The 288358-nt window shown below is 44.3% G+C and overlaps 1 protein-coding gene across 1 annotated transcript; it reads left to right on the plus strand.

Moving 5' to 3' along the window:
* The first annotated feature begins 53267 nt into the window (after positions 1 to 53267).
* LOC126285122 (uncharacterized PE-PGRS family protein PE_PGRS54-like) lies at positions 53268 to 166720 on the plus strand. Its single transcript, XM_049984444.1, has 4 exons — positions 53268 to 53366; positions 110140 to 110272; positions 127498 to 132848; positions 166703 to 166720. The coding sequence occupies exons 1-4, from the start codon at positions 53268 to 53270 to the stop codon at positions 166718 to 166720; spliced, it is 5601 nt and encodes a 1866-aa protein (XP_049840401.1).
* The last annotated feature ends 121638 nt before the right edge of the window (positions 166721 to 288358 follow it).

The following is a 288358-nucleotide window of genomic DNA, read 5'->3' on the forward strand; positions in this document are numbered from 1 at the left end:
AAACGACTAATTTCCAAAACGTACCCGGTACCCCGAACGAAAACGAATTCACTTGTGTTCACTTAGGACTGCGAAGCTATTAGTTTCTGCTTTTCTTTCGTACTATTGAAAATTTCATCCCGCTGTTAACCCCGACAGCTGCAGTTGTTGCGGGATTTTTATCAGTGTGTCAGAGTCTAACATCTGAGTTACGAAACCCCCTGAGATTTTCTGCAGCTTCGCTACTGCAGCGCTGCCACGCGGCTGGCCTGCATAACTGTAACATATTGCCAAACACTTGTGTACGTCTATATTGAGGTGGGAGCCACATTCAAAACGCTGTCGTATTTAGTATCTCATTTTGGCGGTATAAATCGCAGCCCCGATCAAAGTTATAGGCCGGAAATAAAGAGATCGATTTCCCAAGAATGCTTAAAGGTGAGTCAATAATGTTACGAATAACAGATGCTTTTTTATTATTATTCGTTACACTTTCGAGTACGCGAAAAGGTGTTTAAGATTTCCATTCGATCGTAGTGTGTTCAGAAGTTCGGCTCCTAACGAGAATCACAAAATGTTAACCATTTCATGATGTTGCTACTCTATAAAAATATCCGGGCGTTTCCCAATTTCATGTAAGCAATCGATAACTTTTTGAATAGTGCCTGTCTAGTTAGATTTACAGTTTCATATAAAAGTGAATGCCTACATACTGGTATATTTTTGCGGCTTACCTGCTCAATTAAGAAAACGAGTAGTTGCAAGTAATTACTATGGTCATGTATAGATAGCCAAGATACAGTTATAATTACCATGTCAGTTCATGAAAGCAAGGAAATTTTCTGGATTGCATTATGCTATGTTGTATGGGTATAAACTGAGAGATAATTACAATATTTTATGGTCATTGTGAAAATGTTTTGTGGTCCAATGAGCATGTGGATTTTTCTTTTCTTTCTTTTTTTTTTTTTTAATAGAGAAGTCGTCTCTTTTCACTCTCCAGGAGCAAGAAGCGGGTTATCACTTTGAGAAGGGCGACCTTATGAAGAGTACAGAGCATCTATACAAGCATATTACGATTTGTGCCCTCCATTCTGAGGCATCCCAGTTCATGAATTTAGTCAAGAAGAAAGTACTGGGAATGCAATGCAACATTGTTTGGTATTCCACATTCACCCCCTCCTATTTCACTCCAACACAAAATTGCCGAACATATGCACTGAGCCAGTACAAAGTAAGGAAAAAGGATCTTACTCTTTGGATGTCAATGATCGAGCTGAATTGAGGGCATCAGTGAATGCCCTGAAAATAGACTCCAATACGTAGCCTGCACCATTTGATTCAGGTGTGCCATTCAGTTCATGAGAGGAAGAAATGATTAAATTAAATGGAACAATTGATCACCTGAAGAAGCAACCGAGACGCTGCATAAAGCTACTGAGACTTTTCGTTTGCGTAAAAGTTGTAGACAGTTTAAAAGATACCTGTACCACACAAAAACAATAAGAAGGAAGTTGAATGGTAGAACGTGGTTAAAGACAGGTAGTTGAAAGTAACTGCTGTGCTCGCGTACAGACACTCAAGAAATTGTTAAACTTAGCATGTCATAAGAAGTTCATGATAGCAAGGAAGCATTCTGGATTGCATTAGGCTACATTATGTGGGTACAAACTAAGAGACAATTATATTTTATGGATGGTTTGTGGTCCAACATGCATGATGTTTTTTCTTTTTTTTTAAAAAAAAGAAAAAGCTGTGTCAGTAACTTTCAAAAATACCTTATATCTTGTTCTGCGCCAATTTAGAGTACCTGTTACGGGGAAGCGTTCGCTTCGATTTGATGATAAAATAAAGGTATTTGCCCTGAATATGTTAAATTGCAGTTCACTTGTTTATAGGTATTTATCGGAATATTTTCACCTTCCATCAATTAGGGCTTTACAGAAATATGTGTAAAGAATAAAACTAAAATGTGTTCTTGAGGAACCTTTCCATTTGTTAAAAGAGAAGCACTTTTCTGAAAGTGAAATACTAGTAAATTTGTTTATGGACGAAATGACAATGTCGGATTTGTCACATGATGTTTCATCAGATATTGTCCATGCTATGTGCTAAACGTAATGGAACTTGTGCTAGTTGTAGTTAAAATATGTACGTAAATAACTATAGAGACTCTCAGATACTTAAGTTTTACACCTGAGAAAGAGATAGGATACATTTCGATACCCAGGAAACAGAACGGATAAACACGATGGGAACACACATGGCATAAAAGCAAGGAAAATCCAAAAATGGCGTTTGTAGAGAGAAGAAACATATAATCTCTAAAAATGTAAAAATCTTGCCTGGTTTTGACTGTATTAAAATTAACGCGCAGTCCGCTGAAAACGCTGGTGAAACGAATTATAATCGGCGCAAACCTTCAGAAATTACAGGCCAATCACACGGATATATATACACAATAAGTTCCCTTGTAACTTAAAAACGATTTTCGAAATTACGACTGTGAACTGTATGTATTACACTGAACTGACACCTTTTATGTTACAAACTGACATTAACAGGATATGGGACATTACGTTGATTTCATGCTCCTGTTCAAATTGGAGAAACCATCGCCACGTTCAGTAGGTAGAATATATATATGGGTTACAGTATTAGAAATGGCTATTTTAACGTTCACACATAAGCTGCTGACCACAAGTCTACATCAATTTAATTATGTCATGCTTAATTTGCACAAGTTGTTATGAAGACTATGAACTGTTCATTCAAATCGCGGACGGTGAAGAACCAATGAGTAAATAGCAGCTGTTGAAGAAATTTCGCCTGCGAGACTGCTTCTAAACAGATTTTTTTTTTTTTCATCTTGAGTGAGACGGAAATCTTTGATCTGTGTATTGGTTCAAATTATTACTGACTGTTACACATTGAATTCACACGTGCCTCAGTGTATTTCTGCTTCTTTTATACTGTTCATGTTCTCTGTGATCGAATATGTATGCAAGTAAGCTGCTTCTACCTCGTGACATATAAAAATGGCGATTGAGGCTGGATCCGCTGTCACAGCCGTATTCAATAAGGCAACTCCACCTACTAAATATCGCGGAATTCTCTGTTAACGTGATAGATGCATGGCAAATGGATGGCGATTGCCATAATTTGGCAGTTCTTGAAAACCAAATGTACTTAGTTCTGTCCACATTAGAATTTTCATTTGGGTCCGCTTTTAAATTCACGCCCATAAGTTGCCGGTTTCATTTGCATATTTCTCATTCAACTTCTATTAGAACACACGGGCGATAGTTTAACCCTTAACTCACGAGGTTTCTTGACTGTAACGAATATTACGAGGTGTGGTCTCTCAGACCTACGCAAATCATTTGAAAATTTGTTTTATGTTATGTAACAACATTTATGGTTACAACTACATAAGTCTTGTTTACATACTCCTTGTTGATTTTATTGCAACAAATAAAGCCTGCAGTATTTTATTTTTGTGTCATACTTCACAAGAGTCGAAATGAAGGAATTCTGCCCCCTTGGGAACAAAATAAATCCGAATGGCGGACGAAGGAAGAGAATACAAGTAGTAGACTAACAAACAGAGAGCTTCCCACCACAGCAGAAATCTACCGCTTTCAAATATAGGACTTGCTCTGAGGAAGCATTGTATGGAAATGGTCATGGGCAGTACTGCAACGCCTGAGAAGTTGTGTTACAGAGAGCATTGAAATCAAACGGACTGATAACGTAAGAACAAGGAGGTTCTCCGCAGACTCGGCGAGGAAAGATACACTGATTAGAAGAGCTGCCAGTATGATTGCGTAGGTGTCTCGACATCAGAGAATAGCTTCCAAGATTGTGGTGAGCGTACTGTAACAGCTTCAGTACACACATCATCAGATTATTTGTCTTGACGCTCTAACGAAGTAGGCGAGTGTCAGCAATATGTCTCGTGGTCTTATCGTGGCGTGTTTATCTTCTGCCGTTAGGTCAGACGATAGAAATGCCACTTGCACACTTAGAGTAGCAGATTAACGGTGACCAACTTTAAACAGAACTTGATTACTTTTCACACACATTTCTTAAAATGATAACGAGCATAAAAATGACTTAACTTGGTTCTGGATGCTATTTACAATTGACAATCTGAAGTTCCTTTGGTACTGGTACGTCAATCTTATTCTCACATATATCTCATACTTGACAAAAGTGTCTATACGTTTATCTTCATGGCTATGTACAGGAATATGGTGATGTTATTGGGTGCAGACTGAAACTTGACTATAAACTGATACAGACAAATGTAGAACTCGTACAGACTGGTACAGACAACTGCAAACTGACTAATCGGAGGTTTGTACACTCGTTATAATACCTCGGGCGTTCATGTATCACTGCGAGAGTGTGATCCGCGAGGAGAAAATGTTCTACATTAGCAGCAATCTCATTGGCTGCGTTACATATTAATACGCGGATCAGCGGAAGCAGAATTTGGTCCGCCTCTATGGCAGCGCCATCTCGTAGTACGGAAATGGACGAGCGCTGCGCCTTATTGAGACGCGCTCTAGTGGGAAAGTTGTGTACGCGCTGACTACGCGGAACTATGTACACAACAAACATAGTAGGGAAAGTACTATAAGGCAAAAACTGAAGGGAAATCCAGAGATTTGTATATGTACAGTAAATAACTGAGAATACTGAGTGTAAGTGCTACTCTGTGATGAAGAGGTTGACACACGAGAGGAAATCGTGGTGGACTGTATGAAAACAACCAGATGATGCGTCACAAACTGTAGTTGTCATACCTTGCGTCAGGTCCAGGCATGGTACCTCACCCTTCCTCTCTGTTCAAAAATGGTTCAAATGGATCTGAGCACTATGGGACTAATGCAGACTGGTACAGACGGGTGAAGACAACTGCAGACTGACTAATCGGAGGTCATCAGTCCCCTAGAACTTAGAGCTACTTAAACCTAACTAACTGAAGGACATCACACACATTCATTCCCGAGGCAGGATTCGAACCTGCTACCATAGTGGTCATGCGGTTCCAGACTGTAACGCATAGAACCGCCCCTCTCTGTCTTGTGCGTTCCATGTTCCTATCGTTTTTCTCCCTTTCACTGTCATTTAGCTGATATCTTCCTTCCCGTGTCTTTCACTTCATTATAGCTTTCATTTCTTGCTCTACTAAGAACTACCTTCTTATGATGTTACCTAAACCGGCTTACTTCCTTTGAGTTAGGGTGTTTAATAGCTATCTCTTCCCCCAACTCTTCTCAGCATCTACTTCTCCTCATCCTATCGTCCCTTCTCTCACCCACCATTTTCCTAAATACCCACATTTCCAGTGCCTCCAGGCTTTTATCTGCGCCTTCTCATAATGTCCAGATCTCTGCCTCATATAAATATAGATTTTACATATACAGCATTTTGACAATCTGTTCTCAAACTTTTATTTAGTTGTCTGCGTATTAGCTTATTCCTTTTGTCGAACTCTATTTTGGCTATCACTGTTCTCGATCTTATTGCTGTATCACATTTTATGCCACCCATTATAACATTTTCCAAGTATTTGAATTTTGGAACCTTCTCTATCACCAATCTGGCCGTCTCTCCTTTTTATAACAGCGTCCGCAGCTACGTTGCTGCCTCTGGATCACAGGGTCTCGCTCTCGACCCCCGGCTGGGTTGAAGATTTTTGTCTTCCCGGGGACTGGGTGTTTGAGTTGTCCTCAGCATCTCATCATCATCAACATCATTCGGAGAGTGGCTAGATTGGACTTCGTAAAACATTGCAGTGTGAAATGACTGGGACTTTTTACGTGCACTGATGAACGTGCAGTTGAGCGCCCCGCAAACCAAACATCATCATTATTTTTCTAACGGTATCACTATTTTCGCCTTTTATTATTTATTTACATTTAATTTCTTTCCTGTTTACAGTTTATATCTATAATCGTTTCATTAAGCACTTTCCTGGATCCTGTAAACACCGCAATGTCGCCGAAACATAGCATTCATTCCAGTCTTTCACCTACTGAACACATTCCTCTTCCTCCACCTATACACCCTCATATGGCCTCTTCCAAGTAGATGTTAAAAAGCGTAGATGAAGGCAACATCCTCTCTTGTCTCCTGTTGCTAGCCCTATTCCCTCTAACAGCTCTCCACCAACTCTGATTATAGCTTTTTACTTCATCTATGCCTGCTTAATCTGTTTTCTTCCTCTTAGGTCGATGCCATGTTTTCATAAGCTGAGGATATCAAGGAATTTTCCCAAGTCCAATAAAATAGCATAAATTGTTATACTCTATCTGTATAGGTCTGTCCTAAGGCTGACAGTAAGTCAGAGCATCTCTCATCCATAACTCTTCTTCTGAAACTACTCCTCTTCTCCCATGCTCCCACAATGATGTCCAGCTTGCTGTAGATCTTTCTGTTCATCAGTTTTGACCGTGCATGATATAATACGTAAAATCCTATATCCACCACATTTTCGTGTGTTGTGATACCAAAATCGATTTCAAGAACTCATCAGGTCACATTTCAGTGGTTTTGTATATTTCTGCTGCCTGCTCATTAATTCCTGTGCCCATTCCATTTTTTATTTCCATAATACATGCCCCCAATTTACTCTTTAGAAAATAGTAGCCGATGCCTTCTTCGTTCATAAAACATGTTTTATGCCACGAATATCGGCGTTAACTACCATGCATCCCATTTTATTTTGTGCAAATATGTCGTGTATGGTTAAATTGCTACAAGATCTGGTCTGTCAGTTGATATACGAGGTATCTTGCTAGGGATACGTAGTGTTATTATATTGTGGGAACAGAATAAAAACAGAGAGTTAACTATTTATAAAATGGGCCTGCGAAACATTGATCAAATAGCACAAGGTACGTGGACCTCATACTTCTTTATTTATCAACAGTTATTCGTTCACCGCAGGCGAATTGGCCATGCCGAATTAGAATTTAATTATTAAAGACTAAAGCGCTGCAATTTCGCTGAATCTGATTCTACCATTGAAATACAATGGAAAACCTAACTCAGTACGACCGTGCAGTGGCGAAGTGATGAGCTTTATTTTAATACTTTTTAGCAAGCCACATGTAACGCTAACGCAATCTATCAGAGCACAGTTAGTCGAAAAATCTACTTTGACAATCAATAGACTATTCACGAATTTGACAGTTTATTAAAAATAATTAAGCTGGACAAAACATCATCAATAAACTTATCCTCAAATATAACGGATGAAGTCCAGCACCTGTGTAAGAGATGAGAGGATAATGTCTGTTTGGGTTACAATCAGCGTAAATGAGACTCCTTTTAACTATTTGTGTTCAAGATCTACGCAAGGATAGGGTATAAGTCATGCACACACGATGGAGATCTATTTAGACGCTGGAAAGTAACATCAGAAAACTGTGACTGGTGATTACGCGGATTTCTAGAAGGATTTACCTATTACGGAGAATGAAGTTGACAAACGGTTGGAGGGTGCATGATCTCTCTAGTTACAATGGCTGATAAATGCTTAAAAGAGACTAGGGGGTTCCACATGAATGGGTGCATGCCTCTACAGCATGTTGAACAAATGGTACCAAGTTTCAACGCCGGCCGAAGTGGCCGGGCGGTTCTAGGCGCTTCAGTGTGGAACCGCGCGACCGCTAAGGTCGCAGGTTCAAATCCTGCCTCGGGCATGGATGTGTGTGATGTCCTTAGGTTAGTTAGGTTTAAGTAGTTCTAAGTTCTAGGGAACTGATGACCTGAGATGTTAAGTCCCATAGTGCTCAGAGACATTTGAACCATTCAAGGTTCAACCGAGGAGTCAAATGCACATGCAAAGATATCCATTAGGCATGATCAGTCACTCATTATACCTAAACGTGCTGATATCATCTCGATTTACCGCGCCCTGACTCATGAGCCAATCCTCGAGTCAGCTGTCCCGTGTTCACCTCTTGCCTGATGTCAGCAATTTTTGGAAGAGGCGGTAGTGGCCACGTGAGGCGCTGACGCAATCAGGTTTCTAGGAGCAGCGCGGCGGCAAATGCATTTCTTTCTTAAAAGAACAAACTTCAAGAATATTCTCGAAGGCTCTGCTGGGAAATCTGGAAAGCCAATGACATGCACTGATTTTAAAACAGGCGCTAAGTTTCGACTATGTGGCTGAGATTCGTCCCGCCTGCCAGATTTAAAAAAAGCTAACGAATTTTCCCTTGGTTCCAGGAAAATAAAGGAAGTAACTGTCTCTAACAGGCAGCTAACTCGCATGTTCACATTTCATGCAGGCTTAGCGACATGGAAAGTTGAGCGGCTGCTAATCACATATGAATACACAGAAAAATGAAGGGAAAAAGTCACAGGTCCCACAAAACTCCTCCAGGAATCAGTAACTAAAGTGAGAGAAGGAAAAAATGGAACAGATATAATATAGATAGCGACATTTTACTACTAAAAACAGTATTACGAAAGAGGAATAAAGCAGTAAAGTACGACTTCCGACCTTAGAGCTCAGATTTATTATCACTTTCCCGCTGATAACCTCGAGGTTTCTTGGATTTCAAATGTACAGTTAGTGTTTGTGTACCGATACTTATTCTGTGTCCACCGAAATGTCTGTAGTACAAGATCTCTTGAAGACTTGGAAAAGTGTCTGAATCAATGATATGATGGTTCTTTGTAAGTACGGCTGCTCACACACTCTTGGTAGCAGTTGGAACTGGATTGGCTGGAATTCTGCTACCTTGTGGCTCCTCTATCCGTTGTTGGAGTAGAAACCAGACCACAGCAACCCGCGTCGCACACGCGACGTGGACCTCAACAGCTGACCGGAAGGGCAGCGGTTTTGCAATCAATGTCGTCGCCGCACATTCTTAGTGCAACGAACCGTTAAACATCCTCTGGCTGCACAATTTCACTGTCATTTGTAGCGATCGAGCCCCAATCGTATTACATCGTGGTTGTCTGTCAGGTCGAATTATTCCATTCGCCGAAGCAGAACGTGCCTCGGGTCTTAGAATACGTTCTGTCACGACAGGAATTGCGCATCAGCGAAAATAATAGGCCGCCCGCGGTGGTCTCGCGGTTCTAGGCGCGCAGTCCGTAACCGCGCGACTGCTACGGTCGCAGGTTCGAATCCTGCCTCGGGCATGGATGTGTGTGATGTCCTTAGGTTAGTTAGGTTTAAGTAGTTCTAAGTTCTAGGGGACTGATGACCACAGCTGTTAAGTCCCATAGTGCTCAGAGCCATTTGAACAATTTTTTTTGAAAATAATAGTAAAATCGCACACGTATTTCTATCATTTCACTTTTTTATATTTAGTGTCTTCTTTCTTGCCCACTGCGCTTAATATTAGTAATGAAACAAAACTCTTCTTTCATGGCTACTTGTCTGCGTTTTGTGTGTTGGCTTCTGTATCGGGTTCTTCGGTCGACATTTGTTTCACGATCTTTGTTACGTTTAGCCAGCAAAAGCATCTCGGGTTGCCAGAGTCTCAGCCTCCACTGCCGGTGATGCATTTGATCCGAGCTCACGGCCATCGATTTACGCACCCGTTGTGCCAACGTCTGAGGACTTTTCCGGGGGAATTGCCGCTGTGGTTCTCCCCTTCTTACCGCCAACGGTCTTAAGCTGCAGCACGAGAATGCAGGCGCCTTTTGGCTTGAGAATTCTCGTTTTGTTGTTGAAACTATTGTCATGCTTATAGATTTCTGTTGTTTTCTGCACAGAAAGAACCTACGGGTGGGCGAGTTTTGTTATGTGGTCTGCTTTACACAGCTCGTGATTCGCCAAGGCCGATTTGTCCACCTGCCCCAGCCTGCTGTGTCGTTTGTTTTCGATTATCTTGATGTTAATGGATCGTCCAGTCATTCTCACATAACTTTTCCACATGTACAGCGTATGAGGTGTATCTTCGACACCGCAAGTGTGTTCCGTATGTCGTTTGCTAATCTGGTACACGGTTTCGTCTTCTTGGTCGCTTTGTAAATAGTCTTTACGTCGTGTTTGCACAATATACGTCCGATTATCTGTCTCACCCTGCGGATGTGTGGCAGAAACGCTGTTCCAGATATTTCTTCATCTGACGTATCATTTTCCCAGTGGTGGACTTCCTGACACTTGTAGTGTCCTTCTCAGAATGTTGTCTCGTTGAATTCCTATAGCACCTTAACCGTCTCCAAGTCAACATAAAATTTAGTGCGGGCATAGTAAATCATCAGCAGCTACCTCTTGTACATGTGCTGGTTACTTTTAATGGTGAGAACCGGGGGAAAACAGGGAAATATTGACCATAATTGTACAAACCGATACATCATCATCCAAGCCAGAACAGAGGAATGATCAATACGCTCATAAACGGAGAAGACGAAATTGGGAGCCGCAGAACCTCGGACGCGAGACGCAACATCTGGAAAGCGTTCTGAGAAGCAAATGGTATACAACCAGCTGCATAAGAAGTGGCACGGAATCATCGCCGACAACCTGTGCATCGTACATCCGCCTCTCCCCTTCCTCAACCGTAAACACAATAATGGTCGTAGCCATTGAGGATTACTACAGTGTGGGGCATATAAAAGTGTCCCGGACGAATGGATAGGATTTTGGACTCATTTGTGCCAGTATAAACGGAGGAGGAAAAAGACCTACAATTACTTCAAACAGGGTGGACAAACTTTCCATACAGCCGACCGAACCTTGGAGCACACATACACAATCTACAGGCTTGTCAGAGTAGTTAGCATAGCTCAGCCTGGTCGTGGCCGTAGCTGGTTGGCTACCCAGGCCACCCAATCTGTGAGTGTGTGATTACTTTCAGTGGATTGGTGCATCGAAACGACCCTGCTTGTTTTCAAAAACTGCAGCACAACATTTCGGATGAGACTGCAGCAATTACAGCGGTATAGGTTCTATGCCCCCATCAGCAACTTGCTGACCAGGGCACAAAAGATCCAAAAGATGAATGATATCACTTTCAACATCTGCTGTAATCAGGTTAGTACTGTATTTCTCTCCCTCTATATGTTCCTTTATGCCCTGGAACTCTCTTCTCTGGGCCACTTTTATTTGCCCCACTCTGTAGTAGCCTATTTGTATATTGTTACATTAAAAAAGTAAGTGTCCTAGCTACATGCTACTTTATTACAGTTGATAGACGGTTAAGGCTCTACCACCATTAACAGATATAAAAATTACAAAAGATAAAAAACACATATCAATAGTTCTATACAACAAGAAAATGGACAATAAATATGCGATTAAAGTGGACAAGTAAATAAAAATTGCGACAACTAGGCGCGTAGTCAGTACATAAAATAACAAGAAACGAGGGTGCGTATTTAGACATTAAGTAAAGTTTACAATAATCTATAGTGTCATCGCCAGACACCCCACTTGCTAGGTGGTAACCTTTAAATCGGCCGCGGTCCGGTAGTATACGTCGGACCCGCGTGTCGCCACTATCAGTGATTGCAGACCGAGCGCCGCCACAATGGCAGGTCTAGAGAGACTTCCTAGCACTCGCCCCAGTTGTACAGCCGACTCTGCTAGCGATGGTTCACTGACAAATTACGCTCTCATTTTCCGAGACGATAGTTAGCATAGCCTTCAGCTACGTTATTTGCTACGACCTAGCAAGGCGCCAGTTATGATATTGTGAATCATGTACCATAAAGAGCGACGTTTACCATTAATGGATTAAAGTTAAGTATTACAACACCTACGTCCGTTTTTCTTAATTCTAATTCCCTTGTCATGTTCCAGACCTCACGCCAGCCTGCGTGAGCTAAAATGCGTGCATTTCGGCCTCCTGAAGTAACAGTGTTGGCTCTCCTGCCAACCACAACATAATCTACGCTAGTGGCGCCAGTAAAGTACCAGTTGTCGACAGTTGAAAGCATATCTATAGAGAGTGACTCTCTTAAAATTTGCACTAACAAACTAAAAGTAGGGTAAATCGGAATGTTAGCGGTGTTTGTTGTAAGATTCTAGTGCGAGTAGTTTACGAGGTATCGTATTTTGAAACGTTCCTACTCCGACACTTGTACCGTACCTGTGGTAGCATACAGTAAAGAACAAAACGAGCGCATGCACTAGTTATGTGGATTCTGACTAGTAAGGAGACAATTGACCGTAAGAAGTTGTGTTTAAAATAAGATCTGGCAGTGGCATTACACGCTCCCGTTGTGTTTGACTGTAGCACCGATGTCCGAGCAAGTTGAAGAAATAAATCGTTGCATGATATTAGGTGTAGTTCGTATGACGTTGCAAACACCGTCTTTCAGATTCCCCCGGAGAAAAACATCTACAGGTGTCAAACCCGGGGAACGAGCCGTCCCCTGTGTCCCTGTGTCCAATCCAACATTTGGAAATAATTCGTGAAGACATGCTGCAGTGCTTCGTGCATTATGAGCTGGACAGCCATCATGTTGGTATCCCAAGTTCCTCCCAGTCTGCAGAGGTATGTCTTTTAGCATCCGTGGAAGATGGTCTGTTAGGAGGCTGTGATACTTGGTGCGCCTTCAGTGTTCTGTCTGTACAAAATCGGTGCCCACACCACACGTTTAGACTGCATGGAGGTTGACGTTCCACTCGATGAAGCCAACGGGGACTGTCAACAGACCAATAGTGAATGTTTCGGCGGTTTACCTGGCTTGTTTGGTCAATATGGCTTCATCACTATGCAAGATTCTAGCACATCTTAATTATCCTGCCGTAATGCCCATGTAGAGAAGTTAATACTACTCTCTTAATCATTTTCATGCAGCGCTTGATGAAGTGATATGACAGGGATGGAACCTATATCGACGGAAAATGCGTGGGGCACTTGACTGACTCATGCCACTTCCTCGTGCGACAGTGCTGGAACTAACGTACGTATCAATGCAAGAGCAGCAAGAAAATTGATCTCCCGCTCTTCTGTATTCACTTGTTTCCTTCTGTTACGCTGTCTAGGTGTTATACTACCACCTTCACGTAAGTGGTTGAAGAGGTTGAGAAATAATTTCCTGTTGGGATATATTGCCGCACACACCACACGAGAACGAAATGCACTCTTCCATACACTATGAGCATGTCAGCTTTTCCTGCATTGGTATATTGCACTGTACACTTACAATCTACTACTCGGTCACGCACTAAATGATTAGCAAGCCGCAGTGCACTCAAGGAAAACACTAGCACACTGAAAGTAAATGTAACAACATCGTACCTAGCAAGTACGTAGGCTCAATGACACAAACGACTGTCGGTGTGGAAAGTTTTCAAAATACGATATCCTGTAAACGACTCGCACTAGAATCCCCCAACAAACACCATTGACATTCTAATTTATCCTACTCTTAGTTCGTTAATATCGATAGGCGTCGTTCTATTTAAAAACGCATCTGTTTGCACAAAAAATACACTTTCTTATTGATATTACAATGGGCTGATTCGCTAACAAAAAAATGGTTCAAATGGCTCTAAGCACTATGGGACTTAACATCTGTGGTCATCAGTCCCCCAGAACTTAGAACTACTTAAACCTAACTAACCTAAGAACATCACACACATCCATGCCAGAGGCACGATTCGAACCTGCGACCGTAGCGGTCCCGCGGTTCCAGACTGAAGAGCCTAGAACCGCACGGCCACTCCGGCCGGCGATTCGCTAACAATATGAGCCCCTTACTATCAATGTATTCTACGAAAACGGCAGGTCAATATCACTTTCCATTCCAGCAATATTTGCGTCGCAAGTTTTAGATGATCCAGCCTGTACATACTATGTGTATGCTAGTGGATCTAGAAATGAACAAGTATTATACTTCGTAAAATATGGTAAAATCTACATGGTATAAAATATAAAAAAATAAATATACCATTAAAATGGTATAAAATACAATTAATGTGTGTAATAGATACAGATCGGCTCATTTCACGAGTTATAAAAGAACGTAATATACATTGACGAAAAAAAATCCCAGCACCAAGAAGGATTTGTGCGATATAAACGAAAGTTGATACGTATATTTATTCATCTGAAAGATGATATCTACCAAAAATTCGCGCCAGTCGTGTAAGAGTGGCGCTAGTGGCACCCCTATGGGAATGCAGATCAGTTTTGCTTTAAATACACGCTGTTATAGTCGTGAACGTGAGTTACCTTTGTGATTGGATGTCGTGAGTTAATGTTAGACGAAATGGTTTTAAGGTGACAAAGGCACCATTGTAATCAGCTCACCTACGTTTAACGAGGTCTTGTAATAGGGCTACGAGGAGCTCTATGTTCCTTCCGCGGTCTTGCAGAAAGACTTGGCAGGAAGATGGTCACTGTACATCACTGACGGCAGCGGTGTTTACAAGAATGATTTGTCGTAAGGAGACCGGTGTCAGGACGGCCACGTGCCACCACCGAGAACGTAGTGTTCGGTGTATGGTTCTACCGCATTGTACTGCATCTGCAGCACAAATCTGAACAGCAGTTGACACCACAGTGACACAACCAACTGCTACAAATCAGCTGCTTCAAGGACAGCTCTTAGCCAAACGCCATGTAGCGAGCGTTCCACTGACATCAAACCACAGCTGTCAAGCGAGAGCTGTTGTATTTTCTGATGAAAGCTGGTTCTGCCTAAATGTCAGTGCTGTCCGTAATTTTGCTAGATGCTGACCATCTGAGATCCTGAAACCTACCTGTCTGCGTGCTGGATACACCTGGAGTTATGATCTGGGGTACGATTTCGTATGGCAGCAGGAGCGCTCTCGTGGTTCCAGAATGAGATAAGGTTGGAAGGTAGGAGAAAGGGCACTAGCGGAATTAAAGCTGTGAGGACGAACGTGAATCATGCTTAGGTAGCTCAGTTGGTAGAGCACTTGCCTGCGAAACGCAAAGTCCCGAGTTTGAGTCTCGGGCCGACACTCTTTTAATCTGCCAGGAAGTTTCGCTCTCGTGGTTATCCTTAGCACCGTCACTGCAATTTTGTAAATCCGTCCGGTGATTCTACTTGTTGTACTGCGATTCAGGAAGAGCCTTCCTGGGGGTGCTGTCCAATAGGATAACGCTCGCCCACATACCGCTGTTGTAGCCCACTCAATCACCAAATCTGTCTCATATCAATCACATATGGTATATCGACCGACGACAGTTGCAGCGCTACCAACAGACAGCCTTTACTGTCCCTGTACTGAACGACTAAGTACAAGGGGCATGCAACTCCATGTCACAAACTGACATCCTGCATCTGCACAATACAGTTTATGCACTTTGGCATGCTTGCAATTCGGTGGCTGCTTCGGTTATTAATGTACCAGCATTTGACGTTTGCTGTGGCTTATTTCACGTTTACTTTAACCTGTGATCTTGCAACGTTAATCACTTAAAGATATTATCTAGACAAATGTACTCTTGAAATTTCATTTATCTACTCTAAGAGTTTTAGTGCTACTATTCTTTTGCGTCTGTGTGTTGTATTGTGTAAAATAAAAGTTAAAAACGTAAAAATAATTGAAACACTATAAAATGTGCTTATACGCAATATGTACACACTTAGATCACAATGCACTCATGCGTCTACTAATCTACAACGATATTTTATTAGGCTGCTTTTGTGTTTTTATGGCTACTGAGATGTACCATCTGTATAATTTTAGTAGCTTATATCGTTTTCACCATGTATAATCAACAAGAAATGACATTGAGTAAATTCTTTAAAATGTAGGAATAAAGAATAAACTTTTAAAAGTCTCTTGTGCAACTCTGATGTGAATTATAGTAAATCGTATCGTGTTAATGTATTTTTTATTGCTTAGTGATTTGTATTTCGTACTGTTGACTGACATACAATTTTTAAAAAAATTACTATGAAAGCTAAATATTTTCGGTCATTGGGTGCACTGTAACCCAGGGGCATAGGATGAAATCCAGATATATTAGAAAAGAGTGTTCTGCGAAAGATAAAGAGTACATTTTTCTGTCTCAGGCAGCCAATTTAACTACAATCGAGGTCCATTTGTTTTCTGTCTGTTCCACACTATACACTGTCTGAAATAGTGCTTAAATTTCTGCAATCATTTTCCCTCTACAAATTGGAAATAATACCTGCTGTATGCAGAAATAGACACTCATATATTCATTTGAATCTACTCATCATTGCGCAGTTACTCTTAAACTTTTACGTATCATTCCCATCACAACTTGCATTGGTACATGAACATACATCAAACTGAAATCTGACGCTGATTGATGCTATCATTATGTTCAATATAGAGGATGTACTCTGTAACGGCCATTATTACAAATCACATCAGCGCAGGACTCCAAGTCGCGACTTGATCGGAAGTAGTCACAGACGCTGCCCCGAAACCATGGACGCCATCTAGTCTAACGGCTGAAGGTGCGTTTACGCCTGTGCAACCTCCCATGTGCACTAGGCACATGCGGCAGTTGCACGTAGAGGCAAGGGAGCGCATGCAGCGGTTCGAAGTTAGTGTCTACGCATACCTGTGATGTGTGCGCACCGGCCGCCGTGTGTAGGCGAAGCAGTCCCCCAGCTTCCGTCGAGGGGACACGTGAAACAGTCTTGCGCAAGTGCGCGGTGCTATTCGTTTATTGGTTTGTTTGACTGTCGCTGATAGTTGAAAGATTCAGAATTGTTGTTGTGTACATAGTTCCGCGTAGTCAGCGCGTACACAACTTTCCCACTAGAGCGCGCCCCGCTAAGCACAACAGCGCAGGCGCAGCGCTCGTCCGTCTCCGCACTACGAGATGGCGCTGCCTTAGAGACGGACCAAATTCTGCTTCCGCCGATCCGCGTATTAACATGTAACGCAGCCAATGAGATTGCTGCTAACATAGAACCTTTTTTCCTCGAGGATCACACTCGCGCAGTGATACATGAACGCTCGAGGTATTATAACGAGTGTACAGACCTCCGATTAGTCATTCTGCATTAGTCCGTACCAGTCTACATTAGTCTGTACCAGTCTGTAGTCAAGATTCAGTTTGCGCCTTATTAGATAACCATACTCCTGTACATAGCCATGAAGATTAATGTGTAGACACTTTTGTCAAGTAACAGAGATTTGTGAGAATAAGATTAACGTACCAAGACCCAAGGAACTTCAGATTGTCAATTGTAAATAGCAATCAGAATCAAGTTAAGTAAGGTTTGTGATTTTTATTATTGTAATAAATATGTGTGAAAATTAATCAAGTTCTGTTTAAAGTTGGTCCCCGTCAATCTGCTACTCTAAGTGTGCAAGTGGCATTTCTATCGTCTGACCTAACGGCAGAAGATAAACACGCCACGATAAGATCACGAGACATATTGCTGACACTCGCCTACTTCGCTAGAATGACAAGTCAAATAACCTGAATGTGTGTGTACCGAAGGTCTTACAGTACGCACACCACAATTTGGCACGCCTTTCCCTTAGCACCAGGGTTGTATCTCCTAATGAGAAACAAATAGAATTTGTGGAGGATTATGGTTGTTTTCCTTGTTTGTGACTCATCAGTTTTACCAGTTATAAAGACAGTATTAAAAGGAATGGTTGTCCACGGTTCCTGACAAACACGTATAGCATACAAACAACGAAGGTGGTATTTTCAGACAGGCAGTGTGGTCTCAGTCAGTAGCATTAGAGGCTGCTAAATGGATAATCAATGGATTGGTAGTTCCAACACTGAGATAGTACCTTTCTCATTTTCATTTTTTTCGTTCGATTGTAACACTTTCAGAATTAAAATATGAAATACATAAAATACATGCTAATCAACACATATGTAATCTTTACTTTTATGAAAATGCATATCTTGTTTCTAATTACATATTGCATGCAAAGTTCCACAATTAATTGTAATGACACTTCCGTAATTATCGATACTTTATAAACGACTGTTCGTAAGTTTACATGTTTTTTTAGTTTAAACAAGTTTTATTAATAATCTTCTATATAATATCGATTACTAAGAATATAAATTAGTAACTAAAACTGGAATTTTGCGTGTAATATGTAATTACAAACAAGATGTGCATTTCCATAAAAATAACTAAATATGTGTGAATTAACTTATATTCGATAAATATATACAATGATGTAATTATTACAAATGAATGGAATTTTTTTTTAATCTGTTAGTATTTCGGGCGCGATATGTACGAAAGTTTCGTGTATTAACGCCGTCCCAAAATACTCTTCCCTTTGTGTACTACTATTTACGAAAAATTCGTTTCGCTATCATTAACAGTTTATAAAGTATGAGGTATATTATGAATAATTCACCATCGCCTAACCAAATCGGTGTGTGTGCAGGCAGAAGTGAGAGTAATACATATTGGAGACAAAGATTACCATCCAAGTATGAAGAAAAATTCAGTATGTTAGTTGGGTTTGATACCAAGCAACATATGACGTCACATTCATCAAACGCAAACGCTACGCAACAAAAGGATAAAAAATTTTCATCCAATATTTTCCGTAATATCGTTTGAGAAAGATTGCAGACGGGGTGAGGCGGGGTCGCCTTCGTTTCTCCAGAGTAGCGCGTCGGCGCGTGCAAAGAAACCTTGTGTGAATGGGATCACATGTACCCACAAGCTGAGGAAGACGCAGGCGCCTGCACGCTTGCTTTTACTTGCGTATGGAGCAAACGTAGCAGCACGGTGACGAGCAGCAAGGTGCACTGATGTAAAAGCGCCTGATCATAAACGAACTAATCGCCACTGGCACATAGCCTAGTGGCACTTATCCACATTGGGAGGGTTGGGGGGAGGTGGAGTGAGGGGGCACAGAGGTTGTTGCTGTATCTCATACGACCAGTAACATAACCACCGCCGGATCTAAAGAATCAAACTTCCATGTATGAAAAATCCGTTTCGCGGATCTGTCTTTATGAGGCCATATTCCCTGAAGTATGAGTCGTACGATGATATAATTCTGCAGGTAGATTCTGTTGTGAATGTGGATACTGTTAGTAAAACGTTTTACGAATAGAGGCGGCAGTAAAGAGGTAATATTTTAAAAAGTCATGCCTGATGCTGAAGTTTTATTGTATCAGTATCGAAAATCTAGTAAGCGTTGAACTCTTTCCATTCGTTATTTTCTTTATTGGGATCGGAACAGTATGTAATCAACAGGAAAAGAGTTTCGAGAATTCTGAAATTACGCAGGAAGTTTTTTGAAGTCACTGGATACATTAGTCTGGGTAAATTGCGCGCCGTGAGTCACGATACCTCGACATATACACACAGGTTTTAACTTTAATACTATACTTATCGAGTTAAACATTTAGCGTAATACCACATAGTAAATACACATATCAAAAAATGTTTTGCATCACCTCGGTTCCGAGAGCTCCGGAACCTGTACAGAAAATTGAAATGGAGGGCAACATAAATATCATTTCGCCCTTGTTATTGCTCATGAAAACCACACATTGCGTGTTGTACCACAACACAGGGAGATCTTCAGAGGTGGTGGTCCAAATTTCTGTACACACTGGTACCCATTAGCGCGTCCTCTTGCATTGATGTATGCCTGTATTTGTCGTGGCATACTATCCACAAGTTCATCAAGGTACTATTGGTTCAGATTGTCCCACTCCTCAACCGTGATTCGGCGTAGATCCCTCAGACTGGTTGATGGGCCACGTCGTCCACAAACAGCCCTTTTCAACCTGTCCCAGGCATGTTCGATAGGGTTCATATCATGTTGGCCACTCTACGCGAGCGATCTAGTTATCTTGAAGGAAGTCATTCACTAGATGTGCATGATGGGGGCGCAGATTGTCGTCCATGAAGACGAATGCATCGCCAACATGCGGCCAATATGGTTGCACAATCGGTCGGAGGATGGCATTCATGTACCGTACAGCCGTTATGGCACCTTCCATGACCACCAGCGGCGTACGTCGGTCCCACATAATTACGCCCCAAAGTAGTAGGGAGCCTCCACCTTGCTACACTCGCTGGTCAGTATGTCTAAGGCGTTCAACCTGACCGGGTTGCCTCCAAACACTCCGACGGTTGTCTGGTTGAAGGCATATGCGACACTCATCGGTGAAGAAAACGTAATGCCATTCCTGAGCGGTGCATTCGGCATGTTGTTGGGCTCACCTGTGTCGCTTTGCATGGTGTCGTGATTGCAAAGATGGACCTCATCATGGACGCTGAAAGTGAAGTTGCACATCACGCAGCCTATTGCGCAAAGTTTAGTCGTAACACGACGTCCTCTGGCAGCACGAAAAGCATTATTCAACATAGTGGTGTTGCTGTCAGGGTTCCTCCGAGCCATAATCCGTAGGTAGTGGTCATCCACTGCAGTAGCAGCCCTTGGGCGGCCTGAGCGAGGCATGTCTTCGACAGTTGCTGTCTCACCGTATCTCCTCCATTTGGTTCACTCCTAGACGGCTGGACACTTGCATTGTTGAGAGCCCTTCCTACCACAAAGTGACAATGCGGATGCGATCGAACCGAATCTAGGCATGGTTGAAATACAGAATACACGAGCCATGTACCTCCTTTTCGTTGGAATGACTGGAACGGATCGGTTGTCGGACCCACTCCGTCTAATAGGCGCTGCTCATGCATGGTTGTTTACATCTTTTAGCGGGTTTTGTGACATCTCTGAACAGTCAAAAGGCCTATGTCTGTGATAAAATATCCACAGTCAACATCTATCTTCAGGAGTTCTAGGAACGAGGGTGATGCCAGACTTCTATGATGATATTTTAAATTTTTAGATTCGATCAGTAATTATATGAAATAGCGAAACTAAAATTTTTGTTTCCTCTGGAAGTCATTAGACAGGCATGCTGCAACTATAACTGCCCGACTGTTTCGGCCATTTAATAATACAGATTGGTTCTTAAACGTTTTATTTTCATCAGATCTGGTCTTCTAAATATCTTACCCCCTTCAAGTTTCATGATCATTTTTGAAAGGCCTTAGATTATTTAGTAGCCTAACCCGATGTAGATGTTATGCGCATGTAATATATTCTGCACACAGGGTGATCTGAAAAAAATCTGATTAGATTCTAAGGGTTTTGCTGTGTAGGATGTGCTGAGAAGTAATGAGCAAGAAAAAAAAATCCGATACGTTGCTTCGTTTCCGAGTAAGTTGACATTGAAGTTAGCCAATCAGGCCGTTGCGAGGGCAAATTTAAGCGGCCTGCCCGAGACTGTGCCGGGAAATCTGTTCCTCGTTTGGTTACGTAAAATCGAACAGGAGAGTGATACGGAAATTGAACACGGGTCAGCAGGCTAAATGAGAACGACTCACACTAACTGTACCTGGTAGGCCGCTTACATATGCGAGCAATGACCTGATTGGCTAACTTCAATGCTAATTAATTCGGAAGCGGCGCAACGTATCATTTTTTCCCTTAACAGTTATTTCTTATCATAACCTGCCATTCAACACCCTTCGCAAATTTTCAGGCCGTTTTTGACGACCCTGAATACATCTGTTAGTGGAATGGTCTACCTTGTATAAGATGTGAACAAATCAACGATGTTACCGGAATTCCTTCATTAAGAGGCGGCACGGGTAAATTGGAAAGGAACCCATCTGAGAATTTTTCTCCCTTTTTCGTCAATGTAAACGAATTGTTGTGTAACAGACGACAAGTGGTCTGTTGCACGCGCCATCTATCGGCCCTGGCCTAGCACAAATTCTAATTAAATGATAAAATTGAGTTGCGGGTTAGGATTTGATAGTTACGTGCATAAATACTGCGGAAGTATTTGGTTGTTATATGTGCAAATAATTCAAACACCGAGCCAGCAACCGGCGCGGGCTTTCGTTGGCGCGGCAAGTAGCGGGCCGCCATTGAGCAAACACAGTGAGGCTGATGACGTCGCTCCATGGAGGTCCAGAGTCGCGGCGGCGGGATACTCCGAAGCGGTTGTTGGACTTCGGAGGAGAAAAACGAAGAGTTATTACGAGAAACAGTCAGACAGCGTCAGTTGCTGGTGAATGATTGCCATAGGCGACATTTCCTTTATCAGCTGAGTCGTCCCCTCTTTCACTCGACGAATTTAGTCAACATTAAGACAGAGCCGAACTACGCAAATAATAAAACTCGTCAGTCGGGCGGGGACAGCGCAGAATAAACAGCCGAGAACTGAGACAGATCCGAGAAGTGTGAACCGGGAACAGTAATTGGAAGCTTACGCAGAGAAATGATTCAAATCGAGAATTTTGCGGTTCTCGGTTCTCTTACTGCCCGACATTAAGCCAGACGTTCGTAGCAAGCTGTAGGACTCAGCGTCAGAACTCGCCGGTTTCTTTGCGTGCTGCGCTGCAGACGCTGTATCGCAGGCAAAAACTGAGTGATGGTGCAAGCAGCGCCACTGCCTCTTCTGGCCGTGCTGCGTCATCGCCGCCCCCACCATCCGCCCCCGCAGGCGGCGCGAATGAAAGATAAATTAGGTGTCAGCGCGGGCGCGTACCCGGCGGTGGCTGCTGGACCGGCGTCGACGCCGCCCACGAATATCGTGGCCGACAGGGGAGGCGGCTAAGCCGGACAGCACCACCCCGCTCCCCGGAACCCTGTCTGTCCACAAGCAGCGCGTCAAAAATAGCTGCGTCCGCCAGAACAGCGGGAGCCGACATGGACCCGGAAAAACTTGGAAGGAAACGTAGCGTATCCCTGCGCACTGGCTTCAACAACACGTACATGTATTTGTCTGCCGAGGTTTGAAGTGGTATCATTAACGACACTCTTACTCAAGACGTGCTAGAAGTGTCTGGACGCTAAGAGTTTCGCGCCAACGGCCGGGGAATACTAGGTAAACTGCGCGGCCTTTCGAGACCGAGAGAGACGGTGGTTGGTTGCCAAGGGTGATGACTGGATTGCTGTCCAGAAGCGTGGGAAAAACAACAATTTTGAAGAATTATTTCGGTCGCGATAGAAACTAAATGTTCAGAAGAAATAGTTTTGTGAAGCTAATTGTGGAGAAATGGAAATGAGCGTATGGCATAGTTGCACCAGCGGCAGACCCCTATTCGCTGAAATTCGGCCGCCAAGTGCAAGTCTTATTTCATTCGACGCCACATGGTGTGCCGGTGATGAGGGTGAAATGATGATGAGGACAACTCAACATCCAGTCCCCGAGCAGAGTAAATCTCCAACCTGGCCGAGAATCGAACCCGGGTCCACTTGCATGGGAGGCAAGAACGTTATCACCCAGCTAAGCAGGCGTACAGTTGTGAAGAATCGTGTGTAACTGGCGGTCTGAAGATCGCAGAGTGATCCGTGTATGACAACTACTACTGGGACAAGGCAAACTAATTTCGCTATAGACAATGACGTTTAAATGTTATATATCGGAAGACGTCTTTAACAATATCAGGTGAGATAACCAAATAGTTCAAATAATCTTAATGTGAACTAAAACTGATACAAGTGTCTTATCAGTATAGATGATCGCTGGGATAGACTGTTGAGGACCTGTAAACTTGTATCAAAGTTTAGTTCTACTGCTGCTGCTCATCATAGGTTTAAAAACACTAAGTGTCTAAGATTCATTTAGCCCTCGCCCCCCTCCCCAGGAACAATCAGTGTACCCTAACTATCAGCATGCACAGTTGAAACGTCCCCTTAGAAAACTTACACGCGACTGTGCTTAAACTGACACACAATATTTTTAGCGCAACGCAATCTGACTTTCAAAAATCCCTACGAAAGAATGGTCCTGCCTAACATTAACCTATACGTTTCACAAATAACTTACCTTACAAAAATCTTCGTTACTCAAGCTACTGCAATACAGCGAGCGCCACTACTGCCAGCTAACTAAAAGATTCAAACTACGGAAGGCACTTAACTACTGATAGGCATAGTTAGCAAATGGAAGATTTTGATAGAGAACAAACAATGTATTTACCTTAATAGTCATAATATATACAGCAGTTCATGACATCCAGTCTTACAAATTTCAAAACTCCGCCATCTCTCTCACCACGTCCACCACTGCTGGCGGCTCACCTCCAACTGTGCAACGCTACGCGCTGTTAGCATCCAGCTGCCGCTGCCAACACTACAATGGCGAGTATTACAACAATGCCAACCAGCCACAGACTGCACCCGGCACAGCCAGTGATTTTCATACAGAGCGCTACGGGGCGGCGGCGTTACCAATAAAAAAACCTAAACAGCCTACTTACACAGTAATTTCATGTGCAAGTGTGAGATAGTTTTCTAAATGTTTGCGGAGTTTGTACCTGAGGCGAGATATGGGTACCAGACCGGTATTGACCTAGTGGGATGCGGGAAACAACCTAAAAACATCTAGGCTGTCCAGCACCCCGGCAATACTCTTTGATCTGCTGTGCGGATTCGAATAGGGCCGATGTGCCTCCCTGTCCCGGAAGCACGTGTCTTAACCCGCTAGGCTATCTGGGAGAGTGTTACGCATAGTTCGAAGTACGTAAAGAACGCAGTACTCAGGATGGATTGAGTAAAAACTCTGTCGGAACAGGCCTTGGAAGGCCCAACAGTACCGACCTGCCGCCGTGTCATCCTCAGCCCAAAGGTGCCACTGGATGCGGATATGGAGAGGCATGTTGTCAGCACACCACTCTTCCGGCCGTATGTCAGTTTACGAGACCGGAACCGCTACTTCTCAATCAAGTAGCTCTTCATTTTGCCTCACAAGGGTTGAGTGCACCCCACCTGCCGACAGCGCTGGGCAAACCGGATGGTCACCTACCCAAGTGCTAGCCCAGCTCGACGGCGCTTAAATTCGGTGATCTGACGGGAACCGGTGTTACCACTGCAGCAAGGGCGTTGGTTGGATTAAATAAAAAATTCAATTTAATAACCTCCTGCGTATCTGATGTAATGAACCACTTTCACCCATGCAGTTGGCTGAACACTGTTAGTCAAAGTATAGATGACAGGGCGGCGTAGGGAACATAGCGCTTTCTCTATCATATGGACGTACTTGGCTAGGAAACGAAGCCTCAATGGTGACAGATTTTTAGCGCAAACTGAAAACGTATCAAGAAACTGAGTTTTCTCCTTGTTTCACAATTTTGCCTGCTTACAAATATAACTTAAAAATATTATGTATGAGGCAACTCAGGCACCAGACATGAGCCCACGACCCCGACAACGACGTACGTGAGCCTGTATATCTGACGTATATTTGTAGATTACGTAACGACTGAAGGGGTACTATTTCGAAATAGGAAGGAATGAACTTTACAACAAAGCTTTACTTCAGGAAGATATTAGTTTATAGGTCTCACACTGGGGCGTCAGCCAACAGTTAATTTGGTTGGGGTAAAAATGGGAGTGGCAGGTCAAGGCTGCGAATAGGTTCATGTGGACTTAGGATTCAGTAGTTATGCAGTGGTGAACAGACTTGTACAGGAGATAATAAGTTGCATCACTGCAGCAAATCGGTCTTCAGACTCATTACTGCAGCCACCCAGCAGCAAAAACACCTCAACTTATGTACCAACGGTGCATTACCTTCAGAGTCAGTACGTGGCACTGCAGGTGTAATTAACCGTTCCGCTGTCAGTGAGGATACAGGAATGTGTCGACACAGACAATACACTACCGTCAATTGAGCCTCTAGCCATCCGTTAAGAACAACAATACCGCGGTGAGCCAAGAAAGTGCAGCACCTTGTGTGGAACCGGGGTCATAAGCGTCGAGTTCTCTCCAACGATGAAAGTGGATTTGTCTAATTTCTGATGTTCGTCGAAGAAGAGTATGGAGGCGTTTTTCCTTCCATCATTCCTTTCATACTGATCACTACGATTTCTGTGATCAAGGATCAGATTCGGTTAGGTCATATTAGTATGGTATATTCGCAACTCGCTCAACTCACAATTACGTTATCCACTCAGTTATCCTTAGGGTCTGGTTAGAACCTTTACCTATAAGAATCCCTGGTAAACTTATGATTATTCATGAATTATCCTGCACATAAGCAAAAGAGAATAGTGACATGAAAATAAGTCAAAAGACACATTTCTATAAACGCTGTAAGATGAAGTGCTTTAAGTTTATGAGAGATAGTGGTATTAAAACACTAGTGTTAATTATATCCTAAAAGTATTTCTGTAAAGATATGTGTAAGTGGAATAGAAGGAGCTCCCCTGCACTGTTACACTACTTTTAGTACTCTCTGGCAGGTTGTGTTCACATGTATCTGATTTCATTCAACCTTAACGTCATGAAGTCACTGTAGTCGTCAATGTGTGTCGTAGTATCATTTTCTGTACTTTGCAGAACTTTTTAGAAAAAAGAAATATTGTTCTAAACGAAGAACGTTAATAACAACCTGCATCAAAAACCATTGCCCCTATAAGTCGATTTTCGTCGAAAAATCATTCACTAACGATAATAATACGGCTGAATTAACGCGTAATACCGGTTTAGTTAAACTGAAGCGCTGTATTAATTCCTGAGTGTAGCATTTTCAAAAAATCTTTGATCAATCTGTAGTCCCAAAACTGAACACTATCAACTTATTGTATTTAGTTGTTTATAGAAACTATTGGAATAGCTTACCGAAGTCTAATGAGAGTCACATGTTGTATGTCCTGAGTCTCGTTAAATTTAGTGCTAAACCATATGACTTTAATGATAAGCCGATATTTTCAAGATATTACATAAACACACAGGTTCTATTTTTATTCCTGTAGCTGTTCATCCAAAAAGAGCTCTTATAACTTCTAACAATACAAATACCCATAGGTATATCAGAAGCACCAACGGCCCATAAACGGAATCCTGTAGTACACTGAATTTAATTGCTTCATCACCTAAACGCCTATTGCCATGTCCTCTACCGATACACTCCGAGTGCTTGGAAGCTGGTGAGGTAAAAAATGTGGAACTGCTGTGTCTTCTATTCCACAATATTATAACTTTTACGAGAGAATGTCATGTTATACGTTGTAAAAACCTTAGCTAGGTTACAACGTTATCATCAGCATAATCATCATATCACTTGCTCTTTCAATTGTCATAACTACACATTGCAACAAATTAAACGTCCCGTAGTTGATTAGTTTTACTATTTTTACTTTAACTAATCTGCATAGCCTATTATCAAGTACTTTAAGCTGTCTTGCACAATCTAAGATGCTTCTCTCAGGGTCACGAAGTAATGACATTGTTCAGTAGACATTGGTATGGTAGATATTTTTGTAACCGGAAAAAGGAGGTCTTCCTAATCCAAACGCTATGCTGTTACCGTTGTGTTTCGTACTTTATCAGAAACCTCTATCCCTATACATCATGCGATACAAGAGAACTGCGGGCCATAATTTTCCCTTAGAACAGCTCTGCAGACGCCACAGATCAATGTGCACTCGCAGGGAATTAGCTTGGTCGTGTCCCAGTTCCCCGCACCATAAACACGTTAGCTTTCTGCATTCCACATAGCAATAGTCATTCCATTACCACACACCGTATCCTGACTAAAGCATGCCTGCGACAGTGTCGATAGTGTACAGATACACAGTGTAACATCGTGTAATGTGTAATTCTTCAAAACTTCCTGGGCACAAATTTTCATAGATGTCTTAATTCTAGTACGAGGTCTGTTTACAAAGTAACGGGAATTTTGCAATTTAACGTGTTGTATTATTCCGATTAGCGATATTATTTAAAACCTGCACCGTGTTAGCCATAGAATAGTGTGCAGAACTTACGGTCAAAATTAACCTTTTGCACGATGTGTCACTGCGAAGTGACTTATCTCAATGAAACTTTGATCACACACTGCGGCGCCGAAGAAACTGTTATAGGCATACGTATTCAAATACAGAGACACGTAAACAGGCAGAATACGGTGCCGCGGTCGGAACGCCTATATGGCTGCTACAATGACAGGTTATCAAGATTTATGTTTAAACGTCGTGCTATAGTCGTCGCACGAGCGATAGGACACAATATCTCCGACGTGGCAGTAATGGGGATTTTCGCTTAAGACCATTTCACGAGCATAACGCGAGTATCAAGATTCCGTTAAAGCATCAAATCTCCGACCGCTGCGACCGGGAAAAGATCCTGCTAGAACGGGACCAATGACGATTGAAGAGAATCGCTCAATGTGACTGAAGCGCAACCCTCCCGCCGCAAATTGCAGTAGATTTCAAAGCTAGTCCATCAACAAGTGTCAGCCTACGAGCCATTCAACGAAATATCATCGATATGGGCTTTCGGAGTCGAATGTCCACTCATGTACCCTTGATAACTGTTCGACACAAAGCCTTACGCCTCGGCTCGTCTCGTCAGCACCGGCATTTGTTGCTTTCATATTGTATCGAGCTGATGGACGTGTTCGGGTATGTAGACAACCTCATGAAACCATGGAACGTGCGGCGTGGGGTAGCCGCGCGGTCTCAGGCGCCTTGTCACGGTTCACGCAGGTTCACGGAGGTTCGAGTACTACCACACGAACGTGAGTGTGTTCTGTCCTTAGCTTAAGTTAGTTTAAGTTACCGATGACGCCAGCAGCTTACCACAAATTTCAAATTTCTATGGACCGTGCATATCAGCAGGGGACTGTTAAAGCTGGCGGAGGCTCTGTAATGGTGGGGGCGCGTGCAGTTGGAGTAATATGAGACCTCCTGATACGGCCTGACAGCTGACATGTACGTAGGCGTTCTGTCTGATCACCTGCATCCATTCATGTTCATTGCGCATTCCGACATACTTAGGCAATTCAAGCAGGACAATGCTACACCCCACATGTCTCTAATTGCTACAGATTGGCTCCAGGAACACTGTCCTCAGCTGAAACCCTTCTACTGGCCACCAGACTCCCCAGACATGAACATTATTGGGCATATCTGAGATGCCTTGCAACGTGCCTCCACCTTCTTGTACTCTTACGGATTTGTGAACAGCCCTGCAGGATTCATGATGTCAATTCCCTCCAGCATTACTTCCGACACTAGTCAAGTCCATGCCACGTTGTGTTGCGGCATTTCTGCGTGCTGGTGGGGGCCCTACACGATATTAGGCAGGAGTACCAGTTCATTTGGCTCTTCAGTGTACATAAAACCTACCACAGTATTTTAAATTAAAGGAACACTCAATGAGACGAACAGAAATTAATGTTTTATTCACAGAGAATAACTACACCGAATTCTCCGCGACGTATATGGGCAACTAAACATAAAAAACGCAGAATGTGGTTGACACTATGATGTGTGATAACCACGGACGGCACTGCATGCTCCCACGCTATCTACAGGGTTGATAATGAGGTCTTATGGTAGAGCGTTCCACTTCTGCGCCAGAACGGTCGGAAACTGCTGTCTGCTCGTTGGTGCATATAGGAGTGTTACAAAACTTCTCGCCAGCATTCGAGTCCATTCGCCCAATATTCTTCCGTTCCATAAGCTTCTACATCTGCAAAGTTCAATGTGGTAGCGCAATGTCATCCATAAAAATAAAGTGAGGGCCGGGTGTAGGCCTGAAAAGATGCGCATGGGAAAGGGGTACAGTGCCAAAATAACGTTGACCGACGAGTGTATAGTGCTCAAAGCTCTGGAAGGTCAGTATACCCTTGCAACTTTATCACTCCCCACACCATAACACCGCGACCACCAGAACTATTACGTTCAACAATGTTGCTAGGTTCATTACTTGTCGCCTTATCAAGGTGCATAATGCACACAGGAGCATAGTTGAGCGGTGTAGGTTTCGTGGGCGAGGTCTTATGGTACGTGGAAGGATAGTGTTTCATTTGGGTTTTAATGTTCAAATCTTTCAACGTAGTGCACTCACACGTCAACATAATTTTCACGCTGTACCCCTTCCCAAAGTGAGTCTTTTCAGAGATACATTCGGCACTGATTTCATTTTTATGGATGGCAATGTGCGGCCCCATCGATCTGCGCAGGTGTAAGAACTCTTGGAATAAGAGGACATTAGGCCAATGGACTGGCGTGTCCCTTCCCCAAACCCAATCGATCATGTGTGTGATACAGTGGGGCGACGTACTGCACCACGTCCATAAGTACCAAGAACGAGCCAACAATTGTTAACTGTACTGGTGGAGGAATATTGAACCTTACCGCCAGCACGAGAACACGTTGCTGAGCAAGCATTGCCATGCGTGCTGGTCATACACCTTGTTACACCATACCTAACGTTCAGGAAACCAAGATAAACCTCGGAGACATAGCATTATTAATGTCTTTGAATAAAAGCGTTATTTCTGTTCGCCTTATTGTGCATTAGTTTCAGTTACCTCCTGAACCACTGTTGTAGTTCTCTCTATTTAAGGTCCAAGTTTCATCGAGTCTTGTGATTTAGCGGTGACATATTATGCAGAATTTACTTTACTTTTTAAGTTTCACAACCTAATGTACTAGATATAGAGCTTGTCATTAGACGTCAAAAAGGTTACTTCTGTAATTTTTGTCTTCTGGTGTCAGTGTTGCTGCCGTGACATCAGTAATTACGTAGCAAAGACATCAAACCACTTTCAGCCACAAATCGTGATTTTTATTTCAATATATGATGCTTTCCGAGACCTCGAAGTTATTCTTAGTTACTTGGTCATTCTGCAACATGTTATTAAACTTAGGTTACTACTGGTACTGATAGGAGTTGAAATGCAGGAAAATAGTCCCTGAGCGCTGTTTCATCTTTCATAAGGTAATTTAATTTAATTCAGGGGCAAATCAAGTATCATGTCTTTTAAATTTTATTAACAGATGTGAGAGAGATGCTTCCCGCATATTAACATCTTCATTGTGATACTATTCATTTTGATTTAGTATTGGAATCTTACTGCATTACTGTACGTTTACTCCTGGTATACAGGTCTGGCATGGGCTAAGGCCACTGACATTTCAGCAGAGCAAGACCCACTCTGACCCCGTTCATTGACGCGACCGGAGGCATCATAGGAACTGGCTTAGACGACCAGAGGAAAATGCTGGAGTGTCTGATGTGCCCACCCAATTCCTGCCTCGCTTTTGTTGACTGATCCCAGGAATGACACAGCACGACGTCTGAGAGTTTCACACATGGGGGTAATCTGCAGTCCACCCTTGGGCGCAAGGCGAAAAGGAGCCGGACGAAGCACTTGGCAGACACAGCTAAGCTGATGAAGTGAGGGTAAGTCCGCAGCTCGTGGTCGTGCGGTAGCGTTCTCGCTTCCCACGGCCGGGTTCCTGGGTTCGATTCCCGGCGGGGTCAGGGATTTTCTCTGCGTCGTGATGACTGGGTGTTGTGTGATGTCCTTAGGTTAGTTAGGTTTAAGTAGTTCTGAGTTATATCGGACTGATGACCACAGCTGTTAAGTCCCATAGGCCAGAAATTTTATAATGTTGCCTGGAGGAAGATCAAACCCACGGCTTTCTGTTCATTCGTCAGCATTGTAATATTGTAGAGGAGTGGGAGGTTGTAACACCTATCTCTATATTATTTTGTATCTGTATCGATATTTCTCTCTCAATTTGTAGTATTGCATGTATAGAATGTTCTATCTGTCAGGGAAATTCTTTGACTACGCATACATGTTTATATACGTTTCAGTTACTTTTGAAGGATGTTCTTTAAAATGTGTTTATAGATTTAAATAACTGCTGGAATGATTGTTATATAATGTACTGTAAGTGGCTTCGTCCATAGTTAAGCAACGTAGTGTTGAATGTAAAATATGTGGGGAAACCCATCAGCTACGGAAGTAGCCGGCCGGAGTGGAAGAAGTGTGGTTGGCGCGCAAGTGGCAACTCGTCGATAGATAGGGAAGGAGTCTGGGCTGAGCAGTTCTGTGGTTAACATCTCGCTGGCAGTAGAGGATCATAGTGACTCATATTCTTGGAGTTTTGAGGCCATAGGAGCCTAAGAGTAGTATTTATGGGCTTCGGATGGTGCATGTGGTGAGACTACTATCATGGTATGATTTTTGGCCTTCTGAAAATAAAATTCCGAAGCCAAGACGATCTGTAACAGGGCGAAGACAACAATACTGCCGTTACTGCATTGCCACCATGTTAACAGCCACTGCAGATTACGCCACCAGTACCGCCGGCTTCCCATTACATTGCCTGTATTTGGTTGGTTCAAATGGCTCTGAGCACTATGGGACTTATGTTATCATCAGTCCCCTAGAACTTAGAACTAGCTAAACCTAATTAACCTAAGGACATCACATACATCCATGCCCGAGTCAGGATTCGAACCTGCGACCGTAGCGGTCGCGATATTTGGTACTCTGTAAATGTACCAGGTATTTGTGAAATTTGGTTGATTTTAATAAATAATCGTGGTACTTCCAAATGCTCTATCTTATACCCGTGATTATCCCAAACCACAAATCTTGACAGAAACCATATCCTAGTGAATTTAATTACGTGTGTCCCAATTTATTGTGTCAGGTTACCTTCCATTCAGAAGGTCGTGGCACTCAGTGACTGTTATATTGACTTGTAAATAAAAGATTTCAGCTATCAGCTGTCCTTTTTAAATTTTATTGGCAGACCTAGATTTCAGCTAGAAACTAGCCATTCTCAATGCACTATCATTTTTGATCAATACATGTAAAGCCTGTTGGTCGGGCTTCATCCACAGTTCATTGAATACTAGTTGTGATTGCTTTCCAGCTGTGCTTGCTTACTAATGTGTGGAGTTATACCATTTAAAGTTCAGTTTTATAGTTTGAGAAATGCTCCACTTCCAGTTCATTTTCAAATCAATCTGCAATCATTTCCTTAAACAATTTGCCCTATTTCAAAAGGTGCCTGAAAGTAGTAAAGTTGACCTGAAATGGAAAAAGATTATTAATCGTTGCACTGACGTACTTTGAGTACCATTACAACGTTTTATCAGTGCTCATTTCATGACAAAGTGTTTGAACTAGAATTTAATGTTGTGTTGGCATTTGCACAACCAACTACACTCCTGGAAATGGAAATAAGAACACCGGGAATTCATTGTCCCAGGAAGGGGAAACTTTATTGACACATTCCTGGGGTCAGATACATCACATGATCACACTGACAGAACCACAGCCACATAGACACAGGCAACAGAGCGTGCACAATGTCGGCACTAGTACAGTGTATATCCACCTTTCGCAGCATTGCAGGCTGCTATTCTCCCATGGAGACGATCGTAGAGATGCTGGATGTAGTCCTGTGGAACGGCTTGCCAAGCCATTTCCACCTGGCGCCTCAGTTGGACCAGCGTTCGTGCTGGACGTGCAGACCGCGTGAGACGATGCTTCATCCAGTCCCAAACATTCTCAATGGAGGACAGATCCGGAGATCTTGCTGACCAGGGTAGTTGACTTACACCTTCTAGAGCACGTTGGGTGGCACGACATACATGCGGACGTGCATTGTCCTGTTGGAACAGCAAGTTCCCTTGCCGGTCTAGGAATGGTAGAACGATGGATTCGATGACGGTTTGGATGTACCGTGCACTATTCAGTGTCCTCTCGACGATCACCAGAGGTGTAGGGCCAGTGTAGGAAATCGCTCCCCACACCATGATGCCAGGTGTTGGCCCTGTGTGCCTCGGTCGTATATGAAGTCCTGACTGTGGCCCTCACCTGCACGGCGCCAAACACGCATACGACCATCATTGGCACCAAGGCAGAAGCGAGTCTCATCGCTGAAGACGACACGTCTCCATTCGTCCCTCCATTCACGCCTGTCGCGACACCACTGGAGGCGGGCTGCACGATGTTGGGGCGTGAGCGGAAGACGGCCTAACGGTGTGCGGGACCGTAGCCCAGCTTCATGGAGACGGTTGCGAATGGTCCTCGCCGATACCCCAGGAGCAACAGTGTCCCTAATTTGCTGGAAAGTGGCGGTGCGGTCCCCTACGGCACAGCGTAGGACCCTACGGTCTTGGCGTGCATCCGTGCGTCGCTGCGGTCCGGTCCCAGGTCGACGGGCACGTGCACCTTCCGCCGACCACTGGCGACAACATCGATGTACTGTGGAGACATCACGCCCCACGTGTTGAGCAATTCGGCGGTACGTCCACCCGGCCTCCCGCATGCCCACTATATGCCCTCGCTCAAAGTCCGTCAACTGCACATACGGTTCACGTCCACGCTGTCGCGGCATGCTACCAGTGTTAAAGACAGCGATGGAGCTCCGTATGCCACGGCAAACTGGCTGACACTGGCGGCGGCGGTGCTCAAATGCTGCGCAGCTAGCGCCATTCGACGGCCAACACCGCGGTTCCTGGTGTGTCAGCTGTGCCGTGCGTGTGATCATTGCTTGTACAGCCCTCTCGCAGTGTCCGGAGCAAGTATGGTGGGTCTGACACACCGGTGTCAATGTGTTCTTTTTTCCATTTCCAGGAGTGTATATTTTGAGTAAGTTAAAAAACTGTTTATCAACGCACATGTGTTATTCAAAGAGTTGTTGTGCTTTATTTAATTAATAGTTATTAATGAGAAGACATACCACTTCTCATAGATATTTGTGTAGTTTTATTAATGAGCCAGGTTCTTCAAACTATGAAAGTTCAAGAATCCTCATGAACTAGGCTAGTTAGATCATGAATCATAGCAGAGGCTCCTTCAGAGTCAGTGTAATTGGATTTGCATTCTATTTAATTGCTTCGGATGGAGCTTAAGAAAGAAATATTTACTGTATTATTTATTTTAATTGTAAGTAGGCTGATTAGGTTTTTTTATTGGTAACGCCGTCGCCACGTAGCGCTCTGTATGAAAATCACTGGCTGTGCCGTGTGCAGTCTGTGGCTGGTTTGCATTGTTGTCTGCCATTGTAGTGTTGAGCAGTGGCAGCTGGATGCTAATAGCGCGTAGCGTTGCGCAGTTGGAGGTGAGCCGCCAGCAGTGGTGGACGTGGGGAGAGAGATGGCGGAGTTTTGAAATTTGTAAGACTGGATGTCATGAACTGATATATATATATTATGACTATAAAGGTAAATACATTGTTTGTTCTCTATTAAAATCTTTCATTTGCTAACTGTGCCTATCAGTAGTTAGTGCCTTCCGTAGTTTGAATCTTTTATTTAGCTAGCAGCAGTGGTGCTCGCTGTGTTGCAGTAGCTTGAGTAACGAAGATTTTTGTGAGGTAAGTGATTTGTGAAACGTATAGGTTAATGTTAGTCAGGGCCATTCTTTCGTAGGGATTTTTGGAAGTCAGATTGCGTTGCGCTAAAAATATTGTGTGTCAGCTTAAGCATAGTCGTGTATAAATTTTACAAAGGGGACGTTTCATAATGCATGTTGGTTAATGCACAGGCATAAATACCCTGTACTAAGCCAAAATGTTGAAGAGTATTATCATTAACAGATCCCCTGATTTAAATTAGAATTATTTCCTGCTCTTCCCTGACGTATTGCTACTAGTTTCATGAGTGTTGGTGATTTGTTCTATAAACTGCTGTATCTAGTTCATTCGAGGCAGATGTTGTTGAGTATGATATGTTACTGGTTGCTATCTCATCCGCCATTTATTTGTCTGGTTTCCAAATTAGTAATATATTTATCGGCAATGTTACGGTACTGTGTTGTAGAGTGAACAAATTTAAAGAAAGAGTTTAGTGTGTGTGTCAAGGAAGTTTAGGTTGGCCTTAGCACTGCCTTCTGCTTTGTTGTATTGCTTGTCACAAGAATGTCTGATTAGGCTGGCGACCGATATTAATATGTAATGTTACAAATTGCTTTTGTAGCGGGAGAACATCTGCTCTCGACCCACCTGTTTACTGTTGGTTATGCTCTGTTGAAGTGTTTCCCAAACGAATCCCAGTTCGATTGTTCCGTTTCCATTACGTTACCTCACCGTCGCAATTTTTTTGTTAAATTCCTAGCAGTGGTTTAACGTTAGCATCGATTGCCTTTTAAGGTAAGTGGTGTTACCGTTACAAGGTTAACAGAAATTTTTTAAATATTATGTATACTTTTTTTAGGAGAGAGGGTAACTAGCCTTCAACGTGAGCTGGAGAGTGGTGAGATGGCCTTCTGGCTCAGATTGTGACGCTGACATGCATTATTCTGGGTCACGATTGTGGACGCCAGCTGTGGGGTCCCAACCTTCGGTTTTTAGTTTTCGGGCTTTAATTTCGATTTTCGTCGGGGGCGACAGCTTTTGGGAGCAGCTCAACTTCGTGACTGCTTCCCTGACGTTCACCATCGCGTAGTGGCCACCTCAAAGCTGCCTTGAGTACTGGCTTATCTGCACCCTAATCAGTGGTAACATTACACTGTCCCGTACACATCTCTTGAAGTGCTTGCTTCATACATTACGTGCGTTTACCTTTTGATTGCAAGGAATGTTATAAACTCTTAATTCGTTAATCAATGACTTTGTCTCAGTGCAGTTGTCCAATTCATTTCCACATGAGTTACATTACAGCAGAGCTTGCGGCAACCATCAGTCTTATAGAGGGATCCCGTATTCATTGTGTTTGATGTTTTTCGTGTACTGGGCACCAGTCCACCACCCTATCATTACACCACAAGAGTTTATTTGTTCAATCTTGTTATCGATGGCATTATTTCTTATGTGTCTGCCACATAATCTCTGAGAGAGGAGTGTGACAATCAACTTGCCTGTCATGTTATTTATTTCTCTGTCTCTTTGTACACTACTGGCCATTAAAATTGCTACACCACGAAGGTGACGTGCTACAGACGCGAAATTTAACTCACAGGAACAAGATGCTGTGATATGCAATTGATTAGCTTTTCAGAGTATTCACACAAGGTTGGCGCCGGTGGGGAAACCTACAACGTGCTGACATGAGGAATGATTTCCAACAGATTTCTCATACAAAAACAGCAGTGGATCGGCGTTGCCTGGTGCAACGTTGTTGTCATGCCTCATGTAAGGAGGAGAAATGATTACCATCACTTTTCCGACTTTGATAAAGGTCGGATTGTAGCCTATCACGATTGCGGTTTATCGTATCGAGATGACTGTTAGCAGAATATGGAATCGGTGGGTTCAGGAGGGTAATACGAAACGCCGTGCTGGATCCCAACGCCCTCGTATCACTAGCAATCGAGATGACAGGCATCTTATTCGCATGGCTGTAACGGATCGTGCAGCCACGTGTCGATCCATGAGTCAACAGATGGGGACGTTTGCAAGACAACAACCATGTGCACGAACAATTCGACGAAGTTTGCAGCAGCATGGACTGTCAGCTCGGAGACCATGGCTGCGCCCTTGACGCTGCATCATAGACAGGAGCGCCTGCGATGGTGTACTGAACGACGAACCTGGGTGCACGAATGGCAAAACGCCATTTTTTCGGCTGAATCCAGGTTCTGTTTACAGCATTATGATGATCGCATCCGTGTTTGATAACATCGCGGTGAAGGCACATTGCAAGCGTGTATTCGTCATCGCTATTCTGGCGTATCACCCGGCGTGATGGTATGGGGTGCCATTGGTTACACGTTTCGGTCACCTCTTGTTCGCATTTACGGCACTTTGAACAGTGGACGTTACATTTCAGATGTGTTACGACCCGTGGCTCTACCCTTCATTCGATCCCTGCGAAACCCTACATTTCAGCAGGATAATGCACGACCGCATGTTGCAGGTCCTGTACGGGCCTTTCTGGGTACAGAAAATGTTCTGCTGCTGCCCTGGTCAGCACATTCCCCAGATCTCTCACCAATTGAAAACGTCTGGTCAATGGTGGCCGCGGAACTAGCTCTTCACAATACGCCAGTCACTACTCTTGATGGACTGTGGTATCGTGTTGAAGCTGCATGGGAAGCTGTACCTGTACACGCCATCCAAGCTCTGTTTGACTCAATGCTCAGGCCGTTATTACGGCCAGAGGTGGTTGTTCGGGGTACTGATTTCTCAGCATCTATGCACTCAAATTGCGTGAAAATGTCATCACATGTCAGTTCCAGTATAATATATTTGTCCAATGAATGCTCGTTTATCATCTGCATTTCCTCTTGCTGTAACAATTTTAATGGCCAGTAGTGTAATAAATTCTGATTCATAACTTCTTCTTTAATTTAACATTAGCTTAAGATGCTGGTTCACTTTTGTTTAAGAATGACGTGCATTGAGGGACACCACCACTAATTTGTTAGGGCCATTCAGTAAATTATGTTAGTTTCCAGTGCCTACATTTATTATAGTCACATTTGAGTCAGTGGGAGGGAAAAATCATTCAAACTGATCCCTGTTTTTGCAGATTAACGACCAAGACCGTATTTCACTTAGGACCCCTTCCATAAATAGCGTACTCTGCCGTAAGTGTTTAAATCCTTAGACAGAATACGCAGTAATGTTAAAGCGTGGCACATTGTGACTACAATTTTTACAAAACAAAGAAAAATTACATATTGTTTCCGGCAATGGCTACAAACTTTTAGCCGTGGTTTGAGTAGACATATTTGCATACATAAGAACACTATCTGTTTCAAGGCTCGTTTGTAAACAGAACTTCTTTGAGTTTTCTTTACAAATGTGCTCACAAAAGCCACCTTGTAATGTACTTATGTATTTATAACGGGACCAGTAGTAACCAAAATAAATAAAAAAAGTGTGTATACTAATCAGGCACCTGCAGATAAGCCCCCACTGTTAGAAATGCGTCGAGTAGAGAAAAAAATGATTCAAATGGGTCTGAGTACTATGAGACTTAACATTTGAGGTCATCAGTCCCCTAGAACTTCGTACTTAAACCTAACCAACCTAAGGACATCACACACATCCATGCCAGAGGCAGGATTCGAACCTGCGACCACAGTGGTCACGCGTTTCCCGACTAAAGCGCCTAGAACCGCTCGGCCACCGCTTTCTGACTGAAAGCGGTTTGTGTCTGTTGTTGTGATAGTTACGTATGTTTTGATAGTATTATTGATTATATATTTTGTATAGAAATGGATCAGAGAATATATATTACAGTTTGTTACAGGAACGGAATAAATGGCACCAAATTTTTCGAACTGTAAAATGTTGCTTTCGGCGAGTCTCCTAAGAATGAAACAAAACTTTACGGGTGATACAAACGTTTCCACGAAGCCGTGAAGGCGCAGAGGATGACAATCGTCTTGGATGTCCCGAAAACATCATCAGTCAAGGAAACAACGAAAAATGTGAAAAAAATGAATATGGAAGATCGCCTAACCCCACCCAGGGAAGTCTCTGATGTGGTTGGTATATTAACTGTCTATTACTGTGGATTTTCTTCAAATATTTTGTGTATGAAACGTGTGACAGCAATATTCAGCTGCCCCTACCTCTGGGATTTATGGAGACGGCAGTCCTTTTACACATCATATGCAAGATTTTTCTATTCTCTCGCTCGCTAAGTGAGTGCTATTCGCCATCGATAAAAATAAACAGAATCTTTATGCAGTAAATTGAACATAAATAAGTTAAATTTAGTAATGGGGTACGTTTCCACTAGAGGCCACAGTTTTCGAGTTAATCAACAAAAATGTTTTTGAATGTCTCATGAATGCTAACGCCGTAAGATGGAAAATTGCTACTGCTTAGCCATCTGCAGATTGCCAGTGGGGTGGCGTACCGATACCTGGTACTCCACTTTATGGTGGGACTTTGTCCTGAAACCGAGCGGGGTGGCGCAGTGGTTAGCACACTAGACACTTTCGGGGAGAAGGCAGTTAAAATACGCATCTGGCCATCCAGTTTTCTGTGACTTTCTAAATCGCTCCAGACAAATTTCACGTTGGGTCCTATGAAGGGGCACAGTCGATTTCCTTACACATCCTTGAAACATTCCGAGCTTCTGCTAATGTCCTCGACTTCGAAGGGGCGTTAAAAAAACTAATCTTTCTTCCTTCCTTCTTTCCTGAAGAGTCTATATTCCACGAGCCAATTTTGGCTGGAGTCCTCCAACTTGACAGGTGGCGTTTAGCCGACGGTGCTAGATGACGGCCGATTGGACCCCGTTAACGGAGGCTGACATGTCTGAAGTCTACGCAACAGCCTCAGCTCGCTAGCATCGGAAAAGTAGCCATCACTGTCAACCGTCCATCTGCCCATCCCTAACAGCTCTGTCATCAGCAGCGATCGAATTGTCTCTCTCTCCAAGCTTCTTTCTCCCTCCAAATGACGCCCCAATGGTTAATTTTCCTTTTGACTGTCTGTTTATTTAATGCTATATTTAACCTGCTCTTGGTTCAGAAATTAGTTTACATTCCATATTTACAATTTTATATTACTCTCTACATTCCTCCTCTTTGATACCGTTATATTTAAAGTTACAAGTCCACCTTCAAAAGATGGTATCTGAAGCTCTCTCGCTACCTTTAATGACCAGTTTCTTGCCTGCTACCAGGGCCTTTCGCCCTAGTTCATTACACCACAGCAACTGAGACGCCTGTTTTTCGTTTCTTGACACACTATTCCACACCACAACTAATATATTCAGAAAACGTCTCAGCTCCAAAGATTTGCCGGTACACTGCTGTTTTACATACTGTGACACTCTGTCACTTACTGTTATTCTTATGACCGAGAGGAGCTGGAGTTCGGCTAAAATATGTTTCAGATTGTTGATTAATTCCTACACTCTGAATAGTGGTTACACTTGTATTAGCTCGATTCACAGTTATAAATTATTTTTTTGAAGGACATTATCTTTACGCCAGTGACTGTTATAGATTTTTATTACACTATTGTGATTTCGGCCTTAGGCCATTATCAAGTGCTGATATTATGGCATTAAGCCATGTCAACGTAATGTAAGCTGACACGTTTGCATGTCTTTTTTTTTCTTTACTTAATTTCGATTCCCCCCGAAGGGGGCGGGCTGGCAGCAGCTTAGTGTGCCGCCCTTCAGCCTACATACTTTGTTTTAAAAAGGTGAAGATAATATATAATAAAAATAAACAGGCGATAAAATCAGAGACTTAAAGGGTAACATGGCGAAAATATCGGTGGACTTAAAATATAGAACAAAGGGATGGTGATGCTACTAAAATACATATGAGGCAGAGAGGTAAAATAATAGTCAGACAATTAAAAAACATGGCGACAGTTTCTGTTCGCAAAAGACATAAAATTCACACCCAGCGACAGCATGGTTTCTGTTCACAACATGGAAACGGACGAAACAACATTGAACATTCACTGCAACACTGCACTAAAATGTGACATAACAAGAGCAGGTGGGGGGAGACTGGACAGATGATGGGAAAATAAAAAAGGGGGCGGGAAGGTGAGAGAAGAGAAGGGGGAGGGGGGAAAGGAGCCAGTGGAGGATGAGAACCCATAAGAGGGGTGGGGGGTGCTGGGCAGGCGTGAGAGGGGGTGGGGAATGCAGAGGATTGGAATACAAAACGACTCAGGGGGGAAGGGAGGCAGGGAGAGGTTAGGCAGAGAGAAACACAGGATGGAAGGGAGGAAGAGTGAGCCCAGGAAAAGGACAGAGGAAAGGAGGGGGGTGAGGATTAGAGTTGATAGGAGGGATGTTTGAGTTATACTCATCATCTCATCATCAATATGGAAGTACCGAGAGCGGCAATGGAAAGATCTGGAACTTGTACAGGCGCTGATGACCACGACATTGAGCGCCCCACACACCAACATGCTCCTCCTCCTCCTCCTCATCATCATCAGAAAAGTTCATTGTCGGCAGTCCGCTTTGTATTAATGCGAAATAGAGGACATAAAGTCAGAAATGATTTGGAAAGGTAATCATTAAACAAACGTGGTTTCTGTTGTGGCTATACTTTTTCATGCAATTTCAGTCACCATCTTTCTCCTCCAAATGTAATTTGTTTTTAGTACCATCTTCAAAGGGAGAAATAATCACTGTCATAAAATTCTAATATTTGGCTGTGCTTAGTTAAGAGTCCGATTAGGAACTGAGTCCAAACCTCCACCCAACACAGAAGTTCATGACAAGTCTTTCCAAGTCTGAATGTGGGCACACTTTGTTCCATGTGACTGAAACCATATTACGTGTCATTACCTGGTTAGTTAACAAGGACAATAGTTCCTGGATTGTAGTCCAGGGTCTCAGCTCTGTACAAAGGTTTACGTCATGTAATTTAAAACTTTGTTTTGAATTTAAATTTAAAACTTAAAACTGAGGAAACTGCAAAAAGGTAGGAATTTAAGGACATGGGACCTGGATAAACTGACTGAACCAGAGGCTGTACAGAATTTCAGGGAGAGCATAAGGTAACAATTGACAGGAATGGGGGAAAGAAATAGAGTAGAAGAAGAATGGATAGCTCTGAGGGATGAAGTAGCGAAGACAGTAGAGGATCAAGTAGGTAAAAAGACGAGGGCTAGTAGAAATCCTTGGGTAACAGAAGAGATATTGAATTTAACTGATGAAAGGAGAAAATATAAAAATGCTGTAAATGAAGCAGGCAAAAAGGAATGCAAACGTCTCAAAAATGATGTCGACAAGAAGTGCAAAATGGCGAAGCAGGGATGGCTAGAGGACAAATGTAAGGGTGTATAGGCTTATCTCACTAGGGGTAATATAGATACTGCCTACAGGAAAATTAAAGAGACCTTTGGAGAAAAGAGATGCACTTGTATGAATATCAAGAGCTCAGATGGAAACCCGGTTCTAAGCAAAGAAGGGAAAGCAGAAAGGTGGACGGAGTATATAGAGGGTCTATACAAGGGCAACGTACTTGAGGACAATATTCTGGATATGGAAGAGGATGTAGATGAAGATTAAATGGGAGGTACAATACTGCGGGAAGAGTACGACAGAGCACTGAAAGACTTGAGTCGAAACAAGGCCCCGGGAGTAGACAACATTCCAATAGAACTACTGGCCGGCTTGGGAGAGGCAGTAGTGACGAAACTCTACCATCTGGTGAGCAAGATGTATGAGACAGGCGAATTACCCTCAGACTTCAAGAAGAATATAATAAATCCGATCCCAAAGAAAGCAGGTGTTGACAGATGTGAAAAATACCGACTATCAGTTTAATAAGTCACAGCTGCAAAATACTAAAGCAAATTCATTACAGACGAATGGAAAAACTGGTAGAAGGCGACCTTGTGGAAGAATAGTTTGGATTTCGTAGAAATACTGGAACACGTGAGGCAATACTGACCTTACGACTCATCTTAGAAGAAAGTTTAAGAAAAGGCAAACCTACGTTTCTAGCATTTCTAAAATTAGAGAAGGCTTTTGACAGTGTTGACTGGAATACTCTCTTTCAAATTCTAACGGCGGCAGGGGTAAAATACAGGGAGCGCAAGATGATTTACATTTTCTACAGAAACCAGATTGCAGTTATAAGAGTCGAGGGGTACGACAGGGAAAGCAGTGGTTGGGCGGGAATGAAACAGGGTTGTAGCCTATCCCTGATGTTATACAATCTGTGTATTTAGCAAGCAGTAAAGGAAACAAAAGAAAAATTCGGAGTAGGTATTAAAATCCATGGAGAAGAAATAAGAACTTTGAGGTTCGCCAATGAAATTGTAATTCTGGCAGAGACAGCAAAGGACTTAGAAGAGCACTTGAACGGAATGGACAGGGTCTTGAAAGGAGGATATAAGATGAACATAAACAAAAATAAAACAAAGATAATGGAATGTGGTCGAAATAAGTCGGGTGATGCTGAGGGAATTAGATTAGGAAATGAGACACATAATGTAGTAAAGGAGTTTTGCTTTTTGGGGAGCAAAGTACCTGATGATGGTGGAAGTAGAGAGGATATAAAATGTAGACTGGCAATGGAAAGGAAAGCGTTTCAGAAAAAGAGAAATTTGTTAACATCGAGTATAGATTTAAGTGTCAGGAAGTCGTTTTTGAAAGTATTTGTATGGAGTGTAGCCATTATGGAAGTGAAACATGGACGATAAATAGTTTGGACAAGAACAGAATAGAAGCTTTCGAAATGCGGTCCTGCAGAAGAATTCTGAAGATTAGACGGGTAGATTACATAACTAATGAGGAGGTATTGAATAGAATTGGGGAGAAGGGGAGCTTGTGGCACAACTTGACAAGAAGAAGAGACCGGTTGGTAGGACATGTTCTGAGGCATCAAGGGATCACAAATTTTGCATTGGAAGGCAGCGTGGAGGGTAAAAATAGTAGAGGGAGACCAGGGATGAATACACTAAGCAGATTCTGAAGGATGTTGGTTGCAGGAAGTTCTGGGAGATGAAGGAGCTTGCACTGGATAGAGTAGCATGAAGAACTGCATCAAACCAGTCTCAGGACTGAAGACCACAACAACAACAACAATTTAAAACTGAAACTGGCTTTTAGAACATCGTTAAATTGTAATAAATATGAATTTACAAGCTTTAAAGCCTGTTTCGTATCCAGTAAATGTAATAACATTTTTTCTGATATTTGCATTATCATGGTGTTAATTTCCATCTGGACTGATAGTCACAGCAGCGGACCACAATTCAGGTCGTTCGAATACTTTTCGGCATGATAGTACACACTGTACATGACCGTTTCTGTCCTGACAGCACAATACACCACGTCGCCTCCTGTCATATTGGCGGGCCCGCCTGTTGCGACATTTAGTGGTCAATTCCGCATTTCATGGGACGTCCGGATACTTTTTGTCAGATGGTTATCGCCAGGAGTACCGTAGGGGTATGTGATAGGACGGCTTTTATTCTCCATATAAACAAGCGCTCTGAGATGTGGTGTGCAGCAGCCTAAGACGTTCTGGCGATGACGCCGTAATATACAGGTACGTGCCGTCGTTAAATTGTCGCGTCTCAAGCGTGGGTTTTGTCTAACACTGAGCGACAAGGTTTTGAACCAAAACTTAGCTGGTTGGTCTTAGTCAGAGGGAGACTTTAACCTGACTAAGAAGTGACTATATCTGTTGTGAAGCTAGCCAAAGGCTGGGAGATAATGAAGCAACTCTCCAGAAACATCTAACAATCTGAAGTTTATTAGAAAACATACAGGATGAAACACTAATCATGTCGCTGAGATGTTTCCTATGAGTGGCCAAGTCTGGTACAGAGACGGAGTAATGACACTGCCGTTCCATCTACTCATAGAATGCGATCTACACGAAAATTCAAAGTCCCACAGCTGCTGCCTATCGATGCCTGCAGCGGCATACTAAGCTGCTGCCAGCACACCCGCTTCGGGGAGAATCGATATTCAATAAAGAAAAAAAAAAAGACACACAAATGTGTCAGCTTACATTACGTTGACATGGCTTAATGCCATAAGATCAGCACTTGATAATGGCCTAAGGCCGAAATCGCAAGAGTGTAATAAAAACTTATAACGGTCACTGGCGTAAAGATGATTTCCTTCGAAAAATGGATACACGCCTGCCAAAACTGCCCCATAACACAACTGATAGCTATGAGTGAGCAGCTAACACGTATCAGGATAAACTGTTGCTTTTACAAACCTATTCACTAGTGTAACATACAGCGTTGTGATAATTAAACTTTCGTCACTTTAGACGGCACCCATGGAAAACGAGTAATCGTAGGACAGTCACATTTTGCAGAAACATAGAGAGAAATAATGAATAAACCATGAAAGAATCATGTTTTCATTTTCACATGTGAGATTAACATTAGTTAATTGTGCAGCATATTTGCATTCCAGGCTACAAACGATGCTCAGTGTGCCGCTGACGGCAATGAGCGTCCACAGCAGCTGGAATCACGTTACAGACTGCTCTACTGCTGTCCAAGAACCTCAGACGTTATGTTGGCTACCTCCCACGCTGTGCTCATCTCCAGCTTCCTAAGTATGTTAGTGTCCCGTTGATAACCCCTGTCCTTCAGATAACCCCACTGCCAGATATCACACAGGTTGAGATCTGGTGATCTCGACGACCACGCTGTTTGGAACGATCGGCCAATGATACGGACTTCTCCAGATGTGTTAAGGACTAACCGAGTGATCCCACTAGCAATACGTCGATATTAGTGAAGAGCAGCAGCGCTTTTGATGTTGTTTTGATGCAACAGCTTTACAAGAAAGCCCTTCTCATCTTGTCCTGGCCATTGCTAATTGTCTGCAATCTTAATGCACAATTACGCTCGTTTTTCAACCCTACATCGCACCGAAGTCAAAGGGCAAGTCGTGCCACTAACAACACAAATTCTGCAACGCACCATCTGAGCATCATTCCTATAAAATAGCGTACCCATACGTCATATAGTTTTCCGTGTACACTGTCTCATGTAGCGAAAATTTAATTATAACAACACTACATGTTATTTCATTATATGCAAGACCTTACCTATCCCACTGTGTTAGATTATATCAAATTGTACACTGCGTGATTACTTCATGATGAGTTACAAACTTATTTCATACTTATTCTGGATATCACTGGAGTATCTGGTCTTGCTAATCACTACCTATCACAGTGGTTCAAACGATTTCAAACAAACACACATACACACACACACATTCCAAGATGATTTCTCCTGTTCCCAGTTACAACGAGATGATTCACATGCACAATTACCCACTACCAACAATTCCCGTGCTTCTTAAAACAGTGGACAGTGGAGCTCATGCAAAAAATGAGCAAAACATGCAAAATCACATTGTATGTTCCATACTGCCGTCTCTTCCACGAAATACAACTGTACAATGAAACTTTGTCAGTGTGTTTCCGGTAGTTGCTTCCTGACGGAAGTGTTAACAATTAGAAGACTGTTGTTGGTTATTTTCAGCTACTTTTATAGCACATAGTGTTCTGAAGAACAGATTCCTCCGCAACTGACTGCCACACTCTGAGAGATGGCCTTCCAAGTGATTGGATTCCGCACAACCCCGGAAACATGGTTTGTGCTGTATGTGAAACATTGCCCTGTAAAAAAATAAAAGTAAAAAAAAGAGACCATTTAGATATATTCCGTAAAAAATGAACGGATACGGGAAAACCTAAATTAGGATGACCACGTGGGAATTTGAACTCCAGACCTTCATTACACACATACAAACTCCTCAAGCCACCATACGCTTCTTTCGTGTTGCACCTGCAAACGGAACGAGGAACGAGGGAAAAAACGACTGTCTATTCGTGTCCTACGAATGTTGATCTCTCACCTTATCGCTTCTTACGTAAGATGGTATGTACGTGACAGTAGGATCGTTTTGCAGTCTGTCGCAAATGCCGGTTATTTAAATATCCTCAACAAGATTTACTGGAAACAATATCCTCTTCCGTTCTTGGAGAGTCATTTGAATCCACATCGCATTTGCGTATTACTTCATTGTTGATCGAACCCACCTGTAACAAATCTAGCAGCACATCTCTTAATTGCTTCGACGTCTTTCTTCAATCCAGTCTGATGAAGAGTGGGCCAAGTAAGTGTTCTGTAAGCAGTCTCCTTTGTAGATCAGCAACACTACTCAAGAATTCTCCCATTAAATCGAAGTCGAACATCTATCTTCCCCACTACCACTCTAAGGTTTTCGTTCCATTTTATGTCGCTTTACGACGCTACGCCTGAATATTTAATCGATGTGGCAGTGTCAAGCAGCGCACCACTAATCCTGTATTTTACGTTACAGGAATGTTTTCCCAGTCACCTCTGTATTAACGTATATTTTCCCATGTTTAGAGAAAACTGACATTCATCACGGCAAGTATAATTTGTATCTCAGTCATCCTGTATGGTCTTACAGTCATTCTGTTATATCCATGAGTAAAGCCAAGTCTGAGTTGCATTATTCATAACAAGCAGGGAAATGTTAAGACATTTTACAACAGAAAGAGGTAACTGTAAAAGAGATAATAGCAATGTATTTAGGCGTAGCGAGAGGAGCCACACACTCGGAAGCCGGCTGGGTGGGCGACGCCAGGCATACGGGCAGCTGTGCTTAATAATGAGCTAAGAACTATATGCTATAAACAGACAAAGAGGGCTCTGTGTGTGTTGACTACAGGGTCCGTGATAAGGCTTGGAATTAAGGTTAATAAGCTTATAGCACTTCTGGTTAGAGAGTGTGGAAAGAGAGGGAGAAAGAGAGATGGCCTCCTGGTGGGGACAGCACTACGTCATGAGCAGCCAATACAGGGCTTGGGATGCAGTGTGTGACCATATTAAGAGAGGCGTCTCTACCCCTCCATCCAGCCTCTGAGCAACTACTGAAGAATAGTGCACAATGCCAGCCAATAAGCAGGCAAGTAATCCTCGACATTACGTCATGGCAGTAGCCGGAGGGGTCGAAGGGGAAAATGATATAAAACTCGGCAGCAGGACGCTTCATGGGAGAGGTAGTCAGAGAGGAGTTCGAGAGTCAGTCGATGCGCAAGGAAGTGACGGCATCGATAGGCAGCAATTGTGGGACTTAGAATTTTCATGTGGATCGCATTCTATGAGTAGATGGAACGGCAGTATCATTACGCCGTATCTGTACCAGAAATGGCCGCTCATAGGAAAAATCTCAGCCAGAACTGTAGGGTTTAATTCTGTACATTTTCTAATAAATTTCAGATTGTTAAACGTTTCAGGAGAGGTGCTTCATTATCTCCCAACATTTTGTTACCTTCACACCAGATATAGTCACTTCTTGTTCAAGTCAAAGTCTCCCTCACTAAGGCTAACCAGCTAACATCTACATCTAAGTGATTACTCTGCTATTCAAAATTCCTGGCAGAGGGTTCAATGAACCAATCTCAGCCAAAACCCACGCTTGGGCCGCGGCAATTCAACGACTGCACATAGCCGTACATTACGGCGTCATCGCCACAACGTCGCAGGCTGCTGCCCACCACATCTGTCAGATCGCTTGTGTATATGGAGAACAAAAACCGTCATATCACACACCCCTACAGTAATCCTGACGATAAACCATCTGACAAAAAGCATTCGGACGTCCCACGAAATGCGAAATTGACCCCTAAATGTCGCAACAGGTGGGCCCACCAATATGAGATGAGACGACGTGTATTGTGTTGGCACTAGAGATACAGTCATGTACAGTATGTACTATCGTGCCGAAAAGTATTCGAATGACATCAATTGTGGTCTGCCTGCACATGCAAATTAATACCACTATAATGAAAATATCAGAAAAAAATATTCTTAGATTTATTAGATAAGAAACAGGCTTTAACGCTTGCAAATTCAAATATATTATAATCAACTACGTTTCTAAAAGCCAGTTTCAGCTTTAAATTACTCGACGAAAACTTTTGTACAGAACTGGGATCCGGGACTACAATCCAGCAACTATTGTCGTTGTTAACTAACCGGGTAATGATACGTTATATGGTTTCAGTCACATGGAACAAAGCGTGCCCACGTTCAAACTTGAAAAGACTTGTCATGTAATTTTGTGGTGGGCGTAGATTTGGATCCAGTAGCTAATAGGACTGTTAACTAAGCACAGCCAAATGTTTCAGTTTTATCGCGGTGACTGTTTCTCCCATTGAAGATGGTACCAAAAACAAATTACATTTGGGGGAGAAAGATGATGACTGAAATTGCATGAAAACGCCTCGCCACAACAGACACCACCTTTGTTTAATGATGACCTTTCCAAATCCTTTTGAGACAATATCTTCTATTTCGCGTTAATACAGAGCGAACTGCCCCACAATGAACTTTTTCATGATGATGATGTTGGTTTGTGGGGCGCTCAACGTGGTGGTCATCAGCGCCTGTGTAAGTTTCAAATCTTTCCATTGCCAGTCTCGGTACATCCCTAATGATGAAGAGATGAACCCAGCCCCCTGGATTATTTTTGTGTCCTTCGTCAATCTTATCTGGTAAGGATCTCATACAGCGCATCAGTACACTAGAACAGGACGATGCAAACGCAATACGTCCAGTCTTTTTAGTGGAGACTTTTAAATGCCCTGTTTGGTCCATCTTACCCACAAAATTTCGCACCCTATGGTTCCAGTTTGCCGGCCGCGGTGGTCTCGCGGTTCTAGGCGCGCAGTCCGGAACCGTACGACTGCTACGGTCGCAGGTTCGAATCCTGCCTCGGGCATGGATGTGTGTGATGTCCATAGTTTAGTTAGGTTTAAGTAGTTCTAAGTTCTAGGGGACTGATGACCACAGCAGTTGAGTCCCATATTGCTCAGAGCCATTTTAACCATTTTTGGTTCCAGTTTCAATTATTCACAGTAATATCCCTAGGTCGTTAGACTCGACAGCCTTTACATTGCTTCCTTTCGTCGCGTGACCGAGATCTAACGGTACTTGTGTGCGTGATTTCGTATCTTTCTCGGGCCGGCTGGGGTGGCCGAGCGGTTCTAGGCGCTACAGTCTGGAACCGCGCGGCTGCTACGCTCGAAGGTTCGAATCCTGCCTCGGTCATGGATGTGTGTGATGTCCTTAGATTAGTTAGGTTTAAGTAGTTCTAAGATCTAGGGGACTGATGACCTCACAAGTTAAGTCCTATAGTGCTCAGAGCCATTTGAACCATTTGAACTCTTCTCGGCCAATTGCCCTTTTTGTACCATGCAGACATTTTGCCTACTTATTCTGAAATTCACTCTGACTGTCTGATGACTTTAATAGGCTGTAAACGATACTAATTGCAAACATCTAACAGGATTGTTCAGTCTGTATCCTAAATTGCTTGCATAAATTAAGAACAGCAGAGGGTATATAAAAGTTTCTTGAGCAAATTCTGATATCAGATCTGTTGCTTTTGATGACTTCCCGTCATTTACTACGAACTGTGGCCTTCCTAAGAGGATATTACGAATCCACGCGCACAACAGAGACTATGTTAAATAGGCACTCAATTTCATGACATGACACTTGTAAGAATCTGAGTCAAAAGTCTTTTGCAAATCTGGAAGTATGATACCAATCTGAGATCCCCTATTGATAGCACTGATTACCTGGTATGAATGAAGAGCCATATGTGCGTGACAGCAACTATATTTCTGAATCCGTGCTGGTTATCTGCCAGAAGACCGTCTTCAGTAACGTATTTTACGACGATGAAAAATATTGGACGTTATATTATCCGACAACCAATCGACATATCCTGTCAATACCCAACAGCTGAAAAGGTTCTAATTTATTTAACAGATCTCCTTTTATTCCGACTAATTTTATTAAGAGCTTAATATTGTTCTTCTGTCATTTGCAGTTGTGTACCTCGGTATCGATAACTGAGAATCGATCATAACTGTGATTTGAATCAATAGTGGTACCACAAGCTTAACATTATTTGGAAACATTCAACGATTTGCTAGTGGAGGTTTCATTCGGTGTGTGTAATCGGATTTAGGCCGTGGTGGAACGCACTGTGGGAGCCACTTGCTAAATAAGAATAGTTGTAGCTGTGGGTTCGACGGTGATGGCAGCTTCCGATTCAGACCGGCCCACGACTCTGTGGCGCGTAGTGCAGACGCCTAGTCTCTTCCTTTTTACTTAGTTTTTGTCAGGTAAAGCTTCGGGCTAGTTTTGGTGGAATGCAATTGTCGACTGGATGGTTCAAATGGCTCTGAGCACTATGGGACTTAACATCTGAGGTCATAAGTCCCCTAGAACTTAGAACTACTTAAACCTAACTAACCTAAGGACATCACACACATCCATGCCCGAGGCAGGATTCGAACTTGCGACCGTAGCGGGCGCGCGGTTCCAGACTGAAGCGCCTAGAACCGCTCTGCCACACCGGCTGGCTCGACTGGATGGGCGCCTTGTGACGTCAACTTGACTGAGCGTTTTTCCGCTGCTGGAGTGAACAGAAATACTATTGCATCCAGTGTATTAGAGACATGTTGGTATGAGTTCGAGTCTTGAGACGATATTTTCCCGTTGCCACGACCTTAGCGCGCTCTTTGAGAATTCAATAGATTTTTGGTTTTGATACGAACACGGAAGTGTCGCAGCCGAGAAGAGGAGGAGTTTGATTACGGTGGCGATAGACGTACGTCGAGCTTTTAGTCTCGGACGGCAGCCGCCATTTTGGAATTTAGATTCAGAAGGCGTCCGCCGTAGTAAGAGATTCGACTTGGATGATTGTGACGAGGGACGCGAACGAACGAAACAGGCTTCATCAGGTATCCACCTGACCCCTGGGTACCTACTTTGCTTCCAAGACTTCGGTGGTTTGTCTGGTTGGTAATTCTTCTCTTGTCTTTCCTGTATTTACGTTTCCCTTATGTTTTGGTTTTTCTTTGTTGTGTGCGGACTCGCTGTTCCCTTCGCGGACGATGTAGGGAGCGCTTTACTGCGACGGCTACTGCCAATCACTGACATGGCGCTTAGTGCTGCCTCGGCCAGGTGCGAGACCTTTTCGATTACTGCAGAGACTGTGGAGACGACTGCAGACAGCTCTTCTTCTTACACAGCGGTTGCTGTGCCATGGCTGGGTACAGCTGGATTCCGGGCGTGTTGTCACTCCTGACGCCTCCCGAGGAGATGGCACCTTCCTCGCGTGTATTCCCCCTGGGGGGGGGGGGGGGCGGGGAGGCAGTCGAGCAAACTTTCTGGTGTGCTCTCACGAGCAAGTTTACTGGGACAAACGTGTCGTCCTCTGTTGCCCGCTTCAGTGGGGGTGGTGGGGGCAGCATCGTGTGTCGTCCTCGTGTAAGCTGACACCCTAGCCGCCTCTGTGCCTGGGCGTGGAAGCGAAGGAAGCAGTCGGCAGTTCTCTTCGTCTGCTTTCCACGTTGGCGAACAACTGCGGCCTTAATAACTGCGCAGCTGCGGTAAGTTGCCACGTGTGGGCCGCCACAGTTCGCACATTTGGGCGTGTGCGTCCTCGGTAGCGGGCAGTTGCTGCTGGAATGGGCGCCTTCCTCGGGGAAGGAGCAGCGCCGCGCGAGATTAGCCGAGCGGTCTCAGGCGCTGCCGTCATGGACTGAGCGGCTGATCCCGGTGGAGGTTCGATTCCTCCCTCGGGCATGGGTGTGTGTGTTTGTCCTTGGGATAATTTAGGTTAAGCAGTGTGTAACCTTAGGGAGTGATCCCATGGCCCAACCCCTGGCAGCGGAAGCACTGCACCGTGCCCCTCTTGTGTTTGAGCCGCTCCACAGTGACCATGCTGTTGGCCACGCGGCTCAGCTGATGGAGCCACCTGTTCTCTGGGGTATCGGTGGCGATGACCAGCAGAGAAGGCGACTCCTGTAGGTCGTGTGCGACTTGACGCGCGTTACGTTGCGCACGCCGAAGTCAAGCGGCGCCAGCTCCTCTTCCAGAAATTCTGATCCCACCGCCTTGTGGAAAACCTTGACGACCATCTTCAGTAACTTCTCGGGAACGGCGGCGTGCGTGTACGAGTGCATGCCCTGGTTCGAAGCGTCGATCGGAACCTTTTGTAATCATATGTGTTGGCGACTTGTAGTCTCAGAATGTTTCCTGCTGCAGCTCGAGCTATGAAGTCTGCAGTCGTCCACTGCGTTACGAGCTGCAGGAAACATTTATAGTCTTTGGCCATCTCAAAGACTATGGGCGGCGGCCATCGCTGCGACAGAACTCCAGTAGTGTTCGATCGGGAGGCGGCCGCGTCTTCCTCTACCGATTGGCCAGAGTGGGCAGCATGCGTGGTATCCGTCTACTCGTGTGTTGGCTGCTGCGACCTCTCCTCGCCTTCAAGCTTGCCGTAGCGTTTGCAGTTGGTGTGGGCGCTGGAGAAGGCAGCATTCTGGGTATGGCCGCACGCTGAGGGGTAACGGTAGTCCAGGTTAGGCCTGCCACGCTATCATCGGCAATGGAACGACTTCAGCCGTCTCTGGTAGAGACAGCAAGCGGACACTTTTTCTTGGGCGCCTTTTTGGCTCTGGTTGGTGCAGAGAAGATTGGACATTTGCGCCGCTAGGGCCATCCAGGGACATTGTCTAGCTGGCCATCTTCCTTTGCGCCCTCTCGTCGGCCGCGAGTGACATGAAAGGTGCATCATACACTACTATTGCTTCTCCAGAATCGCCGTCCACGTCTGTTTCACAGCGGAAGACTGCACTGCAGTTCCTTCTCTAGATTGTCGCACAGATGACAAAATGGTAGATATCGAAATAGACGACAGAGGGATAGAGAAACAATTAAAATCGCTCAAAAGAGGAAAGGCCGCTGGTCCTGATGGGATACCAGTTCGATTTTACACAGAGTACGCGAAGGAACGTGGCCCTCTTCTTGCAGCAGTGTACCGTAGGTCTCTAGAAGAGAGTAGCGTTCCAAAGGGTTGGAAAAGGGCCCCGTTTTCAAGAAGGGACTTCGAACAGATTTGCAGAACTATAGACCTATATTTCTAACGTCGATCAGTTGAAGAAGTTTGGAACACGTATTATGTTCGAGTATAATGTCTTTTCTGGAGACTAGAAATCTACTCTGTAGGAATCAGCATGGGTTTCGAAAAAGACGGTCATGTGAAACCCAGCTCGCGCTATTCGTCCACGAGACTCAGAGGGCCTTAGAAACGGGTTCACAGGTAGATGCCGTGATTCTTGACTTCCGCAAGGCGTTTGACACAGTTCCCCACAGTCGTTTAATGAACAAAGTAAGAGCATACGGACTATCAGATCAATTGTGTGATTGGATTGATTAGTTCCTAGATAACAGAACGAAGCATGTCATTGTCAATGGAGAGAAGTCATCCGAAGTAAGAGTGATTTCAGGTGTGCCGCAGGGGAGTGTCATAGGACCGTTGCTATTCACAATATACAAAAATGACCTGGTGGATGGCATCGCAAGTTCACTGAGGCTTTTTGCAGATGATGCTGTGGTGTATCGAGAAGTTGTAACAATGGAAAATTTTACTGAAATGCAGGAGGATCTGCAGCGAATTGACGCATGGTGCAGGGAATGGGAATTGAATCTCAATGTAGACAAGTGTAATGTGCTGCGAATACATAGAAAGATAGATCCCTTATCATTTAGCTACAAAACAGCACGTCAGCAACTGGAAGCAGTTAATTCCATAAATTATATGGGAGTAGGCATTAGGAGTAATTTAAAATGGAATGATCACATATAGTTGATCGTCGGTAAAGCAGATGCCAGACTGAGATTCATTGGAAGAATTCTAAGGAAATGCAATCCGAAAACAAAGAAAGTAGATTACAGTACGCTTGTTCGCCCACTTCTCGAGTACTGCTCAGCAGTGTGGGATCCGTACCAGATAGGGTTGATAGAAGAGATAGAGAAGATCCAACGGAGAGCAGCGCGCTTCGTTACAGGATCATTTAGTAATCGCGAAAGCGTTACGGGATAGATAAACTCCAGTGGAAGACTCTGCAGGAGAGACGCTCAGTAGCTCGGTACGGGCTTTTGGTCAAGTTTCGAGAACATACCTTCACCGAAGAGTCAAGCAGTATATTGCTCCCTCCTACGTATATCTCACGAAGAGACCATGAGGATAAAATCAGAGAGATTAGAGCCCACACAGAAGCATACCGACAATCCTTCTTTCCACGAACAATACGAGACTGGAATAGAAGGGAGAACCGATAGAGGTACTCAGGGTATCCTCCGCCACACACCGTCAGTCGGCTTGCGGAGTATGGATGTAGATGCAGATGTAGATGTAGAAGTCCGTAAACGGTAGGCAGGTCGTTCTAGGCAGGGGTCAGACGGGAGCGTCGGGTGAGCCAGCTCCCCCGAGAGCCCCTCTGCCCCACCAGCATCACCAGTCGTCATGGGCGGGGGACCGGATGGGGCCATCGAACGAGCAAGCTCGGCACCCATCGCTCTATTCAGCGCGTGTCTGAATTCCAGGCGCTCGCACTACACGTCTGCTCGCAACCGGAGTGGCGACTGGAGTCCCCAAGGGCCGCCCTGCTCTGCGGTTGTCGAGCGTGCCTTTGCCGATTCACCTCGCAGCGCTCACGCGGCACTTTGACGTACCCGCGATGCTTTTATCTACCAGCTCCAGACTACAGCTTTCGGTGAGATGTAGCGCTTTTGCGGTTCGTAACTCTGGAATTCTACTACCTAATCAGCAAAATACTAAATCACGAATGGAGCAAGGAGGAAATCAAAAGCAGAGTAGCGCTGACCAAAAAGGGCATTCCTAGCCAAGAGAAATCTACTAGTACCAAACATAGGTCTTGATTTGGAGAACAGAATTGTATGGAGGTGTAACATGCGCTGTTGGTAAACCAGAACAGAAGAGAATCGAAGAATATGAGATGTGTTGGTACAGACGAATGTTGAAAATTAGGTGGACTGATAAGGTAAGGAATGAGGGTGCTTTACGCAGAATCGGAGGGGAAATAAACATGTGCAAAACACTGAGAAGGAGAAGGGACAGGATGACAGGACATCTACATTCCTGGAAATTGAAATAAGAACACCGTGAATTCATTGTCCCAGGAAAGGGAAACTTTATTATCACATTCCTGGGGTCAGATACATCACATGATGACACTGACAGAACCACAGGCACATAGACACAGGCAACAGAGCATGCACAATGTCGGCACTAGTACAGTGTATATCCACCTTTCGCAGCAATGCAGGCTGCTATTCTCCCATGGAGACGATCGTAGAGATGCTGCATGTAGTCCTGTGGAACGGCTTGCCATGCCATTTCCACCTGGCGCCTCAGTTGGACCAGCGTTCGTGCTGGACGTGCAGACCGCGTGAGACGACGCTTCATCCAGTCCCTAACATGCTCAATGGGGGACAGATCCGGAGATCTTGCTGGCCAGGGTAGTTGACTTACACCTTCTAGAGCACGTTGGGTGGCACGGGATACATGCGGACGTGCATTGTCCTGTTGGAACAGCAAGTTCCCTTGCCGGTCTAGGAATGGTAGAACGATGGATTCGATGACGGTTTGGATGTACCGTGCACTATTCAGTGTCCCCTCGACGATCACCAGAGGTGTACGGCCAGTGTAGGAGATCGCTCCCCACATCATGATGCCGGGTGTTGGCCCTGTGTGCCTCGGTCGTATGCAGTCCTGATTGTGGCGCTCACCTGCACGGCGCCAAACACGCATACGACCATCATTAGCACCAAGGCAGAAGCGACTCTCATCGCTGAAGACGACACGTCTCCATTCGTCCCTCCATTCACGCCTGTCGCGACACCACTGGAGGCGGGCTGCACGATGATGGGGCGTGAGTGGAAGACGGCCTAACGGTGTGCGGGACCGTAGCCCAGCTTCATGGAGACGGTTGCGAATGGTCCTCGCCGATACCCCAGGAGCAACAGTGTCCCTAATTTGCTGGTAAGTGGCGGTGCGGTCCCCTACGGCACTGCGTAGGATCCTACGGTCTTGGCGTGCATCCGTGCGTCGCTGCGGTCCGGTCCCAGGTCGACGGGCACGTGCACCTTCCGCCGACCACTGGCGACAACATCGATGTACTGTGGAGACCTCACGCCCCACGTGTTGAGCAATTTGGCGGTATGTCCACCCTGCCTCCCGCATTCCCACAATACGCCCTCGCTCAAAGTCCGTCAACTGCACATACGGTTCACGTCCACGCTGTCGCGGCATGCTACCAGTGTTAAAGACTGCGCTGGAGCTCCGTATGCCACGGCAAACTGGCTGACACTGACGGCGGCAGTGCACAAATGCTGCGCAGCTAGCGCCATTCGACGGCCAACACCGCAGTTCCTGGTGTGTCCGCTGTGCCGTGAGTGTGATCATTGCTTGTACAGCCCTCTCGCAGTGTCCGGAGCAAGTATGGTGGGTCTGACACACCGGTGTCAATGTGTTCTTTTTTTCATTTCCAGGAGTGTACTAAGATATCAGGGCATAACTTTCATGGTACTAGAGGGAGCAGTATATAGACAAAAAGAGATTGGAATACACCCAACAAGTAATTGATGACCAGGCTGCAAGTGATACTCTGAGTTGAACAGGTTGGCACAGGAGACAAATTTGTGGCGGGCCACATCAAAAAAGTCAAAAGACTGATGACTCAAAAAACAGCTCTCGAGCGCTAAGTTTCTGCAGGTTTTCTGTAAGATTCCGTTTGTTTCAGATTGGTCAGTGTAGCGGAACGTTTCGTTTGTCTCAGACGGTGTTTAACCTTGTGTGATAGCAGTCAGATTTATTTTTCGTGCTATCCGTTTGTAATTTTTCGTGCGGAAGATTCGTTATATTCTTGCTTTGCTTTTTAATTCTACAATATTAAAATTGGAAATTTGTGGTAAGGACTATGGGGCAAATTGCTAAGGTAATCGGTCCCTAGGCTTACACACAAATTTAACTACCTTAAGCTAACTTACGCTAAGGACAATCACACACCCGTGCCCGAGGGAGGAATCGAACCTCCTACGGGGGCAGCCCCACGAACCGTGACAAAACGCCTCAGACAGCACTGCTACCTCGCGCGGCTCTACGCCATTATTTTTGAGGGGCTGTTCAATTAATCTTATATAATTTGTGACAAAGCGTACAGGCACTTACCCGATAGGTCCAACTAATATACACTCCTGGAAATGGAAAAAAGAACACATTGACACCGGTGTGTCAGACCTACCATACTTGCTCCGGACACTGCGAGAGGGCTGTACAAGCAATGATCACACGCACGGCACAGCGGACACACTAGGAACCGCGGTGTTGGCCGTCGAATGGCGCGAGCTGCGCAGCATTTGTGCACCGCCGCCGTCAGTGTCAGCCAGTTTGCCGTGGCATACGGAGCTCCTTCGCAGTCTTTAACACTGGTAGCATGCCGCGACAGCGTGGACGTGAACCGTTAGGCCGTCTTCCACTCACGCCCCATCATCGTGCAGCCCGCCTCCAGTGGTGTCGCGACAGGCGTGAATGGAGGGACGAATGGAGACGTGTCGTTTTCAGCGATGAGAGTCGCTTCTGCCTTGGTGCCAATGATGGTCGTATGCATGTTTGGCGCCGTGCAGGTGAGCGCCACAATCAGGACTGCATACGACCGAGGCACACAGTGCCAACACCAGGCATCATGGTGTGGGGAGCGATCTCCTACACTGGCCGTACACCTCTGGTGATCGTCGAGGGGACACTGAATAGTGCACGGTACATCCAAACCGTCATCGAACCCATCGTTCTACCATTCCTAGACCGGCAAGGGAACTTGCTGTTCCAACAGGACAATGCACGTCCGCATGTATCCCTTGCCACCCAACGTGCTCTAGAAGGTGTAAGTCAACTACCTTGGCCAGCAAGATCTCCGGATCTGTCCCCCATTGAGCATGTTAGGGACTGGATGAAGCGTCGTCTCACGCGGTCTGCACGTCCAGCACGAACGCTGGTCCAACTGAGGCGCCAGGTGGAAATGGCATGGCAAGCCGTTCCACAGGACTACATGCAGCATCTCTACGATCGTCTCCATGGGAGAATAGCAGCCTGCATTGCTGCGAAAGTTGGATATACACTGTACTAGTGCCGACATTGTGCATGCTCTGTTGCCTGTGTCTATGTGCCTGTGGTTCTGTCAGTGTGATCATGTGATGTATCTGATCCCAGGAATGTGTCAATAAAGTTTCCCCTTCCTGGGACAATGAATTCACGGTGTTCTTATTTCAATTTCCAGGAGTGTATATGCGTTTGTGTGTGTCTGTGTGCGAGAAGAAATAGTGCTGTGGCTTTGTGAGGCGACACCTATTATCTAATTTGAGGACAAAAGTACGTAATTGGCATAATTCAGTGGCCATTTTGGCAAAGTCGTACCTTGCTTTGCAGAAATTACCGAAGGTGTCGTTCTTGAACCAGCTAACTAGTTCGTTTTCTCGTAGAGCCCATGAGCCCCTTGTCTTAGACCACAAGCAAAGATACACAAAAATGGGAACCCCGTCAGGTCGGTAGTGAACTGCAACAACAGCCCAACAATCAAATTGAACAAAATTCTCTTCAAAATTTCTCAAAGAATCACAAACATTCATTAATAAGACATACTTAAAAACACAGCAGAATTTACATAACATGTAAGAAAGATATTGATGGAGTCACACTTGCCTCATTTGACATACGAAACCTTTATACCTCTGTGCGAATAGATCCCACACTACAAATAATTAATGGCTACCTGGAAAAGCAAAAAATTAATGAACTAATGAACCTGGTCGAATCCACACTTTCATACAACTATTTCAAATTTAGCAATAAAATCTGCAAACAAACAAATGGTCTAGCAAAGGGCTCAACCCTGTCCGCATTGTTAGCTGAAGTATTTATAATTAATTTAGAAGACAAAATCATGAATTCCAGTCACCACCTCCTCAAAAGCATCATCTATCACTACAACAGCAAAGCTCGGAGAGCTTTGTTTAATTTCACAACTGCTAATACTACTACTACTAATTCCACTGCTGCTCCTGCTGCTGCTGCCGCAACCTCATATTTGACAAAACGATCGATGTCTTTCATAGTGACTACGAAAGCTCAATAAACTAGAAGAGGCACATGCATCCTAAGTAAAATAAAACTGTCACTAACCCGAAGGTTGAATGAACACAGCGTCGCTGCATTGTAGGATGATGACTCGGTCCAGGTCACGGCACCGCATATCCGCCGCCAACCAGTCGCGCACGCGGTGCACCCCGTGACGCCTCCACCATTACATTTCCTGTGCTCTTCTTAGGAATTCCTTCTTGGCACCTCTGTACCGTGGTTCTTCCTGCCGTCTTCTTTCCTCGCTACTGCACGCCTCGCCTCGTGTCCGTAATTGCGTCTCTCCGCTTGTCGCACTGTTAATGGGTTTTACGTTGCCCCGGCTGCAGATAAATCTCTTCCGCATCGCTGCACAGGAGTAGTGTGACTTTTTATGGAACGGCGGTGGCGGCCTCAAGATTAGTAGTTCCATTAATTCTTCCCCTACGTACAGCCGTTTAGATAAGCGATTTTGCACCAACGTTTTAAAATACGTAGAATGTATCGAAGCTTCTCGATTTAAGTAACGGTTTTATCAATGAAATGGCATCACCGCAACGATGTCTCTTAATTTAATCTGTTTCCCGTAATTTTTTGCTGCTTCAAGTATCTGATCTTGAAACCTGTTTCATTTCTCTCTTCCTAAACTTCGGACATTGGCTCTTCAGATGCTTCATAATCGAACTTTGGCGAATAGTGACTACCATTCTGTGTGGTTAGAACTGCCGCACACTCGTAATTTGTATTGTGAGATCAGAAAAATATAAATCAACAGCTATAGTTGGAACCTGAGACTGTACGATACACAGAAAACGAATGGTAAACATTCCAGAAATAATTCATTCACCTCGTGCAGTTATCACTCTCTCTCTGGCATGGGTGTGTGTGTGTTGTCCTTAGCGTAAGTTACTTTAGGTTAGATGAAGTAGTGTGTACGCTTAGGGACCGATGACCCCAGAAGTTGTGTCCCATAAGACCTTGCCATAAATTTCCAAATTTAATTTTGCAAAATTTATAGTTTTCAGGTTAAAAGTACGAGTGGCAGAGCATGACTGTACTACCTGCCTAAATGTGCATTTGCTCTTCTTTGCCCCGGATAGCATCACAAAGTCCTTGGTTTGCTCAATTCTCGCATGACTGTAGTGAGAACTGCATTAAAGTCTTTTGCTCAAAGCCATGTGATGCCTTCAAATTGCTTTCCTAGTAGGATGTATAATGCACCATCGGTTTTTAATACGGTCATCACTTTGATGAGTTGTGGAATAGATTTTTCAGATTTATCGTGTCACGGCTTCACGTGGCATGGGGGAGTAATCCAGTGATCAACTTAACCAGAGATGTTATAGCAAGGGCGACCTAAGGAATGTCAAGATAGGGGAAGTTAGGTCTTTTTACATAAGAAGCAGTATGTTGACACCACAGAAGACGCTGTCCGTGGCTCCTGAAAGGAGAAACTGCTACAGCATCACCGCACAGTCAGGTCTGTGAAATTGCCGACATATCGGAAAGCAGAGGCAGTGATGCCATAATTGCCAAATGGTCACTCCTTGCACCTCGCTTCACTTGTGACTTCGGAAAAGTAAGTGTTTCTGTTCTGGAAACAATGACTGAGCTAGTTCCCGAACATACTGCCCATTTTAGAAAGGTGTTGTCAGTCACCACCTGCAGCAAGTTGTGGCTTGAAGACCTCGCCGGACATCGTTAAGGAATGGGCCATCAATCCGCTGCCGCTAGGCGCTGTCTTCACTAGCTGAAGGCCTGCTGTCGGCTCCTTTCTATGAATACTGCTGACATGGTGTCTTCCAATTAGTGGGCCACCTGCTTTCTAACTTCCGTTTGCCGCAGGCCACCTACCCTGGGCGTCCATAGTTCATGCCTGGCACAGTGCGGGCAAACTGGCCTGCTGTTCACAGCCCTGTGCAGGCACGCTACGTCGCACTGAGCCACTGCCATCCACACTTCGATACACTCCGCATTAAGCATTGTACCAGTACCAATCGGCGCAGCTGCCTTCTCCGGAAGCTGTTTACTGATTTGTCGCGAGGCCTGACTCAGCACCACATTTGTGGAGTCCTGACCATAAAATATTCCGGCCTATTATGTCGTGGTCGGCGCTTAAGCCTAGTTATATCGAATTTCTTTATTAGAAAATTGGAGAAGCAGAAATTGGAAACTGCCAACCAAAAACAAAATGAAATGATAATTAAATCGAAACCCTTAGCTGCCAACGGGTGTTGTCCATATACATCAATGGGGACAGCTGAAAATGTTTTTCCCGCCCGGGACTCGAACCCAGGATCTCCTGCATGCAAGGCAGACGCTCTATCCATCTGAGCCACCGAGTTTAAGTGCGTACCCATCAAATCGGAAAGCAGTTGCTTCTCTCCTTGAAGTGTCTTTCTATGGGCAGTGTCCGGTCAAGTCCACTTCAAAATCCGACGCCTTCAATCCTTCTGTAAGTTCTAATTCTCGTTCTTGAACATCTTATTCCTCCATAAATTCAACAAAATAGAGTTATAAGCCGAAAAATCGTTCCCGGTAGGTCTCTTCAGTTAGTCAACGTATTCTCGAACACCGTAGATAAAGCGTCCATACTATTCTTTCAGTTCCGTCGAAAACTTGCAACTGACATTGGATTAAAGGTAAGATGTCATTTCATGCGCCTTTCAGCCGTCTAATTTCGAATGTTATATTATTTGGCTACCAGTTTCGATGATTTACTTCGCCATCTGCAGGCTCCTGACTGACGTGTAGGACGTTTCCACCCTCGGTTCCGATCAAAATACGGGCCAGCAATCAAATACTGGTGTCCCTAGATTTCTGCTTGGTACAACGTTCACTTCAATCATCATCTGCCGACTCTTGGATCCTGTAGGGAACAGCAGGGTCCCGTAACCATCTCTGCAAAGATGAAGATACAAAAACTTAATGGTGACATTTCAGAAATTTTACTATTTGTACGAACAATATTTACATGTTCTCCATGCCTGCATGCATTTACAACAAAATGCTCCTTGTTGTGCTACGAATCCCGTCTGTCCAGAGTTGTAATTTTTTGCTCCTTCCTTGTCAAATAATTCTTTAAATTTTTTGCATAGCACTGTAATATCGTTTTCTATCAAATTTGCGCTACCCGTGTCTTATGCAACCGCATAACATATGTTGAGTATCCTCATTTCTCTCTTCTGTCATTCACATCATTTTTAGAAGCTTGTGACGATAGATCGCTGGACTGCCTCTTTTTGAATAAACGGTCGCTGGTACTGTGAACGTCCTTCATACCACAAATAAAGACCGTGATTGTTCCGAACTGAACAGTGAAGTTTGGCACGCCGTGGCCCACCACGATTTATAGGAAGGCAGTAATATGTAGGAAAACCTGTAGAGGAACGAGGACCGGAGCAGGCATTAGTAGTCGATCCTGAACGTAAATAAATGTAATGTATTGTAAGCGAATGGGAACCTACAACATTACTAAACAAACACAATCTTTATATTGCTACTCGCCTCAAAATGCTGTCAATATAGCTATCATTATACAGGCAGCTTAACAACCTGAGTTCGATATACGGAATAAGTAAGGTTTGAAACTTTGGTGAGACATTCAGTCTGGAACCGCGCGACCGCTACGGTCGTAGGTTCGAATCCTGCCTCGGGCATGGATGCATGTGATGTCCTTAGGATAGTTAGGTTTAAGTAGTTCTAAGTTGTAGGTGACTGATGACCTTAGATGTTAAGTCCCATAGTGCTCAGAGCCAGCCATTGATGAGACAGGCGAAAGTTATTTTCATTTGTTTGTGACAAGTTCAAATGGTTCAAATGGCTCTGAGCGCTATGGGACTCAACTGCTGTGGTAATCAGTCCCCTAGAACTTAGAACTACTTAAACCTAACTAACCTAAGGACATCACACACATCCAGGCAGGATTCTAACCTGCGACCGTAGCAGTCGCACGGTTCCGGACGGCGCGCCTAGAACCGCGAGACCACCGCGGCCGGCTTGTGACAAGCGTCACAACTCAAATGTCAGTCTTGTTTATGTTGTAGGATAAGAAATGGAAGCACCTGCTAATTCTTAGTGTTGAGCAGTAGTTTATCGTACTGATGACTCTCCGTGTCAATAAATTTTGCTGTGGCATTCTTACGAAATGCCATCCTAATATTTCAAAGTGAAAGTGCCCTCGAAAATGAATTTGGAGCTATGACGTGCAGCAAAGGTGAACTTTGTCGCACATTCGAATACTTTTGACGACAGAAATCATTTCGTTTCTTATTTTCTCATACAATATTTTTAATATCAGCTCACACGCAAAACAAAATATTCTTTACACATAATAATTCTCCTCGTCGTAGGTAGTATTACAGTTTCCTTTCATAACTATGACGTTTTAAATGAGTACCATGGTTTGGAGATCTATACAATCTAAAATAGCTGTCTCGCATTTTTATGTATGAACCTCATCTGCAGCTGAGCGTTGCATGAAATGTGTGCCCATACTGTTCTCTTAAATCGTCTGTGTGAATGAAAGTCTTAGTCATTCCGTTTTTAAATGGTAGGGACGAATGAAAAAGATGTGTGTGAATGAAATTCCAACCCATTCCGTTTTTATATCGAATCTCTGTTAATCTAATTCCAGCCTGTTTATTTTCTTTAAACGGGCTTTGTGAATTCAAGTAGTAAAGAGTACAGCAATCAGTCGCAAATAATTTTTGTTGCATACCCAGATTTCGCGCACTGTTTGACCACCTTCAGTGCAGCAAATGTAAGTTAAAACATTAAAAACACGTATAAGCACATAGACCCAGCAGGACTATCCATGTCAAAGGTTGAAAATGTGAACTCAACCTTCGACAGGGATGGTCTTGCACTGAAGATGGCCACACAGTGCCCCGAATCTGGATATGCAATAAACATTATTTGCGACTGATCGCTGTATCCTTCACTAGTTGAATTAATACAGCCGGTGGGCAAAACTGCTTCCCAAAGGAATCAAATCCAATTTTATAACTCTCTGCCGAGTGAAATTCAGCCACATTACGTTTTTAAATGAATTGTTTTAACGAAATTCCGTCCCGTTCCGATTTTTCAAATAGTCTGTGTGGCTGAGATTCGGAGTAGTTCCGTTTTTTATGACAGTCCGTGTGAATAAAACTCCAATCCGTTCAGTTTTTTAAACGGTCCTCGTGAATGATATTCTGATCCGTTATTTTTCTTATACGGTCTGTGCGAATGTAATTCAGACCCATCCGTTTTTTGAAAAACTGTGTGAATAATACCATTTGAATTTCCGTAACTGCTTTTATATTTGTTAACATTTGCTACATATGAACAGTTCCATGTTTTGTGTAAACTGAGATGCCTGATGCTGAAAGTGTTGTAGTTGTCAACATGCCTCTCAATTTCATTAAACGAAAGAGTAATCTTTAAAGTCTGATACTGAAAGCTCATCAAAACATCTGCAGTTACTCAGCCAGTGCACTGTTAGAGTCAAGAAGGACAGCTGTTCCAAAAGAAGACATACGAAGATGAAGAATATCAATCCAAAGAAAACAATATATTTGCGCTTGCAAAAGCAGAGAAGAAGAACAACAATATGACGAGGAAGATAATGATGATTTCGAAGAACAGCCACGAAAGAAGATTACAGCAAAGACACGGGACAAAATAGCTGACAAAACACACAAGATTTGCACCGACAACAAGAATGTGGATGATTGATGATGCACCGGCCGATGTTGCTGTACATAATTTAGTAATTCACAATGTTAGATACGTAGGAATTGTTTAAAACCTAATAAAAAAACTTACACAACACAGGATCTTCAAAATTATGGTACAATGCTCAGAACCAAAGGTATATTTTCCACAGACAAGAAAATTTCAACACAGCTTATAAATCTACCCTTATCGTTAAGCCTAAGGCAAGCAAAACAGGCAGATTGTCATTATTGTTGAATGATGACATACTCGCACACCCGTTTCTCAACTGCTACAGAGATTGATTCAAGAATAACAGCTATTTTGAATAGAGAAGAGGAGAAGGTGGAGGAGGAGAAGAAGAAAAGAAAGAAGACATTAAATTCAAAGAAAAAATGTGTCTATGAGACAGAAGTTACAGGAGAAACAGAGAATGATTAATATAAGAAGTTGATGATGATGATAACAATGATTATGATGATGAAGAGAATGATTATGATGAGAAAGATGACATTTAAGACTGGAAGATGGTTTCCAACGAATTCGCCGGCAGTTATTGACTAATGTCCACTGTAATAACCTGAGTAAATTTGGCAGGGCGATTACTTTTCTTGCCAGCTTTGAAATTAGTAGGCAATAATTCACACAATAATGAAATAATATGTACTGAAGAGGAGCTTTAAGAAGCATTGGTTAGGAATGGTTTTTATATTAGTTATCGAAAATAATACAGTGTAAAGCTCCAGAGTGGGAAGGAGCATATGGAACATTACGTCAGTTGGAAAATGTCCACAAAACGAGCATTTCGCAAGTTCTAAACATTTGGAAATAGTTCATGTAATTATTGGAGGGCTTTGCATACTGAACAGCACGCTCTGGATCTTGTAAACGGCTGGTCAGATATCGTATTCAATTTAAACGTAGTAATGAACATACACGCCAAATTATAGAGTCAATATTATGAGAGCTTAGCAGATTCGCGTGTGTTCATGTAACAACATTCTGTTTACCGTAGACGGTAATCTAAAAAGGTTTAAAATGAATAAGATAGTGTATAAAATTGAAGTGTTTCAACTGTGTTTTTCTACTTTTTTCCTTTCATTCCCTGTGTAATATATTATGGTGTTGATGTAACCATTACAGAGACAGAGAGAGAGAGAGAGAAGAAATTTAAGTTTGATATATGGATTAGTATAGAACAGAGAGAGAGAGAGATAGAGAGAGAGAGAGAGAGAGAGAGAGAGATGAAGGTTACTGAGAACGCAGTGAAGTCAAAAGTTTCAATGTATAAAATAGAGAAAAATTTACTAATGATGCAGAATTGTAGGAGCTTACATATTTTTGTTAAATAATGCGGGATACGTGTGAGAGAAAACTGTTAATGGTAAGTATATTGTTGGACTCAAGCATGTTCGTGATGATAAAAAAAAAAGTAGAAATGAGCGTTTGGTGTCATTGACCGGGAGGCCCCTTGCGGGGCAGGTCCGGCCGCCTTGGTGCAGGTCTTATTACATTCGACGCCACATTGGGCAACCTGCGCGCCGGATGGGGATGAAATGATGATGAAGACAATACAACACCCAGTCTCTGAGCGGAGAAAACTCCCCTACCCGGCCGGGAATCGAACCCGGGTCCTTAGGACGGCAATCCGTCACGCTGACCACTTTTCTTTTTACCACTCAGCTACCTTTTTTGTAGCTAATTTTTGCCCTGTATTGCTCGTTGAATATGTTCGTGGCGGACGTCCGATGACACCCGTTCGGGTTGTTCGTTGATCCGTTTACGTAGTTTTTTTATTACAGAGGGTAGCTGAACCTTCTGACCGAAAACGCTGAGCTACAGTGTCGGCTACCGGGGCGGACTTCGTGATGTATGAAATAGAGAGATGTAGCTAATTACTGATAAGGCAGAATTTTAGATGCGTACGCATTTTTGACGCTGGAAATATTGATAGATATTTTACGTGGAAATAGTGTAGTATAACTGAACACTTTGGAAATGGCGCTAAAACATATTAAATACTTTTCAACATGTTGGGATATGCATAATGACTGACTCATTTATTTTAGATAAATAAAACGTCTGTTTCAGTTGAACTAGCCGGCCGGAGTGGCCGAGCGGTTCTAGGCGTTACAGTCGGGAACCCCGCTGGTGCTACGGTCGCGGGTTCGAATCCTGCCTCGGGCATGGATGTGTGTGATGTCCTTAGGTTAGTTAGGTTTAAGTAGTTCTAAGTTCTAGGGGACTGATGACCTCAGCAATTAAGTCCCATAGTGCTCAGAGCCATTTAGTTGAACTATGCAAAAACTTTTTAAAAATTTTCGTGCCATAGCCAGTTTTATTTTTCAGTGCTGCGATTGGACGATTCATTTTTAATGTTAACTAAGGTTTTTAAAAAGTATCTCACTTGTGCCGTCTTGTATTTTTAAGCACTGTGACTGGCTCTTTCACTTGTAATGATGATAAAAAGTTTTCTTTCTTTTAAATTCCCCACCAGGGCCTTGTAGCATCTTTCTGCCACAAGCGACACCTTGCCTTTTTCGATTTCTCACACACGTCATGAGTGCACGGCACGCGAGGGACACTTTATGTCCCTTAGCAGACACTTGAAGGTCAAATGAGATCGAAGGCCCCATAGATATACTTCTGTTAGAAGACTCCACGTCTCTACGTCTCGACGTTAAGAACATTCCTGTGACTATCAGAAAAACTGTGAAGCTCAATACTCTCCTCCGTCATCATATACATGAAGACGCCGTCGCCAGCAAACTGGTCTTTTTCCACTATGTTCTTATTACTGTGCCAAATACCACTCCTTCTTCACAGGCTAACGATCTGCAGTGGCAATCATTCTCAAAGGAAAAATTTTCTGAGAGTTTAGGTTACAGCACGTCGCACGAGCAAGATCTTCCCCAAAACTCTACATTTCAACCTCTGCGCTGGGACCTATCTCACAATTCTCCTGGTGTCCCCGGTTGCTCTGCGCTGTGGAAACGCCCACTCATAAAAGGATATTGTCCCATGGTTCTGCGAGTAAGTAGAAATTTTATGAAAATTTAACTGGTGGCCCTTTGTGATTAGGTAAGTACCGATAGGCGGTAGTTAACAAAATATTACTGTTGATGCGGCACTGAGAAGGCGTCCAGATATTTATACCCTCATGCATCGTGTTCGGGTAATTACGCACTGAAACGAGAACCATAGCTGAAGATGGTGGTTCGCTCATTCTCGATCCGATCGTGATATTGTGAAGAAAATTTTAGTCTGCTCATTCTCGATCAAATTGCCACCGTATAAATAAGACGTAGGTCCACTCTTTCAAAGTACAGTCTCTAAGTTGATGACTTCACGAAAAATGAGCCCCTGACAGCACTATTGTGACACGACTACCTAGCCAATCATCTGACTTGTAGAATAAATGCTCCAGGTCGCCAATATATATTTTACTGGAAAACTATAGCTTGAGAGGCATCAATATGCCCTACTGGTAACTGTCTTGTGCACATCCTTGTGTTTCGTTTGCCATCAATTCCAGGTATATACCCCGTTGTGGAGTGACTACTCTGGTTGTTGCAAATGGCCCGAGGATCTGTGAACCACGATTTGAGGGACTTTCAGTAATGCTGAACTCGTGTTGGACGTATATCAAGATGTATATTCGTAACAGCAAAAGATTATCTCAATATCATCGTTAAAAACCTTGCTATACAAATACAAACACACCGCAGAAACTACACTGTCCAGTCACATTAATATGACCACCTGCCAAAGTACTGTATTACCACCTTTGGAAGGGTGGCCGCTGCGAAACGTGAAGGGAGAAACAATGAAGTTCTGGAAGGTACGGACAGGGACTTGGAGCCGAAATTCGCTTGGCTGCTCGGTCGAGTATCTATGGCACGATCAGCGTGGTAGAGGTGGTCTCACAGATTCTCGATTGGGTTTAAATCCTGGGAGTTTGGCGACCAGGGAAGTTCTCTAGACTCAGCCTGGTGTTGCTCAAACCACACATGTACACCGCCAGCGATGCGACACGTTGCACGTTGCACTGTGCCGAGGCAAAACAGACTGAAAGTAGTGATGAACATGGTCCCCATTGATACATTCATATTTGTGTTGGTCGACTGTACCTATGAAAATGATCAGATGAGCCAGGGAATGCCACGATAACATTCACCAGACAGTAACGCTACCTCTTCCGACATGGACACCTTTGCTTTCAGACGTTTCAGGTCACACATTCCAACGGCCATGAGTCCGTTGTAGCGTAAAGAATGCGGTATGCGTGCATAAACCAGGCTCCTGCTGAGGAGGCCCACACGAGCAACGTTCGCTGAACCGCCGTCACAGTCTAAAATATTAGTCACGATACTCACTGCTGTAAAAGTTGTTACTGTTTGGCAGCTGGAGCGACACTTGCGCTCCATGCGGCAAGAAAGAAGAACGTCAGATGCATGGTAAGCATAATATTTGTTTCGCATCCCTTTCCTACGTGATTTACGAAATATATGAATGTTTTTTCCTCCAAGAGTTTGTGTAATAACGGAAGACATAGGTATTTTTAAAAATGATTCTAAAACAAGCACAACTAAGGATAAAAATCGTGAATCCACTGGCAAACCCTTGTGATGTTGGACAGAACTGCAGCTTACCACATTGATATCAAAAGAATATAAACACACATATCCACACGTAAGAAGCACAGACATGTATCTCAATGCCCAAAAGGAAAGGGATCAACGCGCTATTTGTCGTTCCGTAAGCCTACTGTGTTTTAGTCATTATCGCGTGTTGCCACATATTACAAGTGGGACAAGCAACTGCCAAATAGTGGGAGAAATATGCTGTGTGCATAAACGTAAACCGTCAAGTCCAATAACACTGTCAGAATTGCTGTCATATGTTAAACTTGCCATCAGTGACATATCATCCAATGACATATTCCCTGGTTTAATAGTATCGGAGAAAAGCTGCACCTTCTGCATTAAAACGTGGAATATATTGTCACTCATCCCACATTTTATTTGCAGGTCTTCCACATCCCCCTGTAATGTACGCACTGATGGAAACATAAAACATTCTGACGAAGCCTATATGCCTGAGTGCTGTAATATAATCAATTTAGAGCAAACAGCTTATTTTCGTCTTTCCATCTTGCAGCATGTTTCTCCTCACCTCACTTGGCAACAAATCAAGGGAATCTTTTTTTCAAATATCAGGATCATACAATCTTCAAAATTTTTTTGTCTATCTTCATTTCATCTTTCAGATACAGTTTCTGTTGCTGTCTAAACCTAAAATGATAGGCATTTTCCTTGTCCCATAATAGCTTCCAACAAAGTCTAGCGATCTGCAAGTTCTGACACTTCCCACACTTTTGCAAGACACGAAGAACTGCAATTAATCTAACAATTTCATCACCAAATTGTTGACGATTCAGATGATTCACATAAATCACATAAATCTGGCACATATATGGAGAGTTGAACTGGCTGCTTCTGTGCCACAAGACTGTCTTACAGCTGTAGCCGGATTATCGAACCTTTATGGTGGTTTCCTCTTCATCGTCATTTGAGGTAGCTTATTCGGGATGTCAAACAGTGTGGGTACTGCATCCCACACGAGTTTATTATTGTCCGCATTCATAAAATGGTTTGGTTCGAAGTCTAGAGACGAAATTATGATAGAGTATTTTTCCATAAGATCGTCTGCTGTTAACTAGCCGTTTTCTGTTTCTAAAATGAATTATTAGTCATTAAGACACCTATAGTTTGCAAGCAAATCCTGACGATACAGTTTAGTAACATAATGGTATGTACCTCTCACATTCCGTAGGAAAACTAAGAAAAGACAGATGTAAAACTGGAGTGATATCAGGTGTTCCCCAGGGAAGCGTCCTGGGAGCTCTGCTGCTCCTGATCTATATAAATGACCTGGGAGACAATCTGAGCAGTTCTCTTAGGTTATTCGCAGATGATGCTGTAATGTACCGTCTAGTAAGGTCATCCGAAGACCAGTATCAGTTGCAAAGCGATTTAGAAAAGATTGCTGTATGGTGTGGCAGGTGGCAGTTGATGCTAAATAACGAAAAGTGTGAGGTGATCCACATGAGTCCCAAAAGAAATCCGTTAAAATTCGATTACTCGATAAATAGTACAATTCTCAAGGCTGTCAATTCAACTAAGTACCTGGATGTTAAAATTACGAACAACTTCAGTTGGAAAGACCACATAAATAATATTGTGGGGAAGGCGAGCCAAAGGTTGCGTTTCATTGGCAGGACACTTAGAAGATGCAACAAGTCCGCTAAAGAGACAGCTTACACCACATTCGTTCGTCCTCTGTTAGAATACTACTGCGCGGTGTGGGATCCTTACCAGGTGGGATTGACAGAGGACATCGAAAGGGTGCAAAAAAAAAGGGCAGCTCGTTTTGTATTATCACGTAATAAAGGAGAGAGTGTGGCAGATATGATACGCGAGTTGGGATGGAAGTCATTAAAAAATGGTTCAAATAGCTCTGAGCACATTGGGACTTACCATCTTTGGTCATCAGTCCCCTATAACTCAGAACTATGGACATCACACACATCCATGCCTGAGGCAGGATTCGAACCTGCAACCGTAGCACTCCCGCGGTTTCGGACTGAGCGCCTGAACCGCTAGACCACCGCGGCCGGCTGGAAGTCATTAAAGCAAAGACGTTTTTCGTCGCGGCGAGATCTATTTACGAAATTTCAGACACCAACTGTCTCTTCCGAATGCGAAAATATTTTCAAAAAAATGGTTCAAATGGCTCTGAGCACTATGGGACTCAACTGCTGTGGTCATTAGTCCCCTAGAACTTAGAACTCCTTAAACCTAACTAACCTAAGGACATCACACACATCCATGCCCGAGGCAGGATTCGAACCTGCGACCGTAACAGTCGCGCGGTTCCGGACTGAGCGCCTAGAACCGCGAGACCAACTCGGTCGGCTGAAAATATTTTGTTGAGTCCAACCTACATAGGTAGGAATGGTCATCAAAATAAAATAAGAGAAATCAGAGCTTGAACAGAAAGGTTTAGGTGTTCGTTTTTCCCGCGCGCTGTTCGGGAGTGGAATGGTAGAGAGATATTATGATTGTGGTTTGATGAACCTTCTGCCAAGCACTTAAATGTGAATTGCGGAGTAATCATGTAGATGTAGATGCAGATGGTATCTTCTTCTTGTCGTTGCTGCAGTTTATGGCACTACAAAAGCTCCCGTTTGTAAACCCCCCGTTTGTAAACCCCCCTGCACACACCAAAACAAACAAATACCATTCGCTTTCGCTTTTGCGATCGAGCCGAACTCAATAGTTTTAATTACTGGCCGCTTGGCGCGCTGCTGGCGCAGTAGGCAACAAAATCGAGGCGAAGTGTCGCGACTGTTATATTAGACTGTGCTGCCGTTGAGAAGACACTGTTGGTAGCCCCTTGGTTCATCTGGGCGGTCAGTGCTCAGCAATTGCACGTCTGTTGGCCCGTATTCATTTACGCAGACGTCGTTCCTCCAGTTACATAAGTTTCGTGATGCACCAAAGATGACTCGGCGTCAGTTTTGGATAGCGCCATTTAGCCATGCACGACATACTTTAACCACAGATGCACGCGAACATTTTACAAACCTAGCCGTTGCGGAAACGGTTCCACACTTGTCCTGAGAGCCAATTATGATGCCCTTTTGGACGTCAGATATATCGCTCCGTTTCCGCATTATGACAACGAGTGCACTGTTTTCCGCGTTCCCCGCGACGCACTTTATATACCCTCCACTGTCAGTGCTGCCATCTGTCTTCTGTGAATGATTAGCACGTGGAGTCGACCAGGGTCCACGGTCACATTAATGTTACTGGACCGTGTATTTTTCGTTTGTATAACATGCCTTGACGAAATAAAGACTAAACAGACCCCACTGACCTACATTGACTGTGAGTACTAAAATTTTGTCTTCGATTATCCTTTCTCCTACTTTATGCCTTACGTTTTATACTACAGTAGCATTGTTATGCTGTCGGTTGTGGAGCCCTCACTTCCGCATTAAATATCTTTTTTAAAATAAGTGCTGCGATGGATGTAATGCTTAACGAAGTTTGGACACCAGATTTTTAGTCCAGATTATTAAATAAACGCAAATAACTAGAGTATTACTTCTAAAAATTGCTTTACCTTCTCCGTGTTTTGTCAATGAGTGAACTAATTACCCGCTCCAGTGCTCTAATTGTGTAAACAGTAGTGTTTCCAGGGACTCTTATTTTATGATATTGCTTCCGTCCTCGAAATTCTCCATTAAGATGCACGTGGAAGATAAAACCGCAAAACCGTGCAGGGTGAAAAATATTTATTGCGGTCCGCGGCTACGAGAATGACAAAAGGATAGTAGAGTAGCACTGCAAAATCTGGTTTGTGAAGTAACTGCAGGAGGCAATGGAAACGACTTTTAGAGCATGCTACAGAGCAATGAGGTTATGTTAATGGAAGTACTACAGCGACGCAAGTGGATTTGAATCCTATTACACGTGCTGTTACAGGGGAGTCTGAAGCAGCTCTTGGCACCAGCGTCAGCGCAATATAGTTAGGGCGAAATGACGTTGACAAAATTTCACTCACATGCGAAAGAACACGATCTCGCCAGGGGGAACCGACTGCCTCAGAGGTCTAAAATGTCACATACTGGGTCAACCCGAACTCCAAAGACGAAATTTGGAAAGTCTTTTCACAGATGATTCATGATTATTTTGGTGGAAGGGGTCTTGCGTCTCAAGCAGCTTGTAAGAAAGTAATTATGTAATTTTTTCAAATTCTTTGTTCCAGTCTTGATCACAATATTAAGTGTTTCGATGATGTCCGCTTTCGGTCTGTAATAACCATCTTCAGAACTGTTTTACACCATGTCCAAATGTGATAAGGCCTAAAGTATTATTTAGCCGGCTTGCTACCGTATTTAATTTAGTTTCCTTGAAAATACCTTCACAACAGCAGAACGGCCTGCAATATGCCATCTATGAAACCTACAGAACAAACAGAGAGTAATGCAGAAACCCCAGCTAAAAAAGTACTGTGATGTGTACAAACAACTTGTGTAAATACAGAGGGGTCACATCTTCAATAACCTCCGATGTTTCCAAAGGTGCACACATGTCATTTTCGAGGCACATATGGAATGAAAGAGCGCTACATGAGAAAATTTGATGCATCTGCGAGGACACACACACACACACACACACACACACACACACACACACACACACACATACATACACACAGTCCATCTCGATAACTCCGTAGTCAGCGCGGTGGGTTGCAAACGCAAGCGATCAACGTTCTATTCTCGGCTGGATGGGAGATTTTCTCCGCTAGGGAAATGGGTTTGTCCTCACATTCGTATCGCCATACTTGATATTCATTGTCGAGATTGCTGTATGGGGACGTCCAGGAAGCCCATAAATTTTAAAAAAGGAAAAAAAAAACACAGCATTAAGAACAGCACCACCACAAACCCAAAGATGACCAATGTTAGATGTTATCGATAGTGAATTTCAATTACGAACGTGTGAGATAGAATCAAAAATGTCTTTCTGTTGTTTGGCCAGGAAGAGGACAGGATTCCAAGGACAATTTAAAGAAAAACCTATATCTCTGTTTATAAGGTTACTTGCTAATTTAAACTCAATTGTATCCTTAATAGTAACATTACCCCAACAGTTGAAAGTGCTTGTCAGGATTTGCGCCTTTTTATGTTCTATAGACTCGTCGGTGGCAAGTAAATGTTCTGCAACAACAGATTTGCTTGACTGTTTTAAGCGTGTGTGACACTCATGGTCAATACATTGGTCCTCCAGGATCCTGATAGCCTTACCAATGTATCCATGCCACAACTGCAACGTATACGGTAAAGACCCACCTTACGGAAACCAAGATTATCGTTTGCAGATCCATTTTTGATGGTCGTCGAAACATACAATTGACATCTTGTTTCTGTAGAATACGATTGATCCCGTTGGAATGTTATCTGTATGAGGCAAAAATGCCGTAGACTTCATTGCCACCTCGGGGTACGTCAAACGGCCAGTCAGTAACACAATGCAAAGCAACTTAAATATTGCCAGACACGCTATTAGACGGGATGGGGTGGGGGTGGGGGTTGGCAGCACTGCTGTTGGCTAACGCGTATGACGTCATCAGTGAAAATACCGTTCTATTGTCAGAGTTTAACACAAGCCTCATGAACTGTGCGTTAAGTGCTGACGTACGTTATTATGCCTCACTTCAGTATAAAATTAGAAGTAATAAACGCTTGAATGTTATAATAATAGGCACCTCCAGAGACTTAATACTGAAAGCTAGAACACATTACTGCGTTCGTAAATACTATCTTGGGCTCAGGTAGATGACTATACAACACACTGAAGATTTTTCTTCGCTACAAGTTTTTATTTATTTATTTATTTATTTTTGCTTTCTGTTTTAGCCTTTGTCCTCAGATGCATTATTCCAATGAAGGTTGTTGTCCTTACGTAGAAAGAAACCAGTTTTGTCATCTTTTCGGGAAACTTTGAGATTATAATAGAAATTATATTTTGACATCACTCCGTCACACTCAGTTACATGTTGCCCACGAAAACTGCAAAAATATCCCTTCTAGCTCCTCTACTTTATTGAACCAGGCAGTTGAAGCAAAAATGAGCTCACCAGAGAAGATTTCTGAGATCCTATCGTTACCGGTGGTGTAATCTGAATCCAGAAGGAGTTTGTTCGAGATGGAAGCCAAGGAACTGACAATGTGCTTGTTCGCCACAAAATATTTCGGTGCGTCTTAGGATTCGCAATCTTCAGTGGTTGCTGGTTCATCACTTCCACAACAGATTTCGAACACTTGGCTCTTAGGCTCTTATTACTCAATTGCGCAGTTATCTTCCCTTAGCAGTTGTATTTAAAAAAAAAAAAAAAAAAAAAAAAAAAAAAACAATAAACTGGTAGCCAAGATCGGAGGAATTTTTTTTATTTCAGGAAAGAATTTTTGTTGTTGGTGTTGTGGTCTTCAGTCCTGAGACTGGTTTGATGCAGGTCTCCATGCTACTCTATCCTGCGCAAGCTTCTTCATCTCCCAGTACCTACTGCAACCTACATCCTTCTGAATCTGCTTAGTGTATTCATCTCTTGGTCTCCCTCTACGATTTTTACCCTCTTCGCTACCCTCCAATACTAAATTGGTGATCCTTTGATGCCTCAGAACATGTGCTACCAACCGATCCCTTCTTCTGGTCAAGTTGTGCCACAAACTTCTCTTCTCCCCAATCCTATTCAATACTTCCTCATTAGTTATGTGATCTACCCATCTAATCATCAGCATTCTTCTGTAGCACCACATTTCGAAAGCTTCTGTTCTCTTCTTGTCCAAACTATTTATCGTCCATGATTCACTTCCATACATGGCTACACTCCATACAAATACTTTCAGAAATGACTTCCTGACACTTAAATCTATACTCGATGTTAACAAATTTCTCTTCTTCAGAAACGCTTTCCTTGCCATTGCTATTCTACATTTTATATCCTCTCTACTTCAACCATTATCACTTATTTTGCTCCCCAAATCGCAAAACTCTTTTACTACTTTAAGTGTCTCATTTCCTAATATAATTCCCTCAGCATCACACGATTTAATTCGACTACATTCCATTATCCTCGTTTCGCTTTTGTTGATGTTCATCTTATATCCTCCTTTCAAGACCCTGTCCATTCCGTTCAAGTGCTCTTCTAAGTCCTTTGCTGTCTCTGACAGAATTCCAATGTCATCAGCGAACCTCAAAGTTTTTATTTCTTCTCCATGGATTTTAATACCTACTCCGAATTTTTCTTTTGTTTCCTTTACTGCTTGCTCAATATACAGATTGAATAACATCGGGGAGAGTCTACAACCATGTCTTACTCCCTTCCCAACCACTGCTTCCCCTTGATGTCCCTCGACTCTTATAACTGCCATCTGGTTTCTGTACAAATTGTAAATAGCTTTTCGCTCCCTGTATTTTACCCCTGCCACCGTTAGAATTTGAAAGAGAGTATTCCAGTCAACGTTGTAAAAAGCATTATCTAAGTCTACAAATCCTAGAAACGTAGGTTTGTCTTTCTTTAATCTTACTTCTAAAATAAGTCGTAAGGTCAGTATTGCCTGACGTGTTCCAGTATTTCTACGGAATCCAAACTGATCTTCTCAGAGGTCGGCTTCTACTAGTTTTTCCATTCGTATGTAAAGAATTCGTGCTAGTATTTTGCAGCTGTGGCTTATTAAACTGATAGTACGGTAATATTCACATCTGTCAAAACCTGCTTCCTTTGGGTGTGTAATTAATATATTCTTCTTGAAGTCTGAGGGTATTTCGCCTGTCTCATACATCTTGCTCACCAGATGGTAGAGTTTTGTGAGGACTGGCTCTCCCAAGGCCGTCAGAAGTTCTAAAGGAATGTTATCTACTCTCGGGGCCTTGTTTCTCCTCAGGTCTTTCAGTGCTCTGTCAAACTCTACACGCAGTATCGTATCTCGCATATCATCTTCATCTACATTCTCTTCCACTTCCATAATATTGTCCTCAAGTACATCGCCATTGTATAGACCCTCTATATACTCATTCCACCTTTCTGCTTTCCCTTCTTTGCTTAGAACTGGGTTTCCATCAGTGCTCTTGATATTCATACAAGTGGTTTTCTTTTTTCCAAAGGTCTCTTTAATTTTCCTGTGAGAAGTATCTATGTTACCCCTCGTGAGATAAGCCTCTACATCCTCACATTTGTCCTCTAGCCATCCCTGCTTATCCATTTTGCACTTCCTGTCGATCTCATTTTTGAGACGTTTGTATTCCTTTTTGTCTGCTCCATTTACTGTATTTTTATATTTTCTCCTTTCATCAATTAAATTCAGTATTTCTTCTGTTACCCAAGGTTTTCTAGTAGCCTTCGTCTTTTTACCTACTAGATCCTCTGCTGCCTTCACTACTTCATCCCTCAAAGCTACCCATTCTTCTTCTACTGTATTTCTTTCCCCCATTGCTGTCAATTGTTCCCTTATGCTCTCCCTGAAATTCTGTACAACCTCTGGATCTTTCAGTTTATCCAGGTCCCATCTCCTTAAATTCCCACCTTTTTGCAGTTTCTTCAGTTTTAATCTACAGGTCATAACCAATACATTGTGGACAGAGTCCACATCTGCCCCTGAAAATGTCTTACAATTTAAAACCTGGTTCCTAAATCTCTGTCTTACCATTATATAATCTATCTGATACCTTTTAGTATCTCCAGGGTTCTTCCATGTATACATCTTTCTTTTATGGTTCTTAAACCAAGTGTTTGTTATGATTAAGTTATGTTCTGTGCAAAGTTCTGCCAGGCGGCTTCCTCTTTCATTTCTTAGCCCCAATCGATATTCACCTACTATGTTTCCTTCTCCCCCTTTTCCTACATTGAATTCCAGTCACCCAAGACTATTAAATTTTCGCCTCACTTCACTATCTGCATAATTTCTTTTATTTCATCATACATTTCTTCAATTTCTTCGTCATCTGCAGAGCTAGTTGGCATATAAACTTGTACTACTGTAGTAGGTGTGGGCTTCGTATCTATCTTGGCCACAATAATGCGTTCACTATGCTGTTTGTAGTAGCTTACCCGCATTCCTATTTTCCTATTCATTATTAAACCTAATCCTGCATTACACCTATTTGATTTTGTGTTTATAACCCTGTAGTCACCTGACCAGAAGTCTTGTTCCTCCTGTCACCGAACTTCACTAATTCCCACTATATCTAACTTTAACCTATCCATTTCCTTTTTAAATTTTCTAATCTACCTGTCCGAATTAGGGATCTGTTTTTTTTTTTTTTTTTTTTTTTTTTTTTTTTTTTTTTTTTTTTGAGTTCAGGCGATCTTGGCTACCAGTTTATCGTTTTACAACCATCTAGTTCGCTCCCTCATGAGCACACATGCTCCCTTCATAACAGTCTCTAATCTGTGTATTTCCTCTTTAGCAATAAAGCCTATGTCAGGAACCACATCTGTGCTGGAAGACTGATCAAGTTTAATATTCTTCGGAGATGAAGGTCTAAAACAGGCAGCACTCTATTCCATACTCTTCACATCAGCGGCCTCTTGATGGAGTTACCTAGTAATGAAACAAACCTGTTTTGTAGTAAAATCATTATTATTGTTACTATTATTATTTTTTTCGTTGTCGTTTCTATTGCAGAAATGAAACGTTTGTAATGGTTATAACAGAACAGCGCACGAAAAATGGTTCAAATGGCTCTGAGCACTATGGGACTTAACTTCTGAGGTCATCAGTCTCCTAGAACTTAGAACTACTTAAACCTAACTAACCTAAGGACATCCATGCCCGAGACAGGATTCGAACATGAGACCGTAGCCGTCGCACAGTTCCAGACTGTATCGCCTAGAACCGCTCGGCCACCCCGGCCGGCCACAAGATTGGTCTCTAAGGCGCGATAAAAGGATGAAGGAGCAGAATATGGGTCTGAACAAGGGTTTATAGGAGCGGAGTACCGCCGTAGGTTGAAATCAGCATGTTCAGTTGGTTAGGAGTGTTAGTAATTGTAACCTGTTATAGGTTTCCTGTTGACTTGTTACTAGATGGGACTTCTATGTGAGTCGATGATCAAATGTTAGTCTGAGTTACTGTTGTATGTTAGTTAGCCAGATAGGATGGTCGTAAATGGTAAAAGTTGTGGTGGCGGAAGCTGAGGCTGGTTCGGCCTATGATTATTGCCTGGCTTTTGTTAAAACTGATTTTTAGGAGCCACTGGTTGCACCAGGAGGTGAACTTATTGGATGGAAATTATGGGAATATGTAGATCTGGAGTTTAAAGAAGAGGTTGGAATGCATTATTTGCCAAAAGCTTGTCCTAGACCACGGGAAACAAAAATAGCGGATTTTCAGGTGTTTATTTGGTGGGGTGGCACATGAGTCTTTTAATGAGTTGGACATAGGGGGGGGATAAACTGGGATGGAAGCAAAATTCATGGACAGGAAAGGGTAGGTGTCAGTGTACAAGATTCTTCGAAATAGGATGGACTCAAAAACCTTGTTAAAGGTAGAGGTAATGCTCCTGAGATGGTAGGAGGAGACATCACTAGCAGGTTTGTTATATTTAAGGAAGAGCTGGATTCGAGACGTTTTCCACGACTCAGGATGGAAACCTTTGTGTAGCATTATACACTAAGGTGACAAAAGTAATGGGATACCCCATAACATCGTGTTGGACCACCTTTCTCCCAGCATATCGCAGCAACTCGACATTGCATGGACTCAACAAGTCGTTGACAGTCCCCTGCTGAAATAGGCTATGGAGCCATGCTGTCTCTACAGCCGTCCACCACAATTGCAAAATTGTTGGTGCCGGATTTTCATCACTGACGGACCTCTGGATTATGCCACATATCAGTAGGATTTATGTAGGCTGACCTAGCTGCCCAAATTATTCACTCGAACTGTCCAGAATGTTCTTCAAACCAGTGGCGAACAATTGTGGCCTGGTGACATGGAGCATTGACATCCACAAAGATAGCTGAAAATGGTCTCCTAGCAGACGAACATAGCCATTTCTAGCCAATGATCGGTTCAGTTGCGCCAGAGAACCCAGTACGAGCCATATAAACACTGCCCACACCAATATGGAGCCATCACCAGTGTGAATAATATCTTGTTGATAGTTTTGGTCCGTGGCATCGTGGCGTCTGCGCTATTTTAACAACATCATCAGTTCTTACCAACTGAAATCAGGACTCATTTGGGCAGATCACAGTTTTCCAGTAGTCTATGGTCCAACTAATATGGTCACGAGCCCAAAAGAGGAGCAGCAGACATTGTCATGCTGTTAACAAACGCACTCGCATTGCTCGTCTGGTCCCATAGCCCATTGAAGCAAAATTTCGGATGACTGTCCAAACAGATACTTTCGCTGTACATCCCACATTGATTTCTGTAGTTATTTCACTTAGTGTTTCTTGTATGTCATTACTAACAACTCTGCGCAGACACCTCTGCTCTCGGTCGTTAAGCGAAGGCCGTGATGAGAGGTTATGCCTGAAATTTAATATTCTCCACACGCTCTTGACACTGTTGATCTCAGAGTTGACGACTTCCGAAATTGAATTTCCCATGTGTGTAGCTCCAACTATCAGTCCACGCCAATGTCTGTTAATTTCCGTCCAGCGGCCATAATCGCGTCGGAAGCCGTTACACATGAATCACTTGTGTAGAAATGACCGCTCCGCAAACGCACTGCCCTTTTATAGCCTACTACTGCCATCTGTATATCTGTGCGTATTTCTAGCACATGACTTTCGTCACCTCAGTGAATTATGAAATGTGACTAAGATTTCCAGGAAGGATAGGGATCGCCGGCCAGGGTGGCCGAGCGGTTCTAGGCGCTACAGTCTGGAACCGCGCGACCGCCACGGTCGCAGGTTCGAATCCCGCCTCGGGCATGGATGTGTGTGACGTCCTTAGGTTAGTTAGGTTTAAGTAGTTCTAAGTTAGAAGTTAAGTCCCATAGTGCTCAGAGCCATTTTGAAGGATAGTGATCTTCCCCGCGTCGTGTGGCGTTGTTCCACATATGTAGGTATCTGAGTATTGGTAATATGCATTAACGTTGTGCTACTTCAGTGTCGTGTTTCTTATTGCAGTCTCCCACACTAATGCCCAAAAGTCTACAGATGCACTCGATCTTAGGCGAATTCCTAATTGTGGCTGCTTCAAGGGATACGCTGGACAATCGGTCTCTAGAGCGGTGAGGTCACGTGGTTTTACATGCTGTGGTGGTGAGTATGTGTGTTGTTCCTCATCGGAGACACTGAACAACGGAGGAATGGCTTCGCCCGGTTGTGCAGATTCAAAAGTTCCGACACTTGAAGAGCTGTTGGAGCGGGCAGCGCACCTGCTGCCGTCGAAAGCCATACTGTCGATACTGTGTGGTGTGTGGCGGAAGGTAATGTGCAGCTTTCTATCACCCACCTCATGTTCCACTCGCGAATTGTCTGCGGGAAGAAAGACTGTCGAAAAGCCTCCATGTGAGCTCGAGTCCTTCTAATTTTATCTTCTTGTCCATTTTGGCAGGTACATGTACGAGAAAGCAATTTATTTCTTGGCTGTTCCAGGTTCTTTATTCTAGGAATCTGTACAGTTAAACACAACGTGATGCGCAGCGTCTCCTCTTGCCACGTCTAGCACAGGAGCTAGATTAGCATTTCTTGGCACTGTCACGCCTGCGTAACGGACGTTTGATGAAATGCACTGCTGCTGCTTTCACGGAGTTCCCTCTGTCTGCTCTTGTGACTGTGTGGTTAGTGTAAATAGCTGCCATGTGGTGGACCCAGATTCGATTCTCGGTACAGCCAAGCCACTCACATTTACAATAACATTTGAGGAACTAGTTAACCGAGTAGAAGTGGCTCGACGTCTGCTAAGCCGATGACAACTGGGAGAGTGGTGTGCTTGTAAGTAGGCTGTTTAGGTTTTCTTATTGGTAACGCCGCTTAGCGCTCGGTATGAAAAATCACTGGCTGTGCTGTGCGCAGTGTGTGTTTAGTTTGCATTGTTGTCTGCCATTGTAGTGTTGAGCAGAGGCAGCTGGATGCTTACAGCGCGTAGCGTTGCGCAGTTGCAGGTGAGCCGCCAGCAGTAGTAGACGCGGGGAGAGAGATGGCGGAGTTTTGAAATTTGTAAGAATTGGTGTCGTGAACTGATATATATATATAATGACTATTAAGGTAAATACATTGTTTGTTCTCTATTAAAATCTTTCATTTGCTAACTGTGCCTCAGTAGTTAGTGACTTCCGTAGTTTGAATCTTTTATTTAGCTGGCAGTAGTGGCGCTCGCTGTATTGCAGTAGCTTGAGTATCGAAGATTTTTGTGAGGTAAGTGATTTGTGAAAGGTATAGGTTAATGTTAGCCAGGGCCATTCTTTCGTAGTGATTTTTGGAAGTCAGATTGCGTTGCGCTAAAAATATTGTGTGTCAGTTTAAGCACAGTCGTGTATAATTTTTCTAAGGGGATGTTTCATATGTCGACCCTTAGCCAAGGATACCTCACTAGAATCTTCTGATTTTTTCCTTGTAGTTTGTGTAATTAGTGTAGCTTTTGTTTATTGCTAGCGCATAATCATAGAGAGAATTTCCTTTGTATTTGTAGTCTTTCATTGTTGTACAGTACAACAGTTGTGGCATGCATGTAGAGTTGCACCAAGTATTTCGCAGCTGCACTTGCAATTAATTACATATTATTTTCTATGTTAATGTATTCTCTTAATTTTGCTCTTCAAATTGTTTTTTTTCTGTGTTGTCGTGTGAAATATTGTGACAATAATGGCGTGTGAAAAACGTAATACTAGGCTCCAAAGTAAACTGAGAAATGACAGTGAAGATGAAAGCAGTGTGTTAGCGCCACCGAGTAATCAATTAACTAATGTTCAAAGTAGTAATTTGGTAATTGTACATAGGGAAATGGAGCGGGCTGCAAACAATGGTGTAGACAGTGAAATAAGTAGTGAACAGGGAACAATTATCGATCGATCAGTCGGCAACAGCTCGCCTCAGGATTCTGAAATGACAGGACACATTCTTGCAAATACTGTAGATTCAGGTTTTGCGTCCTCACCGCTTTCTCAAATAAGTCAAGACACATTTTCTGTTTTTCAAACTGCGAATATTGCCGGTTCAAATGAATTGCCGAATAGCACTAAGGAACATGTTTCAGACTCTAGTGCATTGTTATTACAATTAATGCAACAAATGGGACAAAAGCTTCAAACGTTAGACACAATGGAACAAAATCAGAGACAAATGCAGTAAAAGCTTCTAAAGTTAGACACAATGGAACAAAATCTTCAAAAGTTAGACGCAATGGAGCAAAAGCTTCAAAAGGTAGACTCAGTGGAACATATGCTTGAACAAACACGTGAAGATTTAACTACTGAATTACATAAAATCGAATCGAAATGTCAAAAAGTCTGTAATGATGTAAAAACACAAATTTATGAGCATTTCCAACCTATTCTTTCGCGGTATGAAAATGCATTACAGAATCACGAAGCAGCCATAAAAGAACTGCAAACTATTGTTCATGAAAATCATGAGACCTTGCAAGCTAAAATTGACTCAGTTGCATCTACCGATTCGGTTACGCAACTTGCAAAAACTCAAGCGAACTTAAAGGACACAGTAGATACTCTGAAAATTGGTTCAGAAAGACACATGGAGGACATTAATTCATTATCAGAAAAAGTAGTTGAACTTTCGGATCTGCTAAATAATTTATCTACGAAGGTAGATGATAATCTGAATGACACAAAACCGGTAGTCTTTGATGACACACAAGAGTATGAACAAATTAAGAAATTCAAACAAAATCAGAATCAAATTAATACGCAATACAAAAGAGAAATCCGGAATGTACAAGATCAGTTGACGCAGGTTATACAAAAATTACATATTTCAGAGGACACTCGCGCTCCAACATGGGAAGAGGGACTTAGAAATACGCAAAAACTACAAAATAATAACACAGGACATTTCGGAAATTATGAAAGAAATTGGCAAGGTGCACCGAATTTTGAGATGGAACCGCCGACACGACGTAACAATGACCGATATGCTACCCGCCGACACAATGATTTTGACTATAAGCTGTTCATTACTGCACGTAAATTCAAAACATTTAAGAATTCTGGCAACGACATTCATCCACAAGCGTGGCTCCATCAATTCTCTCATTGTTTTCCTACCAACTGGTCATTAGAGCACAGATTAGAATATATGTGTGGCTACTTGGAGAATGAACCAGCTGTAAGAATGTGATCGGTCATTCACGATTGCCACAGTGAAGGAGAATTTTACCATGCCTTCCTCTCAGCATATTGGTCTCAAGCCACACAAGACCGAGTAAAACATAGCATCATGATGATGAAACACTTTGAACAATCTGAATTTTCCAGTCTTGTCAAATATTTTGAAGACATGTTGCATAAGAACCAGTATCTTTCAAACCCATACAGCCCATCAGAACTCATCCGCATTTGCTTAATCAAACTGCCTGAACATTTAAGGAATATTATTTTGGCAGGGCGTTGCAAAGACGACATTGAAGCTTTTCAGGGACTCTTACAAGAATTAGAAATTGACACAGACAGTCGGGGGACGCGAAAACAGGAACACGACAATTACAGGTCACATCCGTCGCAATTCCGCGATGAAAGAAATAATAACTGGACACGACAAGGCTATTCTCACAACAGAAATCGTGACCAAAACAGACACCACCCATATGACAACCACTGGCGGAGTAATAATAGTTACAGAGAAAGATCGCATTTCCGTCGTAATGACTATCACAGAGACAATCAGAGAAACAGACAATATGGAAACCAAAATAATTATTATCACGGGAGACAGAACAATTTCAGACGCAAGGGTCCACCGCGCAGTGATAATTCAGGGAGAAATTCTCCACCACTTAACCGACAAGAAAGAAACTACAGGAACTACCAACATGACGACAGACGATATAATCATAACGACAGACCGGAATTTCATCAGAACTGGCGGGATTCAAACAGAGCTGGGCCTTCTCGGCAAGGTGAATTTGAAGAAGTTAGGTCTCCTAATCCCAATAACGGCGCGCGCCAACACAGAGACAGACAATGACTCGCACCGCAGGCAGCCGCGTTCTCCGGCTGGCGCAGAGAAAAATAACATAGACGCTATCCTTGAGAAAAATTCCAGTATTCTTTACCGACGTATACCGCATGATAATTGCGTTGAAGTTGAAACTCTGCGTACTAGGAAGAGTAAAGGTTTACACCACATTTCACATGTAAAACCGTTTATTGAAATATAATCAGCTTTTTAACTTTGTCTTCGCCATAAAACATTTCACTTCACATTTCTAGTATGCTTTGTCACACTGAGAAATTGTTAACATGCAGCAATGTTTTGAAGTTAAAAATCCAGTCTAGAACCTAGGGAACATTTTTAAACAGAAATTATGAATGCAATGTTATAGTGAACAGACGACACATTGTTGTTATTTGTACATTCTTGCTTGTTAGTTGCACGATTACGTAACGACTGTAAGGCTCACATACTTAGAACATTTACAAGTATTGCTAATGAGATTTTAATGCAACATTTTGGTTTACTTGAAAATACATTTTGGATTTAAAGTACTTTCTGTGAGATACCAGATGACACGGTGGTTAGTATATGAGACAGCTACACGATTATATCACGACGCTACTAATGAGTGACACAATTTATATTATTGCTTTTGCGCTGTATGTGTTTTATATCTGCACAGTTTTTCTGAATTATTCTGGAAAGGAAAACATGTTTTAGTAGTAACTTTTGTGGTATAGCTACAATGAGACAGCTTTTTCTATAGCTTAGCACAACAATACGTTACAGCACAGTATTTCCTTCATGACGGCAATAAGCGTAATAACTAAGATATCTATACGCAAAGCATTTGACTTTCGTTTATTATGAGGTAAGTACATTGACTTCTGCAGAACTTAGCTATCGGAGGACGATAACTACGACACTTCCACAGAGATTATCTTACAACTCGACGCACAGTTTAGCGCTGCAGTACGGGTATTTGAGTGACTAATTTTGTACTTAAAATATTTATTTTTAAAGATATTTGAAATACAATGATACAAAGGTTTTCCGTGATACATTTCATTCAATTGCTGTAACCTGTAATATCTGAGGATATAATTACATTTATCCTCAGGGGGGGGTACAAGTCTACTTTGTGTACCATGTGTTTGGCAAGCACAAGGAGCCCTAGCTAATATGGTATTTGCTTATACAACTTTACACATCGGTACCAAATTTCTCTAACATATAAATTACACAGCTATCTGGTCATTTAACTGACAGAAACAAACATTTATTATACTACATCAGTGACAGATGTTTACGTATTTACACCGTTGGATAACTTCACACTTATGAAATTGTATTTTGTCTGTACTTTGTGAAATGTTTTTATTTTTCGGAACCATTGTGATACTATGAGAGCTTTGAATGATGTATTTGGTAAGAGATCATGATTTTTAAAGTACGTTTGAGGTAGATGACACTTTTGGCATGAGCAGAGAATTTTTTTTATGCTTTGAAATTATTGCAGAAATCTATTACGTTTTTGAGATTTGACTGACGTGTTACGATGTTATTATTACGACGACGATGTGAATTATGCTGCTGAGGTATGTTTAAGCTGATGCTATATGAGTTATTTGATTATGCTACGTATCTGTTATGATGAAATATTTAAGAAGTGTCTACGAATAAGGTAAGGAATAATGAGTAGTGGTTAGGTACTCTGGTTTGTGAAAAAGGTTGTTGGAAACCAAGAATCGTACTTTAAGAGTTATGAAATGTACGTAAATGCGTGAATGTATTACAATGCCGACGAAAATATTTTGGACACTGTTATATCAATAGGATTTTGTTTCTACAGATGTGTAACGCAAATTCTTGACCTGTGAAATTTTTTATATGAGACTGCCACTGTAGCGGAAACTGGTGTCGTAAATATTTCAGTAAGAAAGGTAAGTGACCACCTGTACGTAATGCGTCGTGGGCACCCAGCTGCGCGACAGGCGCCTGGAAAAAAAGCCCTTAGTGTGTGCCTGTCAGAGGCACAGGTGGAAAAAAAAGAGGCCATTATCCTCGCTATTGACATTCCTTTGTAGAAAGCATCGTAAATACGACACCGTCAAACTTGAAAACATGATTACACTGTAGAGTTCTTAATTTATGATATTTACTGAAATGAAATAATGAGAAACGTTTCATGTCAATTGTCTTGCTAGCTGGAAGATTGTTTACTGCATTATGAAGTGCCTTATGGCTGGCGAATGACGTTTCACGCCTTGCTTTGCCTATTTTGTTTAATATCTAGTTTCTTGTTGCAACGCAGCATTGTTTAAATTAAAATTTAATACATGTACTAATATAACTACCTTCTGTCTACAGACCCAGTAAAGAATCATTTTATGATGTACTTCCTTAGAAAAGAGGGCACAAATAGACATTTCTCTTCACAGGACTTGCAAAAATAATTTTTTTACGATTTGGTAACTTATCTGCTAGCGTATGTTCTAGTGATGCATCACTCTAGTGTTAAGATGTGACATAGGTATTAAACATTTTTACTGTAATAGTTTTTCTGCTTCAGCTTTGTCATGTTTAGATATAAGTTATTGCATTTGCTGTTGCTGTTTTCCAGGCATAATGTTACTGAATTGGACTTTGTATGACTCTGTTAAGCCAGTTTTACTACGGATTTATTTTTCTTGTTTGCTGCGCATTGCCTTATATTAGTTGTAATATTGTTGCTTGCTTTGACAACTTCCATTTTTTTATTGTCTTATATTAGTTTTAATATTGCTGCTTGCTGTGCTTACTTGCACTTTTTTGTCATTGCTGTTTGTATTAATTGTTTTGTGCTGCTGCATTGCCTCGTCCCTTAGTTAAGCATCTGAGCTCAGTAGATTTAAGTTAGCTTAAGAGGGGGTAGCCTATGTAAGAGAATCAGTTGCGATGGATTTGAAGAAATGCACTGAGAGGTTATATGAGAAAAGTACAGAAAGCAGGTATAGATAGGACTTTTTGGAAATAATGAAGAACGAAGGGAGATCTCCGAGAAGTAAAGAAAGTTATGTTGGCAAAATACTGCAGTAAAACAAACCCTGTCCTTTCCTTGTGTTATCCCACTATGTGTTTGTGTACCCTTGTGTATTGATGTTCTTCCTGTCTTTATATATTTATCTGACAAGACTTATTTTGCAGAATTTTTCTAATACTAAGCTACATTCACTATGATGAGGAATACTATTATCCTCAAATATAATTTGCATTAATAACATGTTATTTACTTTGTAAAGATGTTTGCACATTATTTATTCTGTTTTGTTCTAATGCTCATGTGTGAAGTTGATGTTTCAAAAGTTATTCTGATCTTTTATGTATGTACTTATGTCATAATTTTTGTAACACTGATGTATTTGCTATTTCGATTCTCTTGTAAAGCCTGTACTACCGCAAATGATATCTGTAGTCTTATGTTCTTTAAAGATGTATTTTGTACCTTTGTTATTGTATTCTTATGTTATAAAATTGTAATTGACACCAGTTCATCAAATTAAGTAACTTGTAAATTACATTTCACTGCACACATTTCTGTTGGTCATAGTATATGGACAATATGTGAGAAGTAGGGACTGATAGTGTTTGCACATGTGTTAATAACTCAGTAAGGGACTGGATCACAGCATTGCTGGTTCTAAGGACATTTCAAAAACAATTTTTCTGAGTGCACAAGTGGTGGTTATGGACTTGTTATATTATCCGCAACACTCTTCAATGGTGATTGTGCGCCTGCACAGTCAAACAGATGGCTGCTGGCCATCTCTACAAGGACTACAATGTGTCTACACCTTTGATGACCCACCAATACCATTATTTCTACAAGGACTACAGTGGGTCTGCACCTCTGGTGGCCCACCAATACCGTAATCTCTACCTGGACTACAGTGGGTCTGCTCTGTGATGACCTACCTACCGATAGTCTTCAACGTCGACTGACTCTGTTGTGGCCCATTACCTGTCTGCATGTCAAGAGTCAGCACTGTCTTTCGTTGGAAGGACAACACTACTTCTTCAAGACTGCATGGAAATCCACTACTTCCGTGTGCATTTTCTTCTATTGCTCAGTCTTTGAGAAAAACACAACTATTTTACTGTGGTGAATGATCAGGACTGTCTATATGGACTGTGAGAAAATTTTAGCTTTTGACCATCATTGTATCAATAAGTGTGTGCATTTGATATCTTTGTTATAGTAATTATGAAAAATTTCATCAAATCATTATTGGCCACTGTCCAAAACAATTTGTAAAAATTTTTTGTGGGGAGCATGGGGGCTATGTAAATAGGCTGTTTAGGTTTTCTTATTGGTAACGCCGCTTAGCGCTCGGTATGAAAAATCACTGGCTGTGTTGTGCGCAGTGTGTGTTTAGTTTGCATTGTTGTCTGCCATTGTAGTGTTGAGCAGAGGCAGCTGGATGCTTACAGCGCGTAGCGTTGCGCAGTTGGAGGTGAGCCGCCAGCAGTAGTAGACGTGGGGAGAGAGATGGCGGAGTTTTGAAATTTGTAAGAATTGGTGTCATGAACTGATATATATATTATGACTATTAAGGTAAATACATTGTTTGTTCTCTATTAAAATCTTTCATTTGCTAACTGTGCGTCAGTTGTTAGTGACTTCCGTAGTTTGAATCTTTTATTTAGCTGGCAGTAGTGGCGCTCGCTGTATTGCAGTAGCTTGAGTATCGAAGATTTTTGTGAGGTAAGTGATTTGTGAAAGGTATAGGTTAATGTTAGCCAGGGCCATTCTTTCGTAGGGATTTTTGGAAGTCGGATTGCGTTGCGCTAAAAATATTGTGTGTCAGTTTAACCACAGTCGTGTATAAATTTTACAAAGGGGACGTTTCATGCTGACAACACACCCTTCCATACCACATCAAAGTGACGCCAGTGGCTGACGGGTGACATGATAATCGTTCTGCGGCCAGAATGGCCAAGCTTTCCGTTTTTTCGTTTCTTATTTCATCTACCAGTGTTGTATGGGCCCCAGACTGAAAAGCAAATACTCACGTATCGGCCGAAGGAGGTCTTCGTAAGCTACTCCTTAGTATGATAGTCCAAATAAGCAGCACTTGTAACTGTGTCCTATGCAGGGAAAAAAAGCACACCCTTGGATGCTTCGTCTTGACAGTTTCCTGTAACTTTGTGAAGAGATTTTAGCATTATGGTCCTGTAGTGGTTTGTCCTTAACAAACACAGTCTGTTAGCACCATAGCATGTTAGTCCACACGCAGCAACACATCGGTCGATGTTGACTGGATTTTCACTTATGCTATGGTTGTTGCGAGGTGTCAGTTGAGCTGTTTAACATGGTCCTAACGTGCTATATGTTTGATCCCCATTTACGTATAAGAAAGGTAAGCTCCCAATAATATTACACAAATGTAAGAGAAACATGTAATACGATGCCTGAAGTCTTATTGTATGAAATCTGATCAGGGGTAGCCCAGTAAAGTATTGAAGTACAGCTGCCATGCCAGACACAGCTGTATAATGATGGGGGGAAACAGTGGTAACTGTAACAATTTGATTTAATATCATAAATCATCAAATAAAATGATTTACTCACTGATCTAGCGTTTAAATAGCTACTGAATGAGCAAAAGACTGTAATTATGAACTTGGAACTAGTGTGTGGACAAGAGAAAGCATAATGTGAAACTCTGTCTCAGGTACAGCCATTGGTTGTGAAATGGTTAGTGATTTAAAGAAAGTACCCTGTAAAATCATGTTCAAACACTAATCGATTTACCAAAGTGAATGATGGGTGTAACTAGTTGGCTGCGAGAGTTGAAACTGCATGGTTCAACCCTGGTGTAAATTAAACAGCTCTGTACCCAACTCAGATCAGTGACTGCAGCACCACATCGTGCCTACGTCTTTTATATAGAATGAGTGTGAAAGACAGCTGCAGCGGCAGCTGAAAATTCTGAGTCAACTCACCCTCTGTGCTTATCTTTATGTAGGAGACATCTCCCTCTGCGGTTGCCTAAAGTGAACTGTCTTCTCGACGGTGCCCCTGAAGCAAATGTGCTCATCAGTCTCTCAGCAGCAAGTTTGTTCTGCCTTTACTCGCCAAATCATAGCTGGGTCTGTCGCTGTATGGATCTCGCCGACCAATTGCAGCGGACCTTGTGAGTTCCGACCAATAATAATTTTATGAACAAGTCCAAAAAATTCATACTCTCAAAGATTTTGTCATGGTTAATCAATAATGGCGTGGCACAGAAAGGAAGGCACGTATCCAACCACAGCTAACCAGAAACGTTGCACAAAGTAATGCTCATAAAAACGTGCCTTCTGCCGATATAATTACTCTGAGACAATCAGAGTTCTTCTTACTCGGATTTAAGTGAGAGTTGTTTTGTGACGTGGACGAGGGCAATGGCCAGTCTCCTGGTCTCAAGTTCTGGGAGCTCACTTAGCTCTGAGATCTTCATCTCACCAAAAAGGATTCCTTCTATTTTATCATCTCGCACAATGCAGTTTATGGGATGCAGGCTGCCGTAATATGCTGTGACTTCCCTGCTCTTTACCTGCTGGAGGCTGGATTCAGTGGCTACCAAATTCATGACAGTTCGGTGTTTCTAAGTTAACTTGCCATTTGTGAGCCAGCTAAAGAAAATTCCCAAGGCTGCAGAAAATTTAAACCCCAATGACCGCAATAACAGGAAAATAGAAGCAGAATTAATTAGCTTTCCGCTGCGCGGGATTAGCCGCGCGGTCTGTCGCTGCAGTCATGGACTATGCGGCTGGTGGAGTTTCGAATCCTCTCTCGTGCATGGGTGTGTGTGTGTATGTGTGTCTGTCCTTAGGATACTTTAGGTTAAGTAGTGTGTCAGCTTAGGGACTGATGACCTTAGCAGTTAACTTACATAGTTTTTCACACACATTTTAACATTTGGCCGGCCGAAGTGGCCGAGCGGTTCTAGGCGCTACAGTTCGAATCCTGCCTTGGGCATGGATATGTGTGTTGTCCTTAGGTTAGTTAGGTTTAAGTAGTTCTAAGTTCTAGGTAGCAGTTAAGTATCATAGTGCTCAGTGCCAATTAGCTTCGCAACAGTTTGTAGCAGTGAATATTGTCTGCAGTCTCCATGCTGCATTAAAGAATCTACTGTACTGACTGTTGAGATGGGAGAATTACACAAATAGGTTGTGTTACAGTTTTGGTGTAAACTGTAAAGCAACAATATCGTTCAAGATGTGTACATTGCTAGGTTTGCTCCTTTGTCTCGGGGTCGCAATGATACAAACAGTATTCTTTCATTGTCATTAGGGAACTAACTCGTGTGGATTGACCTGAAACAGCTGCAATATTTCAGCTGCTTTCTTACCTCGGCGGACTTTTTAAACAGATGTAAACAATACTGGAACTCAAAGGATTGTGACCATGGTCTTGTTGACGTCGTGCAGGATACTGAGAACTAAGCTGTGTCTGATTTTCACTTTTTTCAACATCGCCTCCATTATCATATGCCACTCCTCAACCACCAGAACGACCATTTTCTTTGCTATTGTCAGTTCTTCAGAGGAAAATGTAGTTTCTTATTCACGATTCAGACTTTTCATACCTCACTCGATGCTTCTGTACCACCTGACAGCTGTGTCATATGATGGCGTGTTGTAACCGCACACTCTCACCAACTTTCCTTCGACTATTTAAAGCGTTGTTCAGCTTAAAGAGCAGGAAACGAATTACTGAAAGACTGTACTCATTACGAAAGGACTGCATCATTTTTCAAAAATGGCTCTGAGCACTATGGGACTTAACATATGAGGTCATCAGTACCCTAGAACTTAGAACTACTTAAACCTAACTAACCTAAGGACATCACTCACATCCACGCCCGAGGCAGGATTCAAGCCTGCGACTGTAGCGGTCGCGCGGTTCCAGACTGAAGCGTCTAGAACCGCTCGGCCACACCGGTCAGCGCATCATTTTTCTTTGGTCCCTGTAACAGAGTACTACGGTACTGTCACTTGGAGATTCCAATGACTACCAGGACTGCGGACATGTACAGGTAATGTAATAAATAGTAATTACATAACTTTATCTTTTCTTTTCGAGATAATAGTTAAAAGCTCTATGGCTGCCCCTCACGTTCAATGATATAAAGAGAAAGTCTGCTCTCCTGATCTACAGCACATCGCTTCCAAAAAGGGTGAAAGACTGCAGCTGTCTTCCTCCCTTCAGAGTGACATAGTGAAAATACACAAATTAGTAGGGTATTACCAGTTACAGGAATGAATGGCTGGCGTATAAAGAATTCGCTGATATGCAATAATTAATTAAAATGTCGTACCCTTGAAGTAACAAATTTTGGTCGGCACTTAAGCGCCGTAATTGTAAATTTTCAGCAGAATTTGTGTTCGCTTTTGTTCAATTAAACGTGATATGGATGGAACATTCATTTAAGACAACAGTTGCAAATACGTTCAAGAAACCTGCTATAAAACTTTAAGTGGATAACAGATTTCCCAACAGCTTGGGACCAACAATTTAATATTTGGGGCGTGGTCGCTGCTTACGACATACTGTATCCATGTCTTGCCTACTGTGGGAGGCGCTTGGCCTTGGCTTGCACAGCAATTCGGAGGCAAGGCGTTCCTGAGTCAGCTGGTGGGTTAGCCGCACAAAGGACCAATTTGAATGGCTAACCGATAGAGCCGTCAGCATCTCGTTGTTAAAAGACAAATTTTCACAGTCACTCTCAGTCCTTTTCAGATGATGCCGCCACACCCACACGTGAGCAGCTTTTTCGTGAAGTGAGCCCGTATCATCCTTACAGTCCCTTGCGCATATTCCTTTCAACTCTGCACAGGCCAATGATAATAAAATCTTCTTGATGAAACTAACTATAGAAGAGTAATATGGTCTTGCTGCGTTATCTGTAGTCTGTGTGTGTGTCACCAATGGTGAGGCTAACATGGACTATTACGGAATTGGGCCTTGCTCACTCCGAACTATGCGTTTCCTTGAACTTGGCTGTCTATCCGCGTTTGGTTCCCGCCGTTGGTGCGGTTATGCCCTGGTTTTTCCTACTTCTACACGTGGCAGCAGCGATTTGTATCGATATCTGCACCGTGTACCATCTTCGGTCTTGTGCATAAAGTTTCCAGCTAGGTTGTGTGCGGGCAGTCGGTCGGTTGGTGCAAACTAGGGAGGATATCTCTGTGCAGCGCGGTGGGCTGGGTCCGCTGGTAGTCCCTGCACAGTGTCGGAGCGTGTGTGGAGCTGTCCGATCGCTACGAGCCTCGTGGCTCACCGACCCAGTGGTAAAATCGAGCCGCCATGTGGTGGAATTAACTAATTGGTTCACTACAATGCAAGTGCATCAGCGGATTTTTCTGCCTCGTGGCCGTTAGTGTTCTGGTTATCTTCCCTGGCCACTGACGCAAATTCAGGCAATGCTCTCTTTTGGTGGAGTTAACTATATCACCTTTTTCAAATTCAGTTGCACCCGCGGAATTTTCTGTCGTGTGGCCGTTAGTGTTCTGGTTACCTGCCCTGGCCACTAACGTAATTTCTGGCATTAACTATATCACTTTTTTTCAAATTGAGTTGCACCCTCGGAATTTTCTACCGTGTGGCCTTAGTGTTCTGGTTACCTGCCTTGGCCACTAACATAATTTCAGGCAGTGTCCTTTCCTCACCTGTTGTCGCTGTCCGACAAAGTGTGTAGTTTTGACAGCTTAATACATGTTTCAATGTGCATAATTACGCCCATAACAGTTTCGTCCTTGAGTTGATGTACCGATTAGAGGCTAGCAAGTCGTTTGAGTGGTCTGTTCGTGACTGTCTCTTGGTTGGGTTACCGACGGATAAAGTGTAGTTGGGCCCACCATCTAAGTGAAAATTAATAGTTCTAGGGTAGGCCCCCCTCCCCCGCCCCCTGCCTCTGGAGGTGTGTGAGTGCCGTTGTCTTTACCGTCCTTTTCATGGGTGTTTAATGGTCTTTTGGTAATCTGTTATAGCCAGTGCTTGAAAAGAAATATTGTTTATTGTGTTTTATGTAAATCAATGGCCTTCGGGCCGTATAAGTAAGTCTGAATTCTGGCAAGTGGATATTTTGCTGAAAGGTACTGTTGTTGTGCTATCTTTTCATTTGGTGCCCTGTCATCCATTTAAAACTTTAAGGTATTTTTGACTTTTTGGAAATTCAATTGTGGGGCTTCAGCCGCTGTACAGTTGCAAACTTATACGATTCTGGACTTCGCCTCCGGGTAGGGAGTCGTCGTTGAGTACTCAGCGTTCAGTGATTGAGAGCACTTTTTCTGTCAATACTCATCTAGAGACCTTATCTGAATTCCACCCTTGTGACTGGGTGTTCGCGTTTCTTGCCTGTAGAACGCAGAGAGAAGAAGACAGTGTTAGACTATACTAATCAGAGGACCGCCTTCTGCCATACTAGTGTTTGAAAGAGATTTTGTTTTGTGACTGCAGTTCTTCCATCGTCACAAACGTGTACAAGAACCATCACTGCGACACACCGGCCGCAGTACACACGGTGATATTGCTAATTGCTTCGGCATTTCCACTGTAGATCATCTTTCAAAGTATTGCCTTGTAGTGTTTGGTACATAGATGATGTCAGTAATCTCGCATTATTTATAGCAGATAGCGTAGTCATAAAAGGGGACAGACTTGGGCAGTTAGATCAATCATATTAGTTAGGACATTCATTTGTATCTCTTCATGTCCATTGAACATTGACATATAAACACTTGCTATATACATAAGGGTTTCTAATCTAGAGTAAATGTACATTTATCATTTTGTAGTAACTAGTTCCTTAACTATTCATTTATGTTTATGTTGTAATTTATATGTTAAAGAGCAAGAAGGAGGAAATAATATGACAATTAAGAGATCCTAAGATCTGCTTAAGTTTGAATTCTGGCAAGTGAATATTTTGTTGAAAGCTATTGTTGTTGTGCTATCTTTTCATTTAGTGCGCTGTCACCACTTAAAACTTAAAGGTTTAAGGTATTTTTAGAATTTTTGGAAAAATAAATTGTGGGCCTTCAGCTTCTTAAAGCTTTATTATGAAAATTTCCCCTTCAACGAAAACATTGCGGCCTTCTGCCATAAAAGATTGTGGTAACATATTTTAAATATTTGAAATTTAATTGTGGCCTTCAGTTATTGATTTGCACCTTGTATATGTTTGTTCTATCCACTTTTGCCTTCAGGCTTTCAGCTAGAATTACTTTATTTTCAATTTTAACTGCGAGTCCTCAGTCACTTCAAACTTATCATGTTGATTCTTAAGATTTCTTGTTTGGAGGCCTTCAGCTGTGAATGAATTGGATTTCGAAACTCTTGGTTGTAAAGGTTCATCCATGTCTGTTTTGGTTTAAATGTGTTATTAAATTAAAATAAATTACACTTTTGAAGTGAAACTGACCGTCACATTATTTGGGCCTTTCCACAATCCTAATCACCTGTTCTGCCCAGCGGGTTTAGCGGGCGTTTCAGGAACATCTTGTACCATAACAACATGCTTAAAGATAAGTAACTTCTTGACCTTATGAATAAATAACCTTGTTAACGTATGTGCGCAGCTGTGTTGTAGAGAGAGGATACCGGTCACCAAACAACATCCTCTCCCTTGCTTCCCCTGGTACAAGACTCTACAGTGTCAACGACGACACAAAACTGGCGACGAGGAAAACTCAGTTCAGGTTGAAGTTCATCAACTTGGCCGAAGATTTTGTTTGCTACTCTTATCTTGTAGCTTGCAGGGATGATTATTTTGGTAATTTGTTATTGTGTTCTTGCATGTATTCCAGGAGGGGAGCAACAGAACTAATCAAATTTCTCTTTGCTTCCTTTTTTGCTATTAAGTATTTATGCGAACCATGACTACCCCGCCAATCCTCCCTGTCCCGGCACCTCAGCCACAGGCTTCCAATGTGATGGTTTTTCAGTTTCAGAACAAACGAACTACTAACTTTCTGACGACGGTACAACAACTATTGGGTGCACCAACCGCGTCTGCCGCACTACAGACCAACAAATCAGCCCAACAAGTGCCGCAGACCAACATACCACCGTTCCAGCAATTGAACGACACAAAAGAGGAGTGATTCGAATACGTGAGACAGTGCGAAGCACATTGTGAAGTTCATCAAGGTACTGTAAAGCTACAATACTTTCTTTCGATTGCGGGGTCCCTAGTGTTCAGGTTAATACAAAGTGGGATAATGAATTTTATGAACAACTTGATGGAGTAGCAATGGGTAATCCATTAGGCCCTGCGATTGCCAATCTTTACATGGAGAAATTTGAACAATCAGCCCTAGATAAAGCTAATAACAAACCATCTCGTTGGTATCGATATGTAGATGACACATTTGTGGTTTGGTCACATGGCAGAAAGGCCTTGGACGATTTCTTTGGTTATGTAAATAAAATTCACCCAAAAATACAGTTTACCATGGAAATAGAAAAGGATAACAGAATATCTTTCTTGAGTGTCTTAGTTATGAGAAACTTGGAATATAAAGTTTTTCGGAAGGCAACACATACGGACAGATATTTACACAAACATTCTAATCATCATCCACAACAAAAAAGGGGTGTCATAAAAAGTCTTGTCGATCGAGCGGAACGGATATGTACACCTGAACATTTGGATGCTGAAGTGAAACATCTGAAGCAGGCTTCTGAGAAAAACGGCTACTCAAGAAAAGAGATAAATAGAATTTTGCGTCCAAGGAACAGAAGACCAAAAGATAAGAATGAACCACAACGACAGAAAAATACAGTAGTTCTCCCTTTTATTAAAAAAGTAACAGATCGGATCTGTAAGATTTTACGAAAACATGACATAAAACAGGTCTTTAAACCAACAAAGAAAATAAGTCAAGTACTACGATCTGTGAAGGATAAACGCCCTCCCCTGTCGACATGTGGTGTGCATAAAATTCCATGTACCTGTGGTAAATTTTATATTGCTATTACCAAAAGAAGCGTAAATATGCGACTGAAAGAGCATAAAAGTCTTTGTCGACTTGGAAAAATAGAAAAATCAGCTGTAGCGGAACATAAGCTTCAACCAGGCAACCACCAAGTGAAGTTTTCGGATACCGAAGTTTTATCTACAACGTTAAATTACTATCCACGGCTTTATAGAGAAGCTATTGAAATTTATAAACATCACGATAATTTTAATAGGAAAGAGGAGGCTATGAAACTTAGCAATATATGGACAGTGGCCCTACAAAATTTCTAACAATTTTTATCTTTGACAAGGTGGTAATCGATAGTCAACCTTATCTTTTCTGTGGATTATCACTGCTCATCACGTGTCACCTGAACCACGTCCCCCTTTCTCACAATATATAAGTCGCTCTCAGACACCCGGCCAGTCAGTCAGCAAGACTCAGCGGAGCAGCGCCTCTGAGGAAGTCCAGCGCAGTCCTGGACGAAACGTAAGGAGCAGGAAAGATCTTGAACCACGACCTCACATCCCGGAAAGTATATCAACAGCCATGTCACCCGGTCGTGAAAGCCTTCGTTCTACAATACAAAGACTATTTTTAACCGGGTCTCCCGACGACCTCAGCTATGACCAAGTAACCGCTGCGTTAACTCAGCACTATGACAATGCAAGTTCTAGCAGCTGCAACCAGACTCCAGACTTTTCGCTTGCACAAGAAGCCGGAGCAGACGTGCCGTTAGTGGTATGCAGAATTAAACGGGATGACTAGGAAGTATAAATATCAGTTAGTTGCACCAAATTTTACAGTGATTTAATGATAAGGGATGCAGTAATATTCAGCGTCCCAGATAGTAGAATACGGGAATACATCCTAAAGTACTCTGATCATCTTTCTCAAGTGTTTCAGATCTTAGTATAATATGATTCGGGTGCCATAGCGGCCGATAAGTTTGACCAGGCTCCTATTTGTAGGGTCGAATCAACCCTTGTCGCAACCACCCCAAGCAACCAGGGCAACGGTCGTTTACACAGTTGTACGGACAGCCGCATGGACATGTAAACAAGCCAGTGAATTTAGCGCAGTCTTGCCCTAGATGTTTTGCACTTCACAAAGGGCGGGTTACCCACCACGTAACGCAAAGTGTTACACGTGTGGAAAAAAATGGCCATGTCCAAACAGTTTGTTTGCAACGGCACAAAAACGGCACTTTTGTCCGCTCTCAGAAATAAAAAAGGCTCTTGCACAGCCAGTGACGCTGTGTTTTCGAAACCTACAGCAGGTTGTAACAAAAGTAAAATTAAGGTTGTGCCTCCTCGCCCCAGTGCTGTGCAACGACGTTCTAACAAACTATTGGTCTCATTACGAATTGTCGTGTGAACTTTCAGTTAGACACACGTGCCTCAGTAACTTAGCTATATCGTGCCACGTACGTACAGTTAGGCTCACCAAACCTTTCTAAATCTAGCAAGCACCTCATTGCTTACAACGGTCAGGAAATGCTATTGCTTAGAGAGTTTAGTTTGTCTGCCACTTACAAATCTCAGTGAATTTTACTGTCCTGAAGTCAAGAGACACTGAGAACATTTTCGATTTAGATACCTTTGATTTGTTTGGCCTTAGCATCCACGACAAGGTACTGTCAGCCTCTACAACAGCTAACTTGCTTAAAGAATTTCCTGAACTATTTTCAGACGGAATTGGAACATCTAATAATCTTTTTTGTGTTAGCAGAAGAGCCAACACAGCGTCACGAGTGGAGGTCGAAAGGCACGCGTTGTAGCTCACGCAGGCTGGCGTGAGGAGGGAGAAATCCACTCCTGGAAATGGAAAAAAGAACACATTGACACCGGTGTGTCAGACCCACCATACTTGCTCCGGACACTGCGAGAGGGCTGTACAAGTAATGATCACACGCACGGCACAGCGGACACACCAGGAACCGCGGTGTTGGCCGTCGAATGGCGCTAGCTGCACAGCATTTGTGCACCGCCGCCTCAGTGTCAGCCAGTTTGCCGTGGCATACGGAGCTCCATCGCAGTCTTTAACACTGGTAGCATGCCGCGACAGCGTGGACGTGAACCGTATGTGCAGTTGACGTACTTTGAGCGAGGGCGTATAGTGGGCATGCGGTAGGCCGGGTGGACGTACCGCCGAATTGCTCAACACGTGGGGCGTGAGGTCTCCACAGTACATCGATGTTGTCGCCAGTGGTCGGCGGAAGGTGCACGTGCCCGTCGACCTGGGACCGGACCGCAGCGACGCACGGATGCACGCCAAGACCGTAGGATCCTACGCAGTGCCGTAGGGGAACGCACCGCCACTTCCCACCAAATTAGGGACACTGTTGCTCCTGGGGTATCGGCGAGGACCATTCTCAACCGTCTCCATGAAGCTGGGCTACGGTCCCGCACACCTATAGGTCGTCTTCCGCTCACGCCCCAACATCGTGCAGCCCGCCTCCAGTGGTGTCGCGACAGGCGTGAATGGAGGGACGAATGGAGACATGTCGTCTTCAGCGATGAGAGTCGCTTCTGCCTTGGTGCCAATGATGGTCGTATGCGTGTTTGGTGCCGTGCAGGTGAGCGCCACAATCAGGACTGCATACGACCGAGGCACACAGGGCCAACACCCGCCATCATGGTGTGGGGAGCGATCTCCTACACTGGCCGTACACCTCTGGTGATCGTCGAGGGGACACTGAATAGTGCACGGTACATCCAAACCGTCATCGAACCCATCGTTCTACCATTCCTAGACCGGCCAGGGAACTTTCTGTTCCAACAGGACAATGCACCTCCGTATGTATCCCGTGCCACCCAACGTGCTCTAGAAGGTGTAAGTCAACTACCGTGGCCAGCAAGATCTCCGGATCTGTCCCCCATTGAGCATGTTTGGGACTGGATGAATCGTCGCCTCACGCGGTCTGCACGTCCAGCACGAACGCTGGTCCAACTGAGGCGCCAGGTGAAAATGGCATGGCAAGCCGTTCAACAGGACTACATCCAGCATCTCTACGATCGTCTCCATGGGAGAATAGCAGCCTGCATGGCTGCGAAAGGTGGATATACACTGTACTAGTGCCGACATTGTGCATGCTCTGTTGCCTGTGTCTATGTGCCTGTGGTTCTGTCAGTGTGATCATGTGATGTATCTGACCCCAGGAATGTGTCAATAAAGTTTCCCCTTCCTGGGAAAATGAATTCACGGTGTTCTTATTTCAATTTCCAGGAGTGTATACTGAAGTGAGGTCTGCAACATGACAAGGAATGAGAATTCAGGAAGCGGACATAATTAGTTTGATATTTAACTTTAATCCATTAATGATGAACGTCGCTCTTGATGGTACATGACTCACAATTTTATCTTTTCAGAATACATTCTTGAAGTAAGTATAGTAACTGAATATGGCGCCTTGCTCGGTCGTAGCAAATGACGTAGCTGAAGGCTATGCTAAACTGTCGTCTCTGCAAATGAGAGCTAATGTAGGCATTGAATCGTCGCTAGCAAAGTCGGCTGTACAACTGGGGCGAGTGCTAGGGAGTCTCTCTAGACTAGACCTGCCGTGTGGCGGTGCTCGGTCTGCATTCACTCATAGTGGTGACACGCGCGTCCGACGTATACTAACCGACCGCGGCCGATTTAAAGGCTACCACCTAGCAAGTGTGGTGTCTGGCGGTGACACCACAACCTTATAGCTCATGTTACATTGCAAGGCAATCCACTGCCTAAGTTTTTTTGGGCCCACCACTTCCAATTGCTTTACAAGTGAAAGCAGCCAGTGAATTGAAAGACTTGCAAGATAATGGAGTAATTGCTCCCATCCACGCTAGTCAATGGGCAACTCCCCTCGTTTTGTGGTCTAAGTCTTTGGTCGCACCCGTATTTGTGTTGACTTGAAGTCTACAGTCAACCTACAGACCGTAGTTAAGAAACTCATGAACCGGCTTGGTGTTGGACGTAACTTTTCCAAGATATCTTTCCATGATGGCTACTTGGAAATTCCACTGGATGAAGAATTACAGAAAGTGTTTGTTATAAATACACACATAATACTGTTCAATTATTTGTTTGCACTTCGGCAGTGCTTCCGTACCAGCCATTTTTCAACGTTACTCGAAACAGCTGATTACAAAAGTACCATTTTGTTCAGACTACCTTGACGATATCGTCGTCTCAAGTCGTACACCAGAGGAACGCATTACCAATTTGCGTACTCTATTTCGAGTGTTATCAGAAGCAGGACTCGAAAAGTGTGACTTTTTTCAAACTGAACTACAGTACATAGGTTAGGTGATAAATGGTCAGGGTGTGCACATTCCCCAATATCATTTTGTTGCAACCCGTGACCTGTATGTTCTTCGCAATGTGTCTGATCTTGAGATACCGATTGCCGCTCATATCGGGGCTCCATTGAATCGCTGGCGTCGGGAAAATGTGCCTTTTGAGTGGACTAAAGATTGTCAAGACGCATTTCAGAAACTCAAAAATGTTTTGCTTAGTGACAGATGTATTTTGTGCCTGTCAAGCCAGTACTTTTGCAAGTCGACTCTTCTTTCTACGGAATCGGCGCTCTGATTTTGCACAGAATTGATGCACAAGAATGCCCTATTTTATCCCTCAAAGTAGCTCACTCAACTCAATGAAATTATTATCAAATTAAAAAAGAGGTTCTTGCTATTGATTATGTGACCATTGTCCGTCACTATTTGTATGGTCTCAAGTTCTGTTTAGTGACAGATCGCAAGCCTTTACAGCTCTTGTTTCATCTGTCAAAGCCGGTACCTACACGCATTGCTCGAAAATTCCAATGCTGGGCTTTGTTGCTTTCACACTATCAGTATGAAATTGTGTACACATCTATGGTAAAGCATGGCAATGCAGACTCTCTATCTCGTCTTCCGATTGACTCAGACTCTGATTTTAATGTATCTATCGCATCGTGTTGCCAAATCGATGCGCAGGACTCTGAATTTATGGAAGAATCATTTGACAGGCCACGGAAGCAGACCCAGATCTCCAGATTTTATTATGTTATATTCGCACATGTTGACCTCATTCAGTGAACAGTATCCAGAACTCAGTTGCCCGCCGACATTTTGCACATTGGCATAACCTTGCAATTCAACAAGGTGTGACTGTTGTTCAAAATGATAGTCGACAATCCAGAGTGATTATTCCCAAAGTACTGCAAAGGATGTGTTGCAATTGCTCCATCCATTACATTGGGGAATTGTTCTCACTAAACAGTTAGAGCACCGACATCTTCGCAGGGCATGGACGCCCACATTGAGTAGATGTCGTCACATTGTTCTTCACGCTCGGAGAACCAATCCGCTCCACCACAAACGTTCTCAGCTTGACGTAAGACCCAGTTGTCATGAGAACAAGTGCACAGTGACTTTCTGGAACACGCGTTGGCTCAAGTGGTAGACTCTTTTAAAACTCAAATGGCTCTGAGCACTATGGGACTTAACATCTGTGGTCATCAGTCATCTAGAACTTAGAACTGCTTAAACCTAACTAACCTAAGGACATCACACACATCCATGCCCTAGGCAGGATTCGAACCTGCGACCGTAGCGGTCACGCGGTTCCAGATTGAAGCGCCTAGAACCGCACGGTCACACCGGCCGGCCTATTTTTAGTACTTAGAAAAACACTGACATATGCATTATTGAAAAAATACTGAGCGGCCAAAACAAAACGAAAAATCTGTGACCATACGAAATATAACAGCATCTTGCGGACCCCCGTGGCATGCTCGCGGACCCCTGTGGGTCTGCGGACCACCTGTTGGGAACCACAGCTCTAAAGTGTCAGCAACGACAAAAAAAATCACGAAAAGGAAGGAATAGCTGAGATGGGAGTGTGACGTGGTTGTAGCACATCCCAGATATTATTCAAACTGTGCACTGAAAGCAAGGAGTATTTTGAGAGAGGAAGTATTTTTAGAGAGAAGGAATAAAAGCTGGGGAAGGACTTGGAAGATCGGTTGGACAGAGTGGATAACGTCATGAATACAGTTTGTAAGGTGTACACAAATAAAACTAAAACAACGATTTTGGAATGGAGCCGAATTAAGTCAGGCAGTGAAACTGGTTCATGATGAAGAACGCTAAGAGCAGTGGATGAGTATTGCTACTTGGGCAGCAACATAACTGACAATGGCAGAAGCAAATAGGATAGTCAGGCTGTTGTTAGATACCCATTTTTTCGTATGTTCTTTCAAATATGCAATTATGGAAAATAGTTTTCTGGCTTGAGCAAACACGGTTTTTCTCTTGAACACCCATATGTATTTCTTCGAAATTCATCATCTACGGTGGATTAATTTTATTCCATGTGCAAAAGACCAATATAATTTTATTCCCTGCTCTTAAAGAACTATCAGATGCCAAAAAACAAAATGGTTCAAATGCCTCTGAGCACTATGGGATTTAACATCTATGGTCATCAGTCCCCTAGAACTGCTTAAACCTAACTAACCTAAAGACATCACACAGCACCCAGCCATCACGAGGCAGAGAAAATCCCTGAACCCGGGAACCCGTGCATGGGAAGCGAGAACGCTACCGCACGACCACGAGATGCGGGCTCAGATGCTCCATACACATAAGAGACACATAAAAACTCTCTCTCTCTCTCTCTCTCTCTCTCTCGCTCTCTATCTCTCTCTTTCTCTCTCTCTCTCTCTCTCTCTCTCTCTCTCTCTCACACACACACACACACACACACACACACACACACACACACACGTACACACTGAGATGTACACACACACACACACACACACACACACACACACACACACACACTACCCTCATACAGTGCTCTGCATATGCAAAAATTCCGGCCCAACACACGTAGGGCTACGTGAAGATGCGGAACAGTTGTATAAGCCGTAAACAATGACGGCCAATTAAAGAAATATCGGTATTGATGTTATGGTGTGTATTCTGTTATTAACATTATAAATATAAATAGTATAAGCCGCAAATTTTTAAGATTATCAAGCAAATTTCTGAAGACTCAAAATAATGAAACGTCACTTAATAGTATGGGTAGTTAAAGGAGAAAATCGTTATTGCTCAAGACAGAAGCGTATTTCCATAATTATACATAATGTGCGTAAGACAACGATTGGTCATGCGCCTCCGTTCCATTATTTTAATAGAGAAATGCTGGGATCTTTTACCGGCGAGTGCAATGAACTACGATACAAGGAGTGTTGTTCGCATTGTGTTTGATGTGGCTTTAGATTTATCGTGCCCAAGCTGGGATACAGTGTTTATTGTACACAACTTTGAAAAAATATTTATCATGTGATATTTTTCTATAACTTGAGGTAAGATTCCTTGATGCTACTGCAGGCAGGTGTAAAAATGAATGTGCGGAACGGAAAATACTGAACGCGAAAATCAAGATTTGGCCCTGTCTGACTACCCTCTGAAGCAGATCTTAGGATCTCTTAGTTGTGATATTACTTCCTCCTTCTTGCTCTTTAACATATAAATTACAACATAAACATAAATGAATGGTTAAGGGAACTAGTAACTACAAAATGATAAATGTAGTTTCTGCTTATACATTTTTGGTAGATTAAAAACCTATTTATATATTACAAATGTTTACATATGAATGTCCAACCGACATAACCAGATACAAATGAATTCCCTAACTAATATGATTGATCATGCTGCCCAAATCTGTCCCCTTCTATGGCTAAGCCATTTAATATAAATAACCAAACACTAGAACACAGTACTTTCAAAGATGAGCTACAGGGGTGTGCAACCTCAGTGGAAATACAACTTACGTGATCACAGCTATTTAGCCTTATAGCCTTAACGAGCCAAAGCAATTAGTAATATCCCCGTGTGTACTGCGTCCGGTGTGCCGCAGTGATGGTTCTCGTACACGTCTGTGACGACGGAAGAACTGCTGTCACAAAATAAAAAGTCTTTCAAACACCAGTACGGCAGACGGCGGTCCTCTGACTAGTATAATCTAATATTGTCTTCTCCTCTCTGTGTTTTACAGACAAGAAACACGAACTCCCAGTCATAAGGGCGGAATTCAGATAACGTCTGTATGTGAGTATACGATTTGCGAGAATAAAGTAATGAACTGATGTGAAAAAAAAGTGTTGCTTACTGTTTTAGTCAAGTTTAGTGTTGTCTCCTTGAAAGTAGTTTCCTTCTGATTGCGCACACTTTTTCTAGCGCTTCTGCCATTGATGGTAACATTTTTGGAGCTCATCTTCTGTAATATTCTCCAAGACCCTAATCACAGCTTTTTGGACATCGCGCGTTTGAAAATGGTGTCCCTTGACCACCGTTTTAATTCTTGGAAATAGAAACAAGTCGCACGGAGCGATGTCTGGTGAATAAGGTGGCTGTGGTAGTACTGAAATTTGTTTTGAGATTAAAAATTGCTGTACTGACAGGGCAGTATGGGATGGCGCATTATCGTGATATACAGAATCCAATTATCAGCAATGCTGGCAGGGACAAGAAGAACTCTTTTACGAAGTCTATGCAAAGTTTCTTTGTAGTAATATTGGCTAACTGTTTGTCCAGGAGGCACGCACTCTTTATGAACAATTCCCTTGGAATCAAAGAAACACACAAGCATGCATCTCACTTTTGACTTTGACATGCGAGCTTTCTTTGTCTGGGTGATCTCTTTGAGCACCAGTGTCAACTTTGGCGTTTTGTCTCCGGATATTACTGAAAAAAACCAACTTTTGACTTCTCAGATTCATAAAATTTTTATTTCTATCTACAGATATATTTGACGACTGATTTTGTCGGCTATTGTTATTCATTCCTTAAAAATATCTATTTGTGTTCATTTATTTTAGTGTATGTGATGTTTTTGATTTCTTTGCTTCCAACAATTATCGACAACTCTCTAAATTTCTGAATATGTAGAAACTCCCAGCAAACTATTGGCACTCTTTGAGACTTTCAACACCGTATACACAATGTTGTTTGCAAAGCTATTGTAACTGTCGCTCACTGTTTGGAGGTGTTAATGAGACTTGTATGTTTCCGTGGTCCACTTGGCTGAGAGCTTTGGAGTGTAATACTGTGTATTGGGGCTTGCATTGAGTGCCATGGACTAAGTTCAAACAGCTTTCGTAGTCAACATTCTCTGTTCGGTTCAATCACCCTGTCACACAAACGGCTATCACGCAGTTTTTTTGGAACTGAAGTAGGTAAGTGCGCGAAATGAAAGTTTCAAAAATTATATACGAGGGTATATAGTTGCAGTGTATAGTATGCGAAATATTTACAAATTATGTGCAAAACACAACCTCATGTCTAACAACAAAAACTGTAGGAAATGACAGACACTGCTTATGACGGTACCTGGTGCCCATTTATTCACAAGCTTGTAGAATCCTTACTAGGCTGAAGTACCGACCAAAAAACATCATGTGTTCATGGGTACACTCTCCTTCACATACAACAGTTCCTCCTACTATTGGCTACCACACTTTCCTCCTCCTTGTTTTCCCCTGTGATCTGAACCTCTGAGAACATCATTGTTCTCATTTTTCGTAGACTTATGCTACTCTGCTCATTATGTCACCCATCAGCAGAATGGAGAGCAAGCTTACCTTAAGCCCTTCTTCTGTTGCAGCAAATCCAACCTCCCTCGGACTCCTGTTGTACATGTCTCTTATCTGTATACTTTTTATGAGCCGCACTACGGTCGCAGGTTCGAATCCTTCCTCGGGCATGGATGTGTGTGATGTCCTTAGGTTAGTTAGGTTTAAGTAGTTCTAAGTCCCATAGTGCTCAGAGCCATTTGTATCTTTTTTTTATGAGCCATGCGTGGCTCGCATTCGTGCCATATCTCATTTGACATCCAGTTTTTACTGTACTACCACCTCGTTATGTTAATTTCAATTACTGGAGTCATTGAGTTGCCACCTTGCCTGCCCGTCAGCGGCAGCAACGGGGCTTATTGATATAATGGTTCAAATGGCTCTGAGCACTATGGGACTTAACTTCTAAGGTCATCAGTCCCCTAGAATGTAGAACTACTTAAACCTAACTAACCTAAGGACATCACACACATCCATGCCCGAGGTAGGATTCAAAACGCGGTTCCAGACTGTAGCGCCTAGAACAGCACGGCCACCCCGGCCGGCCCTGCGTGTTTAACAGGGCGTTCCATTTTACTCCTCTGCTCTCCAGGGACTTCTTTACTTTGCTTCTACATAGACCATCATATGCTTTTCCGATGCCCAGTAAGTCAATATTCATAGTGACGTTCCTGTAGCTGTCTCACGCCGAAAGTTAGACCTACCCTCGCATCTCCACGCCCGTTACTCAGTAAAATTGCTGTTGATACGCTTTCAGTGTAACGGCAGTGTAATAAAAACTGTTTGTCACCCTAGTGGCGCTTTATACTGAAAACAAAGCGCTACTAGTACGGGAGGGTGACTGCAGAGTTTTTATTTTTTCGCTGCACTGCAGCAGAGAGTGCAGCATGTGCAGCAGCAGGCAGAGCCGCCTGGAGAAGACGTGTGGCGCGCTTCGCAGCCCGTGACGGGCGATTTGTCGCGCGGTCTGAGCCGGCCCGCTGCAGGGGCAGAGTAACGGCTGCCGCGATAACAGGGGGCGGCCGGCGGTGCGGCCATCGACCGCCGCCGCGACGCCGACATCGCGGCTCAGCGGCGCGCGGATCTGCACCGGGGCCCGCTGCCCGCTCAGCTGTGGCGCTCCGTGTGTGTTGCAACTGCTCAGCCCAGTACCTGATCAAACTGCTGCTGCTCTCTGGATGGTGATAACACTTAACGTCCACATGAATTATAAAATTCATTTTGGTTACCTCGTGCATCATAAAATAAAATAAATGCATACATGACCTCTAACAGCCTTCAGTTTGAATAACCTTCAGCAAGTAGGCGCGAGTACACTGTGTTAACGATCATATAATAATCTGAATAAATAAATCGTAATATTTCACAGTGTGTACACCACTTCAAGAATGATGGCGAAACAGAACCAAACATGTGAAGTATTTCTTTGTGTCAAGTGTCACTTGTTATTTCAATTGCTCACGGATAATGCAGTGTAATAACTGTCAATGGTCTAAAGCTAGTGTTGGTATTTCATGTCGTCAGCTTCCTTTCTATAATAATGACTTTATACAGCTTCCATAAAAACTCCTGTTCATGTGACTTCAGTGAAGTTCCTTGTACCCATGCAGTTCGTCGAACTATTGCAGTTCATTTTCTTATCTTAAGATGTAAAGCACTGAGCGTAAGCAAAACATGCAATAGCGAGTAAATATCTCAGTAGACAAGTGGATGCAGCACAATCCCTACAACGAGGCTCTGCCAATCGAACAATCTATAATGAATACCACAGTGTTACCTAAACTCTATGTTCGTACACAGTATATAAGCATTTCTATATACTAAATTAAAGAGCAGTTATGACAACAAAAAACAGAAATGTGTAAATTTGCAATCCACACGCAAAGTGCGAGTTAACCGAACTGTACAAAAACAATAAAATTTCTTTAAAAAGAAAGGGGGCCGCTAACGAAACAAAGACTTGAGTTGACCTTTGTGACTTAGGTAGTCGGGATGAGGGGTACACTTAGCATGGAACGTCTAGGCCCCCAAATATGTCACTCCTTCACACGGCAACTAGCAAACCAATAATTAACAATTTATTCAAAACAAGCCTTTATAAAACATATAAGAGGCTATCAACAGGTGGCCATATTTAAGACAATATGAAATATACAATCACAACAAGTGGCTTAATGATGAGCCACGGAGATTTCAATACTTAAGAAACATAAATAACAATCTGAAAATGATTTTAAAAGGTGGCGCACACAGTTTTTTTTTTTTTTTTGCAATAATCAGCAATATGTAAGTGATTTACAAGACGCACCAGTTCGTTGCGAACCCAAATAAGACAAGGAACACAAAAAGTTAATACAATTGGTTCACAATCAAATGAAAAACCTTTTTTTTAGTGTCTACCAAACGGAAAGTGACGCCAGGCTGCCCTGGATAAAAGATGACTTAAAATGTCGCAATTAGAGACCAGACTTCCAAAACAATACCAAAACGCCGGGGCCCAACTCGAAATCACTTCCCATTAGACGACACGTCACAGCTTCTGTCCACAGAAGCGGTAATGGGAGCGGCTCCACGTACCGCTTTGGAGGACAGAAGCTGCACGTGGCGCCGTTCCCACGTACCCCAACTCCCAGAAAACTGGAACAAAAACAGACCGCAGAAAACACGGCGGACGCCAAGCAAACATCAATTAAAATAAGTTAAGAGAACAATAAACAACAATGTAAATGAAGAACCAATGAATGCTTTCAATAGAAGTGACTGAAGTTTTACAGCAATATCAATGTTGTAAAGCATTTAAACTAATAACTGCACACAAATCCAGTCCTGAAAATATAGTATGAGACTTTTACACTATCATAGTTTGCCAAACATCATTTCCACGTATGATTAAGGCCGACAATGTGTACAAAGATGAGGCGGAAAATTTTTCCAGAAAATATTACCCTATTCAAATGTACCACTTCACAACGGTACTAAGTTTTGTGTGCCGGCCGGAGTGGCCGAGCGGTTCTAGGCGCTACAGTCTGGAACCGCGCGACGGCTACGGTCGCAGTTTCGCATCTTCCCCCTAGCATGGATGTGTGTGATGTCCTTAGGTTAGTTACGTTTAAGTAGTTTTAAGTTCTAGGGGACAGATGACCTCAGAAGTTAAGTCCCATAGTGCTCAGAGCCATTTGAACTAGGTTTTGTTCACTTTAATTTCGTCGCATAGGTCTGAAATGTAGCTGCCGATTGTGTAAGCTTGGTACGGGGAAAATTACAAGTAGACTATGACCTTATATCTTCAATACCTTACAGTTACTACATCATACGGGAACACTAATTTATTAAAGGAAGTAGTGACTGCTTGTCTCCATGCGGTCACACACCTTCCCGGCTGCTCTTACTTCATCACACGTACATTCGGGCAACCAACCAACACGTACACTCGCTGCAACGCAAATCGTTCAACGAAACGAAGGCACCAATATCACTTACACCTTCGATGGAGAGCGTTCTTATAGATGATCTCGAGGGTTCGGGGACTCCCTGAGAAAACAGGCACCAAGGCAATGCGGCGAACAGCGCCCGGAGTTGACATCAGGCAGGTCCACCACAAACTCGCTACCGTATTGCAAGGTAGACGGGCCGCGACGCTGCTGGGCGAGCCCGCGAGCACGTCCTTTCGTCTCGTAGCGAGTCCGACCCCAACTGCCGCCACCGCAAAACAGCCTCCAGATCACAAGAGGGGCATAGATCGTAGTACTGCCGGGTGATCTATAGTGCCGTGCCAAAGAGGTGGTGTGCTAGAAAACTAGAAAACGCGCACTCCGGCTCAACCATCTAGAAACATTTAATGGAGCAAAGAAAAAAAAATCGCTGGACCATGAATAAATTGTGCGATATAAACGAAAGTTGGTAGGCGTGTTTCTACATCCGATAGATGGCATCTACTGAAATTTGGCTCCAGTCGCTTAACAGGATGCAATTGAGGTTGGTTTTAAATACGCGCTGTAACGCTCGCGAGCGCTAGTTACTTTTGAGTTTCGGCGTGAGCTGATGTAGCCAAGAATGCTTTTAAGGCGACAAAGACTACATTGTCAACACCTCGTAGACTCCGAACGAGGTCGCGTAATAGGGTTACGAGAAGATGGACGTTCCTTCCACGATGTGACAAAAATGTTGGCAGCAATGTAGCCACGACACGTGACTGCTGGCAGCGGTGGTCACGAGAACGTACGGTCACAAGATGACTGGGCTCCGTACGATCACGTGACATAAAGGACTGTTGAAAACAGCCAGATGCCCAGATGCCCGGTAGCGTGCATTCCACTTAACCCAAACCTTTGCCATTTCCGACTTCAGTGGTATCAAGCGAGAGCTAGTTGGAGGGCAGGACTGAGGTTTGTGGTAGAAGCGTCATGGGCAAAGGGCACATTTTCTGCCAATGTAAAATGTCATTCAACGCGCCAATGTGACCACAGATGCATAGCTGGAGCAGGGCCTGTACCTTGGTGTCCGAAGGAACCTGGTGAAAAATGGTTCCGCTTCGGTGCCAGTGATGACTGTGTGTTGGTTAGAAGGCTGCCAGTTAAGGGTATGCTGCCAACCTGTATGCATACTAGACACTCTGGACGTACACCTGGAGCAGGAGCACTCTCGTGGTTATACCATGCACCATGACTGCAAATTTATACTTCACTCTTCTGATTCGACCTGTTGTGCTGTCAGTCAAATGGTTAAAATGGCTCTGAGCACTATGGGACAACATCTGAGGTCATCAGTCCCTTAGAAGGTAGAACTATCTAAACCTAACTAACCTAAGGACATCACACACATCCATGCCTGGGGCAGGATACGAACCTGCCACCACGGCTGGCGCCGTCAGTCATAAAAACCATCCGACGAAGGTTTTCCAGCAGGATAACGCTTACCCACATAACGCACCTGTAACCCAAAATGCTCTGCAGAGTGCCGACATGTTGCCTTGGCCTGCTCGATCACCAGATCTGTATCCATTCGAACGCACATGGAACATCGTCAGACGACAACTCTAGCTACATCCGCAATCAACATTAACTGTCTCTGTGCTGACTGACGAACTGCAGCAGCCATCGAACTCCATTCCACAAACTGACATCCGGCACCGGTGCAACACAATGCAAGCACGTCTGTATGTTTCCACTCAACATTCTAGCGGTTACACCGCTTATTAATGTACTAGCATTTCACGTTGGCAATGGTTTATCTCGCACTTCCATTAACCTGTAATCTTGCAGTGTTAAATACATTACCTTCACAAATGTATTTCCGAAATTTCTTTACTTTACATTAATTAGTTTCTAGAGTTGCAATTTTTTCCATCAGTCCACCTCGTAAGTACTAAGGAGGTCACATAAGAACGAGGTGAAAGAAGGCACTAAATTAAATTCTTATGCGTGGAATTGTTCTGCCAAAAATAAACAGAAGAATCCATACTTAAAATTAAATCAATTAATTAAAAATTGTTGTTAGAAAGCGTTTACATGAATTTATGACTAGCGTTCAATAAATAACGCTGGAAGCTGGTTGGATTTATTGAAGATTCCAATACGCCATATTGTTCCCAACTCCTTTGGCTACAGAACTCTATGTTTCAACATAATGTCTGTTAAATGTGTGGCCTGACGCCTCCTCGCTGGCAGGGCCTGTAAGCCTTCATGCTACCACCCCTCTAGTCGACGTCGAAGCCAAATTCTTGCTGCGTTAATAACCTTCCCATCATCCACATACTGCTTCCTGTTGAGTATATCCTTCATGGGTCAAACCCAGGTGGACGTTAGAAGGCGCGAGATCCGGGCTGTAGGATGAAAGGTGAAAATTCCAATGAAATTTGTAAGCTCCGCGGTAATTAGATATTTGAGATTTGGGGAAAATTATGGTCGCCAGTCCTATGGACAACTACGATAATAACGGAAAAAGAAAGGTTATTGCACATATAATTAGCACTAAAAGCGTGGCAACTGAAGGTTGACACGTGTTTTGTGAAAACTGTAAGTTTGTCAGAAATAATAAATTTCGCTACACTCTGCCTTAATTTAGCAAAAGAATTAATAAAACTCGAAAACTGAAAGTTAATTTAGTGACTGAAATTAATAGTGAACTTTGTTTCTGAAGCACTACGAAATTCAATAAAATAAGGTTAGTCTTGGGCTACCTCAACAATCATTTCAAAAGCTACTTTAATCTACGCAATTTAGAAATGAGAGATTTAACTTTGAACTTGAATTAAATGATTCTGGACGATTAACAATAGTAAAATTTAGTACGTAGCAAGCTAAGCTGAAGTCACAGGTAAGCTAAAATATGGTAACAAAACTCGCACTCTTAATTTGTGCTTGTGTAATCTAAATATTGTAGCCCGCTATGAATACTTTAACTAAACTTTGAAATTAAAGCAGTGAAATGGAAAGATATTACTTTAATAATGGCGTTTGAATTTTAACGACACTCGGGTTCATTCCGGAAAAGGAAGGGACCCTGCTTGGTAATGCAATTGGGACAATGAGCAACAGAGGTTCATGCTAAGTTGCTGCAATTTCGTGAGGCAACAGTTTGAAAAAGCTGAGGTCTGCCATACAGTTCTAAAACTTTACGTGCTTCCAGTATTCCTTGTTGGTTGATTGAAGGTTTGAAGCCGTCGATCGAGGAGGTGGCGACAGTCACTCATTGTCGTCCGTCGCTGTTGGAGAAGCTGGATGTTGGCGTGCCTTCTTCTCGACACGGTCACCAGGCAAAACGGGTTCTTGGTGTGCGCCAGCTAATGCTTCCCGTCCGCGTCACCATGTCAGAAACTATCATAGCGAGTCGAGCGAAATTACATGCTGCCAAACTCCGAAAGCGCACCAACTCGCGAGAGCGTCGCACCCCACACCTGCTCCACCGCCCAACTCCAGTCCGACTCTGCTCTGCCCGCGCTTCCACGCGGCAGAGTTAACACTACCAAAGATCCTAAAAACACTGGTCTTTCATACGACCTATCGATGTAATCGTTCGATGGCATAGTTTTCCCTAGGCGAGACCAAGTGTAAAAACACAAATAATATTTACAAAACAAACCAATTATACATCGACGTAAATGCATATATATATATATATATATACTCCTGGAAATGGAAAAAAGAACACATTGCCACCGGTGTGTCAGACCCACCATACTTGCTCCGGACACTGCGAGAGGGCTGTACAAGCAATGATCACACGCACGGCACAGCGGACACACCAGGAACCGCGGTGTTGGCCGTCGAATGGCGCTAGCTGCGCAGCGTTTGTGCACCGCCGCCGTCAGTGTCAGCCAGTTTGCCGTGGCATACGGAGCTCCATCGCAGTCTTTAACACTGGTAGCATGCCGCGACAGCGTGGACGTGAACCGTATGTGCAGTTGACGGACTTTGAGCGAGGGCGTATAGTGGGCATGCGGGAGGCCGGGTGGACGTACCGCCGAATTGCTCAACACGTGGGGCGTGAGGTCTCCACAGTACATCGATGTTGTCGCCAGTGGTCGGCGGAAGGTGCACGTGCCCGTCGACCTGGGACCGGACCGCAGCGACGCACGGATGCACGCCAAGACCGTAGGATCCTACGCAGTGCCGTAGGGGAACGCACCGCCACTTCCCAGCAAATTAGGGACACTGTTGCTCCTGGGGTATCGGCGAGGACCATTCGCAACCGTCTCCATGAAGCTGGGCTACGGTCCCGCACACCGTTAGGCCGTCTTCCGCTCACGCCCCAACATCGTGCAGCCCGCCTCCAGTGGTGTCGCGACAGGCGTGAATGGAGGGACGAATGGAGACGTGTCGTCTTCAGCGATGAGAGTCGCTTCTGCCTTGGTGCCAATGATGGTCGTATGCGTGTTTGGGGCCGTGCAGGTGAGCGCCACAATCAGGACTGCATACGACCGAGGCATACAGGGCCAACACCCGGCATCATGGTGTGGGGAGCGATCTCCTACACTGACCGTACACCTCTGGTAATCGTCGAGGGGACACTGAATAGTGCACGGTACATCCAAACCGTCATCGAACCCATCGTTCTACCATTCCTAGACCGGCAAGAGAACTTGCTGTTCCAACAGGACAATGCACGTCCGCATGTATGCCGTGCCACCCAACGTGCTCTAGAAGGTGTAAGTCAACTACCCTGGCCAGCAAGATCTCCGGATCTGTCCCCCATTGAGCATGTTTGGGACTGTATGAAGCGTCGTCTCACGCGGTCTGCACGTCCAGCACGAACGCTGGTCCAACTGAGGCGCCAGGTGGAAATGGCATGGCAAGCCGTTCCACAGGACTACATCCAGCATCTCTACGATCGTCTCCATGGGAGAATAGCAGCCTGCATTGCTGCGAAAGGTGGATATACACTGTACTAGTGCCGACATTGTGCATGCTCTGTTGCCTGTGTCTATGTGCCTGTGGTTCTGTCAGTGTGATCATGTGATGTATCTGACCCCTAGGAATGTGTCAATAAAGTTTCCCCTTCCTGGGACAATGAATTCACGGTGTTCTTATTTCAATTTACAGGAGTATATATATAGTAAAACAATTACAATACACAAAGACACAGAAACGTCATATCTTCACGTAACAAAATAAGGAAAAAAATTATACTACAATATACGGAAATAGGAGGATATGCATTTCCGGCGTTACACTCTCTCGAGTCGTTTCTTCAGTTACCTGAGGGTAGCACAATACACTTCAGAGCTGATCGTTGCTCCATGATGGAGGATACCAAACAGTCTCCCATAAGAGCCCCATAAGACCGTCGCCTCGACTTTATTATCTGAGGAAGCTGCTTTGAACTTTTTCTTCGGAGGAGAGGTTTGGCGCTGCTCCATGAGCTATCTTGTTTTCAGTCCGAAGTGACGAACGCATGCTTCATCACTTGTCAGGTTTTTCGACAAAAAATTGTCACTATCAGCCTCGTAATGTAATTTCTCACAGATGGTTCTTCGTTAGTCTTTACGGTCTTCTGTTGGGTGCGAGAAAACGAGCCGGCACACACCTTCGAGGAGTTGAGACTGGTGGAAGAGGGAGTCAGCGCTACAACAGCAACGTCCAGTTCAGCAGTGTGGTGGTTTATTGTGATCCGTCGATTTCTTAGGAGGAGAGTGTTTGCACGTTCCACTGGACATGCGCAACTGTCCGTGAGTGGTTATGAGCCGTCACTGACCTCTGAATGAAATGTTTTCATGGTCCTTACAAACGTATTTGAAATGCAGATTTCTCGATTAAGTACCCATTTAGTTGCCCCCAAATTTCATTCATGGTTCCTGGTAGAGAGAATGTGGTAGAAGCGTCATGGGCAAAGGGCACATTTTCTGCAAATATAAAATGTCATCCAACGCGCCACTGTTGACACAAATGCATAGCTGGAGCAGGGCCTGTACCTTGGCGTCCGAAGGAACCTGATTTTTTGGATCTTTCTATATTGGCTCATCTGAAAGTTGAAACGTCCCCTTTGAAATATTATTACAAGACTGTGCTTAAACTGACACACAATATTTTTAGTTCAACGCAATCTGACTTCCAAAAATCCCTACAAGAGAATGGCCCTGTCTAACATTACCTATACGTTTCGCAAATCACTTACCTCACAAAAATCTTCGTTACTCAAGCTACTGCAATACAGCGAGCGCCACTACTGCCAGCTAAATAAAAGATTCAAACTACGGAAGGCACTAACTACTGATAGGCATAGTTAGCAAATGAAAGATTTTAATAGAGAACAAACAATGTGTTTACCTCACTAGTCATAATATATATAGCAGTTCATGACACCAATTCTTACAAATTTCAAAACTCCGCCATCTCTCTCCCCACGTCCACCACTGCTGGCGGCTCACCTCCAACTGCCTCCAACTGCGCAACGCTACGCGCTGTTAGCATCCAGCTGCCGCTGCTCAACACTACAATGGCAGACAACAATGCAAACTAAACACAGACTGCGCACAGCACAGCCAGTGATTTTTCATACCGAGCGCTAAGCGGCGTTACCAATAAGAAAACCTAAACAGCCAACTTACAAAGTGCCATGTAAAGCTCTCCCGGTTATGCAAATAAAAAACTCAAGAAGCAAATTGTACAATTTTGTCAAAATTGAACGGGGGGTGTTTTAAAGAATTTATAACTCCCCATGCAGATAAGAACGATATTGGATACACATACGAAGGCGACATGTCGAGTCTATTCTTAAACGCGTAAGAATGAACAGTAAATTATAAGAAGTAAGTACTGAAGTGGTATTGATATTTTCGGTAATGCAGGCTGTGAGTGAAATTTGAACCCACTTAGGTGAGCACGTAATGTAAAAGTTACGTTTTTACTACCTAGGACAATACTTCATATCGGGGTAGCCGTGCGGTGTGGGCGTCTTGTCACGGTTCGCGTTGCTTCCCCCGTCGGAGGTTTGAGCCCTCCCTCGCGCTTGGGTGTGTTGTCCTTAGCGAAAGTTAGTTTGAGTCAGATAAAGTAGTGTGTAAGCATAGGGACCGATGACCTTAGCAGTTTCGTCCCATAGGAACTTACCACAAACTTCATATCTAAGTTAGTTGCGACTCATAAGCACACATTCGCAGGTCTTGTAAACAGTTTCTTACTGACCTCCTGTTTACTGCAATGTTTCTGCTTTTACTATCACATACTTTCATCCCTGTCAGTTTTCGCTATTAACTGTATTACATACTCTACAGGGTGGCTCAGGTGCCGCTACCAGTATGTTTTCTGCAACACAGAACACAGAAGATCTTCATATCCTCTCCCTTGCTATGTGCAAACTATACGGCTTACACAAAAAATGAACAAGACTCTCTAGGAGGAAATTTAATGTAATTGAATTTTGTACTGGCGTACGTTTTCGCTAGAGTCTGTAGTTTTCGAATATTTCAATAAAATCGCTCATAAGTGATAATCAAACATGTTTTTCTTGAATAACCATGGCCTGCAGTGAAAATATATCCCGGTATAAAATTCATCTGAATTTCCTACGAAAAGATCCTGTTCATTTCTCCGTAGAACTAATAATTTGCACACAGCGAGTGAGAGAATATGAAAATCTTGCCCCTGGTATTAGAAGGCCTTGGTAGGAACAGCTGAATACCCTGAATATGTTGACGGAAATGGAAAGTGTGCCTCATAAAAGCACCCTTCCAGTATTTACGAAACTTTGTGGAGATGTTCCTTACATAAAGAGTGCTAAAAGATGGAAGTTTCATTTAGTTCAAAACCGATGTTTATCACCAGTTTCAGTATGTAGTGTGACACATCAGGTGCGAACGCGCTCTTGTATTCGGTGCGATGTGACATGAAAGCAAGCGCTCTCCGAATGACATTTTGAAAGACTTCTTGTCATCCCTGAAACATATGCTGTATCAGCTCACTGTGGTTGACAGGTCAAGGCTGGTTTAAAAGAACACGTCTTCCAGTGTCATCCTAGATATGCTCCTTTGGCAAAAAATGAGTGGGCACGCCAAGCGTGTCAAGGTCCCTCATATTCCTCAAGGTGTTTATGGCGTAAATGGGATACGGAATATTGAATTATCTTGCTGGGTAGGGTTCAGCCTCCCTTCAACAGTTACCAAATCATTCTTGTAACCATATACAACAGTTCTCCACACCATGATTCCGGGAGTTAGAGACACGTGAGTCTCAAGAATCACTACTTACCTTCATCTTTCACCACGGCGAGTATAGACTCGTTGCCGTCGATCCGATCGGCACAAATAGAAGCAAAACTCTTTGCTGAATATTAGTCGACTAGAATTCTATTGCACTCTGAAGTGAGGAGAAATCCAAAATATTTGTTTTGAAACTGAACTGAAATCATTGACAGTGCCATGCGTTTTCGTAAGTCACCATTGTACTCATTTAGCGCAACGTCGCCATGTGTTTCTGATAATGGACACCATAAGCCAAGTGCAGTAATATCGTGATCGGCTACCAACACAGAACGCTCCATGATGTTGCAGCTCACCCTGGTTCTACACAGAGCTAATCTCTGCTGCCTGCCGTATGGAATCAGCTGCTGTGTTTTGATTAAAAACAGCTAATATTTATATTGATCACTCTTGTTATTACACGAGACAGTAAACGGTTAGAGAGACACACTCTGATGAATATCTTTCGGGAGACTTTGTTACTTTTTCTTGTTCCTCTGCTCTTGCTCCCTCGTCAGCCATTGAGAAAACCAGATGCTGATAGACGCTGTCACTCGACTAGCTTACTCAGTATTATAATAATCCTAACTATACTAATAAATATGCGGACAAGTGCCACAGTCGGATGAAAATTATTTTGAACAAAAATAATATTTAGGTAACGAAATAACTCGCTGCTTCAGCGTACTTACTTCTTAGCTGTAGTAACTTTGATCAATATTTTTATGGACTCAGTCGATTTCAATTCTTATGTAATGTTCTTTAAAGTACATTATGTAGCACCGTGTACTCACAATGAGGCGGAGTATGACATCTGTTAAGAAAGCACACCTCTCAGCAGAGGGACTGGCGTTTAAATATTGTTCGAGACGACCAGCTGTTAGTTTTCTCAAGAAGGCTTCTATACAGATCACAAATTAAAGTATCGGCAGTCAAACTCAGACAGTTAATTTTTCATTGAATTATATGGGGCGATTCGAAAAGAAAAAAACACAATTCACTTTTTTACAGACAAAACAATGAAAGAAACACATGCACATATCACTGCGTAGAGGAAGGTCAAAGATTTATATTCGCACAGACAATACACGATACACTCAAGATGAGCATCATGTAATGTTCGAGTAAGATCTCAACGTTAGTCTATTTCATTCAACGTACGACTCAACAGATCGTTGTTTATTGAATCGACAGCTTCATCAATTCGATTTCTCAGCTCTTGAAGAGTAGCTGCCATGGGTGCGACAAAGACCCTGACTTTTATGTACCCCCACAACAAAAAAATCATAAGGCGTGATGTCTGGTGACCTGGGAGACAAAAGGCAGAAGCAATACCTTGTTGTCCATGTCTTCCAATCCAGCGTTGTTTGATGATGTTGTTAAGATAACGTCGCACCTCAAGGTGACAGCGAGGCAGAGCGCCGTCATGCATAAAAATGAAATCACTGGAATTTTTCTTAAGTTCAGGAAACAACTAATTTTGCAGCGTGTCCAGTTATGACATTCAAGTTTAGTTTCCTCCGAAAAAAATAAAGATCCATAAACTCTATAATCTGAAGCGGAACAAAACACATCCAGTTTGGATGAGTCTCTTACACGTTCGACGATGCCAGGATTTTAGGATCCTCCCAAAGTTATGGAGGTTTTTCTTAGCCGATAGATGAAATGTCGATTGGTTCAAAAGAATGTGCCGTTCGTGAGAAAGTGTTCTCTGCATATACTGAACGAATGAAATTTAAAATTCATGCCTGCTGCTATCGTCGGCAGGACGCAGTTGCTGCAGGCAGGCGTCGTTTCATAACACAGGACCCGACACAGGTTTTTTTTATTATTAAAAAGTTCCTGGTCTGCCCGAGTTGTGGACTTTCGAGGGCTCCATGTGAACCCATCACCCATCTAGGATGTCCCCGACGTTTTCGTCATACGTGCGTGGCCGCCCTGTGCTCACCCCTTTGCATATGCAACCAATTACCAAGAATTTTGTAGATCAGTTAAAAATCTGTACGTGCAGACGCGGCTTCTTGCCAAATCAAAGGCGGAAGGCACGTTGCTCTTGAACAATGGATAGATTTGGCGGAAATTACAATATACAACATTATTTTTCTTGTGGTGTAGTCTCCATGTTGCCATAAACAAACATGAGTGCAACTCCGTCAAAACTTTGAACCTTTCACTGTCCAGTGACATCCGCAATGGGTTTATATCTTTATTTGCAATAAACAACTGAAATCTGTTCTTACTTTTTGAATAGCTCGTTATATTTATTTTCTCTTTACACACAGTACGCTGCACAGTGATAAGCGAGATCTCAAGCTGTCTTCTAGTAATCTGTTTCCGACGCTTCGTGATGACGCTCTGATTGTAACCTCTGCGTGGATTTAAACTGTTGTGGTGGTGTAGTACTTCTGGAAGGACACTGTCTACTCTTTCTGCCATACCACATCCTTTGCCCTGTGCCCGTCTCGTCACAAATAGTTCTACAGTCAGGACGCGATCTATCGGTATGATGCTCTCACTCTTATCGTGCCAAATCATTAGATCTTTATCAAATTCCGAAAAATGTCGATAAGGTGAATATGCACATCTACTGCTGTCGCGATTTCCACCTGAAAAGTTATGTAACCCTCAACACATGTTACGTACTCGTGCCATTCTTCAACCGTCGAATGATTTTTTTCTGTATTCAGAATGACCTAGGGAAAAAGAGAATTTTTTATCAACGTCTCTCATAAGCGTGAGGGCTTGATACTACGAATAGTTTGGTAACGTTCACTCAATTTTTTCTTGTTCGAAGAGTCATGTACATGACCATTCTTTGACAGCTATCGACAAAATCTTATTTTTTCGCTTTGTCACGAGTGTGGAAATATGCATATCTTATAGCAAACAAAAATCAAAACTGTGATTCTTGAGTTTCTCCCGGCGTATTTGATAATCAAAATATCCACGGGTGTACTGCCAGTCTATAGTGTCCAACGGGCACAATATTTCGGCGATCAAACATGTCGCCATCATCAGGTGAACTGACGGACTGAGCTCCTGTGAACGTGCCGGCACGGAGATCCGCACGCTATGACTGCTCAGGGGGAACTGGGTTCGGTCGCGGCGGCGGCCGATTTAAATACCCTCCGCCCGCGGCGAGCTCCCTCCGCCGTCCGAGCGCCGCGCCACGGTAGCGCGGCGGAACAGATTGCGACGGCGTTTGAGATGACGTCGGTGTGATGGCTCTGTCCGCCGTGGTCGTCACAACTATGCGTTTGCTTGATTTACTATTGATTAACCCAATCGCTGGTTCCCAAGCCTTGCTAATATTATAGCCACAGTCACGATTTATTAGGTCATCATTGGTGCGAATTTCGATGGCCTCTCTAACAACGCTGTCCCAGTATCTCGACGTCTGTACCAGAATCCTCGTGCGGTCATACTACGACTTGCCACATTGACACGGAATCTGGTACACGCTGGCCTGAGACCTTTCTGCAAAACCGAGACCGCATCATCACTCAACGCCATGCCACTAAAATTGATGACAGTGTTGCACGGAATCTGCAGAGATGGTTTGTCAACTTAATCTACAGATAAAAAAAATGCTTCGTCATTTCTCGAGTCAAACTATAGTCGCTGTGACGAAAATGACGTTCATTTGGTTTACTTTATGGAGCATTGGTCACTAATTACAGCTGACGACTACTGCGAAACGGGCACGCAAGTGTCTGTCTTGCGGATATGAATATGCGTCTTCGTCCCTTCCATGCTTCCTCATGCTCTCCTTGACGTCACACAGAATATCTCAGAAACTATGTATCTTGGGTTCTTCTTATGAGATTTGTCTTTCACTGTTCATGTGCTTCTTTGGAGTTTCCAAGTTGGGATGGAATCAGTGAATAGATGATTTGCTACTGGCACTCAGCTCCTTTGATAACGATGGTTTGCGCTTGATTAGCCGAGCGGTCGAAGGCGCCGCAGTTATGGACTGTGTGGCTGGTCCCGGCTGAGGTTCGAGTCCTCCCTCGGGCATGAGTGTGTGTTTGTTTGTTCGTAGGATAATTTAGGGTAAGTAGTGTGCAAGATTAGGGACTGATGACCTCAGCGGTTAAGTCCCAGAAGATTTCACACACATTTGAACATTTGAAGAATGATCGTTTTACCTCCTTTTGAAGACATATGTCTAGCCTTGATAACTTGAAATAAATAGTCTTGCAATGGTGATCGATACTAAAATTGGATGATTTATTCACGAAAAATAGCTTTACAAACTGAGCGAGTCAATAAAGCGTTGATCCACCTTAGGCACTTGCTAAAGCAATTATTCATCCCACTGCTGACGGAGGCGTCTCCGGTAGCGTCTTCGCTGGTGACTGAGGCTCATTTCGAAGTGGGGCTCATTACTAAAGACAATGATACTCCAGTCAATGAGATTAGTCGGCAAAGACGTGTATGGAGATGCCGCGGGCAGCGGTGCGATGCTTAGCTGACTCTCGCCTGCCTATGGCGTGACATTCAGGAATGACGGTCGGGGTGCCATTTTATATTAGGACCCCTTTGCTTATCACCCGCGGCACCCTTACGGTACTGCGGTACGTCGGCGATATTGTACGCCCAGTTTTGTTGCCCATCATGGACAGCCATCTTGAGCTTACATTTCAGCGAGGTAATGCCCATCGGCACAGGGCAAGAGAATGTACTGTTTGTCTTCGTGCTTGCCAAATCACTCCTTGACCAGGAACGTAGCTAGATCTCTCTCTAATCGTGAATATTTGGCGCATTACGAGTAGGTCACTCGAGTCAGCTCGAGATTTTGACAATGCAACACGCCAATTGGACAGAATTTGGCTCGATATCCCTCAGGAGGACAACCAACAAGTTTCTCAATCAATACCAAACTGAATAACTACTTCCATAAGATCTAGAGGTGGAGCAACGCGTTATTGACTTGCTCAATTTGTGACCCTCGTTCTCTTGACTAATTCCAGAAACTGTAGCCATTTGCTTGTTTTTACATCTACGTCACATCTACCGATTTCTGTCCCATTCGGATAATTCCGTCATGATGCGTCCTTTGTGTTAGAGCGTGTTTCACTTAAGTCTGCAAGAATGATTTATTAAGAGAAACCAAACCCATTTAACTGTCTAACTGGTAGTTAACGAGTGGTCCGCGATGGGAAATTAATTCTGCGACTGTTGCAACATTAGGATAGTACAGGCGAACTAGTGGAAAACAATATATACGGAGAGGAACAACATCGAAAAGTAGGTACGGTTTAAAGTCGTTTCCATTTATCAGGTAAACTTGTCTGACTGGGAGAAGAACTGATTACTGGGAATTACATCGCCGTGGAGGCGAATTAAAGTTTAATTATTTTCCGTGGCCAACGCGGAGCCGTGCTAAATTGGTACAGGCGGAACGGCAGCGGGGGCGGAAGTCCTGCCTCAGACGACGGTTGGCGTGCGGGAGGCGGTGACGGGGAGGGGGAGGTTCCTAATTGGCAGGGCGGGCTGTGGCACCGTCCTCACTCAGCGCTGCCGGTCTATGCGGAGTTCCTCTGATAATCCTGGTCCCTGGGCACCCACAAGCGTTGTCACTCTGCACGAAGCTTCATTGCAGTGGCATTCTGCCGTAGCTCGGACAAACAATGAGCTCCATAGTGAGATTCGTGGTTCTGCTCACTCATACCTGTAAGATTTTAAAGATTTATGAACCAATTTCTACTCCGAAAAGTACATTCTCTCGGCTCGACTACAAACGACACCGACCTGGACTTGAGAATCAGAGGATATGGTGGAAGCTGGTGGAGGAATACTTTCTGGGAGATTTTGCCATACTGTGTCGTTGTTGCAGACGCGACGGCAATTTTAACAACCTTGTATGTATCAGCCGTACTCTATGGCCCCATTCAATATCCAACAAGTCTGACATTCTGGAACCTTCGGTCCGCTATGTGCCTCATTTTCTGCAGTAAGAGTATTGTCCAACCGCGCCGGTACTGTGTCAGAAGTCAGCGAGCGGGCATGCACATAAATAGGTTTCTGTACCTGAAAGTGTTGGGAGGATCGTAAAGATGAGGATAGGTTGCCGTATATAAGATCAGGATCTGTTATAAGCGACACTAAGATGTATGTAAACTTTCTTTTAATAACCGCTCGACTTCATAACAAACTTTTTCCTCTAGGCACTGTTTACACCTGATATATTTATATTGGTCCATTGATCGTGACCGGGCCAAATATCTCACGAAATAAGCGTCAAACAAAAAAACTACAAAGAACGAAACTCGTCTACCTTGAAAGGGGAAACCAGAAGACGCTATGGTTGGCCCGCTAGATGGCGCTACCATGGGTCAAATGGATATCAACCGCGTTTTTTTCAAACAGGAACCCACATTTTTATTACATATTCGTGTAGTACGTAAAGAAATATAAATGTTTTAGTTGGACCACCATTCACGCTTTGTGATAGATGGTGCTGTAATAGTAAAAAACTTATAAGTACGCTGTATCACTTAACATTCCGCCAGTGTGGACGGTATTTCGTCCGTGATACATTACCCCTGTTAAAATGAACCGTTTACCATCTCCGGCGGTAACTCGCTATGAATATCGCCCTTCGATTTGTGTTTTCCTGCACTAATCGAAGCGTTAGGGTTGCAGGTGGCGTCTAGCCGAGCAGCGGCGGTCCAGCCAAAAGCGGTCCAGCCGGAGGCAGCAGCAGTCCAGCCGGCGGCAGCAGCGGTCCAGCGGGCGGCATCATCGGTCCAGCTGGCGGCGGCAGCGGTCCAGCCGGCGGCGGCAGCGGTCCAGCGGGTGGCATCATCGGTCCAGCCGGCAGCGGTCCAGCCGGCGGCGGCAGCGGTCCAGCCGGCGGCAGCAGCGGTCCAGCCGGCGGCATCATCGGTCCAGCCGGCGGCAGCAGCGGTCCAGCCAGCGGCGGCAGCGGTCCAGCTGGCGGCAGCAGCGGTGCAGCCAGCGGCAGCAGCGGTCCGGCCGGCGGCAGCAGCGGTCCAGCCAGCGGCAGCAGCGGTCCAGCCGGCGGCGGCAGCGGTCCAGCCGGCGGCAGCAGCAGTCCAGCCGGCGGCAGCAACGGTCCAGCGGGCGGCATCATCGGTCCAGCCGGCGGCGGCAGCGGTCCAGCCGGCGGCGGCAGCGGTCCAACGGGCGGCATCATCGGTCCAGCCAGCAGCGGTCCAGCCGGCGGCGGCAGTGGTCCAGCCGGCGGCAGCAGCGGTCCAGCCGGCGGCATCATCGGTCCAGCCGGCGGCAGCAGCGGTCCAGCCAGCGGCGGCAGCGGTCCAGCTGGCGGCAGCAGCGGTGCAGCCAGCGGCAGCAGCGGTCCGGCCGGCGGCAGCAGCGGTCCAGCCAGCGGCAGCAGCGGTCCAGCCGGCGGCGGCAGCGGTCCAGCCGGCGGCAGCAGCGGTCCAGCCGGCGGCATCATCGGTCCAGCCGGCGGCGGCAGCGGTCCAGCCGGCGGCGGCAGCGGTCCAGCGGGCGGCATCATCGGTCCTGCCGGCAGCGGTCCAGCCGGCGGCGGCAGCGGTGCAACCAGCGGCAGCAGCGGTGCAGCCAGCGGCAGCAGCGGTCCGGCCGGCGGCAGCAGCAGTCCAGCCGGCGGCAGCAGCGGTCCAGCCGGCGGCAGCAGCGGTCCAGCCGGCGGCATCATCGGTCCAGCCGGCGGCGGCAGCGGTCCAGCCGGCGGCGGCAGCGGTCCAGCGGGCGGCATCATCGGTCCAGCCGGCAGCGGTCCAGCCGGCGGCGGCAGCGGTCCAGCCGGCGGCAGCAGTGGTCCAGCCGGCGGCATAATCGGTCCAGCCGGCGACAGCAGCGGTCCAGCCAGCGGCGGCAGCGGTCCAGCTGGCGGCAGCAGAGGTGCAGCCAGTGGCAGCAGCGGTCCGGCCGGCGGCAGCAGCGGTCCAGCCAGCTGCAGCAGCGGTCCAGCCGGCGGCGGCAGCGGTCCAGCCGGCGGCAGCAGCGGTCCAGCCGGCGGCATCATCGGTCCAGCCGGCGGCAGCAGCGGTCCAGCCAGCGGCGGCAGCGGTCCAGCCGGCGGCGGCAGCGGTCCAGCCGGCGGCAGCAGCGGTGCAGCCAGCGGCAGCAGCGGTCCGGCCGGCGGCAGCAGCGGTCCAGCCGGCGGCAGCAGCGGTCCAGCCGGCGGCAGCAGCGGTCCAGCCGGCGGCATCATCGGTCCAGCCGGCGGCGGCAGCGGTCCAGCCGGCGCCAGCAGCGGTCCAACCGGTGGGGGCAGCGGTCCAGCCGGCGGCGGCAGCGGTCCAGCCAGCGGCGGCAGCGGTCCGGCCGGCGGCAGCAGCGGTCGGGCCAGCGGCAGCAGCGGTCCGGCCGGCGGCAGCAGCGGTCCAGCCGGCGGCATCATCGGTCCAGCCGGCGGCGGCAGCGGTCCAGCCGGCGGCGGCAGAGGTCCAGCCGGCGGCAGCAGCGGTCCAGCCGGCGGCGGCAGCGGTCCAGCCGGCGGCATCATCGGTCCAGCTGGCAGCGGTCCAGCCGGCGGCGGCAGCGGTCCAGCCGGCGGCAGCAGCGGTCCAGCCGGCGGCATCATCGGTCCAGCCGGCGGCAGCAGCGGTCCAGCCAGCGGGGGCAGCGGTCCAGCTGGCGGCAGCAGCGGTGCAGCCAGCGGCAGCAGCGGTCCGGCCGGCGGCAGCAGCGGTCCAGCCGGCGGCATCATCGGTCCAGCCGGCGGCGGCAGCGGTCCAGCCGGCGGCGGCAGCGGTCCAGCGGGCGGCATCATCGGTCCAGCCGGCAGCGGTCCAGCCGGCGGCGGCAGCGGTCCAGCCGGCGGCAGCAGCGGTCCAGCCGGCGGCATCATCGGTCCAGCCGGCGGCAGCAGCGGTCCAGCCAGCGGCGGCAGCGGTCCAGCTGGCGGCAGCAGCGGTGCAGCCAGCGGCAGCAGCGGTCCGGCCGGCGGCAGCAGCTGTCCAGCCAGCTGCAGCAGCGGTCCAGCCGGCGGCGGCAGCGGTCCAGCCGGCGGCAGCAGCGGTCCAGCCGGCGGCATCATCGGTCCAGCCGGCGGCAGCAGCGGTGCAGCCAGCGGCAGCAGCGGTCCGGCCGGCGGCAGCAGCGGTCCAGCCAGCGGCAGCAGCGGTCCAGCCAGCGGCAGCAGCGGTCCAGCCGGCGGCGGCAGCGGTCCAGCCGGCGGCGGCAGCAGTCCAGCCGGCGGCAGCAGCGGTCCAGCGGGCGGCATCATTGGTCCAGCCGGCGGCGGGAGCTGTCCAGCCGGCGGCGGCAGCGGTCCAGCGGGCGGCATCATCGGCTCAGCCGGCAGCGGTCCAGCCAGCGGCGGCAGCGGTCCAGCCGGCGGCAGCAGCGGTCCAGCCGGCGGCATCATCGGTCCAGCCGGCGGCAGCAGCGGTCCAGCCAGCGGCGGCAGCGGTCCAGCTGGCGGCAGCAGCGGTGCAGCCAGCGGCAGCAGCGGTCCGGCCGGCGGCAGCAGCGGTCCAGCCAGCTGCAGCAGCGGTCCAGCCAGCGGCGGCAGCGGTCCAGCCGGCGGCAGCAGCGGTCCAGCCGGCGGCATCATCGGTCCAGCCGGCGGCAGCAGCGGTCCAGCCAGCGGCGGCAGCGGTCCAGCCGGCGGCAGCAGAGGTGCAGCCAGTGGCAGCAGCGGTCCGGCCGGCGGCAGCAGCGGTCCAGCCAGCTGCAGCAGCGGTCCAGCCGGCGGCAGCAGCGGTCCAGCCGGCGGCATCATCGGTCCAGCCGGCGGCAGCAGCGGTCCAGCCAGCGGCGGCAGCGGTCCAGCCGGCGGCGGCAGCGGTCCAGCCAGCGGCGGCAGCGGTCCGGCCGGCGGCAGCAGCGGTCGGGCCAGCGGCAGCAGCGGTCCGGCCGGCGGCAGCAGCGGTCCAGCCGGCGGCATCATCGGTCCAGCCGGCGGCGGCAGCGGTCCAGCCGGCGGCGGCAGAGGTCCAGCCGGCGGCAGCAGCGGTCCAGCCGGCGGCGGCAGCGGTCCAGCCGGCGGCAGCAGCAGTCCAGCCGGCGGCAGCAGCGGTCCAGCGGGCGGCATCATCGGTCCAGCCGGCGGCGGCAGCGGTCCAGCCGGCGGCGGCAGCGGTCCAGCGGGCGGCATCATCGGTCCAGCCGGCAGCGGTCCAGCCGGCGGCGGCAGCGGTCCAGCCGGCGGCAGCAGCGGTCCAGCCGGCGGCATCATCGGTCCAGCCGGCGGCAGCAGCGGTCCAGCCAGCGGCGACAGCGGTCCAGCTGGCGGCAGCAGCGGTGCAGCCAGCTGCAGCAGCGGTCCGGCCGGCGGCAGCAGCGGTCCAGCCAGCGGCAGCAGCGGTCCAGCCGTCGGCGGCAGCGGTCCAGCCGGCGGCAGCAGCAGTCCAGCCGGCGGCAGCAGCGGTCCAGCGGGCGGCATCATCGGTCCAGCCGGCGGCGGCAGCGGTCCAGCCGGCGGCGGCAGCGGTCCAGCGGGCGGCATCATCGGTCCAGCTGGCAGCGGTCCAGCCGGCGACGGCAGCGGTCCAGCCGGCGGCAGCAGCGGTCCAGCCGGCGGCATCATCGGTCCAGCCGGCGGCAGCAGCGGTCCAGCCAGCGGCAGCAGCGGTCCGGCCGGCGGCAGCAGCGGTCCAGCCAGCTGCAGCAGCGGTCCAGCCGGCGGCGGCAGCGGTCCAGCCGGCGGCAGCAGCGGTCCAGCCGGCGGCATCATCGGTCCAGCCGGCGGCAGCAGCGGTGCAGCCAGCGGCAGCAGCGGTCAGGCCGGCGGCATCAGCGGTCCAGCCAGCGGCAGCAGCGGTCCAGCCAGTGGCAGCAGCGGTCCAGCCGGCGGCGGCAGCGGTCCAGCCGGCGGCGGCAGCAGTCCAGCCGGCGGCAGCAGCGGTCCAGCGGGCGGCATCATTGGTCCAGCCGGCGGCGGGAGCGGTCCAGCCGGCGGCGGCAGCGGTCCAGCGGGCGGCATCATCGGCTCAGCCGGCAGCGGTCCAGCCGGCGGCGGCAGCGGTCCAGCTGGCGGCAGCAGCGGTGCAGCCAGCGGCAGCAGCGGTCCGGCCGGCGGCAGCAGCGGTCCAGCCAGCGGCGGCAGCGGTCCAGCTGGCGGCAGCAGCGGTGCAGCCAGCGGCAGCAGCGGTCCAGCCAGCTGCAGCAGCGGTCCAGCCGGCGGCGGCAGCGGTCCAGCCGGCGGCAGCAGCGGTCCAGCCGGCGGCATCATCGGTCCAGCCGGCGGCAGCAGCGGTCCAGCCAGCGGCGGCAGCGGTCCAGCCGGCGGCGGCAGCGGTCCAGCCGGCGGCAGCAGCGGTGCAGCCAGCGGCAGCAGCGGTCCGGCCGGCGGCAGCAGCGGTCCAGCCGTCGGCAGCAGCGGTCCAGCCGGCGGCAGCAGTGGTCCAGCCGGCGGCATCATCGGTCCAGCCGGCGGCGGCAGCGGTCCAGCCGGCGCCAGCAGCGGTCCAACCGGTGGCGGCAGCGGTCCAGCCGGCGGGGGCTGCGGTCCAGCCGGCGGCGGCAGCGGTCCGGCCGGCGGCAGCAGCGGTCGGGCCAGCGGCAGCAGCGGGCCGGTCGGCGGCAGCAGCGGTCCAGCCGGCGGCATCATCGGTCCAGCCGGCGGCGGCAGCGGTCCAGCCGGCGGCGGCAGTGGTCCAGCCGGCGCCAGCAGCGGTCCAACCGGTGGCGGCAGCAGTCCAGCTGGCGGCAGCAGCGGTCCAGCGGGCGGTATCATTGGTCCAGCCGGCGGCGGCAGTAGCGGTCCAGCCAGCGGCGGCAGCGGTCCAGCCGGCGGCGGCAGTGGTCCAGCCAGCGGCAGCAGCGGTGCAGCCAGCGGCAGCAGCGGTCCAGCCGGCGGCAGCAGCGGTCCAGCCGGCGGCAGCAGTGGTCCAGCCAGCGGTGGCAGCGGTCCAGCCGGCAGCAGCAGCGGTCCGGCCGGCGGCGGCAGCGGTCCAGCCGGCGGCGGCAGCGGTCCAGCTGGCGGCAGCAGCGGTCGAGCAGGCGGCGGCAGCGGTCCAGCCAGCAGCAGCAGCAGCAGCAGCAGCGGCCCCAGCCCCAGCCTCGTCCGTGGCAGCAGCAGCTGCAGCGTTCCTGCCAGCTGTCTCCAGTGCCAGCAGTTTGGGATTCTGGTCCTCGTCTTCGTCCGTCCCTCTTTTTTTCCTCTCTTTTTTGTCCTGTACTGTTTTAATTCTCCCCTGTCGTCATGTCAGCCCCTACCACCACTGCCACTACTAACCGCAACTGCCATAGTGTATACATCGCCCTCTGCCGCCACCACCACCACCATTACATGGCATGCCCAGTCGACCCCCTTTCCACCCTCCTCTTCTAACTGCCCCTTCTACCTCCGCTCCCAAAAAGGCCCCACCCCGTCCTGCTCCCCCCCCCCCTGGATGCCATGGATGTTTCCTGGCCTGGCCCTGCTCCCTCCGAATTTGCCTCCGCCTCCACCTCCCTCTTCCTAAAATACGTCCTCTCTTGTCCCGATCCTTTCCTCCTCGAGGCCCGGAACCTCTCCCTCCCCCTCTGCCAACACTTCCCTGGTGCCCCCGTGTCACTCCTCACTCCCAGCTGGGACTCAGTTCTCATCTCCTCCTCCTGCCACACCCCCCATACTGATATCCTCTCATGCATCCCCATCGCCTGGCTTGGACCCAACGCCTCCCTCACACCTGCTCCTTCCCCGTCTCCTACCTGCCAACCCCAACCCCGCGTCGCCTGCCAACCCTCACTGCCGTGATCACTCGGCTTTGTCTGACAATCAGGGAGGAGGTGCTGGCGGAGATCAAGGCGCATCCCTCACTGGAGGTGCGGGCAGTCCACCGCATTTTTAACTCAGCTGGCCCCACCCGCCTTATGTGGGTTTCTCCAAGGACGCCCCCTCCATTGACCGTCTTTTGAAGGAGGGTGCCTTCCTCTTCAGCCAGCGATATCAGGGCGACCCTCCCTATTCCCCTCCTCAATCCCTCCACTGCCAGAGGTTTCTACACTACAACACGCACACAACAGCTGAGTGCCACGAGGCCCCCAACTGCCCGCATTGTAAGCAAGCATACTTCCTCCGGCAATGCCCTAATCTTCAGTCCCCTCCCTCCTGTAATACCTGCAATCTTCCGCATCCCACCTATTCCCAAAAATGTAAGGCCCGACCCCCTCTGACCACTCCTGAACTCACCGTCCCTGTCTGCCCTCGGGATGGCCCCACTCCTCCTGGCAATTCCCTTCGTCCACCTCCCCCCTTACTGCTGAAGACATCATCAGGTTCCTCTCCATTGTCCTGCAAAACGTCCACCCTTTCCAGCGCCCTCACATATTCCAACAGGTCTCCCTCGATGCCCGTTCTGTCTTGAACCTAAAAGTTTATGCCACTTACTCTCACAACCAGGCTCATTTCACCTTCTTCTGTCTCGTCTAAATCCCTGTCATGGCGCGACAGCACCATATCCTGTTGAACAACATCTGTTCCATTCCTGCCAACAAGAACCTCTTCATGCACACCCTTGCAATCCACAATGTGGATGCCTTCCTTCTAATTGAAACCTTCCTCCAACCCCACCACACCATCCACACTTCGCCCTACCTTCTCCATCACTCTGATAATCCCCTCCCAATTGCATGTGGCGGAGTTGCAATTGGTCACCACCGCCAGATCCCAGTTGGGCTCAAACCTCTCCTTCCCGACCCCACCGAGCACCTGATCCTTAGTCTCTTCTTCTCCGGCCTTACCGTCACCTGCGCCACCATCTATCTCCTGCCGACTTCCTCTCCCGCACTGATCGTACCTTCTCCTCCTATGTGATCACCGCCGACTTCAACATCCATAGTCGTTCCGCCACCCAATTACGGCGGTGGCATCGGTTCCTCCCCACCCCCCAAGACGACCTTGTCCAAATTCCCCAGCACACCTGCCTCGAATCCAACTGCACTCCCAATGTCATCCTCTCCTCCCCCCCAATTTCCTTGGTCGCATAGCAGTGGATGTACTGGACCCCATTGGTAGTGACCATCTGACTGTCCTCCTCACAGTTTCAGATGCTCGTCGCCCCCACCCCGACACTCGTAATGACCCTCCCTCAAAGTACGTCCTTGATTATTCCCGTGCCGACTGGAATGGCTACTGGGATATACTCTCCACCCTGGTCGAAGGCCACTCCTTCACCTACCATCACTCTGACAACGTTACTCATGCCGCCTCCTATCTCCTGCAGACCTTGTATGAGGCTGTGGAGGCCCACGTCCCTACTGTCGCCATCCATCCCCACCATCCTACCATACACCCACAGGCCGTCCTCCTCCTCTGTGAATCCCGCCATCTATACCGTGTCCCGCCAAGTGGAGGCGAGCTCTGTTTGTTTACAGACATTTAATATATTTTTTGTGTGCAGCATTAGAAAAACTTATAACTAATACAAAATCAAGTCATATATTAATAAACAAAAAGAAATTAAATATTTAGAAAGAAGGGATGAAGGGAACTGAATAGAGAAGGGATAGGTATAATGTTGCCCGTCACCTGGTTGTGGGCGGCGGCCCGGGTCTTGGAATGATACTCTGTAGAACATGTTGGATTACAACAGCGATATGTGAGCGGTAATTAACCTGTTGGAAAACCCATCGGCTGTTACTTATGACCGGCCGCGGTGGACGAGCGGTTCTAGGCGCTTCAGTCTGGAACCACGCGGCTGCTGCGGTCGGAGGTTCGAATCCTGCTGCGGGCATGGATGTGTGTTATGTTCTTAGTTAGGTTTAAGTAGTTATAAGTCTGGGGGACTGATTACCTCAGATGTTAAGTCCCATAGGGCTTAGAGTAATTTTTTTTTTTTTTTTTTTTGCTACGTATGACTGGCAGCACAGCAGGTCGAATCAACAGATTGACATACAAATTCGCGATCAAAGTGCGTGGAATACCCAAGGGAGCGATTCTGCTGTCATACGAAATCGCACCCCAGACCATACCTTCAGGTATGGTGCAGTGTGTCTAGCATGCAAACGGATTGGCTGCAGACCCTCAGCTGGCCACTTAGTAACCAAGGTACAGTCATCACTGTCACAGAAGCAAAACCGCCTTTCATCAGAAAACACAACAGGCATCCACGCTGCTCTACAAAGAGCTCTCGTTTGACACCAGTGAAGTCGCAAGTGATAGTTAGTTGTCAATAGAATGCACGCTACAGGACATCTGACTCGAAGCTGACCTTGGAGTAACCGATTTTTTAACATTTCTTTCGCGACTGTGGTGCCAACTGCTATTTAAATTGCTGCTGCATCTGCAAGACGATATTCCAGAGCCATATGCCGAACACGATGGTTTTCCGTTTCGGTAGTGCCACGTGACCGTAAGGAGCTTGAGACCGTACATTCTCGTGACTAGCGCTACCAGTGATCATGTACAGTGTCTACTTTTCCTCCACGTCTTTCTCCAGTATAGCAGAAGGAACATCCATCTCCTCGTAGTGCAATTACTTGACCTCCTTCAAACTCAGTGCGGCGTAGATAATGGAGCCTTTGTCGCTTTAAACGCACTCTTACCGAAAATGAACTCATTACTTCCAATTTCTGAGGAATCTAACGTTCACAACTGTTACAGCGAGTATTTGAAGCAAACCTGATTTACATCATGTTAGTGGCTACTAAGACTATACTTACGCGACTGGGGCGACATTTGAATAGACCAATATCTTTCTGATGTAGATACGCCTCCCAACATTCGGTTTATGTCGCACAGTTCACAATTCCTTCTTGGTGTTACTATCTTTTCATTTCGGTCAGTACACACACACACAGACACATACACACACAAACACACACACACACACACATACACACACACACACACACACACACACATATATATATATATATATATATATATATATATATATATATATATATATATATACTGATAAGCCAAAACATTATTACCACTGCCCACCGAGAGGTTGAATGCAGCCTAGTGACGTTGCTGGCAAGTAACGCGTTAACAAAAGTATGTAACGGAAGCACACACGGACGGGGGATCACCACAGAGATGGGATGGACTGCAAATGGGGAAATTTATTGAGATAAGCGACTTTGACAGATTATTATTACGTAGTGACTGAACGGGTATCTCCAAAACGGGCTCGTCGAATGCATATGTGCCACTGCCTTGAAAATCTCCTCTGTAATGTAGGCTAGATGGTGAAGCACAAGTGTTTCGGAGCACACCGTTCATCGTACATTGTTGAACATGGAGCTCAGCAGTAAAACAGCTATACGTGTTCACATGGTGACCCAACGACATCGTCAACTACGATTTCTGTGGGCACGGGAGCATCGGGATGGAAATGTGCCGGCCCTTCAGGTGACTCATATTTTCGCTACATGATGTCGATGGTCGTCTCCACAAACGCCGTCATCGAGGTGAACGCCGGCTCGAAATGTGCAGAATGCCATGGACGCAGGCTGGTGGGAGAGGCATTACGCTATGGGTGAAATTCTTCTGCCGTTGCATGTGACCTGTGGTAGTAACTGAAGACATGCTCGAGGTTACGAACCGCCTATATGCCTTCCTATGTCTTCCCCGAAGGTGATGTCATCGTTCAATAGTATAACCGTCCTCGTTTTAGAGCCAGAACAGTGCTACAGCAGTTTGAAAAGCATTGTAGCGACCGCACTTCGATCTCTCGGTCACCAAATAAGTCTGACCTATATCCTACGAAACCCATCCGGGTCGCCATTGGACGAGCATTGCATGACCTGTGCGTAGACATCTAAAGCCGCAGACCTACCTACTGACGGATTCTTGATACGCAGAATGAGTGATGTATTTCTTTTCGAAGACGGATAGTCACACACTCGTGGCAAAGATTGGGAAGATAACGCAAATAGAAATTTTCATATTATTAAAGGAGATTATACAGAAAACAGGACTGAAGTCATAAAGTCGTCATCCAATGAAGAAAGAGTCGCTAAACTAGGAAAAGTATTCATACGTTGAGTCATTACAAGAAAAGAAATATTTCCATTAATTCCAAATTAAGACACAATAGTGTAGTAGTCTTATCAGTGGCTTTGTACAACTTAGAAACGACAGTAATCAAGCTAAGAACAAAAGTCAAGGAGATGGAAAACAAGAGACGAAAATACTGCGGGCCGATTCAGGAAGAGGGGATTAGGATAAAGAGAGCTACGAAAGAACTGTACGGATATACAGAAATTATTACAAATAACACCAAGAAAAGAAGCGAAAAGTTCTAGGGACACATACGCAGGATGAATGAAAACAGACTAAGCAGAAGATTTTTAACATAGTGACAATTAATACAGCGAAGACCAACTGGGTAAAAGAAACCACAGAATACCTCAACAAACTAATCATCTTGCGGGCTTTCAATCAATAATGAAAGGTGTGTTGTGATGACCCTCAACTACGTATCCTCTGACTCAGAGTTGCAATATTAAAAGTTTTGGCTGGTTTCGTTGTCTAGGGGCTGGGATACGTAATTGCATTACGGGCCAAATACTGCTGAGTCTACAGTATACGATATTAATATACACATGGATCTAATGGTCAAAGGCTCCTGTAACCCAGCAATTGCAAATGTAACGCAGAAAATTATAAATGAAAGATTGCAAATTAAATGAAATCTGCAGGTACTATCTTAACGACTTTAAATGATAGGTACTATGGTAGAAGTACTTTCGATACTATGGATATTTCTGCAAAACACTTATTGGTGTTGATGATACAGCAAATAAATAAAAGTTGAATAACAAGGAAACAATAGATTCCTACTTCAAGTAATTACTTATGAACAACAACATAGCTCGCTAGATATTCACTTCTATACGCACACTACGTCTTCACTGTAGAAGCCATGGAAATCTCACAAGTGCACAAGTCAGCACAACGAATTATTTGTATCTGCCACGAACAAGCAAACTGCTCCACACTCTCCAAGTCCCTCTCGCGCCGTCGCACCCAGGACTTCCCGTCTCCTGTGCCATACTGCCTCAGACTTTTCTCCCACTTCCATCTAGCCTCCCCACTCACGAGCACTGTGATTGGCTAGAACGCTCACGCCATGTCTTCAAGCCAATGCACCCACACAAACACAATGAAACACATTGGAAATACTGGATTTACATTTAAATAACTTGGAACGAAGTGAATATTTCTACAGCTGTACCATAAACACACTCTAACACACATTATTAAATATGTAAACAAATTAAATAAACATACATCAAATGAATAGAAACAAAATTAAGCCAGTAGCCTAATCTCTCTGTGCTCTCTAAAACACAATAAACCATTGACCAATTTTTTCATGAATAGCATACATCAGACAAAAACAAGGAAATACAGGGTGTGGTAGATAAGTAATGAGACTGGCCGCTGCGCGGCGCCCCAGTCGCTCGAAGGGCGGTCTTCACCAGTACGTCACGTGGTGGGGGATCTGAGCCAGCAATAGAACCGGTTCGCAGTCGCGTCGGAGCTCTGGTGCTGTGAGGCTCGAGCTTCGCATATTACGTTGTTTGTGTGCCTGTGACACTTGTGATACGCTGAAGATGGATCGCTCGATAGAACAGCAGTATGCAATCAAATTTTGCTTTCACTTGGGCAAAACTGCTTCGGAAACTTTTGCTATGATTACGGAGGCCTACAAAGAAGACTCCCTATCAAGAGCTCAAGTGTTCCGCTGGTTTAATGAATTTAAAAACGGGAGGGAATCTGTTGAAGACATGGAACGATCTGGACGCCCTTCAACGAGTCATGTGGATGAAACGGTGGCCAAAGTGAGAGAACTCCTGGACTCCGACCGTCGTTTAAGTCTCAAAACCGTCAGTAAATTTACGGTTCACCAAATTGTTACGCAAGATTTGATGATGAGGAAAGTTTGCGCAAAATTGGTTCCCCGAGTGCTCACCGCTGAACAAAAGCAACAACGAGTGGTCGTTTGCTGTGAGATGTTGAATGATTTGGAAAATAATCCAGACTTTTTAGACAACGTAGTAACAGGCAACGAATCGTGGACATTCCAGTACGACCCAGAGACGAATGCCCAGAGCTCAGAGTGGCACACACCGACATCACCGCGGCCGAAGAAAGCAAGAATGTCAAAGTCCCGCATGAAGACAATGCTGATTGTGTTTTTCGACAAGTGGGGGTTAATTCACAAAGAGTTTGTCCCTCAGGGGAAGACTGTCAATGCCGAATTCTACAAATAAGTCCTTCAGCGATTGCACAGAGCCGTCAAACGGAAGCGACAGGACCTTGCTCAACGCTGGCGTATCCACCACGACAACGCTCCGGCGCACACAGCGTCCCTCGTGACCTCCTACTTGACCCGAATTGGAGTTGAAGTTCTGCCACAGCCACCATACAGCCCTGACTTGAGTCCTCCTGATTTCTTCCTATTTCCGAAGGTCAAAAGATGCCTCAAGGGTCATCGTTTCGACGATATTCCGAACATCCAACGTGCTGTCACGAAGGCACTAACTGGGATAACTCAAACGGACTACAGTGGGGCCTATGAAGCTTGGAAAACGCGCTGGCAACGTTGTGTCGACGCCCAAGGCGAGTACTTTGAAGAATATTAACGTTTTGTACAAATTGGATCAATAAATTTGTTTTCTAGACTGAGTCTCATTACTTATCTACCACACCCTGTAGACGAATAAACATATTTATAAGCATGTTGTTACCGTTTTTTCGTGTAAATGTGGAGTACTTATGGCCTGACGCAATCGGTAGTTATCATCCACTTTGACCTCCAATAACTCGTGTACTATTGAAGTTACATGCCTCTAATTCATACCAATTTAGGTTTACAGTAATAACTTTCTAAAGAGGCGTTTAATGTTTGGAAATTCGTTGTTGGCTGTTACTTGTGTAGTTTACAGTCAGATATTAAAGTTTAAATCAATAAAAATATTGAAAATCTGATTACACCATCAGAATCGACGTATCATGGTAATGTACATGTCTCTTTTTGAGGTATCATCATGCATCCGGCTACTATTAATTTCTATATGAACTGTGAAGTGCCTGCCATTAAGGTTTCATAAAATCCGCCATCTTTGGCACTCCCGGCGTGTCTCCTTCATCGACACAACGTCGCCATGGAATTCCCAGCCACGTGGCCGAGGGACCCCTGCTAACGTTCGGCACCACGTGGCCGCCAGCGACCGGTGGCCCGCTGAGAGGTCCTAATGTGGCCACGCCAATTCCGAACATAGAATATTTATAGGGCGCCACAACTCGCCTGTTACCTCACAATCTCCACGGAATCCGCGACAGTCAGGAGAAAACACAGAGAAAAAAGTCAGAAAACAGAAATTTCAGCAAACGCCAAGAGAGAGAAAAAGGGAAGGATGTTGACAGAAGATAGAGGGAAGAAACGCAGCGAATACATGAGAAGCTTTAGAGAAGAAAACAGTCACAGAAAAAAATGCCATGAGCATTTAATTTTTTCTGGCGCTCTCCTTAAGCAATCTGTATCATTTATACCTATCACAAGTAACTGGGGGTTCCACCGAAGAGATTCAATATATGATTGATACATTGCAGTATAGAACCTGTGGCCTAGGAGTTTGAGCGCGCCCGAGTTCGGTTCGCCACCAGGATGGAGATTTTCTCCACCCGTGGACTGGGTGTTGTGTACGCCAGTGTGATAGCTCAGCGTGTTCGGTCAGAGGGTTAGTTGCCCTTTGTAATAAAAAGAAAAAGGAACTGAGTGACTGGATCAACGACGAACTCTAACGGTTGTCATCGGAAATCCACACCGAACAAAAACCTAACAAAATGAGATTAACAAAAGGAATATACTCTTTGATTCATAATCAAAAAGTCTCCAGTCCCAGGTTCGAATCCCGCAGCTGCTTAAACGTTGATAAATAATCAACATTGGCGGCCGAAGACTTCCAGCATTAGAAGTCATCCTAATTCTGCTAACAGGCTTATCAAAGAGGGCGGAGGAGCGGACAGAGGTGGAAAGCTGCCCCTAAAGGTGGAAGAATCAGCAGTGATCAGCGGTATGAGGATGTAGAAGGCCATAGAAACCTCTGCATTAAAGATACGTAACGTGTATCCACAGGACATGTGACCTGTCGTTGAAGAAGTGTCATGATGATCTCTCCACTGACAAAAGATCCCCCATTCGGATCTCCGGGAGGAGACCGCCAAGGGGGAGGTTTCCATGAGAAAAAGATTGAATTATCAACAGAAGGATAACATTCTACGAGTCAGGGCGTGAAATGTCAGAGTAGGACTCGTTATGAGTAGGAAGGTAGAGCAGAGAGTGCGTTACTGTGAACAGTTCAGTGACAGGTTATTCCTTTCGACACATCGGAACTAAACACGTAACCAGTTTGTAGTTTCCATACACTTCTTTATTACAAACATATGCTCTTAATCAAGTTCTAAAACTTCTTCCTACAACTAAAACATTTTCCATGGACTGATCGTAAGCAATTGTAAGAAATTGAAAGTATTATCAGATTAATACACTCAACTAAGGTTGTCTTTAGTATTACTTACAGGTACGAGGTTCACATACATTTCATCCCCAGAATATTTTAATAGCGTATTAAACAGTCTTAAAATGGAGCCGTTTCAATTCTACGTTGAAAATTAGTGAAGGACTCGACCAAACCGAAAGGTTCTACCAGATACAGGAGATTCACGGCCCGGAATGTAATGTAGAACTAAACTCACCTTTGAGCCACAATAAAGCTTTTAGAAAACCACAACGCCCCACCGGAAAGATGCAAATGCAGGACAATAACAACGTAACCATAGGCACCGATCCAGGTCCTTAAATCTCCCTCTTCCACCATGATACACCGATCGGTGTTTGCTCGCGTCGACCGCTACCAGTTATCTGAAACACAACATTCTGGCGCATCAGATACACAAAGCATATCTGCCCAACTAGTTATGAATAAACCTTTAATAATACACGGGACAAATGAACCCCAGCAGAACTAATCTACGTGACCACTTGCCCAGTAACGGCTCTTAAAATTTGATTAGCCGATTGTCTCGAACAAACAAATAAAATAATAATATAGATAAAGGAAATAGGGAAAATTATTTCGGCCTGCTCTTGAAAATCAGGCACAGACTTACGTACTACTTGGCATGGCATCTAGCTACGCATAAAGCACCGCTTCATGTGTATTTGTTGTGCTTAGCCTTAAATACAGTCAACATATCAGGCGCCCAAGCCAGATACAGTGACAAGTAACTTAAACAATCAAGATAGTTTTCAGTGCACTCGGGTATTCAATTAACAGGAACAGAACATAGCAAGGAGCAATTCGACGACTCCTGTTCAGTCACTTTGAGTAACATGTAACAGACACGAAGGAAACCTCTCCTTCGAATCTGAAGGAAATCCCAGTCACCGTCGTCAGCGGATTCGCATCCAGACGGCCAGAAACGCTGCAGCAGCTGCCCACGCTCCTCCGTCGTACCGGCTCGGCCACTCGCCAGCGCCACACGCCACTGCCGCTCACACAGCTGATACCCGAACGCAAGCCCCGCAGTTAAATAGCCATCCGCCAAAGATACAAAGAAAAGCAGGCAACTAAAATCGACTCACAACGGTCGGGACTACAATCGATGGCGACTGGCACCAGCAGCGCACTAGCTCAACAGAGTTGTTCTTTTCAGAATCGACTGCAAACCAACACTGACAACATAGTTCAGGTATAAATGCCGATGTCGCAAGCTGGAGATGAAGAGATAGAGAAAGTGATGAGGGTATTGAAAGTGTAATACAGTATGTAAAGGGGGACGAAAATCTAATATTCATGGGGGATAGGAATTCTGTTATAGGAGAAGGAGTAGAAGAAAAGGTTACAGTAGAGTATGGGCTCGGGACTAGGAATGAGAGAGGAGAAAGACTAATTGAGTTCTGTAACAAGTTTCAGCTAGTAATAGCTCTTACCCTGTTCAAGAATCACAAGAGGAGGAGGTATACTTGAAAAAGGCCGGGTGATGCAGGGAGATTACAGTTATATAACATCATGGTCAGACAGAGATTCCGAAATCAGATACTGGATTGTAAGTCGTGCCTAGAAGCAGATATAAACACAGATAAGAGTATAGTAGTGATGAAGAGTAGGCTGAAGTTTAAGACATTAGTCAGGAAGAATCCGCACCGAAAGAAGTGGGATGCGGAAGTACTAAGGAATGACGAGAAACGTTTGAAGTTCTCTAAGGTTATACATACACAATAAGGAATAGCTCAGTAGGCAGTACAGTTGAAGAGGAATGGACATCTTTAAGAAGGGCCATCACAGCAGTTGTGAAGGAACACATAGGTACAAGGAAGGTAAGTGCGAAGAAATCATAGGTAACAGAATAAATACTTCAGTTGATTGATGAAAGGAGGAAGTACAAGATTGTTCCGGGAAACTCAGGAATACATAAATACATGTCGCTGAGGAATGATATAAACAGGAAACGCAGGGAAACTAAGACAAAATGGCATCAGGAAATATGTGAAGACATCGAAAAAGAAATGACTGTCGGAAGGACAGACTCAACATACAGGAAAGTCAAATAACCTACGATGACTATACCTGTAAATGCAAGGGTAGTAACATTGAGAGTGCAACAGGAACTCCACTGTTAAACGCAGAGGAGAGCAGATAGTGGAAAGAATACATCGAAAGCCTCTATGACGGGGTATAATTGTCTCATGTGATAGAAGAAGTAAAAGGAATCGATTTAGAAGAGATAGGGGATCCAGTATTAGGATCAAATTTAAAAGAGCTTTGGAGGACTTAAGGCCAAATATGGCAGCAGGGATAGATAACATTCCATCAGAATCTCTATCATTGGGGAAGTGTCAACAGTACGAGTACTCACATTGTTGGGTGGGATATAAGTCTTGCGACATCACCCACACAATTACGAAGACGGCAAGAGCTGACAAGTGCGAGAAATGGCTGTAGGAAAAGTAGAGGCACGAGAGAGGCAATTCTGACTTTGAGGTTAATAATGGAAGAAAGACTAAGGAAAAATCAAGACACGTTCATATGGTTTGACCATCTGGAAAAGACAATGGACAATATAAAATGGTACAAGATGTTGGAAATTCTGAAAAAAAGTATGGGTAAGCTATAGGGAGAGGCGGGCAATGTTCAATATGTACAAAAACCAAGAGGGACCAATGAGAATGGACGACAGGAACGAAGTGCTCGTATTAAAGAGGGTGAAAGACAAGGATGTAGTCCTTCGCCCCTACTGTTCGGTATGTACATCGGGGAAGCAATGACGGAAATAAAAGAAAGGTTCAGGAGTGGAATTACAAGTCAAGTTTAAAGCCTTGCATGGCTCATGTTCCCACCATCACGTACTTTACAACCTGTTTTTCACGTACTTCCACCTCACTGCGTTAATTTAAATTATTACTGTCACTGAGTTCCTGCTTTGCCTGACTGTGAGTGGTGCTAGTAGCGCGTTTCAATACATCCCCTCTCTCAGTATCATTGCTTCACTGTTATTACTTCCCAGTCGTTGTCTGTTGTGAGTTCGTGTCGGGAGTTCCTGCTGCCAGTCATTTGGAACGTACCTGGAACGCAGTCCGGACATACTAGCCGGGGAGTTGCAATGCGGCACTAGTGCAGTCGGGATGGAGCAGTGACGTCTGCGTCGACATGCCTCGACCTTTGCTACCACGCATCACTTGATCCGGGCCACGGTCGGTCGTCCTACCGCGTTGTGGCTCGCCGGTCGTTCATGAGTCGGCTGTGTGTGTGTGTGTGTGTGTGTGTGTGTGTGTGTGTGTGTGTGCGCGCGCGTATGTATGCATGCATCGACTCCCGATTTGTCTTCGTGTGTGCTTAGTTACTGTTGGTATCCTTCAGATCTTCGTGCAAGTGTTGTGTGTGTAGTTAGCGTTATTTACTCTCACGACTGTTTTGGATTATGTCGGCATTCGGCGGGCAGTCGGTCGGTTGGTGCGGACCAAGGAGGATACCTCCGTGCAGTATAGTCGGCTGGGTCCGTTGGCAGTCCCTGTGCAGTGTCGGAGCGTGTGTGGATTTGTCCGATCGCTACTAGCTTCGAAGCTCACCGACCCAGGACATCCAAGTTGACTGGTGTTTTAAGTACCCATGCCACGTCCGTTCACGTTGTGTCGTTCGTTTCGGTGGTTCACTGTTGGGGAGATTTTTCCTGTGAGCAACACCTAGTGTTTGTAGTGGTGAAATCAAGCCTCAGTGCGGTGAAATGAACTATATTGGTTCACTACAATTCAACTGCAACAGCGGAATTTTCTGCCTTGTGGCAGTTAGTGTTTCGGTTATCTGCCCTGGCCAATGACGTAAATTTAGGCAGTGTTCCTTTTCAATAAAGTTAACTCTATTGTCTTATTTCAAATTCAAGTGTATCACCGGAATTTTCTGCCATTAGTGTTCCGGTTACCTGCCCTGGCCACTAACGTAATTTCCGGCACTGTCCTTTCCTCACCTGTTGTCGCTATCCAACATGGTGTGTAGTTCTGACAGCTTAATACATATTTCATTGTGGATAATCACGTCCATAACAGTTTGGCCTTTGAGTTTTTATGTGCTGGTTGGTGGCAAGCAAGTCGTTTGGTCGGTCGGTCCGTGACTGTCTCTTGGTTGGGTTTACCGATGGATCATGTGTAGTTGGGCCCACTACCTGTGTCGCCTTAGTGAACGTTTATGTTTAGAGAACAGCATCCCCCTCCCCCCCCCCCCCCCGCCCCTCCTGGAGGTGTCTGAGTGCCGTTGTCTATACTGTCCTTTTCATGGGTGTTTAATGTTCTGTTGGTAATCTGTTGTAGCCAATGCTTTGACAGGAAAAAAATATTGCGTTTTATGTAAATCAATTGTGGGCCTTCAGCCGCTTAAAACCTTATTCTTAAACTCAGTTATTGTCGTTGCGTTGCTTTTGCATTTAATGTGCGTCAGCCATTTAAAATTTAAAGGTTAAGGTATATTTGAATTTTTGGAAAATCAACTGTGGGTCTTCTTCCGCTTAAAGCCTTATTCTCAAATTTTCCTTAAGCGAAAACATTGCGGCCTTTTCCCTTAAAAGATTATTGTAATGTATTTTAAAATTCTGAAATTTAATTGTGGCCTTCAGCCGTTGGTATTGCACCTTCTATATGTTTACTATATTCACTTTTGCCTTGGGGGTTTCCGTCTAGCTGTGATTATATATATTTTACTAGCAATTTTAACTGCATGTCTTCAGTCACTCGAAATTTACCTTGTTGCTTTTAAGATTTTTTGTTTGGAGGCCTTCAGCCGTGAAAGAATTGGATTTTGAAACTCGTAGTTGTAAAGGTTCGGCTATGTGCCGTTTTGGTTTAAAGGTCTTGTTAACTGACCAATAAATTACAATTATGAAGTGGAACTGCCCGACACCTTATTTGGCCCTTTCCACAATACTAATCAGCTGTTCTGCCCAGAGGGTTTAGTGGGCGTTTCAGATATCAGTGGTAGTATCTGCTGATAGCATTGCTATCCTAAGGGAAAGTGAAGAACTATTACATGATATGCTGAACGGAATGAAGTCTAATGAGAATAAACCGAAGAAAGACGAAGATAATGAGAAGTAATAGAAATGAGATCAGCGAGAAACTTAACATCAGGATTGATGGTCACGAAGTATATGAAGTTGAAGAATTCTGCTACCTAGGCAGTAAAATAAGCAATGGCAGACGGAGCAAGGAGGACATCAAAAGGACACTAGCTATAGCATAAAAGGCCAAGAGAACTGTACTAATATCAAGTATCGGCCATAATTTGAGGAAGAAATTTTATGCGACTTTACTTCTCGAGTACAGCATTGTATGGTACTGAAATATGGAGTGTGGGAAAATCGGAAGAGACGAGAATCGAAGCATTTGACATGTGGTGCTACAGACGAATGCTGAAATTTAGATAGACTGATAAGATAAGGAATGAGGACGTTCTACGCAGAATCGGAGCAGAAAGGAATATGTGGAAGACACTGAGAAGAAGGGACAGGATGATAGGACATCTGTTAGGGCATGAGCGAATGGTACTAGAGGGAGCTATAGAGGGGAAAAAATTGTAGAGTAAGACAGAGATTGGAATACATCCAGTGAGTGAGTGGTCGAAACATATGGAAATCACTTAGGGCAACGTCTGGTGAGTATGGTGGATGAGGAAGACACTCAAATTGCACGTCAGTGATTGTTGCAACTGTTGTACGGGCAGTGTAAGGGCCTTGCACTGTCATGTTCCAAAGGGGACCTACTGACAGCAATCCAAGTCGCTTTGATTTGATTGCAGGCCGCAGATGATTTTTTAGGAGATCTGTGTATGATGCACCTGTGACAGTGGTCCCTCTAGTCACGTTATGCTCCAAAATGACGAATTTTTGTCCCAAAAGAGAGTCAGCATAACCTTCCCTGCTGAGTGTTTTTTTTTCGAAAGTTATTTGGTTTTGATGATGAGTAATGGGGCCATTATTTGCTCGCTCTCTTCGTTTCTGTTATGTGTAAGTGAACCCAGGTTTAGTCCCCAATGACGATTCTTGCAAGGAAGCCATCACCTTCTCGTTCAAAGCGCGTAAAAAGTTCTTCATAAGAATCAACACGTCGTTCTCTCATTTCAGGAGTCAGGTGCCGTGGCAGCCATCTTGCAGACACTTTGTCAGACTGGATCACATCATGCACAATGTGGTGTGCTGACCCATGACTTATCTGTAAACATGCTGCAGTGTCATTCATTGGCACTCGGCGGATTTCACTAGGGCTTCAACTGCTGCTATGCTCTGTGGAGTCACAACTCGTTGTGCCTGACCTGGACGAGTATCATCTTCCACTGAAGTCCCACCATTTTCGAACTTACTACTCCATTGGTAGACTTGCTGCTGTGACAAACATGCATCAGAGTATGAACCACCATTCGTCGATGAATTTCAATAGGTTTTACACCTTCGCTACGAAAAAACCGAATAACAGAACGCTGTACTTCCCTGGTGCAAGTCACAGGCCATCTTTATACTGATACTGCGACGGTATGTGTGCATCTGCACTATGCAGCCACCCACAGGCCATTCTGCACGCTGTTTGTAGCACGCTTACCAACTTACAGGTTAAAAAAAATGGCTCTGAGCACTATGGGACTTAACATCAGAGGTCGTCAGTCCCCTAGGACTTCGAACTAGTTTAACTAACCTAAGGACATCACACACATCCATGCCCGAGGCAGGATTCGAACCTGCGATAGTAGCGGTCGTGCGGTTCCAGACTGTAGCGCCTAGAACCGCTCGGACACACGGGCAAACCAACTTACAGGATAACGGCGTGATATTTCGATTTGTTATTACAAATTTAAGGTTTTCATTTGATTCACCCTCGTAAGTTGATGAAAGCATGTGTACGACGTTAAAAATACAATCACGGAAATAATGAAATAATAAATAAGCAACCAGTGGCATAAAAGAACTTTAATTTCTTTATCGGTTGCGGGCACTCATTGCAATTCTTCAAAAGCTTGTACCTGTCACGTTATTTTCAACTGTCAATAATAAAGTGCATACAGAAAAATGCCATGGTCAAGTATTTCAAAGTGTCTGGTTTTATGCTTGCCTGAAACTCAACTTTCGCTTTTCTCAAATGATATACTGAGAACTATAAATGACTGGCAACAGGTAGACACTATAGTTCTAGATTTCCCCAAATCATTTGAGACGCTGCCCCATTGTAGGTTGTAAACGAAGGTACGAAAGTAAGGAATAAGTCTGCAGATATGTGAGTGGCCCCAAGTCTTGTTAAATAATTGAACCAAGTATGTTTTCCTAGACAGCGATCGTTCATCAGAGACAAGGGTAAGATCAGGAGTGCCCCAGGGAAGTGTGACAGGACCGCTAATGTTCTCTGTACACACAAATGATTTGGTGGACAGAGTTGACAGAAATCTGCGGTTGTTTGCTGATGATGTCGTGGTGTACGGTAAGGCGTCGAAGGTGAGTGACTGTAGGAAGATACAAGATGACATAGACAAAATTTTCGGTTAGTGTGATGAATGGCAGCTAGTCCTAAATGTGGCAATATGTAAGTTAGTGCGGATGAGTATGGAGAACAAACCTGTAATATTCGTATACAGTATTATTAGCGCCCTGCTTGAGACGGTCAATTCGTTTAAGTATCTGGACATAACGTTGCTAAGCGATATGAGGTGGTACGAGATTGTGAAAAGTGTGGCAGGGAAGGCAAATGGTCGCCTTCGATTTATTGGGAGAATTACAGGAAAGACCACATAAAGGACGCTGGTGGGACGTATTCTTGAGTACTGCTAGTGTATTTGGGATCCGTACCAGATCAAATGGAAGTAAGACATCGAAGCAATTCAGAGACGGGCTACTAGATTTGTTACTGGTAGGTTCGAAAAACACGTAAGCCTCACGGAGATGCTTCGGGAACTCAAATGGGAACCCCTGGAGGAGGGGCGATGTTCCGTTCGAGAAACGCTATTGAGAAAATTTAGAGAACCGGCGTTTGAAGGTAACTATCTAAAGTTTCTACTGCCGCCTGCACACAATGCGCGCAAGGATAACGAAGGTAAGATACGAGAAATTAGGGCTCATAGAGACGCATATAGAGAGTCGTTTTTCTCTCGCTCTGTTTTCGAGTGGAACAGAGAAGGGGCGCGGGGGGGGGGGGGGGGGGGGGGGAATGACAAGTAGTGGTACAGGGTTGTTTTGTTTGGTTTGGTTTGTGGGGCGCTCAAGTAAGTGGTTATCAGTGCGTGGTACAGGGTACCCTCCACCACGCACCGTTCGGTGGCTTGCGGAGTATCAATATAGATGTAGATGTATATCGTATTAATGCACGTTGCTAACTTTCCAATTTATATTACTTTCACATAGGAGTCAAGATGTGCGAAGCTCCCACATGTATGTGACTACACCTATAACTGCATGCATAAGTTTCATAAGCTATGTTGCTGTGAACATCAGCAAGTATTGTTTTCACAGTAATCGTTTTAAGAACGTTCCTGCCTGTAAATAACTCAAAGCGACAGTAACTGACCATACGGTGACCTCTGTGATATTCTGTTGCTGGCAGAGCTCATACTTCAAACCAATATCAAAGTGAGCTGCTCCCGCTAATTGTATGCGAGCGGCATGTTAAAAGGAGTTAATTTGCGGGTTTCATTGCCCTAAACGCAAAGTTCTTTAAAGATTACACGCCGCTCGCTATGCAATTACAGCCGCTATATCCAGGTCCCTCTCGGCAACGGAGCGCTTACGTCGGCTTTGTAGTCCTCGCTCTGGACCAAGTTAATGAGCGATGGGGTGCGTGTCAAGCCCTTTGCTATCGCGACACGGTAAATCGATACCGCTATGCGTCACCGATTTGTCGATAACTACCGGGCGACCGAAAGGCTGACAAGCCATTTAAAATTCAGTTTCCATTTTGTGTGTGGGCTGCAAATTGCGAATTATTGTCCCATTCCGGTCGATACGGGAAGAAATAATGCAGCGCGTCAGCTCTGGCGAACCGGACCCCACAGGCGCAAATGGAGCAGAAGTTGGCGCGCAGGAGCGTTCCGATAGCTGGCCTATTGTCCAAGTCCCTGGCACCTAGCTCGAAACGGCAATCCGCACTTATCGCTTCACGCTCGATAAAGTCAATGCTCCTTCAGTACGCACTAAATTTGTGAACCAGTCCTACAAAAATAATGTTCTCGTGCGTTGGAAATGATAGGGTAACCTCCCCACTAGAACATCAACAAACAGGGAGATTCAGCTGCTTCTAGTAATGTCGCTTTATACAACCTGCAGTTTTATCTCTGGCCTTCAAAAATAACGCTCGATATTTTCATATTGTCTTGTTCAATATGCGGGAACTACTCTGAAGCGCCAAAGACACTGATATAGGCATGTGTATTCATGTACACAAATACAGACACACAGATAATTGGCAGGACACTTAGAAAACGGAACAGATCTACTAAGGAGACTGCCTACACTAGGTTTGTCCCTCCTCTTCTAGAATACTGCTGCGCGGTGTGGGACACTTACCAGATATGACTGACGGAGTACATCGAAAAAGTTTAAAGAAGGGCAGCACGTTTTGCATTATCGCGAAATATGGGAGAGTGTGTCACAGAAACGACACAGGGTTTCGGCTGGACATCATTAAAAGAAAGGCGTTTTTCGTTGCGACGGAATCTTCTCACCAAATTCCAATGACCAACTTTCTCCTCCGAGAGCGAAAATATTTTGTTGACACCGACCTACACAGGGAGAAACGAGCACCGCTATAAAATAAGGAAAATCACAGCTTGCACGGAAAGATATACGTGTTCGTTATTTCCGCGCTATACGAGATTGGAATAATAGAGAAATGTGAAGGTGGTTCGGTGAACCCTCTGCCAGGCATTTAAATGTAATTTGCAGAGCATCCATGTAGATGTATTTGTAGATGTAACTAAACAGGCAGAATACGGCGCTGCGGTCAGCAACGCTTATAGAAGACAACAAATGTTTGGCACAATTGATAGATCAAATGGTTCAAATGGCTCTGAGCACTATGAGACGTAACATCTGAGGTCATTAGTTCCACCGGCCGGAGTGGTTGAGCGGTCCTAGGCGCTACAACCTGGAACCGCGCGACCATTACGGTCGCAGGTTCGAATCTTGCCTGGGGCATGGATGTGCGTGATGTCCTTAGGTTAGTTAGGTTTAAGTAGTCCTAAGTTCTAGGGGTACTGATGACCTCAGAAGTTAAGTCCCATAGTGCTCAGAGCCATTTGAACCATCACCAGTCCCCTAAAACTTAGAACTACTTAAACCTAAGTAACCTAAGGACACACATCCATGCCCGAGGCAGGATTCGAAACTGTGACCGTAGCCGTCCCGCCGTTCCGGACTGAAGCGCCTAGAATCGCCCGGCGACCGACTGATGGATCGATTACTTCTACTAAAATAGCAGGTTATCAAGATTTAATCGAGTTTGAACGCTATGTTACAGTCGGCGCACGAGCGATACGCCACAGTATCTCCGACGTAGCGATGAATTGGGGCTTTTCCAGTACGTCTATTTCATGAGTATACCGTGATTATCAGGAATCCCGTGAACCATGAAATCTCCGACATCGCTGCTGCCGGAGAAAGATCTTGCAAGAACGGGACCAACGACGACTGAAGAAAATCGTTCAACGTTACAGAAGTGCGACTCTTCCGCAGATTACTGCAGATTTCAGTGCTGGGCCATCGACAAGTGTCAGCGTGCGAACCATTCAACGGAATATCATCATTGTGGGGTTACGGAGCCGAAGACCCGTCGTGCACCCTTGATAACAGCGCGAAACAAAGCTTTACGCCTCGCCTGGGCCCGTGAACACCGACAATGTACTGTTGATGACTGGAAACATGTTGCCTGGTCGGACGTGTCTAGTTTCAAATTGTATGGATGTGTACGGGTATGGAGACAACCTCATGAACCCACGGACCCTGCATGTCAGCGGTGGACTGTTCAAGATCATGAAAGGTCTGTAATGGTGTGGAGAATGTGGAGTTGGATACATAGATGTGTGTAGATACAACTCTGACAGGAGACACATACATAAGCATCCTGTCTGATCACTTGCATCCATTCATGTCCATTGTGCATAGCGACGGACTTGGGCAATTCCACCAGGACAATGCTACACCCCACACGTCCAGAATTGCAACAGAGTGGTTCCATTATAACTGTTCTGAGTTTAAACACTTCTGCTGGCTACCAAACTACCCATGCATGAGCATATCTGGGACGCCTTGCAGCGTGCTGTTTAGGTGAGATCTCCATCTCTTCGTACTCTTCCGGATTTATGGACAGCCCTGCACGATTCATGGCGTCAGTTCCCTCCAGCACCACTTCAGATATTAGTCGAGTCCATGCCACGTCATGTTGCGGCACTTCTGTGCGCTCACTGGGCCCCACACGATATTAGGCGAGGCTACCAGTTACTTTGGCTCTTCAGTTTAGCTCGGCGTCAGTATCGCTGTGTTGTGTGCTGGAGGGCGGGGGGGGGTGGGGGAGAGGGGGGACACGATGTTAGGCAGGTGTGCCAGTTTCTTTAGCTGTTCAGTGTATTAGTTCTACAGAAAGAATCAATAGGAGCTTCTGTACAAAATGTAATGTGTATTCAAGAAAAATGTACAAAAGTGGCCTTCAAGCGGAATTCCACTCCCAAACTCAGCCCTCACTGATCGAGACTTCTAGTACGTCATTCATGACACTCCATCCCATATTTGCACAATGGCTTCTTTGTCGCCTTAAAGGCATTGTTGACTAACATCTGTTTATCATGTCCGATCTCATAGGTAACTAACCCTCACAACCGTTACAGCGTCTATTTAAAGCAAACCTGATTTGCATCTTCGAAGTGGCACTACTAGCTCCACGTCTACGCTACTGGCGCGAAATTTGAACAGAGCTTGTGCAGCGACAGACTTAACTGGAATACGATTCTTCTTGTCTCCAGCTGTTGTGGCAAATTCGATGTTCTCGATGGTCTTGTAGACTGTTTGTTTAGAACGGCGGCGATATCTTCTGTCGCTGCACAAGCTCTGCTGGATGGTCCTGCTGTTTTCGTCGGTTGTAGACTTAATTTTAGTATAGATATAAACGATTCTTTTGGCCATGGTAATGGATGGCTTACCGTTGCCATTGTTCGAGGAGGTACTGGAGTACCAAGTGTTCCTGGACTTGAAAGTTTTGTTGACAGAGACATTATTGCCTTTCGCACTTACCATATTTCTGAACTAGCTAATAAGGATTTTGGTAAATCAGCATATGTTTCTCCTTCTTCTTTGTCATTATATACTCGTAACAGGAGGAAAATATCTGTAAACGAATCTGTATTTATTTGGGTTAAAGGCAAAGGTGTATGTGAATATGTAAAATTTGTTGGTGATTGTACTTTATATTTCCATAAATAAATTTTTTTTATCCAAACTTAAAACCTTAAGGGAATGTTGTTGTTGTGGTCTTCAGTCCTGAAACTGGTTTGATGCAGCTCTCCTTGCTAATCTATCCTGTGCAAGCTCCTTCATCTCCCAGTACCTACTGCAACCTACATCCTTCTGAATCTGCTTAGTGTATTCATCTCTTGGTCTCCCTCTACGACGATTTTTACCCTCCACGCTGCCCTCCAATAGTAATTTGGTGATCCCGCGATGTCGCAGAACATGTCCTACCAACCTATCCCTTCTTCTAGTCAAGTTGTGCCACAAACTTCTCTTCTCCCCAAAGCTGTTCAATACCTCCTCATTAGTTACGTGATCTACCTACCTAATCTTCAGCTTTCCCCTGTAGCACCACATTTCGAAAGCTTCTATTCTCTTCTTGTCCAAACTATTTATTGTCCAAGTTCACTTCCATACATGGCTACACTCCATACAAATATTTTCAGAAACGACTTCCTGACACTTAAATCTATGCTCGATGTTAATAAATTTCTCCTCTTCAGAAACGCTTTCCTTGCCTTTCCCAGTCTACATTTTATATCCTCTCTACTTCGACCATCATCAGTTATTTTGCTCCCCAAATAGCAAAACTCCTTTACTACTTTAAGTGTCTCATTTCCTACTCTAATTCCCTCAGCATCACCCGACTTAATTCGACTACATTCCATTATCTTCGTTTTTCTTTTGTTGTTGTTCATGTTATATCCTCCTTTCAAGACAATATCCATTCTGTTCAACTACTCTTCCAAGTCCATTGCTCTCTCTGACAGAATTACAATGTCATCGGCGAACCTCAAAGTTTTTATTTCTTCTCCATCTATTTTAATTCCTACTCCAAATTTTTCTTTTGTTTCCTTCACTGCTTGCTCAATACACAGATTGAATAACATCGGGGAGAGGCTGCAATCCTGTTTCACTCCCTTCCCAACCACTGCTTCCCTTTGATGTCCCTCAACTCTTATGACTGCCATCTGGTTTCCGTAAAAATTGTAAATAGCCTTTCGCTCCCGGTATTTTACCCCTGCCACCTTTAGAATTTGAAAAAGAGTATTCCAGTCAACATTGTCAAAAGCTTTCTCTATGTCCACAAATGCTAGAGCGTAGGTTCCCCTTTCCTTAATCTTTCATCTAAGATAAGTCGTAAGGTCAGTATTGCCTCACGTGTTCCAACATTTCTACGGAATCCAAACTGATCTTCCCCGAGGTCGGCTTCTACCAGTATTTTAAAGCTGTAACTTATTAAACTGATAGTTCGGTGATTTTCTCATCTGTCAACATCTGCTTTCTTTGGGATTGGAATTATTATATTATTCTTGAAGTCTGAGGGTATTTCTCCTGCCTCGTACATTTTGCTTACCAGATGGTAGAGTTTTGTCAGGACTGGCTCTCCCAAGGCCGTCAGTAGTTCTAATGGAATGTTGTCTACTCCCGGGGCCTTGTTTCGCCTCAGGTCTTTCAGTGCCCTGTCAAACTCTTCACGCAGTATCGTATCACCGTTTCATCTTCATCTACATCCTCTTCCATTTCCATAATATTGTCCTCAAGTACATCGCCCTTGTATATACCTTCGATATACTCCTTCCACCTTTCTGCTTTCCCTTCTTTGCTTAGAACTGGGTTTCCATCTGAGCTCTTGATATTCATACAAGTGGCTCTCTTTTCTCCAAAGGTCTCTTTAATTTTTCTGTGGGCTGTATCTATGTTAACCCTAGTGAGATAAGCCTCTACATCCTTACATTTGTCCTCTAGCCATCCCTGCTTAGCCATTTTGCACTTCCTGTCGACCTCATTTTTGAGACGTTTGTATTCCTTTTTGCCTGCTTCATTTACTGAATTTTTATATTTTCTCCTTTCCTCAATTAAATTCAATATTTCTTCAGTCACCCAAGGATTTCTACTAGTCCTCGTCTTTTTACCTACTTGATCCTCTGCTGCCTTCACTACTTCATGCCTGAGAGCTACACATTCGTTTTCTACTGTATTTCTTTCCCCCGTTCCTGTCAATTGTTCCCATATGCTGCCCCTGAAACTCTGTACAACCTCTGGTTTAGTCAATTTATCCAGGTCCCAACTCCTTAAATTCCCACCTTTTCGTAGATTTTTCCGTTTTAATCTACAGGTCATAACCATAATATTGTGGTCAGAGTCCACATCTGCTCCTCGAAATGTCTTACAATTTAAAACCAGGTTCCTAAATCTCTGTCTTACCATTATATAATCTATATGATACCTTTTTGCATGTCCAGGATTCTTCCACGTATACAACCTTATTTTATCATTCTTGAACCAAGTGTTAGCTGTGATTAATTTATGCTCTGTGCAAAATTCTACCAGACGGCTTCCTCTTTCATTTCTTAGCCCCAATCCATATTCACCTACTATGTTTCCTTCTCTCCCTTTCCCTACTGTCGAATTCCAGTCACCCATGACTATTAAATTCTCGTCTCCCTTCACTACCTGAATAATTTCTTTTATCTCATCATACATTTCTTGAATTTCTTCGCCATCTGCAGAGCTAGTTGGCATATAAACTTTTACTACTGTAGTAGGCATGGGCTTCGTTTCTATATTGGCCACTATAATACGTTCACTATGCTGTTTGTAGTATCTTACCCACACTCCTATTTTTATTAATTATTAAACCTACTCCTGCATTACCCCTATTTGATTTTGTATTTATAACTCTGTATTCACCTGACCAGAAGTCTTCTTCCTCCTGCCACCGAACTTCACTAATTCCCACTATATCTAACTTTAACCTATTCATTTCCCTTTTTAAATTTTCTAACCGACCTGCCCGATTAAGGGATCTGACATTCCACGCTCCGATCCGTAGAATGCCAGTTTTCTTTCTCCTGAGAACGACGTCCTCTTGAGTAGTCCCCGCCCGGAGATCCGAATGGCGGACTATTTTACCTCCGGAATATTTTAGCCAAGAGGACGCCATCATCATTTAAACATACAGTAAAGCTGCATTCCCTCAGGAAAAATTACGGCTGTAGTTTCCCCTTGCTTTCAGCCGTTCGCAGTACCACAACAGCAAGGCCGTTTTGGTTAGTGTTACAAGGCCAGATCAGCCAATCATCCAGACTGTTGCCCCTGCAACTGCTGAAAAGGCTGCTGTCCCTCTTCAGGAACCATACGTTTGTCTGGCCTCTCAACAGATACCCCTCCGTTGTGGTTGCACCTACGGTACGGCTATATGTATCGTTAAGGCACGCAAGCCTCCCCACCAACGGCAAGGTCCGTGGTTCATGGGGGGAGGACCTTAAGAGAAAAACAACTTTAATTCAAAATTGGCTGAAGGCCCATCACATAAGACTCAACAAAATCAATTTTTTAAAAGGCCGAAGGCCTTACTTAAAACAGTTCTTTAAATTAGGCTGAAGGCCCAAACAATCTTGCTGGTTTCGGTGGCCGAGCGGTTCTAGGCTCTTCAGTCCGGAACCGCGCGACTACTACGGTCGCAGGTTCGAATCCTGCCTCGGGCATGGATGAATGTGATGTCCGCAGGTTAGTTAGGTTTAAGTAGTTCTAAGTTCTAGGGAACTGATCACCTCAGATGTTAAGTCCCATAGTGCTCAGAGTCTTATGCCGTAAGAGCAAAACAACATTAATTTAAAAATCGGCTAGAAGCCATACAAATACAAACAACAAGAACAAATAAAAAAAGGCAGTACACCCAACAGCACTCAGAAGTTTCCAAGGGTCGATCTGGAGTTCGAACACAAACGCTTGCTGAGGTGAGCCAGGCAGTCGGCCGAACCATTCTCGATCTGGAGACAACCCAAACGACAGACAGTCAACGGACCCACTGACAAGATAACTTCCACTCCACCCAATCTGCACGCAACAGAGAGTTTAATGGAACAACGTAGAAGGTATTGGCGCCCACAACCAATTATACATTGAGCTCTCAAACTACACACCATGCCGGGCAGCGACAACACGATAAAGAAAATACAGTGTCAGAATTTACGTCAACGGCCGGAGCAGGTAATGAGAACGTTAACGGCCACAAGGCAGAAGATTCCGCTGGTACACTTCAGTTCAAAATAACCATGTACAGTTAAACTGCAAAGGAGGGCGCCTAAAATCTGCCTACTTGAAAACACACGTCGTTGCTCTCAGGAATGTCCTAACAGCCAACAACGAAATCTAAACGACACAACGTGAACAGTCGTGACTTGCTGGTAGATTAGGTCAAAGCTCAACATTCGTGTCCAGGATCGGTGAGCCACGGACCTCCTAGCATAATGCATTACACTCTCTAACCGTGGGTGGTCGCCGCCAGCGGCCTCAGGCAAATTACGCGCTGCCGAGATTTCCTCGCTGCTCCACACCAACCGAGCAAGTGCAGGCCCGGAAACGGTGGAAGGATCAAATACACGTCGGCCGATGTAACGACCAACCGAACGACCAACCAACATTCGTTCCGCTCCAATCTTCGCCCATTGGACACTTCATGTGTGTCGCCAACGGTCGGCGAGCACTTTCTGTCTGTGCCTCCCCGACTTCACTGTTGTTGCGTCCCGATTGGACAGCTGGTTAATCTCCAACAGACTGTCAGAAACACGAGGATCCGGTTATACTATCTGTCACTCCAGAGATGGTACAACAGTGCACTTATCGATACTCGTTACCACTGCCGCTGGCGGGCAAGTCAGGCAGGAAGTCAATGACGCCAGTAAACAGAGTAAGACAACGAGGCGACAGTATCGTAATACAATATGACAAACCATAAATGGCATGAACACGTGCGGTGCACGGCTCAGCAATTAAAACAATTCAACAATCGATAGTATAAAACACTCTACAGCGGCTGATTAATCCTTTTTGCCAGATCATATGTCTCTTGTTTCTGCTACAGTTAAGAACAATAATCGTGAATATGTTTAAATACATATCATGGTAGAATGTACAAAATAATAGAAGAGATGGAGGAATATCAACTGGTGGCATAGCAAAATCGGGTATGATTATATTGCATCGGTTGCGGCAGTGGCGGCTGTCAGCGTGAGCTGTGAATCTGAGAATCTATTCCAAACACCAGTCTGATACATTACCTACGTCTTCGGTGAACCGAGACTCCTATTAATTCTTTATGTTAACTGGCATGGTACATGCTATTTGGCTGGAATAGCACTTACGACATTGTCCTCAAATTGCTCGCGAGTGTTAACTGTCAGAAATCGGTGCAATTCTCCATACTAGTAGACTTAGTAGTTTATCTCCTTACGAGTTAAGACGAGCCAGTGAACAATTGTTTACATAATGCCTCTCGCAATGGTCTGAGCGCAGCATGAGTCGCCTTGCTCAAACACTTGAATATTTTCTGCAAGAGGAGAAGCCAATTACTCTGTCTCCAATTTGCCTATTTCAAAGCTGGTGGCCGTACGTTTCCTTGCTGGCCAATCAGGGCATCCTTACGGTTTACATCTGAAACCCACAGGAGTTTTTGTAACCTATCACAGACGTCGTTTCTTTTGTAAGACACAGTTTAACTTCTGCTACGTAACACTCAGATAAAGAGCTTTTATTAACGCAGGTGGCTACAGTGCGTCACCAACGTTTTTTGTTGGGTTTGTCTGGACGCTTATCTTCGATCTCCAGCCGTGTTCCGGTAGAAAGGCTTTCCACACCGTTAACAGCAGGAACAAGGGCTGATTTTGCCGGCAGCCGACACAGTGGCTGCGGCGCCTCATTGTGTCTGCTAGGTGTCCTGTGGCGAGGTTTTCAGCTGCGGAGATGGCGTGCCATCATAAAATTATCCTTTCCCTCAGAACTGCGTCCTGTAGCTCCGGTCAGGGAAATTACTTGCATGCAATTACTAGTGCGAGTGTTAGTGGTTTATATTCATGAAATGTCGGTTTGTCTATTCGTTTCGCTTTGCCTATCAATACAATTTGTACATTTTCACGCAACTAGGTCATGTGGCACGTCAAGTTAACTGGAATTCTTTTAGGTATTCAATGTAAGGTGCGTTATTTGTTTGACGCCTTACACGTAACCACCTTTGTCTTTTTTTTTTTTTTTTTTTTTTTTTTTTACTGAAGTTAGACAATGGATGAGGTGTTGTCTGAGTCACTCATAAATTATGGATTTTTTCAAGCATTGAATTTTGGTCAGCTACTTGGTCTAGTCCTTGTTCTATTCAACTCTATTGGTTTGTGTACTTTAATTTTCAACATGGTTAACTTTGTTATTGATTTAATTGTCTCCATTACGTAAATACTATAAAGTTTTATACTGATAACAATATCTTTTTCTTATTTAGTTAAATGGGTTGTGTGTATTTTACGCTTCATATCTAAGATGAAGAGCCTCTCACATCACCTTTTAATACTATTTTCTCAATCACATACTATTTAAATCAGTCTAAAAAATTATGATTCTAACAACTAATGTAAGCATCAGAATAATTCATTAAAAATCCTAATCATTACAAAAATTTTAAAAGTTTCTTTTATTGATTGATGCAAATTCAAAAATTTTAGAGTCACAAATAATATTCATACACACACATTATTTTAAAAAGGTATTCTTCTAACAGACAATGTGCTTTTTAAGAAATGTTGTCAATAAAAACATAAAAATATTTCACTTGCAGACTTATTATACCTGACATTATAAGTACATAAAACATTTCGTTACAAAAAGGTTTCTCCTACATTTCTCCTGAGACAAAAATTATGAAAAGACTATTATACAATTCTTATTCAGACACCTAACACACAGCCGCCGGAGTGGCAGAGCGGTTCTAGGCGCTTCGGTCTGGAACCACCAGGTTCGAATCCTGCCTCGGGCATGGATGTATGTGATGTCCGTAGGTTAGTTAGGTTTAAGTAGTTCTAAGTTCTAGGGGACTGATGACCTCAGATGTTGAGTCCCATAGTGCTCAGAGCCAGAGCCACCTAACACACATTGTCTAGAGAGATGTAAATTATATCAAATCGATACGAGCACATCGAAGTCCTATGTTTGCAGCATTTTCTCTGTCTGACAGTCATTTCTACTTAATTTTGACCAGTATTTTCACACGATATCTACGAATGTTCTTGCATGAAGTTGACGATGACTGTCTTTGCACAAAGCTGAAGGACTTGTGCGAAATTCCTAACTATTATAAGGCTATTTAATGGTAAGATGTTTGATGCCCATGTCTGGGGATTGATAAAAATACAAACGATTTGAAGACAATTGGGACCAGAGATATCAATTACGCTAAAATTCACATTGAAAATATCCAAATTGAATGGGGGTCGGTAAAGATCAATCAAAAAGATGTACACAATTAAAATAATTCAACAATCCATAGTATAAAACACTCTACAGTGGCTGATTAATCCTTTTTGTTATATCAGATATCTCGCATTCTTGCTTCAATGAAGCATGACAATCGTGAATATGTTTAACTACAGGTCATAGTTGAACGCACAAAAAAGTAGTAGAGATCGAAACGACTGAAGTTCTGAGTGCCAGTTGAATATCACTTGCTGGTGTAGTGCGACCGCATCGGTGGCGGCAATGGCGGCTGTCGGTGAGAGCTGTGAGTCTGATTGTGAGCATCTATTCTAAATCTCTCTGATACATTGCCTACGTCTGTGGCGAAACTGAGACTCCTATTTATTCCCTACCTAAGTTAATTGGCATGGCACACGCTGTTTGGCTGAACAGCGCGTACGCCGTCGCCCTCAAACCGCTCGCAAGAGTTAACTATGAGTGCTCAGTGTGATTCTCCATATTAGGAGACTTTGCAGTTTGACTCTTTCTGAGTTAAGACGAGCCTGTGAACAAATGTTGACATAATGCCTCTCGCAATGGTCTGAGCGCAGCACGAGTAGCCTTGCTCAAACACTCGACGATTTTCTGCAACAGAAGAAACCAGTTACACTGTCTGCAATTTGCCTATATCAAAGCTGGTGGCCACACGTTTTCTTTGTGGCCAATCAGGGCATTCTTGCTTGTTATATCTCCACCCACAAGAGTTTTTGTTGCCTATCACAGATGTCGTTTCTTTTGTAGTGCCGAGTTTAACTTCTGCTACGTAATATTGACATGAAGGGCTTATTCTTAACGCAGGTGGCTGTAGTGAGTCACCAAAGTTTTTAGTTGGGTTTCTCTGGACGTTTATCTTCTATCTCTAGCCGTGTTCCTATAGAAAGGCTTTCCGAAGGGTCTTCGTTTAAAGCAGGGACAAGGTCTGATTTTTCGGTGGCCTGCACAGTGGCTATGACACCTCATTGTGTCCGCAATGTGTCATATGGCGAGGTTTTCAGCCACACAAGAAGGCGTGCCACCATAAAATTATGTTTTCTCTAGGAACTGCGTCTCATAGCTCTGGTCTGGGAAATTACTTGCATGCAATTACTAGTGTGTTAGTGATTTATATTCACGAAATGTCGGTTTGTTCATTCGCTTCACTTTGCCTATCAAAAAAATTCATAAATTTTCACATAACTATGTCATGTGACATATCGAGTTAACTGGAATTGTTTCAGACGTTCAGTGTAAGGTGTGTTACTTGTTTGATACCTTACACAGTGATAACCATCCACAATGCATTCCCATACATCATCTACGCTATCAACATTGCTGGAATACACCAAAACCATGTGGGATAACATTGTGGTCTGAGGTGCCTTGCCACAGTTCACGCAGCTTCCTCTGTCAGAAGTTCGAATCCTCCCTAAGGCCTGGGTGTGTTTGTTGTCCTTAGCATAAATTAATTTAAGTTAGATTAAGTAGTGTGTAAACCTAGCGACCGATGACCTCAGTAGTTTGGCGCCATGAAACTTACCACCAAATACAAGAAAGCTCTTAAATATCAGTGCGCAAAAAATCCAATGGACTGAAGTCAAAGTATGGCATTGAATGCCATTTGGTTCCCAGTTCGAAGTGATGAACCCATGTTTCGTTCATGTGAAAATATTCAATAGCAAATTGTCACGATCAGTCTCTTAAGGCACAAGGAATTCCACAGAGATGGTCCCCGTCGCCCCTCACAGTCTTGTTTTAGGTGGCGAGGAAGCTAGGGCCATACATTCTTGTGAACCCTAACTGGTGGACAAAAAATGGTTCAAATGGCTCTGAGCACTATGGGACTCAACATCTGAGGTCACCAGTCCCCTAGAACTTAGAACTACTTAAACCTAACTAACCTAAGGACATCACACACATCCATGCCCGAGGCAAGATTCGTACCTGCAACCGTAGCAGCAGCGAGGTTTCGGACTCAAGCACCTAGAGCCGTTCGGTCACAGCGGCCGGCAAAGTTTCTGCACCTTTCAATATTGCAAGAGTCATAGCTATGATCGGAAAAGCTTGTGTGACCTTGTTGCGATGAGACAGACGCCTTGCCTAACGACTCACCATGTTTTTCTTCACTGCCCGGTCTCCGCAGGCATCGTGCAAACACCTATGAACATCTGCGACGCTCTGGTTTTCCGCCAAAAGAAACTCACAGCTCTCTGCTTGAAACGGACCTCCATTACGGACGCCGTTTTAAAGACTAAATATAGTGCTCTCACGAATCGGAACTTATGAAACTATAGGGGCTGAAGCGGGAATATTCCGCGGTGTTCCACAATAAATTCCCCATTTTTTCAGCAGAAACTTGCCGAGAAAGAAACATGTTGCATTACCTATTGTACGCACCACGTAAATACTTTTCCCGTTCCATCCATTGTTTTATTTGATTTATTTTTTGCAATTACCAATCTAAAGCGGCTTTTTTTGTTTATAATGGCATTAGTGAGTGGCATTTTCGATATGATTCGCTACATGGTATAAAAGTCGATCATTAATTACGGATTACGTATGGTTATACGCTACCTGAAAAAATAGTTGAGCGCCCTAGGAGTAGCAGAGGAAACGTAATGTATCTTCACTGGTTGAGAGGATGTGTGATATTATTTCAGTGATTGCTATACTGAGTAAAATTTACAAAGAACTCCGCAATACGAGCCCACTCATCACTATGATTTTTCACCACCTCCAGCCTGAACGCGTACACTGATCCAGTCGGGATGGGTGTCGTAAAGATGTTGTATCCTCCCCCGAGACAAGCAGTGCAACAAGTACTGTCACTGCTCCTTGATGTCCTAGATATTGGCACTGGGGTGGAATAGACGTCTGAGCTGGTCCTAAACGACTCGTACCAGAAAAATGTCTTCGGTTCTTGATGGCCATGGGAGTACCTCAACATCACGCAGACAGTACACAGAGGTATGTGCCGTATGTGGATGAGCATTCTCCTGCTGAAAAGTGGCACCACGATACCGCAGCATGAGAGTTGCCTCAGTCATTATCAGCAGTGCTCTGAAGTCATACCAGATGGCTCTGCACCCCATAGCGCTAGCTGCAATACAACTGTGTCCCTCCAGAACATCTGAAGAAAGGGATCTCTCTCCAGGTTGTTGCTAAACTCGCCGACGACAGTCATCCAGGATAGTACAGAACCGCAGTTCATAGCTGAACACAATGCAATGTCATTCACCAGTAATCGACGCTTCCTGTTTTTGGCAGCACTTCAAAGGCAACCGTCCCAGTTGTTGTGTTAACGGTAGCCTACACTTGGGACGGTAATTCTATAGTCCGATCGATGCTAGTGAGAGATGATACAATTGCATGGAGGTTATTAGCTCTTTTTACGTTGTTGGCACAGATGTGACATACACCCAACAAAAAATAAAGTTTTGCATCGCCCTACTTGCCAGAACTCCTGAAGATAGACGTTGACTGTGGATACTGTATCACAGACAGAGTCCCTTTGACTTTTTAGAGATGTCACTAAACCCGCATGAGCAGCGCTTATTAGACGGAGGGGGTTCGACAACCGATCATTTCCAGTCAATCCACCAGAAAGACAGCACGTGTTGTATGTAGTTCAACCATGCCTATACGGTCAGTACTCCGGTTCCATCGCGTTCGCATTGTTACTTTGTGCCAGGAAGGTCTCTCAACAAGGGATGTATCCAGGCGTCTCGGAGTGAACCAAAGCGATGTTGTTCGGACATGGAGGGGATACAGAGAGACAGGAATTGTCGATGGCATGTTTTGCTCAGGCCGCCCAAGTGCTGCTACTGCATTGAATGACCGCTGCCTACGGATTATTGGCTCGGAGGAACCTTGACAGGAACTCCATATTGAATAATGCTTTTCGCGCAGCCACAGGACGTCGTGTTCCGTCTCAAACTGTGCGCAATGGGCTGCATGATGTGCAACTTCACTCGCGACGTCCATGGCGAAGTCCATTTTTGCAACCACGACACCATGCAGCGCCGCACAGATGGGCCCAACAACATGCGGAATGGACCGCTCAGGATTGTCATCACGTTCTCTTCACCGATGAGTGTCGCATTTGCCTTTAACCAGACAATCGTCTGAGACGTGTTTGAAGGCAACCCGGTCAGGCGGAACGCCTGAGACACACTGTCTAGCGAGTGAAGCAAGATGGAAGTTCCCTGCTGTTTTGGAGTGGCATTATGTTGGGGCGAAGTCCGCCGCTGGTGGTCATGGACGGCTCTGTAACGGCTGTACGATACGTGAATGCCATCCTCCCGCAGATAGCGCCTCCCGCCGATAGTGCAGCCATACCGGCAGCTTATTGGAGAGGCATTCGTCTTCATAGACGACCATTCACGCCACTAGGGCACATCTAGTGAATGACTTCCTCTCGACTATAGCGGCCAGCATGTTCTTCAGTCACAAACCATATCGAACATGACTGGGATGGATTGAAAAGGGCTGTTTATGGACGACGTAACCAACCAACCATAGTGGTGGATCTACGCAAAATCGCCGTTGAGGACAACTCCTAGTCCTGCACATTGATCACTCAACTTCTGACGCTGCTCACGCCTCTACATATACCTTACCAGGCGTGGTAAGAACATTACATGTGAGCAGCACTCATGAACTCCGGCGGCCGTTCTACCTGTTACAGAGTGATGTATGTCTAATAATCTACATAACCGTCGATGGTATGTACGTGTACCAAGCTACATTTAAATGATACTCTGTTTTCAGGCTGCTTCACTTTTTTAGCAGACAGTAAAGGCAATGGAGTTCACATGCCTCTAAGTACTATGGGGCTTAACATCTGAGGTCATCAGTCTCCTAAGAGGTAGAACTACTTAAACCTAACTAACCTAAGGACAACACATACATGCATGCACGAGGCAGGATTCCAACCTGCGACCGTAGCAGCAGCGCGGTTCAGGACTGAAGCGCCTAGAACCGCTCGGCCTTAGTGGCCGGTGGCAATGGAGTAATACAAAAGTTTACACATCGGAAACGTTACACATAAATGCCACAATGCAATAAAAATCGCAATTGAGATTGGGACTCATTTCCTGAAACGTATCGTGCGAGAAATAAATAAACGAAATCAGGGACTGGCAGGACCAAAAGTTTTTGGCAAGAAGCAAACCCTATATAATTGTTGTAATTGGATATTTGCATGTCCTTTCCCTTTGTTACGGGTATTACCCGGCATTAATCCTACTATAGTGGGACTGGTGGAATAGTCCACATTTCGTGACGGTAGACGATCGTCGCTCCTTTCCTGGTAGACAACTGCATCGTCAGCAATAATCTCATAGTGCGTTCGACTAGCATCTGATAAATCTTTAACGTATACTGAGAATATTAGTAGTTCTCTTCCTTGGGTCACGCCCGTTGCTATTTTCGTTTCCTTTGAATATTGGCCGTTCAGTGAAACGCAGTGTTACGTAAATTGTTTGGCCCAATAAAACACACTGGTGTGCGCAAATTCACATTGTGTGTCGCTTCCTAGTAACATAGCTCGATGAAACTTGGACCACACATAAAAATAATATCTATAGTGCAGTGCAAAGGCTAAACGAAAAAAATACGCAGTGAGACGAATAGAAATGACATTTTTATTGAAAGACAATAATGTCACTTCTACATCGCAATTTATCCTAGTTCCCTGGACATTATAAAAGGGGAGACGTGCTTTTAATAACACAAATGGCAATGCGTGCTCTGAAATGTGCTCCGATGCAGGCCTCGAGTTTGGTAAGGAAATTTTTATCGCTGAAAGTTCCGTTTTTCCATCAGCTGAGAACTGTTAGATAATTGTTGGTGTACGTGGTCACTAGACCCAAGCAACATAGGGCCTCCACACACCATAACAGCAGGGCCATCAAAAGACGTTCGACAATGCTGGGCGTACCGTCAAAGTGTAAGAAGTGGAAACACGACAATTATCGAAAATGATCATTTTGATGGTCCGGGTGTTTTGGTGTGAGGAGACATAGTGCTTCATGGGTGTGCTAACCATCAAATCTTGGAACACAGGACACGAATCGGTCAACATTATTTTGACATTGTATTCGTTCCCCATGTCCGTCTGTTGTATCGTAACGACGTAAGTTTTGTATAAATGATTTTCTTTTGATATATGACCATTTGCAGACTTCGGCACCTACGTCAGTTACAAAATATTTCAAAATTATTTCAGTACTTTTTAAAGTTGTCTCTGAATGGTTCTTGAACGAAACTGTAATTAAAACATCATCATTTGAATCGTATGCGCAGAAATACGTCACTCAGTCCAATTGGTTTAGGCAAACTTTTTTCAATTTAGATGTCACTTGTTTTTTTCTCAGACATTATATTAACGCAAGAATCTGCTTAAATAAATATTAAAACAACATTGAATAAACTTTTAAGACTCAAACTCGCGATGGACGTTGTCAAAATTAATAATCTTGTCAAATAAATCAATAATTCTTCATAAATAAATTCTCGGAACACGTATTTAATCTTTTGTAGTATACACTAGTTTATTATCTTCCTATATACTACACATAGACGTGAACCTGAGCCTTCACAAGATAGGACTGAACATTTACAACATGATTAAACTTTCCACGACGTCATTATTGTAGAAACATTACAAATACTTATTTTTACAGTTTCTAGAAACACGACGCAACAACCCGGTTTGAGGATCTTCTGTTGCTCTTAGGCTATCGACCCGCGACGTATAGTGGCCAGCAATTTTCTCTCTGGTCCCGGCAGCGAAGATGCTGTCTCCATTCGTTGCGCCGCCCTCTCCGTACATGAAACATAAAAATAAATACAAAACTTTAGATAATTCACAGCAGTTATAAATATTACAAAATACACAAACAAAACCCTAAATTAAACTTATATTCACCTGCAAACTGGTGGATGGGTGACGCTTCAATTTCACGTCCCATTACACTGTTCAGGACTGCATTCGGCGCTCACTTCATTCTTATGGATGACAATGCTCGAACGCATCGAACAGTGCAGATGGAGGAACTCTTGGAACGAGAGGATATTCGGCGAACGGACTGACCCTAGTTTAAATTCTTTCGAGTCCGTGTGAGATGCGCTGGAGAGACCTTCTGCAGCATGTACACGTGCCCAAAGATCATCCAGCAATTGTCAACTGCGCTGCTGGAGGTATCGAATGGCCTACCACATGAAGTCCTTACCAATCTCTTTTCCCGCATGGCGTCCGTGGTGATCTCACACTGTTAAGAACCATGTCCCGTGGTTTTTAATGTCCCAGGAATCATAATTAATCACGGTGTCCTATGTGCAAATATTGTCTTTGTATAACACTGTAATTTCTGTTAGTCTCCTTGCGTATTTCTTTCAGTTATCATCTGTTCAATACAGCCGCATTCCTTTCGATGCTATGTATCATTGAGCTGTGACACATCATGCCAAAGTTATATCCGACTTTAAGTTTTGCACTCCTCTGCATCCTTGAAGATATTCTACGGTCACCTAAAGACTACATTAGGCAGTGAGTGTTTATATAGCCATTTTTTATACCAAGAAGAATTTCAGGCCTTCAGCGGTCGTCAGTTGGTGCAATACTGCTATGGCTTTAATTCTTCATTAATAGTACGCTTATATCGACTGTGTTTTGAACACTGCAGTCTCCCTGTACATAACAAATTCTCTACCTGCCCATTTCCCGAGATGTACAGCTACGTGCAATTAATTGTTGGAGCACTTACTTTTATTTTATATCGTATTATGGTTCCTTTTTTATCTATGTCTGAAGCAGGGAGGGTCACGGTAAGCTGCTGAATGAACAGATCAATTTCGCCGCCGATGCCCATTTAACCGTCAAAACTAGCTACTCGCCTGGTGTCTGCTGTGCCGTCCTGTTGACACCGCGCTGTTTGCGGCACCCAGCCGCAGTTTCCAACCTCAGCGTGCCATCCTCTCCAGGCCGAGCGTTACTAACAATTTCTGTCCTAAAGCCCCTTTTTACAACAGCGACATTTCGGTCAAAATCGACTATTCGAAGAGCTTGCGCCTTTCGTGTCTTCGTACAGATCAACAGCCAACGACGACGTGAGTGTGTCTGTGACGCCAATGATCTGTTCATTGCGTCGACTATGGTGTTCTCAGTCTTCCAGAATCGTGCAAGCTGCCCATACGTAGAGACAAGGGACTAGGGCAGCATCTACTAATATCGAAAGTTATAACCTATTCTGATCGAGCTCACTCCTACTATAGGAATGGATTTTGTGCTTTAGTCTCTTGTTAATCTTTATCATATTGTTTGTTTTGTTTTTGTGGCATACTGAGAAGTTACTCATAGTCCTGGTATTTCATCCTACTTTTGTTCTCCTACAAAATACATTAAATCAAAAAAGTATTTATGTTTTACTGTGAGTAAATAAGAACGTAAATAGATGAACATGTTTTAATGAAAATTATTTCAACAGTGAAACAGTCAGAATAATTGGTTAGAAAAAATTATTTTTATTGTTATCTGACACCTAGCAAACAAACAAGATACAAAGACAAACCAAAAGAGTGCTATTTACTATGTTCTACATATTGTTGGCAATTATATATTATCTCAAAACAATCAATTTATATATTCTGAAGTATGTATGACAATTGACCTATTCTTTAGATTTTTCCGTAAAAAGAACATTCCCTCATAACCTCACTTGCCCCGTCCAGAGGCTACACTGGTAACTAGACGCTGACGTGTAAACGAAAATGACTACTCAAAACAGACGTGACCCAATGGGGAAAAAAGGCGCTAGCAGACTCACTTGTCTCAAATTGAGACAAGAGAGTCGATCTACATCTACATCTACAAGGATACTCTGCAAATCACACTTAAGTGCTTGGCAGAGGGTTCATTGAAGCACTTTCACAGTTCTCTATTATTCCAATGTCGTAAATTGCGAGGAAAGATTGAACACCTATATCTTTCCGTACGAGCTGTGATTTCCCTTATTTTATCTTGGTGATCGTCCCACCAATGTAGGTTGGTGTCAACAAAATATTTTCACGTTCGGAGGAGAAAGTTGGTTATTGGAATTTCGTGACAAGATTCCGTCGCAAAGAAAAACGCCTTTATTTTGATGATTTCCAGCCCAAATCCTGTATCATTTCTGTGACACTCTCTCCAATATTTCGTGATAATACAAAACGTGCTGCCTTTCTTTGAAATTTTTCGATGTACTCCGTCAGTCCTACCTGGTAAGGTATTTTAAAACGGGGCGAACAAACCTATTGTTGACAGTCTCCTAAGTACGTCTGTTGCATTTTCTAAGTGTGCTTCCAGCCTTTGGTTAGCCTTCCTCACGACTTTATTTCTTTGTTCTTTCCAATTTCAGTTGTTCGTAATTTTAATACCTAGGTATCTAGTTGAATTTACGGCTTTTAGATTAGACTGATATATCGTGTAACCGAAGTTTAAGGAGTTCCTTTTAGCATTCATGTGGATGACCTCACACTTTCCGTTATTTAGGGTCAAAAATGGCTCTGAGCACTATGGGACTTAGCTCCTATGGTCATCAGTCCCCTAGAACTTAGAACTACTTAAACCTAACTAACCTAAGGACATCACAAACACCCATGCCCAAGGCAGGATTCGTACCTGCAACCGTAGCAGCAGCGAGGTTTCGGACTGAAGCACCTAGAGCCGTTCGGTCACAGCGGCCGGCAAAGTTTCTGCACCTTTCAATATTGCAAGAGTCATAGCTATGATCGGAAAAGCTTGTGTGACCTTGTTGCGATGAGACAGACGCCTTGCCTAACGACTCACCATGTTTTTCTTCACTGCCCGGTCTCCGTAAGCATCATGCAAACACCTATGAACATCTACGACGCTCTGGTTTTCCGACAAAAGAAACTCACAGCTCTCTGCTTGAAACGGACCTCCATTACGGACGCCTACAACCGCTCGGCCACTCTGGCCGGCCATTTAGGGTCAACTGCCACTTTCCGCACCATTCAGATATTTTTTCTAATTCGTTTTGCAGTTTGTTTTGATCTTGCGATGACTTTATTAGTCGATAAACGACAGCGTCATCTGCAAACAACAGAAGACGGCTGCTCAGATCGTCTCCCAAATCGTTTATATAGATAAGGAACACCAAAGGGCCTGTAACACTACGTTGGAGAACGCCTGAAATCGCTTCTGTTTTACTCGATGACTTTCCGTCAAATACTAAGTTAAGAACTGTGACGTCTCTGACAGAAATCGCAAATCCAGTCACATAATTGAGACGATATTCCGTTAGTACGCCATTTCACTACGAGCTGCTTGTGTGGTACAGTGTCAAAAGCCTTCCGGAAATCCAGGAATACGGAATCGATCTGAAATCCTTTGTCAGTAGCACTCAGCACTTCATGTGAATAAAGAGCTAGTTGTGTTTCACAGGAACGATGTTTTCTGAACTCATGTGGACTGTGTGTCAAAAAAATGGCTCTGAGTACTATGCGACCTAACTTCTGAGGTCATCAGTCGCCTAGAACTTAGAACTAATTAAACCTGACTAACCTAAGGACATCACCCACATCCATGCCCGAGGCAGGATTCGAACCTGCGACCGTAGCGGTCGCTCGGTTCCAGACTGCAGCGCCTAGAACCGCACGGCCACTCCGGCCAGCCGACTGTGTGTCGATAGATCGTTTCTTTCGAGGTAATTCATAATGTTAGAACACAATATATGTTCTAAAATCGTGCTGCATATCGGCGTTAACGTTTTGGGCCTGTGAATTAGTGGTTTACTCCTACCATCTTTTTCGAATATTGGTGTGACTTGTGCAACTTTCCAGTCTTTCGGGACGGATCTTTCGTCAAGGATCGGTTGTATGTGATTGTTAAGTACGGAGCTAATGCATCAGTATACGCCGAAAAGAACCTAATTGGTATACAGTCTTTACCAGAAGACTTGCTTTTATTAAGTGATTTGAGTTGATTCACTACTCGGAGGATATTTACTTCTACGTTACTGAAGTTGGCAGCTGTTCTCGATTCTAATTCTTGAATATTTACTTCGTCTTCTTTCGGGAAGGCATTTCGGAAGGCTGTGTTTAGTAAATCTGCTTTATCAGCACTGTTTTCGATAGTATCTCCATTGTTAACGTGCAGAGAAGGCATTGATTGCTTCTTGCCGCTAACGTACTTCACGTACGACCAGAATCTCTTTCTATTTTGTGCCAGGTTTCGAGACAAAGTTTCGTTGTGGAAACTGCAATAGGCATTGAACTCCGCGCTAAATTTCGAGCTTCTGTGAAGGATCGCCAATCTTGGGGATTTAGCATCTGTTTAAATTTGGCATGTTTGTTCGTGTAAAACGGTCTCAGCAGCTGCACACGATAACAATCTGCGCGTCAGTGGGCACCTGACATTCATTTTTACTAATGAACGTTAATTCAAAAAGTTCTGTTTCTTTTTTCTACTGGATGATTCTTATCAACGTTAAAAAATCCCCGAAGCGACGTAGATGATGCTGAGACAAAAGATGTAATATAAGACACATTGCGTCACAAACGTCAAGAAGTAGCCCAAAAATGGATGAGAAATGTTGAACATGTGATATCAGCAGATGACGTACCACGCCGCACGTATTGCAACGGGGCCTGAGCGTCAACGGATGACTTAGTGATGCAATGCTTGCATTCGAACAAACAGTGCAAATTTCGAGCATCTTTTGTGATAGGGACTTGTTGTAAAAATGGAAGTTACGAAATTACTGTCCTCGCTGTAACCAAATAAAGGCTGTTCTTATTTTGTGTTTCTTTCCCTTTGTTCCTTCTTTTTTTTGTTTACATTATTTAATGTAGAAAACGAGCTCATTTACTGGTAACTATGCAACTGTAATCTCCTTCTTATTAACTTGTGACTCTACATCTACATCTACATACATACTCCGCAATCCACCATACGGTGCGTGGCGGAGGGTACCTCGTACCACAACTATCATCTTCCCTCCATGTTCCACTCCCAAACAGAACGAGAGAAAAACGACTGCCTATATGCCTCTGTACGAGCCCTACTCTCTCTTATCTTATACGCGGTACTCTGCAATTAGCGGAAGAAGACTGCGAGACCGATAAATAAAATGATACGTCTTACCTCAACGTAAGTACATAATTGTCTAACGGAACGAAAAAAATACTGCCCGCCGGGCGCAAGACTCGAACCTGGAACATCACGCACTACAGTCGCTCACGGTAATCCCAGAGCCACGCCGACGTGAATACTTGACTGGTGCTGGAATGGTCAGGTGCGACAGTCCAACAGGTTCAACTGCTCCACGTGCGGCGAGGTACGCCATCTGGTTCAACATTTGTCACCCAGTTTTGGGGAATTTCCCGGCATTTGTGATACATTAAATCACTTGCCTCAGTGGCATCTACGTCACTTCGGAGGTTTTTAAACGTCAATAAAAATCACTCTGTATATTGCTATGATACATTTAATTGTTACTCCCATCCAGTAATTTCTCTGTCAAATGTATCCACGTCATCACGTGGGTGTGAACGATTCCACCACCCCACCAACATCTTCATAAATGATGAAGTTTGAAAATCTTTTTCAAAAAGTTTGACATTTAAAAAAAAGTTTCTTACATTATGCTAATGAATTTAAAAAAACACCTAAAGAAGAATATATTCCTTTCACGAATACAGACAAGTGTCAAAGACAAAGGGGGGAGTCCACTCAACCTTAAACCTCGAGTTCTATCTACTGTTGCCTTCAGTTCTGTGGCCAAGGAAACGGAAACTTCTTGTAGGATTCACTTTTAGGTATGATTTTATTGTTTTGTCACTATGTACATTATGTCATGATTATTTGTTTCCTCTTTTTAAGTATTCATAGTCTGAAGCTGATCACTGGTGGGTTGAAACACGTTCTGACATCCTGAAATATTCAGATGACTGTGTCGCAAAAATACAAAAAATAAAATAACTTGATGAGTCAATCACCTAACCTCCAAAACGATATCTCATTTCTTTTTAAAGATCGTATTTTCATGCTTGTGAATTTTCCATTACATCAGTACAATATCAGCGCGTAAAATTGATTGCTTCATTTGGTCCTCTGTGGTTGATATCCAACTCGAACTGTTATTTCAGAGCGCTAATGTAATTACATTGATAATTAGAACGATTACCAGTTAACCAGGGATTTGGTGCGCCAGAGCCATGTGTCGTGTTACTAGCAAATTATCCTTCTCTTTTCGCATGCACTTCCCCCCTCATTCTATTCTTCTCTTCCCTTCCTTTCTCAATAACCCTTGTTTATACATCCTTTCTTCCACCGTCCGTTTGCTAGCTAGTCTTCTTCCCTTATATTCTTCTCTCTCTCTCTCTCTCTCTCTCTCTCTCTCTCTCTCTCTCTCTCTCTCTCTTTCAGACATACCCGCACGTGCACAGGCACGCACACACACACAGACATCCTCTCCAACAGATAGGTGGACAATCGGCCTATAAACCAAACTGTAATTCTGCTAACGGAATATAGTAGTGCTGACGAGAAGTAACTTCAATTTCCAGATGAGTACAGCATTCTACAGTCGGGCAAGCATCACAGTTATTATCAAATGATTGCACTCCTAGAAATGGAAATAAGAACACATTGACACCGGTGTGTCAGACCCACCATACTTGCTCCGGACACTGCGAGAGGGCTGTACAAGAAATGATCACACGCACGACACAGCGGACACACCAGGAACCGCGGTGTTGGCCGTCAAATGGCACTAACTGCGCAGCATTTGTGCACCGCCGCCGTCAGTGTCAGTCAGTTTGCCGTGGCATACGGAGCTCCATCGCAGTCTTTAACACTGGTAGCATGCCACGACAGCGTGGACGTGAACCGTATGTGCAGTTGACGGACTTTGAGCGAGGGCGTATAGTGGGCATGCGGGAGGCCGGGTGGACGTACCGCCGAATTGCTCAACACGTGGGGCGTGAGGTCTCCACAGTACATCGATGTTGTCGCCAGTTCCACTCACGCCCCAAAATCGTGCAGCCCGCCTCCAGTGGTGTCGCGACAGGCATGAATGGAGTTACGAATGGAGACGTGTCGTCTTCAGCGATGAAAGTCGCTTCTGCCTTGGTGCCAGTGATGGTCGTATGCGTGTTTGGCGCCGTGCAGGTGAGCGCCACAATCAGGACTACATACGACCGAGGCACACAGGGCCAACACCCGGCATCATGGTGTGGGGAGCGATCTCCTACACTGGCCGTACACCTCTGGTGATCGTCGAGGGGACACTGAATAGTGCACGGTACATCCAAACCGTCATCGAACCCATCGTTCTACCATTCCTAGACCGGCAAGGGAACTTGCTGTTCCAACAGGACAATGCACGTCCGCATGTATCCCGTGCCACGCAACGTGCTCTAGAAGGTGTAAGTCAACTACCCTGGCCAGCAAGATCTCCGGATCTGTCCCCGATTGAGCATGTTTGGGACTGGATGAAGCGTCGTCTCACGCGGTCTGCTCGTCCAGCACGAACGCTGGTCCAACTGATGCGCCAGGTGGAAATGGCATGGCAAGCCGTTCCACAGGACTACATCCAGCATCTCTACGATCGTCTCCATAGGAGAATAGCAGCCTGCATTGCTGCGAAAGGTGGATATACACTGTACTAGTGCCGACATTGTGCATGCTCTGTAGCCTGTGTCTATGTGCCTATGGTTCTGTCAGTGTGATCATGTGATGTATCTGACCCCAGGAATGTGTCAATAAAGTTTCCCCTTCCTGGGACAATGAATTCACGGTGTTCTTATTTCAATTTCCAGGAGTGTTTAATAAATGTATGGTCGTACGGTTTTCTGGAAAACGCAAAGTACGTAAAATTAATCTGAGGATGCTGCAGGGTTTAGAAGTGCAGTAGCCTAATCTGCTACTTCTAGCAAATTCAGCAACAGCATAGTTTGGCCAAATGTTCTCACATTTAGCAGAACGAAAAAGAACATCTACATAACAAACAACTGTCACAGTCTGACGAAAAACCAATGTATTACAGCAACTGATTATGGAGGTACGGGAGGAAGGTAATGCTGAAAAGTAATGACACCGAATTTTTTTGTCTGAAAATTCTTAAACGCTTTTTAAATAAAACAAACTTTATTAACATTATACATATTTACTCTTCATGTCTACATACATATTTCTCAACATAATCACACCGGCGACGAAAATTATTCTCCCAACAAGAGACAAATTTGTTGAGCCAGCTCGTCGGTGTAGAATGTTTGCTGACGAAGACACAACCTCACCTCCGCTTGCACAGCTTCAGCGCTATCAAAACGAAGTCATTGGAGGTGTTCTTTAAGTTTTGAAAACATGAAAATTGGATGGAACCAAGACGGGACGCAGTGTAGGAGGAGCGATGACATTCAACCCAAAGCGTTGCACTGTTGCAGAAATCGCGCCGCTCGAGAACGGTCTGGCGTCATCATGCTGAAGGAGACATTGCTGCGTATGTGGACTAACTCTTGTACGGTACGAAACTCGCTGTTCGTCACGCGCCAAGATAGTTAAGGCTACGCGCCGCCATCCTGCGCGCAACAATTGTAAAACCTCCTCTAGCATGAGAGGGTTACAACTTGTGTCGGCGAAGCGGGAACGTCGACCGAGTAATATGCATGACATGTGATAATTCAGCTGATGTTGAGAAGAGAATAAAAAATTCAGAGGCATTACTTCTCAGCACGCTCACGTACGACAAGAGGCCGACTTGTCTAGAGAACGAGACAGCCGACTCTGTCGGTGTGCGTCGTTTTCGAAGTATCTTGTTGAGCGAAAAGTGGATCGCCGTTTTAATAGACAGATAAAACTCAACATATCATTGGTATCCGCTCTTTGACAACTCATGCAACAGTCCACTATTCGATATACTGTCTCCAACAGAGGAAGCACCCAGGATGAAATCTAAGTGGGAGCCCCGTATCTCCTCTTCTGAAGCTCCTTAATATCTACATCTACATCCATACTTCGGAAGCCACCTGACGGTGTGTGGCGGAGGGTACCTTGAGTACCTCTATCGGTTCGCCCTTCTATTCCAGCCTTGTATTGTTCGTGGAAAGAAAGATTGTCGGTATGCCTCTGTGTGGGCTCTAATCTCTCTGATTTTATCCTCTTGGTCTCTTCGCGAGATATACGTAGGAGGGAGCAATATACTGCTTGACTCGTCGGTGAAGGTATGCTCTCAAAACTTCAACAAAAGCCCGTACCGAGCTACTGAGCGTCTCTCCTGCAAAGTGTTCCACTCGAGTTTATCTATCATCTCCGTAACGCTTTCGCGATTACTAAATGATCCTATAACGAAGCGCGCTGCTTTGTTGGATCTTCCCTATCTCTTCTCTCAACCCTATCTGTTACGGATCCCACACTGTTGAGTAATATCCAAGCAGTGGGCGACCAAGTGTACTGTAACCTACTCCCTTTGTTTTCGGATTGCATTTTTTTATGATTCTTCCAATGAATCTCAGTCTGGCATCTGCTTTACCGACGATCAACTTTATATGATCATCCCATTTTAAATCACCCCTAACGCCTACTCCCAGATCATTTATGGAATTAATTGCTTCCAGTTGCTGACTTGCTATATTGTAGCTAAATGATAAACGATCTTTCTTTCTATGTATTCGCAGCACATTACACTTGTCTAGATTGAGATTCAATTGCCATTCCCTGCACCATGCGTCAATTCGTTGCAGATCCTCCTGGATTTCAGTACAATTTTCCATTGTTACAACCTCTCGACATACCACAGCATCATCCGTAAAAAGCCTAATTGAAATTCCGATGTTATATTGTGAATAGCAACGGTCCTACGATATTCCCCTGCGGCACACCTGAAATCTCACTTACTTCGGAAGACGTCTCTCCATTGAGAATGACACCTCTTGCTGAACTCAACATACAAATCGTGCTTCCCACAAATATTATTTGTACGCTTACTTATAGTTCTTTGAAATTGTAGTATGTACAAAGTTTTTCGATATTGAACTTAATATCATTAGTAGTAAATAGTAATAATATTTTACTGCCATTGCGCAAGCTAGTGATTCTTGGTCCCATATTTTTGACGTACTTTAGGTTTATACATTTTCCACGTGTCAGCTAAGGAGTAATGAGTTAGCAACGTATATAACAATCTCTTACAATTTCTTATTGAGTGAACCGGATGACGGTTGTTGTTGGGCGTTCGTCATCTGAATGTTTGGCGCCCTTACGAGGATCTTCCACACGAGTTCCAGCGAAAGAAATCCGCAAAAGTTTCGACATAAATTAAACCACTCCAGGCCCTTAACAATTAAAATTTCTCTCTCTCTCTCTCTCTCTCTCTCTCTCTCTCACACACACACACACACACACACACACACACACACACACACAAACACACACACTCACACACACACACATACACACACAAACGCTGAGCGCGTGCAAGCACGCACGCACGCACACGGGCACACTAAAAACACTGCAGCTTCTGACACTATTATTTAAGAAAGAAAAGGCATAATTAAAACCGTGAAACAGGGCAGCAGAAATCGTATCTAGCTGATCACTGGACTAATAAAGGATAAGCTAGCCACTTACACACCAAAAACTGCAATCTAATCCTGTAACGTGATGTCTGGAAAATTAACTAAACTTTGAACGAAAGAACACAATCATTGCGTCGTTCGCTAAAATAGAGGGCAAAAACCCACTTAAATCTATTGTTGCTCTCCTGTCAGAATATAAAGGCACTACGTTGAAATAAGACGTACAGAAACATGTACTCAGGTCATCACAAAAGGGTGTGTCCTCCTGCCGGAGCAGAAAGGAAGAGGAGGAGGAGATTTAATGTTCGAAGTCCCGTCGACATCGAAATCATTAGACACGGAGTACGAGCTTGGATTTAGGAAAGATGCAGAAGGAAAGCGGCCGTGCCCTTTCGAGCCAACCATCCCGACATTTCCATTAAGCGATTTAGGGAAAACAAGAAAAACTTAAATCTGGATGGCCGGTCGCGGGTTTGAACCGTCGTCGTCGCGAATGCGAGTCCAAAGTGCTAAGCACTGCGCCATCGAGTTCGTTCGGAGCAAAATGTCATGCATAAACGTGTTGTATGGACAGATACGGCATAACCTCCGTAAACTATGCACGATACAATACTCTGACACGTGTCTCATTGTGTGGAAACATTCCACACCGCGCTCACTCAACTCAAGCTCTGCTGGCACTTGAAAGCAATTCGTAAGCAGGTTGAGGGAGAAACAAATTCTCCAGCCTGTCAGGAAAAGTTGCCAAGTGAGACGTCTTTTCTCTTTCAGGTTACATCAAGTATATTGAGTCGCTCTCGCCTTTACCGTTTATCACCGACATAAAACACAAGTAGGAGCGTAAGCAAATAAAAACTTTTTGATACTGGTGTATGGTGACGTGTGATATTCAGGCTGCCCATTTTCAGTTATCCAAATAAGACTTACTGCGTAAGACGTATCTTACCACACTAAGTCGAAATTCGATGCCAATAGCGCCGTTTAGTGGATCTTGATGCTTGGTTCAAAATGGCTCTGAGGAATATGGGAATTAACTTCTGAAGTCATCAGTCCCCTAGAACTTAGAACACTTTACACCTAACTAACCTAAGGACATCACACACACCCATACCAAGGCAGGATTCGAACCTGCGACCGTAGCGGTCATTCGGTTCCAGACTGTAGCGCCTAGAACCGCTCGGCCACCCCGGCCAGCTCTTGATGCTTGCGAGACCAATTAAGTACGGTACCGTTTTACTATTACTATTAACTGTGTGCCACAGGAAACAATATGGGGTCCACCTGTGTTTATATCCAGTCAAAAAGAAACTTGATAAGATATGCTACGTTACTACTGTGATTAGAAAATGTAGTGAAATTTACAAAGAACTTGGCAGTATGCGTGCAGCTATCAGTATGACATCGCACCTCCGTTGACGTATATACGTGCAGTGACTCTATTGGAAAGGTGTCATAAAACCGTTGTATCCTCTGCTGTGGTAAGCTGACAATGCGGCTTCGCATGTGTGTCGTTGGCATTTCTATGCCTATTGTTACCATCCCCGTCACTTTTTTGCCTGATTTGTCAACCAAAACATTAACTGAATTTTGACGTGACTCGATGTCCAAGGACATACAGCTGAGCCAGGATAGAGAAGACCATACCAATCATCTATTATTTGCTAGCCGCTCTTGGTACTGCTGCATATGATGACTTTCACTTCAGGAAAAATTAGAATTTTTTAGGGCTCTGTGTGTGGTTAGCAATTCCGCACTTTCAACACTTCGTCCCTTTGTAAAGAACATCGCTCATTTACGTTAGTGGACCCGCTCGTACCCGACTCGATCATTATCTTTTCAGCCGTCTGTGTAGAGGAGCCTAAAATGTGTCTGTATGTGGACTTGGGGGAAGAGGGTTCCGTAACTCGCAGTGGTGCATATGGGTTGCCGCATAACAAGTGCACGTACCTTCTAGTGTTATACACACGTTCTGCACCACCCACAATTTTCTGTAATTATTTAGATTGATTTGTATCATATTAATAATGGAATTTATGTACGCTTCACGAGAAATTAAAACAGAAAGAATCACCCCTCTCTCAGGATGACATGACTCATCTGTGAAAACTGTGTAAGTCAGTAGGTCCATTGATCTGCCAACAAAATCACTGTAGGTCATGTGATGTATTTACTTAAGGGGTTATCTTTTGGCAGATATTCTGCACGATTTTTAATCCTTATCTTTTTGTGAGCACTACGGTACGTTCTCCATAGTGTATAAGCACGGCTGACGGCCTTCTGGCAAAGGCACGATTTGGAAACCGGAGATGAATGACATCCGTGTGCTCTTGCAAGAAGGTATCAGATTTGTCTGTAGTTACCTAACACTGTATATGCGTATTGCTGCGACTCTTCGTAACCTCGGCAACACTACTTCAACGGTTAAAAATCCATTTTTCTGTCCACATCTTTGCTATATTATAAAATAAATAACAACACGTGTCAGCAGCGTGGAGCAGGGCTAGCCCTGGAGACAAGAATTGCGGTGGATGCTTCGCCTTGGCGTTACCAGCGCTGGCACAAGCTGCAGTAGGTGGGATTTATGTTGGCATCATGTCTTCACTCACAGGTAAGTAGCAAGGACACTGAGATTGAACAAATATCAGATGCATTCCATTCACGTTTGGTTCTCAGTAAGTAGAGAACTTCGATCAAGTAATAGATCGCATAAAAAGTTCTCGGCTTATTTGCCTCGTCAAATTTGGATAAAATCCCAGTCAGATTTACCCCTGACTAAGATGACGGCGGTAGTCATCAAAAGCTTGAGATTTTATCCAAATTTGACGCGGCAGCTAAACCGAGAACGTCTTATGCAAGGACTCCGTCGCGAAAGACTGCGCAGTCAAGTAATAGAGTCACTTAAACATAATTACAGCCGCAAAATCTACAAATCGCAAAATTATCGGAAGGAGCTAAATTTGCTTTCGGTGGTTGGTTATTCTTACTGTTGGTAGTCCTTTTCTAAGGCAGTTAATGCGTAATGTGGTCCTCCGGTTGTTGAATAAAACAGGATCGCAGGGGTAGCTTGCCCTCCAGTTAAGCAAACATGTTGGCGTCGTATATTCAGAGATGTAATTCTTGCTCCCACAAGGACGATAAATATTCGGCTAGTGTATCAAAATTCAAAGCTAAGACAAGCGGAACCGTGTTAATTTCAGAAACAGGGGCTCTCATACATACTCGTGTCAAGCACTTCGTTTGTTCGCTTATTACCAAACTGTAGTGGAATATGGGATTACTTGAAACTTCCTGGCACTTTAAAAATGTGTGCCGCACTAGGGCACGGACCGGGAACCATTGTCCTTCGTGAGCAACACACTGAATTGTCCAAGCACAACTCACCACCATCTCTTACAGCAAACTTCTTTCTATCAACGTTGTTCACCAAAACGTGAGAACGCACACACTTTTGAGGTAGGTTTCATAAGCTACCTCTGATACGCTAGAAATCAGCATTTAGTTCTTTATCGTATAGGGTAGGGCCAAATAGCGTAGGCCTCTTCTCTTGTTGCATATAACGTCATAGTCTCGCATAAGAGCCCAACTTGGCGGTGTTTACACCACAACAGCCGCTTTCATTTGCTTTGCCATTTCTCGGATACTTACGCGAAAGTTTCAATGCCACCATTAACAAGCGTTACGAACTTCCGAATCACGTCAAAGAGATACATATTTCCATTAAAAATGCTTCCTACAGTATCTCGATACAGCAAAATTAGATGCCCCTCCATCTGCTGACATTTGTGTAAAACCTCATTTTGATATTTTGAATCAGGCCATCCATTCGCCGAGTCTCACCTCGTTCCAAGAGCTCCTCCGCATTCGCGTACTGTCATCCATAAAGAAGAACTCAGGGTTGAATGCACCTCTGAAATGACGCACATAGGGAGTGCAGTGTCACAATAATATTGACTGGTGAGTATTCCGCATAGACATGGATGTCAATACTCTGATGCAATATTATGCTTCCCCACACCATAATACCTGTACGACCAAAACAAGTAGGTGTGACATTGTTCCTGAGTGCATTACGCCATCTCATCTGTCGCTATATGAGGGTACTTACAGACTCGCTATCCAGACTGAATCTGCTCTCATTCGAGAGGACCCCAGGTCCCCACTCCTCGTTAGTTCAGTCCGTATGCTCTTGACACCATCACAAATACTTCTCCTTGTGCATCTTTTAAGGGATGCATCCGGCACTGCCATCATATATATGGATAACAATGAGTGACCGCATCCAACTGTGCACATGGAGGAGCTGCTGAAACGATGACATATTCGGGGAACGGCCTGGCTTGACTGTTCCCCTGGCTTAAATTCCAAAAAAATTGCTCTGAGCACTATGCTACTTAATTTCTGAGGTCATCAGTCGCCGAGACCATAGAACTAATTAAACCTAACTAACCTAAGGACATCACACACATCCATGTCCGACGCAGGATTCGAACCTGCGACCGTAGCGGTCGCTCGACTCCAGACTGTAGCGCCTGAACCGCACGGCCACTCCGGCCGGCCGCTTAAATTCCATCTAGTACATATGAAGTGACATGTGGAAACGCAGTGCATGGCGTCCACGTGCTCAGCGACAACCAGCAGTTGTCTACCTCGTTGGTGGAGGAAATTAACGCCCTACCACAAGAACTCCTTACTAATCTTGTGGTCAGTATGGGAACATACTGTCGCGTCCCAAGCGTGGGTTTTGCGAGGGATTGAGCGACACGGTTCGTAAACGGGAATTAGCCGGTTGACCTAATTGAGAGGGAGACTTTTGATCTGGCTAAGATGTTAAATTCCCTGGTGTGAAGGTACAAGGCTAGGATGTTGGTAGAAGTAAACTCGTATGGACGTTATAAAAGTTCTAATTTATTCATAAAGAATACAGATCACCCTAACTGCGTAGTGATTGTACCTACAGAATAGCCAAGCCCATTACAGAGACGGTGACTGACTTCCACCGTTCTGGCTGCCTGATAGAGCTTTCCAGCACTTTGCTGCCCACACTAGCACCCTACGTCAGAGTCCCGCGGTCGCTGCCTAAACGCTCATCGGCGACTATCTCCAACTGTCTGCCTGCAGCCCGCTCTCAGCCCAAGTCGGCTGCTACTCACGCTGACTACCGTCGCTGCCTAAACCCGAGAGAGAGAGATTCCCCGGAGCGGCGTGCCTCCGAGTTTTGTTAGCTCTTCCCCTTCGACCCTGCCAGCGCTTGGCATGACGTAGCGTCGAGTGCAACTTTTCCTTATTAGGGATTGTTTTAGTATTAACTTCAGTATTTTTCTTCAGAAGCTGGGTGGAGGGGTAGAGGGGCCTCTCCCTATATGGTCACGCACTGCGTCCTGAGCCCTTCATTGGCTCCTCATGACGTAGTGCGGTCTCCACCTAGGGCCCTCTTTCTTTCTCTCTCCGCTCCCAGACTCCTCCCTCTAGCCAAGAGTGTTGATACTGCAAGTTATTGTTTATTAAGGGACCTGCCCCGAGCGCCCTGTTTATCTTAATAGCTGAGTCTGCTTCCTTGCTTATCATGCGCAGCTGCCTGGCCGCTTGGACCGCCGCCTCGGCTATCTGGCTGCGTCGTTATCTTTTGTGACCCCTCTGACACGCCTGGCGTCCCCTGTTAACTCTATCTCCCCGTATGATTTCTGGTGTATCGTCTGAGAACAACTGCATTTAGACTTGGCTTTTCTGCGGTTACAACAATACTGCAGGGCCTGTTTTTGCTGTCCATGGTGGACACAGTCCTTATTAAGAACCAAGTCTCGCCTTTGCAAATGTCCAGGAGACCATCAAAATTCGCTGTGTCTTCGGAGTAGTTATCGCTATTGAATAAAAGTCGTTTCCGTTCATCCAATTGCGAATTTATTTCAGTTCTCTGGTGTACTATACTGTAGTGTTTCTGGGGGTATAGTCCTTCAGGACACACCGAAATCACAATCGAAATCAGTTGTAGTTGCCATACAGTTCTTTATTAGAAATACATTGCTCATAATACATTCACAGTAACCATAATTACAACAAAGTTTGTGTTATAGAACACAAAAATCTTTGAATATATCTTCCACATATCGTTTCCTTTCAACCACTTACATTAATTTAGACCATGTCCATGGACCCATAATTAATTCAATATGAATGACAAATGAATCACACCTACTTCAGCACTTACATTGAAACTCTTTTATTATCTATCTTTTCATCACATCCAAGATCGGAATTCAACAGACAGTAATGTTTCAAGGCTTCTTTGACCAACTTTTCATAATTTACAAACAATATTCATAAAAGCATCCTTCGTAAAGTGTAACTGACTGAACTAGCTCAGATAACAGTTCTGAGTTCCACAAACGCCAATATTTTTAATGTTTACTCTGGCAACTTTTCATTAAATGAAACACTATTCATAAAACCGCCTTTAAAATATATATGGCTGACATAACCAGCCCAGTGTTCAACAGACAGTAATGTTTTAAGGCTTCCTTCACCAACTTTTCGTAGTTCAAACACAATATTCATAAAAGCATGGTCGTAAAATATGACTAAGGTAACTATCCCAGTTAAAAGTTCTGAATTCAACAAACACCAAAATTTTAAAGTCTACTTCGCCAACCTTTCATTAACTGATGCAATGTTCATAAAATCCTGATTCATAAAATATTACGAACATGACTAACTCACATCAAGGTTCTGAGCTCAACTAACCCCAAAATTTTTAAAGTTTACTCGGCGAACTTCAGATTAATTAGAACAATACTACTTGCATATACCAGGTTCGTATGATTTCAGTACCTGATTATAACGAGAAGATCTTCCCAAGAAAAAGTTAACAGTGGCCACTTCCACTCTACATAAGAATTAGTGATGGACGCTAGCACACTAAAAGATTTTAACCAATACAAGAAATCCACGGGACAGGAAATGAAATAAAAAGGTACTGGGATTGAGCTTCAGAAAGTGTAACTCTTCACCGAAAGGATGGAATTACAGGACAGTAACAACATAACCAGAGACGTAGTGGGGGACAGGGCCTTAAATATCATTCAGCCACCGTGATAGTCCAATTGCTCGCGTCAACCACTGCCAGTTATCTGCAACATAAAACACATCAGCGGCAGACAATATTCTGAGGCATGAGATACACAATGCTAGCTCCCGAACTAGTTATCAGTATCTTTCAATGATATACTCTAAAAATGAAACCAACAGAATTAACCTCCGCGACTTACTCGGGCAGTCACGTCTCTTAAAATTTGGTTAGCCAATCCCTTGAAACCATCACTAAAATAGTGGCATAAAAGTTAGAACAGTAAGAATAATTTCGGTCAACATTTAAAGGGCAGACTAATGTAATGACATAACAGGTAGAATGGGATAAATATTTCGGCGCAGCTTAGGAACGCCAAACACTTACGCTCTACTTAGTTACACTTGTAGCTACGTGTTTAGCCATGCTTCGTGTCTGTTTGGTGAGCGTCGCTACACTTCCTTAACTGCCGTCAAGGTATATTCAGTGACGACACCGAATTCAGTGATAAACTACTGGAACAATTCCAAATGGTTTTTAGTACAATGGAATATTCAGTTAATCTGAACACCACCCACCGAAGCAATTCGACGACTCCAATTCATTCGGCCTGTGTAGCGTGTAACCAACCCGGCGGAACTTGTCCTTCCAAACTCGAGGAAATCCCCCTCGCCATGGACGCAAGATTTGCATTGTAACGGTTAAAATCGCAACAGCGGATGGCCACGCTCCTTCATGCCGACTCGGCCTCTTGCTGCGCTGCGTACAAACACAGTCCCACCTCACTCCACCCCATACCGCGGATACTCGCACACCAGCTACCAGCAGAGCGTGCGCACTGCAGTTAAAGTCCCCCGCCGCCGAAGATGTGAAGGAGACCAATAAGCATCGAAGTCGACTCACCGATGAAAAGACAATCGATGGAAACTGGCACCAACAACGCACCAGCTCAGTTCTTATTTGTACTGTCCCAAGTTTAATCGAGTTACGTTACACTACTGGCCATTAAAATTGCTACACCAAGAAGAAATGCAGATGATAAACGGGTATTCATTGGACAAATATATTATACTAGAACTGACGTGTGATTACATTTTCACGCAATTTGGGTGCATGGAGCCTGAGAAATCAGTGCCCAGAACAACCACCTCTCGCCGTAATAACGGCCTTGATACGCCTGGGCATTGAGTCAAACAGAGCTAGGAATGCGTGTACTGGTACAGCTGCCCGTGCAGCTTCAAGACGATACCACAGTTCATCAAGAGTAGTGACTGGCGTATTGTGACGAGCCAGTTGCTCGGCTACCATTGACCAGACGTTTTATATTGGTGAGAGATCTGGAGAATGTGCTGAGCAGGGCAGCAGTCAAACATTTTCTGCGTCAGGAAAGGCCCGTACCGGACCTGCAACATGCTGTCGTGCATTATCCTGCTGAAATGTAGGGTTTCGCAGCGATCGAATGAAGGGAAGAGCCACGGGTCGTAACACATCTGAAATGTAACGTCCACTGTTCAAAGTGCCGTCAGTGCGAACAAGAGGTGACCCAGACGTGTACCAATGGCACCCCATACCATCACACCGGGTGATACGCCATGTATGACGATGACGAATACACGCTTCCAATGTGCGTTCACCGCGATGTCGTCCAACACGGATGCGACCATCATGATGATGTAGAGAGAACCTGGATTCATCCGAAAAAATGACTGTTTGCCATTCGTGTACCCGGGTTCGTCGTTGGGTACACCATCGCAGGCACTCCTGTCTGTGATGCAACGTCAAGGGCGACCGCAGCCATAGTCTCCGAGCTGATAGTCCATGCTGCTGCAAACGTCGTTGAACTGTTCGTGCAGATGGTTTTTGTCTTGCAAACGTCCCCATCTGTTGACTCAGGGATCGAGACGTGGCTGCAGGATCCGTTACAGCCATGCGGATAAGATGCCTGTTATCTCGACTGCTAGTGATACGAGGCCGTTGGGATCCGGCACGGCGTTCCGTATTACCCTCGTGAACCCACCGATTCCATATTCTGCTAACAGTCATTGGATCTTGACCAACGCGAGCAGCAGTGTCGCGATAAGATAAACCATAATCGCGATAGGCTACAATTCGACCTTTATGAAAGTCGGAAACGTGATGGTACGCATTCCTCCTCCTTACACGAGGCATTACGACAACGTTTCACCAGGCAACGTCGGTCAACTGCTGTTTGTGCATGAGAAATCGGTTAGAAACTTTCCTCATGTCAGCACGTTGTATGTGTCGCCTTATTTGAATGCTCTGAAAAGCTAATCATTTGCATATCATAGCATCTTCTTCCTGTTGGTTAAATTTCGCGTCTGTAGCACGTCATCTTCGTGGTGTAGCAATTTTAATGGCCAGTAGTGTACTTGGCAGTGACAGTTTCTTCCTTAAGCTGTGTACAATATATTATGGGCCAGTTTTATTTTCCCACCCTCTACAAGAAGCATTTACTCCAATTATTGTCCTACAAACACGTGCATTGGTACGACTGGACTCTGAGTATCAGGTTTGAAATCATCTGATCAGTTGATCGGCGCTGTCAGCCTGCGTGTTATCTTTGAAGAAAGGAGCGTGAAATTATTCCAGTGTGTTTCAGCTTTGCGTCTCGCCGATCAATGCCCATGTTACGCTCCGTCTCTCATAATTTTATCCAATTAATCATGATCTGCACGTTAATTAATGATCATTCAACCGCGTACTATGACGCAATCATAAACACTTTGTCGATAATAGAGCTGTGGGTTATCTGCGTGTCCTCGAGTTTTGCACGGCCGACGCAGTTAATTTCACTGACACCAAGTTTTTCCGATGGCGACATTTTGACTTCAATTACTCGAAGCAGAAAATTAATGATTTATCACTGGAACGGTCATTACAAACAGCTTAGCAGTGGTTTTTCGTTGAACACTGGCTTCATCGGCCCATCATCAGCACCAACACCAGCCAAGAACAAGCAAAAAAGTCACAACTACATTGGGAAACTTGAAACGTCACCTTAGAATAATTATACACGACTGTGCTTAAACTGACACACAATATTTTTGGTGCAACGCAATCTGACTTTCAATAATCCCTAGAAGAGAATGGCTCTGACTAAATTAACATATACGTTTCACAAATCAATTACCTCACAAAAATCTTCATTACTCAAACTACTGCAATACAGCGAGCGCCACTACTGCCAGCTAAATAAAAGATTCAAACTACGGAAGGCACTAACTACTGATAGGCATAGTTAGCGAATGAAAGATTTTAATACAGAACAAACAATGTATTTACCTTAAAAGTCATAATATATATATCAGTTCATGACATCCAGTCTTACAAATTTCAAAACTCCGCCATCTCTCTCCCCACATCCACCACTGCTGGCAGCTCACCTCCAACTGTGCAGCGCTACGAGCTGTTAGCATCCAGCTGCCGCTGCCCAACACTACAATGGCAGACAACAATGCAAACTAAACACAGACTGCGCACGGCACAGCCAGTGATTTTCATACAGAGCGCTACGTGGCGGCGGCGTTACCAATAAAAAAACCTAAACAGCCTACTTACAAACTCTAGTAAGCTAGATCACAGAGGTAAGAAGGCAAACATAATTCAAGAATAGACTGTCAGTAAATTATCTGTACAGCTTTAAACCTTAAAAACTTCTAAACTATGTTAGATAAGGACAAATGGATTTCAACATTTGACAAGATAATTGATAAAGTTTTCTTTTCACATTCACACACATTTGTGTGTGCATGGCTGGTGGCATAGACAACATCTGGTCGTTATTCAGTTTCCCTCCACGTGCGCTGAAAATACTGCATGGCAACATGACTCGCTGAAAAAGAATGGACCAATAATGCAAATGTGTATGGGTCCACACCATACATCAACCTTCCGATTGTTTTTTTTTTTTTCATTTTATATGTAACACGAGAACAGTCTCATCGGAGTTCATTTTATTTTATCACAAAACAACTCCTTTCTAAAACGCCATTGTTTAGCTCAGTCTTGGCCAGCATATCCACTGCCAATTGCATGCGCTAATGTTCATCTGTCGGTTTCAGTTCGCCTGAAACATCTGCACCATGATGACATAAAGATGTCTTTTTGCAATGCTGGCCTCTACATTTTTGGATCTGTGTCAACAGTACGCACTGATTTTTATCTGGATGTCCACACTGGCGTTCGAAACATATGGGCTACTCGGTCCCCTGTTTATCGAGAACACTACCTCTTCCCACTGGGTCCGAAAGCTTCATTTCACTTCGGCATCAAACTTCGTCTTTATGAACAAGGCTACACAGTGAATTTTCACCTGTGTTGTACAACTCTTCCGTCCGATATGTGGCATCTGGAAAACAAGAAAGAAAATTTGGTCATTAATCTTTTCGCTTATTCACAACCAGATCTTTTTATCTTTCTCGCTATCAAGGTTATTAAGATCCAAAGTTCTAAAAATGAATTATTTACTCACTATAAATTACGTCACTTCCTTGCAACAGTTTCGCAGGCTCTCACTAGGAAAATTGGTTGAATGGCAGCACAAAGCACTCACTCACCGTGTATAATGGTGTAGTCTCTGTAGCGCCATGAGCTTGCGTCGTGTGTGATCGTAAGGGGAAACTTCACGTTTCACCATTGTTGTTGTTGTTGTTGTGATCTTCAGTCTGAAGACTGGTTTGATGCAGGTCTTCATGCTGCTCTATCCTGTGCAAGCCTCTTCATCTCCGAGTAACTACTGCAACCTATATCCTTTTGAATCTGCTTACTCCTTCACCTGTTAGACTTCCTCTACGATTTTTATTCTCCGTCTCCCCACTTTCCTGAAGTACTACATTGCTCTTGATGTTTCAGAGCGTGTCCTACGAACAGATACCTTCCTCTAGTCAGATTGTCCTACAAATTCCTTTGCTACCAAATTTTGCTCAGTACTTCCTCATTAGTTACTCGATCTACCTATCACATTTTCAATATTCTTCTGTAGCACCACATTTGAAAAGCTTCTATTCTCTTCTTGTCTACATTGTCTTTCGTACGTGCTTCAAGCGGTTCTAGGCGTTTCAGTCCACTCGCAGGTGCTGCTAAAGTCGTAGGTGCTGCTAAAGTCGCAGGTTCTAATCCTGCCTCGGGCATTGATGCGTCTCATGTCCTTAGGTTAGTTAGATTTTAAGTAGTTCTAATGCTAAGAGACTGATGACCTCAGATGTTAAGTCCCATGGTGCTCAGAGCCATTTGAAACATTTTGAACATGTTTCACTTGCATACATGGCAGCAGGCCGTAAAAATTTCTTCAGGAAAGACTTCCTGACAGTTGAATCTATACGCGATGTTAGCATATTTCTCTTTATGAGACACGTTTTTCTTGCCGTTACCGGTCTACATTTTACACTCTCTCTACTTCGGCCACCATACGTTATTTTGCTATGCAAATAGCAAAATTCATCTACTACTTTAAGTGCCGCTTTTCCTAATCTTATTCCCGCAGCATATTCTGTTTTAATTTGACGACATTTCATTATTCTAGTTTTGCTTTTGTGGATGATCAGCTTTCACCCTCTTCAAGTTTATGTCCATTCTGATCAGCTACCCTGCCAAGTCCTTTGCAGTCTCTGAGAGAATTACAGTGTCATCGGCAAACCTCAAAGACTTTATTTCTTCTCCCTGACTTTAATTCCTACTCCAAATTCTCCTCTTGTTTCCTTCAGGGCTTGCTCAATGTACAGATTAAACAACACTTTCTCAACCACTGTTTCTGTTCCATGCCCCTCGGCTCTTATAACTACTGTCTGGTTTCTATACATGTTGTAAATAGCCTTACGCTCCCTGCATTTTTCTCCTGCTATTCCGAGAATTTCAGACAGAGTATTCCAGACATCACTGTCAAAATCTTTCTCTAGGTCTACAAATGTTACAAACATAGGTCTGCCTTTGCTTAACCTATCGTCTACGAGAAGTCGTAGCGTCGGTATTGCCTCGCGTGTTCCTACATTTCTCTGGAATCCAAACTGATCTTCCTCGAAGTCAACTTCAACCAGTTTTCCATTATTCTGTAAAAAATTCGCGCCAGTATTTTGCAACCATCATTTTGCAACCATAACCAAATAATGGAAATTATTATAGGGGGTATGTTAACTAATGGTCTCCTTACACCTATTCATTACACTCACTCGACAGATTTTGACCAAAGTGTGTTAAGTAGCAGAACTCAGTGCTAGTGGGTAAATGTGATAATTAATTCTGAGAAGCAAAGTGGTACTTCTGTTGCAGTGAATTACGCGTTATGCGTATGGAGAATACGAGCAGGATGAAACTAACTGCCAGTATATAACGACTTCATATTAAAAAAAATTGTATTTTTTCTGCCTTTGGCTTCAGATTAGAATTTCTTTCTCTATTTCAGAATAGCGAAATAACGTGAAACTTTAATAATATACAATTGCAGATTGATGGCTCAAATTTAGCTCTCTCGTTTCGCAGCTGTATGCTGGAAAGTTTATCTACTATTGCAATACGTCGTATAACCTACACCATACCCAATCAACAAGATAGAACAAGAAAAGAAATGAAGTAAATAACAGTTGGTGTACTGCATTTTCCGACGGTCCAGCTTCATACACTATTTGTATTTATCTAAATACGTGTGGGGAGGTACAATAAGTGCCTTTTAATATCAGATGTACTACATCAGTGGAGCAAGGGATGGGGAGAAGGGCAGTTGGGTTAGCGTCGCACCCGTAATGGAAACGACTGTGCATTTTTATGTTCTTTCCCTGTTTCAATCGATTAGCAGGAAGCCCTACTCAGTTTTATTCGTGTAAGCCGAGTTCTTCCATAGATCATAAAATATTTTGTATCGGAAAACGCTGGAGAAACAAGTAATGACTTATTCTGTTCCGATAGAAAATGTGTCATTTCTGTACTCGGAAGAATAAATCATCTCGGTGAATCATATATCTAACACGGCTGTTTTCATTCAGATTTATTTGCCGAATCTTAAAGTATATTTGTTGAGTAATTTAGAAGTACTTCTAAGATAGCGTCACTCGAAGAAAAGGAATGGATATAGTTTTCTGAATGATAGTTTATGGACTGATGAGTATGCACAAATTACGTTACCGAGTGGTATGCCTTCAAAGAGAAATTATATTGATTACTATTTTTTCAAACAGTAAAACTACGACATTACCCACGAGAACCTTAGCATAATAGCATAAAATCTAAATTTTCACGATCTCGATGCAGATAAATTCCTCCGGTGAACTAAAAAGGTAAACTGACAATTTATTGGAAACTTTTTATGGTAGTTAATCTTAGAGTTAACGAACAATGATACCGTGGCCTTTGCATGACGCAGGGTAAGCACGCTGTTGAGGTCAAGTCTTAAGATGGCACACCGAATGGCTGGATCCAAATCCACTAATAAAATACGTCAAAACGTTTAAACAGTCAGCCTGTAGTCATGGAGACTTTGTCACTGTATTTAGAATAGCCCAACTTCTAAATTACAAAAATCTTAATTTCATTTAAACGAAAAGAACGTAGGTTCAAGACTGAAGCCTATTGCTTTGTATGTTTTCTGTGTTGTATCATAAAAACGTAATAGTCTTCGCAGCGCTACCACATAGCTGCGTGTTCAAAGCATAAACGATTAACAGCTGCACAGAAATTGCCCTGGATACGTACGACTGTTCTAAAATTTACTTTCACTCTAATCACAGAAAATTTCATAAATAATTCCGAAAAGGAGCGATACTCTGTTATCTTTCTCGACACTCTTGTCTATATGAATGTGTCTTTCTTCACTTTATTTCGTTGATATTGTGGATGTAATATCATTTCCTGTATTTTATCCTCACTATTTTCACGATTTTACTGAATCCCCACTATTCTCACGATTCCGAGCATATTGTTTTAACTTACAGCTTTCAGTGACAGATTATAGAACTTTTTATTGAGTGTATTCAGTGTCTGGTTACATTTTTCTTCCATTTTCGTGTAAGTGATTGTGGTTATCAATTTTCATTTACACGATGCCGGACCCACCACCCAATATTCCTTACATTTTTGTATGGGGTTTCCTACGGTAGTGAAATCATGACGATAGGTCTTCTGTTTCATTGATTTTGGACACGACATCAACTGATTTTCAGATTGCTAAGTATACCACTGGTTTTAACCAATCTGAAAGTATGTAACCAATTGGAGATTACTTGTTTCATCTTTCATTGCTTGATCAAACTATGACTGCGTTTTTTACCGAGTGCTCACATTTCATCCTCATAATCGTCTTAGTTCACTGCAGTCCATTTCGTACAACAGGTGTGTGCTCCTTCTGGCAGCCATTAAAACTGGTACAAGAGGAACATTAGCAAATAACGAAATTTTGTTTATCGTGTGTATTCAGTACGGTAGGCAGCAACAATACCCTTAACCAATCTGGGCATCGAGTCGAACTGAGGATGAATATGGATGTGCCATTCCATGCCGCTTCAATTCTATGCCAGAATTCCTCAGCCACAGTAACTGGGCAGTGGTGGGTGACAAGTATGGATATCACGCTAGGCAAGGCAACAGTCGAACAACATCTGTATCTAAGTAGGTGAACACTCTTGACGTAGAGAGCGGCTACTTGTTATTTCGGGACAGCTGTTTAGAAACTGTGAAGCGTCTTTGACAGTAGTGAAACGTTATTAGAATTCAATCATTTATTCACAATGTTTAAAAGTCGTCATTCTTCCGTAGCAGTCTCAGCTGATACTTGATTCAGCTTTGTGTTGGACTCCAGCTGACATCTGTCGAGTCAGCTCAGCTCTGCATGCCAAGACGAAGTGTTAGCAACCTTAGTGCCGCGGCGGTTTACAAGCGAGAAGGTGCGGCGATTGCCCAGTGCGAAGTGGCCTGCTGGAGTGTCCTTAGTCCCACTTCGAATTCTATTATGATCCTTCATGACCTGTCAGTGGTGTACCTGGTGTCAGTATTCGCATTGTCTCTACCGGCCTGGTAGATGTCAACGTCCAGAGGCGTCTGTATGTTGAACAGGATTAGGCACCCCTTGTTGCTGTCTTCTGTGTTTGAAGTTCAGTGTTGTGTGGTGTGGTGTGGTGTGGTGTTGCAGGGATACAGTCAGTCTACATCACTGGACAGTAATGGCGACCAGCAAGAAGTTCATCAGATGAAGATCTTCGTCTTGAGTACATGTTTGGATAGTTCATAGACTATGCTCGAACATCTAGGACATAGAGTGACTAAAGCATGGGCTAGTCATAGATTGTGCTGGAGCATAGATTCACTAGAGTATCTTAATCTCAGAATTGAGCGCTGTTACTGTAAATACCTTTGATTCGAATGATCAAGTCGTGACAAGAGTTGGAATGCTGGAGTACTTAATGAGAGCTATGACAAAAGGCTCAGTTCATAATGTCCTCCATATTCTGCTATATTCACCTGATAGGCTGTTAACTGTTGCATCAGTTCAGCATTATGTGCGCTTGAGTAAGAGATAGGGTTTCTTGCACCAAGTCTTACAAGCTAACAAATATGCTTGTCCCGTTGCCTTTAGTTTTCTGCCACAGTCTTGTTTCTGATGAATGTGTAATCTCACTCGATAGATGGTGTCATAACATGTCCAGGTCCTGACCCACTGGTGACATACGTCCAGCTTCCACCACTCTCTTGCATGGCATGGTTTTGTCTCTGGCAATGTTAATGAGTTTTAATGCAAATTTCTAATTTCCTAGCCCTTTCTACTGCGTACTGTAACATCCATCTTGATGAAAGGTAATGTCACAGAAATTCTGAAGGCAGGACTGAGCCACCATCCTTAACAGGATGTAAATACAACACTTGACAACCGAATTACCAGCTATGCGAACCAGAGATGATCCAGCTACGCATTCAAATGATAGTACACTACTACCAGATTCTGGTGACATGTGATGCTCAGGAATACAATCTGCCAACTTTCGTTATACATTAAGCCTTCACGCACAGACACGTCAATCACGATGCTGTACGCAGAAGAGGAACTCGTCAGGGAAGATGATGTGGTGTCACTCCCGAGTCCAGTGATGTCGTCGGGCTCGCCTCTATCGGCTGCCAAGTCATGGGAAACTGTGGCAATGGTCACGCTACTGCCACTCCGTCGGGCTCCAGCCTTGGCGCAATGTCCGCGTGGATACTCGTTTTGCTGCAAATAAACCCGTTCTCTGATTATAAGTACAGGACGTTCTTAATTAAATTTCTAGTTTCAGAACACTGTACAAACAGAACCCTTTCACAGAATGACGTCAAAGTTGAACAGCATGTTATCGACGCAGGGAGATACGTCTTGGAATAAAATAATTTGACGAAAATATTACAAATAGATGGCGATGTAAACATCAGAATATGCACACCAACAGACGTGCGTCATACGGTTGGTCTGGAGAACCGTCACAAGTACACTCTGCAGAGGTAACTGTGTGGTACAGATTGACGCTATAGTTTACCGTGGGATCGTAGTTTTTCGTCATGCGGAACCTGTCACCTGTACTGTCACTAGTAAATGCTATGAGGACCTTTAGTGCACCAACGTCATTCCAACAGCGTGGATGTTTGAATAGGATCATTTGCATACAAGGTGGCCCTACTCCACACATTGCACAGCCAATGAAGCGGCGTCTTCACCGGCATTTCGGAAATGTTAGAATTCTCAGCTATCATTTCTCTACAGCGTTGCCGTCCTTATCACCTGTGTCTTCTAATTGTGGGGTTATGTGAAAGAAGTTGTATTCAGTGCTCCGATTACAAATGTAGCTGAACTGAAGGTACAACGTATTCTGAACGTGGCTCGTAAGACACTCGGATCTGTTGTGGAAATTGCTATTTATCGATTTCAACCTGCGGCAGTAAACAGTTGACAGCATACTAAACATTTCTTGCGTCAGTTCCGCGACAGTTAAAAAACGTTGTCATTGTGCTTTTTATGCAGTGTTCGACCATCGGACAAGTAAAAACCAATGTGTTTTGCTTTTTAAGCGGTTTTGGTATAAGTACCACTTAAAACCGATTTTTCCCATCTGATGTAGTACGTCCTTGGTGTTGTGGATGGACCAACCCAACTGTTGACTGCCGAACTTATGTCGTCAGGGGCATTGAACATTACGGATGGTCTAAAGTACAACTCATGCGATAGCCATCGTACTGCGTTTCGTATGTCATTTGTAGCCGACCCTATTTGCGTTAAGACGTTTACAGAGCTATCCGTTGGTAAAATTTTCGTTAATTTTTTCCGTGACATTTCCCAATCCGTTAATAAAATGCTTTTCATATTTGACTTCATTCTGAGCAATGTTCCTGTTTCTGCAGTGTTTTGAAACTGGAACTGTAATTATGGACACCCAGTACATAATGTGGCAGTGTGATCCTTCCCGAACATGTTAATAATATTTACAAATCATTAACATAGTGCAGCGCTTCAGCAACTGTGAATTGTTCGGAAATTAAGAAATTCAACCTTCAGTTGCAAGGTAAAATTTTATTAGTTTACCTAGGTTTCGATGCCAATAATGGTATCTTCTTCGGAACCTATAATTTAACCCATACAGTCATATGATACACATTGAAATACAGCATCAATCTATCGATTTCATAATAAAGAAAATCGTGGTAAATACAAAATTAAATTATTTTGAGCGCCAAACGTTGACCATGTCACAGAATGAAATTAAAACAGAATACAGACGCATAGTCATAAGACTATGTCTGTCAAACCTAAAAACATTAAGTCAAACGTAGACGGAGCTACGCGTGGCCAGGAATGAGGGTCATACGTAAGCAACAAGGAAAGTAGGCGTCGCGAGCTGTTTCACGGCGCGGCTCGGACAGCGGACAAGCGCATGCGTGAGCCCAAGTGCAAGCGCAAGCGCTAGAGACATGCTATCTCAAAATTACGTAGAGCAAACGTAAGTTGTAAACAAATTGTGACGGGAAGCAGTCCTACAAATGGACAAACCTACCTATTGGTACAGTACATTAAACAAGTTACCTGAGAACTATCTGCAAGGTCAGGGCATGAAAATTTACATTCAAGTATTATAATAAGAGGGTGAAGCCCCACTACCGTAATTCATAAATTAGTATACGAAACACAAGCGTGCGAAGCATAAAATATCTTGAGTATAAAACAGGCAAATTAAGAAACAGTTTATCAACTAGGGGTCATTACCAGTATAATACAAAATACATTGAGACACAATGTACAATCGCACTGTAACAAAGGGACAAAGCAGATAGGAAACAGCATCAGCACTGTTGGTCTACTTCACTGGAGTAAAGGTTGAAATTTTTCGAAATAATTTCTAATTTTTTTTATCTGCAGCTGATTATTAAGTAAATTTTCTCTATCACCAATAAAGAGCACTCCGTCTTCAGGTCACAAGAAGCCCATCGGGACCATCCGACGGCCGTATTATCCTGGGATGAGGTTGTGGATAGGAGGGGCGTGTGGTCAGCACACTGCCCTCCCGGTCGTTATGATGGTTTTCTTTGACCGGAGCTGCGACTGTTCGGTCGAGTAGCTCCTAAATTGGCATCACGAGGCCGAGTGCACCCTAAAAAAAGGGCAACAGCGCATGGCAGCCCGCATACTCACCCATCCAAATGCCAGCCACGCCCGGCAGCGCTTAACTTCGTTGATCTGTCGGGAACCGGTGTATCCACTGCAGCAAGGCCGTTGTCCTCTACCAACAATAAGAAGCTTAAAAATTTGCAGTTCTTCAAGGGTGACTAATTTACTTCCTGTGACTTCATTATTCTAAAGTTCTGCGTCTTTTACAGGCTTGAGAGCATGGGCCATTTGGACAAGATGTTCAGCAAATGTAGATCCTCGGATTACATCACCGCTTTTAGTCGGCAGATGCTCTTTAAATCTAACAGACAGGGCCCTTCCTGTCTGTTCAATGTAATAACAGGGACATTCAGCACAAGTGATCTTATACACACCTGACAGAGAAGATTTTTCAGTACCTTTATCAAGAGAATTGACTAAATTCTTTTTAAGGTTGTTGGTGACAGAGCATGAAACGTTACACCCTAGTTTTTTAATAAACGACCTACCTTATAGGATAGGTTACCTATAAAGGGAACTGTTATGTATTTGCCTGGTCTTGATTGTTGGTACCTAAACTGGAAAGGGTGGTAGTCTTCTTTCGTGTTTTTTTGTTAAACAACTGTCTCAGTATACTGGGATTATACTCATTATTCTGAGCGATGTTTTCGAGGACCTGTAATTGGTTCTGTAAATTGACTGGCCAAAGCGGAATGGAAAGGGTTCGATGGATACGGGAGTAAAGGAAGGCCATTTTATGGGCCGCTGGCCGAACCTCGCCGTGGAACTGCTCGCGACGTTTAGATTCCTTGTTGACAAACATACTCTTATGACTATGCATCTGTATTCTGTTTTAATTTTATTCTGTGACATGGGCAACGTTTGGCCCTGAAAATAATTTAATTTTTTTAAGTATCACGATTTTCTTTATTATGAAAACATTAGATTGATGATGTATTTCAATGTGTAACATATGTCAGCATGAGTTAATTTATAGGTTCTGAAGAAAATACCATTATTGGCATCGAAACCTAGGTAAACTAATAAAATTTTACCTTGCAACTGAAGGCTGAATTTCTTAATTTCTGGTTAATAATATTCTTGTTCACTCAGGCGCTAGTTGCTTTAGGTTGTTTAAATATTGTACGGCGTTGACCATGTCTCTCCTAATCCCAACAGAATCCACATTTCTATGAAATTAGAGGTATTTCAACCAGTGCGGGCAGCATTGTCACGGAATGACAAAACCATATTCTCGAGAGGCGTCGACCTTTTCGCTGTCGAATTCCGACATGTGCTTCTTAGGCGAAGTATACTTTACGGTGACACATTAATGTGACGACCTACCAGAAGACTAAATAAGCACTTATTTTCAGCTCTGACTGCTGGGAGATGTCCAGGAAGAGAGTCAATGAAGGTATTGAAGGCACGATCAGGTATTGGAGCCAGGCCGACTCCAGTGGCATGGTCAGCTGCACTAGGTTTCTCCTTTGAGGATCCATGGCGTGAACAACTGGAACGAGACACTCTCATAGATTTTCCGTTGGGTTAAATTCCGTGGACTTTGGTGGGCAGAATAGTCCGATAAAGTCACCCTGGTACTCTTCGAACCACGCATGCGAATTACGACCTGTGTCACACGTTGCATTGTCTTGCTGGTGTGTATCATGGCGCTGAGGAATAAAATGAGTGTAGGGGTGGATATGGTTCCCAAAGATTGATGTGTGATTCTGTTGACCCACTGGGCCATCCGGAATGACGAGATCACCCAGGGGATGCATGAAAATATTCACCAGACCTCGGTCGTTCCAACGATTGTTGCTGGGTGATATCCATCTGTCTGATGGAGCATAGAGTGCGATTCAGTTGAAAAGGCCGCGTGTCGCCACTCAGTGGACGTCCATTTGTGTAATTGGGACACGAATCCCAGCCTCCGTCGCCGATAAGCACAGTCGCATGGGTACGTGAATCAGCCGCCCACACGCAGAAGGGATCGCACAACGGCCGTAGAGGATACACTATGGGCACCCCGTCGCTCATCTGGACAGTTAGGTGCTCGACAGTTGCAAGTCGATTCGCTCCTACACAAGTCCGCAGTAGTCGTTCATCCCTGTCATGTATGAAAGCGAATAGTTTACAAATTTAACCGTTTCGGAAATGCTTCCACCCGTGGCTCGAATGCCAATGACCATGCCCGATTTGGACGTTAGATAAATCTCTCCGTTTCCGAATTTCGCCCACTGCATTGTTCACCTCGTCCTCCCTTCACTGTTTAGTGCTGCCACCTGTGATTGGTTATTGCACACTGACGTCGAACGTGGGCGGTGTTCACATTAAAGAGAATGGACCCTGTATAACACTATCTTCACACAAACAAACAACGTATTAATATTAGATCCGAGTGAGAAACCTGCGACGTGAGCTTACCTTATAAACCGAATGTAGAGGTGTTAGTCCCATCCACTTGTTGCTGTTGGACTGAAATGCTAATTTGCGTGTGAAGGCAAATAGTGAAGTTGATGCTACTCCCAATAACTACCGACCTCATCTGACTCTCGGTATTGATTCATTGACAGTGCACACACGTCAACAGTGCCCACAACTTCGACGCAATAGGACTGAATGGCCAGAATCGACACAGAGAGTACTACTTTTATGTTCACTAATCAATAGTAAAGATACATCTGTACATTTATTTACGTTAGGATTTCTCCGACGGTGAATACTAACCTGTGGGGCCGGCCGTATTACAAGTTTTAGATGTACAGTTGCCTTCTACTTGCTTTTTCATCTTCTGTTAATGAAAGTATCTAATGTGAAGAACGTGTATACATCTCTGGGTTTCTCTAAACACATCGTTCGCCATAGCGTAGAACATAAACTTTCATGAAATTTCCTTACTCAGTAAAACTACCGAATCGGACCGTAACCTGCACAGTGTTCTTTCACGGTGAATGTGAAACGTCCCCTTAGAAAAATTATTACAAGACTGTGCTTAAACTGACACACAATATTTTTAGCGCAACGCAATCTGACTTTCAAGAATCCCTACGAAAGAATGGCCCTGACTAACATTAACCTATACGTTTCACAAATCACTTACCTCACAAAAATCTTCGTTACTCAAGCTACTGCAATACAGCGAGCGCCACTACTGCCAGCTAAATAAAAGATTCAAACTACGGAAGGCACTAACTACTGATAGTTATAGTTAGCAAATGAAAGATTTTAATAGAGAACAAACAGTGTATTTACCTTAATAGTCAAAATATATATGGTAGTTCATGACATCCAGTCTTACAAATTACAAAACTCCGCCATCTCTCTCCCCACGTCCACCACTGCTGGCGGCTCGCCTCCAACTGCGCAACGCTACGCGCTGTTAGCATCCAGCTTCCGCTGCCCAACACTACAATGGCAGACAACAATACAAACTAGCCACAGACTGCGCACAGCACAGCCAGTGATTTTTCATACAGATCGCTATGTGGCGTTACCAATAAGAAAACCTAAACAGCCTACTTACAAATGTTATTAGCAACTGTATTATTTTAATATCATTTTTCCTAATTAAATTTACTCCATTTACACGAAACATAAATTTGTGTACAGTCAGTCCTATCGACCACTTCCGCTTTCTTGCATTACCGTATCCAAGTGGGCTCTTCCTCTCGTCTCCAAATGACATCGTTACCTATCAGGAGATGAAGTCTGAGTTCCCCACATTCTTTCTGTGACACGGCGTAAGGCATTATATCGACTAGAAGATGCAAGATGTTGGACTTCGTGACGTTTGCTTCAGGTACTCAGCTGTATCAATTAAGGTTTCATATTGGAAGCGACAAGCCAACGGCCTTGCCGCAATGTTAACATGAGTTCCTAAAGGTCACCGAAGTTAAGAGCTGTCGGGCTCGGCTACCACTTGGGTTGGTGAGCATCCGATCTGACGACCGTTATTGGTAAGCGTGGTGCACTCAGCCGTTGGGAGGACAGTTGAGGAGCTACTTGATCGGGAGATAGCGGCTCCGGTCACGAAAACTGACAACGACTGGGAGAGCGATGTGCTGACCACATGCCCATATCCGCGTCTGGTGACGCCTGTGGGCTGAGGATGACACGGCTGTCGGTCGCTACCATCGGACCTTCATAGCCTGTTCGGATGAAGCATAGTTTAGTTTTATTTGGTAGAAACCTGCAATGATAGTGATCATTCGATCTTGAAACGCTTTTGTATGAGCTATGCGTAAACAGAGGAAGATTGATAAAAGCTTCCGTTTGCCGAGGTGCTCTTTAGATACATATTTGCCCTCTAGCATCATGATTAGTAACCATTAGCAAGCGCTACATTTAGGCTAATTCTTGCATTTTTGTAACTTACGTGTTGATAAAACTACATTCAATGATGTGCAGCATCTTGTTCTCGTTAGATGGCCGACTTCATCTCTGAGACATATTTCTTTTAAACAGTATCGTTGGCTTGCTTATGCCCTTAGCAGCCCTCTAACAAGTTGGACAACATCGGGGCAGAGAGGTCAGGGGGAACAAAGTTTGCCCGCCGCTGTTATCATCTCTTATGTACACCTCCAGTTGTACACGGGACGGCGGTGGTCCCGATGCGGGGACTGTTCTCATCAAAGCTTCAGCTCTAATTTCCAGAACGTTGTATCACTCCTATTCTTAACTCTTAGAAACGTTACTTGGTGGCTGTTCCTCCAGACTCACTTATTTTCCGAATTTTTCAAAATTCATGTAATGCAGCAAAGGTACTGGCGTGTATTGTTTGAGAGATAACGTAACGCGACACACTACACATATTATCGCAGTAGGGAAAGTACATACTATTTCATACAAAATTCCAGGGAAATAAGTAAAGAGATATTACTTTAATGAACCCTTGCAATGAAAGTAATGTAGCACTACATGCTTTCTTCTAGGGTCTATCAAAATGTAATTCGACATTTCGTGTAACGTTTGTTATCCAATGCCACAACAGCGCATGAAGCGCACCTCATATTCTATTGTTAACTACGTCATCTGGTGACGCAGATAACGTTTATTATTTTGATTTGTGTACACTGATAAGCCAAAACAATATGACAAGTGCCCACGGCAACGTTCGGGGCTACCTTGTGGCGTTACGACACGTGACGCTGTAACAAAAGTATGTAAGCCGAGCAGACACAGTCGGGGGATCACCCTAGCCAAGACATGGGCTGCTAGTGGGGAAATCATAGAAAAGCGACTTCGGCAAAGAGCAGATTACTATGAAGCAGAGCCAGCGAACGAGTATTTCGAAAACGGTGAAGCTGATAGAATGTACACGTGCTAATGTCGTAAGCATCTATGGCCTGGGGTAGCAGGACCGTGAAACTACCGGTAGGCGTTAAATGATTGTACGTCCACGACTCTTTGTAAGACATGGGGCTAGGAGACTTGTCGAGCAGACAAGCCCCGAGCCCCATGCCTCCGAGCTTACGACAGTAGCACGTGTATATTCTATCAGCTTCACCGTTTTCGAAACACTCGTTCGCAGGCTCTGCTTCATAGTAAATTTGCTCTTTGCCGAAGTCGCTTTTCTAGGATGGATGGTGATCTGTGGCATCTCTGCCGAAACAGCACAATGCTGGTGCACGCACAAGTTTTTTCAGAGCACACCGTTCATCGTGCACTGATGACATGGAGCTCCGCTGCAGACCACCTGTACGTGTTCAGATGTTGACCCAACGACATCGTCAATTACGACAGCAGTGGACACGGGATCATCTGGATCATCTGGATTCGACCGCCGATCAAAGCAAACGTGTCGGCTCATCTGGTGTATCACATTTTTGCTACACTAGTTTGACGGTCGTCTCCACAAACGCCGTCATTGAGGTAAACAGTGGCCCGAAACATGGAGCGGTCTATGGACGCAGGCTCGTGGGTGCAGTAATATGCTACGGGAGACATTTTCCTACGCTATCATGGGACCTGTGGTAGTAACTGAAGACACGCTGAAAGTAGCGAAGCACCTGCGTCCATTCACGCTTGATGTCTTCCACGACGGCGATGTCTCGACGACCAATTTGGCCTTATTGTAAATCCTATGGAACCCATTTGTGTCGCTATCGGGCGCCATCACCGCGTACTCTAATCAGCGGTCCGTTATTTACGCGAATTACATGACCTGTGCGTAGACATACAACACAACATACCTCCATAGACTTACCAAAAAACTGTCAGTTCTCGGATAAGTGAATCAGTTTTGCATTTAGTTCCAAAGACCGAGAAACAAGGTATAAAGCAGGTGGTCATAATGTTTTGGCTCATTTCTATAATGGTCTTCACAAACGATAACACTTCTAAAGCAATAAACTGTTGAGCCAACAAGAAGAATTACCTTTGGTCATGTTAAGGTATCTTGAAGAAACGGAAATGTCACCAGGTTCCATAAATGAAACAATTTATTCTAGGTAGAGTCTGGTCAGCCACATCAATGTAAAACGACACTACTACCAGCGGATTCAAAACCGTACCTGTTTCATAAGCCACGGAACCCAACTTGGTGCACATCCTATGCTTTTAAAAAAAATTATTCCACGTTGGTATACATCTTCAGCTAGTCACTCAGTTCGTTTCCATGTGTCTTTTAAGACTATAGCAATATACCATAGGCAGCACCACCCGCCTAATTGTCATAGTACTTGCAGTGGATCCTGATGCAGTTTGTAATTCCTATGTGATGGTCTATATAGATGCCTGCGTATTACACATCAAGACCCTCTTCAATTGTCGGCGTTATCTGTCAGTCAACAGACGAGGCCGGCCTCTACGTTTTTGTGCTGTGTGTGTCCCTTTACGTTTTCTTTCCACTATCACATCGGAAAAAGTGGACCTAGGGATGTTAAGGAGTGTGGAAATCTCGCATACAGACCATGTTCGAAGTCTGTGAGTTCCGCAGAGGGCCCCATTCTGCTCTCTCACGATGTCTAATGACTACTGAGGTCGCTCATATGGAGTACCTGGCAGCAGGTGGCAGCACAGTGCACCTAATATGAAAAAGGAATGTTTTTGGGGGTGTCCGGATACTTTTGATCGTATTGTGTATATTGCACGAGACACCAAACTTCTTACTTCTCAATCTTTTCTCGTATACTGTAACTACTTATGCAAACTTCTTAACAACAGCGTACCACGGGCGCACGAACTTGCGATAACAGCGTTCCTGTGTATGCGGTACCTCATTGAAAGTTTTTTTTTTTGTTATCGTTGTAATTGGCTAGTTGTATAGAAATGCAATGACGTTGTTGATAGTTGTAAGATATGTATCAGTACACAAATACCGCAATTACAGATCTGTTCCTTGCAATCGATAAGGTTAATGACATCGGTAAAGCTGCTGTAGGAATGTATTTCTCAACAGAAACACTTCTGGCGTACCTGAGAGAACGTTAAAGAGAGACAGGAAAGTTACAAATAAATACCGAAGTATTTTCCTGTAGTTTTCCGACACTGTAGTGAGCGCATATTGCGGTGCGTTCTCTATACTTGTTACATTTTCCAGCAGGTGCGGTAGTACTATGCAGTATTGAGTATTGAGAAATCTGGTAGAGACCGTTTGGTAATAGCAATCAGTGACATAACGCGTGTTGAGCTTTGTAATGAAAGTTTCGGAAAAGGAGCTAGCTAATTTTCTAAATACAAACCTCGCGTCAGATGGCAAAAGTCCGGTTCTTGTTCACTGAAGCCGTAAATTTCGCTTATTAAAATTCGGCCCCACGTAACAATCGAAATGAAACATATTTCTAAAATTGTCTCTTTAAAATTTGCTATCGTATTCTTCAATTTTTTGTGCTCTTCTATGCAAGAGAATCGTACTTCATTGTTCCATTAAGTTTCGGGAGCGCAGCCGCAAGAAAGCTCTTTCTTGCAGCTGCACACCCGAAACTTAATGGAACAGTCTTTGCGCCACCAAAACCTGAAGATTCACATCGTACTTCATTTTTCGCATTCGGTAAAGTCTGATGGTCATATTCCTTTTGAAGAAAGGATTTTTGCCATCTTGAATTTTGATTCCTAGAGTCTGGAGACCTTTTCTTGTAAATGACTGAGGCATGTACATGTTACACTGAAAATTTTGTATTGACGTCAAAGATCTTGACAGTGAGTGAGGTGCAATTGAAAAGAGAACCGCCCACGACCGTAACAGTAATGTCTGTATCGCAAATTTATGATTTTCTTTCTGTTTATGACCTCTCTCCTTGAGCTTGCAGATCAGTGCCATTGGCGATTTCTTTATTTACCACCTCCGAGGTGAAACACGGAAAGACAACGTGACTTTACTTCAATTCTTGCTCACCTTAAGAGAAGATAACCTAGCAGACTGTTACAGAGACGCTAATACGTCTCATTGACAACTGACTTTAAAGCGCGGACAAATGTAAACTGATTTCAAATTACATTACTGTGTGCTCCAGTAATGTACTTATCCATTTATGTGTTACAGTATTCTTTGTCCACGACGTGTTGTTCAAGAATATTGGATAAAGCAAAAAAAAAAAAAAAAAAAAAAAAGAAATAGCAACAAGGAAATCAGAAACAGAAATAGTTTTTCATCTTCAGTCACTATTTATTCATGAATATTTAGTGCGCGGACGCTTTTCGGTAGTACGCTGCCATCAGCGGTTGCTTGACAGTTACATGCACGTAAAAATTTAGTTATAGATTCCTTTGAAGTGTGATAAGGTGTATTTTCTGGCTGCGTCAGTGAGATTACAACACTGCCACTGCGCATTTCAGTCGCCGTTCTCGTCCAACTGATCCCGTCTTCTGATCGTGGTGACGTCACCACTAATCGGACGTTTAACCTGAACAGGAAAGAAAATCTGTGGCGATTCCTGCCTTACGCGTGTTTGTAAGAGCGGCTGCCATCTCTGAGGGTGACACAGCCGCTGGAGCAGCGCCAAGATGTCCGCCGCCTAGTAACTGCTTGCGACGGCACACGTTGGCATCTCGATCTAGGACGATGTCATCCTACGGCGGAAGATTCTTTGTCTGTTGGGCTGTCTAAAAACATGAGGCTCTACTACAGAGTAAAAGTCTGACTTTTTTCCAACCTTATGAGGTCACGAAACCTCGAACATTCCTTACGACTTACATCCCAAAGGAATGTAAAATGGTGTTACTAGATGAGTCATATAAGTTCACAAAAGAATGCGGAAAAACTGCCACGTTTGCGAAAATAAGAATCATCTCCCAGAGCGTATTATCTGCCTGGGAAGATATATTTATAGCTTCAGTGACTGACCAACATGCTTATTTGGCGTCTACCTCAAGAAAATATCCACTTTAGGATAATTAATATTCATTCCTAACTTACACAGTAGACAAATAACGAACAAGCGTCTGGTCTGCTAGAAGAGTATGCACAGACACTAACGTTTGTAAAATCATGTAACGAGTAGGACATGTGTTAGTAATATTGTTGTTGCTGCTGTGGTTGCGATCTTCATTCCAGAGACTGGTTTCATGCGGCTCTCTACGTTGTCTGCCCTGTGAAAGTCACTTCAGTTTTGCGTAACCACTAGAACTTACATTTAAACTGCTTACTAAAATCAAATTTTGGTCTTCCTTTACAGTTCCCCCAACCCCACAATTTCCGAAGCACTCCGTCTTCAGGCCACGAGTGGCCTACCGGGACCATCCGACCGCCGTGTCATCCTGAGAGGAGGATGCGGATACAAGGGGCGTGGTGTCAGCACACCGCTCTCCTGGTCCTTATGTGGTATCCTTGACCGAAGCCGCTACTATTCGGTCGGGTAGCTCCTTAATTGGCATCACGAGGCTGAGTGCACCCAGAAAAATGGCAACAGAGCATGGCGGCCTGGATGGTCACCCATCCAAGTGCCGACCACGCCCGACAGCGCTTAACGTCAGTGCTAGCCCGGGAACCGGTGTATCCACTGCGGCAAGGCCGGTGCCACAATTCCCGAAACAATCATAGGAGTCAAAGGTTGTGACGTGGGGCAATTGATGCACCAAAGATCAGCCTACTCTGCAAATATAGCAGTTTCTAAATTGAATTAGTAGCAATTGAAACTAAGGATAAATTTGGAAATGCAGTTAATGTTTAGTGGAAAGAAGTAAAACTCATAAGATACGGGGACAGACAGCGTAAATCTGTGAGAGACAGCAAGGAATTTGGAGGATCGCTTGAATATAATGCATACTGCCTTTGAAAGAGGTTATAAGACGAACGTAAATAAAATTAAGAAAAAGCTAATCGATAGTTCAATGAAGCAAGGAGATGTACAGAGAACTAGATTACAAAATGGGACATTAAAAGCAGGTTTTGCTGTTTGGGTAGCTAAATAAGTAACTTTGACTTAAATGAATTTTAAAGATAGATTAGACGCAACATAATGCAAGAATGAGTAGCAGCACTGTTGTATCCCATGCTGCACAGAGGCTCTCTGCGTTACACCAGTGTCACTTGGGTTGCCTGCCTGGAAGGCGCCAAGCCTCGAGACGACGTACCACTAAAACCATAGTTCCGCTCTCGCCTACAAAGCCAGACATCACTGCTGCATTACTTTGAATCGCCTTTTCCGTTGGCGATACTAGAGCGTTGCTCAGGGTTATTCAGCCCATTGAATATTTATGTGGCATGCACGGCGCGGCAAGGAGAGTCAACTGGGGAGTTATTTGGTGTGTCTTTTTCCGCATCCTGCCAGAGTCCACCGGTTCATCGTATCACAATTGGAAGGATTTCCTGTAGGGGTCTACAAACCATTATATGACTTCAATTCAGAATAATTTTCATATAGTATACCTGATGGGGAATCTCTTCCAAACTAGAGTTAAGTGTTGTGTATAATTACTTCCATAATAAATAGTGTGACCTCTGGTCACTCAGCAGTTACATTAACTCTAACCGTCTTGGTAGAACTGATGTAATCACCTTTACGCGTGATACGTTTTGTAGTACGCCAAGCCCTAGCAGACCCTGTTCTTAAAGTGTTCCCTTCAAAAGAGCAAAATACAGATATTACATCACTGTGCATAGCCTTTGACTCTGCAGTGAGTCACAAAAACATCATAACAGGTACCAGAGAGAACCTGTGTGCATTACTGGAAAATGTATAGGTACACGATCTGGTTGCTTGGTTAGTTTGGCGTGTGTGTGTGTGTGTGTGTGTGTGTGTGTGTGTGTGTGTGTGTGTGTGTGTGTGTGTCAGGGTGGGGGGGGGGGGGGAGGGGGGGAAGCCAAATAGCGATGTACACGATCTGTATCACAGTCACGCTAGTATTGTCAGTGGTTACCTAACGACTGTGATGGATAAGGTCTAGACTAACCACATGCCTGAGATCAGCTGGTGCCTCATTTAGATATTGATCCTGAAATGTCTTCTTTTTCCGTTGAAGTATGGTCTCATTTGACAGGGTATGCCATATTTTTCATCATAGAAACCATCCTTGTAATACTGTCACAGATGCATTGTCAGTGCGTGTATTGACCTTCTTGAAATAAACGTCGATCTCTTGGTTAGTTAGTTCTCTGAAAATATGGTTGCAGTATATTATTCACATATATATCAGATGTCGTAGTTTGGTGGAGAAAGAGCTCTCCAGTAACATTCACGTTGCACCAAATGCACACCACATTCGTGTTTTCACATCACGCGTAGAGCCCTTGTGTAACTGAAAAGGAGATTCAGTACTCTAACTTCGAAAGGACAATTTGGGATAAAGTTATGAATCGTGCACAGACTACAATATCCACCTACAGTACTAACGTCAAACAATAGTATCTGAAGTGGTGAGTGGGAGCACTGCCGTTGTAAAGTCTCTAGTCTATTTTTGATGGTCGAAAACAGCGATTTGAAATCTCTTTTTATTAGACGAGTTGTACTTCATACGAGGATACTTTTCAGACTTACGTCGTTAAGAGTCGATATGTTACGTTAGAGAAGTTCCGAGTACAAGCAATATGATCTTTGGGTGTCTGAAGTATTGTCGTTGCAGAGTAGGGTTCGAGAGTATGAAGTGAGAGAGTCTGGTGTGGGTCTTGCTACTGAGCGGTCTGAGGATAAATTACGAGGCACATAGATGCAAACGAGGAGGATATTGCATTCTGGAAGTAGGGTTTTGTGAAACTTGATTTTATAAATGTGATGATATTCAGGTAATGTCGGCGCTCGTTGCTTGCTCACACGTAATTTATTGTGAGTTTGAAAAAGGCAGATTTTCAGCATGATTTTTTTTACTGATTCCGGCTTGTTAGTTCGACTGTCGACAGGAGGTCAAAAAAAATTATGTGCTCACATGAATTTAGTAAAGGTTGTTGTAACAGCTAAAAGCCAGATAATACAGTTTTAAGTGCAACTCTCTTTTATATCGTTCAGTAGGTTCAGTTTCTTTCACCGTCCCCTTACTAATGTTATTTTGTAATCGAGTGTCACCGCACTGCACTTAGCAGAAGACAGTTACTTAAACTTAAAGAATGATGTGCTTAGCACAACTGCTTTTCCTTGCACTGCACTTGCGAAAAGTTTTCTTTAGCTGGTAATATGCAACACTGCATTCTAACATTCACCACTTTCGAGCAGTACCGAATTTCCGTTGCTACGAGGTAAGTTACGTGAGTTTTTATGGCAGTTTAACATTACTGATAGAACACTGTAAGATTATTTACAGTCACTGATTGCATTTTAACTTGTCATCAGGATCAGTTCAGTTAAAGTTTAATTTTTTTTGTCAGATATTTTTAGTCTTACACCGGACTCTTACACGTTACCATGTGTGTCATTTAATGTTAGGAATTTATTTTGTCAGTCTGGGGACTCAAATTTGCAGGGAATTTTAACAATCATTTTGGTCAATTACCATTTTATAGTTGAGTTTGTAATTTTATGCAGGATTTTTACTGTGTTAGTTTTGTACATTTGCAAGCTATGTAATGTGGCGTCACGCATTTAGCACTGTTCCCTGCTCTGCTCAATACAGAGTTTCACATATCAGCTTCTTCAGTATACAGTTTTTGGTTTTCTAATTGTTTTTAGTGAAAGTTGACTGGAATACAGATATACACATTCAGATGAATTTGGCGACTCATTTCGTTAGATAGCGTTCGAGTGAGAATTCTATTTGAATTGTTGAGTTGAATTAATGTTAACATTACATTACACACACACACGCGCACACACACACACACACACACACACACACACACACACACACACACACACTCACACAAATTAAGAATAGGAGATCTTTATACAAAGAAACCAGTAAAGCAGTTACGCCGTACCTTTGCAAGACTTCTGTTGCATTCTGCGCACAACTCTGTGAGTACCTACTGACACTCCTGTGTGAATAGACAGTCGTCAATACACTACTAGTATCATGGGAGGGAATAGCGCAACAACCCTGACCTATGTGTCATATTATGTATAGCACTCACGCACAGCAAATACTATATGAACACGAAGCATAAAGTAGCTGCTAGAACCAACGTCATGCGCAAACTATCAGGCACTACATGGGGTGTATAACGCAGCAGAATAAGGATTACTGTTCTAGCCTTTTACTACACAGCTGCGGAGCATGTAGGTCCTGTGTGATACAACTCCACCCATGCCAAACCAGTGGACATAGCACTCATGTACCATGCCGCGCCGTCACGGGTTGTTTGAAACTAATACCGACAAGCTATGAGCTTTAGTTGCCATCGCTCCTTCTACCAACAGACGCGAAATGGCTACCGCTGCTGCTGCCGCGTGAAGGGTTACTGGCCCGTACCTAGATGATCAGACATCAGTGACACTCGCTGAGAATATGGCACACTGCGTCCCGCCCCAGCGGCACACGGTGATTGAGTCCTTTTAATAATACCAGCTACCACTAAATTAACAGTACACCGATAATGTTATTCCTGTGAAAGGATTTTAATTTGACCTTGATCGTGCATAATGGAAAAAGTATCTGACTGTATTCATTTCTTTGAAGCTGTCTGCTGAAGGGAGTAATAGCAGAATAAATGTGAAACAAACCAATGCTTTATTAGTATTAAAATAAACTGCGAGTACGCAGAAAGAAAATATCGTCAGCCTAATTGGGAGAAGTTGTACTAAGTAGTAACTTGGTTCATAAAAGGAAATTAACTATTGGACTTGACTTTAGTTAAGGACAGTTAGAATGGAAAAAAAATTTTGTTCACATTTTCGAATTTTATCTCATTATAAAATTTGCAGCTTTCCGAATAAAATTATATATATACTCAAATGAGAAGTACTTTATTTTATTTTTTGAATATAATCTACACCCTCTGAAAACGTTAAAATTTTTTCTATAGAAGGCTGTGCATTTCTGTGTTTTAAAGGTTAAATTACGTGTTTCTATTGGTAGCACTGTCAAAAACAGTGTCATGGTATAAACACGCGCTTTATGTCGAAGTACTAACGTTTTTCTGCGGAAAAGTGCGAATAGATTGGTAAATCTCACAAAAAAAAGTATAACGCCAAAACGAAGTGTTTTAAAGAAACGTGGGTGTCATGGTAATAGATTTTCGAATGAAGGGAAACACTGTGTTCAACATGTTAGGTATGAAGTTACAGACAATGAGCCGCGCGGAATTAGCCGAGGGGTCTAAGGTGCTGCAGTCATGGACTGTGTGGCTGGTCCCAGCGAAGGTTCGAGTACTCCCTTGGGCATGGGTGTGTGTATTTGTCCTTATGATAATTTAGGTTAAGTACTGTGTAAGCTTAGGGACTGATGTCCTTACCAGTTAAGTCCCATAAGATTTCACACTAATTTGAACATTTTTGTTGTAGACAATGTAATACAGGCAAACTTGTCAGTTTCCAGAGAAACACCCGTTAGAGCTTCGAACATTTAAATAAAATATTTGACACACAGTTTTCTCGAAACGAAAGAGATGTCAATGGTATATTAGGATACATTCTAATAGATTTACACATTCTAACAAGGGTAATGGGTAAATGCCTATGTTGCAAAATACGTGGAGCGCCAGTTAGTTTACATGAAGACGGTGAGGTATCAAATGGAATAGCCAGGAAACTCATCATTAATTGCGCCACTTGTTATCATAATCATTCATTTTGGAATTCTGACAAGTGTAAAGATAATTATTTTGAATTAAATGTTTGGTGGTTTTAAAGATTGAGAGTTATTGGCAAAGGACACACTGCAGTGGAAACAATGTGTGCTATGATGAATATTCCACGCCCACCTTGTAAAATCGACAAGCATGCAGGATTTATCGGAGCTTCTGTGGAATCTGTTGTATGCGAGTCAATGAAGAGTGCTGCAAATGAAGCCCTTGAAATAAATGATGGTATGACAGACACACCAGTAGTTTTGATAGCACTTGGCAGAAGCGTGGCTACAGTTCTAAAAATTCTGTTGCTACAGTGACCAGTGTGGATACTGGAAAGGTAACAGATTTCCAAATTTTAACCAAACATTGTTATAATTGTAAATCAGGGAATGATGAAGGGCATATCTGTAAGAGAAATTATGAAGGAACAAGTGGTGGCAAGGATGCCTCTGCAGCTATTGAAATTTCTAGTCGATCTGTGAACGAAAGGGGTGTCTTGTTGCACTAAGTTCTTAGGTGATGGAGGCTCTAAAGCATATAACAGTATAGTAGCCGCTCAGCCTTATGGTGAGAAGATTATCACAAAACTGGAATGTCTTTGTCATGTCCAGAAGAGGAAGGACACCAGGTTGTGAAAGTTGAAACAAAGTTTGAGGGACAAGAAACTTTCTGATGGAAAAACCATAAGGGGCAGACTGACTGACAAAATGATTGTTGAGATACAGCAGTATTATGGGATGCCCATTAGAAATAGTACTGAGGATTTGTTGAAAATAAAGCAGGCAATATGGGCTACCTTTTTCCACACACACTGTCACCTGATGAAAAACCAGTATACCACATTTGCCCTCCTGGACCTGATTCATGGTGCAATTACCGCAATGCGCAGTACTCAAAAAGTTCATACAGCCATAAACATTCCATCCGAGCAGCAGTCATGGATACCATAAATCCTGTTTACAGAGACGTGGCATATCCTGAATTATTGAAGAAGTGTCTGCATGGTCAAACTCAAAATCCCAATCAGTCGTTCAATAATCAAATATGAACTCGCTTACCAAAAAATGTTTTTGTTGGAATGATGACACTAAAGTGGGGGGTCAGAGATGCTGTTATTGCTTTTAATGATGGCAACATTGGTAGGGAAAAAGTGCTACAGCATATGAGAATTAATCCTGGAGGAAACTGCATCAGAGAACTTGAGCAGATGGACAAGGTTTGCATTGCTAAAGCAGAGTATACGGTACAGTTGGCCACTAAGAAGTGCAGAAAGAAGAAAAGAAGAAAATCTTGTAAAAAGATCAAGAGGATGATATATAGTATGGTGCAGGGCGCTTCTTAGTGACTAAAAATAAAAAATTCAGCATTAAGTGAGTTACACTCTTTTGAAACTTTAAATGCAATTTCTGAAAATTTACATTTTCTGTTGCATTTTCCTTAAATCTCGAAAACCACTTCGAGTAGAGTATTCAAATTTTCAGGGAGTAATGTTATGTATAATTAAAATTATTTATGATAACATACAAAAAAGTACTTAAAATGTAACTGTGTAATTAAAAAATTGTATTTCCAAAACAAGTGGTTGAAGTGCGATTATTGTAGTCCAGTAGACTCTGAACATACAGTTTAATGTCCTGTTATAGTTTCATGTCCATGGCTACAGTGGTTCGTTAAATACAGGGAAGCAAAGTCACTAAATTTAACATTGTCCAGATAGGGCGTTCAAACTCACCTTAATTTTGAAATACTGTTTTGCAAATAAGGTAACGAGCAGGAGCGCAGTTTATCAAACAATGTAACAGTAGTTTGGCATGAGCAGCACAAGAGGAGTAACAGTTACTATTTTTGTAATAAAGTAGAAAGTTAATGATCATCACAGATAAATGATTACTAATGGTGGAGCAATAGTAACTTGGACAAGAGAATCTTTTATCAGTTTAATTATTAGCAAGATACTGCCATTGAAATTGTTTTCTGGTAATTATGTTATCTGTTATGATTACTATCTGTGCCCTAAAGGAGCACACCCTTATTTACAGCGCGGGGTAGCCGAGAATTCTGAGGCGCCACCTCACGGTTCGCGCGGCTTGCCCCGTCGTAGGTTCCCTCGCGAATGGGTGTGTGAGTTGTCCTCAGCAAAAGATAGTTTAAGTTAGATTACATAGCGTGTAAGCTTAGGGGCCGATGACCTCAGCAGTTTGGTCCCGTAAGACATTAACACAAATTTTCCTTCTTACCACGGAAAAAAATGGCAGCACCAATAATGAGTTTTTCGTCATAAACGAAAGTTATTAGGCGTCTTTATATTTCTGAAATACGATGTCTGTTCAAATTTCGCCCCATTCGCATAATAGCAACGCTAGTAGCGACACTGTGAGGATAGACAATGTGAGCGTTAGTTACCTTTGAGATTGGACGTGGTGAGTTGTTGTTAAGCAAGAATGCCTTTAAGGCAGCAAAGACACCATTGCTAGCCCCTCACTCAATTGCAACAAGGTCGTGTAATAAGGCTACGAGAGGTTGGATGTTCCTTCTGCGATATGACAGAAAGACTTGGCAAGGATGAAACGACTGTACATATTGTTGGCAGCGAGAATTTACAGCCGCAAGAAGATCGGACTCCAATTGCCCACGTGGCACTACCGAGAGAGAATACCACGGTGTTCGGTGTATGGCTCTGGCACTTCGTACTGCTCCTGAAACAGCAATTTGACGAGCAGTTGGCATCACAGTTCTACAAGGAACTGTTACAATTTGATTTTTTCAAGGAGAGCTCGGAGTCAAATAACCTGTAGCGTGCATGCCACAAATCCCAAACCACCTCCATTTGCGACTCAGTGGTGTCAGGCGATAGCTCCTGAGTTTTCTGAAGAAAGGTAGTTCTGCTTCCGTGCCGGTGGTGGCCGTGTATTGGTTGGGAGGAGGCCAGTTAAGGACCTGCACCCAACAGGTCTGCGTGCAAGACACGCTGGACTTGGCCCGGAGCTACGATCTAGACTGCGATTTCGCATGACAGCAGGAGCATTGTCGTAGTTATACCACTCACCCCGAATGCAAAATTTTACGCCAATCTGGCGATTCGACCTGCTGTGCTGCCATTCATGAACAGCATTCCAGGGGATTTTTTCCAACAGGATAACACTCGCCCACATGCCACAGTGGCGGCGTTGTAACTCAGCATGCTCTACAGAGTGTCGCCATGTTGCCTTGGCCTGCTCAATCACCAGATCTGTCTTCAATCGACCACATATGGGGCGTCATCGGACGACAACTCCAGCGTCACCCACAACCATCACTAACCGTCGCTGTGTTGACCGACCAGTGCAACAGGCACGCAAATCCTTCCATAAACTGACATCCGGCGACTGCACAACATAATGCATGCATATTTGCATGCTTACTTTCAGTGCCAGTTATTAACGTGCCATCATTACACATTTGCAATCGCTTATCTCGCCCACACGTGAACCTGCGGCCTTGCAATGTTAATCACTCAATACGTTACCTAGATAAATGTATACCAGAAATTGTATGACTCTGCATTAATTATTTTTGGTGTTGCAGTTTGTTTCTGTCATTGTATATAACCCAAATGAAACACGTGGTCCCTAGATCGAGTCCTAACCAGTTACTTATTACAGAACATACTTTTTACAAGAATGATAGTTGCACTTATGTTATTGTAATATATAATGGAAAAATGACTCAACAACTGCCTCGGGGACCAAGAAATTATTCTATAAATTGAGTGAAATCAAAAATGAACATTTTAATTAAGACACAATATGAGAAACGTGAAATTATAAACACCGTTTCTTATAAACGTCTACAGTAATTACGCTTTATGCTAGTCCTTCAAATTTACTAGCCAGTACTACTTTTATTGATCACAGTTTTATGATAATAATTTAAATGGTGTGCTAACATTTTAGTAAGAGTAACATTTAAGCAAAACATTTTAGACCATTTTTTTGAACGGTACTTTCGTGAAACTTTAAGTACCCTTTTATGAAAATTACGTGGAGTAATTAGGTTCACTGAGTAATTGTGAAATTTAGTACTGTACAAAAGTTTTAAAAATGTGACTACGCCTATTCAGACTGTTTTAGTTTTATTTCTAGACAATGCCCTCTTAGACAAATTATAGATTCAGGTATAGCTTCTAAAGAAGGCTCAATTATTTGGACTGAAACCAAGGTAAAGATTGGTTTCATTACCGCAATCGAGGCAGATAGTTTCTTGCGTATTAGATTATCAAGATTGCTGGCTGTGCTGCAAAGTTGAAAGTAAAAATGTTAAATTTTGTACTGGCATTCGTTTTCAGTGGAGCTACGGTTTTCAAGTTATTGAAGAGAAACGTAAAAAAGCGATCTTCAAACGCATTACACTCTCATCCTCATCCCTCAGCAGTCAAGATTATTAGTATGTTGTTCGTGGCACTCCCTCCCTCCGTTTCTTGCTGTGTAATGGGTCTTCGTATACTTGGAGAAATGCAAGTTAAGTAGTTATTCAGTTTTCTCCGTTAACGTGTTCTCTAATCATATCTGCTCCTATCCAGCTTCCCTACGAAGCCGTACACAGCAGTTTAAGCGAACCGTTTTGTGGGGAAGGGAGGCTGGGGCACGGAAAGCAGTGCAGTCGTTGTCGTAAGTGGAAGCTGAGCGACGTATCTGACATACAAAGGATCATTGCATTTGGGCCAAGGACAGAAGACATTCCGAAAGGACTAAATTCGTAAACAGTTCATATACCTATGATGCACCGTGGGCCGTAGAAGACAGGGGTGAATGACAGCTGCGGAGATGTGCATGGACGAAGAGATGCGTAATTGTGAGCAACACATGAATCACGGGGCTGGAAGAAGTGTCTCCTCAACAGTTGTTCAGCGTACATTGCTGCTTACGGTCATCTTCAGCAGGCGCTTGCCTCATGCACCCACGCTGACATCCCACTGGACATCCAATGAGTTTCGACGGTGGTCTTTCCAGACGAATCACTTTTTATGCTCCACCGGACAGATGGCCGTTGGCCTGTATGATGTGAACAGTCTGAAGAGAACCCTCTGCAGCAATCGTCGGAAGGGTGCATTCCCTGGATGATCTCTTCATTCTGGAATGCATAATGGATCAGCAAAAGTACGAATTTATCGTTGGGGACCATGTCCACACCAATATGCAATTTTCGTTTCCTCGGCACGATGGCATCTAGCGTCAAGTTATAGCAACGAGTCACACAGCTCGCACTGTAAGTGCGTGACTCGAAGAGCACCAGTATGAGTTTACCGTACTCTTGTAGCCACCAAACTCCCTGGATTGAAACTTAACCGAAAATATACGGGACCACCTCGATGAGGCTGTTCCCGTCACGGATCCTCAAACATAATGCAGCTGGGTTTGACATGGCTCCGCATCCCGGTCGGTACCTTCCTGAAGCTCATTGACTCTATTCCTGCACGTCTCACCGTGGCCCGCGCTGCAGAAGGTGGTTATTCAGGTTTTTGACTGGTGGCCACAGGATAACGACAGGCTGTCGCTTCAGCCTCTGCAACTAGCGTCATGCTGTCGTGTCCTGACATGGGTGGGAGAGGGAGAAAAGGGGTTGCTGGTCAGTCTGCGCTTCCGAGCGGCACAGAGCAGATGGCACAAGGACAATTCACAGTGAAGGCATTGATTGTGTTCTTCTATCTGAGCCAACACTGGTACAGGCATTTACTAGAAATGCAAGTGGCGAGACTTGGTAGGGAACTCGTTGTGGAGACTCTTGGACAAACAGGATTTTGAAATAGTTGTTTATTCCAGACAGGACTAGCTAATACACTGGAGGCTAGTTCTAGGTTTAGAAAAATCATGAATAACACAACAGCAGCCAGTGCAGAAGTCCCAGGAGTGGATGCTAACCACAGTAGCAAATACTAGCGGCATCTTAAGGCAACAACTTAGTTGCAAAACAAAACGTACTGAAGGTGACACTGTTCACTGAGGCACTCCAAGTGAGAGAGCAGATTTACGCGGAGCTGGACCGAGACTGGAGTCGACAGACGCGGATTCGGCGCCCAGATCGTGTAACAACGAAATTGCGGAATTTAGGTGTTTTAATGAGTCGCGTGGGGCACGGTTTTTCCCACTTAAAATCACCCAGCCAATCCCGCATGTCTCTTGGAGGCGCCTGCCAACCACGGTTTAGTTAGGTCCCCTCTACTGCTCCTAAGGTGGGGATGTTAATGCAGTTGTACAAAGTCCGTATTTGGTATCAACATTGTTCAGCTGAAAGCTAAACGTAACTGCTCTGCCAAATAAGGCTAGCAACATTATTGTTATTGTATCAAGCTGGGTTTATACGCTTATACGTTCCTGTTGGTTACAAATTTCTACGGTGGCAACCTACCACTGCGTCTAGACAACATATGAAGTTACATGTTAATTTCTTGAGGAGAAAATAGCTCCATGGGACCGTGCCTGGGGGCGTCTGCATTTTCGCAAGGCTGTCCCCCTACGGTTTACTTCATGTAACAATATCTCTCCTAGTTTCGTCTGCCCTCAGCATCGTCTCTGCTTCCGCGGCTTGAAGCTCCTGTCCTCCTTTCTCACAGCATCAGGAAACACGATAACACTACAGCAGCAAGGAATAATCAATATATTACAATGCGGATGCGGAAAGAGGGAGGGGGGGAGGGAGGGAGATATTTGGGATCAGCACAGCGTTCTCCCACGCTCTGAGACCGCTACTTCTCACCCACAAGCAGCTCATCAGTTGGTGTCAGGAGGCTTAGTGTAACCCACCAAGGCAAAGTTCCTGGCCGTACCGGAAACTGAACCCAAGTCCTCTGCATTGCAACCAGTCACGCTTATTGCTATGGACGGGGACGATGTAGCAACATTTCTTCGAAACGTAAGAATATTTCACAGCTTCTGTAAAATACCTCCAGCGATTCCAGATAACGGCATATTCCTCTTTACTGCTATGCAACTACAAACATAGTTAATCATCTCATTAAATTAGCTGCTCATTAAACTACGAGACAGCTATCGAACAAAGAACGTTGTATGATATTCGAGTATGTGTAGAGCCCATCAACTATCAATCGCGTTTAAAACTATCGGCAACTCAGAGGAGCTCGTGAAAAACGTTATGTGTGTAAAAAGCGTCAGCAACTCTAGTAAAGGAGTTGAAGAATGTCGTATAGACAACTAAGGACGTTCTTTTGCCTTCACCTCTTTCTCTACGGCTTTGCAATTATTGCATAATCATCATTATGAAAATTTTCGAAACGCTCTACTAGAAACTGATCCAACTCCTTTTTACTCTCTATCGCTCCACCATTTACTCTAGACTTCCCTTAAAATTCCGAAGTTTTTTAGATTAACGCTGATGTTAAATCTTTCCATGAGAATGAGAAATGATAGTCAAGTTAAAATTGTGGCAGAAGAGGATGGAGGTAACGTTGAAATTATGAACTGAAACTTCGCTGTATCACAGTTAACTAACGGTAAGTCCGATATTTCAATGTCAAAATGTTATACGTTGGGTTAAACTCTCGCAGAAAGTTCGTCAGCCACAAAGATGAAGCTTTTAAAAGTTGTGGCACGGTACGCTCCGCGGTGAAAGAGGAGAGATAAATACAAAACGTGGAAGTTTCAGAGATTCCGTTCAGATCAGAAAGCAGAAAAGGAAGACAAGAACACTCTATCAGAATCGATTGTCAGTGCCTGTAGGTTACACAGCGTAAAATAAAGACGCCTACAGGAGATGTGTTATCGAATAACGGCTTCTGTACAGTGGAAATAGAAAAGAATCTTTTTGTGAAATCTTGGGAGTTTCAGAGAACGGCAGTTTAAATGAAAAATAAAAAAAGTAACAGTTTATCGGCTCCTATACACAAATTATCAGATTATAAGGCAGAATCAACTGATAGTCTTAAATGTTTAATGAAAGCATGTTCATCATCATCATCACCACCACTAACAGTAACACCATCATCTTATTTATCACCCAATATTGTATACAGACTTCTCCCAGACTCCTCTGTAGTTCTTTATCTTCAGTTTTTGGCATCCAGAGTGTTCCTGCTTGTTTCTTTATGTCGCCAATCTATCTCCCGTTAAACCCGTCCACCAGTTCTTTCCTTCTAACGGGAAACCAACAATCACGTTAAACTATCCCTGACCATTTCGTCTCTCTTATATCAACACATATTTATGGCAATTACGCAGCAATTGCTACCATGTTCTCGGTATCCGTCTTGTATCCTCTCCATTTGATTATTTTCGTATTCCTTCTTGTCATATCATGCATGCATCTTCCAGTTGTTATTAGAGAAAACCACATTTTTTTTAACTGTTTAGTCAATTAACGTCGATGTTTCAGTTTCGAAAGTTAATATCGGCGTTGTACACCGTTTATCAGATTTTTCGTTGCAGCCCATTGGGCATCCACTTCTGACTACAGTATACAGTTTTCAAGCGCAAATCGCCCAATTTTAGTCTCCTCTGTGTTTCTTTAGGTATCCATCCTCGTACTGTCTTTACTTAGAAGTACACAGATTCGCCTACAGTTTCTACAACTTCATAATTAATTTTCGTTATTTGCCCGTACACTGTTTCTAGTCTTGCTGCAATTAATCTTCAGGACTATTATTGTTCTCCCTCTGCTCAGTTCTTCCATTCTTTGCTGAAGTCCTGCTGAATCCGAAGCAAACGAAAAAACCTCATCTGCTAATCGTGGGTAGTTCAGCGACGATCCGTTCACGCATTAGCTCTACGTCAAGTTAACATTCAGAAGCTGCAAAAGTACTTTTTCTTGGGACGGAGCCATTTTATCTATCTCCTTCGTCACTTCTGAACTTTTCACTCCCATAGTAAAAGCGAATAGTAGCTGTATCCTTATTCAATATGTTCTGATGAGACTATTAGCACAACGGACCAGGAGGAACGTATTGTAGTAGCTTTGTTCCGTTACGTATCTGCACGCTGTCACTTCACAGCTGGTTGACGATAGGAGCTGCATAGGAATAAAAATGGTTAGATGCAGTGATGGAGTGAAACCTATCGGTATCACTCATATAATGAATGCATAAATTCATAATCTCCAGCATATCATACTTGTTTTTTCAATGAGTATTGTTTGCAAATTGAATACCTGCTGGTGTTGCAGGCACGTGATGTGATAATGGGAGCCATAAATGGGCAAATCCACTGACATAAGCAACATTATGGAAGGATAGGTTGTTACGACCCGGCAGCTGGGAACAAGCATTTCGCAAATGGCGAAGATGGACGTCTCTTGGGGTGCTACTGTCCTGAGCACCGATTGAAAACGGTTGATGCACTACGAAACCACGAGTAGGCAACAAGGTGTTGGACATCCAACTCTTGTCATAAAATGTTCCCGCTCAGTAAAGTAATATAAGAGGCGATCTGTAGTAAAACAGAATTTCAGTGCACGGATTGAACATTTGCTTCTGCAGCAGACGATCCTTGGACGTTACAAAGTTAAAACATCAACACGTCACCTGCAATGGCTGTGTTCCCACTCTACATCAGTGGCAACAAGATCAATGGAAACACATGCGTCGGCTGAGCAGATGAAAGACCTTTCTTCTTACACACAGCATTCAAATACACCGTCATAATTACGAATGGCTGCTTGAAACATGCCCTGCGCTAAGGATGCAGGGTGGTGATGGGTCTGTTATAGTTTGGAGATTATTTACCTTCGTTTTCTTGGGACCTGCGGTAGTAATGTAAGAACCCATATTAACAATCAGAAAGTGGACTGGACCAGTTTGAAGGCCACATTCCTGGCAAAATTGCTCTGTTTATAAAATGGTGAAAAATAAAAAAATGGAAAAAAGTTAAAAAAATATGGTCCTTAAAAAATGGTAGCAAATTTTTAAATTAGCTGAAAATTCAAAGTAGCCTGAGTTTCTGGAAGTAGGGTCATTGTCCTAAATATAAATTGGCGGTGAATTTGAAAATCCTACATGGTGCATTGTTATGTTGGTGGAAGTTGGTCACCAGTGCTAAATATAGCATTCAATATTGCTTACCTGGAATACTGGTGCAGCTCTATGATGTCAGAATCGAAGGTGCTTGGACAAAGGGAAGTAAATCGCCTGCTAGAAAGCGTCAAGTCCTGTAGAAACACGTAGAGCTATTTCTAACAAGCCTCTTGTTGTAAGTGTCTAATTCCTTACTCCCTGACCTAAATTCACCTCTGATTCCTCAATTTACAAAATAGTCACCCTATTTTCTAAATGGTCAACATATATGTCATTCAGCACCATGTTATTTCAATTCAAAAGTCGGGAGGCGACTTTTTTCCAAGTCCACTTGTTCTATGCGTAAACAGTCTCCCCCAACCCCTCTGATATTACAGTTAAAGCATTCCCCCTCTACACTAGTTTCCAGAAGTTCAAAATGGTGAAGAAATTCACTTAGCCCAAGTTCAGAGGATGAGAAGTGTGCTGGCTGACAAAAATATGGAGCACTTGCTCCTACTTTAAAACTGAATAGGCCACTGATGCAGCTCGTGTCCTTGGCACTACCACATTTAGTGGAAATACGATAGGAAAAAGGTGCGTCTTTATTTTAGCTGACACCACTCCGGGGACCGCCTCTTCCATGAAGTCCTCCACCAGGGAGCACTCGCCTGGCCGTGATGGCGCTACTGCGACCGCCGTCACACGTGGCAGCGGCTCACTGCCCGCTTCAACTGAGAGTCGATATCGCCAGGAACATCTTCTGGGCTCCACATGACATCACGTAGCCCCTGAAGTCACCGCTACGAACAGACTGCTTTCACCTATTACTTTAGAGCAGTAGGCGCTGTCATACAGTTAGGAATGCCGGTGGACAAACCTCTTCTCTTGTCCGTTACGAGCTGTGTGCCCTCAACACAGCCGGCCCGCTCTGTAATATGACACAGTTTCCAGACATATTCCTTATACGATTTAGCACGTAAACATACCCTACTTTTAGCACAAGACTGCGTATTATTGTCCTAGATTTTACACTGAAGCATGCCCTAATTTTAGGACAAAACTGCGTTGTGTTGTCCTAGAGGATGGTAATTCAACAGTTCTGACATCCCACCGCTGGAGCAGTACGCATGGCTCTACGCAGACTCCTATTCAGCTTCACACTGATACACGTTTGTGTGAGTTGAATATAGTTATTTGATGGGATGAAGCCTGTATCCGAAAAATGGTTCAAATGGCTCTGAGCTCTATGGGACTTACCATCTAAGGCCATCAGTCCCCTAGAGTTAGAAGTACTTAAATCTAAGGACATCACATACATCCATGCCCGAAGCAGGATTCGAACCTGCGACTGCAGCAGCAGCGCGAAAAAAAATGGTTCAAATGGCTCTGAGCACTATGGGACTTAACAGCTGTGGTCATCAGTCCCCTAGAACTTAGAACTTCTTAAACCTAACTAACCTAAGGACATCACACACATTCATGCCCGAGGCAGGATTCGAACCTGCGACCGTAGCAGTCGCACGGTTCCGGACTGCGCGCCTAGAACCGCGAGACCAGCAGCAGCGCGGCTCCGGACTGAAGCGCGTCGAATCGCTCGGCCACAACGGCCGGCCCTGTATCCGATTCGATGAATGTCTACACCAACCGTGGTAGATATCTGTGTCATGCTTCAACTACCACCGCCTTTTATTGTAAGGGAACAGTACGGATACCTCAATTGAAAATAAGAGGCATAAACACTGCTCAACATAATGTGGTCTACGATACTAGAGGTCTCACTGACGTAGTCATCTCATGCACTATCCAGTTAGTGCCCATATACTGGACGGTGTTCACTATTGGCATGCTTAGTGGCCGTTCCCCATTCACGCAAACATACTGCTACCGCATCACACCGCGAGCAGCCCGGTATCAACAACAGCTTCATTCAGTTTGCGTTCATCACTGCAGTAACATGCCACGTAGATGTATGCAGCACATTCATAATCAGGACAGTAGACGTACTAGGATTTGGAGGAGCGCAGGAAGACCCCAGGAACACCGATACGTTCAGGATGTCGATCCGTTTGCCGGTAGAAGTGTAATATTCTGTGCGGCAGTAGTGATGGGACGGCGGACCCCTTTAAGTCCCATCTACAGTAATCTGACTGATCCCCGATACCAGAAAACGACTGTAGGGCCCTGCACACGTGACGTAGGTGACATCCTTACCCTAGTCGATGACAATGCAAGTCCGCACCGTACTCCAGCAGTATCTCGATATCTTTAGAGATGCAGCGTATACCGAATGCTTTGCCCAGTACAGTCCCCAGAGACGAATGCATGCAGGTGGCCATTGCACAGCGTCTGAATCCACCTGACAATCTTCAGGACCTCACTGAAGCTGCCACTGAGGAGTGAGACCTCATACCCCAAGGTAAACTTGATGGTCTCATAGAGAACGTGCCTCGAAGGACAGGCTCACTACTAAGGACTGATAATCATCATCAAAAGATAAAATTTTCACTGTTTTTGCTCTTTCACAAGGTGTACACCTTGGAGAGAGCGGTCATGGTTTGTAATGATTTTTTGTAAATAACCGCAGTTGTTGTTATTGAAGAAGGAATTATGTTTATTTTGTTGATAAGGTATTGTACAAACGTCAGTGGATATACTGTAAGAAGTCATTGTAGTAAACTCTATGATATTCCAAACTTTTGTTGAGATGTGTATTTTACGATTACAGTTATGCTCGTGCGTGACTAAGCCGTTGGCAGGTTCTCTTGGGGTATACAGCACCAAGTGCCAGTGGAATTTCCATCAGTTTCTGGATAGGTAGTACTGACGTTTTCAGTCATGCAAGCAGTATGCCTAATAACCTCGATAAATTTGAGAGTTAAAGTCAGTGAAGTATATGTCTTGGGGATCAACACAGGCAGCAGAACGGTGGGTATTAATGGGTGTAGTTCTTGCATGTTTCAGTACTATCCACTGAATTATCATCTTACAGTTCTTCCATTTTTGCAACAGACTCAAAATCACTATAACTAGGGGACTGAAGCTTCAACACACATTTCTGATGGATACTGTTATCAGTATGGATATTGCACGTTTTCACAATACATCTAAATAATTTCATGTAAATGTGGATGTACCTCCTTGAACAAGGGCACATGTGTGGAGTGTATAGTTCCTACAATAACTGTAAAATATGAAAGAAGTGTTTTGATACATTACGTCACTTTTGTTTGGTAGTAATGTAGGATATAAAGACAGTATAGTGCTTAAATACATCAGGAGCGTGAAGTCCAACTCTCTTATGCTAACAACACTGACTTTTGTGTTAAACACGGCAAATATAGTACTAAAATCAATGAAATCTGTACCTAAAGATCAGCAAAATCCTTCTCCCCCGCAGATTCACGGAACTTGAATGCTCTAAAATTACTTGACAGAGATCACTTAATGCCTGAAGGCACGTAATCGTTCTTCCACTGCTCCATTTGCGTGTGGAATAGGAAAGGAAAGACCAGCAGTGACATAATGTGTACTCCACAATGTGTTTATGAAGTCTTTCGTAGTACATATAGCTTCTTTTCTAAGGTCTGTAGCTTAGCAGGAGCATCGTGAAAGTCTTTTGGTAAGAATAATATACGATAATTTCACATATTTACCCATACATTAAATTACAGACATCCTTCCTGTCAACAGAAAGCGATCTAGTATTCCTGAAATTTTAGGGTATTCCACACATAAATTATATGTGTTCTACGTTGCAATAGAACATCCAACATCTCCAGCGGATTTCGTATGGTACCGTCGTCTGTGGTTTAACAACATGTTGGCCTTCGAGCCGTTGAGCTCAGTGATTGTAAGGCAAATGAACACCGGTGCTTCACGGATAAAACTTGTTAGAGTATGTCTGTGGTATTATCTCCTACCTGACACCACTGAGAAACACATTGCTTTTTGAAGAGGATCTCCATCAAAGCTACGCTGCAAATAGCACTAGATCCGTTAGTGATGTATCTTTCAAATCTCTGTAAGTCTAGAGGTATTTACGAAAAACCGCCTATCAGCAACACACAGTTTATCAACCAAGGCGATTCCAAGATGTGATAGGGATATGGTGTAATTCACTTCACACATACACATCTTGCTTCGATGGACTCAAACGTCTAGAGGGGACGCAACTTGATTTTTCAGTTTTGCGACAGAGACAAGAAACTTTACTTTGAAATGGCTTTCCAAGCAGTTTGCATGTAACTTAAATCACAGGCGGTAATACTAGTCAAGCGAAATTCTTATACTGAACTGTGAATATCCTACATCTCAATAAAAAAGGAAGGCTAACATATATGTAAAACATTTCCAAGTGATTTCTAAATCATTTCTGTTGAATGGCAATGGTGTTCGTTCAGCAGAATGTGCTATAATAGCTCATACAGACGAGTGGATCGATGTGGCTCAGTTGGTAAATTACTAATGCCTGTGTTAGTAGTAGGTTAATTGGAGTCTAACAGTGGGCCCCGTGGCGAATTCTGTAAGGTGGAAATAGCAGATTCATACTATACATTGCAACAGCACAACAGTACCACAATGAGCGCACACTCTTATGATTGGTGACAGTATCGTTTTTTAGCTAACAATGAATTTTCGCTGTAGGTACACCTTGGTGTGATGGGAATGTGATACCGATGTAGACGAAACGTTAAACTGCAACCGTCCTTCCTGTAAACAGAATACTATCTAATATCCAGGCTATCAAAGCATTTTTAAATGATTCATCACAAAAGTTGTGTTTTTTACGTTGTTCGTAGGACCCCCAGCATTTTCAGCAGGCTCATATCAACCCCTCAGCCTTAATGTCCAGGCTCACTAGCCATCTAGAATATATTGGAGCAGCACGCAGAACTGTTTCCAGACAAGCTCCATGATACACAGAACTGTTTCCAGACGACGAGTTTGCACTATGACCCACGCCTACACCACTAACTCCACACAGCCCAACAATAAGTGTCGAGTTACTATCTGGAACGTTAAATGTGCTGGATTAGGATTTACATCACACCGAGAGTTCAATGTTGTGTTAATTTATGAAAATCCGCCATATGTTGACAGAGAATTAGTGCTGTCAGTTTTTGATAGATATTAGCTGTATCCGAATTCATAACAAATAACAGCAATGTTCAACACTCAAGCACTGTTAATGGTACTTGATTACAGCGTGTGAGTGCCTCCCCAGAACAATGAATACATACCCAAACGTCAAGAATGCCACACAGTACACTCACTTTGAGAAACCTGATGCATGTCAGCGAAACCTTCCACCATGTTATATCCCCACATGTACAGATTTTATAGAATTTTATGATTGAGTCTTATCAATGTCACCCTTCGAAACACTTCCGAAGAAGTCTCTACTATGTATTTCTAGCATGTTCAAACAAATTTCGAGCTTGCAGCCGGTCGTCGTTCAATACCTCGCACCACATTTCAGCTGGGAACCTGCCAGTTATCTTCAGGTGAGCCGTCGCAAACTGGCAAAAACGTCCTCCGTTCCGCAATACATAGCGCGTTGTAACTATTCTGCGCATGCGTCGAAAACTTGGTTGATGGACCACACTGCCCACTGGCAGGCCCTCCGTGGTGGAATAGCGGAACTCAGTCGCCCTTTGAGTTGCTGTCTGCCGCGGCCGCCGGCGCAGTCTGTCGATTTGTGCCAATCGTGTAGATGATGGGATTCCATGCGCTGTACTGCTGGTAGCCGCTGTCACGGTTCAACACATTTTCCGGCAGACGTGTTTCTACGTATTCTTTAATAATGGAGTCCCTGAAAGATGTTGCTGTGGCCAAAATCACTGTTTTCTTATTACTCCATAAAATGTCCAGTAGAAATACAGCTCATGCATCGAAGCTGCTTACAAGAATAATATACAGAAGAATGGAAAAGAAAATTTAGAATTCGCTAGGTGACGACCAGTTTGGCTTTAGGAAAAGTAAAGGCACGAGAGAGGCAATTCTGACATTACGGCTAATAATGGAAGCAAAGCTAAAGAAACATCAAGACACGTTCTTAGGATTTGTCGACCTGGAAAAAGTGTTCGACAATATAAGATGGTGCAAGCTGTTCAAGATTCTGAAAAAAGTTGGGGTAAGCTATAGGGAGAGGCGGATCATATACAATATGTACAACAACCAAGAGGGAATAGTAAGAGTGGACGATCAAGAACAAAAGTGCTCGTATTAAGAAGGGATTAAGACACGGCTGTAGCCTTTCGCCCCTACTCTTCAATCTGTACATCGAGGAAGCAATGATGGAAATAAAAGAAAGGTTCAGGAGTGGAATTAAAATACAAGGTGCATGAGCTGTTAAGCTGATTGTGCGATAGTTCTCGCGCTTGTTAGCTCTTGCCGTCTTCGGAATTGTGTGGATGATGCTTTTCCGAAAGTCAGATGGTATGTCGCCAGACTCATATATTCTACACACCAACGTGAATAGTCGTTTTGTTGCCACTTCCTCTAATGAATTTAGAAATTCTGAAGGAATGTTATCTTTTCCTTCTGCCTTATTTGACCATAAGTCCTACAAAGCTCTTTTATATTCCGATTCTAATACTGGAGCCCCAATCTCTTCTAAATCGACTCCTGTTTCTTCTTCTATCACATCAGTCAAATCTTCACCCTCATAGAGCCTTTCAATGTATTCTTTCCACCTATCTGCTCTCTCCTCTGCATTTAACAGTGGAATTCCCGTTGCACTCTTAATGTTACCACCGTTGCTTTTAATGTCACCAAAGGTTGTTTTGACTTTCCTGTATGCTGAGTCTGTCCTTCCGACAATCATATCTTTTCCGATGTCTTCACATTTTGCGGCTAAAGGTGTGTGGAAGGTGTGTAACATAAATGGGAGCACCGTAACGTGATAATTCAATGGGCGTTGGACGAACTAGAAAAATTCAAATGGCTCAGAGCACTATGGGACTCAACAGCCAAGGTCATAAGTCCCAGAATTTAGAACTACTTAAATCTAACTAACCTAAGGACATCACACACATCCATGCCCGAGGCAGGATTCGAACCTGCGACAGTAGGAGTCGCGCGGTTCCGGACTGAAGCACCTAGAACCGATCGGCCACCATGGCTGGCGGTGGAACTACACCCACTGAATTCCACCTTCTGGTCTGCTACCTGTGTTGCTAACCAAGAAATACATTCTCTAACGTCCATTCTCAAAGCTTACGCGGATATTACTCATTCTTTTCAATTAATGAAAAAATCACGTTATCGAACCGGAACCTGGCAGAAATTTCATGAATAGTTGGTACTGTATATGCAAAGGATACCAATGAAAGGCTTGTATCTCGTAAAATTGACGAGTCATATTTGTAACTGCACGGCACGGGCCTAGAGAATTGGTGCGTGCTGACGTTGCTTTGCGACGTGTACTTGGACACTGATGTATTGTTGCTAACTCTGACGCTTTATTCACTTGTACACTCATTCACAAACGTTGCAGAGGTAGCTTTAGTGCATTTGTATGTTACCAACATCCCTGACGACTAAGAACAGCGTTCTGCTGCCTTTATTGTTCCCCAAGAAATAGAAAAGTATCTGTTATTCAGATAACTGGCTTACTAAACGTATCTTAAACAGCATGCCTCGTTTCTTCTCTATATGTTAAACCTGGATATCTGCGTATATGTTAAAATGTTCTCTAACCGTCGACCCCTCAAGAAAGATCACAAATTGAGCTGGAATATGTAGACATAATCAAAAAGCCATGGGGGTGCTGAATTCATCAAGTAACTGCACTGATGTAAAAAATCATAACAAAAAGATTAATGCAGAATAATGAACTTTCGTAAAGGTATTCATCTAGGTAACATATTTAAGTGATTAACATTATAAGATCATAAATTAATGTAGGCGCGAGAGAAGCCATTGCAAATATGCAACGCTAGTACATTAATAATTAGCGTAATCGCCAAAAGGCAAGAAGGCAAGCATGATAACGTGCATGCTTTGCTTTGTACAGGTGCTGGATGTCAGTTTTTGGGATGGAGTCTCATGCCTGTTGCACTTGGTCGGTCGATACAGGGACGGTAAATGCTACTTGTAGTTGACGCAGGAGTTGTCTGATGACGGCCCAACTGTGCTCGACGGGAGGTGGATATTCTAATTGAACAGACCAAGGCAACATGTCGACACTCGGTAGGGCGTACTGGATAACAACAGCAGTATGTGGGCGAGCGTTATCCTGTTGGAAGGCTCCGTTGGAATGCTGTTCATAAATGGTAGCACAAAAGGTCGAATCACCAGTTTGATGCAAAAATTTGTAGTCAGGGCGCGTGGGATACCACGAGAGTGTTCTTGCACTCATACAATGTCGCACCCCAAACCATAACTCCAAATGAAGGTCCAGTGTGCCCTGCACAGCGAAAAGTTGGTTGCAGGCCCTCAACTAGCCTCCTTGTAACCAACACAATCACTGACGCCGAGGCAGAACGGGCTTTCATCAGAAAACACAACACACCTTCACCCTGCCCTACAAAGAGCTGTCGCATGATATCACTGAAGTCGCAAATAGCGGTGTTTGGCGCTACAGGACGACTGGCACAGAGTCATCCATTTGTCACTTTGGTGCCAACTGCTGCAGATGCAGTAGGATGCGCCAGAGCCATACGCTGAACACTACGGTCTTCTCCTTCGGTAGTGCCAAGTGGCCGTCCGGAGCCCAGAGCCTAGCCATTCCCCATATCATCCGTTGGGTAGTACAGTGGTGAACATATGAGCAGTCAAGGCCTTTAGCAATCTTTGTCTGAGGACTTAGACTTCGCTGCAGCGAGTCCATTTGACCTGCAGCTCTGAAACCAGACATAAAAAGCAGTGAAATTTTGAACCCTGACTGCACAATGTTCAGGAATGGTAGGACCGATGCTATTGGAGGTGGTGTGTTCATTGCAGTTAAAAGCTGTTTAAACGCATTTGAGATCGACACTTCGTCGGACTGTGAAATAGTCTGGATAAAACTGTCCATCATACAAGGATTGACCATTCTATAGGATGCTTTTATAGAGCACCAGCATCCGCAGCAAACGTCGTAGAACGTTTCAGGGAAAGTCTTGAGTACATAGGAAGTATATATCCAAATTATCGATTAGTTATAGGTGGAGACTTTAATCTAGCATCCATTGACTGGGAAAATTACACGTTTATCACAGGGGGCAGAGGCGAAGATTCGTGTCAAGTTATTCTAGGAGCTCTCTCAACATACAACCTTGAGCAATTGGTTAGAAAACCAACTTTAGATGGGAACATATTAAATATCTTGTCGACAAACAGACCTGATCTTTTTAAGGAAGTTAATCTAGAAGAAGGTATTAGCGACCATAATGTCGTTGGCCGGCCAGAGTGGCCGAGCGGCTCTAGCCGCTACAGTCTGGAACCGCGCGACTCCTACGGTCGCAAGTTCGAATCCTGCCTCGGGCATGGATATGTGTAATGTCCTTAGGTTAGTTAGGGTTAAGTAGTTCTAAGTTCTATGGGACTGATGGCCTCAGAAGTTAAGTGCCATAGGGCTCAGAGCCATTTGAACCATAATGTCGTTGTGGCTTCTATGTCAGTGGAAGTTGCAAAAAAACTAAGAAACAGCGTAGAGTTTTCTTGTTTGGGAAAGCAAATAAAAGTGTCAATAATGAATATATTCATAGCCAGCTCCAAGCATTCACCGCGGAACACAAAGATATTGAGCACCTTTGGTCGGAATTTAAAAGTATTGTCCACCATGTGCTAGAGAAGTATGCACCTAGCAAAAATATAGGGGAGGGAAAAGATCCACCTTGGTTCAAAAAATATATTAGGAAGTTGCTGAGAAATCAGAGAATTTTTCACAGTCGTTTTAAACGTAGTCTCTGCCCCGCTCACAAACAGAAATTATGCGAAATGAAAGCAGCTGTCAGAAGGACAATCAGATACTGTTTTAACGAATTTGAAAGCAATATTTTGTCTGCAGATTCTCAAAACAACGCCAAAAAATTTTGGTCGTATGTAAAATCTATGAAAGCTACAAACTATTAAGTACCTTCTCTTGCTGATAGTACGGGTGATGTAACTGATGATAAAAAGAAGGCCGAAATTCTAAACCTAGCTTTCAAAAACTCGTTTATGATAGAGGACTTCAGCACCATTCCCCCTTTCAATCATCGAACAAACGAAAGGATGGCTGACATAGTGTTTAGAGTATCTGGGATTGTAAAACAGTTAAGATCCTTAGACGCCAGAAAGGCATCTGGCCCAGACGGTATCCCGGTAAGATTATATGTTGACTATACTACAAATATAGCACCATTCTTATCCGTCATCTATCAGAGATCATTGGAACGGCTGAAAGTTCCACGGGACTGGAAGAAGGCCCAGGTCATAGCAATCTATAAAAAGGGTAGAAAATCGGACGCACATAATTACCGGTCAATTTCACTTACATCGATTTGTTGCAGTATCATGGAACATATTATGTGTTCCGACTTAATGACCTTTCTAGGCTCTGAGAAGCTCATCTGCTGAAACCAGCACGGTTTTAGGGAACAGCGGTCATGCGAGACACAGCTGGCCCTCTTTGTGCATGATATACAACAGGCTCTAGATACCGGCTCCCACGTTGATGCCATATTTCTCGACTTTCGAAAGGCGTTAGACTCAGTTCCGCACTGTTGTTTGCAACAAAAAGTGCGCGCTTACGGTCTATCCAACGACGTACGCAGTTGGATAGAAAGTTTTCTAACTGAAAGGGAGCAGTATGTCGTCCTGAACGGGGTAACGTCAACAGAAACAAGAGTAACTTCAGGTGTGCCCAGAGCAGCGTAATAGGTCCTCTGATTTTTACGATTTACATAAACGATCTGGTTGATGGTATTGACAGAGGCCTTAGACTGTTTGCCGATGATGCTGTAGTCTACAGGAAAGTAGTATCACAGGAAAGTTGTGAACAAATCAATGAGGATTTGCCGAAAATAAATGCGTGGTGTAATGACTGGCAGTTATCTCTCAATATTAGTAAGTGTAACCTTCTGCGTATAAAAAGCGAAAATCCCCATTAATGTATGAGTACAAAATAAATGATCAGCCTTTGGAAGTGGTAACATCAGTCAAGTATCTGGGTGTGACTATTTGAAATGATCTGAAAGTAACGGGTAAGGCGAACTCTTAGATTGCGGTGTATTGGTAGAATCCTGAAGCGCTGCAGTCTTTCAACAAGGGAAATAGCTTACAATACGTTAGTTCGTACAGTCTTATAGTATCGTTCGTCTGTATGGGACCCTTACCAGTTGGGTCTGATTCAGGCGATTGAGAAGTTCCAAAGAAGAGCGGCAAAATACGAGACTGGTACATACAGCCATCGCGAGAGCGTTACAGATCTCATAGAAAGTTTGAAGTGTGACACACTTGCAGATAGACGACGCGCTAAACAGAAGGGGCTGCTCACTAAATTCCGAAATCCAATCTTCGCCGAGGATGTACAGCATATATTATTACCACCAACTTTCAAATTTCGTAATGATCATCATTCAAAGATAAGGGAAATAAGAGCTCGTACTGAGGGGTTGAAACAGTCGTTTTTCCCTAACTCGATCCGCGTGTGGAACAGAGGAGGGGGGGGGGGGGAGAGGAATATGGCTCGAATTGTGCCCTCCGACACACACCGCTTGGTGGCTATCGGAGTATATATGTAGATGTAGATGTATTTCAACCAATCTATGTCACACTGGCATTCAGCTAGCGGTTCACAATCTCGGTCAGTACCTTACATATAGTCATAAAGCGTTGTTGCTATTACCCTGAGAATATATTGTCTGTATGCTAATTCTGAAATTCTGGGAGTGCACGTGTGGGATTTGTAATAAACGAAGTCTGAAAAAAGCAGTATTTCATTTCCGTATCCTATTCATGCTGTCCGTTTGAATGGTAATAAAATTTTGTGACTTGAGGGCAATCAATTAGGGAAGGAAAACTTACGACTTCGTTTTATTTGTCGCAGCATGTCGCTTTAGGACCAACTGCGATGTGAGTAAGGAGAGTCATTACCAATGCGACATGTTACACGAATTTAAGAACTTGGTATGGAGCAGTTATTACACACCGCATTCACTAGCATATTCCTCTCAAATCTTACCAACTAGCCGTCCGGGATAAATGATTACATGTGCCGTGTCACAAGCTCTCCTTCCATGAGAAAGTGTAGAAAGGTTTCGAATTTAATCCAGAACACTGGCACACAATCTGCTGGCTAAGGAATTCTTAGCCTTGAGAGGTGCGCACTGAAGAGATTTATCAGAAACCACCATGTCCTGTAGTTGTTACTGTTTACTGCTGTGATTGGTTCAAATGGCTGTGAGCACTATGGGACTTAACAGCGCAGGTCACCAGTCCCCTAGAACTTAGAACTACTTAAACCTAATTAACCTAAGGACATCACATACATCCATGCCCGAGGCAGGATTCGAACCTGCGACTGTAGCGGTCGCGCGGTTCCAGACTCAAGCGCCTACAACCGCTCTTTTGCTGTGATTCCTCCTACCTAACAAAAGTAGTTCGGGGTATGAGTATATAGGAAAAATTATCATCACTGCTGTAAAAAGAGTATTAATTGGGACATATAGGTTTCGTTTCATTCATCTGGATCATCGTCAGTGACCTGTAATGAGTCATAATTAGGGTTGTGGTTTGCTTTCTAGATAACAACAGCTTTTTTCAAACGTGTGAAGTGCGTGAAACAAACCATAGCCATTGAGAAATCCGTGCACATTTTCTTAAAAGTGGAGGGCAATATCGTTTGGGATTGCAGTATCAAAAATCCAAAAATAGTGCATCAGATCATATCAACAGCTCGTTACAGGGACATTCAAACTACGTAGCGGATCGTAGAAAGTACTCCAATAAGTTGAAAAAGTACTCCCTGTATTTCGAATTACGGACAATGACAGAATCTACAAAATTCTAGAACACTATTCACACCAGTTGCAAAACGATATCGAGCTGCAAGGCCATAGAACCAATTTACAGAGTGAGTCTTCGTCTGCGGGTAGTAAACGTCATTCACGAACAACATCATGTGACGAACAACATCATGTGCTGTGTAACTCGATCAGAAGTGACACATGTGAGGAAGGCCTGAGTTCGCTGAACCAAGTGTCAGACATCTACCGCTGGGCCACCAGAGAAGTGGTGATCGTCCGTGTTGGCAACCCGCATGCGACGCAAAATGGAGAGTCGGCGTGGCGAACTTGGTGGCAGTAGAGTCAAGCAAAATGGGCACTCACCGCGCGCCTTATATGGCGGAATCTCTAGTGCTTCTACTTCTGTTCTGTCGCATTGTGGGCCCAGGTGAGTTGCATCTCGATGTAGACCATCTTCGGCGACAACAAATGCACAGGCGGGAAAGAGGCAGGAAGATAACTGTGCTCCAAAAAAAAAAAAAAAATAGCCCGATGTGATAGAAAGGTACTGGGCCGTCCAATAACATCACCTGAGCGACCAACGATGTCAAGGCATAGGCATCAAAAATTGAGCAGGTAGGGCACGTCGAGTATCGTCCCCTCCCGGTAGCTGAGTGGTCAGCGCGACATAATGTCAATCCAAAGGGCCTGGGTTCGACCCCTAGTTGGGTCGAAGATTTGCTCCACTCAGGTACTGGGTGTTTTGTTGTCATAATCATCATCATTTCATCCCCATCGACATGCAAGTCGCCGAAGTGGCGTCAAATCGAAAGACTTGCACTCGACTGTGAGCTGACAAAAAGGGCCTAAGGTCAATCCAGAACATGGTAAAGACTGGCACTGTCTCGACCAAAAGAAATGGTGAGGTACTCATACCGAACTGGTTAACAAATAACCCCTTCGCAGATAACATGCAGCGAGGCAAGGTGTGTGGGACCAGAAGAGTTTGTTCCACGGCGCTATGTCGATGTTGACATAGTGCGTACATTGCAGGAAGTCAAGGGAGCGGAAGCAATGTTCAACGAGTCCAAACCTGATCCGTTGCAGCAGTCGTCTGCAGTCGGCTGTCACAGTGCGCCGAAGGTCAGCCGTAAAATCGATGTCAAGGCACTTATTATATCGGCCACATTGAGCGGATCACAACCATCCTCAGGCAGTCCTGTAACAATAGACATTTCTCGCAATTTACTTACATTAAGGGAGCTGCCCGACGCCTCGATATAGTTACTACCCAAGCAAGCGCTGCCTGGGTATCATTGACACTTCGCAGCCAGAGGACCGAATCGTCCACATGGGTCACGGAACAAAATTGGTGACCACCCAGCGACATCCCTATCGGTCATTGTCGTAAGTCACATAACAATGGTTCTAGGTGGAAGGTGCACAGCAAGGCCGACACGGACAGCACTTACGTACAGAACGCCTGAACAGGATCGGTCGTGTGAGCCTACCATTATACAACACTCGTGATGTTGCTCCACGCAGGAGAGTAGGACCACCTTGACAATAGTTTATGAGTGTTCCATAGGACGGAGGACACCCGTAAGAAAAACTAACCCACTCGAACAAATGCCTGGCTGAAGTCAAAGGCCGCCAAAGCCACGGTCAAATGTTGAGCTCAAGCGACGACTGTCAGATCCATGTAGCAGCAGAGAGCTGTTCGAACGTTGTACGTTTCACCTAGCGACACCTGATCGTAGGACACGACATGATGGACAGTCGTCTTAAGTTACGCTCCCAAAGCAGAATAAAGATATTGCTATTTAGCAGATTCAAATGGTGATAAATCACTGATTTGCCGACCGCTGTAGGGTTGGTGATTAGGGAGGGATAATGAGGCCCTTTAGGAAGACATCAGGGCTCTCACTACGACGGACAATAGTTCTCCGCAAGTAAGAGCCCACGTGGACGCTAAGAGATGTTGGAAAACGTGATACAATTCGAGGGGCATGCCATTAGGGCTCGATGACTTGTCAGCATCTCCTGTTTGGATAGCATCCAGGATTTTGTCTTCTGTGACTGGTGCCTCCACTTCCTTTGCCATGTCCACTGGTATCATGCTGAACGTAAGCGAGGAGACTTCTTAGCGAGCGAAAGAGGATGGTAAGCGCACATCCTAGCATAATGGGAGTGAAAGGCGCGTCCAGTGCCGCATTTGGAGTTATGTTGCTTGCATTCGTGACCTGTGATGGTGTGAATCAGGGTCCGGTGTCATCGTCGACTATTGGCCAGCAGATGGTACTCGATGGAGCTTCCCAGGCCATAAGGACACAAGTGCGGGCTTGCACCACCGTCCCTTCAAGGTAGTAGCGTGTGAGAGCTGTGATATGTGCTTTGGTGTTGTGCGATATTGTACATCGTTCGGGCGAAAACGCCATCATGGAACAGTCCCTCAACACTTGATAATGAAAGTCCAAGAATTGCCTCCTCCAAGCTCCCGAGTCTCTGCCATACGCTATCATGGCCCGGCGGATGGCAGGTTTTCCGCAGGACAGTGACCGCGTCCACGTAGACACGTAAGCGCCAAAGTGTTGGTGACATGAATCCCGAATCACCTCGATAAGCTGCCGACAGTCGGGAGACTTGAGGGGAGCTCCATTCAGCTTCCAAACACTCCCTCCACGTCCCACCGTCTTGCTATTGAGAGTGTCGACGCAGTCATACGTTGCATAGTCGGAGAAAGCGACAGGCAGATCTCCTCCGGCTGGGACAGACCGCACAAGATGGTCGAAGCTGCAGCGTTCCCTATTATGAGGTGGCCGGAGTCACAACCAGTGAAACGCGACCGCCCACAGTTCTCATAATCCATTCCAACTAAAGCTATCAAGGCGGCTGAAAGAACGTGCCCATGAAACAGGCGTGCTCACAATGAACGTGTTTCCACGTGTCCACAAGGTGGAGATGGCCGACAGTCATGACGGGATCTGGGCAAGAAGAATGACACAGCAGCTGATCTTTGGGGTGGCATGTGAAATTAAAATCGCCATTCGCCATCAATGCATCTTGCCGCCCTACGAAAAGAGGCCCTCCAAAGAAGCGAAAGCGTTCCCTTCGCTTTTATGATCCTGAAAAAGCGTAAACGTTCATAATTCGCACACCAAAGAGCGTGAGAGCCACGTTCCTCTGGACGATATTGGACGTAGTCGACAGGTAACCCTTCATTAATGAGGATCGCCACATCGCTACCATTATTCGAAGAGTAGGAGACAAAAGGGATGTACCCAAAATGGTGAAGAAAATCATCATCACACTCTTTTGGCAAGAGGGCCACCTCTAAGTCCACCGTGTGATGTGTACCGCGAAATAACGCCAGTTTCTGAGGCGCACAGATAGTTTCGACATTAAGTGTAGCTAGGCAATACGTCTGTTCTGACACTCCTGCTGTTGAGACACGGGGTCAACGATTGGCATCAGGCCGAGACGGACAAAATAGTCGAAGGCGCGGCATTCCGAGTCACAACCGGTGAAACGCGCCTGCCCACAGTATTCATAAGCCATTTCGGCTCCTGCTCTAAGTCATCCGCCCAGGAAACAGAAGCAGCTGCATGTCGGCGTCTTCCGGAGACGGCTTCTTAACAGAGGGTGCAAGCGGCGGAGCGTAAGGCGTCAGAGGCTGCGGAGAACAAAATGCTGAGGTAGGTGGAGAAGGGGGCACCCTCAACAACAGGCTTTCCGCGATCGATGCATCGTCTGACACAGATTCACTATCCCGTGCGGCCATCGTGAGGAGATGAACGTCAGATGGCGTTTGACTCCGTTTTCTGCGCTACCTCAGTGACTTCTGTTTCCAAAATATGGCAGGCCGTCATCTGACGCTGAACCAACCATAAGGAATGCTAAGTTGTGTGCGATGCCCCAGTCGATGTCGGTCGCTGCTGTAATATAGCATCTCAGGTACTGACGGCCGTCCTAGGGCGTCGTTAATGCTGGATACGATAGAGAGGGGACCTGAACACTCGGCACACAGTGTCCGGCAGTGATGGCATGTCGGAAGGATCGGTGCATCTGACATCGTCGCAACAGTGGCGAACGTTACAGCATCCACTACACGTGGCACAGGTGATGCGAGATCACCCGCCAGTGTCTGAATCAGGTGTCTGGGGAGACAATCCGACCTGACATAAGCATCCTGTCCACAGCCCGCACAAGTCCTAGGTCAACCGTCGTACATAACGATTTCCCGCATGTCGCCAATCATCAGGTAAGATAGCACGTTTTTTCAGAGTTCACGTTTGATCTGACGCACACCATTTAAGACGTGATAGGTCTCGAGGGTCTGCCACTTTTCTGCGATGTGACTAACGACATTTCCGTAATGTTGAAACGCAGATACGACCACGTCTTATTAGTTCTTTGAAGGAAGTTGGGAAACAATGGAGGGTGCGGAGGCCGACCCCTGCGTGACTAACAAGAACACCCCAGACGTGGCCATCAGGGTGTTTAAATTTCAGTCCCTTGGTGAAACGTTGCACAACATCAGCGCAATTTCCTTCCGCCCTCAGTTTGATGTACATGACGCTGTTCATGATGGAGAAGTGAAATCCTAGAGCATCTTCAGAAGCGAGTTGAAATTTTTCACATACAAACTTTTCCACTTCATGGGCTCTAAGTCATGTATGTATATTCCGCCTGAAAGGTGATCTCTATTGTGTCACAGCAGTATCAAAACGCCTTTGCAGTTCAGAACGTGAATGAATAGAGCCACCTAGCAATGTGTGCCAACGTGTTAACAACAACACGCCCGCGGAGTGCAGCGCTACCGCCTCGTGTCACAGCTATGAGCCAACTACCCCGTTTTCGTCAACCTCACTGGCACTATTGCAACCATGGTTGCATGAATCACCCTCGTAAGTATCGCACTCAGCGCTGGGGCTAATGTTAGTTTATTTCTCGGGCCTGCATACTTACTGTAGATAAAGGTGACGCTTAATTCATTCCCGGAATATCGACAATATACTTTTAATATACTCCTGAAATATAGGTGGGATTCAACCAGTTTCGCTCATTGCTAAGGTATTGTTCCAGTACTGGAGAGCCTCGGCAATACTTATGCGAGTTTAGTAAGGGAATAGCAATGAGCTGAGATGTGAGTTGGAATTTTGTGTGGTAGATGTTGTATCAGTGTGACGTCACGGTTAGCACGTATGTCTAGCAAGCAGGAAACGCAGGTTTTAATTAAGTTTGCTGCCTGCAGTGTTATTGAGCGATCATGCGCCAGTGCTCCGCTAGCGTGGCTTGTGTCGCGTGTTGTCTTTACGTCCGTCACTGCTAAGTGCCGTGTTCCTTATAGACGAACAAGGGGCACAGCGATGGCAAAACGACCTAATGTTTTACGTTTTGTTCACACCTCGCCCGTCCAAAGGTACTCGACATCGATTTCTTTGCGACGACGCTAAAATACCACCTCAGGATATTATTGGAATCAACCTATCCATAGTTAGTAGTACCGAGTAAGTTAAAATTATTAACGACGCTGCGTGCAACAGGGTGCTACAGGAGGATAAACGTCGACTACGTGTCCGTCGACGCCTGTTGCCGTCAATCACGCTGTCTGTGCTTACGAACTGCAGTTCTAACTACCTGCGGACGCCGTCATTCCAGCACAACGTTCCGGAACATGTCACCGAACGATGGGTACAGTTCCGAACACATCCCGTCTTAAATGGCGTCAGGCGGGTTCGAATCGATCTGCGGAGTCAACCGCCCGGCTACTCTCATATCTTAGACTGTCGTTCCACCATAATGTCTGACTGTCAGCCCCAGGCCTGTGGGAGGTCTTCACGGGAAGTAGGGCCATTCGCTGTCTGAATGCATGCAAAGATATGTTGCACAGCTCCCATTGTCAGTAACCTCTGTGCCACCCACACTGAGCGCCCTACCAGCAGCTTACGCGGCAATCCTCGCCAAACCCATCGCTTCCTCCAGCCAGTTTCATGATCTCTCTAATTGACAACTGGGATTCATTGGAAGAATCCTAAGGAAATGCAATCCGGAAACAAAGGAAGTAGGTTACAGTACGCTTGTTCGCCCACTGCTTGAATGCTGCTCAGCAGTGTGGGATCCTTACCAGATAGGGTTGAGAGAAGAGATAGAGAAGATCCAACGGAGAGCAACGCGCTTCGTTACAGGATTATTTAGTAATCGCGAAAGCGTTACGGAGATGATAGATAAACTCCAGTGGAAGACTCTGCAGGAGAGACGCTCAGTAGCTCGGTACGGGCTTTTGTTAAAACTTCGAGAACATACCTTCACCGAAGAGTCAAGCATATATTGCTCCCTCCTACGTATATCTCGCGAAGAGACCATGAGGATAAAATCAGAGAGACTAGAGCCCACACAGAGGCATACCGACAATCCTTCTTTCCACGAACAATACGAGACTGGAATAGAAGGGAGAACGGATAGAGGTACTCAGGGTACCCTCCGCCACACACCGTCAGGTGGCTTGCTGAGTATGGATGTAGATGTAGATGTAGAACTCCGATGATCCCACTATCCTTCCGACGGTGTCACTCCACCCGACAACATGGGCGCCACAGGGCTCCAACTCCGAACGCCCCAGAGACGGGTACCTCTCAGCAACACAACATCGACTCCGTCATTCTCCTAACTGAGGCCTTCGAATCTGTTCTATGTTCCTCCTTGCCGTCATCCGACATTGGGGAACTCGTGCACAAACATCGCACGCCGCGAAAACGCCGTCATCACTCGCTCACAGGTCCTCATGAGACTCTCACCCAAAACGATGGACAAACTGTCCAGCTAGCCGACGGTCCCGTGCAGATGTCGACGGATGGCACTAGCGATGGCCAACACGTTTTTCCATAAACGCAATCAATGGAGGCCACCACAATCTAGTAACGAGTGGTGCGCAGCTTGAGAGCCTGTCTGCCAGCTGACGCCTCATAATCTCCCTCACCAATACGAAGTTCACATAAGTATTGGACAGACCTTCAGCTAGGAGGCTTGCAGTGACCACGTGGAGAACGAAATGTTTCCTCCATGGCAATGCTGTTGGAAAATGCTGTCACATCATCGTGATAGGCGCGGTCTGTCGGCTCTGCACACCACTACTCTCCACTGATTTTACAAGTGCTCTGAATCGCGTTCGACATCCGTTCCCCTCACAATCGCAACACGCATGAGGTTCCCGCAATTATGCGTGGATGCTATTTGCCGGTTATTCATTCCCACCATCTCCAGGGTGCAGTCAATAGAAGACTTGTTCGACTGGTTCCTATGCACCACTCGGTTCATAGGAGATGCCCCATGTCCAAGCTACTGTGTGCCGCTGCACCGGAGCCCCTCATCGACGGTATTACAACTCGCCTACAGGGTCTCACCTTGCGCGATCGTACCTATCGCTGCAGGATCTACACAAGCGATCTCATAGTTCTCGCCACTCCACAAAGCAACTCAGTAACCCCCCTCACTGGATATTCAACGGCCTTGGTAATTGCGCGATTTGGAATTTCCATGTACTCAACTTTGCCAAATCCAGCTAAAACTCAATTACGTGCGTTTTACATTAATCACAATCAGGAAAGTCGCTAACGTATCATCGTGTGGCAACGGATATATTTAATAGATACGACCCATTGGAAATATGTCAAAGTCACTCTGGATTATTACTTCGATGTGCAAGGTGACAATTATTGAACTATATGAGAAAAAACGTAAATTAGTCACAAATAGGCAAACACGTTCGCTGCGTTGGGGTGCAGGCTGTCTTCTATATTGGTCCTAGGATCGAGGACGTGCTAGGCTCCACTAAGGACAAGGTGGATGCATTACACACTGCAGACGTTTACAAGGTGGTATGCGAATGTGGAGAGGAATACATCGACGAGACTGTGTGTTGGCCAAGCAGAGTATCGAAACACCCTAATAACATGAACAGGTAGGATGGACTCAGGCTTGTCCCATCTTGGCTGCCAGCAATCGGAACCCAACAGACAGCACTGTCAACACGAGGCACGAGCACTACAGGTGCCGTGTGGCCGACGTCCAGGATTTGGTTAACAGCAGCCAACTTCTCATTCGGCGGTGAGCAGCAATAATGGTACATAACACAAGAGCCAATAGACAACAGAGGTCACGTTCTCCCCCCACCGCAATAACCTAAAGTTCCCTCTCCTTCTGCCATAAGTGGCCAATGACACTAACTATCTTTTAAAATTATTACGTAATGGCATGGGCAGTGTACAGTAACAACAAAATATGAGGGACACTGCCTAGCTAGAACGCACCATTAGACCCAGAAGAAGGCCGCTGCAACCGTGGCCGAAACGTTGGTTTTTGTCCAGCACCAGTAGCTTTTTTTTTTACATTATGACGCGGTACTATACTCAGAAAACTTTTATGTCGACAAACTACGACGTGCACACCCTTTACTCAACATGTAAACGTCGCTACAGATATTCGGATTTCAGTAATGACATGTTCGATATGCGATGATGTGACGCAGACGAATGACCCGCTGAGGTCGATGTCCTCCTGAATGGCTATTTTCAGCTCAGCAATTGTCTTGGTTTTATTGCTGTAAACCTTGTCTTTAAAATAGCCCCATAAACAGGAGTCGCGTGTGTTCAGATCCGGAGAATGTGACGGCCAATCGATGCTCATACCAGCGGTCTCTGGTTACCCCAGAGACAAAATGCGTACCCTAGCGTGCTCCTCCAGGACATCAAACACTCTTCAGCTTCAATGGGTTTGAGCTCCGTCTTGTATGAACCACATCTTGTCGAAATCAGTGTCACTTTCGATAATGGGGACGAAATCATCTTCCAAAATCTTCACGTACCGTTCGGTTAAAAAAAAATTGTTCAATTGGCTCTGAGCACTATGGGACTTAACATCTGTGGTTATCAGTCCCCTAGAACTTAGAACTACTTAAACCTAACTAACCTAAGGACATCACACACATTCATGTGCGAGCCAGGATTCGAACCTGCGACCCTAATGGTCACGCGGTTCCAAACTGAAGCGCCTAGAACCGCACGGCAACACCAGCCGGCTACCGTTCGGTTGTCAACGTGCTATCTAGGAATACCGCATGGATTATTCAATGACTGGAGATTGCACACCACACAGTCACTCGTTGAGGGTGAAGAGACTTCTCGATCGTGAAATGCGGATTCTCAATCATCCAGATGCGCTAATTTTGCTTACTGACGAACCCATCCAAATGAAATGACCTATAACAACAAAGCGTGTAGCCCGCGGCCAGCAGTACGGTTCGATAGGCATTACGCAGACTGTTCGGATATTACGACTATTTTATTTCATGTAGTTCAATAATTGTCTCCCTGTACAACTGACACTGCAAGAATAGAAGAATGAAGGTGGAAGCCAAAGTTAATAATCTTCCCAAAGTCACTGGTAGCCCAGTGGCTCTAGACCAAAAACCCTGGGAACAGAGGCGCTAGCAACATGTTACAGAGCTGCTGAGTACGTGTGCTCCGTCTAGTAGACATATACCCACATGAAGGTAGTTTATAAGGCGCTTAATGAAACGTGTAGTCGTATTATAGGTTGCTTGAAACCTACGCCACATGCTAAATTGTATCAATTCTCAGCCATAGCGAACCATATGTCTGTCGGGGAGTATCTGCTAACGCAGAGAGAACAAATCAGACTCATCAGGAAAACCGTTCATTACATGGTCGCGGCCCAGCAGCCCCCAGCTCCCCTGGTGAGGTCCAGAAGTAGTTTCCCCAAGACCACTTCAGTCTCGCAAACAGGAGCATCAACAGCACGGATTTCTCGATTTCAGAATACCCGGCCTCTTCCTTCGGAAACTCTCCCATCTGTGCATGAACAGAACTCGATCGTGTGGAGGTCGCTAACCGTATGCGTTCTGGAGCTGAAAGATCCGGAAATAATGTCCAGTAACGGAACTTTACACCAGCTGTGACTGCGAAGTACCACCGGCCATGGAGCGCCTACGGGATTGTCAACTTGCCCTGCATCTTTCACAGAAGATCCGAGCAAGATTTTGGCCAACTTCAGTGCCACTAGATTATTCTTTCTTTCATTAGCTTTTAATTATAGTGTACTCTGATTCTGACTCGAATAAGTAATAAACGTATATAGAATATAATGATATCCGGGAATATTTCTTGGGTGTCTACACTGATTTAGAAACAGAAATCAAGGTAATATCGAAGCCCAGACTCAGGACAAACACGACAGTCTAAAATTAGAAGAGGGGAAAAAATTAGAACCTTCGGGAGCCTTATCGGAAACACAGAAAATGAGGTGCCGACACGGCTGCGAGAGCGTCATCTACTCAGCTGCAGTGGCAGGGGAACCACCGATACGCCACGCTGGCAGTTACGGTCTGCAGGAACTACCCGTATTACGTAGAGCTGCTCAGCGCGTTTCAGACTGGTGGCCGTAAAATAAGATCCGGTCTGATGCTAGCGGCACGGAATGGACCGTTGACTCCGTCCACATCGTCAGCTCTGTACAAGATTCTTGCGCAGCTTATCCGCTAACTGTGCGAGCACTGGTAACACGCGCTACTCCCGACGTACACTGAAGGAAATAAACTTCAGTAGCTTATGAGTTTCAGCAAACTAGGGTTACGTGATTTTCCGCGTTCTGTGAGCGGCGCTACGATCTGAGTTTAGAGAGATAAAAACAATTCAATATACCAAGATCTCTTGAGGCGCAAAGTTCAAGTAGGAGGTAAGTGAAGATGAAATGGGCGATATTGCAAAAAGAATTTGACTGAGCACTGAAAGACGTGACCAGAAGTAGCCGAGCTTCATTCAGTGTTACTGAGGTCCTTTGGAGGCCCAGTCATGAAAACATAATTCCACCTGGTGCGCAAGATATAGGAGACTGATGAAATACAGTAGGAATTTAAGAAGAATGTAATAATTTCCGTTTCAAAGAAGACAGTTGCTAACATTTGTCAATACTATCCAATATCATTTTAATAAGTTACGGTATAACAGTAAGAAATATCTCAGTGTGCAGTATAGGTAAGAGGAATGGAAATACCTGAAAAGGGCGATCACAGAAGTTGGAAAGAAAAACGAAGGTACAAAGAAAATAGCTGCGAAGAAACGAAGCGTAAAAGCAAAAAATCCTTCAGTTGACCGATGAAACAAGGAAATACAAAATGTTAAGGGAAATGCAGGAGTACAGAAATACAAGTCGCTGAAGAATGAAATAAACAGGAAGTGCAGGGAAACTAAGACGAAATGGCTGCATCAAGTAATCGAAAAATAAATTAATTTCGGTAGGACTGACTCAGCATATAGGAAATTCAAAACAAATTAAAGGTATGGCTGGTGATATAAAGAGTGCAACAGAAATTCCACTGTTAGATACAGGGGTCGATTTAGAAGAGCGAGGAGATCGAGTATTAGACTTAGAAATGGAATGAGCGTTGGCGGACTTAAGGCAGAAAGGATAAATAACATTAAATAAGAATTTATAAAATTGTTGGTTGAAGTGGCAACAAAACTACTATTCACGCTGGTGTGTGGAATGTATGAGTCTGGCGACACACCATCTGGTTTTCGGAAAAATATCATCCACACACTTACGGAGACTGCAGCTGACAAGTGCGAGAATTTTCGCACAATCAGCTTAACAGCTCATACGTCCAAGTTGCTGACAAGAGTAACATACAGAGGAATGGAAAATAAAATTGAAGATACCTTAGAAGACGGTCAGCCCGGCTTTAGAAGAGATAAAGGCAGCAGAGAACCAATTCTGACGTTGCGCTTGATAATGGAAGCAAGACTAAAGAAACGTCAAGACACATTCATGGGATTTGTCGTCCTGGAAAAACCATTCGACAGTGTAAAGTAGGGCAAGATATTCAGAATTCTGAGAAATATAGGAATAAGATACGGGGAGAGACGGGTAATATACAATATGTACATGAGCCGAGAGGGAATAATGAGAGTGGATGACCAAGAACGAAGCGGTCGGATTACAAAGGATGTGAGACCTGGATGTAGTCTTTCGCCCTTACTGTTCAACCTGTACATCGAAGACGCAATGATGGAATAAAAGAAAGGTTCAGGTGTGGGATTAAAATTCAAGGTGAAAGGATATCAATGACAGGACTCGCTAATGACATTGCTATCCTGTATGAAACTGAAGAAGAATTACATGATCTGCGGAATCGAATGAGTGCAGAATATGGGAGAGGAAATCGAAGAAAGACGGAAGTAATGAGAGGTGGCAGAAATGCGAACAGCGAGAAACTGAATACCAGGTTTGACTATCACCAAGGCAGCAGAAAACCTACGACTGATGGAGCACGGAGGACGTCAACATCAGATTAGTTCTGTCAGAAAGGGCATTCCTGGCCAAGACAACTCTACTAGTGTCAAACAGGGGCGTTAATTTTAGGAAGAAATTTCTGAGAGTGTATATCTGGACCACAGCATTGTATTGTAATGAAACATGGACTGTGGGAGACACACTGTGGGTAACAGAAGAGACTCGAAGCATTTGAGATGTGGTGCTACAGACAAATAGTTGAAAAATTAGGTTGACTGATAAGGTAAGGTATGAGGAAATGAATATGTGGAAAACACTGACAAGGAGACGGAACAGGATGACAGGACGTCTGTTAAGACATGAGGAACGACTGCCATGGTACTAGAAAGAGCTGTAGAGGGCAAAAACTTTAGAGGAAGACAGAAATTGGAATACATCCAGCAAATAACTGAGAACGTAGTTTGCAAGTGCTCTGAGATGAAGATGTTGGCACAGGAGAGAAATTCGTGGCGACCCCATAAAACCAGTCAGATGACTGATGATTACAAAGAAGTTTGGGTTTGCGAAATATTTAAAGAACAATGGAAGAACTAGAAGAAGTCGACCCAGGTGAAGGTCAGTTTGGGTTCCCGAGGCGTATAGGAACAAGCGATACGGTATTGACGACCCTACGACTTATTTTAAAAGACAAGTAAACCTACATTTGTAGCATTTGCAGATTTAGAGAAAGGTTTTGACAAAGGTGACTCCACAGGGATAAAATACGAAACGTTATGTGCAACGTGTACAGAAATCAGATTACAGTTATATGACTCGTTGGACATGAAAGGGGAGCTCTAGGTGCTAAGCGGGTGAGACAGCCTATCCAATTTGTTATTGTCTGTATACTGATCAGGCTTACAAGGAAATGGAGAAGAACCTTGTTAAGCGAAGTAAATTTCAGAGAGGAGAAATAACAACTTTGCAGTTGACCGAGGAAATTGCAGGTCTGTCAGAGACAGCTAAGGGCTTGGAAGTACAGTTAAACGGATTGAGCGCAGTCTTGAAAAGAGACTATAAAATGAACATCAATGCAAATGAAACAATGGCAGTGAAAAGTAGCCGAAGCAAATTAGGCGACCCTGAGAGTATTAGGTTATGAAATAAGATACCAAAAGAAGTAGTCTGATAAAGGCGAAACTAGAGAAGATGTAAAATGCTGACTGGCAAAAGCAAGAAAAGCGCTAACGAGAAACAAAAATTGTTAACACCTAGTATAAATACGACGAGAGACCTAATATAAATGGAAGTCAGAAATGACTTACATATTAGCTGCGAGTAGGCATTGATTTAAATAACTAGAGAAGGTTGAAAATTTGATCCGGACCGGGATTCGAACGCGGGTCTCCTGCTTACAAGGCAGCTACTCTGATTATTTTTTTTCCTTCATCATTTTGATCGTCCTTCTTCTATTGGTTTTGGTGCGGTTTGCCGTTGAATATTTCAGTCAGTTCTTTTCTTATTACAGAAGTTTAGCCAGCCCCCTGACTGAACAAGCAGAGCTACTACCATTCCGTACTACAACTAAGCCATCCGGACAGAGTGGTCATTGCTACGGTAGCAGGTTCGAATCCTGCCTCGGGCATGGATGTGTGTGATGTCCTTAGGTTAGTTAGGTTTAAGTAGTTCTAAGTTCTAGGGGACTGATGACCATAGATGTTAAGTCCCATAGTGCTCAGAGCCATTTAGAGTGGTCATTGCACCTGCACGCCTCCTACACAACCAAATTATCAACTTATCCACACACTACTAACGTGGTGCTCCTTGCCCACTACCATCAGTGCTAGAAGCATTTCACACATTCCCATGAGAGTTCGAGTATATGTGGTCTTTCGGTCATGTCCGAAGGAACAGACATATAAATAAATTTAAGTGTTAGGAAATCATGTCTGAAAGCTTTAGTTTGGAATTTAGCCTTGTGTTGAAGTGAAACATGGATGACAGGCAAACAAGACAAGAAGAAAAAGATTTGAAAATTTGTGGTCAAGTCTTATGGGACTGAACTGCTGAGGTCATCGGTCGCTAAGCTTACGCGCTACTTAATCTAACTTAAACTAAGTTTCGCTAAGGATAACACACACAACGCGGACCGTGACAAGGCGCCTTATACGAGTACAGCGCGGCTGATAAGAAGAAAGTGAAGAAGCTTTTGAAAAAATGGTTCAAATGGGTCTAAGCCATGGGGCTTAACATCTGAGGTCATCAATCCCCTAGACTTAAAACTACTTAACCTAACTAACCTAAGGACATCAGACCCATCCATGCCCGAGGCAGAATTAGAACCTGCGACCGTAGCAGCAGCGTGGTTCTGGCCTGAAGCGCCTAGAACCAATCGTCCACAGCGGCCGGGGTGTAAAGCACGACAGTCAGAATATGACACGACTAAAGCTACCTCTGGCACTCAACCACTTTATGTACGTTTTCAGGAAGGACGGATGCAACGGGTGACAAGACAGACGTGCTTTCAGGCAGAAAGTACAAGCCCAGGAGACACAAAGCGGCAAGGAGAGAAAGACAATGGCGTATCTGGCGAACGCTGGCAAAGTATCGAACAAAATCGGCAGAATCCTGGATCGATGTGAAAGTAAATGCGTTTTCTGTCTACCTCCGTAAACGCGTGCCCTATTAGGTGCGGTAAAGGGTGACTAGGGGCTCCGTAAACCAGCTGTTCACTCTCTGTAAATATAGCAAGGCGTATATCGGGAAGACTGTACGGACAATCGAAGAATTGTGGAAGGAACACAAAAGGCGCACACGACTCTGGCAACCAACAAAATCTGCGGTTGCAGAACACTGCATGGGTACAGGGGACTCAAAGACCTCAGCTATCGCGGCGTGCGGTCGGCAGTACAAGAAAGGGTGCGGGTCGATAAGACAACAAAAGAGGCGGGATGTAGCAAAGACGCTCATTCTACAGGTGTCACCTGAAGATGACGGCAAGGTACGCTGTTGAAATGTCGTGTTACGACTGCACCCGGCAGCACACTCGACAACAGTGCAAACAATAATAACGAAGTTCATTGCACGCCAGTGAAGGCCTGTCCTTCGTTCGCTCTAGTCATATTTCTAAACTGTGTACTGAGGTTGTCATTAATATTCCCTTAGACACTGTTTTTAATTACTTTCGATGTCAACTGAACATATCAAACAGTCACAAAAATGCTATAGGTCGGAGGAAAGATAACTGTAAAATAACAAAGCGTCATTGAATCATAGTAAAATGTTAACAAACGAAGAGGGAGTTCGGAAATCTACGTTACAAACCTCTAGGACTTGTAAAGGGGACCCATGTCCGAAACCGTAACGTTTCCGTCTTACAGCCGTTTGAAAACACCTATGCTAGGGAGGTCTGTAACAGGCTCGTCATGGTGTGGATATCGGTTGACGTGATATGACGTCTGTCCTACCTCTCTGACCTGGTTCGTAGGTCATCCACGTGTCTGCGAGTGTTAGAACAACACGTTTGCAGAATACACCGATATGATGTTTCTGAATGGCGAAGTTCACGATAATGGAAGACCCGCTAGTCGCCTTAGTCCACATTGTTCTCCACAACGGCCGATTCCATCGCATATCAAATGGTTCAAATGTCTCTAAGCACTATGGGACTTAACATCTGAGGTCATCAGTCTCCTAGACTTAGAACTACGAGGTGCATTCAAGTTGTAAGGCCTCCGATTTTTTTCTAATTAACTACTCACCCGAAATCGATGAGACTGGTGTTAATTCTCGACGTAATCGCCATGCAGACGTACACATTTTTCACAACGCTGGCGCCATTATTCCATGGCAGAGGCGAAGGCTTCTTTAGGAGTCTGTTTTGACCACTGGAAAATCGCTGAGGCAATAACAGCACGGCTGATGAATGTGCGGTCACAGAGATTGTCTTTCATTGTTGGAAAAGCCAGAAGTCACTAGAAGCCAGGTCAGGTGAGTAGGGAGCATGAGGAATCACTTCAAAGTTGTTATCACGAAGAAACTGTTGCGTAACGTTAGCTCGATGTGCGGGTGCATTGTCTTGGTGAAACAGCACACGTGCAGCCCTTCCCGGACGTTTTTGTTGCAGTGCAGGAAGGAATTTGTTCTTCAAAACATTTTCGTAGGATGCACCTGTTACCGTAGTGACCTTTGGAACGCAATGGGCAAGGATTACGCCCTCACTGTCCAAGAACATGGACACCATCATTTTTTCAGCACTGGCGGTTACCCGGAATATTTTGGTGGCGGTGAATCTGTGTGCTTCCATTGAGCTGACTGGCGCTTTGTTTCTCGATTGAAAAATGGCATCCACGTCTCATCCATTGTCACAACCGACGAAAAGAAAGTCTCATTCATGCTGTCGTTGCGCGTCAACATTGCTTGGCGACATGCCACACGGGTAGCCATGTGGTCGTCCGTCAGCATTCGTGGCACCGCCGGCCGCTGTGGCCGTGCGGTTCTGGCGCTGCAGTCCGGAACCGCGGGGCTGCTACGGTCGCAGGTTCGAATCCTGCCTCGGGCATGGGTGTGTGTGATGTCCTTAAGTTAGTAAGGTTTAAGTAGTTCTAAGTTCTAGGGGACTTGTGACCTAAGATTTTGAGTCCCATAGTGCTCAGAGCCATTTGAACCATTCGTGGCACCCACCTGGATGACACTTTTCGCATTTTCACGTCGTCATGCAGGATTGTGTGCACAGAACCCACAAAAATGCCAACTGTGGAGGCGATCTGTTCAACAGTTATTCGGCGATCCCCCAAAACAATTCTCTACACTTTCTCGATCATGTCGCCAGACCGGATTGTGCGAGCCCGAGTTTGTTTCGGTTTGTTGTCACACGATGTTGTGCCTTCATGAAACTGTCGCACTTTCGACACATCCACAACTCCATCACCACATGCCTCCTTCAACTGTCGATGAATTTCAGAAAACGAATGATTGCACGATGCTCAAGTAAGGAAAACGTCGCCATTTCAAATCAGTTCTCATTCTCGCCGCTGGCGGTAAAATTCAATCTGCCGTACGGTGCTGACATCTCTGGGGTGTATTGACAATGAACGCGGCCTCATTTTAAAACAATGAGCATGTTTCTATCTCTTCCCAGTCCGGAGAAAAAAAATCGGAGGCCTTAGAACTTGAATGCACCTCGTACTTAAACCTAACTAACCTAAGGACATCATACACATCCATGACCGAGGCAGGATTCGAACTTGCGACCGTAGCAGCAGCGCGGTTCAGGACTGAAGTGCCTAGAGCTTCTCGGCCACAGCGGCCGGCTCCATAGCATATCCTTTTCGCCATAGTTACGCAACGGTTTCGAGAAAGGGTGCATCCAACGTCAGCAGGCGGCATCATGTTGAAGAAAACCCGTCAATGAGTACATGATCCGTTTTATTTTGTCTGTTAATAAGTGATACTGTAAAACAAGTGACGTACTTTGTCATGCATAATCAATTACTCGTAAAAGTGGACGCATTACTAACGTGTATTCAAATGGTCGTAGCACGGAAACGGTACGTTTCTGGACATGGATTCCAGCTAAAAATATATTCTATTCACTCCCCTTACCAATTGCTGGAAGTCTGTGAGAGGAATCCTTGAAAAGAGTTAATGAGGAAAGATCGAACATAAATGAATCTTTAATATTCGGTCAATGTCTGCCTGCTTACCTGGGTGGTGACGCGCCGCCTGCCATGCCATGCAAGTGGGCCCGGGTTCGATTCCCGGCCGGGTTGGTGATTTTCTCCGCTCATGGACTGGGTGTTGTGATGTCCTCCTCATCATTTCATCCTTATCACTGGCGCGCTAGTCGCCCAATTTGGCGTCAAATGAAATAAGACTTGCACTTGGCAAGTCACCTAGTATTAACGTGCACTATCTGTCGTGCGAACAACCTGTGTCTCCCTGTGTGCTTATTTATTGTTCCGTGCTGTCGCTTGGAATACAAGGCCTCACGGTAACTAACATGACGTACCAAAAACGAGATCATGTTATCCTCCACAATACGAAGGGTCACACCCGCAGATATATAGATATTTTCCTGATTGTGAGAGTACCGAACGTGAAGTTGTGACTCTATAGTGTTAAACGCCTGAAACGGTCACTAATTCACATAGTCCCATTTGGCGGTTGCCTGTCTAACAGCTTCAAAGAGCATTAAAAAAAATTATTTTCATCAGATCGTACAGTTATTTTATTTAAAATGCTGTAATAACGAAGTCATTAAGAAGTACAATCTTATGTTAAAGGTTTAACGCAATAAGCCATGTATCAAAGATAAAAACTGTGTACTGGATGGCTATAATTAAACTTTCGCTGCTAGTGGAGGTGTAGACGGAAAACTATTTAGCGTATGGGTACCAAACCTAAACAGGAATGATGTTCAGACTGTGTGCTGCAGGATTTGCTTTTTTATTGATTTTAGTTTCATGAACTGGTGGTAGGTGCCAGCACTGGTACGGCGACGTAGGGCAGAGATACGAGCATCGGTGCTTTATTCGTTACTTCTCTTCCACATGTCCTTACATATGTTCCCGCACTAAGTTCCGCGGCGACTTTCTCAAGCAGCGAAAGTTTAACTATAAGGGCACTGTCTCTCTGTTGATGTAGCTATTCTCACAGCACACAAATTACCCGTGATGACTGGGGGTTGTGTGGTGTCCTTAGGTTAGTTAGGTTTAAGTAGTTCTAAGTTCTAGGGGAATAAAGACCATAGATGTTAAGTTCCATAGTGCTCAGAGCCATTTTTGAACACAAATTACCCGGACTATATTTTTGCGTTGTTTGGTTTTTTAACCTCTTGGAAACATTCTGTTGCTGGCACTGCCAGCGAAATAACGACATGAAAAATCTATCGGTAATTACTTTCTCGCTGTCCACGTAGTAGAACTTCTGCATTAGGCATTAAGTTATAATTTATTACTTCTTTACCACTAACTGTACTCGCAATACACTTTTCAGACAGTATCCACATATACCACGGAAGTATCTTGAATATTATATCTTTATACAACACATAGTTCACGAGATACGACGTTATAAACATTTAGACACGTGAAACTGAGCGCAAATTATCCAGACTGCATTCATCCAGTTTTGACATTTTCTTTGTTGTGTGGGTAAATAATCCGACACTAATAATGAATGCAACGTAATTAGATATCTGTGTGTTCAATCACAAAGATTTTACATGATTTACGTAACATATTTGACAAATTAACTCAGAAAGTAATTATACGTTTGACGTTATTCTAGTTCTTTGGACAGGTGGGGATTGTTAAGGTGGTGTTTTAACACGGATTGAGAAATGTGATCGTGTAGAATCTGCTCCTCGAAAAGAACAGCCAAGGAAGCTGTTGTGTTTCTTTAGTTTCCTGCGGACACTGGAATGCGTGAAATTTATGGAATTAACTGCTTCCAGTTGCCGACCTGCTATTTTGTAGCTAAATGATAAGGGATCTATCTTCCTATGTATTCGCAGCACATTACACTTGTCTACATTGAGATTCAATTGCCATTCCCTGCACCATGCGTCAATTCGTTGTAGATCCTCCTGCATTTCAATACAATTTTCCATTGTTACAACCTCTCGATACACCACAGCATCATCCGCAAAAAGCCTCAGTGAATTTCCGATGTTATCAACAAGATCATTTATGTATATTGTGAATAGCAACGTTCCTACGACACTCCCCTGCGGCACACCTGAAATCACTCTTACTTCGGAAGGCTTCTCTCTATTGAGGATGACATGCTGCGTTCTGTTACCTAGGAACTCTTCAGTCCAATCACACAACTGGTCTGATCGTCAATATGCTCTTACTTTGTTCATTAAACGACTGTGGGGAACTGTATCGAACGCCTTGTGGAAGTCAAGAGACACGGCATCTACCTGGGAACTCGTGTCTATGGCCCTCTGAGTATCGTGGACGAATGGCGCGAGCTGGGTTTCACTTGCCCAGAATTTGGAAGTAGTGTGAAACAGGACTCATCTGACCAAAGGACGCTCTTCCATTATTCCATAGTCCATATTTTATGGGTTCGGTACCAAAATGTACCATTATGGGAAGTTTTAGTGTTTGGTTTTGGAACTCCAACTCACCCTGCAGCTCCCAGCTTATAGTGCTCCTTACGGGTCGTTTTGGTGCTGACAGAGTTCGCGAGAGTGACGTATACTTCTGTAGCCATTCATGCATCTGTCATCCTCTTATTTATCATCACAATCCTCTGCATGACCGTCCGTCACCATCACTTAACAAGCACATTTGTCAGCGTTGTGATTTAGCATAAGATGCTTTTCTGCTTTGCTTTTACGCGGTATATACAGGGTGTTACAAAAAGGTACGGCCAAACTTTCAGGAAACATTCCTCTCACACAAATAAATAAAAGATGTTTTGTGGACATGTGTCCCGAAACGCTTAATTTCCACGATAGAGCTCATTTTAGTTTCGTCCACCTACGCTCAATGGAGCACGTTATCATGATTTCACACGGGATACTCTACCTGTGCTGCTAGAACATGTGCCTTTACAAGTACGACACAACATGTGGGTAATGCACGATGGAGCTTCTGCACATTTCAGTCGAAGTGTTCGTACGCCTCTCAACAACAGATTCGCTGACCGACGGATTGGTACAGGCGGACCAATTCCATGGCCTCCAAGCTCTCCTGACCTCAACACTCTTGACTTTCATTTATGGGGGCGTTTGAAAGCTCTTGTCTACGCAACCCCGGTACCAAATATAGAGACTCTTCGTGCTCGTATTGTAGACGGCTGTGATGCAATATGCCATTCACGGCTGCATCAGCGCATCAGGGATTCCACGCGACGGAGGGTGGATGCATGTATCCTCACTAACGGAGGACATTTTGAACATTTCCTGTAACAAAGTGTTTGAAATCACGCTGGTACGTTCTGTTGCTGTGTGTTTCCATTCCATGATTAATGTGATTTGAAGAGAAGTAATAAAATGAGCTCTAACATGGAAAGTAAGCGTTTCCGAACACATGTCCACATAACATATTTTCTTTCTTTGTGTGTGAGGAATGTTTTCCGAAAGTTTGGCCGTACCTTTTTGTAGACACAGCCCCTTGCCGACTACTTTGGTTAGAGAAATACTCACTACACGATCACCAAAACGTTTTTTACACGTTCGAACTCACTTAGCTCCGACATAATGCCCACATTACTCCACAGAATACTGTCCGACCACGACTGACACTTCCAACGTACTGAGGGCATCGCAGTGAAATCGTTCCTGTTCAGATACTTCAGCACCACCGGCACGCTTGGTTAGCATTTTCATTTATGTTCAAACATGCATTTCTCGCAATGTTACCCTATTTTTTGTCGACTCACGAATATTCCACAAATCCCTTACAAATTTAATAATCTAATCTTCCTATTATTCAGTATGTACAATAAAAGTAAAATTTTATTGTTTGCTATCATTCCTGGTGTCAGACCTGTAATGGCCACAGTATGTACACTCCTGGAAATGGAAAAAAGAACACATTGACACCGGTGTGTCAGACCCACCATACTTGCTCCGGACACTGCGAGAGGGCTGTACAAGCAATGATCACACGCACGGCACAGCGGACACACCAGGAACCGCGGTGTTGGCTGTCGAATGGCGCTAGCTGCGCAGCATTTGTGCACCGCCGCCGTCAGTGTCAGCCAGTTTGCCGTGGCATACGGAGCTCCATCGCAGTCTTTAACACTGGTAGCATGCCGCGACAGCGTGGACTTGAACCGTATGTGCAGTTGACGGACTTTGAGCGAGGGCGTATAGTGGGCATGCGGGAGGCCGCGTGGACGTACCGCCGAATTGCTCAACACGTGGGGCGTGAGGTCTCCACAGTACATCGATGTTGTCGCCAGTGGTCGGCGGAAGGTGCACGTGCCCGTCGACCTGGGACCGGACCGCAGCGACGCACGGATGCACGCCAAGACCGTAGGATCCTACGCAGTGCCGTAGGGGACCGCACCGCCACTTCCCAGAAAATTAGGGACACTGTTGCTCCTGGGGTATCGGTGAGGACCATTCGGTACCGTCTCCATGAAGCTGGGCTACGGTCCCGCACACCGTTAGCCCGTCTTCCGCTCACGCCCCAATATCGTGCAGCCCGCCTCCAGTGGTGTCGCGACAGGCGTGAATGGAGGGACGAATGGAGACGTGTCGTCTTCAGCGATGAGAGTCGCTTCTGCCTTGGTGCCAATGATGGTCGTATGCCTGTTTGGCGCCGTGCAGGTGAGCGCCACAATCAGGACTGCATACGACCGAGGCACACAGGGCCAACACGCGGCATCATGGTGTGGGGAACGATCTCCTACACTGGCCGTACACCTCTGGTGATCGTCGAGGGGACACTGAATAGTGCACGGTACATCCAAACCGTCATCGAACCCATCGTTCTACCATTCCTAGACCGGCAAGGGAACTTGCTGTTCCAACAGGACAATGCACGTCCGCATGTATCCCGTGCCACCCAACGTGCTCTAGAAGGTGTAAGTCAACTACCCTGGCCAGCAAGAACTCCGGATCTGTCCCCCATTGAGCATGTTTGGGACTGGATGAAGCGTCGTCTCACGCGGTCTGCACGTCCAGCACGAACGCTGGTCCAACTGAGGCTCCAGCTGGAAATGGCATGGCAAGCCGTTCCACAGGACTACATCCAGCATCTCTACGATCGTCTCCATGGGAGAATAGCAGCCTGCATTGCTGCGAAAGGTCGATATACACTGCACTAGTGCCGACATTGTGCATGCTCTGTTGCCTGCGTCTATGTGCGTGTGGTTCTGTCAGTGTGATCATGTGATGTATCTGACCCCAGGAATGTGTCAATAAAGTTTCCCCTTCCTGGGACAATGAATTCACAGTGTTCTTATTTCAATTTCCAATAAAAATTACTACAACCAGTCTTTTTCAAACATCGTCCGTCATAAAACAGCTATCTCTTTCCAAGGGTTACGAATACAATACAGTCCCATCCCCAGATGGAATTAAGAAATAACGAAATTGTGTTTATACGGGTCTTCACCTGAAAAAAAAATGGCTCTGAGCACTATGGGACTCAACTGCTGTGGTCATTAGTTCCCTAGAACGTAGAACTACTTAGACCTAACTAACCTAGGGACATCACACACATCCATGCCCGAGGCAGGATTCGAAACTGCGACCGTAGCAGTCGCACGGTTCCGGACTGCGCGCCTAGAACCGCGAAACCACCGCGGCCGGCCTTCACCTGGAAAATAAGTCATCACATACGTATTTTTACCATGTCAAATTACTATGTAGAAAAATCTGCAGGCGAAAATATTAGCATAAACTCTACGTACATTGAGCTGTACATATTATATAGGAGTAAAAATTCAGAATTGATGGATTACCTCATCACTGCATCTTACTGTAGGCTGTGAAAGCCCTCTAATCACTGCAGAGGCAGCATCATAAATGTTACAAAATGTTAACTTGTCTCGTTTTTTAATCTTTTTCAGTGAAAATAGTTTTGTCATCATTGATGTCTTTCGATGAAGCAAGCCCATGGAAGTGATAACGACTGGAGCGCACGGCTCTCTTATACGAGGTAATACAGGTGTGGACAGATGGACCATTAACATTTATGCCAGGCTCTCAATTTCAAATCACGCTTATCTACCAGCCGTTAATTAAATATGGCCCGTGGCATTCGTGTTCTCTGAAACTTGCATGTACTACGGCAGTGCCTACGGTACCATTTAAGTTACAACTGTGGGAGCCAGGTCACTGCCTGTTCTATGGATAATTTGTGCTATTCACGGCTCCCCCAATCCATAGATCGTGTATTTTGACGAATTACAAACACTCACAATAGGCAGCTTAGCAGATTGAGAACGTTTCTATTGTAAACACGGGAAGTATTGTTGCTGTAAATCTGTAAACAAATCCAGAACTCGGCTACGATGTCTTTCGCGACGCACTCTTTGGATAAAAAGTTCTCTGTATACTTTCCGCGTCAGTGTCGCATCAAATCTGAAGCTTTCGACAAACCCCTCCATCATTGTCGTCACAGGCTGTTTGCTCCTAACGTCTATGATGGAGGCAATCAACGATACCTCGTGAATTTATCCGGCTTTAACATAACATGTAAACCGAGAACTTTTTATGGAAATTTACAACGTGTTAGATATTATTTCGGCTTTTTATGGCTCGCTTTTTAAGTGTGTCCAACTATGTGATATTAACAGAAATACTCCTTGTGTAAACACATCGAAAAGTGCCTTCATTTACTGTTAAAATAGTGAGAGTGTACGTTCTTAGAAGAATTAATCGATATATTACTTCCTCCAACGTACATCTCGAGAAAATGCCATGAGGTTAACATAGTAAAAATCAGTTTAAGTTCAACTGTGATATGAACAATCACAATACAAGACTCAAAACTGATTTTCACGTACAGATTGCCTGTAGTCGAAGTTTCGGAATGGAGTTATCTACACTGGTAATAACATATGCAACGTAATGCCGTCTACATATAACAATAAATTTGGGGTCTCTGTAAACTGAAAAGAAAACTGAAAACATGCCTCGTTAGCCACTCGTTCCACAGATCATCTAAATGTCTAGATTCAAGGATTAAAAATTTCTGTTAGCTACATTGCAAGTAGCGACATTTGTAAAAAAGCTGTATGACAAATAACAGCGTACCGCATGGAAGTCACTATTTATAGATGCAAAAATACTTTCAATCAAAAATACCATTGTAATAAAGTAAATATTAATCTACTATCAGCATATAAACAGCACGTATACTGAGTGTTTCAAAATAATTTTTACAAACTTTTTGGACAGATCCCTTACATAGAAAGGAGAAACGAAGTTCATATAAGCATATGTCCGAATATCCTTTCTTTTCGAGCTGTTAGTGAAAGTTTGCAATGTAGGTGGCTGGAGGTGGTCAACAGATGAGCTCGTGATAAATGCCCTAATGTCCTCCCCTTGGACTGTCGCACACTTTCAGATACTCCTTGACGGTTTCGAATGGTTTCCCAGCCTTCCATGGCACGTCGATGAAGAGTTTATGCAACCAGATGAGCTGCTCCATAGACTACTTGTTTAAGATATCCCCAGAGGTAATAATTTCAAACACTCAGGTCGGGGGGACGTTCTACCCTCAAAAACCGGCCCTCCAATACCTACCCATCTACCGTGGTAGTTACCAGCCAGCGCATTTCGAACACTGAAATGTGCTAGAGCTTCATCACGCACAGACCACGTATTTCTTCTTATTTGCGTGGGTGTAACTTCTAGTAGGTCTTGGAGGTTGTTCTGTATAGAGATCTTGTAGATAGCAGCTATCTTGTAGATAGCTAGGATAATGTACGACCCAACCAAACAGTCATCTACAGTTCCAGCCCACACATTAATCTTAAACTGATGCTGCTGTCTAGCTTGTACTATAGCATGAGGACTACGAACGGCACACATGTGCTAGCTGTAGAAGTTTGTTATTCCGCCTCTTCCAAGCGTTTTCTCGTCTGTGAACAAAGCTGAAGCGACAAACAATGGATTGGTATTTTGTACAATAAACCATCGACAAAAGTTCTTCTGTGATAGGTGATCAGCAAGCGTACCGGCGTCCACACGTTGAAGAAACGTGCCACATGCCAGGTCGACCTTTCTTGCGCTGATACCTGGCTCTTCTTCGACAGCCCGTAGAACGTTCTCTTCCTGGTAGGACGTGCGAGCAACTGGTGGTCTTCCTCGATCAGTGGTGTGTAGTGCTACGGATCCTGTTCCGGTAACGCTACGATACGCAGCATCGAACGTTGTATGACTCGGGCTGTCTTTGGTCTGGAAGCGCCATCTGATACAGCCGTGCTGACTCGTATCCATACCATTCGCTTGACCGTACATAAATAACATGTCTGCATACTCACGAAATGAATATCTTGCCATGTGTGAGCGGAGTACTTTCCAGTAGTGCTTGTACAGCGGACACGTTGAGTAATGTAAACAAGCCTTCCAGGCAACACAACGCCATCGGAATATAACGTATCAAATGTGTACATCGATAATTGAAGTTGTGGGTTGCACGTGGAAAACCGCTGAACGCCAACTTACATTAATAACTCCAAAACGAAGGATTGTCGGACGTATGTTTATAAGTCAGCTCCCTAGTTTATTTGGTCGAATTTTGATGGCATGAGCGTGAATAGCATTAAATAGTATAGTGATAGTTTGCTTGATAATTCAACGAACAGGTTATGTTTCTATAATTTCTTTCTCTTACTGATGTATACCTTAACTCGTTCCAATTCCCTAAAGGTAATGCTTAATGATAAGACCTACGAAACCCTATAAATGAAGGAATCGATGAATGGATGGAGGCAGTGTGTGTTGCTTTCCTCCGAGCTTTGAACTGAATTTCCCATCCAATTACAGGATTCCTACAGTTTGAACTGGTATATAGTCCAACCCCAATGCAATTCGGTATGACTGTCGTACTCAGTATATTTCTGGAGATGAATGAAGAGACAAGTGACAGAATAAATCACTTCGACTGACCAGAGATCGAAACTGGAACACTAAGATTTGTTGTCTGACACACACTGAGCTACTGACAGAAGATACACCAACGAAAAGAGGTCTAAAAAAATAATGAGAAAATGACACTTTCTCTTTCGAGATCCTCCACATACAGCACAGAACTCGATAACTGATTCACTATTCAGGCATAATTTCGCGCAAACTTTTTGATATGTTTCCTGATTCATATGTACACTGTTTTGTTTCTCACGTATTTAGACATGATTCTTGATAAACTTTCGCAGACACTTTCGACTAGGAGTTACTGAATTCCCTGCTTCTTGTGTGCTGTATGTACTCGCCTTTTATAATTTATTATTTTATTTCCAAATAATAAATGGTTCAAATGGATCTGAGCACTATGGGACTCAACTGCTAGAACTTAGAACTACTTAAACCTAACTAACCTAAGGACATCACACACACCCATGCCCGAGGCAGGATTCGAACCTGCGACCATATCCAAATAATAACTTTGTTTAACCAATTTATGAACTATCTTATTTATCCGTACAATAGTACACTCCAACAAAAAACTACAATAAAATAAAATTTTATAATCACTGTCGGTTCAGGCCGTGTATACAAATGTAAACAGATCAGCTGACCAGGGTTGTTCGTGTTAGTCACCAAGTGGGGATAGCAACCATTGTTATTGGTTTTTAAGATAGCTATAATTAATGTCAACCAGAACTAACAGTTAGCAGCCGTTACAGTCGCTTATTTGTATCGCACTGCTTCGAAACTAACGTTAAAAAGTAAAATGATTCGTATTTTAAAATTTAGACCACTGGTCAGAACAAAATTTCGCAACTCGTATCATAACACAATGCTACCCAGTAAAAAGTCATGAAGCATAGGTTGGTAGTCTCTGATCAAGGTGGTGCTTTTCAGTGGAAGCTCCAAACTTGGCACATTCGGCGAAAGAGAAAGAGAGCACGGACGTATATGATTCTGTTAAACATTAAATAGCGCAACTCAACTTTCCAGAAGTGCTTTGGAACATGGAAGACATATTCACTGTGTAAGTAGGCTGTTTACGTTTTTTTATTGGTAACGCCGCCGCCACGTAGCGCTCTGTATAAAAATCACTGGCTGTGCCGTGGGCAGTCTGTGGCTGGTTTGCATTGTTGTCTGCCATTGTAGTGTTGGGCAGCGGCAGCTGGATGCTAACAGCGCGTAGTGTTGCGCAGTTGGAGGTGAGCCGCCAGCAGTGGTGGACGTGGGGAGAGAGATGGCGGAGTTTTGAAATTTGTAAGAATTGGTGTCATGAACTGCTATATATATTATGACTAGTGAGGTAAATACATTGTTTGTTCTCTATTAGAATCTTTCATTTGCTAACTATGCCTATCATTAGTTACTGCCTTCAGTAGTCTGAATCTTTTATTTAACTGGCAGTAGTGGCGCTCGCCGTATTGCAGTAGTTCGAGTAACTAAGATTTTTTGTGAGGTAAGTGATTTGTGAAAGGTATAGGTTAATGTTAGTCAGGGCCATTCTTTTGTAGGGATTATTGGAAGTCAGATTGCGTTGCGCTAAAAATATTGTGTGTTAGTTTAATCACAGTTATGTTTAATTTTTGTAAGGGGACGTTTCAACTGTAAAGGCACCACTGTCGCAACAAGGATTATAAAACGTGATCGCAAAACACTGTGTTAGACACGTTACGACTAATATTAATTGAAAAGAATTCCAATTTTTCCTTTCGCTCTGCTTCCTGCAACGTTTGGTGCAAGGGTATATCGACAAAAAATGCGAAGGCGAGCTCTCTTAACGATGTAAAGCAAACACTCCTTGCATACAATATAGTGGTGGACGATAGAAGTAGCATCGCGCAGGCACTTTCGTTGGTGACTCTGGAGTCCAACGAGACAGCCCAGATGTCGTAAGCGTATATCACTCCGGAAGACTTTTTCCACGTAAGTACTTGTCTACACGTTCGTTTCGCAGCTAAGTTACAACTCGCTACTTACATGGAAGTAAATTCGTGAGGACTTAGTTGCAAGCAGCCTCTTATTCACTGACGATGCAGCATTCGTAGCATCTGCAGCCCACATCTGCACACATACTGCGCAAGCCATTGCACGTTGCACGGCGGTCCGTACATTGTACCACTACTAGTTATTTCCTTTCCTGCTCCACTCGCAAATGCAGCCAGGGAGAAACGACTGTCTAAATGCCCTAATTTCTCTCTTCTTATCTTCCTGACCCTTACGCGAAATTTACGTTGGTGTAAGTAGAATCGTTTTGCAGTCAGCATCAAATGCCGGTATCAAAGGCGAGTGTTCATTAGAGACAAGGGTACCGTTAGAAGTGGCCCAGGTTCAATTGATTCAAATGGCTCTGAGCACTATGGGACTTAACTGCTGAGGTCATCAGTTCCCTAGATCTTAGAACTACTTAAACCTAACTAACCTAAGGACATCACACACATCCATGCCCGAGGCAGGATTCGAACCTGTGACCGTGGCGGTCGCGCGATTCCACACTAGAACCGCTCGGCCACAGCGGCCGGCAGAGGCCCAGGGAAATGTGACACGACCGCTGATATTCTCTGCATGCATAAACGATTTGGCGGGCAGGATGGGCAGCAATCTGCTGTTGTTTGCTGATGATGCTGTGGTGTACGGTAAGGAGTCGAATTTGAGTCACTGTAGGAAGATACAAGACGACTTTAACAAAACTTCCTGTTGGTGCGATGAATGGCAGCTAGCTATAAATGTGGAAAAGTGTAAGTAAATGCGGATGAGTAGGAATAAAAAAAACCTATAATGTTCGGTTAGAGTATTACTAGTGTCCTCCCCGACACAGTCAAGTCGTTTAAATATCTGGGCGCAACGTTGCGAAACAATAAGAAACGGAACAAACTGGGGTGCGGAAGGTGAATGGTAGACTTTAGACAACAATGTTGGGAAGAGTGGTTCACATGTAAAGGAGACCGATTGTAGGACGCTGTTGTGACCAATAATTGAGTGCTACTCTAGTGTCTGCGATCCGTACCACGTCTGATTGAAGGAAGATATCGAAGCAACTCAGAGGCGGGCCACTAGATTTGTTACTCGTAATTTGGAACAACACGTAATTGTTACGGAGATACTTCGGTAACTCAAATGGGATTCCTGGAGGGAAGGCGACGTTCTTTTCGAGGGACACTATTGAGAAAATTCAGAGAATCGGCATTTGAAGCTGACTGCTAAGCATGTCTGCTAACGCCAATATATACTGCGCATAAGAACCGCGAAAATAAGGGCTCATACGGATATATACAGACAGTCATCTTTCCCTCGCTCCGTTTGCGAGTGGAAAGAGAAAGGAAGTGACTATTAGTGGTAGAGAGTTTCCTCGGCCACGCGCCGTACGGTGGCTTGCGGAGTATCTGTGCAGATGCAAATATAGATGTATGTACCTAAATTTCCGCGATAGAGACTCGTGAAAAGAGCGTCACTTTCCCTCCTAGGATTCCCATTTCAGTTCACAAAACATCTGCGTAATACTTGCATGTTGATCGAACCTACCGGTAACAAATCTAGCAGCGCACCTCTCATTTGCTTCAGTGGCTTCCTTTAATCTGATCTTGTCTCTGAGCACTATAGGACTTAACATCTGTGGTCATCAGTCATCTAGAACTTAGAACTACTTAAACCTAACTAACCTAAGGACGTCACACTCATCCATGCCCGAGGCAGGATTCGAACCTGCGACCGTAGCAGTCGCGCGGTTCCTGACTGAGCGCCTAGAACCGCTAGACCACCGCGGCCGGCTATCTGACCTTGTCCGGTCCCAAAGTAAGGAGCCGTCCTTAAGAGTAGGTCGCACCAGCGGTCTCTTTTACAGATACTTACCCAAAATTCTCCTAATAAAACAAAGTCGAGCATTTACGTTCTCTATTACCAACCTGACCTGCTATTGCTATTTCTTATTGCTTTGCAACATTACGCCTAGCTGAGACTATGTCAACCAGCACACTGCTGATGAGGTGACGGTAGTGTTTTTCAACTCATCTGCATTAACTTACATTTTTCTACTTTTAGAGCAAGTTGTGATTCATCACATCAACTAGAAATTCTGTGTAAGACCTCTTGTATACTGCTACAGTCACCCAACGACGACACCTTCCCGTACATCACAGAACCATCAGCAAACAGCCGTAAGTTGCTCCTCGATCAGACCATTTACGTATATAGAAGAGTCCTCTCACACTTCCCTCGGGCACCCCTGGCGATACCCTTGTCTCTGATGAACACTCGCCATTCGACGACAACGTACTGGGTTCAGCTACCTACAGATTCTTCGAGCCACTCGCATATCTGGGGCCTAATCTGTGAGCTCGAACATTGGTCAACAGTCTGCAGTGGGGCACCATCTCAAACGCTTTCTAGAAATCCAGAAATATATAATCTGGCTGTTGCCCTCCTTCCGTGGTTTGTAGGATATCATGTGCGAAAAGGACAAGCCGAGTTTTGCACATACCCAACACGATCTTCAAATTTTGCTGCTACTTGCAAGCTCTTCTCCATGTATATGAATGAAAGATGATAGTGGGTATTGTGCATGGATACGCCTCCGTACGAACGGATGGCATGTTCTTGAAGGTAGGTGACAAATTCTGTCACCTTCGGCCTTTAGTGTCGCAATACCTCTCTACGGACGACCAACTACACTCGATGATTGGAAAAGAGGCGAGTACTTTCTGGAAGTTCCGCACAGGAGTAGGGGCTACGAATAGCTAACATCGAACTCAAAAATACGCCTATATCAATTTTGTGTGTGAAGCAGCTTCTAGTGTGGTATCGAGACTTGGACATAATATGCCAATAAACAATTTAAGCTCAATAATTTTCATTTTCCGTACTTGCGTAATATACTAGGCGTAACATGGTGGGACCATGTTACGAATCAGATGATCCTGGATACTGTGAAGCTACCAAGAATGACCGCCACTCACAAGGAACGTCGCCTGCGGTGAACAGGACACTTACTTCGTATCGACCACTCCATTCGTCCCCGACGAACCCTACCTTAGTGAGTCAATACTTGCCAAGAGATCGCCTGGAAAATCCGCATTGCGCTTTAAAGATTGCGCTAGTGCGCCAAGCGCGAATATGAACGATTTGGACACAGACTGTGACAAATGGGTACACCTCCACATAGTCCACAGCGGATGAAGGAAACTCGTCAAGAGGCAACAAGTTCCTCGACGGCGTCTGTCTTAACAACTTATCTCGAGTGGAAGATAGAAGTGCTGCCCCACAAATAAGTACACGCTTGGGTATGTGGAATTCCTGTAAATTTAACCAACAATGGCTGTGAAAGAATAGTTAATGGACCGACGGGAACATCGGATAGGAGACCCGGGCAATGCCGATATTTTGCAAACGATTCTGGGAGGCAGGTTTCCGACACCGCTCGCAGGCGAGAAGGCAGGACCACCGGACCCTGTATACAAGTGTGAAGTAATCAGAGCACAACAGGGCACTGACGTGCCGCCGGCCGCTGTGGACGGGCGGTTCTAGGCGCTTCAGTCCAGCCGGAAAGGTAGCTCAGCGTGTTCGGTCAGAGAGCTGGTTGGCCTCTGCATTAAAAACTGAGTTGAAGGATCAACAAATGACCTTGACCGGATGTCATGTGGCGTCCGGAACGACCAAACACAACAATCAACAACGAACAAAATGCAAAAAAAAGGTCCGGAACCACGCAGCTGCTACGGTCGCAGGTTCGAATCCTGCCTCGGGCATGGATGTGTGTGATGTCCTTAGATTAGTTAGGTTTATGTAGTTCTACGTCTAGGGGACTGATGACCTCAGAAGTTAAGTCCCATAGTATTCAGAGCCATTCGAACCATTTTTTGAACTGACGTGCCATGAAGAACCCAGTCACCTGTGTGTAGTTGCCGAAGCGGGCTGACGAAAGTTGACTTTGTAATTACTAAACATTTCTCCAGTTGTCCCCTCCAGAGGAGCTACGTCAGAGGCGTAGTGAAGAGACGTATAAATAAGCGAGCCCGGAAGCTTAAGGGAGGCAGTCGTGTCGCAATTCTGCCAGTATCTAGAAGCAGAGAGAATGACGTTTGTTCAAGTTGCAGGCCAACCACTACGACCTTCTGGTGATGAATACAGGCGGCAAACCGGCCCACTGAAACTACTGCGACCTTCGCTGCACGGACGCGTCGTAGCTGTGGCCGAGCGGGACGCACCTTGGAGCTGCACCGGCGCGAGGAGCAAGAGGGCTGCAAGCCTCCGCTCTCTGGGTGACATCGTCTAGAGACTGCGAGCTGCCGTCCGCAGGGTCGGAGCCGGGTGCGAACTCGTGGCCTTCCGGGTGCAGAGGTGTCTGTGACCGCTGACCTTGCCTGTGGTCCACGAGTTGCGCTTGCGAGATCAGTCAAGCGTGTTCCGGGCTACCACAGCAGCCAAAAGACGCAGCGGCCACTTAGCCGCGGAGCGAGTTGGGGCGCCACGTCTGCTGATCCACGCACGCACACAAAGCGGCACCTTCACAGGGATCAGCGGAAGGCCGGCTGTGTGACACACTTGTGTTTCTCTGCACGCTTCGGCGTGAGTCACCCCTCTCCCCCCAAAACTATACTTCTCGGTCGTTCTGACATACCGTAATCCTCGAGCTCAGGAATTGTAACAGAAGCGTGTATATAAAATAATTTTGTTAATTTGTGATACCTAAAAGTCTTACAATAAAGGATAATTGCACTCAATGTATTCTTCAAACATACGCAAATACGCACAGTCTTATGCCAACGAACTGTAATTTCCCGTAGAGCAGTCATGCGCACATAATCACACACATCTGCATCTACGAGGGACTGCTGAAAAGTAATGCCTTAGAATTTTTTATGTGATAATTTATAACACTCGCTTGCTGGGACACAAACCAATGTTGCCTGTCGTGACACAAACTAATGTTACCCTCTGGAAGGATTTTGAGTTTTGACCGTGCGTGTGTCTAATGGATTAAGGTATCGGACAGTAACTAGAAAAACTAAACAGGCTTATACTTTGGGGATAATGAAAGTAATAAAGTTCATATACGAGTGAAAAATCAAACGGTCGCCAGCCCAATTAGGCATATTAATGTGGGATATCATGTTCAAGAAAATTGAACATTAGTTGTTGTAGTGACTTTCATTAAGACTCCCTTCGAATAGCACACTAGATACAGAAGAATACGGTTCAAATGGCTCTGAGCACTATGGGACTCAACTTCTGAGGTCATTAGTCCAGTAGCGGTGGCGCGGTTCCAGACTGTAGCGCCTAGAACGGCTCGGCCACCCCGGCCGGATACAGTAGAATACATAGCGATCTAAGTTGTGGGTATCAGTAGCTACCATTAATACACAAACCAGTAATCATAGAAAGTAAAATTGTACCCAACGCACAACAGGAACAGATACCATCACGATCATTATGTGACTCAGTATTCAGATGTTACTGCAGGAAGCACCGAACTAAAGTTGGACATGGAAAGGTTTGTGATTTAACTGACATATAAATACCACAAATAAAATTAAATAGCGCTACAATTACACTATTTATACTCCCACTTAAGATATGTAACAGCTTTCTTTAGTAGCAATAATATTCCAATTATTATTCTAATATGAGAAGAATGTGGTGGGAACCCATAAAGAGATACTATATCAGTTGTCAAACTCTATGATTATTTGAGTATAAAATTCAATTGACTGAATTTGATTCCTAGCCTCACTTGGAATAGTTTATGTTTTTAATTATCAAAGTAAATTATTCAACATTGAGCTCGATAAACTTAAAAAAAAATCGTTCATGTTAGTAATCAAGGTTAAATTATGTTTCGAATTAGTTTAACTTATGTGCCTTTCTCATCGCCTGTGAAGCATGTATTTTAGACCGTAATATTTTCACAGTCTGGCACTAAATTTTTGCACATTTAATACGCAGAAATAAATCACTAGTCCGTTTCAGACAGGATACTCGGTTTTCTGAACACTTAGGAGGGGATCCTGCATAGGATAAAAGTTATGGTTCTAAACACAGGTGTATAGCACTGGGATTATTATTGCAAGCCCTCACACAACTTAACTTGTCCAACCTCTAATATGTATCTGTATGCTTGAAGTTGGTGGAGAAGTGACGAAATAGTGGAAGTAGTGGTGGAAAGCGACGTGGTGGTTAACAGTACTCACGGCTCTTGTTGTTCGAATGCTCTTTAAAATTTCTTCTTGGCGACGGATTTTTGACGTGATGGAGCCATCCCTTATTGCCGAGAGTACCATGCATCAGCCAAATACGCATCCGAAGCAAAATTCCTTATAAAACGGCTTCCAGATGCCTCCCTTGTTACCTTCTATGTATACCGTGTAACGACTAGCCACTGACTGCTCAGGGGAGGAGGCCACTGATTGCGCACTGTTCCCACCCAGTTCGACCGCCAAAACCACCTCTTACATCGCTCCGAGCCACTTCCGTTGCGGTGGGACATCCGAACATCTTTTACGTTAAACAATACAAGTGTCCTAAGCATGAAACAGCTTCCAATTCACAATGTTTTCTTTATAAACATACATATGATATAAAATTTCATTATTTACTTTTTACCATACATACCTGACAAACTTTACAATTCCTACCACAAATCAATGACCTTAAGTAACAAAGAACAAACACTTCATAATCACAGATACACAGTTACATAGTATAAACCTACTTCTAATCGATATAGGTGTTACAAATTGATGAATATTTTTAAATAAAACCAACGTTATTAACATTCTGTATCTTATTTCTCCATATCTACATATGTACAGACTTCTGAAGGTGTAAGACTTAGAACTGTAACGGTGTAACATAGTTTCTAACGTAACTATGTAGGTGTAGGTGCCTGACAAACAGCGTGCTCTAATTGAGTTTCGAATCCTGAGAATTCAACCACATACAGAGCTCTCTTCCCTTCTGCACGGCACTGCCAGACCCCACGCGAGCGCTGCGACAGCTGCTGCTGTCTCACGCCCTGAGTTCACTGTCATCGATTGTCCTTCGTGCAGTGCTGACGCGGACCCACCCGATTCCAATCTGTTTCCAAAACTTAAAAAATGCCTTCGATGACTTCACTTTGAAATGGTGCACGCAGAAGTAAGATTGCATTGCCGTCAACGAAGTCAAACTTTCCACGAGACGGTAGGGTGATTATGTTTAGTAATAAATATGTTGACATAAAGAATAAAGATGTAGAGCGTTAATAACGTTTGTTTTATTAAAATAGGTTTCAGAGTTGTCACATAAAACATTCGGAGGCTTTCGTTTTCAACACGCCCTCCTACATCTACACGACTACTCTGAAATTCACACTTATGTGCCTGGCACAACTTTCATCGCACTATTCCTATACAGTTACACTGTGTAACTGGCAAGTCTGATTTCTTTTATTTTAACTTGATGATCGTTTCTACCTATGGAGATGGGAGTCAAAGAAATATTTTCAAATTAGGAGGAGAGCATTGGAGATGAAATTTCCTAAAAACCTATTGCAGCAACGAAAAACGCCTTTGTTTCAATGTCACTCGGCGTATCATGCGTGTGGCAGTATCCTATTTCGTGATAGCTAGCACTCCATCTTCAGGCCACAAGTAGCCCATCGGGACCATCCGACCGCCGTGCCATCCTCAGCTGAGGATGCGGATAGGAGAGGCGTGCGGTCAGCACACCGCTCTCCCGGTCGTTACGATGGTTTCCTTTTACCGGAGCCGCTAATATTCGGTCAAGTAGCTCCTCAGTTGGCATAAAAAGGCTGAGTGTACCCCGAAAAATGGCAACAGCGCATGGCAGCCCGGATGGTCACCCATCCAAGTGCCGGCCATGCCCGACAGCGCTTAACTTCGGTGATCTTACGGGAACCGGTGTATCCACTGCCGCAAGGGCTGTTGCTTTCGTAATATCTACACGTCTTTTAATTTTTTGTATGTCCGCCGTAAATCAAATCGGATAAGGCTCCCATACTGCATAACAGTACTCAAGCAGAGGACGTAGAAGCTTAGAGTAAGCAGTTACTTTAGTTCACCTGTTGCAGTTAAGGGTTCTGCCATTAAAAAGCAATCTTTGGTTTTCCTATCCCGTAACATGAGCAATGTGATCGTCCCAGTTTAAGCTACTCGTAATTGTAATTCCTAAGTATTTGGTTGAGTTGACAGCCTTTAGATTTGTGTAATTTGTCGGGTAAACAAACTTTAACGTATTCCTTTTCGCAGTCATGTGGATCACTACCCACTTTTCGTATATTTAGGGTCAACTGCCACTTTTCGCACCGTAGAGATATCCTGTCTAAACCATTTTGCAATTGCTTTTGATCTCCTGAAAACTTTAATAGACGGTTATTGAGAACGTCATCTACAGACAATCTAAGAGGGCTGCTCACATTGTCTCCTTCATCGTTTTTATATATTAGGCACGGCAGATGGCCTATAGCACTTCCTTAGGAAACACCAGGTTTCACTTCTGTTTTACTCGATCACTTTTCTGACAGGAAATCCGTATTCAGGCACATAATTGAGACTATGCTCCATAGGCACAGAATGTTTAGCTCCAGCTGAAAAATGTATCGGTTAATTTCCTTCCCGAATAGCTGAGCAGTAGTTTGTGCTACATGTGCTGTATGAATAAACAGCACTGAATATGAAAGAAAATTCCAGAAAATTTAGATATATTTTCAGGGAGATTCCATGATTGTAAGTCCGATTAGCAAGCTGCAGACTGTAGCTTGACTAAACCGGAAAATAGGCGCCTGCCTCCAGTAGGTCGTTGCAATTTTCTGAGTACGCGTATACACGCTGTTTGCTGGAAAATAGGATGTAGCAGCTTTAAAGAGATTCTCCCTTTCCGAGATACGTCGGCGGCGGCCTCTGTTAAGACGCGAGACCGACGGAACCATACCAACAGAGCTCCCCATTCGGGGAATGATTGAAGACGGACCTTTCATGCGAATCACGTGACGGCGCCGAATGCGATGTTCCTATCCGAACTCAAGCCACAAAAGGGAAAAGGGAAGCCCTACCCAGCCTGCCACACCGTAGGTCTGCGCTGGCAGAAAACCTAGTCTCTCCTGAGTCTCATTCTAAGCATTGGCTCGCATTTACTTGCCAACAATTTCTTTTGTGAAGCACAACATTCCGTCACGACGAGAAAGAACGCCGTTGTTTAGTTCGTTTTGAGATATAGTTTATTCACTAATGTTATCACCGAAAATCTCCGTCATCCATTTATAAATACGTTCAAAACAAAAAATTATGTGTGCCATTGATACAAATTAACATGAAAAATTATTTTAAATTTTAGAGCGTAATGTATATAATTTTTCTGTCCCCAACTATCAAGAGTATATCAGATTTGTGTTTAAATACACTTCAATAGATCCAAAAATGGTTGGTTGTATCAACGGCGATCGGCAATTTTGTATGATTAGTGTGTGAATTTGTCGCTGATAAGCAACATTTGTCTGGGTGACTTTATTTCAGTCTGTTTCCAGGTTTCAATAGGTCATGAATCAATGAAATTGTTTCGTAAGTATTGACTATAAATCGAACGTGACTGTTACAAAACCATGAAAAAGTTTTCAAACACTTTTACCAGTCTCAAACTTATTTGACAACTAAATTATTTATTTACCTACATGTTTTGAGGTGATGCCCTTCATCAGGCCATATTGGCATTACAAATTGCATTGTAATGCTTTAAAAATTCTTTTGTAATGGCAATATAGCTTGTTGATGAGGTATCACCTAGAAAAATGTTGCTAAATAGATAACTTAGTGGTCAACAAAGTTCATGACTGGTAGCGGTATTTGAAAACCTTTTCATGTTTACTAAGTACCTTTCATAGGACTCAATGTATAAAAATTCTGTTCCGGTCTCAGAATTCCCCGCATTTTCAACATTATTCTTGCAAGTAAATTTACAGGATAAGTATATTAATTGACGACAAAATTAGTTACAGAAGCATCCTCATCATCATAAGTCGTTGTGCTCATTACTGAGCGTCATGACGCCATGAACCAAGCGTCTCCATCCCAGACGGTTGCTGGTTTCTCGTAGTGCCTGCTTAATAAGTAGAGCCGCACGTAATTAGCCGAGCGGTCTGAGGCGCTGCAGTCACGGACTGTGCGGCTGGTCCCGGCGGAGGTTCGAGTCCTCTTTAGGGCATGGGTGCGTGTGTTTTAGGATAATTTAGGTTAAGTAATGTGTACGCTTAAGGACTGATGGCCTTAGCAATTAAGTCCCATAAGATTTCACACACATCTGAACATTTTTTGAAGAAGTACACGGGAGATCTTCTCGATTTGATGCATCAATCTGCTCGCTGCTCTTCCTCTTGGTCTCGTGCTCTCTAACTTTCCTTGCAAGATTATTTTCTCTAGATTTTCAACATCTCTTCTCACAATATGGCCAAAAAACTGGAGAATTCTTTCGGTGACTCGAGAAGAAAGGCGTCTGGAGATATCGAGTTGTTCAACAGTGGACTCATTTGTTCCTCTTTCGGTCCATTTTATGCATAGCATCCTGCGCCAGTACCAAATCTCAAACGTATCAATGCTGCCTCTGTCTCTGACCTTGAGTGCCCATGTTTCGCAACCATAAAAGAAGACAGAAAACACGAGTTTGTCATCTAGCTTGTGCTATTTGTTATTGCTCTGCTCTGCCAAATGTTGGTGAGCTTTTTCACATCAACTCGCCTTAGCGTGATCCATCTTCTTATTCCATCTTCACAACTTTCTGTGCTGCAGATGGTTGACCCAAGATAGATGACGGCATGCACGATTTCCAGTTCCTTTAACCGACCTGTGAGCTGGATCTGTTCTTCTCGATCAGTTATCATGAGTTTGGACCTGCTGATTTGATATCTAATCCATATGTTTGGCTAATGTCCTTTATCATTGTTAGTAGCTCAGCTAGTTTATCTTCGCTGTTGACTAAAAGCACATTGTCATCACCAAAACGGAGGTTGTTGACAGTTCTCCCAACACCTGAGATGCCTTTGGTCCAACCATCAAGAGCTTTCCTAATGTCATGTTCTGTACAGATGTTTACAGTTGTGGGGATAGGACACAACTCTGTCTCACACCTTTTGATACTCTGAAGGAATCAGACGTGCCAGCACTTTACAACTGTGAAGTTCAAAGAAATGGTTCAAATGGCTCTGAGCACTATGGGACTTAACATCTATGGTCATCAGTCCCCTAGAACTTAGAACTACGTAAACCTAACCAACCTAAGGACATCACACAACACCCAGCCATCACGAGGCGGAGAAAATCCCTGACCCCGCCGGGAATCGAACCCGGAAACCCGGGCTTGCGAGCGAGAACGCTACCGCACGACCACGAGTTGCGGGCTAACTGCGAAGTGATTAATGTATAGACTTTTGATCAATGCTGTCAAGTGGGATGGGACACCGATCTCTACAAGCACCTGCTACAACTTTTCCCAGACAACACAGTCAAATGCTTTCCTATAGTCGAGAAAGCAGATGAAGACAGGAACACAGAACTCTCGCGATTTTCTATTGTTTGTCTTATGTTGAGGATTTGTTCCCGAGTTCTTTTCCCTTCAACAAAATCTGCTTGTTCTGTGGATATGTAAGGCTGGATGTACGGCTTCAAACGTTGGTTCACGATGTCATACAAAAATATGGGCAAGATTTGCATTGGTTTCCATGCGATAAATATGCGGGACTACTTCGTGGTGCCTCGCTGCCACAGTTGCGGAGACCTGGATCACATACATAAGTACTGTGATCTGAAGTCGGCTTTCTTCTGGTCCGGAGCGGAAGATCATATAAAGAAAAACTGCACTAAACCAGGAATCTGCATTTCCTGCACAAAGAGGTTCCAAAAGACGTGTGACGCCACTGGGAGGAACTGCCACACTTACAGGATGCTGGAGCAGAGATTAATATCCAGAACCGATTACGGCTAAAGCCACTACAGCACATAGGATGCCAAAGATAAATTCCCCATCCAAGAGGCGAAGGGACGCGAAAAAGGCAGCAAGATTCAAGCAAGCTTTTAACAATGGTCCAGGAAGGCCGAGCATGAAGGATGGAAATGGTGGACCCTCGCATTCAGACTGATCCTTGTAAACGAATGGCCGCGTCCTCTCCCTACTGCCGGGGACACAGACTGCCAGAAGATCGGGAAAGGCAAGACAGGTGTCCGGTTGCAGTGGGCCGGCCGATGTCTGCGCAGGAGATCTCTGCACCAGAACAACCGGTATAGGTTAGCGCAGTTAGCAGCATGAATGTTGACAAAACGCCAAGTTAACCACTAGTTAGAAGATTCAAAGTAGATCCAGATAGAATCCATCCCAATCTTGAACATTCTATGCAGTTATCCCGCCTGGAGGATGCGGCTCTCCTGACCTCAGCATTAAGACACTTGGTGCATGTAGGACAGAAGTATGAACGCAAAGTCACCTTCTCTGCCATGGAGGCTGTTGACAGGATACAGTTGAAAACTATGAATGTCCCCACTGACTTCGGTGCCCTGCGTGACCTATTGAAGAAGCTTCTCGAAAGACGCAATGATTCATTTGAACCAGATGAAATTTATAATCAGTCTGTCCTACCTGGTGGAAGAATCGCATTCGACTTTCCGGAATCATATGTGCATACATATTTCCCACGACATCAGGTATACAGATAGGACAGCTAAACACACACTGTAGTAAGTTGGTCATGCAAGAGCTTCGGAGGATGGTGGAGGAGATGAGCCTTGATGTGCTCTGTCTTCGGGAGGTATACTTTCTTGCTCCTGTAAACTAGCAAGTGGTAAACTCCGGGGATGGTCTGAAAGCCATCATTATAATATTAAATAGAGCTCTAAGAGTCACAGTAATGTCACACTCGTAAGAGGTTCTCTGCAGTGTTGTGGAGCACAAGCCGCCGGTAGGGATCATATATCCAGCCAACATGTACTTTCAGTACGGAACTGACTAGATCAAGAAGTACAGGTAACCATGGCACTGAGGGGGCGCAAGATTGTTGTGGTGGTAGATGTGAAGGCACAGTGACACTCGGGATGAAAGAGTCGCAAAAATGGAGGAAAGTCTCACGTCTACAGCTCCTCTTCGCAAATAGGCCCCGCCACTCACCAACACTGGAAGAGAGGTTGAGGCAATCGACATCGACATAACGTTGATGTCACCAAATTTTGCTGGCATTGTTCAATATTGGATGGTTAGAGACAGGGTCACTACAAACGACTATAATTTATTCACTTTCACGCTCTCTGACAGAGAGTGCCGCTGGGACATAGGGTGGGAAGTACAGCTTAATTATAACAAAACTGACTGGGAACGCCTTGCCAGAGAGTTTAACTCACCGATACGGCCGGAAGGTGACGAAGGTGACGAAGACGTCGACAGACAAGCTGAAGAATTGGTGAGTGCGCTCACCAGAGCGGTGAGGGCAGCAGTACCAACCAGTAGGAGAGCCGTAGTGGCCTCTCCGTCGCCATGATCTGCAAAACTAGGGTGGATGCGTCAGTCTGCTAGTACGGCGAGGAGGTACTACCAGCGAAGTGTCACCTGGCAGCGATGGTTGCAGATAGACAAAGAGGCTAACGAGCAGTTCCAGTAGGAGCTGACGACAATTAGGTCCCAAAGCTAGGAAAGGTCATCATTAAGGAAAGCCAAGAAAAAGACCCGAAAGAAATCCTACAGGCCAATTTCTCTTTTGAACCTGTTGGACAAACTGGTAAAGTGGTTACTGGCTGACAGACTGACAGCACATCGAGTACTGTGTGGAATGAGTGACAGGCAATTCGGCATTTGGCCGGGCCGATCTGCGTCTGATGCAATTGCCCTCGCGGCAGAGGTATGTGGGTCGTCCCCACACAAGTACATAGTTGGCATCATAGTTGACTTCAGTGGTGCCTTTGACAACCTGTGGTGGCCTTCGCTCTTCTCCTGCTTGCGGGAGGAAGGGAGTCCAGGGTCACTTCATGGCTGTCTCAGGAGCACCCATCGTCTACATATAATGTCTCTGATTCATAATCAGCATTGACGGCCAAAGACTTCGGCATAAGAAGTCACCCTCATTCTGCCAACGGCCTCGTCAGGGAGGACGGAGGAGCGGACAGAGGTTCAGAGCACTCTCTTGTCCTAGGGGTGGGAAACTGCCCCTAAATGAGGAAGAATCAGTTATGATCAACGGCGTGAGGATGCAGAAGGCGATAGAAACCACTGCATTAAAGACGCGTAATTATCCACAGGACAAGTATTTTGTATTTGAAGAAGTTTCATGATGATCTCTCCATTGCCAAAAGATTCCGGAATAGTCCCCCATTCGCCTCTCCGCGAGGGGACTGCCAAGGCGGTAGTTTCCATGAGAAAAATACTGAATAATCAACGAAAAGATAACGTTCTACGAGGCGGGAGGTGAAATGTCAGAAGCATGAACGTGCTGGAGAAACTAGAAAATCTTAAAATGGAAATGCAAAGGATCAGTCTAGATATAATAGGGGTCAGTGAAGTGAAGTGGAAAGAAGACAAGGATTCCTGGTCAGATGAGTATATGGTAACATCAACAGCAGCAGAAAATGGTATAGCAGGTGTAGGATTCGTTTGAATAGGAAGGTATGGCTGAGAGTGTGTTACTGTGAACAGTTACAGGGTTATTCTTACCAGAATCGTCAACAAACCAACACCGACAACGACAGTCCACGTATACCTGCCGACATCGCAAGCTGAAGATGAAGAAATAGAGAAAGTGTATGAGGATATTGAAAGGGTAATACAGTATGTAATGAGGGATGAAAATCTAATAGTCATGGGGAAATGCAGTTGTAGGAGAAGGAGTAGAAGAAAAGATTACAGGAGAATATGACCTAGGGACAAGAAATTAGAGAGGAGAAAGACTAATTGAAGTCTGTAACACGTTTCAGCTAGTAGTAGCGAATACTCTATTCAAGAATCCCAAGAGGAGGTGGTATACTTGGAAAAGGCCGGGTGATACGAGAAGATTGCATATAGATTACATCTTGGTCAGACAGAGATTCCGAAATCAGATACTGGATTGTAAGGTGTACCCAGGAGCAGATACAGACTTAGATCACAATATACTAGTGATGAAGAGTAGGCTGAAGTTTAAGACATTAGTCAAGAAGAATCAAAGAAGTAGAATGCAGAAGTATTAAGGAATGACGAAATACGGTGGTAGTTCTCTAAGGCTATAGATACAGCAATAAGGAATAGTTCAGTAGGCTGTACATTTGTAGAGGAATGGACATCTCTGAAAATGGCCATCACATAAGTTGGGAAGAAAAACATAGGTACAAAGAAGGTAACTGCGAAGAAAACATGGCAACAGAAGAAATACTTCAATTGATCAATGATTGGTGGAAGTACAAAAATGTTCAGGGAAACTCAGGAATACAGAAATACAAGTCGCTGAGGAATGAAATATACAATACGTGCAGGGAAGCTAAGACGAAATGGTTGCAGGAAAAATGTGAAGACATCGAAAAAGAAATGATTGTCGGAAGGAGAGACTCAGCATACAGGAAATTCAAAACAACCTTTTGTGACATTAAAAGCAAGGGTGATAACATTAAGACAGCAACGGGAATTTCACTGTTAAATGCTGAGGAGAGGGCAGATAGGTGGAAAGAATACAGTGAAAGCCTCTATGAGGGGGAAGATTTGTCTGATGTGATACAAGCAGTAACAGGAGTCGATTTAGAAGAGATAGGGGATCCAGTATTAGAATCAAATTTAAAAGAGGTTTGGAGGGCTTAAAGTCAAATAAGGCAGAAGGGATAGATAACATTCCATCAGAATTTCTAATATCATTGGGGAAAGTGGGATCAAACCGACTGTTCACATTGTTGTGTAGAAGATATGAGTCTGACGAAATACCATCTGACTTTCGGAAAAGCATCACCCACATTATCCCGAAGACGTCAAAAACTGACAAGTGAGAGAATTATCGCACAATCAGCTTAAAAGGTCAAGCATCCATGTTTCTGGCAAGAATAATATACAGAAGAACGTAAAAAAAATGAGGATGCGCTAGATGACGATAAGTTCGGCTTTAGGAAAAGTAAAGGCACGAGAGAGACAATTATGACGTTGTGGTTATTAATAGAGATGAGACTAAAGAATAATCAACACACGTTCATAGGATTTGTCGATCTGTAAAAAGCGTTCGGCAATGGAAAATGGTGCAATATGATCGAAATTCTTAAAAAAATAGGCGTAAACTATAGAGAGAGATGAGTCATAAACAACATGTAAAGCAGCCAAGAGGTAATAATAAGAGTGGGCGACCAAGAACGAAGTGCTGGTATTAAAAAGGGTGTAAGACAAAGATGTAGCCTTTCGCCCCTACTGTTGAATCTGTACATCGAGGAAGCAATGATGTAAATAAAAGAAAGTTTCAGGAGTGGACTTAAAATGCAAGGTGAAAGGATATCAGTGATTCGATTCGCTGTTGACATTGCTATCCTGAGTGAAAATGAAGAAGAATTACATGATCTGCTGAACGGAATGAACAGTCTAATGAAACAAAGTATGGACTGAGAGTAAATCGAAGAAAGACGGAGGTAATGAGTAGTAGAAATGAGAACAGCGAGAAACTTTACATCATGATTGATGGTCACGAAGTAGATGAAGTTAAGGAATTCTACTACCTAGGCAGTAAAATAACCAGTGACGGACGGAGCAAGGAGGAAGTCAAGAACAGGCTAGCAATGGCAAAAAGGGCATTCCTGGCCAAAAGAAGTCGACTAGTATCAAACATAGGCCTTAATTTGAGGAAGAAATTTGTGAGAACGTATGTCTGTAGTACAACATTGTATGGTAGTGAAACATAGAGTGTAGGAAAACCAGAAAAGAAGAGAATGGAAGCATTTGAGATGTGGTGCTACAGACGAATGCTGAAAATTAGATGGACTGATAAGGTAAGGAATGAGGACGTTCTATACAGAATCGAAGCGGAAAGGAATATGTGTAAGATACCGATAAGGAGGACAGGCTGATAGGACATCTGTTAACACGTGAGGGAATGACTTCCATGATACTAGAGAGGGCTGTAAACGGCAAAAACTGTAGAGGGAGACAGAGATTGGAATACATCCATCAAATAATTGAGGACGTAGGTTGCAAGTGCTACTCTGAGATGAAGAGGTTAGCACAGGAGAGGAATTCGCGGCGGTTCGCACCAAACCAGTCAGAAGATTGATGACCAAAAAAAGGAGCTATTGTGTGGGAAGGGAGGTCTGACTATCGTCCCCTAGCGGTAGAGTTGGCAAAAGAATAACGAAGGGGTGTCCACAGGGCTCGGTCCTGGGACCACTCTTTTGGGATATTATCATGGAGGCTCTCCTGGACAGCCTGGAGAGCAGTGCAGATGTGCTAGAGGCGATAGCCTATGCGGACGATCTCCTCCTGCTGGTAGGCGGCCGCAGCCAAGGCAGAAAGCGCAATGACCGTATTGACACAATGGCGTCACACAACTAAAATCAAGATAGCACCCAACAAATCGATCTATTTGTAATTAAAAGGCCAATTGGCCAGTAATCTGACTGTACGAATCGATAGTCACCAGTTATTCGGCACCGAGAGACCGGATACTTGGGTTCTGTCAGATGAAAAATGGAATTGTGTCCAGCACATCGATATAGTGACCCAGAGATGGTTATAAGTATTCCATAACTTAATTGCCATCGTGCATAAAAGGTTCTACATACCCACAGAAATAATTAAGCTATATCACAACACTTTACTAACATCCATCTTGGGTTACAGGTCAACAGTCTGGGCACAAACGCTCACGAGGGTCATGCCTGCCATAGCCGTGAGAAGGGTACAGCGTAACGTGCTGTTGCGTTCAGTTAGGGGCTACAGAACGTCTCCTGGGGGGATATTGCTGATGCTTATGGGGCTTTGTCTCTTGTACATAAAAATAAGGGTACAGGCAGCTTGGTATTGCGTCAAGAAAGACCTGTTCGAAAAGACCGAACAAATTTTGTGGGTTTGAGTAGAGGGGAAGAACTATGACAAGAGTATTTGGATAACGAAGGTACTGGGCGAAAGATTTACCAGCTGCTGCCTGATATCAAAGTACGATTACGACTCGCATATTTCAAACCAAGTAAAGGATTACTGCACTTCCTTACGGGGCATGGACCGTACCCGACATTTCGTTGCCGGTTGGGAAGAGGGCTATCCCCTTGTGTGACTGTGGCGCCGAAAAAGCCACTCCGGACCACGTGGTATACGAGTGTCCCCTGTTTGACGATGTAGCCGGCGAACTTAGACAACAATTACCAAATAAAGACAATTATTACCTGTTTAGATTCCAAAACACCTTCAGAATCACCGATAGTCACGCCAGCGAGGTTTCATCAAAAGTCCTGCGAGGATATAGAAGGGATAAATATTAACTTGTAGGAGATAGCGTGATATTCCTCGCACCTATCCCATTCTGCCGAAGCGCGGACTGACCGATCGCCGTGACGGTCGAAATCGCAGCGTCATGGAACAGGGGGACGGTGCGAAACCCACCCGGATTTGACAAAAGTAGTAACAGCAGCAATTTCAAGTTAAGGCCAGCTCGGTGCCAGGGACACGCCTTCAGGTTAGCTCGGTGAGCATGTCCAGTTAAAGGAAGTTTGTAGAACCACTGATACCCCTGTAACGCTGCAGGAGTGCAGCTTGGTAGGGTAGTTAGCGTAGTAAACTAGTAGTTTGAATACAGTTGCCCATAATGTAGTTCATCTCTTGTAGAAAGTAGAGAATCTAACAGTATTATAATAACAAAATGCTGCTAAAAACAGTGTTGTTATTTGAGAAAGACGAACGTGCACGAAAGGGACGGCCTGTGCGTACATCAGATTTGGATGTCAGGTTCTACGGGATGTTGAGACGAATCCTGATACAAACTCCAGGCAAGGGTTCGGCCAACATGGTGTAGGTCAAAGTACGATTACGTGTATTCTACATGATAACTGCTACTATCCCTATCAACTGCAATCCCAAGGAGTCCACTTTGAACACCTGTTGTGACGTGGACGCGATGTAGCTCTCTGCTATGTTCGGGGACGATCTATTGTCGTTTCACGAACACCCTCCATTTCCAAATACACGTTCAAACGACCTTTCCTCCACCATTTCCTGTCAGCAATCCGTGCCTACAGTTTGTCGGTTTTATTAATGTTCGTCATGTATACCGAGATAGGTAAAAAAAATTAGCTTTATTTACAAATAACGTACTCCTTTTTTTTAAAGAAAGGTAACCCAGGTATTCGCTTCATTTAATTGTCTTAGTGACAGTGACCAATAGAATGTCAAGTAGTTGTAGCAGTCCTATTTTCTGAGAACTGCGTTTGGCTGGGCTGGGAATTTTACAGAACCACAGCAGAACAAACCGGACAGAAGGTTGTGAAGAAGGTGACTTCACACAGTTTCAATGTGGAGAACGCCAGCCCTCAGCATGCCCCGGCAGGAAATGGATAAGTTCTGGACAGTCCGACTTCTGCCGCCACGTCTTAAAAACGTAACAGAAAAGTCTAGTGATTAAATTTCTCGGCTAGCGAGCAGCAATATGCCAGTGTAGAAACGCAGAGGAGGCACGGCGCCGGATAGTCACCAGGAATGCACCGCTAGGCAGCACGGCCTGTGTGAAAGCGACAGGAAGAGACAGTGTGCCGTATAATTTTACATATAAATTTACGGTGCCTACAGTGTCACGCTTTTCAGTACCATACATTTTTTTTTAAAGGGGATCGTTTAAGACTATTTCCATGGGTTCGCCCCTCAATTTCTCCCTCATATAACAAAATTGTAGTCTGATGTAGTACAAACTGAAAAAATAAATTCCTTTTAAAGCACAGTTTCGTATATAATTTATATTAAAAACCTTACACCTGCGTGACAGAACAAATCCTACATCGAGAATTCTTTACACAAGTTTAAGGGAAGAAATGCTTCCGATAATTGTTACAGTATTTAGAGAACTTCAAAATATGAACAGGCTGAAATGAACAAACAGTACATGAGACTGTCTTAATCAATTCAACTGTAAAAAGCTAAGGAGCATATTATTAGCAAGATGAGAAATATGCAAAAGTGAAATGCCAAAATGAGCTCTTCTCAATTGGGAGTATATCAAGACAATCCGAATGGCTGAAAGAGAGCGCAATAACATGAGCCATAAACGAATAAGTGCTAAGTAACTAAGCAAGCAACAGAATAGGCAAAAATGAGATGCCAAAAATGAGAGCTGGACGAACTCCGTCGGCACCTACATACGGTTGCTTCGTGGCGCCACCGCGTGGCCAGTACGCAACAAGCGCTCCTGCGACCGCAATGCACTCTTAGCGCTCGCGGCGGCGACTAGCGGCCCATACGCAAGTTGTGCGATTGCTGTCGCAGGTCGACCCTTAATCTATGTTGTTACAACAGGATCTCGGCAGAACACAGCAGGAGATGGGTGAGGATTTCCAACGTGCAAGACAACAGCTTTTTCATTCCAAAATACTTGCATCAGGGCCCTCGTGAAATAAACAGGTAGGAACCTCAGGAGGTTTGGCGACACACGCTGTTACGTAGTATAACGGCTCCTACGAGTCACCGACAGGACAGAGCCGAAACTGGAGTCACGTAGCAATCAGGGGGCGAAAATACGAGAATTTGATTGGACATATTTGTCTGACTTAGTAACTTTTTGGAAAATTATTAAGAAGGGAAGCACACTCTTTAGCGAGATTCGTGGGTAGCTTTCATTTTCATTGTGTAGGAGGACGCCCCAGCAAAAATCGATCCTTGTCATTGGGTAAAAGCTCGTAAGAATCTTTGATTGGTTTCCAAGAAGTGGCAAATGTTACGGGGGAGGACAAGAGACACTTCGACCTCTGACTGCCGTAGAAACACAAAGAATTGTGTTCACAGATTTCGATGTGAAAAGTAGTTACCTCGTTTTCCAAATCCAACAGGAGCAGGATGTCAAGTTTGTGCTAGATAGTTTTACGGGTTTCTTAGACCCCAATCCGACAGATTCACCGCCTGGGGCAGTCCTTCAACGATGCAATGGCTGTGCTTACGCTTATGATACGTCATCGGTGGAGCGAAAACTAATAGAAACTGTCAATGATATTCTCGCAGACTTCCAAGCTAAATTAAAACAAAGGAAGGGTGTCCACAACAATCACAGCACCTGCTGAACAAAACATTTGGTCACTTGCTCTCCGTCAGGCCAAACTAGCTGATCGTTGTTGTCGTGATCTCTCCATGCTACTCTATCCTGTGCAAGCTCCTTCATCTCCAAGTACCTACTACAGCCTACATCCTTCGCAATCTGCTTAGTTTATTCATCTCATGGGCTTCCTCAACGATTTTTACCCTCCACGCTGCCTTCCAGTACTCAGTCGGTGGTGATTTGATGCCCTAGAACATGTCCTACCAACGGATCCGTTCTTCTAGTCAAATTGTGCAACAAATTCCTCTTTGATGACTAAGTGAAACCGTCAGCTGCCGACAGGTGTTGTTATTATACCTCGAGGTGGCCAGCTGAAAATGTGTTCCCCGACCGGGACTCCAACCCGGGATCTCCTGCCTACATGGCAGACGCTCTATTCATCTCTGCCACCGAAGACACAGATGAAGTGAATGGGCAAATGTCTATAAGGTACATTACATAGGTAGAATTGTGGACAGTTGGGAATGTGAGTCTCACGGGAAGCGTGCAACGGATAAATCGCTGCAGTCGCGCTATTCATCTATATCCTCGGTGTCTCAGATGGATCCGCCGGCACGGTAGCTCAGCGTGTTCGGTCAGAGGGTTAGCTGCCCTCTGTAATAAAAAAAACTGAGTGAACGGATCTATAACGAACTTCAACGGGCGTCAGGGGACGTCCGCCACGAACAATTGCAACGAACTATAACGAACAAAATGAGATAAAAAAAAGCGTCTGCCATGTAAGCGGGAGATCTCGGGTTCGAGTCCCGGTCGGGGCACACATTTTCAGCTGTCCACATCGAGGTATAATAACAACACCTGTTGGCAGCTGAGGGTTTCAGTTAGTCATCATCTATCCCACGGAAAAGCTGCACGGTCGTCTACAGTATCTGTTCTTTCGAGAACAGTTACTGTCCTCATATAAATTCCTCTTCTCCCCAATTCTATTCTGTATCTCCTCATTAGTTACGTGATCTACCCACCTAATCTTCAGCATTCTTCTCTGGCACCACACTTCGAAAGCTTCTATTCACTGCTTGTCGAAACTACACTCCTGGAAATGGAAAAAAGAACA

This window comes from Schistocerca gregaria, chromosome 8 (assembly GCF_023897955.1).
Source record: "Schistocerca gregaria isolate iqSchGreg1 chromosome 8, iqSchGreg1.2, whole genome shotgun sequence".
Taxonomy (NCBI): Eukaryota; Metazoa; Arthropoda; class Insecta; order Orthoptera; family Acrididae; genus Schistocerca; species Schistocerca gregaria.

Bases quoted from the DNA above. Each gene is read 5' to 3' on its own strand.
- LOC126285122 (XM_049984444.1), top strand. From the start codon at position 53,268: ATGGGCGGCGGCCATCGCTGCGACAGAACTCCAGTAGTGTTCGATCGG. The intron at 53,367-110,139 runs GTATCCGTCTAC...CCGCGATAACAG, and splicing joins CAGAGTGGGCAGCATGCGTG to GGGGCGGCCGGCGGTGCGGC. The intron at 110,273-127,497 runs GTACCTGATCAA...GTCCAGCCGGAG, and splicing joins TGTTGCAACTGCTCAGCCCA to GCAGCAGCAGTCCAGCCGGC.